The sequence below is a fragment of the Euleptes europaea genome, chromosome 15, assembly GCF_029931775.1.
Source record: "Euleptes europaea isolate rEulEur1 chromosome 15, rEulEur1.hap1, whole genome shotgun sequence".
Taxonomy (NCBI): domain Eukaryota; kingdom Metazoa; phylum Chordata; class Lepidosauria; order Squamata; family Sphaerodactylidae; genus Euleptes; species Euleptes europaea.
In genome coordinates, this window is record NC_079326.1 from 37,655,124 (window position 1) to 37,943,481 (window position 288,358).

Here is a 288,358-nt window from a genome sequence, read left to right on the forward strand (position 1 = left end):
CAGCTTAAGTCTGTTGCAGTGCCATCCGAAGCATTGTCACACCCTCCTAAGTCCACTGAAGTCAATCGGTTTACTCTACTTAGAAAGGCACTGCAAGTCACATGTCTCTACACTCATTCTTTAAAAAGTCGTATAACCATTTTTTTCTCACTGGAGAGCCACCACACACTGTAAAAGCAGCCTTAGATCATGAAGTTAAACAAGATATATAAGAAAATTGTAATCATTTTGAGAAACCTCTAAGTATGGGAGTCTGTATTGATTACCAGTTCCTTCCTGGATGAGGCCTCTTGAGTGTGACTTGGGCCATTATGCATGGTTGCTTTACCCTCCTTTATTCCGTTTCAGCCAGGATCAAATTTTTCAATATGCACATTACCTCATTCCTTGGAAGTTCAATGCTATTTCAATGCAAAACGAACCCAGCTTTTCCCATTCCTCTTCTGGCCCGAATTAAACCATTCATTCTGGCTCATTCTGGAGTCACAGAGCGTGCATGCTCTGTTCTCGGGTTGAGCTTCACCCCACCCTTTTCCAAACCCCTCTTCAAGGCAGCATGCAGATAGCCAAACAGGGGAAGCACGGAAGATTGGCTTCTCTCACAGCCAATCACGAAGCAGTGTGTAAGGAGGCAGGGATTCAAGTGCTTCCTACTACCTCGGAGCTCTTTCAGAGCAAAAGAAATGCTTTTTTAAAACGAGGCTTAGATTTCTCTCCCCCTCTTCTTTCAGATTGCTCCGTTTTTTGGGGTTTTTTGTTCTTAAAATGCTTTTTTATGCAGCAGTTGGGTCTAGGGGGAAGGAAATCTTCTCTCAGGGTGAGTACTGCAAGTCAGCCAATTACAGAGCAGCATTTAAAGGGGTGGGACTTGATTTGAACTTGGGAGACTGCTTTTCTGTATTCATACCTCCATTAGCACACAGTTTAGTCCCTGATCATTCCAGCCAATGCATACAGTTTTTCCCAACCCGGGTTACTTTGATCCTGGCTGAAACGGGGAATAAAGGAGGTTAAAGCAACCATACATAAATGACCTTGGTTACTTTTGGTAAGACATTCTATTGGGCTCAAGTAATCATTCTCCTTCAATTAACTATGTAGACTCAATGGATGGTATTATCATATTCTTTTACATTTGTCATCATTAGAGATGTAAACAGTTTTCATAAAAAGATAAAATGAAAGCAAGGATTCTCAAGGAATATTTTGACTTGTGCACCGTGCAAAAATGTTGCTGAGGTGTATGTCTTGCTAGGAGATTAAAATGATCTGATAGAGCAAAGCTAAGTGGACTCCTTTGGCTTCTTAAGTGCATGCCTGTCTCTGAATCAGTCCTCCAAAACAGCTGTTCAGAGTGAGGCTGAAATTCTGATTTGGCTTTATGACCTACTCCTGTAGCCAAATCTGACAGATTAATGATGTAATGCAATCATATTACCTACATGATCCTTCTTGGGTGTGATAGCCTCAGGAGGAAGCCTGGGTTCACAAAAAAGAAAAAGAAAAAAGTTGGCATTAAACTTGCAGCCTGAGGAAAGAAACAGGGAGCAAAGAAGTGGTGAACAATGTGCAAGAAAGATAAGGGCAGTTTATAATGAAGTTTCTGTATTCCCAAACCACCCACTTGGCCTCAGAATTCTTGGTGAAAATTCAATGATTCTCTTGAGGCAATTTTCTCAAGCCCATTGTAGAAAAGAGGTATGAATCTTTCATTAGGCGACACAGTATAAATTCAAAGGTACGCTAGCAATCATGTGACATCTTTAGTGGGTTGACTTAAAATTATATGCAGGTTTCTTCTTATAGCCACTAAATTATATGTTGTGGCACTTTGATGGCTAGGAGGATCTTCATTCTTACATTTTTAAATATTTTCTTACCGGTTTTTAAAAATAATTTCCCAGATACTTATAAGATTGTATGGCTTGGTTAATAATGCTGGAAGATTCATACCCATGGCCCCTATGAATTGGATGCAGATAGAAGATTTCCACAGAACCCTATACCCCGATATTTCTCACCAACCTGATCCTGAAAATGCTTCTTCCAGTTCCGGCAAGTGGTAATAATACAGCATCTAAGTTTCTATTGGAATCTTGACCCTCCCGGTCTTGAATACATGAACACACGAAGCTGCCTTATACTGAATCAGACCCTTGGTCCATCAAAATCAGTATTTTCTACTCTGACCGGCAGTGGCTCTCCAGGGTGTCAGGCAGGGGTCTTTCACATCACCTACTTGCCTAGTCCCTTTAACTGGAGATGCCAGGGATTGAACCTGGGACCTTTTGCATGCCAAGCAGATGCTCTACAACTCAGCTACAGCCCCTCCCCTGAGGTCTTAATGCCAATTACTGTTCAACTACCACTGCCCTGGCCTTTTCTGCCTCTGTATCTAGCAAATATGATTTAATGTAATGCCAGGAGTTAGGAGAACCTTTGATGTTAACTTCTGTAAAAATCAGCATGGTTTCAAAAGAGAATATGCCTGGTAGGTACATATTTCTCCTCCATGAATGATCTAATATGCACAGAGAAGCTGCTGCCAAAGAAGGCTTTTGCTAGAAACAGAGGGAGAGCCAGCATGATGTAGTAGTTAAGGTGTCAGACTAGGTTCAAATCCCCACTCTGCCATGGAAACTTGTTGGGTGACCTTGGGTCAGTCACACTCTCAGCCTCGATCCTGGCTAGTATTTGGATAGGAGACCTCCAAGGAATACCAGAGATGTGACGTGGAGACAGGCAATAGCAAACCGCCTCTGAATGTCTCTAGCCTTGAAAACCCTACAGGGTCGCCATAAGTCAGCTGTGACTTGCTGGCAAAAAAAGAGAGAAAGAAGCAGAGACATTGGCTGATTTACAATGCCATCCTATGCAGAGCGAGTTACATCATTCACAGCCCATTGACTTTAATGATGTCAGAAGGGTGCAACTCTACTTAGAATGGCTCTGTTTGTGAGCAAGAATTGAGTCCAAAAGCACCTTGAAAACCAACATGATTTCCAGGGCATAAGCTTTCAAGAGTCAAAACTCCCTTTGTCAGAGACAACAAAGGGAGCTTTGACTCTGGAAAGCTCATACCCTGGATATCTTGTTGGTCTTTAAGGCACTACTGGTCTTGAATCTTGCACTTCTACTGCAGACCAACATGGATATATCTACCTGAAATTGTTTATGAGGTATGCAACAGCCCAAGGATCTCAGACTGTTCCTTGACGTGACGCTTAAGGAAAGGGCAAAGCTGGGCTTGACCTAGCTATCACAAAATGTGCTCAGAATCAAGTGTCTGGAAGGTAAACCAAGAATAGTTAGCAATGGTCCTTAGAAACAACAGAAAATTTACAGAAGACTACGTGTAATTCATAGCATTGAGAAACTGGAACCTTGTGGCACTTTAAAGACTTCAAAAATTCTAGCATAAGCTTTTGTGGACTAGATCTCTCTTCCCAGTGGTCCAGCGAAGTGAATAGAATAGAATCTTCTTAGTCTTCCAGGAGCCAAAGACTGCAGCTTATTTTTGCTGTAACGATTAACACAGCGATTCCTTTAAAATCATATAATTATGTGGCAATTATTATTTCTTTTATTATAAACCATTTTGAGGACCTTGTTAGGAGGAAATGGGGCATACATCTTAATAAACACAGAGCTACGGTGGTTAGGGGGTAATGCACACGCTCAAGGGCCCTTCCATCCATTCCTACCTCAGATTCCAGAGTAAAACAGCCTGAAAACCTGGCGAACCTAAAACAAATTAAGCTCTGCCTAGAAGGAGATAATGCTTTCTCATGCATCTTTTCTGCCTATAGAATTCTTGCTCAGTAGCTGATTTGACATGCACGCTATTTCTGAAAGCAGAAAGGATAAAGGGTTTGTTTGCTTTAGGGTGGCAAGTTGATCATTAATAGCCAGTTCAGTTAAGTTTACACACACAAAAAAGATGCAACAGGTCAGTAAAGACCAAAGACTCTGGAATTCTCCTCACAAAACATGAGTTGAAATGCTATTCTGGATTCAAATTTGATTTCTGGAAAAGTGCCTGGAAGATACTTAAACTGACCTTGCTGTCAAGAAACAGTTGATCAATTGACTAAGCTCCCCCTTTTGTATCAGGCCTAGACAATTAACAATAAAAGCTCTAAAAACTGATGTAAAAGCTAGTTACACTGAGAAGATCCCCCCCTTAGTTTTCATCCAGAAAGGGCACGTTAGTTTATCAATCATCAAATGAAAATGCAGTTACTACAGCCAAACTTAATGGACATAATCATGAGAGATGTTCTTATATGCATCCAAGAACCGCTTTGCTTCCGAAAATAGTTTTTGTGGGGCAAGACAGCGCATAAATCTTTCTGTAGGAGATGAACCCAGGTTCTTGTTTCATGGAAACAGGACAAACAATTCATGCTTACTTTGCTTTACCGCTTAAATGTGCAGAAGAACCAGCTTATCCTCTCCCATTGTGATTTGCAGAATCTTTTTTTCATGCACACACCCCCAGTGATATACAAGATCTGGTTCCACATCTGGAGCTCAGGCCCTCCCCTGCATGAAACAGCTGAGTCTCCTGCTATAGCCCACCAGTCCACTGTGGCTGCCGGTGACCGCAACAGCCTTGGTCTCATCTGGGAGATGCCAGAATCTACCATTGTTTACAGTGTATGTACGTTTAGTACATTAACAGCCATTCCTGAGCTGATGGCGTACGGAGACGGCGGGGAAGAGGCACAGTTGCACCTCCTCCTAAGCCATTTTGCATACGCCATTAAACAAACAAAAAAAAGCAGTTTCGTGGCTTTTTTCTGTTTAACCGGGGCCTTTCTCCCCATAGGGAACAGCAAGGCTGCGCCTGCTAAAAAGCAGGCGCAGCACCACCATTCCTGGCGCCGGCGTACCGGGCTGAACCGGGATAGGAAGTTGCCTAACCGGCAGCTCCTCCCCCCGGCCCACCCCCGAGCAGAGGCGGCCACTCTACGCCGTGGCCTGCGCCACAGAGAGGCCACGCCGGCGGAGGGGTAAGGCACGGTCCTGCGGCGCTCAGCCGCTGGTGGGACTGGCCTCTCCGCCAGCATGTGCGGGTAAATTCGTGGTTACACGCACTTACGCTGGCAGCAAGGTCACTCCGCCTCCTAAGAGGCTTTGGCCGAAAGCCTCAGGAATGCGCTGTTATGCTAGGAAAAGTTGAAGGCAGCAGGAAAAAGAGGAAGATCCAATATGAGATGGACTGACTCAATCAAGGAAGCCACTGTCCTCCATTTGCAAGACCTGCACAAGCCTGTTAACAATAGGATGTTTTGAAGGTTCATAAGGTTGTCCCAAATGTGCCTTTGTTTTATCACTGTTATTGGCATGCAGTAAAGGTTCTATTTTCCCCACAGTACTTGTAGGTTAGGTGAGCTTGTAGGCTAGTGCACAAGATTCAGTCACTTATAAAACAGGCATTGATAAAAGCACACATTTATTAGATTTATTCAGAAGCAGCATTTTCCAGTTGTCTTGTCTAATCAAAGTACATATCAAGGCAATAAAACCAAGCTTATTAAAAGAGGGATAGCACTTAACATTGAGAAGTCAGGTTTAAATAACCCAAACAGCAGAAGTCTCATTTGTTATAAATTTAGAAGCCCTGGAGTTGGATGAGCAGCTAGGCCAGGAACACTAAATTACAGACTATACATTCCTAGGGTGACTTTCTTTGAAGGGTCCAAATTAAGCCTACTAAACCAGCGAATCAGTAGTAAAGCTAACAAGATTTACAGTACAAAGGCTGCATCAGTAAAAATGGTTTCCCTTTCTATTATTGCCCACCTCAGGAAATAAATAGTCAACAATATTAAACATTTTCACATGGGAAGAAAAAAGAATTGAGAGAGAAAGAGAGATGGCTCATATTAAAGCATACCTGCCTTGTCTGTATGCAACGGGCAAAGAAATAAAGCATTATTTTTTTGGATAGCCAGTGATTATCAGTTTAATCATGGTATAAATGACTTGTCGAGACTTCAGCTGAAAAAAGCATTGTGCCACTGATTATCATGAAAAAAAATCACATTAAATGAAATGTGAAAGTAGTGACATGTAAAACATGTCTTTGTTTTCCATGAACACCGTTGATGACATTTTAAAGTGGTGCCTCGGGAAAAAGCGATAATGTTTCAGGGAAAGTATCACTGTATTTCTGCTAGGCAAAATATTAATACAAGAAAATAAATTGTGCCACTTGCTTTATTATTTGATAAGACAGCGGCTTGGATCCAGACTAAGGTTTCTGAGGCCACATGGATTTTTGCCTAGGCCCCTGAAATCTTCTTCCTGGGGATCCCCTGGGCATTTGGGGCTGCTGCCGGGGGTGGGGGTGGGGGAGAGAAGCAAGAAAGTCCCTCTGAGCAAATGGAAATCCATGTGCTTGCAGAAGCACTAGCTGAGATCCGAGCCAGTGATTTGTGCATTAGAAAGAGGCACCTATTTCTATGTACTCTGGTAGGTAAGACACATAGCAGAAATACCCATAAGTACTGGTGGTACATGCTTAGCAAGGTGCTGCTTGTAAATATACGTCCCAAAGGTCCTTGTCATTCAGTAGATGGCACTATGTTCTCCTCTATATTATTTAATATAATCATTTATAGAGAGATCCCTAACGAGAATCGATTTGTACTAAAACATCAACAACCAGATAATCTTTCAGAAATTTACAAATGTACAGTATATTTATAACATTTCTTTCTGAGAGTGTCAGTGCAAAGATATACATATAGTACACCGTGATAATTTCTCATAAAAATAGGTGTTGGCATTGCATGTGTAAAAAAACAAACGAACAAACAAGGCATGGTTCCGACGGACATCTCCAGCTAAAAAGACTCAATATATTTCTTTTATAAAGAGAAGTGAACCATTTCTTCCTTCTGTTTTACAAAAATATATGTGCAAACGGGTGTTCCTAATTATTCCCTATGTGAGCCAGTTATACAACAGAGTCCTCTTTGACGAGATTGGCCGTGTCTTGGAACGAATCCTCAGTTGCCGAATAGGCTAACGGTTGGTCTCTCCTGAGAATGATCTTCTGAGGCAGCAACGGAGATGGAGGAGGAATGTTCTCGGCTTCTCCTCGGTGTTCCTTTTCCATCTGAAACAATTGGCAGGTCAAAATTATCACCCCTGTATTGCACACCGGGTGGGCAGGGGCCTGCCTAGCAAATTCTTAAAAGAGGCATCAGGGACTTCCTGACTGGCAACTCTTAGCCAGCATGCTACACTACCGCTTGTGTGCATGGAGTTGCATCTCATCACTCCAGTGGAGGGCCCTCGCAGCATGGCCTATGTGTGCCTAGGGAATGCCTGATCAACAGGCCACTGGATTGTCAGGGTGATTAAACAGTAGGACCTTCTCACTGGGCAAGCAGCCACCTCTTTATCTTTATTCAATATTTAGAACATTTATATGCCGCCTCTCCAGAGAACCTGCTCTTGAGGTGGCTTACGAAGTAAGACATATGATAAACTTGTAAAGCAGCATTAAAAAAAGGAGTCAAGGTAGAATTCTTAATGTGACTTTCCTGTAACGTTCGATGGCACTTCAGCCTCTCCGCCTTTGGCAGTGCATATAGATATATATAGATAACCTCCAGTTATGCTGTAAATGAATGAATGTACTTTGTCTTTAAAAGCGACAGCAGGCTGTTACCTGTATATACTGAAATGTTTTACTAAGCATTTATAAACTTTCCAGCCTGATCTCAAATTGGGCTGACTATCTTCATAAATAGTCTGTGAATGCTTTTCTTTATCACGGAGTGGGGGCCGGGGGAAGACCATGCATCTGTTGCAAATGAATAGGATGTTCCAAGATAGATTGTAAGTAAGCTGTTTTTGGACAAGAGCTCACTTCAGATGCAATGAGGGGATCCACTTATTGCATCTGAAGTGGACTCTAGTTCATGGTGGCATATGCTGCAATAAAATTTTGTTGGTTTTTAGAGATTAAAAAAAAAAATTAACAAACCAGCCAGAGCATAAAAGCAGCATAAAACATTAAGCAGGCCTTAAACGATTCTCAAAAAAACCCTCAACATTACCTCTGAATAGATTGGATTTTCAAAGTTAGTACTTTGCTTCAGTTTCCTTTTGAAGAAGTTCCACTTTGTCTCCTGAAAAAAAAAACATTTTAAAGGGGAAATATTTTACTGGTAACTATTTTGGGCTCAGGGATGACTCAGTGACAGGCAATTAACTTTAAGGAGAAAATTAGAAGGGTTCTGGCAAATACAAAAACCTGACGGCGGAACAGCACCCGATTAGCGATGCTGACATTTGTGGTGGTGAATTCTCCTGTCAGGGACCACAGCCTGATCTGTATTTGGTTTGAGCCTTCTGTGATGAAGCTTGCCCGCAGAGTCCATACCCAACGGGAGCAAAGAGCCACACCTTGACAAGCTACAAGCAGGGAAGGCATCCTGCATTTAATTGGCATGCAGAAGTTGTGAATTTAATAGATCAACCACTGGCATGTGCCACACGTGGTTTGTGCCGAAACAACAGAATTCGAGGGCTATGCAAAGGTACTGTAGCTGTCAGCAGTTAATGGCTAGGAGGGCAAGAATAGTAGGAGTTGAATGACCAGGGAAGACACGTGGTAGGCACACAAGGAGAACACCAGACGGCACTTATAAAGGGATGGTGCCATGACAGACTGCATCCCTATGGGATCATCATGCAACCATAGAGAACAGCATAATAATTACATTGCCAGACTAGGAACAAAGGGAGCCTGATTCAAAATCTCCATTCGTCCATGAAGCTCATTGGGTGACCTCGGGCTAGCCACACTATCTATCAGCCTAGCCTGTCTTGCAGGCTTGTTGTAAGGATAAAATGGAGTAAGGATAAAATGGAGTAGGACTGAACTATGTAGACTGCCCTCAGCTCCTTGAAGGAAGGAAAGGATAATAAATAAGCAGAGAGCCAATAATGCTGGAATTAACCATGCATAGGATGACTGAAGACTCCATGAAGTTACTACTGCCACAGTGTCACCCTGAATCCATCTTCGGTAGGTAAGAACATAAGAAAAGCCATGCTGGATTAGACCAAGGCCCCTCAAGTCCAGCATACATCTTACCTGAGGCGTTTCTGCACTTGCTGGCAGCTGGGGCACGCTGGCGGATACAGAAGTAGCATAGATTGGATTCTCAAAGTTTTCATTTCCTTCACTGCTAGAAGCCGTTACCTATTGCCATGATATAAAAACATACTGTGTGTTTTGTATTTTTGCATATGAGGTAACACTGACACAGATATCTGCCACTACTTGCTTTCGGGTTCAACTGAAGAGAATCCAAAGCAGAGGTTTCTTTCAAGGCTTCTGAGGGGCACGTATATTGGTCTACTGTGGGATAGTTGGCATGGTTTTGACAAATAACAGCACAAGTTATGTTAAACGGGGCACGTTATGTTTCTCCTGCATTTTCTAGCTACTCATGCAACAGACTACATATTTAGCAACAAAGGTTTTTTCCCCCAGAGGAAAAGGCTTCAGTTGTGCAGCTTTGGATGTATTGAAGTTGTTAATTTTTATAATCGACAATTTTGTTATGGGTTACCGCCAAGACCAATAAACTTGATTTAACTTGTTCCCACAGATGGTTTGAGATGACCGAGCAGCAAACATATTCGAACCAGCGGAGGTTAGAAGAAAAATATACTAAGGGAGGGAGTTTAGTGATAACTAAATCAAATAGAACAGTTCAGCAAGAGAACAAGCAAGGTTTTACTTTTCTCCCTTACTTGTGTGGGAGGGGCGATGTTCACGTCCACCTCACCGCTGTCTTTTGTGGTATACATTGGGTTTTCAAATGTGATTGGCTGCTTCCCGGTTTCCGTCGCAAAGTTTTCATTCTAAGAATAATAGTGAAATGTTAACGCCCATCCAATGTAAGGTTTATCCCTCCTTAAAGCAAAGCATAACATAAATGAGACATCAGAAATGCTACTGGGGATTAGGCTGTGGCTTGGTGGTAGTGAGGGGGGGATTGTCTTAGTAAAGCATCTGCTTGGCAAGCAGAAGGTCCCGGTTCAATCCTCAGCATCTCCAGTTAAAAGGATAAGGTAAGTGGGTAATGTGAAAGACTTCTACCCTCTACCTGGGATCCTGGAGAACAGAGACCAATTAGAATGGGCTAAACTGACCTTTATAGACCAGTGATCATACTCAGTAAAAAACAGTTTCATGTATGTTTAAGTATCTTTCACACAAGACATATTTACAGTGCTAATGCTCAAGTGAGGGAGATAAACACTTCCTCTTAAAAAGTGAGGGAGATAAACACTTCCTCTTAAAAACACTCTTAAATACACTCCCCCTGGCACATATTCAATCCAGGAACTTTGCCATCCATTACTGCATCCAAAGTTATATGAAGAGAGAAGTGTGCATGAGATCATCAAGTCAAGGAGGTGCTTTCAAGTGTCTACATGTAGAATTATGCTCTGTAAATCATTTTGAAATGGTGAAAACTTAACCTGTCTCCATTAGTCAGTGACAAACACCCCAAACAAGAAGAAAAGTTCCTATAAATCAAATAAATGTGTAATGAGGAGGTAACCAAAATACCAAAATGGATTGTTCACTGCAGTGTCTTCAAAATAACCCTTTAATTACATCGGATCAATTCATTTTTTATTGTGGAAATTTTGCTGTGTTTTTTTCAATCTTAAAAATTTTCTTTTGTGAAATCCTGTTCTTCTCAAGGTCAAGGGGGTAGCTGGCATGTGGCAGGTAGTAAGATTCTCAGGAAGGGCTCTTCCCGCTGTCACATTCCCACACTGGGTCTGTGTGTTCTCACATGCATGTTGAGTGTTTGATTGCACGTAAAAAGAGTGTTTCCTCTTCCTGCCACCACCCCAAGATATAAAACCCAGCCTCTCAGTAAACCAGTACCTTGGGAAACCCTGGTAAGGCTGCCTCTGAGCACATGCAAAGGGCAGAGCTTCCAACTACTATAGCTCTCACTGTGTCCTTTAGCGTGCAAGAGTGATCTGAAGCGTGTGGGTGAGATTTCCAGGCACCATCTGCTTTCTTAAACATAAAGAAACTTTATTACAAAATATTAAGCCAGAGCACAGATATGGGAAATAACCAACAGAGTAAAAGGTCCACAGCTAAGGAAAGTAAAACCATGTTAACTGTGGCCTTTTATGCAGGGGCATTACCCCGCAGTCACCCCCTCTGACTGCTTCGGGACTGCCTTTTCATTATGCATGCCTTTTCCGCCCATCAGAGGTCCATGTTTTCCAGATACTGTTTTAGCCAGAATCTGGAAAATGCGGGCAAAACGCATGGGGAGAGCGAGGCAACCTCTGACAGATGGAAAAGGCATGCATAATCAAAAGGAAGCAGTCGGTGGGGGAACCATGGGGAAACATCCCTGCATAAAAGGCCATAATTGAATCATGCTGGTTACCGTCAGATGGATCAAGCACATTCTCCCCCATCCCAGCATCAAGGATGGGTTTCGATGTCAGAGCAGAGCTGACCCTTCCTCTGCTCTCCTCTCAGCACCTCACATCTCTCAGCTTCTCACTTCATTCCTCACTTTTCTCCCAAACATAGGAAGGGCTCACCTTTTAAACTTTTCTGCCTGCTGAGGTAAAAACTCACCCCTCCTAATCAAGAGTCAGGTACCTCTCTCACCTGGCTCTCCTTTTGTTATGCCACAAGGATCCCCCTGGCATGTAGCATCTGAGTTTTATGAGGCTAACCATAACACCGCCACTCATCCTCCAGGTGAATGCTACAAAAATCCCAGCTAAGGAAAAATGAAATAAATCTGAAGCAGTGACATTGCTAACGTAAGAAAATTCTTCCTAATACTAATTCTATTTTGGTGTGCAGAACTTGGCATGAGAATGAAAAGATCAAGCAAATGTAACAATGTGGTAATGTATATTAAAATAGGAAAACCTTCATATAGATTCCAACTGAGTTAATGTTCTTGTATACTTCCTAATAACTGCATGTTTAGAGAAACTGTCGATTCATTTTTAAAGGTGCTTCCGCAACACTTCTGACCTGTCATTCATAGACAACACACTCCCCAACGATGATCATTTTAAAAATTGCACATTATTTTTTTTCTGTATAAAATGTTTCTCATTGCCTACACCTTTTAACAAAACAAAACAAAAAACAAGACTCTTCATTGGAGGAAAATCCTCACCATTTGCATTGCTCTGTCAATAGCTGATTCAGCTCCAAAGCCAGACACACTAATGTTCATGGTCCCGTCTGCTCCAGATCGGAACGTTACCCCATTGCCATTTTCCGTGGATTTCACAAGGCTGCTTAAACTTTGAAAACAACAATATTTTTTTTACCAACAATAGACAGATCAATAAAATATACCTTTTTAAACTTTAGCACAGCTTTTATTTGGGGTGGGAGGGGTGTTACTATGATAACAATTCTTTAAAGTATACGAAAACAAAATGCTGATTTGCTTCTTTGGAAAAAGTATTTTAAAATTCCCACCGACAGAATGTGAAGACATTTAAATATCCCTATCGTTACTCAAATACCTTTGGTGTACGGCTGAGAAAATCATGAGTAATTGATACGGTGAATTATATGGGATACATGAAAAACGCTTCAGGAACAATACTATTCCACTGAATGTACATGTGGTAGGGAGCTATGGAATAGATATGCGCAGCTGTGTGCCTCATCTACATGCAATACACAATTAATCTGTCAGCAACACGGCACAGTGTTCCATTGAATGTACATCATGGCAGACAGCTGACTACACACTGTGAAATAGACACATATAGCTTCTTCAGATGCATGCAATGGATCATGCCACATGAGCATGCATAGTATACAATTACACCAAAGCTATTTATGCAGAGTTGATTCTGCTTCTCGCTCAATGCTGATTTTTTAAACCCTATCTTTAAAATGACTATTCACAGTCCTGGATGCAAGAGGAGAAAGTCAAACAAATTCCACCCCCCCTCACTCGCCTGCTCCTTCATTTGCATAGCCATTGGCCGTTTGCATAGCTAAGCTGCAGCTGTGATTTTTCATGGTTCCTTCAGTAAATGCTTCAATGCGGGGGCAGAGCAAATACAAAAGGTTGCATTAAAGGGCTCTTAAGAAATGCGAAGCAGGTATGCGCCGGCTTCGAAGTGACAGCTGGAATGATGGTTCAGTGTGAAGAAATCAAAAAAATATGCAGGGCACTTCAGCCTGGAACGCACTGCTAATTACCAAGCATAAACAGCCCAAGTGTTCCTTAGAGCTTTCATCAGTGGAGAAGGCAGCTCTTGGTACATATTTCTTTATCCATTGAAGTGTATGTGAAAGTCTTCTCGTGTAGCAATTCTGGGCAAACGGATTGGGACTGGGGTGTGTGACACAGCATTTTATTTGTTTTGGGGGATGAGCAGTTCGAGTGACAGCTGACTGACACAGTCTGTTTTCATAAAGACCTCCTGGAGGACCATCACATGCTATGCCCAAAGCAGAACACAACAGTTGCCTTGGGCCCTTCTGCATCCATCAGTGCTTCAGGTACAATCTGAATCCCACTGAAATCGATTGGAAAAATTCATAGTGATCTGAAAGGTTGCGGAATTCTCCCAAAGAACTTAAAGCAGAGCACTATAACCAAGAGTGCTGGTCATACCTACTCTCACTCCTCCTCTGATTTGTAAAGGCAAACTGAAGGCACTTGGGCAAAACAAAGCAAAAATTAAAATCAGGAATGGTTTTGTTGCTGGTTATTAGCGGAGTTTACCACCAACCCCCTTCCTCTACAAACATTTTTTTGATTGCAATCAGGAAGGCATGCAAGACACCTTGACATAATCAGGCGCAGAAAGGGAACAGAGCAGGAACTATACAGAGGTCTTCTCAGGCCCGTCATCACCCATGCGAAACCTACCTTGGTAGTTTGGGAAGTGACGGTAAGAGGGAACCTGTCCGTCGGTAATTTAAAAAGCCGCCAACAGCCAGAGCGCCAATGATTATTATCAAAATGACAGTCAGCAACACAGCAGCTGCTGCAACCGGAGAAGAAAAAAAGAGTCAGCAAGCAAGATGGACTCTCTGCCTGGAACTTCCAGCATGGTCTCTCCACTGAATTCTAGACTGGCTCTCCTCTAAAGCTCTTAAGACCCATGCTTGATGGTTCAGTATAAAAGTATATTTGAAGCTTACTTGTTCCAGGAGGTACTCCTTTTGACAATCCTACTTCACAGTAACTTCCAGTGTATCCATATGAGCACCTGTGAATGGAAGGGAGACACCTGACTGGTATTGACCGCACAAATGTAGCTGTATTTATTACAGTCTGTAAAGAACACGTACAAGACATTATTTTTACAAAATCCGTTCCTTAGTGATTAAATGTTCCACTGGTAGAACAAGGGGTGGGGAGAGTCTGCTTGCTGTTTACTGGGAAATAAGCATGCAGGAATGCTGAGTCACAAACAAAGTAATCAGTTTTTAAAACATCAGAGGAGAATATGTTTGGTTTCAGTGGAGCATTACTGGCCCCTACAGGCTAAGCTGAATTAAAATGTTATGGGGGGGCTGAGTTTCTGTAGCTTTTCTTTTGAACAGGAATTTGAGTCACTTGCTCTCTGAACATCTTTTATTTTGTTCTAAACACCTGCTGCCTTTCCAGTTACTCATCGTGAGGTTTTTTTCTTTGAGGTTTAGGCAGCCTCCAGGCAATCTATGGCTTGCTGAATTCATCATTTAAGATAGGTAGCACATGTGTCACATTGCGCACTCAATAGGAGCGCCATCGTATGAGAAGGCGGCCAGTGTGGTTTGCATCACTTCAAAATGTGGGGGACTGAACGTCTGAATGCCCCCCCCCATCCCATGATGTGCTCCATGTGCATTCAAAATGAATGCCTGAGGCAAAATCCTACCCAAAAACATTCACATTAGTTTTGAACATTCAAGGAGTATTTCATGTGTGGGAGAGAATTCAAACATTTGGTTCATTCCTCCATCTGCCATCAGACATGGCAAAAGGCAGCTACGCATATGATATGATATGATAACCATCATTATAGAGGATGGTGCCAAGTTGTTTTCTGTTGTTCCAGAAGGTCGGACTAGAACCAATGGGTTGAAATTAAATCAAAAGAGTTTCCGTCTAGACATTAAGAATAATTTTCTAACCGTTAGAATGGTTCCTCAGTGGAACAGATTTCCTCGGGAGGTGGTAAGCTCTCCTTCCCTGGAGGGTTTTAAGAAGTTGGTCATCAGTCAGCAATGCTGATTCTATGACCTTAGGCAGATCATGAGGGAGGGCATCTTGGCCATCTTCTGGGCATGGAGTAGGGGTCACTGGGTGTGTGTGGGGGGGGGAGGTAGTTTGGAATTTCCTGCATTGTGCAGGGGGTTGGACTAGATGACCCTGGTGGTCCCTTCCAACTCTATGATTCTATGTCTCATCAGAGTGACTCCTGGTCAGCTATAACTGAAACTCGGTGACATCCTCAACGTTCTCTCCCTGATAATGGTTAACAATTTTCCTTGGACCAATTCTTCAAGCTACCAAGCCAAGTCTGTCTTGGAAACAGTGGGATCCCTAATCCTGTCACTTAACTGAGCAAAAATTGAAGTCTTCTTCTAGTCTAAGAAGCCCTCCTCCAACTTCTGTGGCTCTTCCTCTAACAGAGGAAGGCTGGAGGAAGGCTACTTGGAGTACAGTTGGATCTACCCCAGTTATTCTCATTTACTGGTCCTCATATGAGGTTTCTGGACATCAGGATGATACGCTATGTCATATAATCGTAACGTTGAAAGTACCCCTCAGGTCATAAGGTCTGACTTGATCAGATAAGTTGCAAAGATGCAATCCAGAAAAGAGATACAAGTCGGATTGCAGGAACCATACATGCAGTTGGAGCCTTTTCTGAAAAGTTTTCCATAGCCAAAGGGACAACTTCAGGTCCTTCTCAAAAGTAAGTTCCCAGCTTTGAAGCGGGAAAACAGTTCACCCAAAAAATTGAAGCCTTTATGAACTTTGTGTCTTCCTCGGATTGCAGCCTACTGTGATGTTGTGACGGACAAAAATTCTGTTATTTCCAGACATGACAACCCTGAGTTTTTTCACATAGACTTACTTGCATTTAGGAAGCCCGTCTTCATCAATATAGCATGTTCCTCCATACATACATCTGCATGCTGGCGGCATTGTAGGAGGGGGATCGATAGCTATAAAAAGTCATGTGTGTGTTAATAATGCTCCATATGTATCCTGCAAAGCACAAGCTACCATATCACACTGTCTATTTATTCTTAGATCAAATTTCAACCTGGAATTTTTGACAGTAATGGCCTTTGGCCATGAACCAGAAGGGAGATCTGAAACATGGTGGGTAACAGGGCAAGGCTTACTCAGTTCCAATATGGATAACTTTTACATCTAATTACAGCACAGTAAGGTTGTGAATTTTAATCTCTGTATGTTAATTTTATATTTGTATGCAAACTGTGCTGTTAAACTGATGTCGACTGATCTTTTGATCGTAGTAAATGTTAATCTGTAATCAGTATGGGTTGGTATAGAGTACTGGTAAGACAGTGGCAAAAATGGTAGCATCAAGTTTTCTACTTTGAGCCCTCCAACCCCGAGAGAGAGTATCAGTAAGAGATCTAAGTTTCTTTCACCCCATTGGTTCCCTGCCAAACCTGATGGATGCATCTGTTGTGTTTAGGTAAGCGCTTCCCTGTTTGGCTTACTGATCGCAACAGAACACATCAAGAATTGGGTCGGGGCCCAGGAGTTGATATTCTATCCATCTAAAGATAATATAGCAAAATTATTTTAATTGCCATGGAAGTCGATGACCTAGCAAAGTCCTTCTACCAAAATGTGCAAAGTGGTATATTGCCTACGGGTACAATGACAGGGAAGACGTGGAACTCCTGGTGACTGATTTGCTATTGGCAGCTCTTTGCAGGCTATGGGAATTAATTCATGTGCTCCCTTACGTGCTCTATTGTGTGCCAGGAGCCTTTGAATAGAAGTAAATTACTCCAGCTCCATTCATATAAATAGACACGTCTATTCAGAACTGGAGGCCTCCATCTAAACCTGTCACACTTAATTTCTGTGATTTGGGGGCGCGAGCTATAATTTAGCTTTTCTCATTTAAATATGAGTTTTAATCCAATTAAAACTTTGGTCATTGCATAAACAGGGAACAATCTGTAAATATTTCAGCTCTACATGGAAATTCTCAGCAACCGATCTTTTATAAGACATATAGGGAATACCCCAGATTAAATGCTGTACATTTGCTAGAGTGAAGCATGAGCATTAATGACAGGACTTTATGACATCTCACTATTTTTTTTTATTAGTGTGGGAAACTACATTTTCAACTAGGCTCAGGAACAATTTCATCTCAGTGTTAAGTTTGCTGTGCGCAACTGCAAGTACAATGGGAATATGTGTAGATTTTCTTTGAGGGACTTAAAAAAAAAAAAACCCTCTGCAGTTAGGAATAAGGGTAGTATGCTAAAAATATACCCAAAGAGAGCATAATACTAGTCTGGTCTCAGTTCAGAGTCCTGTCTGATAAATTAATTTCAGTAATCCTCACCCATATAGGCAAATATTAAGAATACCTGTCCTAGAACCCTGTCCAGAGCCGGCAGTCCTAGCCCCACACTTACTGGCTTCAGCAGCAACACCTGGGCCAGTGTTGGCAGCAAGATGGGCTGACTGGGAGCTACAGGAAGTGCCCCGGTGGCCTGTGGAGGAGGAGAATCCCCTGGGGACAAACCCAGCAGAGATGCGGCCTGGAGGGCACAGGATAGAGGCACAGCAGGCAAGGCCAGACATACCTGGAGGGACAGTTGAGAGCCTCAGGGCGCCCCAGAGAAGGGACGTGGCTCAGTTGTAGAGCCTCTGCTTGGCATGCAGAAGGTCCCAGGCTCAATCCCCGGCATCTCCAGGATCAGGCTGCAGGTGATGTGAAAGATTCTGGAGAGCCACTGCCAGTCTGAGCAGACAATACTGACTGTGATGGACCGGTGGCCTGAAGCAGTACACATGAAGCTGCCTTGTACTGAATGAGACCCTTGGTCCATCAAAAACAGCACTGTCTACTCAGACAGGCAGTGGCTCTCCAGATCTCAGGCAGGGGTCTTTCACAAGACTTACTTGCCTAGCCCCTTTAACTGGAGGTTAAGAAGGGAGGCTGGAGGTCTCTGACCCGCCGACAGAGGAACCTGGCACACCCACACAAGGTTGTAACTGGAGCCCATGCACTGCCACTTGTTGCTGGCTCTGGTGCTAAAGCAGCTGCAAGCACTGGAGCAGAATTTTGCTGGGGAAGATGGAAGGATGCCTCCTTTGGCTCCGCTATCAAAAACAGGTCCGTTGCCTGCCTACAGAAATCCAAGGCAACGTCAATTTGCCAATCAACTGATATGTGCATTCAAAAATGTGGCATTTCACTTCCAGCCGGAAAGTGGTACAGTCCAAACTGACCACTTCAGAGCAACTTGCAGGAGGTTTCTTACCTCGGGGAGGTATTTTCCACCTTCAGCCTGAAGCGGTACCATCCACTCCATTGACAGAGAACTTTAGCAATTTGTTCTGCTGTATGTGCAGAGTAGGGCTGGCTCCACACTGTGTGAAATTGTGGCTCCGTGGCAGAAAAAAGCAGCCAGGTCAGAGGTGGGCAGTGACAGCATTCACATACTGCTGCCTCCACACCGCTCCCTGCTGGCATTGCCCTTCCCTTCCCCTCTTGTTACGTTGGTGCCAAAGCGCCAACCCAGTGTTGAGCCCTCCTGCAGCCAGGGGGTTCCCCCCTTCCCTCCTAACATCTGAGAGCCAGAGCTGAGCTGCCCTCCCCAGAAGCCCATTAAAGCTGTGAGGAGGGAGGGGATGGAGCTTGGAAGGCATGCCCTCCACCCCCCAACTGCAGACAGAGTTTTCACCTAGAGGCTGCGCCTTTTGCCATAGTGCCACTTCTCCTTTAAATCAGAGCAAGGAAGATTTTGTTTTCTTCCGACTTGAAAGATAAGATCACAAGCCCTGCACAGAAAGAACATGATGCTGTGTGTAAGCTCCTCCCTAAAGTGTCAGCATGCTATATTCCACCTGGGGCGAAATCCCCCTAGGGCAACAGGCCAGGTCTTTCCATGGAATGTATTCAATGGCGTCCATAAAGAAATAAGGCTTAGTAGCCAACTTTACCTGCATCACACTCTGTTGAGCTTCCTTCTACAAAACGAGCCCCTTGAGGGCAAGCGCAGGAGTATCCCCCAGGTCTCAACAAGCAGAGGTGACTGCAGACATCTTTGCAAGGACTGGCCACTGTAAAAACAAGAAGAGGCAAAGGAAACTGGGAAATCAACTGGATATAGCTTATGATAGCAAATGCAATGTTTTCTATCAGAGCAATTATCAGAGCCCCGTGGCGCAGACCGATCAGCTGCATTACTGCAGTCAAAGCTCTGCTCATGACCTGAGTTCGATCCCGACAGAAGTCAGTTTCAGGTAGCCGGCTCAAGGCTGTCTCAGCCCTCCATCCTTCTGAGATCGGTAGAATGAGCACCTAGCTTGCTGGGGGTAAAGTGTATACGACTGAAGAAGGCGATGGCCAACCACCCCGTAAACATAATCTACCTAGTAAACATTGTGGTGTGACATCACCCCATGGGTCACCCCATGAATCAGTAATGACCTGGTGCTTGCACAGGGGACTATCTTTACTTGGAAGTATGGAAACAGCTGTATTACACCACAGGCTTCCTGCAGATCTGATGTCCTCATTATGGAGAGCAGGAACCCTTTGTAAACTGGCAGAGTCCTTCTCCTCCCCTCTCATGAAAGCGCCTATGTTTTAGTTTTGGGGCCATGGTTACATGTCCATCTGCGTCGGTATTTTCACTAACCACAGTCAGCACCAATACAACAAACTGTGCTTCAGGCTGAAGATGGCTGGCAAACACACCAGGCCAGAGATAGAAGTAAATGTAGCTCTATAATCAATATGGAAGGAAGATTGCCTAAGCAATGATGGAAAGGGCTTGCTGCTCTCACTATAACAGTGTCGTTGCACATTGTTCTCAGAGCAAAACGGCCTGTACTGCAAAGCACTACGCATCAAGGAAAGCTACACACTTCCCTGTGGCTGTAATGGGTGATTTGTCTCTTATACATGGGGAATCGTTTTTAGGTTTATGGTTTTGTTCTTAGGCTAATGTTTGTTTTTCTTAAATATCTGTATATTTTATTAACCATAAATATAAACACACATATAAAATGCCATCTAAGAAAAGATCAAGGAATATCTCAGCTAAAGAGCTTCCCTCCTCTAAACAATTGAGATTGGATGAATATTTTTCAGGTGTTAACTCATTATTGTATGATATTCCCCTTAAGAACAGATCCTCAAGCAATCCTTCTCAAGAGCATTATTAGGATCATCAGGGTGGAAGGGAACAGTATTTTAGCTCTGTTAGTTGCAGGAGGAGATCTTGGGGAAAATTCAAAGTAGAAATTTAGAGAAGGAGTTAAATACTTGCAAAAAACAGATGCAAAAATAACATAAAAATTACATTGATAAATGCATTAATTTTAATGGAAAAAACATTCTTCATAGGGAAACAGAAACTGGTATAAAACTACTCATGGGTTTGTTTCTCATGAGGGAGAAACCAAACTGAAATGTGGATATTCAAACTGAATCAGCATCTTCAAAATTCAGTCCCATCCCTAGTCTTAGATGATGCGGGATGATGTGAAAATTTGGTCTGCCCTTTTCGATCTCATACTGCTCATTTGCACATCTAGGCTTCCCTTGGATGTGGCAACTACTACAAAATAATGGATAATAGTTTACTTGTGTTGAAGAACATCCCATTCTGGAGATGCTCAGAGAAACTTCCACATGTGGGACAAACCCTCCCACTGCAGAACAAGAAAGCCATGCCCCCTTTCTAAAATTGTTATTGTAAAAGTTAACGTTGGACTGAACACAAACAATGTCCAAAAGCACAAAGAAACAAGAGGTGATAGAAATCATAATTTATAACTAATCTTCGAAGTAGTGTGGTGAGGGTGGGTCACCATTGGTTAAGACTGCTTAAATATCTAAATGGATGCAGCCAGCTCCCGTTCCAGCACCATGCATTCAGAAACACTGATATAATTCATGGAAAGATCTGCTTATTAGGGAGCTGTCACTAATTACTTTGAAGACATTAGTTTCAGATGGTATCCATGTTGGTCTGCAGTGGAACAGCTGCATTTTGAGTCCAGTATCACCTTAGAGGCCAACAAGATTTTTGGGGTATGAGTTTTTGAAAGTCAAAACTTCCTTCATCAGATACAGATGAAGGGACCTTTGATGCTCGAAAGCTCATATCCTGAAAAACCTGTTGGTCTTTAAGGACATCGTTACTTGTTTATGGGTACCAATGATTCAAAAGCAACACATCATCTAAGACTCCATCATCATTACCTGACTGATTGCATCTATACTGATGATAGATACGGACTTGAGTAAGCCAAGGGTTGATAGTCAGCACTTTGATTTTTTCTCCCTTCCCGAATTTATCTTCTTTCCAGACTTCTCCTCTTTCCTTAGACATCCAGTAGAGATGGCCTTCAAAGACGTCAAGACTATATGGGCTGTTTACTATTAAGTTAAACAAAATACACGGTAAGTTAATAAGCGAAATGGATAGCCACACCAAAGAGTGAACATTCGCTCTTCAAATGAACAGTTCTCCTCATGCTTTTCTATAGTGTTTGAATTAATGGTTATTAATGCCCACTTTGGAAGCTAAGTCCCAAGCAAAGTCAAAGAATTTCAAGCTTTTCCACAAAGGTGGAAAGAGAACATCACTTTGGTTCATGTGCAATGCAGATACTGGACTACTTTCCAAGCCATGCATGCATTTACTGAATCAGAGTGCTATATTACAAGACCTGTCCCTCACTGTGGTCATTAATGAAACATCTGCCACCACAGTATGAACACAGAATCTTGAGAAATACTTTGAATAAAATGGCACTAGTCTTTGTTTAGTTCATACCTCCTTGCACAACAATTTTCCTGTCAGTCCCATCAGGTCTCATAGATTCAATTAGGTTTTCCTTCACATCACTCCAATATATTCTGTCATTGTTCAAATAATCAATGGAAAGGCCAGTTGGCCAGCCAAGGTCCTCAGAGACCAAGGATTGCCTCTGCTGCCCATCCATCCAGGCACTCTCAATTTTTGGTTGTCTTCCCCAGTCTGTCCAGTACATTAACCTAAAGAGATAAGAACCAGCAGTTATACAGGATACCAAACCATGTGTGTGTGTGTATGCCAATTCTTTTAACAAATCTTCCTGTTGAGTACAAAGCTGAACAGATTTGTAAAAAATCCCGAAAGGAAAAGCAAACTCATTATATAATGATAGGACATTTTGGAGGCCATTTATTCATAGGGTCGCCATAAGCTGGGAGTGGCTTGATGGCACATAACACACACACACACAAGCTGTTTTAAGACTCCAGAGAAGAAAAGTGGGGCTTAAACATTTAAATATATAAATTCAAATAAATTGTTATCCTGCCCTCCTTTAGTGAGCTCAAGTTAGCACAGATGGTTCCTCCCTTTCTCCATCTTTCTTTGTACAACAACCCTGTGAGATAAGTTAGGCTGCAAGACAGCCATTAGCCAAAGGTCATCCAGTACAGGAGAATTACTCAACTTTATGCTTGACAATGAGGAAACTGAAATAGTTCAAGACTTTCTATTGCTTGGCTCCATCATCAACCAAAAGGGAGACTGCAGCCAAGAAATCAGAAGAAGATTGAGACTGGGAAGGGCAGCCATGAAGGAGCTAGAAAGGATTCTTAAGTGTAAGGATGTGTCACTGTCAACCAAGATCAAGTTAATTTATGCCATCGTATTCCCTATTAGTATGTATCGGTGTGAAAGCTGGACAATGAAAAAAGATGATAGGAAGAAAATAGATTCCTTTGAAATGTGTTGTTGGAGGAGAGTGTTACGGATACCGTGGACTGCTAAAAAAAACCAAATCAGTGGGTTCTAGATCAAATCAAGCCTGAACTGACCATAGAAGCTAAAATGACTAAACTGAGGCTATCGTACTTTGGCCACATTATGCGAAGACAACGGTCACTGGAAAAGACAATCATGCTAGGAAAACTTGAAGGCAGCAGGAAAAGCGGAAGACCCAACAAAAGATGGATTGACTCTATAAAGGAAGCCATAACCCTCAATTTCCAAGACCTGAGCAAGGCTGTTGAAGATAGGACATTTTGGAGGACATTGATTCATAGGGTAGCCATGAGTTGGAAGCGACTCAACGACACTTAACACACACACACATCCAGTAAGCTTCATGGACAGGTAGATTTGAATCTCAGTCTTCCCAATCCTAGTCATAAGTTCTAACCATTATAGAACACTGGTTCCCTAATATATGGGTATTTTATAATATAAAACTGAAATACAGTTATTTAAGAAATTAGCAACCCCTTTCTATGAGCTGTTGAGTAGTGGCGATAGCCATGCTAACGTAAGGGTCCCATCAACAAAGTAAGTGAGACAACCTATTTCATCTCACTGATGCCTGTTCCCAAGCTTGCACCAGTAGCTACTAGCACTCTTGTGCAACAGTCCATTCTGCTCTATTAACTGATAGTGACTATTTATTGTTGTTTAGTAGCCTTGAAATTCTGCTAACATGAGTATAGATGACCCATGAAAACAAATATTTAACTTGCAAGAACACGCACAGGAATATTTGACACTTGTTCATCTACACAAACTAAGGTTGCACTTGCCAACAGAGGATTATCGAGGCATTTTATTTTTGGTTCTCTCATTCAAATTAACTCCTCCAGTCTCCAAAGTGCTTACCCAAGTTTAGGGTTGATGGCAATAGCTGCTGGTTGGTCCAGAAGAGAGTAGACGAGCCACTTCCTATACCTCCCGTCAAGCTTTGCCACCTCTACTCGATTTGTCCCAGCATCAGTCCAGTAAAGATGTCTAGGTTAGATGCAATTAAAAAATTAGCCATCTATGTATGTCATCACCCATCAGAATACGAGAAAGCCTTTTTGTCTTTAAAAACCCAGTAGACAAATGAAAACAGCCACAGATAATACAAAATAACCTGAAGGTGCTACAAATGTTCTACCACTTCAGCTTTTGACCCTTACCCATCTTGGTGTACAGCTGGAGGCGAATGCCTGGCTGGGTCAATACAGTAGTAAAAGTTTCATTGAAGGAAGGAAGTACTGCCAGCCTTCTCAAAAGAGTGGTCGTGAGACCCTTTCCTTAAGAAGCCCACTTTATACGCTGACTTTCCCTACCACTTAAGGAAGAATCAAACCGGCTTACAATCACTTTCCCTTCCCCTCCCCCCAACAGACACCCTGTTAAGTAGGTAGGGCTGAATTAGGTAGCGCTCCAAACCACAGTTCTTAACCACTACACCATGGCAGAAAATGACTGGCCCCAGGTTACTCAGTGAATGTCATGGTTATTGCTTAGAAAGCTCTATACAGAGTGTGATCAGGGTAAGTGAAAAAGGAATTTTCCTATATGAATCTGCCTTATGTGAGCAACAGGACTTTTGTCAAGTTTTTACCATATTCAAAAATGAACTAAGATTTAATGAACAATTTTTATCTAGCCTTTGAGCTTACCTTCCAACCCAGTCCACTGCTAAACCAACTGGACTGACCAAGTATTTTAGATTCAGATCAACTTCTTTCACAGGATTATTCCCACCGCTTTCAAATGTGGGGATATAGGCACGTTTGATAGAACCAAACTCTGCACCACGTCCCATAATGCTGTAGTATACAATACCTGCAGAAAGTTCAGAGATTATTTTCACTATTATTATCTGTTTAAATAAATAAAATACTGTATTGATAGTCCGCCTTTCTCACTGAGACTCAAAGTGGATTACATAGTGAAAGTTAATAACAGCCCATAACAAGAGACATCTAATAAGCACAGTGTAGGTCGGTACGTCAATATGAGGAGACATCTAATGAGCAATATATTAGGACAAGGATTACCAAAATCTGAACAAGTGCAGCATATTAGACATGATACATAGCGTAGATATAATGAAGAAAAATGGTATTACATCAGTAGAAAACAATAAAACAACATTTACGCTGCCATCAGACTATCCATTATTTAGAGAAGAAGAAGAGTTGGTTTTTATATGCTCACTTTCTCTACCACTTAAGGGAGAATCAAACCTTCCCTTCCCCACAACAGACACCCTCTGAAGTAGGTAGGGCTGAGAGAACTCTTAAGAGAGCTGTGACTAGCCAAAGGTCACCCAGCTGGCTTCATGTGGAGGAGTGGGGAAACCAACCCAATTCACCAGATTAGCTTCCGCTAATCTGAAGTGGTGGAGTCTGATCTGGAGAACCAAGTTTGATTCCCCCCTCCTCCACACGAGTGGTGGACTCTAATCTGGTGAACCGGGTTGGTTTCCCCACTCTTACACATGAAGCCAGCTAGGTGACCTTGGGCTAGTCACAGTTCTCTTAGAGCTCTCTCAGCCTCACCTGCCTCACAAGATGTCTGTTGTAGGGAGAGAAAGGGAAGGAGATTGTAAACCCGTTTGATTCTCCTTAAAAGGTAGAGGAAATCGGCATATAAAAACCAGCTCTTCTTCTTCTACCACCACTACTGATATGGAAGGTGTCACTTGGATTTATCTGGATCTTGGATATTTCTGGTTTTAAACTGTTCCATTTTTAGACTATACTACAGATTTGTAATCATCCTTGTTGTACCATTATGATATTTATTCAATTGGATTCTTGTGGGTGTACTGTTGGATGTGAGCTGCCCTGAGCCTAAGCTCAGTCGGGAAAGGGCAGGATAAAAATCGAATAAACAAACAAACAAATAAATAAGGAAGCTGCTTCTATGTCTGTGTCAACCCTATGAAGACCCTACAACATCTTCTGTCTCGAAAGAAAATCTAACAACAAGGAAAGCTAAGAACATCATCATTTCTTTCTTGACCTGTAAAGTGCTTCACAATCTCACTCTCATAACCACCCTCTGAGGTAAGACAGTAATTATACTCATTTCATATATATGGAACTGAAGGTACGAGATTGTGATAAGCTCAACACCACAGACTTAATCTATAGCACCATTAGGCCTAGATAACTCCCCCCCCCCAAATTGAAATCCACTTTGGTGCCCAACTGCTAGCATAGTAACTTGAAAAAAAAAACGTACAAGATGAGGAACAGGAGGTTGAATACCTGTGAGGAACTCACCTATGCAATCAAAATGGTTAACGTAAGATACTAAAGATACTAACGTGCATGTAAAAGATTAGTTATTAAAGCCGTAAATATACTCACTGAGGCCTATCCCCTCAGGGTCCCAGTCATAGTCTATAGCTTGGATGTGCTCCTCATTTTCAATATAGTCAGAGTATTGCTCTGATGACATATTATACTTCCGAATACGGACATTATCAGGCAGAAGTAGTACTGGAGGGTTACCTGCAAAAAAACCAACAATACATTTTACACCGTTGTGCTCAAGAGTTGCAGAAGAAACTACTGACGTGTCAAACACAAAATACATTTTTATCCCGCCCTTCCACTAAGAAGCCCAGGGAGGCCTTTATCATCCTCATGTCTTCCATTTTATCTTCACAAATGTCAGTGAGTTGAGTTGCGACTGAGAGACAGCGACTACCTCAGGGTCAACCAGTAAGACTCATGACTGAGTAGACACTTGAACTTTCTCTACTCCTGGCCAAATACACTAGTTTTATAATTCCTGTCTAGAGTGAATTTCAACAAAACTGTTGTTTTGGAGTTCTGGAAACATTTGAAACAATATCTGTAACATGCGGAGGTTTTTTCTGTGTACCTTCGCTACCGAGGTTTAGTTTTTAAACTTGCCGGGGGTTATAAATTCTTGCAGTCCTGTTATGAGGGCAGCAGGAAAAGAGGAAGACCCAACAAGAGATGGATGGACTCAATAAAGGAAGCCACACCCCTCAATTTGCAAGATCTGAGCAAGGCTGTCAAAGATAGGACATTCTGGAGGATACTGATTTATAGGGTCGCCACGAGTCGGAAGTGACTTGACAGCACTTAACACACACAGTACTGTTACATTTGGCCAGGGCTGGCGTCAGGGGTTGGCATTCTCAGGCAAACTGCAGGGATCTGAGTGTCCCCAGAAGACCTCCTGTCAGCCCCTAGGCGGCAGCTGCATAACAGCAGCTATTGTTGCTGTTCCTTTGGTCAGCAGCAGTTATGACCAGGTTCCCCATGGAAGGACTGGGCCCCCTCCAAGACTATTCATAACTCTGTGCTGTGCAACCATTGCCACTCATTAGCCTAGCGAGGCAACAGCAAAAGCAAGCAGCAGTTGCTACCAACATTTTCTGGCCGTCTGAAAAAGGAGCAGAGGACAAGAAGCTACCAGTACTGCACACTGATTGAGGGCAAGAGGCCTCTGGATCATGACTTTGAAGTTCTCAGCTCAAGATTCCTTTACACATCTTGACTTCACAGGTTTTAAATACTCTTGACATAACAATCACTTTACAGACGGGATCTAGGTCATAATGATGTTATTCTGCAGACAATCTATATGATTAAACATATAGCACAACCTCAATTTAGACATCATGCAAAAACCAAGGCTTAATTAATTAACTAGGAGCCCCGTGGTGCAGAATGGTAAGCTGCAGGACTGTGGTAAAAAGCTCTGCTCACAACCTGAGTTCGATCCCAACAGAAGTTGGTTTCAGGTAGCTGGCTCAAGGTTGACTCAGCCTTCCATCCTTCCGAGGTCGGTAAAATGAGGACCCAGCTTGCTGGGGGTAAAGGGAAGATGACTGGGGAAGGCACTGGCAAACCACCCCGTAAACACAGTCTGCCTAGTAAACGTTGTGATGTGACGTCACCCCATGGGTCAGTAATGACCCGGTGCTTGCACAGGGGATTTCCTGTGCCTTTTAAAATTAATTAAATGGTGGTCTGAATGCAGACTACTCTACTAACTGTGGTTAGCTAGGATCCATCACACCAGGTTCTGAAACCACGGTCTGAAGTTGGTTTATGAACCACAGTTATTCTAAACTGTGGTTTTGAGTTAGGTATGAATGCAGACATCACAGGTTATTTCCCAGCACCTTCCTCGCCACAATGCAAGCCAGGATACCAGCTGCGCCTCTGTTGGGCAAGCAGGAGAGAGAGTGAAGGGGATGAAACCAGGATTTGTTAAGGAAACCCAGAATATGCATGTGGTATAGAGCCAGTGTAGTGTAGAGTAGTGGTGTCGAACTAGTATCTGGGAGACCCGGATTTGAATACCCACTCATGCTATGGAAGCTCGCTGAATGCCCCTGGGCGAGTCACAGTCTGTCAGCCTAACTTGCCTCACAGGGTTGTTGTGAAGATAAAATGGAGGAATGATGTAGGCTGCTTTGAGTTCCCATTGGGGAGAAAGGCAGGGTACAAATGCATTTAATACATAAAATAAATGTTTGTCTGCAAGACTAATCCTGGTTCCACAAAGTAACCATAGTTAAAATAAACAGTGGTTTCATGTTAGGTCTGATTTCAGCCACAGCGTGATCTTGAATTGTTCATTATATACAACAATATACCTCACAATTGCTGCTCCTTTTGCTTTAGTGTCTGAGACAAGGTCCCACCCACTCAAATTATACCACACATCAAAGTCACAGGCATGATCTACAAAGGCCCATGACTCTTTTATGTGACAGCATCTGAGTGACTGATCTTATAAATGGGCTGTACTCTGTCTGTTTATGTTCATTAGCCCATGAACCATTAGCGACAATCTGTCAGCAAAGTGTCATTGATTGATATCAATATAATCTGCCATTGGAGAAATCGCTGCAACATTAATTTTCTTCCTGCTGACAACCAATGACAGAATGAACAGGCCTCTTGTTTTCTAGAAATCTGCAAGGAAGAGGGGGGAGGGAGAGGACATCTTAACCAAATGTGAGAGCATACATTTTTTCTCCAGCTTCAGTAGCCCAAGACTGGACAGTGGTTTTACTGCATCTTTAATCACTGAACATCACTTCTACACAACTGGCACTGTAAAAAAACATACAGCAAGGAAAGACAGCATAATGCACAGGTGAAGATAAGAGGAAGGCTGATGGCAGAAGGAAGTCCACTGCATGTATTTTAATGCACCTCTCAGTTCCTATGGAAATGCTGGCAGAGCTTACCAGTGGCTGCACACTGCGTTCCCTGATGATCTCCAACAGATCTAAATCCCTCTGCACAGAAACATTCATAACTTCCTTTGGAATTCTTACAAATCTGTGGGCATGTTCCAAAAATCTCGCACTCATTGACGTCTGAAGGCAAACAGAAACAGATGTGAGTTTTATGGGTTTTTAAACATTAAGAATAAAAGAATTACCTTGCTGGACCAGAATCCTACACTCTGTCTCTCACTGCAGAGGCCTCTAGCTTCACTTTCTTTTCCTTCAGTTTTATGTTCTGTCTTTGTTCTATCTTCTCACTTTGACTGCTTCATTTCTTTATTCTGTCTTCTTACTATATCTCATATCTCTTCTTCCATTTAGAGGCTTGTACCCAGTAATGTTAGGGTTGCCAACCTCCGGGGGTGGCTGGAGATCTCCTGCTATTACAACTGATCTCCAGACGATAGAGATCAGTTCACCTGGAGAAAATGGCTGCTTTGGCAATTGGACTCTAAGTCCCTCCCCTCTCCAAACCCCTCCCTCCTCAAGCTTTGCCCCCAAAATCTCCAGGTATTTCCCAACCCGTAGCTGGCAGCCCTAAGTAAGGCACAAACACATCACTGAACATTTCTAAGACAGAAAACCATCTGAAGATAGAAATTACCATCACAGGTGTTTCTGTTCTGTTCACTGGGCCTATATCCTGGTCTGCAGGTGCAGATAAAGCTTCCTTCGCTTAGGTTGGTACAGTTGTGTTCGCAGATGTTTTCAGCACATGTTCTACCTGTTCCGGAGTCTAAGAGGAAGGAGAATCACAATTTTGATTTAAAGGCGACAGCAAATAGAGAAGAATTCCAATAGGATTATCAATGAGAGCACACCCGTAAGCAGCATAGTCGCCAACAAGATTATCAACAATGATTGGTCCCTTTTTATGCCCCCAGGTTATCGCTTGCGATTCCCTATGCTAACTGGAAAGACATAATGTGCAACAAACACTTTCAGAATCTACAGCACCCAACGTTTCTAATTTATCTGTTGTGCTGGGCTGAACAGAAAAAGAATGGCAATTTTCTTGATCACTGATGAACACCAAAAGATCCCTCCTCACTTTCAATGATCTTTTATGGATCGTTACACAAAAAATAAAAGTGTTTGCCAATTCAAAAAGCAGTGCCCTGAACAGGCTTCATTTGCCCTCATATTCCTGACTGGCTAAGATCCGTGGGGCCAATCTTAGGAAACTTTGCCCTCAGTAGAGACTAGATTTTTTTCTTTCAGTGATGTTAGCACAGTTAGTTGAGATCACTCAAGAAGAGTGACAGAAGCCCTAATACAGGGGAAATACTATTGCCCAAGCAGAGACACAGATTGGGGAAATAACAGCTGTGGATATGTAGGGGGCTTTTCAGGAATGTTTCAGGAAGCCTAAAACCACTAGTGATTGTTTACTAAGTCCCAAACCAAGGAGCATTCAGAAGAGTTTTTCAAACATCATTAACAGAAGCAAAAGTCACAGACAAATGATCAGCAACCAGCTACCTGCCAGCATGGTGTAGTGGTTAAGAGCGGTGGACTCTAATCTGGAGAACCAGGTTAGATTCCCCACTCCTCCACATGCAGCCTGCTGCGTGACCTTAAGCTAGTCACAGTTCTCTCAGAACATTCTCAGCCCCACCTAACTCACAAGGTGCCTGTTGTGGGGGGAGGGAAAGTGAATGTGACTGTAAGCCGCTTTGAGACTCCTTGTAGTAGAGAAAAGCGAGGTACAAAAACCAACTCTTCTTCTTCTTGTACTCGGGGCAGCAAGATGTCACCACAAAAAGTGCAAGTGTCAAACACGGGGGTTGGGGGAGAAGGGTAGTGAATAAGCCCTGGCTCATATTCCGACAAATACGTGAGTGAAGCACTTTCACATTGATGCTGGCACACTGATGTATGTTTATGTGATTTCTGCCACGGAGTATGAGAAAATCACAGTCAGGACTTCCAGGAGACAGGCTGTCATTTTCAGGGACGATGGCCTATAGGCAGGCAGGTTTTCCAGGTGAGTGCTTTTTTATTCTGTACAGTTCTGGCAGGGACTCAGTTGTCTGTAACCAGCTCCGTCTGCAGCTAAGCAACAAGGTGTTCATACTGAGGATCCAAGACACAGTGAAATCTGGTAGAAAGCCAAGATGGAACCTCACTGGCTCCTCCGCTTACATTATCCCCACTACAGCTGAACACTGCTGTACATTGACTGGTCCCCAAGATTAGTAAAGGATGTTGCAGCAAACTTCAGAACACCAATATCCTCCACTTGCAACCTGCCACTGAGTATGAGAGGAAAATCTGGTACCTGCTGCCGTGGACCCCACACTGAGATCTCTATCATCTTACAGTCATTATAGAACGGCATCAAGCTTATGGTATCTCAGGTGTGTGGTGGAGGGAAAGGGTGGGCACGCGCAATAATTAAATTAATTAATGTGTAAAAACTTATAACTCACGCCTTTTTCCCCAACAAGGAGTGGCTTAGAAAAAACCCAACAATGAAATAATACAAATTTACAACAGCCAAGCAAACGTTAACTTCCTAATACAGAGGCCCAACAAAATGTTAATGAACCAGCAAATAAATAGATTAAAAAGTTGACAGAGAAAAAGAGGCATCTGGGATGGGAGTGGGGGTGGCATTTGCCACTCAAAAACACAGCTGAATATCACAATATTCTGTGCCAATAAAGTTTTACAGCGTTTGCCAGCCCTGTTGTACACATACATATAAAAGCTCCCACCTCACGATTATTCCCCCCACCAAACAAAGAAATGGTAGAGTCTGAGTCACAACTTACTGCAGCCTAGTTCATCAAAGTGGTCTCCGCAGTCGTCATAATTGTCACAAACATAGTGCAGAAGAATGCAGTTTCCATTGCCACATTTGAATTCTTCAGTAGTGCAAGGCTTAGGAGTGGGTTCTCTGCCTGCAGGCAGAAGACACACTCACACTGTAGATTATATTAAGTAACGTAAATATTGCAGTCCTTAAAGTACATACATGTGCATACCTTTAGTACATAACTTGAGGCAACCTGGCTAGCACATATGGCCATTTTATCATAACTGGATGGGACATAACAAATCTGAATACTTTTTCCAAATTGTCCATTTTTCATCAAGATGATGAAAGTTGCAAATAACAATTGACGAATGTGTTGTGTTGCCTTGACCAGTAAGCCACCCTTTTGTTGGACTTTCTCTAATCACCCCCTCCATGTTGGGTTTGTGACCATCCTGTATTTGCCACTCAAACAGGGCTCTGCAAATGTAGTTTTGGCCCATTTACAGAATAAAGCATTGTTAAGGGGGAATGTATGATTTAGATCTGGAAATATCTGGAGTCACCGAATAATGCTGTATTCAAAATGATTACCAATATTTAAAATCCAAATGTTATAGTTCTGGATATTCAGAATAATTCCTAATATTTGGCCACTCACTGACTCCAACAGAAAGCTGGCTAGGCTGCTTGCAAGAGGAGGAAAACGAAGCCTTTTCCTGTCCTGGCTGCTTGAGAAAGGAAACTGAAACATTCCCCAGACAGCCTGGCACCAAGGGTAGTAGGTGCAGAGAGCTCAGTTTCCCCTGATTGGCATTGCCATGGTTTTGCCAGAGGAAGGACATGGCAGTGGCAGAGATGGAGACATACATGCAGGAGCCCTGCGAGCTGAGACTGACCCATTGGCTTACTGAGCCAAGAAGAAGTCTGTTTGGGGAGGTCTGGCCAAGGTAGCAGTGGGAGTAATGTCTTGCCCACCAACCAGCGTTCTCTCGGACAGGGGGACATTGTCAGTCTACACCACTCATGCCTGGAACCTGGATCTGCGGAAAAACTGGTTTTCCTTAAGGTCATCCTACCCATTGCTGGGCTTTCCTGGGGTGCCCTTTAAGAGAGAATGGCACACTCCAGTCCACAGCGTACAGTTTGCCATGCTTCAGCATGCTACCTCTTTGGGCTGCCCCTTCCCTTCTTCCAATTACTGTGCCAGGACTGTGCTCACTCACTATTCTAGAGTTTGGTTTTGTATTCTACTCTCATGTTATTCTGAGTGCTTCGGTGTATTTTATTCTGCTCAAATAAATGGTCTTGGTTTTCCTACTATATCCAGATCTCGGTTTTCTTTGCTAACTTGCTTAGGACTGCTATCACTTTGTCTTGGACCCCTGAGATAGAAAGTTATGGTCTGAGTTGAGATTTGGACACAGCTCACCAGCCAGGTATTAAAATCTAAGTCTGCAGACCTTGCTAGAAGTAAGGGACAGAGGAAGAGTGGATATTTTCCCTTAGGACTGGCTATATTTGTGAGACTTTTGATCCAGTCAGACGCATTTTCACAGATGGGAGATTTACTGGTTGAGAGACAAAGATGTCTGCACAAATAAAATATCCCAACACATAACCCCTACACAACTGTTCTGATAAAAGTATAACCTTATCTTATTCTCTCTTTTATTCTTGGCTACAAAGACCTACATTCCATCATGGCGGATAGTGGCGTATTTCATGACAAACACAAGCCCTTTAGTTTTCCTCTCCAAGAATCTATGATCTAATTCCTAAGAGGTTAGTACACTCTGATGGAAACCTTAACCTAGGAATCACGTTCGCTTATCAATCCTTGAACTTTATGTTCACTGATAGACCTACAATGTTGTTCTTCCTCGTCGCTACCATCTCCACAGTCGTCTTCTTGGTTGCACAACTCATGGCTGTAGATGCAGCGGTTATTTCCACAGCGGAAACGGAATGGTGACTCACAGACGATGTCCACTGAAATTAAATAGGTCAGTGATCTTTAAATCTTGCTTACAGAGCACCAATATAAAAGATACTCTCAATGCAACCATGAGCTATTGTTAGAAGTGATCCCCAGAATATTTTAGTCATGTATTTTTATAGCTATGGGACAGTACAGATGTAATGCAACATCCGCCTTAACTATGGTTGGAGGCATTGAAAACAGGATGCAGGATCATAGATTCTTTCCCTGGCTAAAATGTCAGACTAGGAAGATCTGGATTCAAATCACCTCTCAGCTCAATGGATAAGATGAAGATCACACATCTTGTTCTGCCCATAAAATGCCAATTGCTGTCACATGCAGCCTCAATTTGCCTCTGAGCCATGCAGGAAGGGAAAAGAGGTTGAACTCTTCCATTTTCATTTGGTTTTACTCAATGGAAATTGGGTTCCCTACTTTACTAGAATTTTAAAAGGGGGGAATATATCCTTTAAAAACATGCCTATTTCTCCTTTCAAATACTAACATCTGAGTTTGGGAAGCCACTTTCAAACGGTGAGACCAAGCTCCCTCCCGTGAATAGTGCTGAGACAAATTCAAGCTGCACAAACCTATGACTTTACATTTTATGGGCAGAACATGACTTGTGGTTTTCATGTCTTTTGTTTCAACTGTCAGCCATGAAATTCACTGTGTGTGATCTTCAACTTTTTTCACTCTCTCTCTCCCTAATCCATCTCACAGGACTGCTGTCATGATAAAGAAGAAAGGGAAGAACCACACATTCAGCCTTGAACTTCTTGAAGGATAAAAGTATAACAGTAACTAGAACACAGCTCCATGTTCTGTAACCTAATTTTTAAGCTCTAGTTAAGCCATCTATAACAGCTCTTCGTTGGGTTCAGACTGCCTAAGCATCTTAACAAATGATAGTACTTTTTTCAGTATAGTTTTTAAGCTGAATGTCGGATTTCTTATACTAATTGTAAAAAGCATTCACCTCTTGCTTACCCAAGATGCGTATCTTGAGATGAAACTGAGGCCACTAGAATCCAGTAATTATTCAGGTATCTGTTAATTTCAGCCTTAACTGATGCTTTGTTGTGCACCAAAATCAAAGAGTGCAGCAAGTCAATTTAAAAATCAGGACAACTGATCGTTCAGTCCTAATTGACTGAAGAAGACTGCTGTTTGTTAATTTATTTTATCAGTCACTTGAAGGGCAGAGTCTGTCAAAGTAGATGAATGATTTAAGGCCCTCTATAAAGAACTGAGGGACTTTTTAGATTTTTAATGTCTGTGGATAATTAATGTCTGTGGAGTACATCATTATGAACTTTAAATTGTTCAATATCTGTATCCCTTTCTATTTACCTTCATGAAAAGCTATACTGGCAGTGACATGGGATAATGTTGCACCAAAAGTTACACTACATGAACCACAGTATCTAAAACTGGTAAACCATTCAGCAGCGGCTATGCTGGCAGTGACATGGGATAATGTTGCACCAAAAGTTACACTATATGAACCACAGCATCTAAAACTGGTAAACCATTCAGCAGTTATTATATGCCCAGATCTGGATGGCCCTGGCTAGCCTGGTCTCATCAGATCTTGGAAGCTATGCAGGGTCAATCCACCAAGGATGTCCAGGGTTGCTACACAGAGACAGGCAAAGGCAATTCACCTATGTTCATCTCTTGCCTTGAAAACCCAACAGGGTTGCCATAAGTTGGTGCTTTCCACCACCAGTTATTTATATTATCCATATGCTTTTCTCCCTAGATAACATACACTCACTGCAGTATATCCACTATGAGGGGAGTATAGAGCACTATATTTGAAGAGGGCAAGTGTTTCTCAGAATGGTTGCTGCAGGATGTCGTTTAGTATCTGTGTCACACATGTACAGAAAATTCTGTAGGAAACATGTAGGTTAACATCCAGAACTCCATAAACAGTTCAAATGTGTCTGAACAGCCTTTTGTCTTTTAGTTCTTATAAAGCAGCCCTTTGTTCTACATAACTGGTGTTTTTTTTTTAAACTGAGGTGGATTTGAAAGCAGTTTGTTATATGGTATTGTCAGAAGGAGAGGGGCTACTGTCCAAACCCACAAAAAATTCCACCATGCATGCCCCAGTTCTTGAGCACCCCTAAGGAACCCTTGTGATTCTGTCCATGACATCAACACGTTCTCCAGCTTACAGCAGAGGTGAAGTTCCTCATCTGACCCATCTCCACAGTCATCATCACCATCACATTTCCAGTGGGGCTGAATACAGACGTGGTTTTTGCACTCGAACATTGTGCGTGAACAGTAAGTGCCGTTCGGATAGCGAGTGGCTGGTAAAAAAGAAACTCCTTGTGAATATTACCAAGTCGCTTTGTCTCCATAAGGTTATGAAGACATCTGCAAACACTTATTCTGTTTCTTCTGTGACAGCCTCATTTTAGCCTGTTATTTTCAGCAATTGAGCATATTGCTGACCTCGTCCCATTCACTGAGTATGTGACAGCCTGACTCCAAACTGGTCAGGGACGCTGTCCTTTTGAGACCAGGATCATGAAACCACATTCACTAGGTGCTCCAGAGTACGAAGGGGTTTTATTCCAGTGAGACTGTGCTGAATATTAACAGAACACTATACTACAATGAAGCATAAGCAGGAAAGGGAAACAAAACAAAAATTTAAATATTGTGTTCTTAAATTCAGTAAATTAACAAGGTAGCAAAGGAACTCATATGCAGTCCCTCCTGCAATATACCACTCTCCTTATTTATTTCCCCAGTCCAGTTTTTTACAGGATAGATCTGTGCCTGAGATCAGGGAGATCTGTGCTACTAATCAGGGTACATGGCGCTGGACCAATGGACTGGATCATTATAAGGCAACTCTTTAACCTCATCCATTATAGGAACAGATCTATGAGACATTAGCTTATACTTTTTCACAGGTATCACTGAAGCACAGAAGGTAATAATGCTGTTCACTCGCCAAGCACAATACTTTTATCCCAGATAAAAAAGAGTTCTGTTCCCTGCCCCCTTGCTAAAGTTCCAGGAACTCACGGCAAGTTGCTTCATCGGAGAAATCCAGACAGTCTGCGCTTCCGTCACACTGGAACCGCTGAGCAACGCAATGCCCACTGTTGCATTGGAAATAACCTGGATGGCATGTTCTGAGACCTAAAAAGGAGTAACAAATCATAACTGAAACAACTCTTTTGAAGACAGGAAGTAATGATTTATAATTGTATTCACATGTTTCAAGCCAATCTTTGGGATACTTGTCGCAATACACACCACAGTCGCGTTCATCTGAATTGTCCTCACAGTCATTGTCATGGTCACATATCCACCGAGAAGGAATACAACGCCGATTGTCACACCGATATTCACTCTCTGTGCATTCGCGGGGGCCTTGTGACAAAAAAGAACGCAACACGTGAATAAAGTGCACAAAAAAGGGGTTGGGAATCAATGGGACAGAATGGATTAATTGAACTTATCTCTTGCTCGGCTGCTTTGCCACTGAAACACCTTGTGCCCCTCCAAGGTGCCCCTAAGGATTCAGGGACCCTCAGAAACAGAGTTGGATACAGTACAGGGGGCTGCCGTTCAAGGGGGAATCAACTTAAATGTCTCCCTGTTATTCAAGCTCTTTTGCAAACGAAGTGACAGCTCACGCAAGAGGAGGGATGCTTTCTGCTAATTCTCCCTTCTTGCTGTAGTTGCCCTGTATCACACTCTTTTCCTACACTTACCAAACCCCAGTCCCCCACAGCAGCTTTTCAAGGGATACAAGAGTCTACAAGATGGTGTAAGGGAAGGGGGAGAGATCCATTCTTTGAACTGTTCATCCAACTCACAAAGTTGGGATGTTTCACAAATACCCATGCATAAACAAATCCCATTCCCAGATAAATCACAGCATAAGGGCTATCTTTATGGCTGAGTTTACAAAGCCAGACTATTCGATGAATCAATAAGCAAGCAACGTAGAAGAAAAATCTTTATAGGATGTTTACGATATGTGTCAAAAGAGAAGCCATTTTAGAGGAATATTCCAGCTAAATCTCTCTTCGTCTGGCACTCTGACTGTTTGCAGGTGTCAGCCAACCCCCAAGCCCAGACTGGCGATTACTCAACAAGTCATATCAAGAACCTTTGAATTAGATCACACATTTCAGCTATGAATCTGGTATGGAAGGAGGAACTCAATCTTACCTCAGAAAGTTCCACAGAGACAGTGCTGTGATCAGCTGGAAAGGTCAGGAGGTTGTGGCCAGTAATGTCTACTTAATGTAGACATTGATGGAGAGAACATTCCCCTTCATATCCCCTTTCCTGCACTCACCCGCCCACGCTACCTGAAGAGACTCTGTGTACTCATGCTTCAGCTGAAAGAACCAGTATTGCTACTGGAGCAAGTACATAGAAGAGCAAGTCAGTCTTTGTTATTTTACGTGAACTATAACTCCACTGAACTATATGCTTTGCTTTTAATAACTTTTCTTGAATTTCTTCCATAAAGCCTTTTTACTTCATTTCGTGTTTGCTACTGGGGAATTACTTGAACCTACCCGGGCCTAAGTTTGGTTACATTACTGCATCAAGGCAGGGTCAGCCTTGACAATATGTCCTATAGAAAATTAGGGGGGCGGGGAAATTAAAGAAAATAAAGTATAATAGGTCATATCCAGATTCCATCATTCAAGCTGAAGAATGACGCTTCATCTCTTTATACTGAGAAAAATGTAAATTAAAATTTTTTTGAACTTGTATCTCTTCTGATACTATACCCTAACATAACCCCCTTGCAGAAGAGTCGTTAGCTATGGAGCTGCTAGGGCCACCCAAGAAACTGTGTTAACCCTTTCCCACCCAGGCCGGTGAGAAACGTATTGGTCGGCTAATTTTTAAATTGATACTTTTGTATGGCCCACGAATGATGTTATAAATATCCAAATGGCCCTTGGCGGAAAAAAGGTTCCCTACCCCTGGTCTAAAGGGACAGATCAAAAGAGATGAACTATTTAGCAGTTAGCAGCAATGTAGAGAGAACTTTGTAGTGCTTTCCTGAAAAGGCTATTTGTACTGAAACAGTCTGAAAGGAAAGCAAAACTTACTGCAGTTTTGTTCATCAGACCCATCTCCGCAATCGTTATCTCCATCGCACTTCCACCGAAGCGGGATACACCGGTGATTATTGCAGCGGAAATCTCCCAAAGGACTGCAGGTCATCTCCTCTGCAATATAGGTAAGTTATAGACTAGCTAGCCCATCGGCACATAACAGCATGCTCGAGTATGACTTTGAAAGAGCAAGGGTATATTTTAGGGGGGGGTCACACATGAGAAGAGAGAGAAAAATCAAGCACTTTAATGTTTCCGAGTGACTTGTGTGTATGTGTGTTAAGTGCCATCAAGTCATTTCCGCCTTATGGCAACCCTTTGAATTAATGTCCTCCAAAACGTCCTATTGTTAACAGCCTTGCTCAGGTCTTCCAGACTGAAGGCCCCACCAGGGAGAAAAGCAGGGTAGATATAAATAAACACTGAACCTCTAATGAATGCAGATACCATTAACTGGTTGTTAAGTGCTGGCCAGGTGACTGAAGGGACTCCGCATAATTCAGACAGTCACATGAGCAAGAACTTAACTGCAGTAAATATATTTTAAGGTTAACCTATAAAGTAGGCAATGGGAAATCACCTCTGAACGTCTCTTGCCTTGAAATCCCCATGGCAAAAAAAAAAGAGAGAGAGAGGTAATTTACAATCACATGAGATTAAGAATTTACAGAAACTATAGAAATTTACAGAAAATGGTCTGACCTAGATGGCCCAGGCTAGCCCAAACTTGTCAGCTCTCAGAGCTAACAAGGGTCGGCTCTGGTTAGTACTTGCATGGGAGACCACCAAGGAAGTCCAGAGTTGCTACACAGAGGCATGCAATGGAAAACTACCTCTGTTTGTCTCTTGCCTTGAAAACCCTCCAGGGCTGCCATAAGTCAGCTGCAACTTGATGGCCATTTCCACTGCCAATTATAGAAACATAGCTCATCCTAGGAATCTCATCACACTTTAAATAATTTGTGACCTCATTTGTGAAATGGGTACGATTACAAATGCATGAATCACATCAATAGCTCTATGTCAGCATGATGTCACCATCCATAAGTTCAAATATTAACTATTCAGGCCCTAAACATACCACAGCCTTGTTCATCGCTGTTATCTCGGCAGTCATCGTGACCATTACATACAGCCCAGAATGGGATACAGCGATAATTTGTTCTGCAGCTGAATTCTGTGTGGTTATCACATCGATAGGCAGGACCCACTAAAATAAAAAGAATAGATAAAGCTTGTGATTATTTTGGCTTTGAATTGGTCCTTCCTACGACAGATAGAAAGCAATGCTGACAAATTGTTTTCAAAGTGTCATATAAGACACATTAAGATATCGACACCATCGCCAGTATCAGATTTATTTATTTCTTAAATTAATAGGCTGTATTTCCTCACGAAGGTTGGATCCAAACTAATGTTTCCAAGGATGCAAGGACTCTCTCACATGAAGCATGTCTTTCCAACCTTCCCCCTTCCACAGCAGCCCAAAACACCCCAATTGGGAGGCAGGAAAATCACAGACTATGGGTGAAAGTCCATGCGTCTTCGGAAATGTTAAATCTGGACCCAATCCAGAGTAATTTCTCACAGAAAATAAAAACATCATAATGTATGTTTCTTTCACCGCAGGCAGAATATTTAAATAGTACCTCTGGGAGTTCAAAGACAAATAATAAAATAAGTTACTGATAACTAGGGAGGGGCTGTGGCTCAGTGGTAGAGCATCTGCTTGGCATGCAGAAGGCCCCAGGTTCAGTCCCTGGCATCTCCAGTTAAAGGGACTAGGCAAGTAGGTGATGTGAAAGACCTCTGCCTGAGACCCTGGAGAGCCGCTGCCGGTCTGAGTAGACAATACTGACTTTGATGGACCAAGGGCCTGATTCAGTATAAGGCAGCTTCATGTGTGTTCAATTTGTTGATTTTTAATGGTAACCCAAATCGTCCACCTGACACGAAAAACTCATTCATGATAAGGCCAGACCTCACCTTACTCTAATATTTTCTAACTGTATCCGTGACTTCAGCCTGCCTTGGGTTAACATCTCCCTTATTAGCATTATAATCCACAATATGAACAGACATATGCCTTCTAATGGTATTAAAATTATTTGGGCTTACTTTCAGTTTACAGTATTTCAGCTATTTGTGATTGTCTCAATACATTCAAGGGCTCGCTTTCAGTCTACACTACTTCAGCTATTTGTATCTGACAAAGTGAGCTGTGTGGCTCACAAAAGCTCATATACACTGCCAGAAATTTTGTTAGTCTTTAAGGTGCTACTGGACTCTTGCTCATTTCTACTGTTCTTCAGCTATTTGTGATTGTCTCAATACATTCAAGTGCAGAGTTGTCCTACAGGTTCAGGCAACAACTCTTCATTATACAGGCAAAGATTCTAAGGAAAATTAGTGATAGCGACTATACAACCAGAGATAAATCTGGAGTCATAAATTTGTATTAAGGAAGTTGGTAATGATGCGCCTGCCTTTTTTCATTCTTTGCAGAAGGTACAAATCACCCAGTCCCCAAATCCTCCACTGAAGACTAGATTGTATTGCATTTACCAGTGGGCACCTCTGTATCTTGCCTATTTGAACGGTCAAGGCAATGACATTCAAGTTGAACAATGAATATAAAGTAACACAAGCCACGCGCCTATGAGGGGGGACATGATTGCTCTCTTTAAGTATTTGAAGGGCTGTCACTTAGAGGAGGGCAGGGAGCTGTTCCTGTTGGCGGCAGAGGGATAGGACTCACAATAATGGGTTTAAATTGCAGGCGAACAGGTAACAGCTGGATATCAAGAAAGTTTTTTACAGGAAGAGTTGTTCAACATTGGAAGCGGCTACCTAGGGAGGTGGTGAGCTCCCCCTCACTGGCAGTCTTTAAGCAGAGGTTGGACAAGCACTTGTCAGGAATGCTCTAGGCTGATCCTGCATTAATCAGGGAGTTGGATTAGATGACCTGTATAGCCCCTTCCAACTCTACGATTCTATAGGCTCTGCTTACTGCATTCATGAATCGGTTCATCCGAGTGATCTCCACAGTCATCATCCACGTCACATTTCCAGGACTGAGGGATACAGCGGCCATTGTTGCATTTAAACTGGCCTGGAGGGCAGGTCCGGCTGGCACAATGAGAACTGTCCTCGTCTGAGTTATCACCGCAGTCGTCTTCTCGGTCACACTGCCAAGCTTCTGGGATGCACCGTTTGTTGGCACACTGCCACTGATGAGTCTCACACTGGTGATTGGCTAAAAGAAACCGTTATTGTGATACTAGTACCATACTAAAACTTTAGAATACAACTTCATTTTTTCTGAACTGCCTAAGGAACAACTATAGTGTTCTAAACAATATGAGGATCAGTAAATGGAAGTATATCTATTGCAGGGATCGGCAAACCTTTTGATCCTGTGGGCTCCTTTGAAATTCTGACCAAGGGTGGTGGGCACAACCATAAAATGGTTGCCACAGGAGGCGGAGCCATCCATGAAATGTCAGGGAGTGGGATGATGCTTAACTCTAATGGCAACTCTAACATTTCAGGCAAAAGCTCCGCTTTTAAATTGAACATATTCAATGAAGGTCCTTGTGCTGTGTTGGCAGCTGCTGCTGAAACAAAATATATATATATATATATATTTAAATTGAACAGCCCATCAGGTCTCCAATAACCAATCAGAAGCCTTGCTGGGCAAAAGCCCCACATGGACCCGCCTACTTTCTAAAAACACTTGGCAGGTGCCAAAAAAGCATCAGTGGGTGTCATGGTGCCCATGGATGCAACGTTGGGAACCCTTGATCTAATGGATAGATTAAGATAACTAAAGTTCTAACATGGGAAGAGCTCTAGGTCTATCTAGTGGATAGGCTAAAATCATTAAAGTTCTAAAGTTCCACTGAATTAGAATACTGAACTTAAGGCTTTATCTAGTTGTCTGAGGGTGACAGTTCTCACATTTCAAGGTCTCTAATATTGGCCGTAATGAATAAGTGGTTGGTATTTATCTGTTTCACAGGAAATCTACGAGAACTGGCCACGCACCACAAAGCACATGATCTTCATCAGACCCATCGGGGCAATCCGGCCGGCCATTACACAAATAATGGGAGCTTGTGCAGTTGTCATCATTACACTGGAACTGCCCGACGTGGCAGTATCTGTGAGGGCAGGTAGGAGGTTCATCAGAGCCATCCCTACAATCTCTCTGCCCGTCACATTTCCACCAGATGGGGATACACCTAAAAACAGATAATCATACATAATTTAGTTAGGCAGGAGCATGTAAGTCTACTTGGAAGCAAGTTTCATTCAGTTCAGTGGGGTTTATTTCCTGGGACATATTCACAGGATGGCAACCCTAGCTCCTTGGCAGCTTCCCATCAAGAAAAACTCAATGGAATTAGTACAGTTTTTCCCCCAAAGGCCTTATTCATATGAACACGTGAAGCTGCTGATACTGCCTGATACCTTGGTCCATCAAAGTCAGTATTGTCTACTCAGACCAGCAGCGGCTCTCCAGGGTCTCAGGTAGAGGTCTTTTACATCACCTACCTGTCTATTCCCTTTAACTGGAGACACCGGGGATTGAACCTGGGACCTTCTGCGTGCCAAGCAGAGGCTTTACCACTGAGCCATGGTCCCTCCCCTATTCATTTACTAGCTCCTTCCTAATAAGCCAGACTTCTCTATCAAATACTAGAGTTCTACCTGCAGACTAGTTTGCGTATTTACATTAAGTCCGCTTGTAGGTCAGTTCTGATATGCCGATCCTACACAAGCCTGCACATCCCTCCAAAGTCACTTTCACTCTAAGTCCTGTCGCAGCGCTCAGTTAATAATTCAGATGTCTATCCTCCACATGAAGGCTTCAGCTCAGAAGAATGGTGACTACAGGGGGCAGTGACATTCCTTATGATAACTGCTGCTACATTGCTCCAAAGGAAACTGTAGAACCTCACCAGACACTACGCTAACTATGCAGTTTCAATTCCACTACTCTCTCCCCAGCCACACATATGACTGGGCAAAAATATGGAGAAAGGAAGCTGAAATTTTCATTGAGATTACAGGAAAGAACAAGGTTGTGAAATCAAATTGATACCCAGCTAAATACAATAATGTAACAATTACTCAAGGGAAGAAGTCGATAGCCGGATCAACAGTAGCAGAGCCATAGATAGTATCCCTCAGGAGTGACCGCAGAAGCACTTAATAAGAACCAAGGCGCAAGACAGCATGGAGGCTAGAAGTCGATGTCAAAAGGAAGCAGGGCAGGCATCAGCATCCCATGGGGTGGGGCAAGGCCTAGGGTTTCTGGTAGGGCCCACAAATCGAGACACTCTGGGCAGACACATTGGTGGTGCACATACCCCCCAGTACCATCATGGAGAGGACATACAGTCAGTAGTAAGGCTCACAAACAGGTGGAGAAAGGAAGGAAACACAGGCAGGTGGGGGTGGGCTAGAAGGAAGGCATGAGTGGGGGTCCTGGTGAGGGTCAGAGGAGGAGAGGGGAACCTGGGCACCAGCATAGTATAGTGGTTAAGACTGGTGGTTTGGAGCAGTGGACTCTAATCTGGAGAACTGGGTTTGATTCCCCACTCCTCCACATGAGAGGTGGAGGCTAATCTGGTGAACCGGGTTGGTTTCCCCACACCTACACATGAAGCCAGCTGGGTGACCTTGGGCTAGTCACGGTTCTCTTAGAGCTCTCTCAACCTCACCTACCTCACAGGGTATCTGTTGTTGGGAGGGGAAGGGATGGTGATTGTAAGCCGGTTTGATTCTTCCTTAAGTGGTAGAGAAAGTCAGCATATAAAAACCACCACCACCTCCTTCTCCTCCTCCTTCTTCAAAACCTGGAACTGGCCCTGGGAAGTAGCACTGCCTGTTACACTCACTTACTATCAATGTTATATCTTACCTTTCACTGTTTGCGCACAGGAATTGGGTGCTGGAGCACATGGGGAGGCAATAAGCTGTGTTGCCAAACTGTACCACCATAAAGTTATCTGGACATTCACAGGAATAACCGGAACCGCCACTTTTTATCAGACACAGATGAGAACAGCCACCATTGTTGGTCCCACACGGATTACTTACTGACAAAGAAAGAAGGGGAAAGTCTCGTTGTTCCTGAATAATTACTACCGCTTACTAAAACTGTAAAAAGTGCTTCAGTTTTTGGTCTGATCCAGCAATTCAGATCTGAGGCAGTTCTAGAACATCATCACGTTCCATTCACAGACAATACTGGAATCCCACAGAAAAGGCCAGTTACTCATGGGATTTCAGATATATAAGAACAAAGCATGACGCTGAGTATGCTGAGCCACAAACGCATAAAAACAGTCCAATGCTAGTGTAATGTAGCGACTGAGGGGCCGAGGTATGATCTGGGTGGTTGCTGGTTCAAATCTCACCTCAGCCACAAATTCATTGGGTGGCCTTAGGCTGAGAGAGCTATTCTCTCCCAGTACCTCATATTCAGTAAGAGCAAATTAAAACTGGTCTAAATCCCAGGGCTGTTGTCAGATAACATTGCCTAATGATATACAAGAAGATTTTATTCAGCGGAAACTGATAACCCAAATTCAGAATCAAGCAAGAAGTTAAATCCAGGACTACAGTACGAAATAAGTAGAGGGAAGGAACAGGCATGAGCCCAGCACTGCGACAATCAGTCTGCTTTCAAGGGTACATTTGGGCCTACCATATGGAATCAATCCATTGACCCATTCAGTTCAGTATCTGCTCTGACAAAATTGTGACTCTCTAAGTTCTCAATTGGACAAAGGTTTTCCCAAACACGCTACTTAGTATCTTTTTAAATGGAGATGCCAGGGGTTGAACCTTAGACTTCCAACATGGAAGAACCTGATCTACCTTTGAACCACAACCTCTACCCAACACAGGGTTCCTTCTGTCAGGCCGCCACTGCTCTATCTAGAACATTCCAGCAATATTTTTTTCCCTCACATAACCAAAACAATGGTTCTAAAAATCCATTGTATGGGAGTGAAATATTTAACAAGAACTGGACCTCCACTTGATCTCAGCTCCTCATTCCCTCACTGAGAGAGGGCCATGCAGCGTTCAGAGGATTTGATTTTAAATATTGATCAGACATGCAGAGCGGATAGCAGAATTACTTCCTTACCGATGGGCTGCCTGTATGGGTGGTAGACATGGATATCAAAGGGTCTGTGGGTGGTATTCACCAGAACAGTCCTGCCTGACCCGTCATACTTATTTCCCTTTTCAACTGTTCTTGTGTTCCAGTCTGTCCAGTAGATTGTGTCTTCAAAAACTGTAATTGCAAATGGATGAGGTAATGACCCATCGTACACAGTGTGACGGTGCCGACCATCCAGGTCTGAGTACCTGTAGGAAGAAAAATCCATGGGCAACACTGAGACAAAAATTGGAACAGCATTAAGATGCTTGTGCACTGCTTCTGATTGAGTGCTAAGTAACGGGGGGAGAATTTACTCTTTTGTTAGCTTTGTTCAAAGGCCTCAAATCAGAATCCAGACATTTTTGTTAATCAGCAGGTGCCTCTTACTCGCTCCAGTTCCTGTGTAGACAGAAGGAGATCCCTTAGACGGAATGGACTAACAGTTCTGAGGTATCAACCTTGATTGACAGTAGGCTCCCCCAAGGCACTGGCAAAGGTGTTTCTTGGGCATGGTCTACATATGCAGGAGAATGAGGTGGTAGAATGGACTGCACCACTTCAGACTGCAGATGGCGGATAACATTTTGAAATGCTCTCCTGTGTCAAAACTGCAAACAATGAACAGACTGGATAGTATCTTTCTCCCTTCTTTGCTAGTTTCCTCCTCATGGAGTTTTTTTTAATGCAAAGGAACACTCAGTGCTGGAATCCATTACCTGGAGCGGAAAGTGGGGCTGTACGTTCCAGCACCTCATTCCCCTGCAGGGCCTATATTATACTACCTGAACCCTTTCAACTGAAGATGTTATGGATTGTTCCTCAGACCCAGGGCATACAAAGCATTTGTTCTAAGTACTGAAATATGAGCTCCTCCACAATAACGTAACAATGGAGTTTCATGTAAACATGAAAATGCCCTGTCCTTCCGGTCTGGGAATTGTGGCTTTACTACTGGAGAAAAATATAATATGGGAACAAAATTTACATAAATACATAGGAATGGATCCTAACGTATTTATTTACTTCATTTATACTGTACCTCCATCATAGAGACTCAAGGAGCATTACATAAATTAAAAAAAACTTTCAATAAATAATTTCAACAATATCCACTTATGCATTTATTTATTATTTATTAATTATATTCTGCCTTTCCTCTTGGTTCACTTCACAGAAATGCCTTCCTGAAATGTTGTTTGGGACATTTTCTGGAACAATGCTAGACTTTTGTCAGGTAGGTTATTCCACCATGTGGGGTAGTCGAATAAGAACGTATATGCACAGGCACTGGCCTTACCCATTTGCAGGGCAGCCCCTTCAAAAGGACTTACTCAGATGAGCAAAGACATTGCAGCTTGTGGTTCCTAAGAAACACAGCCAGAGTTTTACTCATGGAATGAGGTTTTCCACCTCGACCTTCTTTGCCGTAGCTTCTTGCACCCTCTAAAAATGCTTTCCTTCAGGAAGATAAAACCTGTGTGCGAGTGGAAATGCCTTCCACTCACATTAGGGGAAATTTGTCTGTCCCCTTCTGCTGCCATCTTCTGCCAGTGGGTGAAGACTTTTTGTTTCATTTAACATTCCCTCGGTGATCCCTCCTGCCCAATCTTTTTGTTTTCATTTTGTATGTATTTAGGTTGTTGACATGTCCCTGGGTTCAGGGACGAAACCAGTGTTTCTTGTCTACCCATATATTAAATATATTAAAGCACAAGCACAGAGTCTTAACTTTCCCACAGAAATAACGGCTATAATCCTGAGAAACAGCAAGCATGTAGGTTTCCCACAATAACTTATGGAAAAGTTATTTAGGAATACTACATACTAAGAGCTAAACTACGTGACAGTCTCCACAGGTACAAAATGGCCACACCCTCGCCAAGGCGGTGGGGGAGGGAGAAACAAGAGCAACTCAGCCTACCATCCTGCAGGCCCCATCAGGATCAGGCCCTCACCGCACTTTTAAATTCTTTTTAAATGGTGGCATCGTACACAGGTTCTGACCCAAATACACCGTCATGTCCCGTCTGGCCCTAAATTGTTTTTTACTCTTTAAAAGAATTTCTAATGTAGGTTTTATCACAATTATAAAATGCTGTGATTGTTTTTATGCTTTTTTATTATCTGTGAGCCACTTGAGTACTGTTGGGTAGAAAGTCAATAAATAAATGTGAATGTTTCCACGTGTCCAATCCCAAGTCTCGGGATGTCACACAGACCTTTTCGTAGGCTTCTTCATCATGAATAACCTCAATACTTTATAAATCAGAATATAGATCATGTGACTCTGTGTACATTGGAGTCTTTATTCTAAATGTTAACTAGCTCCAATTTCTTTCTGCTGTTTTTGTGTTGTACTCTGTGCGGTTATGTTTTAATAACATGAATAAATAAATAATAAAACTAATTACAAAAGGAAATCAACTACGTGAGAAATCCATATCTCTCAACAGATTACTGCAGTGTGTGATTTCAGAATTTGAATTCTAGACAGAAATGCAGATAGGAAATTTGAAGGAATAAACGAAGAATCATTTCTACTTTCATACTTACTTAAAAGTTAAAGTATTTTATATGAAGCTGCGAGCAAAAAAAGAAAGCTGTCCCATTTGATTTTTGATATTTTTGCACATTAGTGAAAAAGGTAATTGCTACATCAACACCCTGGACCAAATAATATGTTCTAATTAGTAACCATGGACTGGTTAATTTTTAATCTAAAGAATTAAAACTGCAGCAGTCTAACGTGGTAACCCCCAAAATTTGGTATGAAGAGTTACCCAGTTGCTTTATTCTTCTCTATGTACGTACTCAATGTAGTTTAGATGGGCATCTGCCCAGTAGAGCTTGTCGTTGGTGTAATCTATGGTGAGTCCATTAGGCCATTCTAACTTGGTAGAGACAACCACTGTCTTGTTTTTGCCGTCCATTCCTGCACGTCCAATATATGGTCGTTCGGCCCAGTCCGTCCAGAAAACCTGTCTGTTTTAATAAACATGGTATACATTAATCTAAAACCATTGTAATTTAAAACGAAGTGCTACCAGGTGAGTTTTCAAAGAAAGATATTCAGCATGAAAGGTACTTTGATTTCATTAATTTCCAGATAAGAACACCAGATGTAACCATAAATATGTCCAGAATATGCAGATCTCATGAATGGATTTTGGTCTATCATTCTACATGTCATAAAATAAGGCAAATGAATCAACTCTCCAGGTATTTGTGGGGGGCTTGGGTGGAAGTTATTTTTGGTATTACATGCAAGGATTGACTGACACCCAAATAGTAATAATCCCCACATAATGCACCTACAGCATTTAATTCATTCTGATGGGGGGGTGGGGCTAATAATTTTTGGCTTCTTTATTTTGCAAATGGCATTTAAGTAGACATGCTGTGAATATAGGGTTGGATCAAACCAGCTTTTCTTCTGCTGAAAAAGAGAGGATGTCTCTGTTGACCACCAAAAAGGTTACGCCAGAGGTTATGAGATCTGCATAGACAAAGCTATGTGGGATGGAGGCTGTAGCAAGGAGGGTAATTGGGCAAATCGGCTGCTTATCAATCCATGGACTGCAAGAAATGGTAACTGATGAAAATAAAAGTGTAAAGAGTGCATTAAGATTAACTGATTTATTGCAGCTTAAGTTTTCATACGCAACAGAAAATATCTAAGCATAATAGGTAGAGGCCTTTAATGATCACCATAGTACAGCTTTCATTATGTGTACTGTCTACTTCCATTTAAACATCTCTTATCTCCATACTCTTTTCTTCCAAAGCTTCTTGTCTCCTTTCACCTTCAGCCTATTAGTCTTGGACTATGTCATTTCTCTTGGTTAATTGCTTGCAACAGCAATAAACAGAGCCACAAATAAATTATACATTCCACCTCCCACTGAAAGGGATAGGTAGGCTTAATCGCTGCACAAGAAAGCTGAAGATTTTCATGTTAAAAGACTGTTATTTATTTATTTATTATTGATTATTAAATTTATACCCTGCCCTCCCTGGCACTGCTTGGCTCAGGGCGGCTTCCAATAAACATAGAGAACACATAAATATAACAGTATTTAAAACATACAATAAAGGCTTAAAAACCAAGAATATGTTGGCTTACTATAGAGCCATGGGGATATCCACAGCAGTATCACGGATTGGAAAATACAGGATGTCCTACAAAATCTAAATTTTGTGCTGAAGACCAAGTCACAAACAGCTAGAAGTTCTGTAGAATCATCAGAGCCCATGGCTTAGTGGTAGAGCATTTGCTTAGCATGCAGAAAATGCCCAGTTCAATCCTCACTATCTCCAGTTAAGGATAAGGTAGTAGGTGATGGGAAAGACCTATACTTGAAACCCTGGCCAGTCTGAGTAGACAATACTGTCTTTGATGGACTAGTGGTCTAATTCAGCATAAGGCATCTTCATGTGTGTTCATCAGGGATAACTCTTCTGATGGCTTGTAATATATATGTCTGTTGACTAAACGTAGCATTTCATGCATTTGGTGGAAAGAGCAATGGCTTACAAAAGCTAATATGTTGGTGTTTAAAGCACTACAAAACTCTTTATTTTAGTTGCAACAGATTAAAAACTGCTACCTCTCTGAAAAACAATGGCATTATAAAGAAATAATGACTGGAATACCTACCCATATTTGGGATGAACAACAATGGCTCTAGGGTGCTGAAAACAGAAGGTGTTGTTGGGATCCAGACACCTATCAATGAGTTTCTTGCGAAACCGTCCATCAAGCTCAGCTACATAAAGGCAATTCTTGTAGGCATCTACCCAGTATAGTTTTCTGAAACAGTTTACAAGGTACAAGCTATAACCAAATCCTGTTCAAACCATCTATATTTCATCCTATATAACTTAGATATGCAGAAAGTAAACATAAAACTGGATGGGGACATCAAAGGGCCTGGGTATTATAATTTCCTGAAGTACATATTTGGGAGTAAATCAATTTTACTCCACTGTAGCAGCATTTACCCCCTTGTTACACTACAGTTATCTCTTGCATTTTCTCACTAGGAACGTTACTAAATTTTGAGACAAACTGCGGTCCAATTCAAACTTTTAAGTTTCCATTACGGTTTCTCCACACTTAGGAATCCAAGGTTGTTCTTTTTCCTAAACATTTTTGTTTAAAAAATTGATAGAAATATCATGAAAATTGACGCCTGTTCTTATGTTAATTGTACATAAATGGTGTAGAACAGGGGTCCCAAACATGGCGCCCATAGGCATCATGGCACCTATTGACCCCTTTCCTGCAGCCAGCCAAGTACTTTTAGAAAGTAGGCGGAGCTAGGTGAGTTGAAAGATCAACCCCTTATAAATCATCAGAATTTAAACTCCTCGGTAATGATCAGTTAAAATAAATAGTAATAATGAGACTTACCGGCCAACCCAATCAACAGCAATACCTTCTCCGCTGGGCACACCATCATTAATTACTATTTCCTTGTTTGTTCCATTGAGAAACATTCTTTCAATGATCCTTCTGCCCACATCAATCCAATAAAGTCTTTTTTCCACCCTATCAAAATCCAGCGCCACCACATTTCCAAGTCCTTGCAAAATGAGAGAGTAAGACAGGCCATCGGTAGTGAGATTCCTAAGATAGTAGCGATTGCTAAAGATAAGGTAGGGTGAGATGTTGCTATTTTGTCGGCAGCGTTTTCCATCGGGCTCACGGATGTAGCCCGGCGCGCACTTGCAGATGTAGGAGCCAACGGTGTTTTCGCAAATCTGGCTACACACTGAAGGCGTTTCACTGCACTCATCAATGTCATCACAAGTCTTTTTATTGGACATGAGCCTGTATCCAGGACGACAAGAACAGTAGAAACTAGTCTGGGTATCTGTGCAGTCGTGGTCGCAGCCGCTGATTGAAGGATTGTTGCATTCGTTAATGCCTGTAGCCAAAAAGAAAATATCATCAGGAAATAAAGTAATGGTTAGCCACTGAAAGAGACTATAAAAAAATGGAGGTCACTGATTTCTGATTGCCCACTAAACGTTCGCTACATTAAAACTTTATTACGGACTGTCCACAACCAGCACAAAAACAAGAACAGGGAGTAAACACAAGGAATAAGATCAGTATACAACCAAACTGATGTAGCAACTGCCAACATGGTCTATACCAAACAAACTGCAGGATAAACATAACCTATAAACCTATAAACAAATTTACAATTTGAAATTCTCCTTGACAAATACTAAAAATTTAAATCCTACCCAGAAACTTTAAAACTCTTATGTCAAAAGGCCCTTTTTACTTTTTCTAAAATTACAAACTTGGGTACAAAATCGAAAAAACAGCCGTGTTCACTTTACACAACCACAATTTTTTTTTAAAAAAAACCAAGTAACAGACCTGATGTGCTGTGTTTGATGAAGATGGCAAGAGTCTGAGATGCACAGAGTTCTTGGACCATTCTTATATTAGCAGTGACAGACTGACAATATGAGGCTCCTGATGAAGTTTTATTGGGAGGACACCAGCTTACCAATAATTTGTGTGTGCCAAATGGATATCAACTGAACAACAGAATAACCAGGCAGACAACCTTAATTAAACGGAAGTACTTAGTAATAAAAACTGCTCAGTCCTGCTAAAATCCATTGGCCCAAGGCCAAATTGGCTTAACTCCAAATGAATCAGGGTTATGGCATCAGACAGTTAATGAGATAATTCATTGTAATGCAATGTGACCATGCTCGCATTATTTTTATAATAAAGTATCTTTACAATAAAATAAATACTTTATAGTAAAATAAACAACACTGTTTGTTGAACAATTTCAGTTTTGTTATGAATGTATATTAGTATGTATATGTATTAGTATATTAGTATATGTATTAGTAGTATGTATTAGTATATTAGTATGTGTGCGTGTGTAGGTGGGTGATAGGGATGTGTACCTGAAAAAATTGTATTTTTTAGCTTTTAGGAAGGGCATAAATAATGGTTTTCTGGATTATACAGGTCCCTGATACTGGTTTGGTATTCGGGTTCAGTTCCCCCCCCCCCCAGAATTATGACATTATTTGGGTCCATTATTCCCTATGGGGAATATTCCCAGGGTGCTACAGTGGCTGGGTTTTCTGTTTTGTTTTTTTGCGCAAATGTCACCATAGTTGCAGCAGAGTTAGTGCCGCATGCCCACTAAAGACCCCAAGGAGTGCAACTCTATGGCTCCTGAAAAAAATGCCCCCAGCCATCCTCCACGGTTTCCTGTGGGGCAGTGGTTTCCAAAATGTGCTCCATGAAACATCTCCTAGTGCTCTGTGAAGAGACTGGAAAGAAAAATACTACTGTCATTCAGTTTAGTATATAGGTGCTAGGTGAAAATTAGGCTCCGTGACTAATTTCTCTCCTGAAAATTGCTCCATGACTTAAAAAGTTTGGAAACAGCTGCTCTAGGGCAAAGAATAGCCAAACACACAAGAGCACGCAACCAAAAGCCTCCCAATGCAAATAGAACCAACAAGCCCAACAGAACCAATGTCAAACCAAAGAATCCCAGCAGAACCACAGGCCACTGTGGCAGCACAAGCTCAACAGAATAAACCTGGCAAGCTCCCCCTAATGTATAAACCCATTTGTCTGTGACAGCCGCCTCCTCACCCCCTGCCCCACTATTGGCCAGGAAACCTGCAAAAAACACAAACAAAAAAGTTTGGAGCTTTTAAATACTGGCCCCACATATTTACAAATATATCTGGGAATATTCAGTATCAGGATATTAGCGTTGCCAAGATTCCCAAATATTGATCCAGATCCTGAATATGCAAAAAAAAATACAATGTGGTATTTTTGGTTATATATTTGGACTGGACATATTCGAGCTCACATCCCTATGGGGCAGTTTGTACAGAACATACACACAGAACATCATTGGTCCCACATAGTACATATAGCTGTCCTCTGATAGCAACACAGAATACAATAGATTATACACAGCAGGTTGTCTATCCAGCTTCCATATCGTTTGACACATCTATCCATCCATCCATCACATTTTATGCCCATAGGTTTTCCCCTCCCTTATTTAATTCTCACAACAACCCTGTGAGGTAGATTAGATTGAGATACAGTGATTGGCCCGAGGTCATCCGTTAAACTTCACAGGTGTGACTCTGAAGACAGGTTTCTCAAATCCTTGCCTGACACCTTAGCCAATACATTATGCTGGTACAGCAAAATAAACTTCTAAATTGAGTAATTAAAAGCTATGTAAATCCATATTCTGAAGCAGATATTTACAAATTCTGGTAGCAGCATACATGCTGATGGCCTCTTATTTGTAATTCCCATATTAATGCAACTCAGTTTAATTGTGCCTTCTTAGTAATGGTACTATACTGCTGACTCTTAGTTATTTTATCATCACCTGTGATCTCCAAGGGCATTTTGTGCAGAGCTCTTTATCAGGCAGACATTTCCAAAGTACTGCAGTAATTCTGAACTAAGATATATTCCTTCAAAAATGAGAGGCCCAGTGCCACCCCAGCAGCAACTCCTGAAATTCTCAAGGAGCAGACCCCAGTGACGCCTAGGGATTTCTGCTCTGCCCGGTGGGCCCACTACCCACCCCAGATGGCCTGATGTTGATTGGCTCCCACTTTGGAGTCAGGGCCCAATTGCCGCTGCTTATGAGTCACCGCCAGGTAAGAACCCTCACCCCCTCTCTCGATCCAAGCCCCCGAGCCGCAAAAGCAGCCCCAGGTGAATCCGGGGCTGTCACTACTTCTGAACTCAGAGACGTTCCTTCAAAAACGTTCTAGACATACCACATCCTTTCTCATCACTGTTGTCAAGACAGTTGTCTATCCGGTTGCAGATATCGGCCAATTCAATGCAGTTCCCGTTGTCACACTTGAAATTATGGGGGGGACAGGTCGCCTCTGGCGTGACGCACATGTGCTCCAACTCATCTGATTCGTCGCCGCAGTCGTTGTCCCCATCACAAATGTAGGCTTTTGAGATGCAGCGGCCATTTTGACAGGTAAACTGGTGTTGTGCGCAAGGCTGATAGGTACAACCCATCTCGTCACTGTTGTCACCACAGTCATTACGCCTGTCACACCTGGAAAAGAAAACCACTTTTGGAGCATTACAAGGAGGTGGTGACCACCTGTTAGGCAAATATTATCTACTGGTTTATTCCTATGCCGCCTCTTCAGAGTCCTGCTCCAGGTGGCTTACAATTAGAACATAGTCACAATATTAAAAACAAGCCATTGGGCATAAACAGCTTAAAAACTATCCATAAAACAGAAGCAGATCAAAAGCTGAGAAGATAAAACTTAATAAAAATCCTGGGTTTTGGCGTGGTGCCTAAAAGATAGTAAAGTAGGCACCAGGTGAGCCTCAGGGGGAGAGGGTGTTCCAGAGACAGGGTGCCACCACGGAAAATGCCCTGTCTCTAGTTGCTCTCCATCTCACCTCTGAAGGCAGGGGCACAAAGAGAAGGGCCTGAAAGGCAGATTTTAACTGAAGGGCTGGATAGTATGAGGGTTTCAACTGCCAAGTGCAACTGCCAAGAACAACTGAAACCCCCGAATTAAACAGAATAAAAAAGCAACAGTCACAATTAAACCACTCCTTGTCTTGTTTAGAATAAAATTAACACTTCAGAAAGAAAAATGAGGGGATTCTGAACAGTGCTAGTGCTTTTGGTTTTAAGATTTTAGCAACTATAGACAAATTCCAGATTAACTTGTAATGTTGCTTCCTTGCGCCTCTAGGCAGCAGACAAAATCATACATGAAAAGGGTCTAGATGCATTTCATAACCAGCTATCAACCGAACAGAGTACAAAACCACTTTTCAGTTTAAAAAAAATATGGGGACAATCCACCAAATGCAAATTAAACATGCCCTGGAATGAGATAATCTTCCACATCTAAATTCCACAGCTTGATAGATTTTACTCAGTTGGCGAGATGTTGACTTACTTTAATGATACTGCTCATACAGCCAATTCGGCTCTGAACGGTGTCACACTAAGACTAAAAGAAAAGATTATGTGTGTGTGTGTGTGTGTGTGTGTACATACACACACACATATATAAATATATATTCACACATACACTGACTTAAATGGACTTAGAAGAATGTAGATCTTGCAATGCTTTTCCTTCACATTAATACAGATTATGCCACTTCGTGTTACAAAACCAGTTTACCAATCGGAATTGTTTATATTCATTTTCAAAAATTTATCCCGTCTTAGTTTAAATTTATTTTTGTTTTAAAGAACCCCCCACTTCTTTAGCCACTGGGTGAACTGTAAACAGCATGCAATGGTCTGGTTTGGTAAATTTACATGTTGCTCCTCCAAAGACCTGCTTGAGGCAGCTTACACCGAAAAACAGCAAAAAACAAAACCATTAAAACGCAACCAGAAAAGAACAAAGTCTAACACAAGCCAGAGAAAACAGACCAGCGCCAATAAAGCAAGACAGGTCATAACAACAGCATAAAACCCACACTTGTCAGCCTCAAATGAAGTAAATAAAATCACCTTCAAGCTACAAGCAGACCATGAAACATTTAAAAGATACAACTCCTCAGTTAAAAGCCTGGGTAAACAGGAAGGAGAAGACTGACAGATAATATGATAACCATCTTCAAGTACTTGAAGGGCTGTCATATAGAGGATGGTAGGTACCGAGTTGTTTTCTGCTGCTCCAGAAGGTCGGACCAGAACCAACAGGTTGAAATTAAATCAAAAGAGCTTCCGTCCAGACATTAGGAAGAATTTTCTAACAGTTAGAGGGGTTCCTCAGTGGAACAGGCTTCCTCGGGTGGTGGTAAACTCTCCATCCCTGGAGGTTTTTAAGCAGAGGCTAGATGGCCATCTGTCAGCAATGCTGATTCTATGACCTTAGGCAGCTCATGAGAGGGAGGGCACCTTGGCCATCTTCTGGGCATGGAGTAGGGTTCACTGGGGGTGTGGGAGGGGGAGGTAGTTGTGAATTTCCTGCATTGTGTAGGGGGTTGGACTAGATGACCCTGGTGGTCCCTTCCAACTCTATGATTCTATGAAAATTTTGGCCTGGTTTGTAAAAGACAGGAAGGAAGGCTTCAGAAGAACCTCACGGGGGAGGGCATTCCAAAGGCCAGGCCGAGTATAACACAAACCTATAAGTATTGCGGATGCACAGTCCATTGCTACATGCAAATTCATTGTCCAGGCATGGCCTTCTGGTGCAGTTTTGATGCTCATCATATGCGTCGCTGCAGTCAGCATCCCCATCACAGACCCAGGCCTTGGGGATACACCTCCTTTCCGAAGGTCCGTTGTTCACACACGTGAACTCCGACGCTGAGCAGCTGCGATTCGCTGAAACAAAGCACAATATCTCAGCAATGTTACTAAACACCCCTGTTCAGTTGTTGTTGTTTTATTTATATGTTTAATCCCTCCTGCTCTTAAGAACTTGGCAGTGTCTTCATCGCCCAGGAGGTTGCAGCACTCTTACCAACGTGGTCCCGATGTCTTACCTTTCCCACTTAGATAGCCCAGACTACAGAAGGGCCTTCACCCTGATGCGTTGTAACGCACTCCCTTCAGCCGTTTTGGAAGGGAGATACAAAAAGATACCATATGCAGGACGATTATGCCCCTGCTCTGATGGGAGTACTGAGACCCTTGAGCACGTAGTGTTCGAATGCAAAATCTATAACAAGATACGAGAAGCCGTTCTTTCTGTATTATCGGGCCTCCCAGGGCGATCCAGAGCTTTTAGTCTTTCTAACATGCTCTCAGACAAGGATACGGAGATAACTTTTAAAGTGGCCAAATTTGGGTTGCAAGCTATGAGGATCAGGCGTGCATGGGCCAAATTTAATGGTTGAGCGATTTTAGATTTATATTTATGCTAATTCCAATTATGTAATATTTTAAAATTATGCGCTTAACGGCTTTTATGAGTGAGAGATTGTAAGTGATTGTAAGAAGTTATAGGGGCTCGCACTTGATACTCTTTTATATGTGTTATGTTATGTATGTACATCTGGTATGTTTTTATGCTGGTATTGGACCGTATTAAACTCTTTTCAGTTTCACCGCCCAGGAGGAGGAATTTCCAAGACCAGTGCCAGAATAAAGTCGAAACAGAATCAAATGATTCTGTACAACTTCGGGCCCAGCAGGCACTTACCACAACTGTGTCTTTGGTCTTCGTCGCTCATATCTCCACAGTCGTTATCACCGTCACAGATCCAACTCGCTGGGATACATCTGCCATCGTCACATCTGAACTGGTCGCTTGAACAGCTCCGCACAGAGGGAACTTGGAAGAAGAAAACAGAGTTGCACTTACCTGTAACTGCTGTTCATTGAGGTCTTCGGTGCAGACACACATGTGGGACTGCGCCTGCACGCAGGCCTGCCGTCGGAAACTTGTATTAGCCTTAACACTCTAAAGGGGGATGCCCCTCCCTTTGGCAGGCGGGCTCGGTCTTTGTGCCGAAACCCCCACGTGATCCTGGACGGGGCATCCCCTCCCTCCTCAGTTCCTCGCCTGCCGCCAACCAAAGCCAATAACAATGTAAGAGCCAGCCATGCCCAGTACAGGTAAGGCTGTAGGCCCTATACAAGTCAGGACAGTGTAGCGTAAGGTACCAGTAGGTCCTTTCTTTCTATCATAATCCACTGTTACGCTTATATCACCGTCTTCTTCTTCTTCTTCTTCTTCTTCTTCTTTTTTAGGTCGACAACGGGGTCGGAGGGAGGGATGTGTGTCTGCACCGAAGACCTCAATGAACAGCAGTTACAGGTAGTTCAACTCTGTTTTCATTTTCTGTCTTCGGTGCAGCCCCACATGTGGGATTTTAGCAAGCTTACCCTACAGGAGATGGGTGTCGATCTAGGAGAACAACGTCTGGAGGACCGCTCTGCCCACTTCTGCATCCCTTCTGGCCTGCAGATCCAGCGCGTAGTGTCTGACAAACGTGTTCTCACTTGCCCACGTCACCACCTTGCAGATGTCACCGATCGGGACTCTTCTGTGGAGGGCAGCGGAAGAGCCCTGTGCCCTGGTGGAATGGGCTCGGACTTCTAATGGACAAGTTACACCTGCTTGCTTATAAGCGAGCCTGATAGCAGAAACTACCCATCTTGCTATGGACTGGGATGAGGCTGGTTTACCCTTCTTGGGGCCTTGGTAACAAATAAAAAGTGAATTCGACTTTCTAAAGTGTTTTGTTCTATCAATGTAATACAGTATGGCTCTCTTTAGATCTAATGAGTGAAGGGTCTTTTCAGCCTGAGAGACCGGGTTTGGGGAAAAAACTGGTAAGACCAGGTCTTGGTTCAGATGAAAACTAGAAATTACCTTAGGTCTGAATTTAATGCTGGGATGCAACACCACTTTCTCATTATATATCCTGAGGAAAGGGTCATCTATTTGGAGAGCTGCTAACTCCCCTACCCTCCTGGTAGATGTGACTGCAACTAGGAATGCCACCTTCGCAGACAGCACTGACAAGTGGGCATGGGTCAAGGGTTCGAACGTGGAAAGCATAAGCTTCGCAAGAACCAGGGATAGGGACCACTGAGGGGCCAACCTGGGTACAGGGGGAAACAAATTATTGAGTCCCTTTAGGAAGAGTTTGGAGAGTGGGTGCGAGAACACAGTGTATCCCTCAACCTTGTCATGGAAGGCAGAGATCGCAGCGAGGTGTACTTGTACAGAAGACACTGTGAGACCCGACTTGGTCAAGTCTAGGAGGTAGTCTAACACTTTAGAGAGGGGACATAGAAACAGGGATAGACCTTGGAGCCTGGACCATCCCTCAAACCTCTCCCATTTCCTATCATACGAATACCGGGTAGAGGGTCTTCTGGCCTGCAATAACACCTCTCTTACTGGAGCGGAAAGGTCTACTGTTGATTGGGCAGGATTCTCCAGGCTGTGAGGTGTAACCTGCCTACATCGTGATGGGCTAGGTCCCCCCCCCCGGCAACGAAGTAGTCCCGGGTGACTGGGAAAAGGTTTGTGAATTCCTCCCGCCAGGTGAACCAGTTCTGTGAACCAGATTTGGCGTGGCCATCGGGGTGTTATCAGAATGCAGGAAGTGTTGTCTGATCGGATCTTCCCCCACACTCTGGACAGAAGAGGGAATGGGGGAAAGGCATAGAAAAGGGTGCCTGACCAGGTGATTTGAAACACATCTCCTAGGGATGTCTGGTTGTACCCTGCTAGGGAACAGAACTTGTCCGCTTTCCTGTTGCTCCTGGTGGCAAACAGGTCAACTTGAGGGACCCCCCATTCCTGAAATATTGGTGGTGGTCGGATCCGACAATCTCGGATCTGAGCCGGATCCGGGGGTCGGTGCCGAGCATACATACTGCGCTCCTCCGGGTGTCCTGGAACCGGCTAACAGGGAGGGGGCCGTCAGGGCCTTTATCCAGAGCTCTGCATTTAGACGGTCGGCACCGGCATTGCGAGCCCGGGTGGAGAAGCCTCGGCAGATTGAGCATTTCGAAACATTATGCCCCTCACCCAAGCAAATTAGGCACAGTTCATGTTGGTCCGAGTGTGGTATCTTTGTGGAGCACTTGGGACAGAGCTTGAATGGGGTCTTGGGGGCCATCTCGTCCCTCAGCATGTGGCCGAGGGGACCGCGGCGCGGGGAGAAACTTCCCTGGGTTTTTCTGCTCCGGTAAATGAAGTACTCTAATGGGCTGGCTAGGCGGACCTAAGCGGCAGCTCCGAGAAACTTACAGTCGAAAGCAGTATGAAGAGAAAATCGATTCTGAGGTAAGGCAAAAAGCTCCGTATTTGGCGGCGGCAAAGAAGGAACTGAGGAGGGAGGGGATGCCCTGCCCAGGAGCACGCGGGGGTTTCGGCGCAAAGACCAAGCCCGCCTGCCAAGGGGAGGGGCATCCCCCTTTAGAGTGTTAAGGCTAATAAAAGTTTCTGGCGGCAGGCCTGCGCGCAGGCGCAGTCCCACAAGGGGGGCTGCACCGAAGACAGAAAATGAACAGGGTTTCTCTGTCTGCCTGCTTTGTGGTATGCTGATCAGCATGCTAAAGAAACTTTGCACTTTGCAGAGGGTTTTTTTTAGTGTCAAGAAAGTGCTCCCAAAAGCCATCCTCTTTTATAAGAATGACTGCAAGGGATTAATGCACCTCACTGCCTCCAGCAAACACCTCAGTTCTCATTCCTAAATCAGTCCTTCATCTTGACTGCCTCGGAATAACATGCACCAAATACATATTTCAACTAGGAGATGCCTTGAAGAAGCATTTGTAAAATTAGAAACGTGATAAGGAGGACCTCAGAGACCAACAAGATTTTGGGGGTATGAGTTTTCGAGAGTCAGAGCTCCCTTCGAAAGCTCATATCTCAAAAATCTTGTTGGTCTCTGAGGTGCTAGAGGACTCAAATTTAGCTGTTCTCTTGCAGATCAACATGGCTACCCTCTGAAACTAGGCTAGACTAGAATATTAGACTCATTACCCTTGGTTATGGCATAGGCCATTTATGCAGGGTTGATTCTGCTCCTCGCTCCATGCTGTTTTTTTTTAAATGACTATTCACGGTCCGATGCAGGAGGAGAAAGTCAAACAAATCCCCCCCCCCCGCCTGCTTCTTTGTTCCTTCGTTTGCAAAGCTAAGCCGTGGCTGGGATGCATGCTTCCTTCCGTGAATGCTTCAATGTGGGGGCAGAGCAAATACAAAAGGTAGCGTTAAAGGGGCTCTTAAATGCAAAGCAGGTATGCGCCAGCTTCGCAGTGATGTCTGGAATGATGGTTCAGCAGGAAGAAATCAAAAAAATATGAGGGGCACTTCAGCCTGGAACATGCTGCTAATTACCAAGCATAAATGGCCACAGAGTCAGACTTGCACTTCTTTCCCATGGTAAACTCCTGTCTGCTCCCTCACTCAGAAAACTCCAGAGTAACCCACATCGGAGGGCTTATGTCTACGGTCTTGATGGAACTGTATCATACTTTGGACTTTAAAGCTAGGGTGCATTTTTCAAAAAGGCTGACCGCCACTGACCTATCGACTCATCGACCTTATTCATTTTCTTCAGTCCAGTTATGCCTTCCCAAATCACTTTGTGTTTAACTTCTCACTTACCACAAGAGGAAGGCTCATCTGAGCCATCGGCACAATCTATCGCTTGATCACAGTACCAATGAGCAGGAATGCAGCGGCCAGACGAGCAGCGAAACTCAGCATTGGTGCAAGTCAGTGAGACTGGAAGGGAGGGGAGAACAACAACAAATCCCCTGGATTTCATCTTTCCTTACAAACTGACAGAAGTTGCTTTTGAATCCATGATTAACACAGTAATATTTAATGTGTATATATTATGCTTCTGTGCGTTCAAAGTACTTCTCATACATATATTATCTTAGACAGCCGTATAACAACAGGCCAGTATTACCACCTCCATACTGCATATCTTAGGGGGCAGGGCTGAAGCCAATAGAGAACAGCTATGGGAGAGGCTGTGGCTCAGTTTGTGTAGCATCTGCTTGGCATGCAGAAGGTCCCAGGTTCAATCCCCGGCATCTCCAGCTAAAGGGACTAGGCAAGTAGGTGATGTGAAAGACCCCTGCCTGAGACCCTGGAGAGCTGCTCCCTGTCTAAGTAGACAGTACTGACTTTGATGGACCAAGGGTCTGATTCAATATAAGGCAGCTTCATGGGTTCAGCTTGCCTAAGGCAATTTAGAGAGTTCATGGCAGAAGAGAAACTCAAATTGGTTCACAGCTCAGTTTCTCAGCCACTACAGTATGGTAGCTGTCCAAGACAGCAGCCTTCTAGGCAGAAATGGAAGCCACTTCCATGTTGCCCAATTTCACACTTCAGGGGAACTCATATTAATAATGTGACAAGTGGGTGTGACCAATTGCATGGGGTTTTCCCATCTAAATGGCAACCTGGGGGGGCTGTTTGCCCCTTCCTCTGGCTTCATGTACCTTGGGATGGACATGTAGTGTCAGAGGAAGGGGCTGTTGCCAGTGGTAAGTTCAGTTCAGTGTGCAGTTTGTTTATTTAATGCTCACAGACCAATCAGACGTAAGCACAGGGAAAAGGTACACTATTAAACAACATGATTAAATATACAAGCTCAAATATAGGAATTACATTTACAGCTTTCATAAGACATTGTTAAAATTTTAGATATGCAAAACTGTATAATTTAAAATTGCTAAAATGCAGTGGGAGGGAAGCCTGAAACCCTTCCCTCCCCAATGTCCCATCTGCAGCTGAATGGAGAAATTGAGAGCCGTTTAAAGGCGAGTCCCTGCTTGAATGTATAACCATGAGTGTGGTGAGGAATCCGTGTCCTGACTCGGGGATTCCACATTGTGTCTTTCAGACCTAAGTCCGAATGAGCAAAAGGACAGGCACTTTTCATATGAGAAATTCTATAAAACAGCAGTAACACCTCTATAGCTGCTTTCCTCTTGGACTCAAAGTGAGAATTTGTGAGGGGTTTTCTTTGCATGACTTCAGTTAGCTTTATATTTTTCCATTCAGAACTGCAAAATCTTCATTTTACATTCTAACATTCCACATTGGCTACATGTGCCAGTCCACATATGTGAAGTATCTCTGTTCCTGAGCCAGACGTCATTGGAAACTAGTGTGCTGGTATCAATGCTCTCCACCCAGTCAGGCAGGTACATCTAATAAGAGTCCTACAGATGTCATACCTCACCCCCCTTGCAGCATATTAACACATCAAAAGCCAGGAGGGGCTGTGGCTCAGTGGTAGAGCATGTGCTTGGCATGCAGAAGGTCCCAGGGTCAATCCTCGGCATCTCCAGTAAAAGGGACTGGGCAAGTCGGTGACGTGAAAGACCTCTGCCTGAGACCCTGGAGAGCCACTACCGGTCTGAGTAGACAATACTGATTAAGGGTCTGATTCACTATAAGGCAGCTTCATGTGTTCATATATGTGTTCAGGGATGCAATATCTGAGTTATTCCCTCCCCGCTCAAGTCCTACAAGCGCAGAGTTCTTTCCAAAACTCTCTCTCCCAGCCCCAGTCCTCCCTATAAGATTTCTTTATCTAAAGATGGTTTGGCATCCCTTGCCTCCATGATTGTTTGGCTTAGAAGACTTCTCCTTTTCATTTTAAGTTCCAGAATCTGAAAAGTATGTTCATGTTGGGCAGATGCACGCAGGCACAAGTCAAGGCAAGCCTTTGCAATATAATCTCAAAAGGGGGAAACAAGTTATAGGAGGGCTGAGAATTTTTGGCTTTTTGCCCAAACCAGAGCCGAGGAAGGTAATTGGGGCGTCATTAGCTTACCACAGTGAGTTGGGCTCTCATCACTCATGTCGCCACAGTCATTATCCCCGTCACACAGATAAGTTCGAGGAATGCATATGTTTGTGCTGTGACATTTCGTATAGCCAGGCTGACAAGTGCGTTCAGCTTTAAGAGAAAAAGAAAATAAGAAGGGGGAATTTAGATCTCTTTTCTTCCCCTTTATAAAGTAACAAGCTGATTTTTTTTTAATCATGTTAACTGCAACAGCAACATCTTTCAGACTTTCTGGAGTGAAATTTCAAATTATCATCATAAAATCAGTCCAGCAGATATCGACCAGAGTTAAGATATATTAATTCTGCATAATACAATTTAGCAACTTAATCTGCCTTTAAATCATCTGTTCTCAGTGATTCACACACTACAAAAATAGTACAGGCAACCTTTTTTATCCATTGTTATTTTCCATGAATATATCTTCATTATTTATATCTGATACACAATCTATTTTTACATGAATAATTACAGCTTTTTCCTTCTACTTTGTCTTTTAGGGGAACAAAATATCCAAAATTTGGCAGCAAGCATATTTCAAAGGGACATATCCTTGGAAACCAAACTGGAAAAAGTCATCACAAAAGATGTTCTGTGCCTCACAAAAGTGGAACCCAAAGACCACCATGTAGCCTATTTTACTGTAACAAATTATTTTTTAAAAGAAGAATATCTATAAAAAGAATTTTTTAACAAATATATTTTGCCATCAGCATTTAATAATTTTGTGTTATTTTCCAATTCTGGCTACAGATTTGTAATGTAAGGATTTAAAAATGGTTAGATGATTAGAAAAGGTCCCATTTTATGGTTGGAAGACCCCATTCTTAAAATAAACATGTGTGAGTCAGGGTCAGAGCCTGGAAGAGAGACCAATCAGGAATCCTATGAACATCATGGATTCCATGATGCAAGACAGGATATAATACTGACGCAGAGTGGTAAGCTGCAGTACTGCAGCCAAAAGCTCTGCTCACGACCTGAGTTCGATCCCGACAGAAGTCGGTTTCAGGTAGCCGGCTCAAGGTTGACTCAGCCATCCATCCTTCCGAGGTCGGTAAAATGAGTGCCCAACTTGCTGGGGGTAAAGGGAAGATGACTGGGGAAGGCAGTGGCCAACCACTCGTAAACATAGTCTGCCTAGTAAACGTCATGATGTGACGTCACCCCATGGGTCAGTAATGGCCCGGTGCTTGCACAGGGGACTACCTTGACCTTTTACCTACAGCTTGAGACAGTTTTGTCCTGCAGATAGATGAGACTTCTCTTCTAAGGTCATTCTGTTTTCCCTAAGAGCCTCTCAGTTCAGTACAGCCTGTTCATCATAGCTATGCTACCACCACAACCAAGCGACACCTGCACACCCTCTTCAAATTCATCATTCCCACACCACCAATTCTCTGATAATTGCAGCATTATGCTAAAAACCCACAGAAGTGAAGTTGCAATCCTGGCCTCTGCCAGAACAGTAGTACTGATGGTCACTGCTCAAAACAACACAAAAATAGCCCTTCTGGCCTCTCTACTCCAGCATCCTATTTCACACAAAGGCCAATCAGTTGCCCTGGAGGGCCTATGAACAGGGCACAGAGACCAGGGCCTTTCCCTGAGGTGCCTCCTAGCACTGGGTTTCAAAAGTTTACTACCTCTGATCATTCTCCGTTGGCACACCAAGGCTAGACAACAAAAATTTAATCTTAGACACCTCACTGTCGGTTCAAAAGATTAATCACATCATGCATAATACACAATGGGTGTGTTAACGCATTTCACAGAAGAAATATCAGAGTTCTCATAGATATCAAATGATTTCACACACTGGAACAGTTATGAATGAAAGATGCCCTATTATTCAGTCCCCAATATCTGAAACACAGGACATAGTAACCAATCAATGTTTGGCAAATAAAAGTGACTCTTTCCAGCCTTTCCACCAGCACATGTGGCACATTAAAAAATACTGGTAGGGATTGGAGGGCCCTTGCATGCAAAAAAGTCACAAACATCAGGGGAAGGGCAATTGGGTGAGATCACCCTTCTTCCATTGATTGAATGTCCATAGGATCCAGCCCAACCTCCTTTGGGTTGGATCCAACTAGCTTTTCCACTGGTGAAAAAAAAGAAGAGGGTGTCCCCTTTCACCAACAAAACCACTATGCTGATGACCATGGGACCCGAATGACTACAACAGCAAAGCCACGCAGGATGGGAGCTGCAATAAGGACAGGAACTGGGCAACCAGGGGGGGGGAAAGTTAGCGGGATCTAATACATACTACCAAAGTCATTGGGACAGTTCACAGCATGTACATTTTATTAATGTTTCTCTATCACCGAGAAATTATCTTCACACCCAATCAATTTCTCAAGACGTTTGTAACTTTGACTGATTGTGTTTAAAAACAAAACAAAAAACACCAAATCGTTTGTTCCCTTTTACTGATTCTTTTCAAACAAAACAAAACAAAAAAACAAGTTTCCTCTTCGGTGGCCTAAAGAATCAGATTCCTAAAGGACAATACGTATTTGTGATCAACTTACGGCAATTTCTCTCATCTGAAGTGCCATTATCATAACAGTTGTTTACACCATTGCAGACGTATTCAAGAGATATACACCTTCCATTATTGCAAGTAAATTCTGTGTGGGAGTCACAAGTTCGGAACAAGCAGCCCACCTCATCACTGTTGTCTCCACAGTCATTGTAGTGATCACAGCGATAAGGGTAAGGCACACACCGCCCATTGCCGCAGGTGAAAGCTGTTGGCTGACAGGTATGGAAAGCTGAAGGAGAGAAATGCAATGAAATGTCACTGGCGGAAAAGACTCTCGCGGTCTTGACAAATGCATCAAAGAAGTACACGGGAGCTTAGTTTGTTTGTTTTTACCTGCCAGGGCAAACACGGCGGCAAAGCGGACTGCATGTAAAGTAAAACACACATTTTGAATAAGTCAGTCAGAAGGTAAAGTGGTTAGTTTTGTTTCTCTCTGAAAGATAATTTCTAGAGCCTACAAATCCTTCCATGAAAATTTAATGAACGACAGAGCAGTTCAAACTGAAGGAATAATCTGGGGATGCTGCTGCCAACGCATCGCCATAAAGCAACAACCACATAGTCAACAGAAAACATGACATCTCCTTTATGCGTGCTGGGGCTTCTTTTTGATAAAATGCAGCTTAAAAAAGCCAGAGAAGTCATAATCTACTTCTGCTACACATCCTCCTATAGGAGTCCCATACCACGTGCCCCTCCCCCATTGGCACTTTCAACGCACCAGGCTGGGAAGGCTGTATGTGTACAGAAAGAGGCACAGAGCCCTAAATTTGAAACACAATTACTGTAATAAACAGTTTTCGAAATAATCTTGTTAAGAGTGGGTGTGTTAAGAATATTTTCTTATATCTTAACTCATACATTATTATTCTTATCTTATAAACATTAAAACTGGGGAAGTACTTCCCAATCCTTCTAAAAATTATATCCCAGCCTATCTGAATTTAAGAGGGAAAATCAGTTTTAACATCTCTACCACATCCCCTACATTAATCTTTTTAACTTTTACATTTTGAAGTATCTCTGCTCTTGGATGCAATCTGGTCTCCTCTCTACCAGATATCCCAGCAATATATTCAGGGGGACTCTGGCCAAACAGATACTGGGTATCTCTTGATTTTTATCAAAACAGTTTCCCACAAGGCATTAGAGTTTCTGATTCAGCTGCACAAGTGCTTACCACACACACTTTCCAGTTCATCGCTGCCATCCCCACAGTCATTATCATTGTCACACTTCCAGCGCTCTGAGACGCAGCGTCCGTTCAGGCAGGTGAAGAGTCCTCCACCACACCTGGTGCCATTGTCCGCAATACAATGCTTGTTATTATTGGCTAAATACCAGCGTCCTTCAGAGGGGCATTGACACTCTGCACCCGTCGGGCCTACGTTTGATTACAACGAGCAACAATGAAATATTAAGAGCTGAACCTCTTCACATCTAACTTGCCACAAAACATTCAGTTCATGAAATTTTACTCAGAAAAAAACAATAGGCAGGTTCACAAAAATGTCAGCCCTTTAGCGACATGCTTAGAATAAGCTCTTTCATGCATTCTGAATGAGCTTCAATGGTTGTATTGCTGCAGGGTTATTGGTTCCAAGACTGCAAACTACTATATCAGTATACAAGATAAGCATGGCAATTCCAGGGAGAGGCTCATCCAATATCTGTCTTGCCAAATGAGCTTGCCACCTTAGAACTAACCCGGGGGTCTCTGGCTGCTGCAGAGTAGCTCATGCATCCCATTATCCCATTCATTTCTGCTCAGAAAAACCTGATGCGGACAAGCACTGAAGTGTTATAGTTGCCAGTAGGTTGACCCAAACAATGGGCTTTGCTGAAGGACATTTGCCTCACCATGGACAGATATGTGCTTGGGGCAGAAAATGACCTCACAAATACCAAGCCATTAGTTTTACTATGGATAGATGTTTGAAACAGGCTTTGGATATTTGAAACAATTCTCTGGGTGTTATGAAACACACTGACTTCTGCCGCCATAGGGGGGAGATGATATTTTGCAACCCCAAGATACATTTGAATTTGTCTTGAGGTGTTTAATATACCCCATATGTGGTATGTGTGACCTATAACCTGTTGCAGTAATAAACATGCAGCATGCTATAAGATTGGAAAACGGTCACCTGCCTATATCATGGGATTTTATGCCCAGAATGGCTGACTCCCTAGTAATGGGAGGATGAGCATGTCACAGTCTTGTGTCTCCTGGGTAAGAGCTGCTGCAACTTATTTTACCAGTTGCGGAAATCTCAGCTGCTCAATCATCACCAGACAATGCAGTGTCCTAGATGTCAGATATGGCCAGTGCTTAGCTATGTGTGGCTTAGTGACAGGGCATCAGTTTGGCATGCAGAAGGTCCCAAGTGCCATCCGTACATCTCCAGTTCAATGGACCAGGCAGTGAAAGACCTTTGCCTGAGACCCATGTGAGCTGCTGCCAGTCTGAGTAGACCTCACTTGACCTCTGGTCTGACTTCGTACAAGGTAGCTTCATGTGTTCATGTGTGTTTATGTCTTTGCACATGTAAGTGCTATACAGTTTGTGAACCATGCCCTATGATTCCGGTGCAACGGCAATCCAAATTAAAATGCTGTTTGTTTGCAAGAGTTTAAATAAAAATTTTCTCAGCTGATCTAATTCCTTATTGAAAGACATGGTACTAAACCACCCATACAGATGTTATTCAGTTCATTATTCATTGTCTTTTTGTTTTTACCTGTTACACAGATATGGCTGCAACCGCCATTGAACTGGTTGCAAGGATTGGTGCATTTCTGTTGCTTGCTTTTGGCCCAGACGTGAATATCCATCGGTCTGGATGGCAGATTTGAGATCATAACAATCTGGTCTGATCCATCATATTTGTTGGCTCGGTAAATACTTCGGGTGTTCCAGTCTGTCCAGTATATATGTTGATCAAAGAGGGTCATTGCAAACGGATAGAGGGCTGTGCTAACAATGACCTCACGATTGGTTCCTGTAAGGGAGCTGCGCTCTATCTTCTGTCTAAAACAATTAGGAGATGTTAGCATTTGAAAACAAAGCATGAGACGTCATAATTTCATACACTACACACCTATAAACCCCCTTAGGAGAAATGCTGAGAAGCTTATTGCCAACTTCAAAAATCCTTGTAACACAGCAATAAAATATTAACACTATTTAATTGCATTCAAAGCCATAAGCATTTGCACAGAAACGCATGTCCTGGTAGCCTGTACTATTGTTTATTTATTTGTTTATTTCTTGCATTTATATCCCACTCTCATTCCCAGCAAGCCGAGCTCAATCTAATGATAATGTACATAAGGAATCATGCCCACTTGGATTCGATAACGTTTAGTAGGCTTTATTACCACCATTTTGATCACTTGGCAAACAGGAAACAAACTAACATGGAATGCCACTGGCTACAAAAATTTCTTTTTACTGATCATGATCATAATGCAGCTTCTATATTACTAAACTATTGTATTTTATTTAGACTAATACCATATGCAAGCAATCCAAGAAACACTAAAATATACAGTTCCAACTGCAAGCAAATTAAACACAGATACATACAAATTTGCATCGGCCCAATAAAGCTGCTGTTCCTCATAGTCTAATGTAAGTCCATTTGGCCATACTAAGTCGCTGCTGACAATGGCTGTCCTGAAATTTCCTCCAAGGGTCGCTCGTTCTATTTTAGCATTGGAACTCCAGTCAGTCCAGTACATGTACCTATGAATAACACAATTCTTACTGTGTTTGTTTGCTCAAGAACATCTATGCCCCCACCTTCCTGCTGAATAAAATCAACTCTCTCAAGTGGACTGAAGATAAAGTAAAGTGAAACAGCAACAACAACAATAACAATAAAATCATCCCCCAAACAAAAACATCAAACACAACAGCAGCAGGAAATATAATCCAGAACAACTCCCCCAAAACAGTTCAAAACAGCAAAAGGCACCATAAAGCTGCTATTAAACCACAGATAAAACTCCTCCCAGCAGAGAAAGCAGTGTTTTGTATCCAACCACTTTTGCATAGCAGGCACATGGAGTTTTCCTGTATTCCTCCTAATTCCTGAAGCCCCTTCCAATCGCTGCAAAGATGATACCTCAGGATCGCAGGACCCACATCAAATGAAACAGACTTACCGCAAAGGTTTTTCTCTTCAATCAGGGCGAAGTCATCTTCTTCTGGGTTATACCTCCTAATCAAAGCAGGATTTATGCAAATTAAACTCAACCCTAAGAGGACCAGTAGGAGGTGGAACTTCCCCAGTCCTGCCAAAAGCCAAGATCCAGAAGGAAAACTAGAACTAGAAAACTTATTAGGTTAATTGGTTCTCGTAGGTTAGCCGGGCTGTGTAACCGTGGTCTTGGTATTTTCTTTCCTGACGTTTCGCCAGCAGCTGTGGCCGGCATCTTCAGAGGAGTAACACTGAAGGACAGTGTCTCTCAGTGTCAAGTGTGTAGGAAGAGTAATATATAGTCAGAAAGGGGTTGGGTTTGAGCTGAATCATTGTCCTGCAAAAAGTAACAAAGGTAATGTGCTAACCATTGTCCTGTAAGTATCAAGATAATGTGCTAATGAGGGTGTGGTATGTTAATATGGAACCATTGTATCCTGAAGTGATCTGTTAATCTTGATACTTACAGGACAATGGTTAGCACATTACCTTTGTTACTTTTAGAATGTCCTATTGGAATTATGGTTCTTAGTGGGGGATAAGAGTGAAAACGAGCCCCCTGAACCATGTCCATGGTGAAAATCATAAGGCTCAGAAGTTTGTCTAGGACTATGACATCTTCTGACCTCTTGGTTGTGAGGCTCTGAATAGCCTAGATTAGTTTTCCCAGCTTCTCTGTAAGAAAGACTTTCCCCCAAGATGTGACAATCCTTGTTCTCAGATGGATGATGTCCTGTGTTGGGATCAGGTGACTTTTAGAGGCATTCACCCAAAAAACATGCGAGACAGAGTCCACCTGGACTAGTAGAATAGACAAAAGATTTTCTCTCCCAATAGAGCGACTGAAAGCTGCAAGGAACCATATTTAGAAAGCAAGCTGTAAACAATTACAAAATAAGATCTTAAATGAGGATTGGTCCTTAGTGTTTAAGGATGCAAATTATAAATGTTCACCTCTCTTCTTCTAGATACCCTTTAATAGAACTTTTTCCTTGCCAGACTATTTTTGCTGATTAGAAATCCATAAATTTAGATGAGCTTTCTTATTGGCAAGGTGTAATACTTTAGACTTGGCCAAGACGCAAAGGAGATACAAACAAATTTATTGCAGAAGGAAAAAAAAACCCATTTTGTCCGGATCAAGTAGACTCCCTATCCCTCATTGTTTTAGCATGTTCACAAAATAATATTGCACGAAATACATATATCACTCCCTGGATAAAACAGTTAATGACACTTTCTGAGAAGTGGATACTGCATTATCTGCTATCAACTAGATCAGTGAATTGCGTGAGAGATATGGCAACTTTTCCCTTTATAGTGTCAAGAAAAAATTAATCTTCATTTCTCCCTTTTTTAAAGTGTGAAATGGCAGATGAATAGCCAATGGCTGTTAAATCTAGGGAAAGGAAAAAACCATGAAGATGAAGAACATGGAGGGTCTTTTGTTGTGCACATTCCCTGGATGAAGATCTTAACAGGTTGTCCAAGTAGAGGTATACACGGCAATCCTGAGCCTGGAGGGATGCCACCAACACCATCATGAACATTATAAATACCTAGTGGAATGACAATAGGCCAAATGGCAAAGCCTCTACTGGTAGTAAAAACCACTGTAGGCAAAGCAAAGAAATGCCCTGCAAGTAGGGTCGATAGAAAAAATGTAGTTATGCTTCCCAGAGGTCAAATGAGGTTAAAACTGTTGCCTGCACCAGGCACCAGCGTATTCTGCTCTCATAGCCCTCTCAAAATGCTCAGGGAAGGGGCAAAAACCGATGAAACAGGCACTAGTTACTTAAAACGAGTTATTTGCTTGTCTAGATTAGGAGAAGCCAAGGACTTAACTTGATCTGCGGAATCCTGTTTGTAGTTGAGAGCTTGAATGACTCTTGGCAAAAGCCTGGTAAAGTGTGCTGCCTGGAATAATGCAGTGGAAGTTTCAGTGGTAGGGGGTGTCCTCCCTTGACTATTCCCCTTCTTTGTCACAGGATACTCAGTTCAGCGCTCATGACCGAATATCATGCCTCATTAGGCCCAGTAGATGGCAGTGGTGCCTTCTTCTCATTGACCATGATGGTGGACCATTCAAAGCCTTAGGGAGATTGGGCCCTTCCCTTAGCCCCTGCCTTGGGCTCTGGGGTGGAATCTGAGGATTAAGCAGATGTTCTGACAGGCACCTTTTCTGCACCTGGAGGCCAGAGGTCGCTTGTGAAGCAAGAGGGTTGGGGAGCATGGCAGAAAGAGCATCTGAGGGAGTCGCCTGAAGCCCTCCTGTGACTAATCAAAGGTGCTCAGAAAAAAGTGGGAGACCCCCACAAAAAGAAAAGGGTGACATCCCCTTCACAGAATGGCTGCAGCTGTTCTGCTTTGAGCCACCTGCACAAGCACCTTCCTAGCTGAGGCCTCGGAGGGAGGGGTGGAGAGGCCCACCTGAACACTGCAAGCCCGAGGGACCAAAACTGAAGCCTTGGAGGCTTCTGGGCCTGGGAGATCATCCTCACATGATCCTAGCAGATCGCCACAACCCCATGCCTGGGGCGGTGATGGCTTGGTTTACTTTGAGCTTCCTGCACAAACACTGTGAGCTAAGGGGGGGCATACCATCCATACCATGGGAGGGGGCTTACTTCTACCAACAAAGAAGCAGGGACTGGTCCAGTAACCATCTGTGTGCCCATCCCAGTCAGTGCCTTAGAAGGAGGGTCGGGGAAAACTGCCTGGACGCTGGAAGCCCAAGAGAGCAGCTGCCGCTGGGCCTGGACAGAGCACTGGGGGATCATCCACAGGCAATCCTAGCTGATCGCTGCAACCCCATGCGTGGGGTAAAGATGGCTTGGGTCAGTGCAGCTCTGGAGAGGAGAAAGGGCAAAAAACCAGTCCTCAAAGGAGCCTTGGCCTTTTCCATCTTGGTTGCCGCTGCAAGAAGCTTTAAGGCTACTGAAGCCATAGATGATTTTTAACTGCCTTTGGCATAGTAAACAGCTGGAATAAACTAGCCCAAAAGACCTCAATAAACTAGGTCCTCTCTTTCACATTCTCTTTCAGCAAGAAGGTGCTGGCAAAGCAAGTCTTGCCTGGGGGGGAAGGGCTTTCTGACTGGGGAAGGTGCGCCTCCGACTGGCCCTCTGGCTCAGTTTAATTTGCATAAACCCTGCCTTGAAGCAAGTAGGAGGCATAACCCAGAGGAGGATGACTCTCCCCACCACACACACCAAAGTCGAATAGTGGGGTGGGTGGGCGGCTGGAGTAAGGAGGGACAAAGGAATGCAATGGCCCCATCCCTTCTGTGGAAATGTGCTTGCAGAGGAGAGGAACAACTTCATTCTTTTGCCCCTCTTCACTCTAAACCCTCCAATCCATGCCGTTATTCCTCTCCATGGGTCCCACAACCCAGGAACAAGCTTTCCGGGGATCAGAAAAAGAGACAGGAATGAAGAAGGATGCAGAAAAACTCCCATTTTCCATACACAAATGGTTGGATAAAGGGCAATAAAATTATTAGGCCAGGCAAACTCAAACAATAAAACCAACTATGGTTAATTAATTGAAAAACTGAAGTGTTGTGGAGCAGAACAGACTTCCAAAAGTCCTGAAGCAAAGGGATATGATAAACTTCCTCACCCATGGAAGAAACAGATACTTCAAGGTCTCCCTGATTAATGCTGATAAAACAGAGGTAAACAACAAGCTCTACAGGAGCAGGCATCCCTCATTTCACAACACAACATGCAGACAAGCACAGCTTACCCTTGGCAAGGGTCCAGTACGACGGCCCGTGGGCGTGGAACATGAGCAACCACAGAGCGATTAGATCCATCCACAGCCATCGAACTGATGGTCTGATTTAGATAGTCACTGTAATAAAGTCTGTTGTTGATCCAGTCAAAGGCTATACCGTCTGGAGTTCCCAGATCTTAAGACAGAACACAAAGCACAACAAATAACTCTGCATGAAAACACTATGGATCCATCACCATAACATGTCCAAAGGCCTTTCTTACTCCAGCGGTGATTGTCACAGTGAGATATTGCTGCTGTATCTAATGTCTACAAATCATTTTTAAATGCATGACAGAAGACAAACGTATGGTAATATGTACGTCTTTATGCTCTTGCACAAAAGCATGGCTACTCCCAACTTTGGCAATACCTACATTTACTCAAGTGCAGTGTCCTACCTTTCATTACTACTACTACTGCAACTATAAGGAAGAACCATGTCCTCCACAGTACTTGCATTAATATCCCAGTAAACAATCCTATGCACAGTTACGTAAAGAGAAGCATGATTTACAGTGCAATCCTAAGCAAAGTTACACCCTTCTAAATTCACTGAAGTCAATGGACTTAGAAGGGTGCAACTCTGTTCAGGATGACACTATCAGTGTAACTACAGGCAGAGCTAGAATAATATTCTGACTCTGGAGACACTTTATAGCTTAAAACACAACCCAAATTATTCAAATAATCATGCAGTCAAGCACTGTACCCCTAAAAATATTTAGTCCTGTTTACCTGATGCTACTATGGTAGGGCTACCAGTTCCAGAGTAGATGTTAAGATAACTTATCTTTCCTCTGCCTGCAGGGGAACTCTGAGTGAAATATAACACATTGTTCACACTGTCATAGTCAAGAGCTACTGCAGTTCTTAATACATTCACTGCTTGAAATGGAGGGCTGTGATTCGCGGGATCCAGATGCAAGCTTCTAAGGGCGTTCTCCAAAGCGAAGATTAGATAGTCATCTGCTGAAATAGAGCAGCTTTTGCCATTACTATCTAGCGATCCAAATGCACATCCACACTTTGGTGTTTCCAGATCAGGGAGTGCAAAGCACAGATGCGAACATCCTCCATTGTTCTCCAGACACGGGTTGTGGTTGACATCGGTAGGGGACTGTGACTGATAGCGACTGTTGTAAATGGTGACGTCTCTCAGCCAGTCGATGTTGTCTCTTATAACTGTCGGTGCTTCAGTATTTCCTGGCTCTTTACTAGCTTGGAAGATCTTTTTCAAATTCCTGTCTACCCAAATCATAGAGTTTTCAAAAATAGTAATGCCATATGGAGTTGGGTAACGGCTGCCATAGCGGACAATTTCTGGCTCTCCACCATCTTGTGAAATCCTTGCAATCATGTCTAAAGAATCATCCACCCAGTAAATGTAGCCATTGCTGTGATCTACTGCCAAGCCACGCGGTGTAACGATGCCTTCAGATACCAGCACAGTCCTATTGGTAGCGTCAAGAAATGCACGTTCTATCTTTGGATTCTGTCCATAATCCGCCCAGAAAAGGTATCTGTTTTTGGGGTCCACCACAATATGCCTTGGCATATCCACAGTGGTTTTAAGCAGTACACGGCGATAAGTAGTGTTTAAACGTAGAACTTCTATAAACGTCTCACTCAGGAATGCATTAGTAAAATAGAGATTTCCTGGGTAAAAAAACAAACAAACACCAAAACACCAAAGTAAATAAAACATGGATTCATTCATTCTCAAGCACTGTTAAGTATACGCGAATAAGTACAGAAGAACAATGTAGAATGATAAAGAAACATTCTATAACCTAAAATTAAGCAGATATAACACTGAACTTTCTCCTTAATCATGGTTACATGATTTCCTAAACCATAATTAAGTACTGACCACAAACCACATTTTAAAAAATTACAATTTTAAGTGGGCTTACAAAAACTTTGGCTTGCTTTAACTGTAGGTTAAATCCTGTCTTTACTGAGCAAAATATGACTAAGCTCTCTGTTTATAACATAACCATTGGATCCAACCCACTGCAACTTCACCAAAAGCTAGAGGATGCTCATCAATGTACTACTTTGGACAACTATCTTCTTCTTCTGACTTTATTTTAGAATTGCATTTTTCTGTGCCGCAGGTTGGCTCTGTCTTTGGACATATGAAGCTAAACCCCTGCAATGTTTCATGTAGTGCATATGTCTCTATACATCTGACTCCCAGCCTTCCTCTGTCCATGCTCCCTTGCTCTGCCCCACCTCTTAGGGCTTCCAGTGTGCACAGTCAGCTGATTCAACAGTTTCCACATGCACCAAAAGCCTTAAGATGTGTGGCTGGAGGCCTGCTCATGGGGGGTTAGGCTGGTAGCTCCACCCAAGCCTCTTAAGCAGCATCCTAGTCCTGCCTCTTTGGCAGGGCTTTTGACATGTGCTGAAAGCCCTGCAGAAGAACAGGGGCTTTCAGAGGCCAGCTGAAAAGCCTCTGCAGGCTGGCGGCAGTGGTCTGCAGGCTGCAGTGCAGACAGTGGACACTGATTGGCTATACAAATGGGAAAATTCCTAGCAAGGAATGCAGAGATCCTCTAGTGTAGACAACACAGTACAGTCTTAAAACTAGCCCACACATTTACATCCTTAAAGACCATCTCATCAATTGCTTGCATTCCAAGAAATGGCAACTGACTAAGTCCTATTAACATCACACATGAACACACATGAAGCTGCCTTATACTGAATCAGACCCTTGGTCCATCAAAGTCAGTACAGTCTACTCAGACCGGCAGCAGCTCTCCAGGGTCTCAGGCTGAGGTCTTTCGCATCACCTCCTTGCCTAGTCCCTTTAACTGGAGATGCTGGGGATTGAACCTGGGACCTCCTGCATGCCAAGCAGATGCTTTACCACTGAGCCATGGCCCCTCCCCTCCCTCAGTGGCAATTACTTCTGAATAAACATTCATGTACTACTGTTATGCATTGAGCTAAAATTTCCTCATTCTGATGTAGCCATGTTGACTGTTGACTACATAAAGCAAGGTTAGACAAAAGAACTGAAGCAACAAGAATTTCTACCACTGTAATGTTTATTATGACAGCCCAATGGGGCAGTGGAGCAAAATGAAAGTGCCCTAAAGGAATTCATACATCTGGCCCCTTTCAAGAATATATATGATTTTGGATAGTTATTTTAACAACGTTTTATATCTGGTGGTTCTTGGCATCAGGACTTCCAAAAACATTAATAGCATAAAACACAAATATGTTTACTGCGCTAGATTAGTACGGACCTGATACCCAATCAACTGCGATGCCACGGATTCCATTGCGTCCTATCCCGTCTGTGACGACATTTGTGAAATAGGAGCCATCTGGCTTGATCTTGCGTATTGCGTTTTGGGAACGAATGCTGCTGCTGAAGTCGCACCAGTAAATGAAACCAGAAGAGCTATGGACATCCACATGTAGTGCATTTCTCCCTGAAATGTTTTGAAAAATACAATTCTTTCATTTAATATTTCATTTGCAGTGTGCTGTTACACTTATGATTGGTTATTATGAGAAGAACCCAACCATTTCCTATTTGTCTAGAAGACGGCTATCAGTTCTAACCTCTGACTCGGAAGCAGAGCTTTCTTAGAGACAAACTAGATGTTACAATGGCCACGGATTGGACCATTTTAGAGGGAAATTTAGCCATTTAATAATTCCTGGTTGGGTCTGCACTGCAGCAGCATCAGGTGATCTCGTTCTACCCACCCCACCTTTTAAAGTGCCCAAACAACCTCCCACAGCTGTTTTTTTTTAAACAGCTAAATTTTCTTCTAAAACGGCAGCAGCGGCCACAGGTTGGGCCCATAGTCGCCATAATCTGGCTATTGATCCCTCACCCACCACAGGGCTATTGATCCCTCACCCACCACAGGAAGACTGGTAAGGGATTTGTTCTGGCTCACCATTTGCTTTCACCTTCACTAAAGAAGGATACATAATCGGTTTATCTACTGTTAATGATTTCAGTGGAAATTCGAACAGGATTTATTTTACGGGAATGGTTCACACATGCATCTTAATCTTCCTGCATGAATGTATCATCACATACACCTGAGACAGGTATCCGCCAACATCACTTCAAACACAGTATTTTGCAAGGAAGCAATTTTCACACATTTACTTAACCATCATTGAGTAATTAGAAATTAAGTGATGCACATGAATGTGTGAACCAGCATGTTCATTTGAGCCTTGGGGAGTGATGCATAAACCAAGAATCTGTTTGGATCCCTTCGCAGCCAATGCATTTATAGTGGATAGGTGTCATCCAGAAATCCACAACATGGAATATTTGAAATTAACAAGATATAGCAGCCATAATGGTGCCTGTATGTGGAACCGCTACACATTTTTCACTGAACTCCAAATATGGAGCGGGATAAGAATTGTATCACTTGATGCTGCTCTCAGTTCCCATGTTCCAGCATTACCTCTTTTTCTGGATTCCAGTCAAACTGTTATGCATATATTTTAAAAAATCCAAGTATTTCTCCTCAGCTGGCTTGTTTACTCATTTTTAACTTAATAGCATGAAATCCACGGCTATGTTTACAGAAGGCACATACAGCAAAACTCATCCACAGCAGAAAAAAGAACATCAGGCATAAAAGGATTCTGCTCAGGAGAGATAATCTTCACCTACCCCTTCCTGCCAAGGGGACCATGGCTTCAGAGTGGTCAGATGTTTCCAAGCTAAATCCTTTAATTGCAGACAGCATGGAGACAACAACAAAGGAATTGTACGGGGAACAGGTTCTGTTATCGGGATGTAACTGAAAGCCAGTCGCGCAAGCACACGAGAAAAGCCCCCCAGGTACAGGCAGGCAAAGTTGCTGACAAATTCCAACGTTGTTACTGCAGCCATTTGAGGAACCAGCAGAATCTAAAGGAGGGAGAGACCAATGTAAACAGGAACTGGAAATCACCTGCATGTGCCACCATTCAAAAGGACCAAAACAAGCAAGTAAATATATGCTGTTGGAAAGTAAATACAAGAGCCCTGTGGCGCAGAGTGTTAAGCTGCAGGACTGCAGTCAAAAGATCTGCTCACAACCAGAGTTCGATCCCGACGGAAGTCGATTTCAGGTAGCCGGCTCAAGTTTGACTCAGCCTTCCATCCTTCCAAGGTTGGTAAAATGAGGACCCAGCTTGCTGGGGGTAAAGGGAAGATGACTGGGGAAGGCACTGGCAAACCATCCTGTAAACAAAGTCTGCCTAGTAAACGTCGGGATGTGACGTCACCCCATGGGTCAGGAATGACCTGGTGCTTGCACAGGGGAGCTTTACCTTTACCTTAAAGTAAATACAGATAAAGTAAATATTCATGCACTCTGTGTGTGCATGTGTGTGTGTGTGAGTGAGTGAAAAATAGTACATTTTAAAGCAACAAAAATTCCAATTTGTAAATGTGTTATAATTTACAGATTAAAAAATAAAATGTTTGTTGTTGTTTTTTTAAACACTATCCTTACGCTACCAAGAACCTCACAAGGGGACCTTGGGCCAACCACACACTCTCACCTTCACCTACCTCACAAGGTTTTTGTGAGCATCCAATGAGGAAAAGACAATCACGTGTGCCAGTCTGAGTTCCTAAGAGGACATGTAGAATAAAAATGTACCCGCTCGCTAACAAGAACCAGCATGGTGTAGTAGTTTCAGACTAGACTGGGAAGACCTGGATTCAAATCCCTCCTCTGCTGTCAAAATTCACAGGGTGAACTTGGAGCAGTCACTCCCTCTAGCCTAACCTACCTCACAAGGGTGTTGTGAGGATAAAATGCAGGAGGGAAGGACAATGTTGAAAGCTGTTTTGGGTCCTCATTGTGGAGAAAAACACGGTATAGACATCTAACTATATAAACACCTCAGCTACTAGCAACCAGCAAGATGTAAGTGTTGGTAATTTTGGTAAACCATACTGTTAATTTTCCACAGTGATAAATAAATGTAGTATATGTCAAACATTGCTGGAATTACTAAATACCAAATAATTTGTTTGAATTTTCTTACCGGTAATGAACGATTTAGGACAGATACAGTTATATGAAGTGTATAAAATATACACAAATTTTAAAGGTGGCAACTTATTTATTTGTTTATATTTTCCTGAATAAACTAATAAGTAAGTTGCCAGCCTTAAGATCTGGGGCCTTCCTGTAGCAATTTTAAGAGACGGCCCTACGCAGGGGTGGTTAAAAGATATTTAATCCTTTCCCTGTGCCCCGAGCTTTCACAGGTCACATCAAATACTCACTGTCACGATAATAAACTCGGAGGCATTTCAGTCTTGAAACGTTGTCTCTCAGCACCACTTTATTTGCTCCGGTGGACTTATCAACCCGCTCAATGACCTCATAATCTCGGTCAGTGTAGTACAGAAAGGAACCGTAGACAGCCACACCCCAAGGGTGAGAAAGGTGAGAGACCAGAGTCATCCTGTTAGTGCCATCCACATTCCCTCGTTCAATCTGGGAGATAAAGGATTATTAAATATTACAGGTTCAGGTCAGCTATCCACATGCAGGAATATATCTGGTTTTTAAAACTATACCCCTTAGTTTCTCCTTTTAATTTGGGATAATCTTCATATCACCTCACATAATCTCAATAAAAGATGTTTGGGTGATGTAAATACTAGTCATAACTTAGCTAACATTAGGGCCCCAACTAGACTTGACATGAGATTCATAGAAGAATCTCTAAGCAAGTCAACTCAGAAGTAAGTCCAACTTTATTCAATGATATTTGCTCCGAGGAAAGTGGGAATTATTCTTAAGGACTGTAGCTGAACTTTTAAAAAAAAGATAAAGGGGGAGGGGATAAATAAAACATCTTCCCAAAGCCAATTGTTTTGCTTCCATATTATGTTTTCAAGATTGTCTAGTTTTTAGCTCATTGATGCTGTTGATTTTATTTTTTTTTGTATTATGGCTGCTTTTAAAGTTTTAATTTAGGTCTGTATTTTTATTTATTTATAGTTCACCTTTCTCGCTGAGACTCAGGGCAGATTATACAGTGTCAGTCAATGCAATCAATAGGATGAGACATCTAATAAGCAATGCAACAGGACTAAGATTACAGCAGTGCCAACGAAAGCATAAGTATTAGACACATGTTAAACGAAGCAGAATAGTATTGCGTAAGTCTAAAAACAAAGCAGTGAGGTGGTATAGGCCTTGGGATTTATTTTGATGGATGCTTACTGTGTTTGTTTGTTTATTCTGTTATTTTTCATTTATTATTTTGTTCATGTATGGGTTAATTGACTAGTGCCTGGGTAATCCTATGCTACTGGATTACATTTTTTTGTAGTCCACCCTAGGTGTTTTTAAAGAAGACAGTTGTAACATAACAATTATGAATAAACAATGGTGGGTGAGGATAACCAGATCAGGACCCTGGGGAGGGGAAGATGGGAGAAGGGTTCCTCCTTTCTCCCCATGCCATCCTCACAATCTCATGCACCTCCCTGAGCTGCAGTTTGTCTGGCTGGGGAACATACCCATGCACCATATAGGCAAGATATCATAAAGAATATCTTTTCCCCCTGTAAATTTTAACATTTCATTCATTAAAAACCCCAAGTCTGGTTGGAGCCATAAACTTCCCACCCACCGCCCACCCCCATCGCCCTTAACAAAAACACAATAAAGAAAATGCTGTATAAAGGGTACCTTTGTTTGTAAGTAAAGCTGGAAATCCCCTCTACAGGGGAGCAGAAACATACACCTGAGCATTCCTTATGACTTTGAATTTATTCTAGTTACAACATAACTGAGTACATATAACGTCTTTGACTCTCTCTGGAACATTAATCATGTTTGCGTTCTTATTTTTAAAAGCTCTTCTTGTTAGAATGACAAAAAAAAATCAGGAGTCACGAAGACACATCCATCCACATGTGCATACGTACCACTCCGGTGCTTGTGACGGGCCAGTAGAGCTTTTGCTCCTTGATATCAAGGGTGATAAACTCCACATGGTCAAGGCTGCCAGTGAAGAGGGTTCTGATATCTGAGCCATCCATGTTTGCACTGGCAATCTTTGCTGGGATACCACTGTGAGTTCCTTGGTCTGTCCAATACAGTTTCCTGCAGGAAACATTACCTCAACTATCACAAAAGTAGGCATGGGTAATGTCTATGAGGGATCTCAGTTCACCAAATTTGAGTCTACCTGTTAGTTTCATCCCACCAAAACATTCAGGGCGTCATGAAGAGGTCACTCTTTCCTCATAATAGCCTTGTAGCCACCTTTGAGAGCCAGTGTGGTGTAGAGGTTAAGAGAGGAGGTCTGAAGAACCAGGTTTGATTCCCGACTCCTCTAATCTGGAGAACCGGGTTTGATTCCCTACTCCTCTACATGAGCGGTGGATGCTAATACGGTGAAGCGGGTTGGTTTCCCCACTCCTACACATGAAACCAGCTGGGTGACCTTGGGCTAGTCACAGTTCTCCCCGAGCTCTCTCGGCCCTGCCTACCACACAGGGTGTCTGTTGTGGGGAGGGGAAGGGAAGGTGATTGTAAGCGGGTTTTTTTTTAATATATTTTTATTATTTTTTCAATAATAACCAACATTATATTTAGACATACACCCTCTATATCAATAAAAATAACCATTAAAAATTCATAGAATTATTAGATGTATGTCTTCAAAATACAATCAAAAATAATTGACTTCCCCGCCGTCTTCCTCCCTCTCTAAAATATCTAAAATCTCCTTTGCATCCATGCATTCTAATTCATTTATAAGTCACCCTATTTCATATTGTAGTTTCCCCTTATCCAATATATTCAATATTGTTTATACCAAGGAGAGAAAGAGAGAAGAAAAAAAAAGAAAAGGAGAAGAAAGAAAAATAAGAGAAATCTCACTTCCCTCCATACATTCATCTCAAAATGCATGTGTTAATCTAAAAGAAAAGCGAAAAAAGAGGATTTAAAAAAAAGATATACAATCTTGTACAAAGATAATGATTATAGTATTTTCCCTCTACCCCCCACCTTTCCCATATTGAAAATCAAATTAATGTTCTTCCTGCTTTCTCAGCCCTTCTTCTTATTCTTTTTCTTCTGTCGGGAGTTTCTATCGCCCATCACTTTTTTGCTCGAAGTAGTCTCCTTTCTGGAACAGTCAATGCCCTGTGTTTCATGAGCTATAGAATCTTCCTCCTGTTTTCCAAGAACATGAGTTGATAGCTCACTGTTTCTTGTCAAAAAAATTTCCACATCTGCCAATGAGTTGATAGCATGTTTAGTTTGTTTATAGGTAAAGGTAAGACCTTGTGGTAGCAACCAGGTATATTTTATTCCCTTGTTTCTGAGTAATTCAGTAAAATCTTTGTATACAGCTCTCTTTTCCAACAGGTGACGTGGAATATCTTTGAGAATTATCAGTGGTATATTATCAAATCTCAGTTAATTCTCCAGTTGAAATTTTATGATAATATTTTTCATCCTGATGTCAAAGAAAGATCAAAATTTCTCTGGCTTTTGCTTGTACCCGTGTTGATAAAGGAATTCTATATATCTTATTTATTGCTGCATTCAATTCTTGTGCATTTAGATGGAATATTTCAGCCAATGATTTAATGATGTCATCTCTGGTAACCCCCAGTCGTTCCGGATAATTGCGTATGCGTAGATTATATTCTCTTTGCTGTAAATCCCAAATAGCAAGTTGATCTTTTATTTGCTGTTCTTGAAGTTGTATAGCATCAATTAGTTGTGCCTGGGAATTCATGTCTTTCTTAAGCCTGTTGACATCATCCGTGTTGTTGTTAATTGAAAGTTGCATCTTATTCATACTGTCTTTCATTTGTGAAGCTTGGGTTTTTATTTCCTTAATCTCATTTATAACATCAGCAAACTGTTGAGTAATGATTAAAGTCATTTGTGCAACTGATTGCTCTTGTTGCTTGGAGACCTGTTCAAACTTTTTCTTAACTAGTCCATTTATCAATTCATTTTGCTCAGCCAGCATTTCCTGTATCTTCTGATAGTTTATTTCCATAATTGTCTGTGGCTTTCTCCTTTTCCCCGACCAGAGATAAATGTAAGCAGGCAGACCGATTCAGTAAAGTTGTAGAGAGAATCTGTTAGCTTTAGTGCTGTTTCTAGGCAGAACTGGAAGATGCAAGGATGTAAGCCTTCCGTGACACTGATACAGGGAATAGGATGTATTTTGATGTTGCACAGAGCGAGGCACACCGGCACGGCCCTCCTCTTTGATTTCCAAGTCCTAGAGAAGTCTCTTCCTGGAGGACTCTTCCAGACGGGGAAAACGAAAGCTAAAAATATTCCTCCTCCCCTTCACACTACAGCTGTCGACTGGAAGCTATCGATGCCACTCAAATCTTCCAGGTTGTTTTTGTTTGCCTGCCAATTCAATTTATATTGTTTTAAGCAGACTTTTTAGCAGGATGTTCATTTAAAAGTTTGGGTGGTGGGATGTAAAGTCTTAGTTAGATTTTAAACAATTCCAGTTGTTCAAATCCTTGGTAGTAAGCAAAAGGAATTCTAGTAACTTACATGGAGCTTGAAAGACGGGGTTTCTCTTTCATTTGCTTGTAAAATTTATTGGTGTAATGTGAAGGGGACCACAGCTTCTGTTCCTTGAGGCGTTTTATGGCGATGAAATCCTCCTCAGCCGGCGGGACTCAAACCATCTCTCCCCCTCTGCGGGAGGGGGGAGGTTGGGAGTCAGAACCGCTCTTCTCGGCAGCAGGAAGTTACCTGCATTCCAATCCCGTTTAGGATCGGAGACGGGGCTTTTGAAGAGAGCCCCGATTTAAAACACCTCTCGGTTCTTCCGAGCGAACTCAGAAGACATGGCGCTGGGTCGGCATCTTCACAGGAAGTCGTGATTGTAAGCTGGTTTGATGCTTCCTTAAGTGGTAGAGAAAGTCGGCATATAAAAACCAACTCTTCTTCTCCTCCTCCTCCTCCCAGACCGGGATTTGAACCTGGGTATTCTAGGCCTCTGGTCTGACATTCTAGCCATTGCCACACTGGCTCTCAAAGCAATGTGTGCATCGGTGGATTTGACTGTATAGCTTTGCAGTTGTTACTAAAACAAACTGACATGAAAACCACTCCCAGCTTTATGCGGAAATGCAATTAACCATAGGACTATTCGGGAGTCAGCTGCAATTTGTCTAATCCAAACTCCTACAGTGAGGCAAGAACTTCCATGAACCTCCCCAACTCCTTAAGAAAGGTTTGCAAGCAAATCCACAAAGGTTACTAGTTCACTGCCCAACAACTATGCATTGTGTTGTGAATATTCACTTCTGTTTATATCAACACTGCTACAAAGGATGTGACTTCCCACTCCATCTTTGGCACATTAAGTCATTGGTGGTAGTCATGTGAAATGTCCAATAAATTCTGGAAACAGTATTTCAGGAAAATGGAAAAGAAATTGCTAAACAATTAAACCTGAGCCAAAACCTGAGAATATTTCACAGCTACTCTAAATAATCTTCTGCACAAAATTTCACTCCTTGGTACTACCTGGATAATATCAGAAATGCACCAAAATCCATTAACCACTCCTCCCCATGAACTGGGTTTGATTCCCCACTCCTCCACATGAGCGGCGGAGGCTAATCTGGTGAACTGGGTTTGTCTCCCCACTCCTACACATGAAGCCAGCTGGGTGACCTTGGGACAGTCACCGCTCTCTCAGCCTCACCCACCTCACAGGTTGTCTGTTGTGGGAAGGGGAAGGGAAGGAGATTGTAAACCCGTTTGAATCTCCCTTAAGTGTTAGAGAAAGTTGGCATATAATAACCAACTTTTCTTCTTCTAACCTCCATGCACTGGTTTCCTGGTATCTCTGAATCTGGAGAGCAGGATAACAGAAAAGCTAAGATTGAATTCACTCATGCCACTTAAAGTACTTTTCAGTCTCTCTGCTGCTGTTGGTGTGCACATATGAAAAAGAGAGAGGCAGTTTAAAATGGGGTTGCACCAAGTTTCTGAACCTGGCTATTCAGGAATGCCAATTTATGATCTCATTGCTACCTTCCAGAGCTTAGCACATTCATATACCGTCTCTCGAGATAGATCAAATTAGACACTGGTAAAACCAGTGACCTGGAGAAAGGAAGTCTGATTCACACAATCTCCAATAAAAATCACATTCTTTTGATCTAGCTGAAAGGTTTGTTCAGTCTTCCTTCACCGACTGGATAATGAGCTTTCATAAAGATTTAGCTATCTGTATATTTTTGTTTTAACTTGCTTGTATTGTGAAAGCAAAATAGAAAGTTTTAAAAAAGCTGTTAGTAAACAGAAATCTCTACAAGTTCGCCTACCCATTATTTTAACAACCAGTAGTCTTAAAGGTGTGGGGGGGTGGGAATCCAGGTTTTGCAATCTTTCCCTGCTTGGGAAGTTTCTCTCATCCTGCCTGAAAACGAGAAGCTATTTAGTAGTCTGCTATAAGACTATCTCAGATTATCAAGAATACAGTGTGTCACCAGCCAGGAACTAAAAGGAGAAGCATGCCATGTGCCAGCAGCACCTTTAGAACAAGGAGTGCATTTAGTAAAGCATACTCAGATTTTCTAAGCAAATCTACTGTGCAACAGACATCGAGGCAAAAATACCCAGAATCAATCAATACAGAAAAAAGCCTCATTCACAGAAGAATTTTCCTTAAATGGAAGTGCTTCCTCCATAAACTCCTCCGTTGCCTCATTTTGATGACACCGGCCTTTTATGCACAGGTTGTTTCCATCGTCGTCAAGCCATGAGTACTTTGGGGCTTTGTTTTCATTATGCATGTATTTTCCTACCTATAAAGTGGTCTCGCTCTCCCCTCATGCTTTCCCCATGTTTTGTGGATGCTGTTTTACCCTGAGTTTAATGTCTGCCTCAATCTCAAATCGAAAGCTGGTCCTGTGCATACTTGTCAATTTGGGGGTTTCTCTCCACGTCCATTCTAGCTTCTCCCTCCCACTTGCCTTTCCCCTCATCCAACCCCTCCCCTCGAAGCTGCAATACTAAGTAAGTAAATATTTTATTTGTAAATAGCCAAAGGCCATCACAAAGTAAATTAGACTGTAAAACAAGAAAATGACATGATACAGTTAAAAGGTAAAATACAAAATGCCATATAAATTATAATAAAATTAAAAATAAAATATATCATAACTGGCCATCAGTTCTGGCTAGTTACATTCTTTGGCGCCAGTTTAGCTCTTATCTTTTTAGCTGCTAGAGCGAAAAGTGACAAGCCTATAAGTGATAAATGAGTCGGTATCTGACAATAAAAATACTAATTTATTGGAATCAGGAAAGAAGTTTAACCCAGTTAATATCGTATGAAGGAATTTTTCCCAAGGTATCGCATAAAGAAGACAAGTTAAAATATAATGGGATAAATCCTCTATAGCAGAACCACAAATGCAAATACGTTGTGCTAGCTGGAATAATATTATGAGGCTGCTTATTGGTCAGTTGGGTACCCAAACGTTGGGTGGAAAAAGAATCAATTATGTGTAGAAATATGTTTATTTTAAGGCGCTGATATCTATATTAAAATATTTAAAATTATATTAAAAGTCACTTTCATTGGAAGAGAGGTGAGTTTCAGACCTCAGCCTGATTGAACAGGGTGTTTTTGTTTGCACAGAGAGGGTTCCCCGCACTGAAGAAGAGTTGGTTTTTATATGCCAACTTTCTCTACCACTTAAGGGAGAATCAAACCGGCTTACAATCCCCTTCCCTTCCCCTCCCCACAACAGACACCCTGTGAGGTAGGTGGGGCTAAGAGAGTGTGACCCCGTTCTCCAGATTACAGTCCGCCGCTCTTAACCACGTTAGCTCTCATTTAAACGATTACAATTCAAGAATAATGTAAAGCCAACTTCCTTTATGCAAGAAATAAATATATTCAGTGGCATCTTTGGAGCCAGCCCCATGGTTTGGAACCAGCCCAATTTTAATAACACATTACATGGAGTAATGTAGCCAACACTGAAGCCACCATAATGAAAAACAGAAGGGAATCAAAGAAGCTAGTACTCTATGGAAGCAACTCAAGTTCCTCTCACTTAGAAAGAAGTTCTATTCAGACCAACCAAACTGAATTCCATAGAATGAGTTTAGGATCATGGAGCCATACAAATAAAGCCTGACTAAAGCCAGAAGCAGCTCCTTGAACTCACCCTCTGACTGGATCGACAGTCAAACCAGTTGGCGTCCCGGAGCCTGTTGCGGTACCATCGTTGGTAATGAGCGTTTTCCGGTAGACTACTTCACTGTGAAGCTTCAGTACCTGCAAAACAGATCCAAGCCAGCTGATTTTGTTCAATCAAGCAACAACTGCAGCATTAGACAACAAAAACCAATGTAGAGTCTAACCAATGCAAGCAAAACACAAACCTGCATAAGCTTCATACTAGTGCATGCAATCTAGACTTACTGTACACTATAGGTATGAATGAATTCTATCATCTGAATTGTGTTAATATAGCTTAATAGTTGTTAAGATGCGGTGCTTACCTCGATGGATTGCGTGGCAGGGTTACTATAGTACAGGTTTCCGGATATCCAATCTAAAGCTATGCCAAACGGTGATCCAATAATAGCTGCTGGGGCAAATACGGTCCTGTTCGTTCCATCCGATTTCACTCTATGAATTTCACCCTTAGTGGGGGGGAAATATTTATTTATTTGCTTCATTTATAGCCTGCCATTCTCACTCAAGACAGTGTAAGATGATGCAATCAAATCGCATTGCCATAGGGCTATGCAATGAATAGGACAATGCAGAAGGACCAGGATCACAACAATTCTAAACGATGCAAAAATTGATGTCATAAACAATGCAAACAATGGAATTATAAAAGCAGAAACAATGCAGTAAGAGCAAGCTAATACATGCAATAAACAGTGGAATAGACTACAATCCTATTTCCTTTATACCAGCGGCCTCTGCTCTATTATGTTACAGTTTTATTCCCTTTAAAGAAATGCCATTACACTGAGCTCAAGCAAGGAAACCTTGCATGGCTTTCTTGCAGCAAATGGTTACTAAGGAATGCTACGATCAAGCTCGGTATTTAGGCCTTTGCAAATGCAACAGAATTATCACTTATTCAAGGCAAAAGCATGAAGTACAACTGCCCAAAACAGAGCAATAAATGGAACTAACAGACCCAGTTCCAAATGGAGGCACAAGCACAAAAAAGTTAAAATTATCAGGCAACATTACTCTCAACCCTCTTTCACAGGCATGCAATCTGGGAATCAACTCTGATTTTCCTCTCTACTGATGTTGCTTGCAGTGATTGTGACACTCTTCCCACTGCTGCCTCCTTTTCCTTGTCACAGCCCATAAGTCACCAAAGCATTACAGCCAGCAGCACTCTGCCGACACCGCCAGCCTATGCCATCACCAACACTGCATGTATCAATAACGCACAGGGTAGCCAATTCCAGGTTGAACCAGCATGGTGTAGTGGTTAAGAGTGGTGGTTTGGGGTGGTGGACTCTAATCTGGAGAAACAGGTTTGATTCCCCACTCCTCCACATGAGCGGTGGATGCTAATCTGGCGAACCAGACTAGTTTCCCCACTCCTCCACATGAAGCCAGCTGGGTGACCTTGGGCTAGTCACAGCTCTCTCAGCCCCACCTACCTCACAGGGTGTCTCTTGTGGGGAGGGGAAGGGAAGGTGACTGTAAGCCGGTTTGATTCTTCCTTAAGTGGTAGAGAAAGTCGGCATATAAAAACCAACTCTTCTTCCGGTTGAGAAACGTCTGGAGATTTGGGGGTAGAGCATGGGAAGGACAGGGTTTGGTGGGGGGGGGGGAGGAGCTTAGCAGGTTATAACTCTATAGAGCCCACCCTCCAAAATAGCTGTTTTGCTCCAGGTGGACTCGTCCTTGCCATGTGAAGATCAGTTGTAATTCCAGGAGATCTCCAGGCCCCACCTAGAGGCTAGCAACCCTACGGCAGGAAACTGTTGTACGCGCGTTGTGGACATGCTCCGACCTAGTTGGGCTGAGAGGACAACAAAGCAATCCTAAGCAAAGCTACTAAGCTTAGGACTGCTCTGAAATTCACCCAACCAGAATTCTAAATGTATTGCGCTGCCACATATGACCAGCAGATCACTAAAACCAGCTCAGGCTCAGGCTTTTTCATTCCATCAGGCATACAGCAAGTGAAGCAGGTGTGGTGACTTATGTTTTTTAAGCAACATTAGCAGTTTTAATTCAACATTCATTGAGGGCTGTGACTCAGTGGTGCAGCATCTGCTTGGCATGCAGACGGTCCCAGGTTCAATCCCCAGCATCTCCAGTTAAAGGGACTAGGCAGGTCGGTGATGTGAAAGACCTCTGCCTGAGACCCTGGAGAGCTGCTGCCAGTCTGAGTAGACAATACTGACTTTGATGGACCAAGCTTCATGTGTTCATTTAAACTGATTTATACTGTTCACCACCCAAAGGACTCTGAGCTGAAAGGTGGTTTTGTAAATGAAGTCAATAAATACAATTATTATTTTTTTGAAAAATGTAAGCCTAACATTTGGCAGCGCCTGCGAGCGAGCAATTATGAAACTAAGCAAGAAATTAGCATTTCATAATAGGCTTACATTTCCCCCCATTTGCCAAGCATACAAGCGTTGCTGACATGAGCCGTATCATGCTGAACCAATGCCAAGATTAGCATGCCCAGGTAACCGCTTATAGTTCCCATTTCTTACATCAGTTTTAGAAAGAAGAATCTTTACTACAGGAACAAACTGCATTACTCACTGGACTTTCAATCCAGTAGATCATCTGCTCCGTGTCATCGAAGTCAACATCAACGCCATTCTGCACTCCTGCTATAGGAACCATGGCGTCGTTGGTCTTCTCACCGGGATTCAGAGAAATGCCGTAAATTATGTTATCTCTTACGGCTATCAGGAACGGCTCTTCAACTGTAAAACAGCACCATAAGCACCAGAATTTTACACTTGCACATATGATTAACAAAAGGTAAAGGTAGTCCCCTGTGCAAGCACCGGGTCATTCCTGACCCATGGGGTGACGTCACATCCCAACGTTTACTAGGCAGACTTTGTTTTACGGGGTGGTTTGCCAGTGCCTTCCCCAGTCATCTTCCCTTTACCCCCAGCAAGCTGGGTACTCATTTTACCGACCTCGGAAGGATGGAAGTCTGAGTCAACCTTGTGCCTGCTACCTGAAACCGACTTCCGTCGGGATCGAACTCAGGTCGTGAGCAGCTTGTTTACTTTAGAACAGTCCAATTCAAATGTTCAATGTTCAAGACTGTACTGGGATACTGGGGATCTGTGACTGGATCCCCAGGACTATTTCAGAGACAAAAAGTAGATTTCTCAAGTATTGCAAACTATCAAGCCACCACCATGCTGTTTGCAGCTAATATACAGATCCAGGGCATCTGATCACAAATTCCTAACATGCAGCTTGACCCCAAGAAATCTCAAATACATTAAGTGCTTTTTGCAATGTCTAACTTACTAGCATGTCTCTCTTACAATATTGTCTTTTAAGATTTCAGCTATACATGCCACCTACACCAGTGCCCAAATTTTCAAAAGCTACCTGTATATAAGGGGCCCTGGCATACATATAGCCCAACAGAACCAATGCTTTAAAACGTTTCCATGATGTTCGTAATGAATGCGATGAAGGATAAAAATATCGCAGGATTGTATCATGTATCAAAAGTCCAATGGCAAAGATAAAATGAGAAAATGTTGCAATTTGGGGATTATAACTTCTCTGTCAACAGAGCAGTTTGTAATATTAGCTCCACCAATTAGCTGTAAAGAATTATCAATATCCCTGGAAAGGAAATCATGCAAGCAAAATGTGGGTAACACAGTTGTTGAAAGTTTCTCCTGGCAAGCAAAACAAAGCATCATCAGCAAAGATTAGAGGCTGAAATTCTCAAGGGGATTCTTTCAAAATCATACATGATAATTACAGTACTTTACAACGAAAAATGTCAGCACCAGAATGTAATACTTGTGTTTGCCACCAACTTGCATTATAAAAAAATACTTCACTGGATGTCCAAATTGCAATGAAGTCAATTAGATTAAGGCTGTAATCTTGAAGCCCCTTCATGGGAGTAATCCCCATTGAATAAAATGGGACTTTACTCCAAGAAGGCCTGTTTAGGTTTGCTCCATTAAGCAGTCAAACTTGGCAAAGGGTGGCAACCCTAATCACTATCAGGACTCACAAGCCATTGCAGGTGAATCTGAACCCCTTCAAGTACATTTCAATCATGCTTAAGGTACCTTCCTTTCTCCACACTGAACGCTTTAACTTTTTGATATGTTGTTAATGTCTATGGAATGTAGACCAAAAATGGTAATGTAAGAATTAAAAAGCAATGGCTACTGATTCTTCTTGATGGTGCTACTACAGTAATTTCATTGCTGTAGAAGTGTTACGGCTAGCCACAATGAATTTGACATACGTTAGATCTAAAAGTTGGTTTCCATTGAAAGGAGGCACATCCATCAGAGGAAAGGGATCCCCCCCTCCCAGCTGCAGCCCAGAGAGATCTCTGAAATATTGCTTCTGTGAGATGGAGGGAAATCCTCAGGAGCAGAATGAGGAAAAAACTAGAGTCCTCAACAAAATGGAGGAATAGGTGAAAGCCCTCTCATGTTTGGATCCAACAATTATAATGATATGAACAAAATTCAGGAGACACGTCCGTGGCAAGAGCTTCCTTTGCATTTTTTTTTCTTTCCCACCTCTCATGCAGTTCACATTATCAGGTGAGAGAGTCCATCCCGACGGGCAGGCACAGGAATAAAACCGTGGTCCCCGTGAAGAAAGCAGGCATAGGTGACTACAGGAGGATAAGGCACAAGAATTGGTACCTGAGATAAAAACAGAAGCACTGATAAATTGAAAACGCAGCAAAGCACCTTTACACAAACTGATCATGCACAATCCACTAAGACTTTGCTTGAGGTGAAGGGACAAGGTACAAGAGCCCTAATTTGTCATGCCTAGCTTTCTACACACCCACTAAGACCAGAATTCAAGGCTGTCTACACTATTTCCCAAAGACAGTGATAGCAATGAATGGATGACACTTGGGGACCACAGAGACAGCAAATCACTCAGTTCCTTAGTGAGAAAGGTGAAGTAGAGCAGAATTAGAGAGATTTGGGGAGGGGGCATGGTTCGGTGGTAGAGTCTTTGCTTGGCATGCAGAAGGTCCCAGGTTCAATCCCCGGCATCTCCAGTTAAAGGGACTAGGCAAGTAGGGGATGTGAAAGACCCCTGCCTGAGACCCTGGAGAGCCACTGCCGGTCTGAGTAGACAATACTGACTTTGATGGACCAAGGGTCTGAGTCAGTATAAGGCAGCTTCATGTATTTAAAAAAAAAGAATAATAACTTAGAAAAGGCTGGAGAGTTGAGGAATGGCCAAATATGATCAAACACATTGCACAATGAAAGCCTTCTTTGGAAATTTGGGCTGAGTGAAGGGGGGTTCCAGTGGGTAGTAAAAAAATGAGCTGGAATGGGTAACATAGGATGGCGAATACTGGCCTGGACTAGACAAGCGTCACCTGGAACAGATCAATAAAGCTAGGATGAATTTTACCCAGAACACTTTCTGGCCACAGTCACACATGGGTTCGGTCATCCAGTTAACGGCTGGAAGCCACAGTAAAAAGCTTATTGAAAAAAATTTAAAGGAAGGCAAAACCAACTGAAGTTTTCATGGGCAAAAACTGGTATGGCAAAGATGGGGGTGGGGTTGTTGGGGATCACAGGAACAGGCAAATGACACTTTTCATTGTCTAGTTCCCGCTTTCATGAAGATATTTTTGGTTTGAGGTCAGTGGTGCCCCTGATCATGTCTACAGAAGACCGTTCTGATCTTCTCATTCACTACTCAGACAAGGCTGTCTCATTCACTATTGTCCTGTCCAGTGTACTTACACTTCACCTAATGACACAGTACATTCATGGAATGTCTCTCTGCCCTATGTCAGTTTGATCCTCACTGCAGATAGCTGCATAAAAGCACTTTCAGTATTTGTTAATATTCACACGCTTTTACTTTTCTCTTGCAAAATATAGCCTTCCAGACTTACCAGATGGCTGGTTCACAGGGTGGACTGCCACAATACTCATCGGCTGGTGAATATTATAAATAACAACACTTTGATTTCCTCCATGCCATTTGTTGGCTCGAATAACACGGTTGGTGTATTTCTCACTCCAGTATACAAAATCTTCAAAGATTGTGAGCGCGTGAGGATGCTGCAATACCTAAAAGAAGGGCAAAGGGCTGGTTTCCCTAGGTATCATTATTGTCATCCTCCAACTTTCCTAAACAAAATCTGAAGCCATCATCCAGCCTGAAGGCCTTTCCTCCAATTTAAGTGGATCTTCCTCCAATAGAAAAACCACTTGAGCTAGAAGGATAATCCTTGGGCTGAAGCAAGGTTCTTTAGGCTGAAGGCGGTTCTTTTCCTGCAGCCTAAGGCAGGATGAGTACCCAGCTTGCTGAGGGTAAAGTGTAGATGACTGGGGAAGGCAATGGCAAACCACTCCATAAACATAGTCTGCCTAGTAAACGTTGGGATGTGACGTCACCCCATGGGTCAGGAATGATCCGGTGCTTGCCCAGGGGACTACCTTTACCTTTTAAGACAGGATACCTCCCAATATCCACAAGTGAGCTTGAAATAATAGGATAATATTTGTTGGTTTATTTTGTCTTATACCCTGCCCTCCCCCGGCTAAGGCATAATGGAAAAATATAATCACATGCTCACTAGGCCCCTTTCTTTTCTGATTTGATAAAACATGACAGAGAATTCTTTCTTAAAATAAGAGTGTTTCAGCCTCCCAATGCAGCCCCAAATGCCACCAAAATGCTGTCCCGTCCCACAAGGAGCAGAATTGTAGGGGCAATTCTGGACTACAACCTGGGGAGTTGTATTCCAGAACACGGACATCCTTTTCCCCATGGGGCCTGGCCCGACCAAGTGACATTTATGGCATATCCAGCCCTCGTAGCAAATGAGTATGACACCCCTGCAACAGGGTTTGTGACGCTGCGGCTAAAGTGGTACTCTGTGTTACGCAAAGCAGGTTGAACGGCTCTTCCTTGCTGGTCTTTGTACCACACAGACTATCTTTGCCAAAGTTCATGCCATAATATGGTTGTGTGACTGTCAGGTGCTACAAGACTTTGGGATGGTTCCAAAGTCTGGTTTCTGTGAATGGAAGGCTCTGTCTACAAAATGGAACTTTCCTGCCTTCCCTCCCCGCCCCTTCACATACACACACTGCAGCCAACTGAACTCTCCAAAATGATCCCCTGTCTCCTAGGACAAACATGCTAGGGGGACCAGTGGAATGCAATGGTATCAGGGAAACAAAGAAATTCCATTCAGTTGATAGAAGTGACTTCCAATGAAAGAAAATTTAGCCTGGGTCCAACTCTTTTTTACTAACATGACCACTATAATTTACATCATCAATTTGTGCGACTGTGCTGCTAAGGAAACAATGTTGCTCCAATGACTCTTTGCTCCTATACAAACGCGTCATCAGCAGCCATGTCTCCTTCATCTATCCCTTCCCATCCTGAAAGAATCCTTCATGTGGATGAGCAGCATTGCAAAAGGCTTTAGAAGGAGCGATGAAGAAGAAGAGTTGGTTTTTATATGCCGACTTTCTCTACCACTTAAGGGAGACTCAAACTGGCTTACAATCACCTTCCCCTCCCCTCCCCACAACAGACACCCTGTGAAGTAGGTGGGGCTGAGAGAGTTCAGAGAGAACTGAGACTAGCCCAAGGTCACCCAGCTGGCTTCCTGTGTAGGAGTGGGGAAACAAATCCAGTTCACCCTATTAGCCTCCGCCGCTCATGTGGAGGAGTGGGGAATCAAACCCGGTTCTCCAGATCAGACTCCACTGCTCCAAACCACCTCTCTTAACCACTACACCACGCTGGCTCTCAGAGGAGGTCAAGCTGGGTGCCCATGCTGGAGTAAAGAAATAAGTTGCCTTTTTGCAACAAAACTGTGGGCCTTATGCTGGACCACACATGTTACCGCCTCAGCACTGTGAAGCACATACACAACATTATACCACAAGCATTTGCATCATACTCCGGATAATCCGTTTGTCTTTTTTCCATACCAAGTCGCTTGCCACCACCTGCCGCCTGTTGTTTCCATTGTAATCACAGAAATCGATGTAATCGAGATAGGCATCAGCAAAATACAGCAACCTGTTTGGATAGTCGATGGCAAGGCCGTTGGGCCAATAGATCTTGCTGGTGACGATGGCGGTTCGCAACGTGCCATCCATGCTCGCTCTTTCGATTCGGGGATTCCGGCCCCAGTCTGTCCAGAACATCAAGTGAGTACTGGGGGGGAGGGAATGCATAAGGATCATATCAGGAAAAAAACGCATTCACACACATGCAAATCTCAGAATATCCTAAACTGCCAAAAACTGAACATTTTTCTCAAACTGTGGGGCTAAAGGCATGGAAGTTGTTGTGGTAAGCTTTACAAGGCTGTAAGGGTGGGCTTAAAAGCAGGCCTGCACACTACTTGAGAAGGTTTTTATACCACACTTTTCATTACCTTAAGGAGTCGCAAAGAGGCTTACAATCACATTCCCTTCCCCTCCCCACAACAGGCATCTTGTGAGGTAGGTGGGGCTGAGAGCGTTCTGAAATAACTGTGACTGGCCCAAGGTCACCCAAGCTCACTTGAGATGCCACAACCAACTACAAAGACCAATAATACCACTGGGGGTCTTCTTGCTGCCAGCTAACAGTAACATGGGAGGAGCTTGTATCCATCACAACCTCTCAGTTCTATATCCCTACCAAACAGGTCCAAGGTAAAAAAAAAACCCAATGGATGTTGCTTTGGATCTGGCTGGCAAGAACATGGGAGGAAGCAGCAAAATAAATCACGGCATATTCTGGGGAAGGGATAAAAATCTAATTAATTAATTAATTAAAAACTATGATCTATCATATGGAGAATGAATTAGAACGTATTATTCATGTCTTACGGATGTGTTACGGATTCCGTGGACTGCCAAAAAAAACAAATCAGTGGGTTATAGATCAAATCAAGCCTCAACTGACCCTAGAAGCTAAAATGACTAAACTGAGGCTATCGTATTTTGGTCACGTCATGAGACGACAAGAGTCACTGGAAAAGACAGTCATGCTAGGAAAAGTTGAGGGCAGCAGGAAAAGAGGAAGACCCAACAAGAGATGGATTGACTCAATAAAGGAAGCCACAGCCCTCAATCTGCAAGACCTGAGCAAAGCTGTCAAAGATAGGATATTTTGGAGGACTTTGATTCATAGGGTCGCCATGAGTCGGAAGCGACTTGACGGCACTTAACACACAAACATTCATGTCTTATGTAAATCAACTACTTACAAAATTCCTGATGGTTTTTCAAACCATATCAAGTGTATGTTGGATGTACACTAATCAGGGTCTAATATTGGTTCCAAATAAATAAACAGTGGAGAGTTTGCTCCCCTGCGCTTCTTCCATTATTTTCACCCAATTCCTACTCCTCACTATAACCCTCTATGCCACATGACATTTTATTTTTTTGTTTGTTACATTTGTATCCCACCCCTCCTTGACTAAGGTCAGGCTCGGGGTGGCTCACATCCTGCATTGCAACATTAACAGATTCACATTCAGTCCATTTAAAACAATAGCACAATAATACATAATAGATTCTGTTAGAAACTTTAGTAAAATCTAAAAGTTATACATTGCACGTGTCCATACGGTGCAATTCAGAGTGTAGAGATTTCCACTCAGTCAAGAGGGAGAAACAAGGTGGGCAAAAATAAGCCAAGGATGGAACAAAAGATGATACGGATGATACAAGGAAGCAAGTTATGATGGAACCGTTGCTGCCCTCAACCGTAGGCCTGGCAGAACATCTCTATCTTACAGGCCCTGAGGAACTGAGCTCATTTGACAGAGCACTCCACAAGGATCCCCCCAGTTCTCAGGATAAGCTATTTCGGAGGCCACAGGGGGCCAGTTCATAGGATCAATCCCATGGTCTACCATTGTAACCACACTGGCACACTAAGATTTGCGCTTTCCATGCAAATCAGTAGATTTAATCCCAGTCTGAAGTCTTGGTTAGCAGATGAAGTGCTAAACCACGGTTGGCAAGCCAGCTGGGATGTAATTTGGTACTCTATGCTTATCTCCCAGTTCTTAAAGAGGCAAGCAATGATTTGCCATGGCATCTGGACTATTCCAAGAGTACCACCACGCACTAACTTCTTGCTACGTTGGCAATTATAAACAAAAAAAAAGCATCCTATCTGCCTACATGACACCAGTTAACATTTCAGTGTTTATAAGACTATGGGTTTTCAAAACAAGAAAACAAGCAAGATAGGCAAGCTTACTTTGTCCTGGGATCTAGCACCAGCCCTCTTGGGTTTGTTATATTTTCACTGATCAGGACAGTCCTGTGGCTTCCATCAAGTCTGGAGACTTCAATTGTTTCCAGGACGAAGTCTGTCCAGTACAGATTACGGCCTATCCAATCCACTGCTATGCTTTCTGTTACAGTGACCCCACTGTCAAACACCTGCCAAAAAAAATGAAAGAGCAAGTTGGTACTTTTGCAATTCTTTAGAGTTACAAGTGAGCATCAAGAAGAAGCTGTACTATCATTTACTGAACAGGGAATATAATGCACTATGCCCTTTGAGCTGGTGCTCTTAATCCAGGGCAGAAATCTATAAAGTTAATATGCTATTAGTATGATTGCTGTATTAGATCTAATGTCCTTTATATATTGGTTCATATGCACACAAGAAATTGTACATGACTAAATGGAGAAATGGAACCTGCCTTATACCTATTAAGACTGATGGTCCATCAAGGTCATTACTATCTACCCAGACGGGCAGCAGCTCTCTAGGGTCTCAGGCAGAGAGGTCTTTCACATCACCTACTACTTTTATACTTTAACTAAAGATGCTGGGCTTTGAACCTAGGACTTCTGCATGTCAAGCAGATGTTCTACCACTGAGCCATGTATCCTTCCCTAAATTATTTATAAAGACAACAAAACAAGACCAGTAGTGAAGACAATACTAATGTACTAATACCAGTCCACTGTACCATGGAAATATGGAAGAGGAAGACAGAGAGGGATCCCTTTGGGGCATAATGGACCCCTCTTTCTCAACCTCCACAGTATGCATTTATGGCACTGCAATGTGACGAAGCTAAGTTTGGGCCTGTTTACACCTCCCATACCCGTCCAGGCCTTATCACTCCAATGGAATACGTGCTACTCAGTTCTGCAGTGAGAACTGGCCTGACTTCAATAAGAGACTTACTACTTTTCTGTCTGTCCCGTTCTGGTACGCAGTCCAAATTTTGTCCTGTGTAACATCAGACCAAAAGATTCGATCAGTCACTGAATCAAAATCAATAGCAACAATGTTCCTCCCGTCTCGAACCAAAGAATAAATGTGTTGCGCATGAGAAGTGATGTTGTCTGCCACGATCTGGTTACGGCTTGCTACTAACAAGAGAAGATTCCCAGACTCTGCAAAAGAGGCAAGGGAAATAATAAATTGTCGCTTGCAATTGCATTTCAGAATCCGTAACTCTTAAAACACATTCATAACATCCCTAGCATGGATTAGCAAGAGCCTCCATTTCTGAAAACAGGAATCACATTGTCCATTCCTGTAATCTCCCTGCGACAGGCTCTGTGAGGAAACAGGAGAGCGATGTTATACCAGCTGATCATTTGCTTTAGGCAGCACGTGTTCTTTGCCATCTAGACGCAGAGTCTGAGGACCCACGGCATATTTATAGTGCTGCAATCCACAAAGGGAAAGGGGATGCCAGTCACTGGAGAAATTTCATTTCTGACCAAATACATTGTACAGTATTTTTAGCAAACTGATTTAAATTGCAAATCTCAAGTGATCGGGCAAAACGTGCAGTCCTGGTAGTTCCATCAGCCTAAATGTACGTATTTTATATCGCTCATTACTTTAAATATATATATATATATATATATATATATATATATATATATATACACACACACACACACACACACACACACACACACACATATATATATATATATACACACATACATATTTAAACATGATTGGATGAAATCTGCAAAGATAACTGCAATTACTAACCTGCTCCATAATTAATATATTACTAGCAAACTCTATTAACTTACAATCAACCAAGTAAAATGCAGCAGGGATAGTTACCTAACTAACAATGACCATGTTTATACATTTATACCTTTCTGATCATAAGATGCCACCACTGGTCTCTCGAGCTCAACACTGTCTACTTTGGCTGCAAAGACTTTCTAGGACCTCAGGAAAAGAACCATCGTCCCCGTCCCTCACACTTCATACCTGAAATTTTTTTAACTTGAAATGCCAGCAATTGAACCTCGGGTCTTCTGTATGCAAAACCCATGCGTTCCACTCTCCTTCTCTATGTCTTTACCTTAGTGTTCCTTACCTGCAACTTTGCAAGTCCTCTGATTGGATTCTAGCACATAGCCTTCATCACAGTAACACCTGAAAGATCCTCTTTCGTTGTGGCAGTATTGGCTGCAGAATCCTGGAGGATCACACTCGTTGATATCTTCGCACGTCTTGGAGTCATTGGCAAGCTGGTATCCAAACGGGCAGGAACACTGGGCTCCGAAGGGCCCTTGAATGCATTCGTGCGTGCAGCCGGCATTATTATCCGAGCAGCTCTCTTGGTCTATGAATAAATGCAGGGGGGGGGGGCATGAGTTAGCTATTATCAAAACTTTCACCTCCCCTAAAGTATTAAAAATAAACCACAACAAATGCTAAGTAACAGGCGCTGCTCTACTTTAAGTTTAGGCTAGCTGGAAAATATGGCGGTGGAAAGTGCTGTCAAGTCGTAGCCGACTTATGGTGACCCTGTAGGGAAACGAACAGAGGTGGTTTTGCCACTGCCTGCCTCTGCGTAGCAACCCTAGACTTCCTTGGTGGTCTCCCATCCAAATACTAACCAGGGCCGACCCTGCTTAGCTTCTGTGATCTGATGAGATCGGACTAGCCTGGGAAACAGAATATGAATAAAAAGGACTGCATACTGATCTGTATATTATATAACTAATATGTTTTAGGTAACTTTTGAGCAGCTGATAGCTTATGGCTGGTACGGAATGTTGTACATTTTGTGAGTTTTCACTGCTTGGATGTTGTCTTCTGTTTAGTATCAGGTGCAGAAATTCTTAAGATTTTGAGGCTTAGTTTGCTGAAAGGCATCTCGGAGGAACAGCTGCGGTTCAGCATCCACAATTGGAACAGCAAGAAAACTAGTAAATAGCAAGCTCTGTTGTTTTCCTTGGTTTAAAAAACTCCCCAAAACACTGGGATCCGGGATCCTACCAGTCTGTTCAGCAAAGTATGAAGCTTTCCTCTGGCCTAAGAAGCCTTCCTCCAGTGTAAGGGATTCTTCCACTTAAATTGGAGGAAGGTTTCAACCTCTGCTGAACAGACTGGTGGGATCCAGGCCAATGGGTCAGATCCAAAACTTCCACAAAGGAAGTGAGTTCACAGGAGCACGTTTTATAATTTTTTTCCTAGTGGCCAGTCCCCCCTCCTAAAATGCTGCTACTGCATACATCCAGAACAACAGGTTGTTTCTTCACACAAAGCACAGTTAAATTGGGGAACTTCCTGCCCCAGCATGTGGTGATGGCTGCCAACTCGGAAGGCTTTAAAAGTGGAGTGGGTATGTTCATGGAGGAGAAGGCTATTCATGGCTACTAGTCAAAATGGATACTAGTCATGATGCATACATATTCTCTCCAGGATACACATGAACACATGAAGCTGCCTTATACTGAATCAGACCCTTGGTCCATCAAAGTCAGTATTGTCTACTCAGACTGGCAGTGGCTCTCCAGGGTTTCAGGCAGAGAGGTCTTTCACATCACCTACCTGCCTAGTCCCTTTAACTAGAGATGCCAGGGATCAGAGGAGCATGCCTATTATATGAGGTACTTTGGAACACAGGCAGGATAATACTGCTGCAGTTGTCTTATTTGTGGGCTTCCTAGAGGCACCTGCTTGGCCACTGTGTGAACAGACTGCTGGACTTGATGGGCCTTGGTCTGATCCAGCATGGCCTTTCTTATGTTTTTAGGTAGCGTGGGGGGGGGGGGGTGGAAAGGCTGCAGCACGAATAAGGAATCACATGGAACTGATATCTTCTCAGACTTTTTGCAACATCCCACCCCATGTCATAGAGTTCTTGAGGGTTCCTGGACCCTCAGCAGTGGCTTTGAGGGGGAAAATAGGTTCTGATAACTTGTTCCATTCAATGGAAGCCTTGGATCCAGCCCATTCCTTCCATGCATGCACCACAAAGAACCAACCTGAGGAAAATTAGAAATTGTGCCTATGAATTCTTCAACTGACCGGAGTGAATAAATGACTGGATACCATAACAAGATGTAAATTACAGTCCTTCAATCTTTTCAAACAGACACAAATCCTTATATATCATAAGTAAGTAACAGTGCATTCCTAAAAAGAGTTACTCCAGTCTAAGCCCATTGAAATGAAAGGGCTTAGACTGGAGTAACTCTCCTTAGGAATGCACTGTAAGTGGCTAAAATACTCTAGACTCCCTTCCCTTCGCAACAACCTCAATCAAGGTTGTTGGTTCCAAAAAACAAACCTGAGTATATCAATCTGACACCAGGTCAGGGATCCCTGTTTCTGCAAGCAAGCCCTAGGTTTTTAACAAATGCGATTTGAAATTTTGCAATCACAACATGCGTCCGATAGGGTTTATGATCATACCTGGCTGAGGCTCATCTGAGAATGTGCATTGATTAGAAAAAAGGAGGAAAGAAAGAAAGAAGTTAGAATTAAGTGTAAATCAACACTGATAGTAATCAGCACAAACACCATTTCGGGCCTCTCATAAATTTCAAGATTAAAATCAGATAAAAGTTAGAAATATTGAAGAAAATATTAAAGGCTGAATGAAAATTAATTTTAAATTGAAAGCGGCTGTTGATTAAGTTCCAGTCCCAAATCGTAACTTTAAAATGGCATTTAAAGGCAAAAGTGGGTAGATTCAAAATTTAACATCATTAAGTTATCTGAAGCGTAGCATTCAAATCATACATGTATTAAATGAATTCCTTAAAACGGCTTTTCGTGAGTTGCAAAAGATCTGTAATGTATCAGTAGGCTCGTTATCATTGTTTGGCTATGAAGATTACAGTTAGCAGAGCACAGGATGGAACTGATTCCATTTTGTACAACATTTCACTGTATCAGTTTATTTCATTTTTAGGAGCTTCCTTCAGGTAACATAAAGCGGCATACATGGGTCTTCCCATTTTATCCTCACAACAATCCTGTGAGGTAGGTTGAATCTGAAACACTCTGATGGGCACAAACAGGGGTTTTGAACCTAGCTTTCTCTGGCTGAAGCTTTTATTTATTTAATACCCTGCTTTTCTTCCCAATGGAGACCCAACATGACACACACTATCATTCTCCCCTCCTCCATTTTCTCCTCACAACAACGCTATGGTGCAGGTTAGGCTCAGAGAGAGTGACTGGCTCAAAGTCACTCTGCGAACTTCCACGGCATCGTGGGGATTCAAACCTGGGTCTCCCAGATCCTAGACTGACACCCTAGCCATCATACCAGGCTGGCTTTCGTAGGCCTTTATACGTGCAAAATGGCAACTTACTGCAGAGAGGTGACTCATCAGCTCCATTAGGACAATCTGCAAGATTGTCACACACTTTGCTCAGGTTGACACAAATGCTGTGGCCGGGGCATTGCCACTGCCAGCTGGGACACCGGAAAGGCGGAGTGGGACAGTCCCTCTCGTCACTCATATCCCTGCAGTCGTTGTCGCCGTCACAGATCCAGGCTCGATAGATGCAATTTCCGTTATCGCAGCGGAAAAGAGAAGGAGGGCAAGTCCGGGGCGGACATCGGTGATGTTCATCTGAGCTGTCCACGCAGTCGGGGTGTCCGTCACATTCCCAGGTAGCAGGGATACAGTTACCATCAGACTGGCACTGAAATTCATTCTGGTGACACATCCCTGAAGGCCTCGTGGCTGAAAAAGGGGGTCATCGATGATGCAAGACAGAATTAGCATGTCGATAAACATAGTAGGTCAGATTCATTTTGAATATGACTAGCTGCAAAGCTTTAGAAGTTAACCAAGCAGGGGAAACCTGCAATTAATTATAAAGGAAAATCCGATTTCCTCCTCCCTGTCCTCCCCAACAGTGGCTCTGACTCCACACCACCTTCTTTCTGTTGCCACCCCCCATCCCTATCCCTGCCATTTCCATGCCATCAACATATTTTTTTTGTCCCACATCAACCCCAAATAGTATCAAGATGACCTTGCTTAGCCATTCCTTGGCCTTTCAAAAGTTTGGTTCAGGCTTTTGGGGCCCAGTTAAATTACTGAAGGTCTTCTCTGAGAAGTAAATGTCATGATGACTTGCAGTTTCAGAGAGAGAGAGAGAGAGAGATAAGGGATAAGATAGAGTCAGACCCAGATGCAAGTGAGATCATGGGTCTGGGAGATTCAAGGAGTTTTGCACTTACAATCTCATTAGTGCAAGGAACCCCTGGGCGTGGGAAAGCTGCTTGATTGTGAATTCGTGTCAGCTGCAGAGGTACGTGGTCCCATGACTTAGCAAAACACCTGACTAGACAAACAGGATCAGGCCAGTTGCCATTTTATTCAAATATCATTCTCTCTCTCTCACTGCTATTACTTTCCATCAATATTTCAAGAAATATTTCATCTTAATCTTGGAATCTAATGCAGATCTCATTTATGTCAAAGGAATTCCCCCCCCCATCAATTTTAATGTGTCTCGTAGCATTAAAGTGACACAATCAGTTTGGCAAAACAAGATCCTAATTCATATTTGGATTCATAAGAGATGCAAAGTTGAACCCAGTCTTTCCCAGCATGGTGCCCGTGGGCTACATGAAGCCACCCCCCGCCCCCAATGTGTTTCCTGGCGCCCGCTTTGCCAAAGCAAAGAGCCAGTTCTGGCTTTCCTCCACTCCATTGGAGCAGAAGGGGCTTCAGATCAGCCCAGGAGTCATAACTTTGGGTTCAGAGACAGCTGCCTCCATCACAGGATGACGTTTGGTTTGGAACCTCTCGCTGTTTTTTGAGACTGGTCCCAGTTCACACAGCAGTCACTTTGTGGAGGCTCAACAAAGGTTGTGGACCCCAGGTTTAACCAATATACTGTCATTAGAGAAGAAAGGCTCTCTAAGGCCATTTTTGCATGGTAGTTAGCAGCGCGCGTTCCAGGCTGAATTGCCCCTCATATTTTTTTGAATTTTGCAAGCTGCCCCATCATTCCGAAAGTGACGCCGGAGCAGACCTGATTCGCATTACAAAAGAGCCCCTTTAAAGCGACCTTTGATGTCTGCCATGAAGAATCACCCTCAAGGAGCAATGCAAAACAACAGAGGCACGTTAGCTATGCATATGCTAATGGCTATGCAAACAGGAACAAAGGAGCAGGCGAGTGGGGGGAGTGGAACCTCCTTTTGCGTCGGTGAAAGGAATTTTAAAGTCGCATTTTAAAAAAGAGTTTTGAGCCAGCATCAAAATTAACCATGCAAAAATGGCCTTACTCTTCTGGTCACATCAAGCTGAGACTACTTTGTAGGCATCAGTCTGAGTTTTTGCAGACAAACATCATCTTGCTTGCAGATGGCGTTTTTCAACCCTTGGAGTTCATTACTAAGAGGGCAACTTTTCTGTTATTACAATGTACTTACGACAATTAGCCTCATCTGAGTGATCATTGCAGTCAAAGACACCATCACACTGGTAGTAGTTACTGATGCACTGGTCTCCGCTCGCACATTTAAACTCGGAGGAAGTACAGTTGTATACTGCAAGGGAAAAAGGTATCTCATATAGAGACAAAGTTCTAATCAACTTCTTAGCATGTCTGCTACAGAGTAAGAACACGGTATCTAGTTATTAGAATAAAATTTAATTTTTTTAATGTCAAGGAAAACTTCCTAAAGTGGCTGCAAACATTACTTAGAAAGATAGGGTATAAATTGAAAAGATATATAAATCTTGGACTTTCCCCACTGACTCAGGGTTTTGGAATGAGAAAATTACTACCCATTATATATGGGTTCAATCAATCTTTATTAAAAACAGTCATAGACCAGCACAGCACAATTTACCATTATAACCCATTATATATGGGTGATGATACATCTCCATGGCAATATAATCTTTAGAGAATTTTAAACCAAAGTGCAGTATTATCTTATGAGGAAATAACTCATCCAATGAACGGCTTAAAACCTCCTTTTTCCAGTTTCTATAAATCAAACCAACTTACAGTCACCTTCCCTTCCCCTCCCCACAACAGACACCCTGTGAGGTAGATGGGGCTGAGAGAGCTGTGACTAGCCCAAGGTCACCCAGCTGGCTTCATGTGGAGGAGTGGGAAACCAACCTGGTTCACCAGACTAGAGTCCACCACTCATGTGGAGGAGTGGGGAATCAAACCCGGTTCTCCAGATCAGAGTCTACCGCTCCAAACCACTGCTCTGAACCACTACACCACACTGGCTCTCCTCCATGATAAGGTTAATAATAGTTTCTCTCCTTTCGTGTTTTTTGAAACTTTGTAATGAGTATTATTTTTTCTGTTTGTCTCCTTTTCCTTTTTTCTTGTTAACAATAAAAACAAAATAAAATAAACGTGTATTTCTCTGCAGAATAAGAGCTTCTGTACAGTGAAAAGATCCAGCCATAATTCCTTTCCCCTTATGACTGTATAGCAACCACCACACACAAAGAGGAATTCTGAGAATAATTCTGGCACAATTTACTTATCTAAACGATCAGGAGGTAAAATGTAATATTATTTCTTATTGTATATCCAGTCCTATCTTATAGGTTCAGCACATATAGCACTATTCAAATTTCTCACCATTCTGTGTAACTCTCAGGTCATTTATGCATGGGAGGCATTGAAGACAAACTAAATAACCTGGGTTTTACCCCCCCTCCAGCACTACTTCAGATAGCTTGATCCCACCCTAAGTCAACTATAAACCAAAGGGTTAAAGATATCGAGCGATAAGCAGATTTAGCAAGAGTGCCTCTATTTATGGCTCCCCCCCACTCCAAAGTTATCCTTGCACCAGCAGCCTATCTCCCTTACTTAGAGATAAACAAATATAGGAGGGCTTTGACCTTGGCTAGGTACGCAGCCTTACCCTCTGCTGTTAGAAGGGAAATTTAAGAAGATACCCAGGGCGGAGAGACTCTGCCCCTGTAAATCCGGGGATTTAGAAGCCACTGAACATGTTCTCCTGAATTGTAACTTTTACCTCATTCTAAGTTTATTGAGCCCCTCATACTGAAAATGGGACCCAACAGGGAAAGAGAAAAGATCAAAAAGCTCCTACAAGGAGATAATCCTTCAGTCACCTCTCAGGTAGCAAAATTTTGTACGGCAGCAATGAAAATTTGTTGCCATAGAGTAGACTCTTAGTCCAAATGGCAGGTGTAACTTGGATGTTATTTATTTTATTATTTTTTAAAAAAAATTAAGTGATTTAAGACACGGACTATAAACCCTTGTCTGTAAGACTATTTTAGTCCATGCATTTTGTTTTATCTGGCCAAGGGCCGTAAATAAACAATCTAATCTATGTATGGGAGGTTTTGCCTTGGATTTGCCATTCTCTAAATGCACATTTTCCCCAACTGAATTCTCAAAACTCTGCATGGGGGGCTTACTGTTGAGTTCTGAGAATTGGGATGGGGAAAATGTGCATCTAGAGAGGGGCAAATTCAAGGCAAAACCTCCCATGCATAAATGGGCCCTGAGAATTATTTTACTTTTATTTCCTTTTATTCCCACAGCAGTGGCTGAGCAAAAAGAGTGCAAAGGCCTCTCCCAAGAACTGATTTATTAGAAGTGGGTGAGCAGAGATGAGGGTGAGGGATGATACTTAACTGCAATCCTGTTCATCTGTTCCATCTACACAATCCCTGTCCCCATCACAGACATAAAACGGATCAATGCAACGGTGGTCCGGACACTGAAACTGACCAGGCTCACAAGTTTCAGTGACAGCTATAAAGACAAAATAATACTCCACATTAAAATAACGCCTGCTTTGTTTTGGTTAACACTGGATTAAGATGTCGTGCAGAATAAGGGCCTTAGGTGATTCTCAGTGCAATCCTAAAGAGAGTTACTCCAGTCTAAGCCCCTTCATTGCAGTGGGGTTAGATTGGAGTAACTCTGCTTAGGTTTGCACTGTTAAGAGCCATACAACAAAAACATTCACGTTAACAGTGCATTCCTGACCTTTAAGGGTGAATGCCCTTAGGAGGCCAGGAAGGCGCTGCACCAGTATTGGGGCCCTCCACGCCAGTGTCCGGGCTACTTACAATGCTGTAAGTGGCCCCAACGCTGGCGGGGAGGGTCAGATGCCAGGAACCAGGCACCGCCACGGCAACAAAAACCCCGGGGCGCTGGCAAAAGGCCCCGGGACAAAAACCCTGGGATGCTGGTGGAAGGCGGAAGGCCGTTAGGCAGCCTCCTGTCCCCATTCGCCCGGGGTACGCCAGCGGCGCGAGGAGCAAGGCTGCTCCAAGCTTTTTGCTGGTGCAGCCTCCCTTTTCTCAATGGGGCGAACAACCTATGAGGCGGCACAGTGGTGCCTCCTCCCCGCCGTCCCTGGCCGCCACTGTAAGAATGGGCTGTAAGAATCTTTGTGGTCCAAAACACGTGAAGTAACTGGAAAAAAAAGAAATAATCAATAAACGTCTAAGATTAATAATTTGAGGGTCAAGGATGAAAAAGCAGATTCCAAAAAATGGCACAACAGAATTCGGTTCCAATACTCACTGCAGTTCTTTTCATCTGATCCATCGCCACAGTCATTGTCAGTATCACACAACCAGATTCTGGGAATACATTTGCTGTTATCGCAAGTGAACAAGGCCGCAGAGCACGAAGCGGGCCCCTGCGTGGGGCAGTGCAGCTCATCGCTACCGTCAAGGCAGTCACTATGCTTATCACATCGCCACCGCCCAGGAATGCACTGGCCATTTCTGCAGGTAAAGGCTGACGCGGAACATGTATTGTCTGAGCGGGAAATAGAACGAAGAGATGTTTGTCTGCTCAGGAGTTCAGAGAACTACCTTCCTTGCAGATTATACTAAGAATTTTTAGCTACTGCAACTCCCTCATCAGGTCTAACTGATTTAAATGGGATTCAGGCATGCCCTACTTTCTCTAGGTTAAGGGGCCCTAATTCAGAATTTTCTTGAAGGTGGGGGGATAAGGGACTGACGCTGCTATGCCACGAGAATGGGCCACTACAGTTCCATACTAACTGAAAACCATTTTGCGAGCATGATCACGACAAGAATCTAGAGACTGGTGCTGATGGCACCCAGCAGATATTAAATAATTCCAGTGGATGCCTATCCATACAGTAGAATGTATCTCAACCCTTATCTTCAAGTTTTCACAGTTATGCCCTAATCACTCCAAAAGCCATCCTATGGATGCAATACCTTTACTAGGGTTGCCTGCTTCCAGGTAGTAGCTGGAGATCTCCTGCTATTACAACTGATCTCTAGCCGATAGAGATCAGTTCACCTGGGAAAAATGGCCGCTTTGGCAATTGGACTCTATGGCATTGAAGTCCCTCCCCTCCCCAAACCCCACCCTCCTCAGGCTCCACCCCAAAAATCTCCCGCCAGTGGCAAAGAGGGACCTGGCAACCCTAATTTTCACAGCTCTGTCAGCTCCGGAAGACTCCATTTCAAGTAATGGCATTATAGATAATAAACTTAAGCACTCAAAACCTCAAGGAAAACCAACAGTTATCACAATTAAGCATTTTCTTGAAAAAGAAAACGGACTGAGGTCCTGGAGCGCAAGCATTACTTACTTTGGGATCCACAGTCCTGTTCATCGCTGTTGTCATGGCAATCGTTAACACCATCACACTGATAGTACCTGGGCACACACCTCCCATTGCCACAGGAAAAGGAATAAGAACCACACTGTAAGGTGGGAGGCTCATTGGATGGATCTTCCACGCAGGTCAGCTGGTTAGAACTCAACTTCATCCCATAAGGACAACCACAAACCCTCTGAAAATTAGGAACTGGGAAGCAGAAGTGGCTGCAGTCTCCATTTGGGTTTGTGGCTCTGTTACAGTAGTTTGTGCCTTTAAAAACACAGTTGGGTATTCATTAATACATTAAATTTTTATAGCAAAGAAACTTTTACAGTATTTTACAAACTGTGAAAAAAGATCTGTGACACCATAAAATTACCACGTATGTTGTGCCATCAGATCCATTCGATGAAATGGGCTCTTGCCCACAAAAATGTATACTACAACATGCTTTTTAGTCATGTAAGTGATGTCCCCAGGCTTAATACATTGGAATTTTCCCACCTCCTCCTTCCCCCACGTGCCAGCCTCAAAAAGGCAAGAGTATTCTACACTAGGAGCCCCATGGCGCAGAGTGGTAAGCTGCAGTACTGAAGTCCAAGCTCTGCTCACGACCTGAGTTCGATCCCGACGGAAGTTGGTTTCAGGTAGCCGGCTCCAGGTTGACTCAGCCTTCCATCCTTCTGAGGTTGGTGAAATGAGTACCCAGCTTGCTGGGGGTAAAGGGGAGGCGACTGGGGAAGGCATTGGCAAACCACCCAGCAAACAAAGTCTGCCTAGTAAACGTCGGGATGTGACGTCACCCCATGGCTCAGGAATGACCTGGTGCTTGCACAGGGGAGCTTTACCTTTATGCTACAATGCCTCTCCTAGCTGTTTCCCCAATGGCACTTTCATTGGCACAAGAGATTTCACTGAGGGAAGAAGCAGAGAAGGGCAATTTTATTCACTTTCCCCCCTCTCCAAGCTGCCCTATGTGTCTTTTCATCCACACGGGTCCTCAAGCCTCAGCATTAACTTTCTGACGTTTATAGGTGACGGTTGGAGGTGGAGAGGAGGCAGGAAAGATTAACCCCTGCCAGCACCTTACACTGGCAGCCCATAAGAGATAACCTTTTGCTGTTTTGGCCTAGCATGGCCATTTGGAAACTGTAAAAGGCATTAGATGAAAATTAAGGGCAAGGTACAGCCAGGCTAGCCTGATCTTGTCAGATCTCAGAAGCTAAGCAGGGTCAGCCCTGGTTAATATTTGGATGGGAGACCACCAAGGAAGTCCAGGGTTGCTGTGCAGAGGAAGGCACTGGCAAACCACCTCTGTTAGTCTCTTGCCATGAAAACCCCAAAAAGGGGTCGCCATAAGTTGACTGCGACTTGACGGCACTTTACACACACACAGAGCCACAATTAATGGTATGACTACACGCTTACCTAAATCTCCCGCTTAACTTTGGCTGGATCCTTTTCCAAAAGCGTAATAACATCTTTTAACATTTAAACAAGATCCTCTGCCTTTCAGCAGAATTTGCTGTTTACGTTAACGAACTTGAATTTAAGGGATTTATCTGGCCTAACCTGTTTGATTTGTCTCTGATCTAAGACAAAATTACTCTGCAAATGAACTCTTATATTAGCATACAACAAAGACACAAAAAGAGAACAAAGTGGCCCATACAAGATGTACTCTCTCCTTAATGGTACAAAAAACGCTGATCAGAATACCACGTTTGGTTCTCCATTCCAAGGCTTTAAGCTTTTGCCTGTTTTTTTTAAAATAAAAACTGATTTCTGCCGAATCTCCTCAATCTTTGAAATAAACCAACAAGAACGGAGTCCAATTCTGTGTAATAACCTTTGTTTTATTGCTTGGGTCTATAGCAGCGGTCTTCAAACTGTCCAAAACTGTCAGGATGTGACATAGTCATGTGTCAAGAGGAGGGACAGACAGAGTTATAACCTCACCATTGCCAAGGCTGGGGCTGTAGGCAGCAGACTACGAGAGATAGATGCTAAGTACCAGGAGATATACCATAATGAGGAAGAACATAAGGGTCAGAGCCTTGGAGGAATCCTATCCACCACTGTGTGACCTCCTGTTGCTGTCCTCAGCATGTATGTAAAGAGAGGCAGGAGTATGGTTGCCAATCTCCAGGTACAAGCTGGAGATCTCCTGCTATTACAACTGATCTCCAGCTGACAGAGATCAGTTCCCCTGGAGAAAATTGCCGCTTTGGCAATTGGACTCTATGGCATTGGAGTCCCTCCCCTCCCCAAACTCCGCCCTCCTCAGGCTCCACCCCAAAACCCTCCCGACGGTGTTGAAGAGGGATCCGGCAACCCTAGGCAGGAGGCACAGCCCCCTTGCTTTCTACCGAGGCACACTAACAGCAGGTACTTGCCAAAAAAAACATTTAAAAACCAGCAAAAAAATATATATAGGGGGGCTTTATGGGGACTCACACCTCAGTGGATAGGGCTCCAAGACACACCTCAGAGTCCCAACCCACGGGCTGAAGACTACTACTGGTCTCTGGATTTACTGGTTATTTATTCATTGTCAATAACACATCTTAATGCACACAGTTATATTCTTCTACAAAAGACTGAATTATTAATCATTAAAAGACTGAATTATTAATCATGTAAGAAACAGCAGCTCATACTCCCTGACTCTGCCAAGACGTTTCACTCCAAATTTGAAAGTTAGCCTGAAAGGAGTCTAAAGAATGTAAAACGCGATCTTGGGACCAATCAGAATGTTTCAACCCAAATATTTGAATGCTAGACACACTTACCTATTTGAGCATGAGCATTATACGCCTTCACATGCATAATGTTATTGATTCCCCTCCTAATGACAGTCATTTCTCCTCCGTCAGTCTTTCGCACTCGAACTATTCCGCCGAGTCTCCAGTCAGTGAAGTATGCATAACCTGAAACCCCCACACACAAAAATTGTAACGTTCTATATTAATGCATCAAAGTTCTCAAGTACCAAACTTAATTGTGAAAACCAAATGTATTATCGCTCTAAACTCCTTGTACATGTCAGGGTTCTTATTATGTAAGAAACCTGAGTTTGGAGGTAATTTTGTAATATAAACCACACAGACCAATTCCAAATATTAAGAGTTAAGCATGATTTGCCATGACATCTTCTCATTTGAAATGTGCCTCCAGATTTCTCATGAGCTATCTGCAAACAGTGTACTTATTTCACAGAACAGAAGGAAACAGCTGAAGGTTTGTTTGTACTTCCAGGAAGGCCAGATGCAAGCATGAAACTTGCCTGTTTGCTCCTCTGTGCAGAAATGCAACCCTGTAAATAGTCTTTAGAGGAAAAGATGGATTTCAAAACACCATGATCCATCTTCCGACAAGGTGCCAGAAAGTGTCACATCGAGAGAAATGAAAGTCAATGAGTAAACATGTTTTACTCCACACTCACCTCCAAAAATAGTGAGGCCGAATGGATGCGTCATCTGATTAATGCGTTCGAGTGACCTCCTGTCTAACCCATCAAAGGTACTGTGCTCAATTTTATCAAAAAAGGCATCCACCCAATAAAGCCTTAAGGAACTGAAAGAGATGACAATGTTTTATTTAAATGTTTACAGAGAGCCCCAAATGTTGTCAGCAAACAAAATGAGGACATAATCCTCCAAAAGCATTCCAGTTCAGGATTTATACATCTCAGTGGAGCCTTTTCAAGGGCAGAGTTTGGGAGACTGTAAGTAGAAGTGCAATAAACATCTTCCTCCTCCCCGCTGCCATAAAAAAAAATAACATGGGATAAGAATGTTCTCTTAATTCATCCACTGATCACTAACATTACTAAGCAATACAGCCAATCAAATTTGGCCATGTGACATCATGACAAAGCCAATTCACAGTAAGAGTAATGCTTTCCGGATCAGCATTATCCTTATTCTGGATAGGCAATCACTCTTCACCCCAAACCCCTCAACACCCCTGAAAAAAATTGCATGCAGGGCAACGATTTACACGACTGAGGAAAGCTTTCATTAAAAATGCCTCTCCAGTTTTGGCTCAGCCATAGTAAAATCTGTAAGATTCTGTTCTTTTAGGGGCAGACTGGGGAGGGGGGGTGTTAAAGCGGCCCTGGAATAAGTCCAGATGAGGGACCCTCCATGGTGCTACAAGAATGCCACTCAGCTGCACCAACAAAGGGCACTGCTTCCATCCACAATATGGTGGAAGTACAAGTGGGGGCAACTAATAAGTATCATTGCTGCCAAAAGGCATGAGCCAAGCAGCCCTTGAGGTGCTGGGCTGGCAGAACTGCTGGAGCTTGGTTCTGCTTGTACCTGGCTGCCAACAGTCTTGTAAGGCAGGGGCCCACCTGGAAGTTTCCCTGTCACTTAAATGGCCGGCCCGCCCCTGCGTCCTTCAGAACATTCTGAAAGAATTTTCCCTAAGATCTTGAGTGTCTGGAAAAGTTGAAGGCAGCAACAAAAGAGGGAGATCCAACGTAAGATGGATGGACTCTATAAAGGAAGCCATGGCCCTCAGTTTGCAAGACTTGAGCAAGGCTGTTAATGATAGGATGTTTTGGAGTAAATGAATTCATTGGGTCACCATGTCGGAAGCAACTTAATAGCATTTCCACAGAAGATCTTGAGTGCTGAGTTAGATCTACCTTTGATAAAGTACTAAAAAAAATTAGTTTCACAAGAAAAGTCAAAGTTCTTGATGTATTTGCTGTTGTGGGAAAAAATTAGTTCCATAATGTTCACTGGCTGCTGAACAACTGCACAAAAACTCCCAGCCTTGATATTTTTGTCTTACCTCCAGTCAATAGCCAAGCCATTCGGCCAACCAAGTGTTGTGTTCACGATTGATAAAGCATGGGATCCATCACTCCAAGCTCTCATGATCTTAGCAGGGCGGAACCAGTCTGTCCAGAATATATACCTGAAAATGAAAGCAAAATGTGAAGAAAGTATAAATTAATATCATTTTTTTTTTAGTTTTGCCCTTGGAACTGACTCTCTGTGTAAACCAACCAACCCTGCCAATCCAAATAACCAAGATTTAAGACTTATGCCTGTGGGCAACATTATTCTCCTTGTCAGATACCTGACAAAGGGAGCTTTGACTCTCAAAAGCTCATAACCCCAAAATCTTGTTGGTCTCTATGGTGCTACTGGACTCAAACCTAGGTCTTCATTACTAAGACTCAAGCCAAATTACACAGCATAAGTCAATGCAGTCAATAGGATGGGATCATGAGATGGGTAATGAGATCTGCACAGACTTTGAATGCCAAGGCAATGAAATTGTTATCTATTTCACAACAATCCTCTATCTTCTGCTGTCTTGCTTCTCCGGAACTCCCAACCTCCCAACATCTGTCCCTCCCTTTACAATGTCTAAACAGCATTTGAAAATGTACCTCCTCTCCCAAATATCTGCCTCTCCTTTTCTTTCTTTCTCTCCTCCTGTTGTCTTCTTTCCATTCACCTTACCATCTTATCTCTTTTTAAAAGCGCAAGCCTCCAGCTGGTTTTGTCCTTTTCAATGTAACCATTGTACAGTTTTTGAGTCACAGTTCACTTTATTATTGGGGGGGTTATTTCTCCACAAGAAAACATCAAGTCTAGCCTGGTTCTCAGAACTGAAAATTATATGCAAGCTAACGGCACGCTCTAACACTCCTCAAATAGAGCTATTTAGACAGATAACACTGCACAGATAACAGTATCGCCTACGCTGTAAGTGTTTTCAGTCATCGTCGTTCCTCTCCACCAGAAAAGAAGGGAACAAATACTTCTTTTTTTAAACAATTCCTTTCATGTTGCTTCTGTACCACCTTGTGTTTTGCTCTAGTGCTGGAACTGGAGCCAGGACAATAGGAAAAACCTGATGGTTTCATAAAAGGCAACACTTTAGACTGCAAAAGAGGCTATTGTGTGTGTGTAAAGTGCCGTCAAGTCACAGCCGACTTATGGCGACCCCTTTTTGGGGGTTTTCATGGCAAGAGACTAACAGAGGTGGTTTGCCAGTGCCTTCCACTGCACAGCAACCCTGGTATTCCTTGGTGGTCTCCCATCCAAATACTGACCAGGGCTGACCCTGCTTAGCTTCTGAGATCTGATGAGATCAGGCTAGCCTGGGCATTAGGAAGTATATATAAAATATAAAATCAGTACAGAGTTGGGGGAGGAAGTATAAGATTGTATCCAATCTGCACATTTAAAAATAGAAGGTGGTGCATCCCTCTTGGGAGTGTACCAGCAGATGAATTCAGCATTCGAAAACCCTCCTCGAACAACGGGTAACTGCATTTAAGGCAAGCTATGCTAGAAATCTTCTCGCTAACAGACTAGCTTTCCATGCAGTTTGAGATGGGGGAGCAGTAAAAACAAACAATGCCCTACCTGCACTATATTATGATGGTGCTACACAATGGTTCTAGCTTGTGATATTTTTGAATGTGTCATTCAGACTTACCCAATAACAGGATGGACAACTATTGAACGAGGGTTATTCAAATTCTGGACAATGGCTCGTCTTGATTTATCAGCCACCCTCATCACACTAATGCTCCTATATCGAGGGTCTGTCCAGTAGAGATTCTTTGAGACCCAATCGAAAGCTAAGTCTTCAACTCCTTCCACGCGATTAGCTGCAAGGATTTCTCTGCCTAGGATTTAGGAAAAATATAAAAAATAATGGAAAATGAACTAGGGTGCTCATAAGGCACCTTTTAAAAATTACTTTTCCTTTTGTGTAGTTCTTAACGTGTCCACTGAACTTTTTCCCCTCTGTATTTCCAACGTGAGGGACCTGAGTGATTGAAGGGCTGTCATATAGAGGAGGGTGCCAAGTTGTTTTCTGTTGCCCCAGAAGGTCGGACCAGAACCAATGGGTTGAAATTAAATCAAAAGAGTTTCCATCTAGACATTAGGAAGAATTTTTTAACAGTTAGAGCGGTTCCTCGGTGGAACAGACTTCCTCGGAAGGTGGTAAGTGCTTCTTCCCTGGAGGTTTTCAAGACGAGGTTAGATGGCCATCTGTCAGCAATGCTGATTCTATGACCTTAGGCAGTTCATGAGAGAGAGGGCATCTTGGCCATCTTCTGGGCATGGAGTAGGGGTCACTGGGGGTTTGGGGGGGGAGGTAGTTGTGAATTTCCTGCATTGTGCAGGGCTGGACTAGAGGACCCTGGTGGACCCTTCCAACTCTATGATTCTATGATTTCCATTCAATATAGAAAGAGACAGAACTGGATCCTTTGCACAACTGTGAAATGTTATATAGACACAATTACCTATTTTTTCCCTTATTTCAAGATATTGAGACTGACAGACCAAGAACTCAAAACTGGGAGATGTGCATCTCACCTGTCCCATCTGTCTTCTGTTTATAAATGATGTCTTTAGTAGTGTCCGAAAAAAAGATGGTGTCCTCCTGTGCACAGAAGTCAATTCCAATAAAGTAAGAAGGGCTCCCTGTGATAGGAATGATGACATCTTCCTGGGAGGAGAGATTGAACGGGATCCCGCGTATGGCTAGCTGGGATGAAAAGAGCAGAAACTGTTGCACAGCTGGAAGAGAAAAGAACAAAGGTAGAATTTATCTGTTCAGCGGACGTTTATCCTGCTCGTCTTCTAAGGCAGGACTTCTTAAACTTTTTCCACTCACGATCCCTTTTTGCCCGAGAAATGTTTACGCGACCCAGGGTGTACGTGTGTGTGTGTAAAGTGACGTCAAGTCGCAGCTGACTTACGGCGACCCCTTTTGAGGTTTTCATGGCAAGAGACTGACAGAGGCCAGTGCCTTCCACTGCACAGCAACCTGGTATTCCTTGGTGGTCACCCATCCAAATACTAACCAGGGCCGACACTGCTTAGCTTCTGAGATCTGACGAGATCAGGCTAGCCTAGGCCATCCAGGTCAGGGCCAGGGTATATAGGTATATAAAATATGTATACAAATCAAACATTTACTAATAAATCATAAAGAAATTTATCTTAAAATTTAAAAAAATTCACAACCCCCACATTCAGTTACTCGACCCACACATTCAGTTACGCGACCCCAAAGAAGCTTTGTTCTAAGGTACTCAGGGTGGCTCACATGGTTCTCTGCTGCCTATTTTACCTTCACAACAGACCCATAAGGTAAGTTAGGCTCAGAAAGAATAACTGGCCCTTGTTCAGCCACCAAGTGAGCTTCACGGCCCCAATCCTAGTTCACAACTCTAGCTGCTGTAACTACAGGGGATCTCAGTGAGCTTTCTGTTACTGATAAATCTGAAACAATTGCCTTTTTTCATTTTTAATTTAATCTAGAGAAAACAACTGTGCATGCCACAAAAATTTATATGGGAAAGAAGACAGACTGCATTAACAATCAAAGGGGGAATCAGATGTGAAGAATTACATTAAGGCGTATAATGTATAGGAGCGTAACAAAGGCCAAGAAAATTAGGAGTGTAACCCAGCCAAGAAAATTTACTTCCTATAGCAGACAATAGAACCAAATGCATATTGATATCCTCCTGAAACTAATGAGACTCAATGTTCAGTTGTGTGTTTAAAGCTAACCAGTGTGGTGTAGTGGTTAAGAGCGGTGGTTTGGAGCGGTGGACTCTAATCTGGAGAACCGGGTTTGATTCCCCACTCCTCCACTTGAACAGCAGATGCTAATCTGGTGAACCAGATTGGTTTCCCCACTCCCCCACATGAAGCCAGCTGGGTGATCTTGGGCTAGTCACATCTCTCTTAGAACTCTCTAAGCCCCACCCACCTCACAGGGTGTCTGCTGTGGGGAGGGGAAAGGAAGGTGATTGTAAGCCGGTTTGATTCTTCCTTTAGTGGTAGAGAAAATAGGCATGTAAAAAAACAAACTCGTCTTCTTCTAACAAATTTCCTTGGGACTGAGGCACAGCTGACTTTCTCTGGATTGGGCGCACTGTCTATAATGTCTCCCACTCGAGATGGTGTATGAGATCTGACAACTATTGCTTAAACAACTCCCTCCTTTCCTCCAAGCACAGGATAGTGGACATGTTTCACTCCTCCATTTTATCCCCACAGCAGCTCTGTGAATTAGGCTGATATGACTTATCCACAGTTACCAGGTGAGCTACGCAAGAATTTCAAATCTGGTCTCTCGAGTCTCAATCAGACACTCTAATGGCTATACCTCACTGACTCTCATTAACCAATGAGAGAGTTGGTGGGGGGGAATTGTTCACCTAGTCATCTCTAGAGAGCCAGGGTGGTATAGTGGTTAAGGCGTTGGACTAGGATCTGGGAAACCCCGGTTCAAATCCCCACTCTGCCATGGAAACTTGCTGGGTGACCTTCGGCCAGTCACACACTCTCAGCCTTGACCCTGGAAAGCACTTGCATGGGAGACCTCCAAGGAATACCAGGGGCATGATGTGGGGGCAGACAACCCTTCTCTGAACGTCTCTTGCCTTGAAACTAGAAGTCAGCCAGAAGTCAGCTGTGACTTGATGGTTAAGAAAAAAAGACTCATCTCTACTGAAATCTCCTAAAATATCATCTATGAAAACTAGCATTAGCAGTGCAATCCTAAACCAAATTACACCCTTCAATGGACTTTGAAGAGTGTAACTCTGTTTAGGACCTGTAAAAATGCATCCGCTTCTGGTAATTCTGAACATTTTTATAACATATGACCAAGGTAACTTCTCAATTAAAGTTTTAAAAAGCCACAAATGCTACTTTTTAAAAAAGTACTACTTTTATGGGAACTTGAGCTAAAGAGTTTGACACATGTAAACTAATAAACCCAATCTAGATGCGAATTCTGTGATCCCTGTTATTTCCATTGGACCAATGCATAAATTATATGGCACTGAGGACCATTTCAAACTGTATGTATCAGATATATTTCCAGAGTTTTAACTGTTAGCCTCACAGTGAATATTATAGGATCTGAAAGGAGGAGACACATCTGCAAATACAGGAGACACACATGCTCTAACAGGCTACACATCTGTGTCTTCCTTCCAAACGTCAGTTTTCTGAGAATGTCATGTGATATACATATTGCCCCCACCCGGTGGTAAGATACAGTAGTTTCATTCACACTTTGCGACTTCTCATAATGATGTGAAGCCATTCTGAGGCTTCCATTTACTGAAGCTGGGTAGAAAAGGTAGCTACGCAATCAACCATGGAAGACCTATTAAAAGTCAATACACGTCCTTACCAATGCAACGCCGGCCATCTGGGTGCAAGTCAAAGCCAAGCATGCATTTGCAACGGTAGCCAAGACCATCGTTATCTGTTTTGTGGCTGAGGACGCAGATCTGTTCGCATCCCCCATTTTCATTACTGCAGGGGTTCCTTACTGAAAAGCAATACCAGTTGTAAAATTATCATGCATTATCACTTTGCTGTTGTTTTATTTCACCAGTATTTTTTCCTAAATGCATACAGATCCAAGGGCCATTTGACTCCACTCATGCCAGATTCGGAATGCCTTCTAGAAAACACTATTTTTCAACTTTCAGTAAAATCATTTGATACAGATTGTAGGTAGCAATCCAAATAAATGCCCCCAAACAAAAAGATTTGTAATGCCTTGTATTAGAACCAACCAAAATACCACAGAATAGCATGCTTACTTTCAAGTTCTGCAGAACTCTTCAAGTTGGATGTCAGAATAAACAGTGCAGGGGGAAAGAGAGCAATGTCTTAGACTGCATAGTTAAAGCTTCTTGTCCCCACCTTGTGTAGAATGTGGCACAGCCATGATGATATTAGGTTGTGCTAGACTGGGGCTTGGGTCAAGTGGCACATGAGCTTTCTAGGATGCTCTCAGCCTCCTTTTAGGAGGCCTATGTCTTCCATGCGGTCCTAGAAAAATGTTTGATCAACTACTGGATTTTATATTTTCATCAATGGAGGCTGCTATTATCTCCTTCATCCGAGAAGGCTATGGTACAACTGATAGCACGCAGCACCACCTTTTCTAACCAAGCCTGCAGCACAACCCACAAGACACAGACAAGTAGCCTTGACATCATGGCCTGAAACATCTGTGTCAGCCAGCTTGGTGTCGTGGTTAAGAGTGGTGGACTCTACTCCGGAGAACCAGGTTTGATCCCCCGCTCCTCCACATGAGTGGCGGATTCTAATCTGGTGAACCAGGTTGGTTTCTCCACTCCCACACAAGAAGTCAGCTGGGAGACCTTGGGCTAGTCACAGTTCTCTTCAAGCTCTCTCAGCCTCACCTACCTCACAAGGTGTCTGTTGTGGGGAGAAGAAAGGAAGGAGATTGTAAGCCGGTTTGATTCTCCTTAAAAGGTAGAGAAAATCCGCACATAAAAACCAACTGTTCTTCTATCTCTCATCCCCTAATTTTTATTTTTTAACATCCAGTTTGATTAAGAATTCTAGAGAACCCTTACATGGCTTTTGTTTCTGGATTAAAACCACTCTCAAAATAATCTGAGTACAGCAAAAGATATTTGGTAAATTACACACGTAGGCTTTTGGTTTAAAATGAACTTTTTGTTTTCAAACTACGTTCTGTATTTGCATCACATTCTCAGTTCTGCTCTCCACCAAAAACAACAGGATTTAAAACTGCTTCATTTGGGCTTGGATCCTGGCTATGTTTCATTACACAGATATTACAGATAAGTCTTACATTCATGTAGAACACATTCATCCATTCTGATCCAACTAAAACTAATAGGGTTTCTGAACTTTTAAGAGTAGCTACCGCATTTCACAAAGGTAGAAGCACTTCATTAATATAAACCAGCAATACTCATTCAGTAGCTTGGGAGCCACATATGGCTCTTTAATATGCCACCTGTGGCTCTTCTGAGCACCATCTCCCCAGTGTGGCATGTGACTCATGTTTCAGGAAAGTGGGTGAGGCCCGTGCTCATCGGGGCTTGCGGTCATCAGGTGGTTCCCACCTTGATGGTAAGCTACAAGCCTTCCTGAGGTACAGGCCTCATGAAGTATATGTGGCTCTTTTGGGTGATGGTAATTATGAACAGAGAGCCCCGTGGCGCAGAGTGGTAAGCTGCAGTTCTGCAGTCCAAGCTCTGCTCACGACCTGAGTTTGATCCCAACGGAAGTGGGTTTCAGATAGCCGGCTCAAGGATGACTCAGCCTTCCATCCTTCCAAGGTCGGTAAAATGAGTACCCAGCTTGCTAGGGGTAAAATGTAGACGAAGGGGGAAGGCAATGGCAAGCCACCCCATAAACATAGTCTCCCTAGTAAATGTCGGGATGTGACGTCACCCCATGGGTCAGGAATGACCTGGTGCTTTCACAGGTGACTACCTTTACCTTAATTATGAACATGGGTCTTCATGAGCTGCAGAGTGAATACCACTGACATAAATGTCCTTTTAATCCTAATTTTCAATATATTTTTCAAAGACCAGCCAAAATCTCATGTGAAAGGGTGGATCTCATGCCTGTAGCCATGTACAAGGATCGCCCAAAAAGCTCATGGGTATCACAGCTTTAACAGTACAGATTACCCAGGAGGGACAGAAGGAATGTCTGGCCCAGTCCATGCTTGTTCATTCACAGTGTAGTGCTCACAACTTAGGAAAACTATCAATAGGATATGTGATCTCACCTACCGCAAGTTTAAAGAGGATTATATCCACTGGCTCTCTCGGTTGACTTACCATGAGGCTGCCTCAGAGCGTGATAAACTGTCACTCCATATGGACGTAGCGACGACTGATAAATAACTTGTGGATTAGATTCAGCAAATTTATTAGCCTTCAACACCGCCATCTTTGTCCAGTCAGTAAAATATACACTGTGTTCAAAAAGGCTTATTCCATAGGGATGTGGGATCAGCGATCCTCCGTGAGCGATCGTTCTCCTGTTCAAAAGATTTAAAAAATTGTTGTTTTATGGTTCTATAGGCCTACAAAATCTCTGTTCCTTGTTGCCTTTGAAACGGAGGACTTTTCTCCACCAGGTTTTTGCTGCAGCTAAGAAGCATCATCCCCCCTTCCTTACACATTATAGCATCATTTGCCAGCAATTGCTCTCTCATTTGTTTTCAGAGTTTTTCCTGTGTTTTTTCAGATTAGTACAAAGGTGGTCTGGAATAAAAAGGAAAAACTTCAAGAAAAACTAAGAAACCAATGACTGGCAGATGATACTGTGTATAAGGGAGGGGAAAACCTGGTGCAGTTAAGAAACCTAGCGGAGGAAAGTCCAGAGACCACATAAAATTTTATTTATTTATTTAAATTTCTATCCTGCCCTTCCCCAACCATGGTCGGGCTTGGGGCAGCTTACAACCAATACAAACAACAACATGCACAGTCAATGAAACAATCATCTTAATACACATAAATTACTATTTAAAATTTCTCATAAAATCCACAAGTCCCACACAATCAGATCCAGAGGCAAGAAGGAAACATATTTAAACCATCAGTCAGGAGAGAAAGGCGGGTGGGGCAGATGAGCCAGGCTTAACTACATAGTAAGCAGGAACAGGGAGGTCAGTTTTGATTCAAACCATTGCGGCCCTCTGCGGCTGCCCTATAGGATTCTATACCAATGTGTACACTGACCATCTCAGAAAGAAAATCAAGTAAGGAGCAAAAAGAGAGAGAAAAAAAATTGGCAATGCAAAGAGAGGTGCCAAGAAGAAAACAGTGTCGGGATTGCACAGGTCTCTGCAATCCTAAATACGCTTACTTAGGAGTTAAAAGGTAAAAAAAGTAAAGGTCCCCTGTGCAAGCACCGGGTCATTCCTGACCCATGGGGTGACGTCACATCCCGACGTTTACTAGGCAGACTTTGTTTGCGGGGTAGCTTGCCAGTGCCTTCCCCAGTCATCTTCCCTTTACCCCCAGCAAGCTGGGTCCTCATTTTACCGACCTCGGAAGGATGGAAGGCTGAGTCAACCTTGAGCCGGCTACCTGAAACCGACTTCCGTCGGGATCGAACTCAGGTCGTGAGCAGAGCTTGGACTGCAGTACTGCAGCTTACCACTCTGCGCCACGGGGCTCTACTTAGGAGTTTAGATCCATTAAATGGGGGTCCTTGGTAATTGTGCACAGGGCCGATTTGGGGTGGGGAATTAATTTTGTAACCCTCATCTTAACTGCGGTATTCTTAATGAAACAACAGTACCTCACAGAAGAAGTGTAACTGTAATATATCAGCTTCCAGACATAAAGGGATATTTGTTTGTGCTATTCTAACAAGCTGCCTATGCTGTGTTTTCTTGTTTTTACAGGAGAAAATGAGAACCCTTTCAAAAAAAAAAAATGCTCGCTGAAAATAACGCTACATAATAAGTCATAGGGCTTTTATCTTAAGAGAAAAAGAGAAAAAAAGATTATTCCAACTGTTTGCATTCCTGGTTTACTAAAAGGCCTTGAAAAGTACAGATTACAAGGCAGAGCAAAGATATCAGAATCACATTAAAAAGATGTTTTCTGCTGCAAAGGAAAACAGAAAAGTGAGCAGGAAGCAGACAGAAGGTGCCAAGTCCCAGCAACTATGTAGAGGTGGTCCCATTGCAGGGTACAATATTTGCAGCACAGATACCCTTTTCCTACCAAACATACATGCAACAGAAATATTCCCTTCTCCTGTAAGTAATATATGGAATGACACATGCAGCAGGTATGTCCTTCTACTCTTCCGCTAATAATGTGACCTGCTATTGTACCCAGACATTAAGCAGTTCATGAGACTGTTCATTGCATATTCACACAATTTGGAGTGTGTTGTTCTTAACCCTGCAGTCTAGTTCCATTGCATTGTATAATATTATTTTTGTTCCCATTACTTTAAATTGTAAGATAGTGTCCTTATTGAGTGGTCTTTAATTGTGTAATCTGCCTTTTAATTGTACTATACTGTCCTTATTGCAGTTTTTTATAAACTGTAATCCACCTTGGGTCCTGGTGAAAAAGGCAGACTATAAATCAAGTAAATAAAGTAATAATTGCACAGTCTGCCTTTTAATTGTAATATGCTGTCCTCATGACATTGTTCTTAAGCATGTAATTTGCATTGGGTCTCAGTAAGAAAGGCAGACCATAAATGAAGTAAATCAAATAATGGTAAGAAATAATCTAGACATAGTACCGGTAGGTAAAATGTGAAAAATCATAACAAAATTTCAAAAATTTACCACTGAAGAACAGTTTTCTGCAGACTAAATGAAAATCCACACTGCAGCACAACAATACACAAACTCATTTTTAAAAGTTTTTTTTTAAATCTGAGCAAACTACAGACTGTCAAAGAAACAAATCAATGGGTTATAGATCAAATCAAGCCTGACCCTAGAAGCTAAAATGAGTAAACTGAGGTTGTCGTACTTTGGTCACTAAGAGAAGACAAGAGTCACTGGAAAATATAGTCATGCTAGGAAAAGTTGAGGGCAGCAGGAAAAGAGGAAGACCCAACAAGAGATGGATTGACTCAATAAAGGAAGCCACAGCCCTCAATTTGCAAGATCTGAGCAAGGCTGTCAAAGATAGGACATTTTGGAGGACTATAGGGTCGCCACGAGTCGGAAGCGACTTGACGGCACTTAACACACACACAAACTACAGAACAATTAAACAGATTGTAAAATGTACGAATGAATACTTCTTAGCACCTTTGCAACCCATCGTAAGTCACAGTTTCGATGTAATCAAATCGGCTATCCACCCAGTAAACTCTCTTTGATATAATATCTAAGGTTATCCCAGCCGGCCAGCCTAATTTTGTTTTAACCAAGTCTAGACGGTTTGTTCCATCCATGAAGGCTCTTTCCACTTTAGGATCGCCAGAAAGACTATCCCAATCTGAGAAAAATAAATAACTATAAAAGAGAAAACAAACACAAAAATTATTCTATTAAATATCTTTACAGACATAATATTTTTTTCAAATTGTTCATCATTTAAAGTCAACATCTCTACACATTTTAAAATCAGTTATCTACACAATTCTAACCTCATAAATGTGATTTAGTCCAACTGGACTTACAGATACATGACAGTATATAAATTGCTTACTTAGAATTTCACCCAGCAGGGAATATCTATAAGGCTTATATAAACACTGTGTCCACCTTGGAAATTATCACCATTTTTTACACGATCTGCTGCCCATCCTTGATGTCATGTTCAAGGAACGATTCTGCCCTTGGCAAGTAAGAAATTTCCAAGACACAGAGAATATGAAAGAACAATTCATGTCCTGCACCCTCAATCAGATAATGCTTCAAATGGTGGTTGCTGCAGAGCAGCTGGCTGGGTAAGATAACATATACACAGTTTCATCGCATGGATTCCCTAAAGCAATCAGAAGATCTCTACGGTGTTTTCATGCGGACCCGATGCCTCTGCCATACATGTGGGCTTAATATACAATGAAACCCCAGCAACGACAAATAGACCCCAAATCTATTCCAAGAGCAGGTGATTAATATAAGGCAAGCTGTTGCATCAAAGGCAATCAGCTGAGTTGCAGGCTATATCTACTAAGGCAGAAAAGCAAGTATCAAATGAAATGTCCGGTTCATTTGACAACTCTGTATCCATGCCAATGGGTAAGAACTAGGCTCTGAACCTTTGTAAAAATAAAAATACCCCTTGAATCAAGATATAACTGCAAGACACTATCTCCATTTTCATATTCAGGGCCATTTGTCCCTGGATCCGGACCTGCAGAAAGTTTAAAGCAGCTGCCAACCCTCACTACAGCTTTATTTTACACCTATATTAAGGAGTTGCAAATGCGTCTCTCCTCTAAATTTGACAAAGAAAAAAGTCTAGACCCAAACTCAGTCCTGTTGCTCCTGAGATCAATGTCAGCAGAAATGAACACAGAAAGATAAAGATAACAGACCCCAGTGCCTCAAAGGGAAAGACCCAGTTATATGTTTATGACCTGGCTTGTGAGTAAAAGGGATTCTGTTTTAACCAGTGGTATTACTCACCCAACAGTAGGATCTACAGCAACTCCTCTAGGGTTTCCCAAACTTTCTGCAATAAGTGTTACACGATTGGTTCCATCTAAATTGACCATGTCGATTCTGTTGACACTCGTCTCCACTATGTACAGCTTATTGTTAATCCAGTCCACAGCAAGATTTTCAGGTGTGTCAACTGAAACATTTAAAACTTCACGCATATCAGAGCCATCAATGGCAACTGAAAAAACCTGGAAATAAAATTTGAATTAGAAGGATGGGATCTTTGGATATTCATATGGTATCTCAATGTTAAGAAATTTATGCACAAAATTTCTGTTATCTTTAGGAAAAACATTTGCTTGAATGTAATGTTCCCAATCTCTTAACCTTAGTTAAGTGATATGGAACATGCCATGGGCTTCACATTCTTCCCTCTCCTTTTTTCCATACTCCTGCGCTAATTCTCAGTTTCCTTTCAAGCTTTGCTTTAACCATAACCCAGCATTGCAGTTCAGCATTACTCATGACTTCCCCCTTTACCCAGAGTACGGTTTTTGTAAACTCTGGTTGAGACGGAATCTGTCTACCATTAACCATGGTTGGAAGCTGTGATTAAAGCAAAACATGGAAGAAGCTGAGGAATTGGTTCAGTAAATAAGAAGAAGAGAGAATGTACAAAGCCCACTGCATGCTCCCAAACACCTAGATCCTGAAGGGTCTTGGGGGTGGGGGGGGGAGATGAAATAATCAAACCTTAGCTTCAAGGTCCCCCAAATGTGTGGGGAGGGGAAGCATTTGTTTTAATCTAAAAGCAGATGTAATTAAATTAAGAAGACCTTGAAAACTAAACTGGTTGATAGTATCACTAGTTGGCTACCTTGGTTTAATTGAACTTCCTTAACCACAGGAAAGCTTTCACCCTCGCCAGATGCCAGGTCCTACCATCGGCGGAATAGGAAGGAAGATATAAGAAGGTCCCTATAGCAGAAAGGTTCCTATAGCAGCCCTTGTGGGTCAGGCGATACTGAAACCTCAGAACACATTCTGATTTGTTGTTTGTTCTACCAGGAAGTCTGCACAAGGTTTATTTCTCCTCTGTTTAACAATTTCTTGCTGGTCATTGACCATATTAAGAAAGTTCAATTAAATTTATCAAATTTAATTTATTTACAGTTCTATCCATTGTGAACCATTATTTAGTTGCATTGATTATGGTAGGTAAGAACTGCCCCAGCCATTACTTTAAAGACTGTGTACATGCCCCCGCCCCGGTCTTAGTGATAACAGAGGCCACTGAGCGGGTGTTCCCCAAAGAAATAAGTTTTTTTTCCTCTCTCATGCAATCTTAACAGACCTTATTATTGCACTTCCCATAAGTTCCCGTAAACAGCGCTTAATTCACCAACATACCCCAAAGACTCAAATTTAGCCTTGATATTTCGGTGCTGAGACTTGTTTAATGAAACGTTTGTAACTTTCCCCAAAGAGAGGTTTTAAGTCTAGATTTCTACCCATGGCTTCTGTGTAAATTTCTGGCACACCACTCTGGCAGGCCACACAAGCACCAACAGTGCAGTCTTCACCACGACTCACAAGGCAGAAACAAGATCTGTTATGGTAGGATACCTTGCCCCCGTAATCCTGAAGAGAACTCAGAGTGCCATACAAGTTAATAAGCAGAGAGGAAACTCACCCCTCACCCCACAGAGCAACAGCAAAGAGATTCAAAGATTAAAACCAAGAAATGAACAAAATATTGGCACATCGTACATAACGCTGTCAATATTGCTTACCCAGTGCTCAATTATCTGTAATATACTTTATCTGATTTTTATCTTCTTGGAGAACACAGAACTTTCACATTTGAAACGATCAAATGTCAAGAAATTACAAAGAGAAATACATCCAGGTTTGAAAGAATGTCTACAATTTCTCTTAATTAGGTTTTTGGACTCCATTTCCAATAATATCCAGAGTTGCTCAAGAGAGTGCCATATAATGACATGCTTTGTTTGATGTATTACATGTAAGAGCATAGCTTGCAAAATGTGGTAATTATCGCAAGACCATCTCAAAGTTCGCTTTTGTTGGAAAACAAAGAAAGGCCATGCATCTGTTCACAGAAACGAAAGGTTATCAACACATCCTTGCTCTTGGATCCTTCTACTTCCAAAAATGCCATTTTGCTTGACTTACTTTATCTTGCACTGTATCGGTCCAAAATACCCTACGCAGCCGAAAGTGGAAGTCCACGCCAACAGCCACTCCACGATTCCGAGACTGTACCAGGGTTCGAAAGCTCCTTCCATGAACGTCTCCAACCAGCAAATCTCGGCCGTTGGAAAAAATAACTGAAGCAAATCCCGCTGAAAGTACAGAAGACACAGATATAATGTCTGCTAGACCCTAAAGAGAGTTAACAAGTGATTTGGTGTGTTTCTGTTGACCCCAGCTGCCGAGGTTTTGGAGGGCCTGCAATCAAATGATGGTTAGCCAGATGGAATTCACAGCTTATAAACAGGATGTCCAGTAGGGAACAGATAGTTAACTGTGCATGACAAAACTATGAAATATAAAAATATACCTTCTGCATAAACCGTTTAAAATCTAGTTTTAGGTTTTGGGTGGGGCCTGGACCGAGAACACGCGGAGGCCCCCTCTATTCTTACCACCAGGCCCCCTGCTCACGCCTCCCTTCTAACCCACCAATCCATGCAGCTTCCCACCCGCCTGCACGGCCTTCTGCCATGTGATGGCGATTGGATGTGAGGGCGATCTGGCTGCGACATCTGTCACCTCATTGATCGCCAGGGTTGATTCGGCTGATCTGGCTGGCTAGGCGGGTGTCCCCTACCTCCCTCGCCGCTCCATGTGCGTCCCTCCCAAAGCTGTGAGATCGGTGGAAGAGGACGACCATCCCAGATAGACGGAGTGCCATCTACTCATGAGCCCTCACACTCCCTTTTCCCAACTCCCTTTTCCTGTTCACTTCAATGGCGGTGTTACAATCATACTTCAGTCTCGCACGTCAAAGTCAACGATGCTTAGAAGTGCTTAACTCAGGGCAGATTTTGCTTAGTATCACAATCAACTAGTGTAAAGTTATACCATCCCCTTTAAGCAAACCAAAAGAAGTTAGTTTGACAGGAAAACCAGGGGACATGTACTGGCTTGGATCCTAGGGCGCCAATCAATTCGTACTGCAGCAGTTCCTCCTCCGACAGATCGGCTTTTCCATTTGGGGTGGACGAGAAGGCAATTTTTGCCGATACTGCCCCTCACCCCACTCCCACCCCACCCCACTTTAAAGTCCCAACTTGCCCCTTACACTGTACCTTCAGGAGGTGAAAAAGTCCACATGGGGAGGGGGCAGGGCAATGGCCTTTCCTAGTGTGACTCTGCTTGTGTTTTTTTAGGATCTGAGCAACAATTGGCTGAAACCAAAAAGATGAGGGGAAAAGGCATTGACAACAGAACTCTGGGAGGCACTGCAGAGTTTTAAGCACGCCTGCATTATACTCAAGGGCATTCTATTCATCGCAAGCATATAATTGGCTTTCTTTTTAAGCGGCTGCAGTTTGACAAGATAATGTGAGCTTTTAAAGTATCGCTGGAGGAAAATTCAGCTTCTGGAGCGTCTGACTTACATGAGGTATTGGCTCGGCAGTGGCGGTGATGCTCGAGGACATATCCTTCTGTGCAGTGACACTGATGGTGACCGACACGATCTTCGCATCCTTGGTCACAGACACCCCACATCTTGCAATCGTCAAAGTCTGGGGAAGAATGGAAAGGGTTGCAAACATTACTGGACACACGTATCCCATGGGAATGAATCATTTTCCATCGTGCAGAGTCCTGGCTGATACTGGTTTTCTTTTTGAAAAGCCAAACAAAAACTTTACTTTTCTTCTCTATAAGACACCATTTGCAAAATCCTTCCTTCTTTCTTGCTCCAAAAAGTTCTTCATATGTATTCACAGATGGGGGGGTGGGGCTACACTGGCTGATTGTACAGTAAGGAAAAAAACTTAAGACTAATTAGAATCTTCCCAGAGCCCTTGTGACACACTGGGAAAGAAATCTAAATAAATTTTATCTCCATGCTATTCAAGAGCTTACCCAATCCAATCCTGGGCATGAAGACTGCTTATTTCACGAAATAAAAACATGGCAAGTCTATGCTAAACAGAGTTGCTTGGTCTGACTTGTGTGATTTATGAAAAGTGCCTTTCTTCCAGTGTCAGAGGCCATAACGCAAATAGCTGCAAGATAATCCTGAGCATCTTGTCTAACTGGAATGGATGTGTCTAATCAACTCTCTAAATTATTATGAGTATTTTTATCACAAGGACAAAAAACAAATTTGTGGGTAGTTGCAACCATCTGAAAGCAAAGCAAATAGCCTAACAGCTTGTCTTCAGACATCAGACTGTCTCTAACGCTCTCATCCAAAGGCTCGGAGCAGCCAGAAGATTACCGACGCTAATTTGGACTCGGCTTTTGGCATTAGCAGATTAAACGCCTTCACCTCAGTAAACATAAGGCCAACGGAAACTGGATCACTTTGCAGGCAAGTTACTTTTCCGTTGCTCTCTAGCTATGGCAAACAAAAAGAGCAAACCAGCACAGAGATGATAAACCTGTCTGGGTTATACCACATCAGACTGCAAATGGGGGCTCATGTAGCTGAGCGCTCCTCTAAAACAAAACACTCTGAACATAGAATGCTCATGTCAGGGAGAAGATCCTTTTCCCCTGGCACCATGGTTGCACTCGGGACATCATGAACAAACTGCAGTTTGATTCGAGTCCAGTAGCACCTTAAAGATCAAGAAGATTTCCCAGGTATAATCTTTCAAGAGTCAAAGCTCCCTTCTGAAATTGGAGCTTGTTCACAGTGGACACGCTGGGCTTCTGCACACCATCCTCCCCCCTCCTTGCACGGCGTGCCAAGATTGAAGATGCCATGTATTTAATCAAAATCCATTTTTCTATTATGTCCAAATGCGGTGCCTTAACAAACTGAAGTGTCTGTTTCTTGGTGGGAGGGGTTCTTACAGTACCATCTTAAGAACCCTATTCCTAGGAATATGCCCCACTGAACAGACCTGAGTAGGATTCTGAGGAGACCTACTTAGGATTGCTCTCCTACATACGTTTACTGGGAAGCAACTATCTTCAATTTGTTAAGACACCTCCATTCAGCATTAGTGGAAGACTTTTGTCTTCAATCTCAGTGTGCCACGTTGGGGGTGGGAGGGTTTTGCAAATCATAAACAAACTCCTGATTGTTTGTGGTGTCTGAATCCAGCTTAAGAGTGCTTGAATTTTTTTGCGGATGAAAAATTCAACTCCCTGGAAAAAATAACTTCTAACGCTGTCATTCAAAAAACAAAAACTTCATTGTTGTACATTATCAGCCTAACTACAAATGAAGAGCAGTTCAAGGAATGAAAGATGTCTCCTTTGTTGTTTCAGTGAGCGACTCTGGATCTCAAGTCTCCTCCACCAAAACAAAAGTTCTACTGCATCCCAAAGTTCAGCTTCACAGCATTCACACTGAACAGAAATTTGCCCCACCAGGATTGGCCCTTCTGTCAAAGTTTCAAAGTACAATTACAGGAATTCTTGACCTGATAATGGTACACATGAAAACAATGTGAAAACTCTAAAATAAAACTATAAAACATATAGAATTTTAAACCTAAACATAAGCATGCATTCTCTGACAACTGGAACATTTTTCCTTAATACCCATGGATGAAAACCTTTTGTATACTTTAGAACTGTGGTTCCCAAACTTTTCGGGCCACCACCCCCTTGGTTCCACAAACTCAACCCCAGCGCCCCCTACCCTATCCTAGAAAAAGCATTATTCAAAATAGGGGTTTGCATGACGCACTAAAGAAGATAAGGACAATAAAATTTCAAAACACTAACAATTAATTGCACATCTATCCAAAATCAAATTAAAACTTTTTAGTTGAAATTTATTTAACAAAATTGATGATCCAGTGATACCAGCTCTCCAAAGTCTGGAAAAAAATTCTGATAGTTTCCACCAAATTTGCCAGCATGATGCCAGAGCTTGATCTATTGTAAATAAGTGAACAACACAGTTGAAGGAGCCCACCTCTAGCGCCCCTCTGCTGCCCCCTTACCTCTTAGTGCCCCCCCTAGGTAATCCCATCGCCCCTAGGGGGTGGTTCTGCCCACTTTGGGAACCTCTGCTTTAGAAGATGCAAAGTTCCTAAGTTTAATATCCTTGACAATTGCAGGGAAAGAAGTTTAGAGCCCAGCAAACGTATATCCCAATGTTCTCCACTTACCAATGCAGGTACGACTGTCATTGATGCTGATTACATATCCTGCAGGGCAATAGCATGCCCCTCCAGAAGGGGAAGAGTGACAACGGTACTGGCAACTCAAGACCGCACAGCGAGATATGTCTACAAAAAGAATACACAGCTTGAATCCTACCAGGGTGGAACGGCTACGGTTTTGATCAAAGGACTGGGATACACAATTATGGTTTCAGCCAACATTACTGTACTAATGTGAAGTCCAAACACACAATCACCGTGACAGTACGAAGCTTACAATCGGGCAACCTCAATGTACAGGCAATGTCAAGACATCACTGGAAAATCAGGCAACTTTGCATCATGAGTCTTACAGCAGCTCAGCCAACAGATATGACCATCAGTGTTGGTTCAAGCTACTTTTTCATCCCAAACAAAGTATACTCATTGCTTCTTCCTGTGACACCCCCAGCCAGGTCCAAGCTGAGCCTCTCTGGCATTGCCTTGGGGGACAACTGGGACCCATCTAGTGACAATCCCTATTGCCTCCTGAACCACTAATCTCTGGGAATGAGTGAGTCACCCTCCTCACTGTGCCACCCTACCCTCGAGACAACAGCCAGTTTCAAGAACTGCAGCGTAATGCTAACCATTCTACTGAAGTCAACGGGTTTAAGGGTGTGTGTGTTTAGAACTGCACTGTTAAGCACAGAAACTGGGAGTATGATGGTCCAGATAAACATATTGGCCAATGCACTTTACTACTCATTAACACATCTTGAAATACCTAGAACTATTTTTAAAAGAAGATTCTCCATTTCTAAACACGTATGGGAAAACAATTACAAAATCAGCCACCGTTCATGCAAGTTCAACAACACTTGGCCGCTACTGTTGTGACAATCATCTGGTTTATTCTTGCCATGATTAAAAAGTGCTTTTTCCTGTTTTCAACGCTGTGATCTCAAAGGCACTTAAGAGTGGCCCACATGGCCATTCCAGTGTTCCATACTCACTGCAGTGTCTGCCCGCTGTTATGTTTGTTTCATCTTCTCCACCAGGACAGTCTGGAGTCCCATCACAGAATTTACCCACTGGGATACATTGCCCTGATACAGGGCAGGCCCATTCACCTGGGTAGCAATCACGATGATCACTTTCTACAAGAACAGAACAAAATTCACTGAGCGCCATTCTCAAACAGTATTTAATTAACTCCAATTATAGAATACAGCTATGACAGATTATAGCGGGCAGCTTAAATTTCTCTGCCTCTCCTTGCTCCTTCAAAAGACATTTGGGAAAAAATCTCATCTTCTATCTCATATAGTATGCAAAGGCGATGCTGGCTTTGCCAAGAGGTGCATGAACACATGAAGCTGCCTCATACTGAATCAGACCCTTGGTCCATCAAAGTCAATATTGTCTACTCTGACTGGCAGTGGATCTCCATGGTCTCAGGATGAAGTCTTTCACATCACCTACTTGCCTAGTCCCTTTAACTGGAGATGCCGGGGATTGAACCTGGGACCTTCTGCATGCCAAGCAATGCTCTACTACTGAGCCACAGTCCCTCCCAATGCATATTCAGTCCAATCAAAGTTCCTTAATGAGTGTAGCTTTATGCTTGGATATGTTTCCAAGCACAAATCAATCACATTCATACCCTATATTTTAAGCTATAAACTTAAGTATCTTTGAGAGCAATCCTAAGCACATCTGCTCAGAATCCTACTTGGGTCTATTCAATGGGGCTTAAAACCAGGAAAGTGTTAGTAAGATTGCAAAGTTGACATTTTAAAAATGTAATGTTGTAAGTGTCCCTGTTTCCTCTGGAAAGAAACAAAAGAGTATTGCTAGCCTGATCTCATCAGATCTCAGAAGCCAACCAGTGAGGATGACATGAAGGATGAAAGTACAATATTGAAAGCAGTTCTGGGTGCTCACTTGGGAGAAAAGAAGAAGAGGAGTTGGTTTTTATATGCTGACTTTCTCTACCACTTAAGGAAGAAACAAACCAGCTTACAATCACCTTCCCTTCCCCACAACAGACACCTTGTGAGGTAGGTGGGGCTGAGAGAGTTCTGAGAGAACTTGTGACTCAGCAGACTTCATGTGGAGGAATGGGGAAACAAACCCGGTTCACCAGATTAGAGTCCGCTGCTCTTAACCACTATACCACACTGGCTAAAAGCTTCACTAGAAGGATTAATAAGATCTTATTTGCAGCTTATGACATTTTATTCTTTACCACATCCAATCTCATCAGTATTATCTTCGCAGTCATCGTCTCCATCACAGATCCAGCTCTGATGAATGCAGCGACCACTTGGGCATGTGAAGAAATTCCCTTTGCAGGATGCATATGCTGAGGAAGAGGAAAAACACATGCGCCTATTACCAAAGTCACGATGCCAACTTTTTAGCTCTCTTTCAGCCCTCAACACCTGAACATGGGAACAGAACTACTTGACACTGATGGGACCTGCATTCCCTTATTAAGGCTTATTAACATGGAGATGCTCATGTTTCCTCATCTAGGAACATTCAGGTTCACAGCAACAATGTTCAGTGTGCCTACCAGTTCGAAATGTTCCATGTGCAAATTAACTCTGCCTCAATATGGGTAAAAGACACATGTCCCCTAATATTTTAACATAGTAGGGAAAGGTCAGCTGAGACCCCTACCCAAGAAAGTGACTAGCTTGGAATGGTCCCCAACCGCTCGAACCAAGAAATAGTTCACTGGTTTTGGGGGCTAGTGGGATATTATAGTAAGTTCATACCCCACTTCATGTCTAGAGCAAGCCCCCTCACCAACCGCCTACGAAAGGAGGAACCAAACGTAATTCGGTGGACCGCAACCTGGGTCGCCTTGGTCCAGAACCTCTGGAGCACCCTAAGAGCCCAATCCTGCGGAATCGCAACTTTAGCCTGTTTTCCCTGTTTAACAGCTACTGAAGCTTGGCCGTCATGTTCATTGGCAGTATTTCCAAGATGGTTGACCATTGTGTGTAAGCGGCTAATAGAAACTCATACACAACAGATCTTAAAAGTGCTTTCCAGTGCCTATGACAGGTAACTAACATTCAAAGTTTTAAATGCTTGGCCAAAAGGGGGGGGGAGCAAGAAAGCAAGTAGAGCTACTGAAGGTAAGCTGTCCTGGTATTCTAGGACAGTTGAGGAGTGGACCGAAAAGCAGAGAAAGAAACCCAAGTGGAAGCCACCATACTGCAAGAGTGTTCATCGGTCCTGTCGCCACAGTCGTCGTCGTGGTCACAGACAAAGGCTCGAGGGATACATTCTCCATTCCCACACTGAAACTGGGTGTTGGAGCAGCCATGCGCTGAAAAGAAGGAATAAGAACCTGAGCATGTTCTGGAAACAAAATTCCACCCATCAGCTGATGAACGGGTAGCATCCGTTCTGGGGAGTGGAAAAGCAGTACTTACTGCAGTTGGTCTCATCAGAACCATCTCTGCAGTCCACTCTGCCGTCGCAATGTTGGCTTGCATTAAAGCATGCTCCATTGGAACAAGACAGCTGATCACACGTGGGATACTCTACAAGGAGAAAAGGTATTTCTTCTAAAGTGCCAGGAAGACAAACAATACATGGCATCATCTTACTTGATTTGGCATCATTACAGTTACGTTTGAACGAAAAAAACACCACCAGGCTAAAGAATGGAACAATACATAATGAAATAAACAAGAAACATACACGAAGTACTACAATGTATAGCAATCTATATAGTGTCTAGGCACACATGTAAACAAACATTACAGTCCAAACTCACATGGGGGTAAATAAGAAACCCAACAAAATATGAAGAGTACTGGTAGTCAGGTAAGTGTGGATGCTGAACAATGATCTAAAGTGGATCAAAAAGGTCCAAAAGAGAACAAAGAAGGAGACCGTCGTTCCGGATACAGATCAGGAGTCCCTTTCCGCCATAGGCTTCATCAGTCATTTGATCTCAGAAGAGTCTGTGCATAGTATTCAGTTCTTTCATAGGACATTTAAGTCTCTTGCCATATTAGACTCAAAGCATCGCACTTAGAGTAATATTACGGACTCCCAATCTGTATCTGGAACGACCGTCTCCTTCTTTACTGCTTTATGAAAACAATGAAATTCCTATTCTCAAATCAGTCTTTCATCAGTTTCTTCACTACACTTTTGGACTGTCAAGCCATCAATTGATCTTTCTGCAGTAAATGCTTATAAGTATCTGTGACACAGGTAACAGATCATTTGAAGAATAATCCTGTCAAAGCACTGTTATATTTAAGTCACTGTTGTTGTTGCCTACATAATCCTGCTCTACTCGCTACTGAAGCTTCCTTCCCTTCAAACCTTCAATCCTAGCTCATCTCATAACTGATATGGGCTGTGATCAAAGACATACCCTTTGGGCTTAAATGCTGCTGAAATCAAGGGGGCTTGAGTAAGCAATTTGTCCCACTGAATTCATCAAGATCCAGGCATAACTAACTTTCTCTGGGTCAGAGTCATAGATTTCTTACTCTATGCCAGTTTATTACCTGCAATCCAGCAGCTCCAGTCCAGTACACATGCAGTACTATGTGACAACATGGTGTGCCCCTTCTCCACTGTACACATACCGTATATACTCGCGTATAAGCCGAGTTTTTCAGACCAAAAGAAGGGCTGAAAAAGCCGGCCTCGGCTTATACACGGGTCAATACGGGAGGGGAGGGGGGAGCAGGGAGGAGGGAGGAGGGAGGGGGCAACTTACCGCCGCCGCCATCGCCGCCGCCACCGTTGCCTGGCCCATGCGGCTTCCCCCGGCCAGGAGCGCCCTGTGAGGGCCTTCTGCGGCCGCTGCAAGGCCGTGCGGCCACCGCCACCAGGCGCGCCCGGCTGCCCCCACCCTGGAAGGGCCGGGGGAAGCCTGCAACCGGGCGCGCCTGGCTCCCCCCGCCCTGGAAGGGCTGGGGGAAGCCTGCTGCGGCCTCTAGAAGGCCGCGCGGCCACCGCCGCCGGGCGCACCTGGCTCCCCCTGCCCTGGAAGGGCCGGGGGAAGCCTGCTGCGGCCTCTAGAAGGCCGCGCGGCCGCTGCCGCCGGGCGCGCCTGGCTCCCCCCGCCCTGGAAGCCCGCCGCCGCCACCACCGCCTTTGCCGGGAGCCCTGTCAGGTAAGCCTGCGGGGGGGGGGGTTATAAGCCGACCCTCGGCTTATACGCGGGTGCCTAATTTTTCCCCATTTTTGGGGAGAAATTAGGCACCTCGGCTTATACGCAGGTCGGCTTATACATGGGTATATATGGTATTCACTAATGTGAATGGGGCAAACTCTACTCGCATAGAGGCTAATGGCCACAATGCAGAGAAAATTAGCCATGTCTCATTGTATTAAGTTAGCTGCATAGCTGATTTAATGAGAATAAAATGCTGCTAACTTTCTGTGGTACGTGTGTACCAAAGAGCCTTGTAGAAGGTTAAACTGGGCCATAATTCGCCTCCAGCTTAGATATTTGATAGGATTTGTATTTGTCTTCCAGGTTTCCATTCATTACTTTCCTGAGCCTTTTATTCCAGTGTAATGCAGGATTTAGGGCCCAGCTCCAACCTCACACACACACAATGAGACAGGTAGTAGGTTCTAAATTTGCTACCACCATATTTTAACTGCATATCATCCATGAGCACAGTACAGTGTAAATCTTTCATTAGGAAAGAGAGAGATATTCCAATATTTTTCAGACAGGTAACAGATTATTATTCTAGATGTTGCTTTAGCTAAGACAGATGTCACAACAAGGTAGACAGCATAAAAGCTCTCTAAATATAGTTAAGGTAAATAGAAGTCCCCTGTGCAAGCACTGGGTCATTACTGACCCATGGGGTCATGTCACATCACAACTTTACTAGGCAGACTATGTTTACGGGGTGGTTTGCCATTGCCTTCCCTAGTCGTCTACACTTTACCCCCAGCAAGCTGGGTACTCACTTAACCGATCTCAGAAGGATGGATGGAAGGATAGAAGGCTGAGTGAACCTTGAGCCGGCTACCTGAAACTGACTTCCGATGGGATCGAACTCAGGTCGCGAGCAGAGCTTTGACTGCAGTACTGAACCTTACTACTCTGAGCCATGGGGCTCACTCCTAAATACTGCTCTGAGACTTCATGTGAATTTCAGTGCCATCTTAAACAGAATTACATCCTTCTGAACTCGTTGACTTCAATGTACTTAGAAGGATGTAACTCTGCTTAGGAAACCACTGTTAATCCCTCCAATTAAAACATACATGTTCGTCTTTGGGGAAGAGGGAGAGGCAGGGAACATATGAGACCAATATATAGAGCATATAAGACCAAGTCCATTTGAGAGTACCTTCTAAGGACAATCTCAAAGGAGGACAACATCTGAACAGAAGAATTTCCTGCTTATGCACCATACCCTATAGCATTAAGCCCTATTACAAATAATATTATGAAGGAATCGAACATGATGAGTACATCTATATTCTTTTTGTGCTATCACCAATGCGTGTGTACCCAAGAAAACGTTGCACAAATGAATCATGGTGCATTACAACCAAATCAAAATAACGTTTTTGTTTTATCAGTGCACAGATCTGCATCACCAATGTAAAGAGGGAAAGGATGCAACAGAAGCTGCATCAAACTGCATCTGCTTGGATTCTAGGATAAAGTTTAGAAATTCTAGGTAAACCAGAATATAGGAAAATGGAATGTAGGCCATAGAAAACGTTCAAGGAACAGAATGCAGCAGACCTACTTATCCCTAATTCAAAGAAGAGTTAACCTAGTTTTAGTACTTCACAGATCAGTGCCTGGTGTAATGTCCCCAGTCAGATCTTGCAGGAAATCTAAGGAGGACCTCTCTAAATTCTGCAGTAAAATGTATCTGGTCACAGAACTGCTGAATCTGTCAGCCTATACATTTGCTTTGTTATGAGAAACTTTCTTGGAGTTAATTCAGTTGGGAGGGAGGGGGTCATTTTAGAATTTTTCAGTTCAGGTTTTTTTAAAAGGCTCAATTTTGCTGTTTCCTTTCATTTTGGAAAAAGCCAACCTTTGTGGCTGTGTTTTTAATTACCCATCAGTAAGCAATAACAATAGGACCTTAGGAGCCAATACCAAGATAATTATCAGGGACAGCAAGTCATCAGGGCTAAATGAGATTGCTCCTGTCAATACAGCCAGAGCTGCCGCAGACAGCCACATGCACACTTCAGGATGCCATAGAAATGTACATTCTTCAGCATGTTTTCAACTTGGTGCAGTTGGCGGTTATAGGAACTATATTTTCTATGCATGGAGAGCCCGTTGCAAGTCAATACATGACCAACAACCCAAAACCATCAACTGTGCTTTTCCTTTTTTGTTGAAGATACGTGGCTTCAAGCATGATCCCACAGACAATCAATGACTATAAATTTATGGACTGTGCTGATTTAATAACTGTTTGATGCCAATGTTGACATAACATAAAAAAGTGCATGTCTAGAATTAGGGTGTTGGGGGCACTTCCCTCTACATATTTTGTTGACGTGTACAAATTTCTGTAGAATTAAGCTTAGGGGAAATCAAGCCAGCTATGCACAGAACTGATGGGCTGGCCCTGGTGTCCTATGTCCCAGATCACCCTTAAAAAAAAAAATTAAATATGTTTTAAAATTGGATCTTTTATTTTTAAAATGATGCATATTCATTTAATTTTGTAATACAACATGTGTTTATTTGCCATACATAAAAAGATTTTGGGGCAAAAAATAAAGCAGATAGCCTACCTGAAGTACAGGGGGAATTGCCAACCAGAGCAATAAATTAGCATTTAATTTGTGGGCCAGTCCATTTGCCAAATTCATTGTAAGGTCAGAGGGAAACTGAGGCTCACCACATAAGAGGAAACAAACAGTGTGTCCCAAGTATGTTAATCTGTATTCTTCCTAAATGTATGTGAAAAGCATTCTCAAATTTCCAGGGCAAAACAATGTTCTTTTTTTATTTATTAATTTCATATGCACCAGGGAATGACCTGCCACATGTTAAAATAAAACATGACGTATGCTAGAAAGGCATTCTGTACACGATATTGGGGCAAGACATATTTTTTAAAAAAGAATGACTACTTTTGCTGTATAGTCTCTTTGAATCATAAATCTTATAAAATCTCATAAATCAGCTAACACTTCTGAAGACAGAGCAGCCTACACCCTGCGTCCGCCCAGAATTACTACTGATTAAGGTCTATATCAAATAAAGCCTGAACTCTCCGTAGAAGCTAAAATGACTAAACTGAGGCTATTGTGTTTTGGTTACATTATGAGAAGCAAAACTCACTGGAAAAGTCAATAATGCTAGGAAAAGTTAGAGGCAGCAGGAAAAGAGGAAGACCCAATATATGATGGATTGACTCTATAAAGGAAGTCAGGGCCCTCAGTTTGCAAGGCCTGAGGAATGCTATTAACAATAGGGCATTTTGGAGATTATTGATTCATAGTCGCCATGAGTCGGAAGCAACTTGACAGCACGTAACACACACACACAACTGATTGAGTCATAGCAGGCAACAAATGCAATAAAATACAAAATTAATCTAGTTGTTCACTTAGTCTTGGAGGCAAGAAAATACAGCAGCAGAAGACAAGGAGCACAGAGAGAGATAAGAGATACACCATTTGGACTTCTGTTTCAGTAAAGTGTCTTGACACTGCTTTTTCTAGAGATCAGCACTCCATGGAAGCAAAAGAAATATTAAGTCACAATTGCTGTATTACAGTGCAATCCTAACATCTTCCTGGGAGTAAGTCCCACTGACCAGACACATGTATGATTATGGGTAGACTTCCTTAAGATGGTTCTCACTCTTGAGGTGGACGGCATCTTCAGAATGGGTGATTCCCATTGCTTGATCAGAGAGGCAGGAACAAGATCTTCGCTTCCTGTCTCCTCTGAGGGAACTGCCCCCTCCTTTTGTACATTTCTTGCCTTGCTAAGGGGAGAGCAGCTTCTTTGCAGCTCTCCGCTGCTTCTTTAGGCTTTACTAGAGGAAAATTGCCTTTCTGCCTAATAGACCTGAGGCCTACCTCCACATTCCCATTTGTGCTGACCATCACAAATATATACAATTTGCATATCAGAATCTGCACTTCCTTCGGGCCCTTCCATTTGGCCTTGCATCAGAGCCAAGAGTGTTCACAAAGATCCTGGTGGTGCAAGTGTCCCTGGCTCACCAGAGGATCATCCAGATACACCCTATCTGGACAATATCCTCAAATGCACCCCTTCCAGGGAACAGAGTTTAGCTCACATGGAACTAATCCTCCAGAAGCTAGAGGATCATGGGTTCCTGATAAATCATTCAAACAGCAACCTTGTCCCCAATCGGAAATTGCAGAATCTAGGCGCGCTCAATGATACGACTTCAAACTCCCTTTTTCTTCCAGAGGGCAAGATCCTCAAGCTGTCCAAGCTCTCTTCAGAGACATCCAGGTCGCAGACAACCAGACCCATGTCCTTAGTGAGACTACAAGGCCTCATGATTTCCTGCATCCCAGCCATCCCTTGGGCTCACCTGCACGCCAGGCCCTTGCAATGGTTCCAGAGGCCTTATCAGCAGGACATCCTTTCAAAAAGGGACAAGAAGATAGTACTCTCCAAGTCTATCAAATGGGTCAGTCACTCCCACCTGGCCAAGGGTCTCCAATACCTTCATGACCCACTGCTCCAGCTGTTCACAGATGCCAGCCTTTCCATTGGGGTGCAACCCTGCAGGATCTTCCAGCCCAGGGTCGCTGGTCTCCACTGGAGAGTTCCCTCAACATTAACACCCTGGAAATCAGGGCCATCCTGTTGGCGCTGTAGGAGTTCTGTCCCTTCCTTCAGGGAAGACATCTGCTGGTGAGGACCGACAATGTTGCAGCCAAGGCTCACTTGAACAAGCAGGGCAGCTCGCTTTCCTCCCTGCTACACAAGAAAGCCAAGAAAGTTCTGCACTGAGCCAAGACCAACCAACTTTCCATCTCCACAGAGCACATCCTGGGCATTCGAAATGTGCAAGCAAACTGGTTGAGTTGCCAAACTCTGGACAAAGCAGAATTGTTGCTGAACTGGGAAGTGTTCCAACAGGTGATTTCTAGGCTTGGCACAACAGCAGTGGACCTCTTTGTGTCTGTGTTGTACCATCAACTCCCAAGGTTCTTCACCCATGGGCAGAACATATGGACACTCTTCTTGCCCCCTAGCCCTCTGGCTTTCTATACGTCTTCCCTCCCCTTCCCATACTATCAAGAGTCTTGAGGCAAATCAGACAAGAGTGGGCCTCCGTCATCCTAATCACCCTGGATTGGCCAAGGAGACCATGGTTCTCATCCCTCATGGAACTGTCCTTCCAAGATCCGTGGAAACTCCCACTTTGCCAAGACAAATGCTTGATAAAGCACCTCCCATCAAAAAGAGTTGGGTTTTAAACCCCACTTTTTCTCTACCTTTAAGGAGTCTCAAAGTAGCTTACAATCACCTTCCCTTCTCCTCCTCACAACAGACACCTTGTGAGGTAGGTGAGGCTAAGAGTTTGGAGAGAACTGTGACTAGCTCAAGGTCACCCAGCAGGCTTCAAAACGGCAAAAAAAAAAATCTAACAAAAGTACAGCCATGATTTCTAGAGGGATGGCTTTTCTTTCTCATAGGCTTTCTGCCTTGCCAATTTTTCTTAATGTTTTAATTATAATTTTCTGGAGGGTAAAAAAATAGGCTTCTAAATCATGGCCATATATCAATGTAACTGGAAAGAAAACAGGTATTTTTATGAAGCGAAAATAGCTCCAGTGCCCTAAATTAAAAGGCCTGGAGCTGAAACATTGATGTGTATCTTAGCCTTTGCATGGGCAGATTTTCTTGCTGTTAATCCCATTAGTAATAAAACAGACTGTAGCTTTCAATCTACATTGTGCCATTTGACTACAAGTATAACTGCTGAGTTACTACCAGAAGCACCGTGCAATTTGACTGGCCTCTGAAATATCACAGCTCATTCAGAAATAAGAGTGTTTATCTTAACGTAATTTAAACCCGCCTCCAGCGACGCCAGCTAAAATAAGGCTCTTTAAAGTCTGCTGGAGCAAACCAAATGGTTTCAGCTGCTTTGCAGGGCAGTGGAAAGGGAGGGCTTTACATTTGATAAATTGTAGGAGGAAGGGAAATGGACATTACTTTTGCTGGCTTTGAAAGGGAATTCGACACATTCATGGAGAATAAGTCCATCCATGGCTATTAGCCATGATGACTAAATGGACTCTTCTCATTCAGAGGCAGTGTACCTCTGAATACCCATGTTAAAAGGGTTACAACAGGGAGAGGCTTTGGCTTCCGTGCTCTGCTTGGAGACCTTCCAAGGGTATTTGGTTGGCCACTGCGTGAAACAGGGTGCTGGACTAGATGGACCCCTCAGACCAGAGGGCCTGAGAAAGAGAAGTTGATGACAGTGTGTATGTGTGTGTACATGCGCTTGGGGAGGGGGGAGGAATGGAGAAGAGAGGGAAATTAAGGATAGTGTTTGTATATGTATGTGCGAGACCAGAGGGACATTGAAAGAAAGGGACATTGAAAGAAACAGAAATTAACAATGAAGTGTGTAAGAGAGAGAGATACGGGCACTGGGGGAGGAGAGAGCATGTGTATGCTTCAGGAGGCATTGGAGATGCAGAAAGAAATAGTGACAGCAGGAGAACGGATAACAAGAGAAACACAGGCATTGGGGGAGGGAGAACCAGAGAGAGACAAAAAGAGAAAAGTGGTGGTGGGGAGATGGAAGGAAATAAAAGTGAAGGGAATAGGATGATCACTCCCACAATTTGCTTGTGAGTTCTTCCCTCGCCAACAGCCCCACTCGTTTTTTAAATGATGGTGGTCATCAGTGCCACAGAAAGCCAGGCCCACTGTGAGGGAAAGATGGCATTCCCCCCCTCCACGTGCGAGTTTTGCGGAGGCCCACTTGTTTTTAACCTAAGGTCAATAGAAAATATTGGATGCTAGGGACTGAACCCGAATCTTTTTACATCTCTCTGGCCATTTTTGCATGGTCAATTTCGATGCTCGCTCAAAGCCCTTTTTTAAAATGCGACTTTAAAAATGCTTTTTCATGGTCCCGATGCAAAAGGAGGAGTTCCACTCCCCCACTCGCCTGCTTCTTTGTTCCTGTTTGCATAGCCATTAGCATGTGCATAGCTAACGCACCTCTGTTGTTTTGCAGTGTTCCTTGAGGAAGATTCTTTGTGGCAAACATCAAAGGTCACTTCCGGAACAACGGTTCAGCATGCAAAATTCAAAAAAATATGCGGGGCACTTCAGCCTGGAACACGCTGCTAATTACCATGCAAAAATGGCCTCTGATTTTTATTCTGCCCACCCCCTGAGCACAGGACAGCATGCATGGGCCCCTCATCCATTTTATCTTTACAGCCACAATGTTTAAGCCAAGAAAGACTGACTGGCCCAAGGGTACCCAGTGAGATTTATGGCTGAGTGGGGATTTGAACATGGGCCTCCCAGGTCTGGTCCAACACTTTAACCACTTAAAGACACTTACAATCACATTCCCTTCCTTTCCCCACAACAGGCACCTTGTGAGGTAGGAGGGGCTGAGAGAATTCTGAAAGAACTGTGATTGCCCCAAGGCCACCCAGCAGGCTTCATGTGGAGGAGAGGGGAATTGAACCCGGTTCTCCAGATTAGAGTCCGCGGCTCTTAACCACTACACAAAGCTGGCTATCTACTGACAGTCATGTTTCTGGTGACTTTACAGAAGAGCTCCCTACTACCTCCATAAAGAGTTGAAATGGAAGCATTGCATCTACCTTAGTTTTAACCTGGGGGGGAGGGGGGCAAGATGCTGGATTGGTGAACTCGACTAAATTGCCCTTATCTATTACTTCACTGATACTGTGGACTTCCCAAAAACCAAATCAGTGGGTTATAGATCAAATCAAGCCTGACCCTAGAAGCTAAAATGACTAAACTGAGGCTATCGTATTTTGGTCATGTCACGAGACGACAAGAGTCACTGGAAAAGACAGTCATGCTAGGAAAAGTTGAGGGCAGCAGGAAAAGAGGAAGACCCAACAAGAGATGGATTGACTCAATGAAGGAAGCCACAGCCTTCAATTTGCAAGATCTGAGCAAGGCTGTCAAAGATAGGACGTTTGGGAGGACATTGATTCACGGGGTCGCCATGAGTCGAAGACTTGACGGCACTTAACACACACACACCTTAACCCTAAGAGGATGACTAAATAGATTTGGGACGTGGTCATCCTATTCCCTTCACTTTTATTGCCTTCCATCTCCCCCCACCGCTTCTCTCTTTTTTTTTCTCTCTCTCTGGTTCTCCCTCCCCCAATGCTTGTGTTTCTCTTGTTATCTGTTCCCCGGCTGTCACTATTTCTTTCTGCATCCCCAAAGGCCTCCTGAAGCCTACACACACTCTTTAAGAGAGAGGTCAGCACAACCACTTCAAGAAGGTGGTAATTTGGCTAGTTCAAAAGCATCCCCACCCCATCGGGCTCTGAGCACTGTTCCGGCCACTGGCTAATCACAAATCTTCCCTTTTAGGATAAGGAAAAGTGATCAGTGGTTACTCAATTCCAGACATTCTTGGATGACATTAATTATCTAGACCTATTTCAATCTGGCTTCTGGCCCAGGCCTGGTTCTAAAATTGCATTGGTCAGCCTGCTGGATTACTTACTGTGATAGTACGGCTCCTAAGCACAATTACACCTTTCTAAGCCTGTTGACTGCAATGGACTTAAAAGGGTGCTGAGTCTGGTGGGATTGCATTATGAGAAAAAGACAGGAGAGTGCAACCCTGTTCATTCTTCTGGACCTCTCCCTGGTTCCTGATACCATCAAACCATAGATTCAGAGGTAGAAACTGGGAGAACTGCCCTTTAGTGTTTCTGTCATACCCTACCAGAAAATATTTTTGTTAGTCTTTAAGGTGCTACTGGACTCTTGCCCTTTTTGACTACTGCAAACAGACTAACACAGCTACCCACTGTGAATTATCTGTTATTTATATGAAAGATTGGTTTTGGGAGAGACTTTTGCTATGCTCTTTGGCATTTGTGCTGTAGAATCCGGTAGCTCTGTGTAAGACCTCATGCCTTTTAATGTGCACATAAAGCCACGGAGTGAAGTTACCCAGGATTTGGAGATGAAGTGTCATCAGTATCCTGATGACACCTACCTCTATTTCTCATTCTCATTTGATTCAGGTGAGGTGGTGGAAGCACTGAACATCTTTGGCTAGAGATGGTAATGGGGTAGATGAGGGTTAATAAACCGAAGTTAAACCCAGTCTGGGGGGGGGGAGATATGTCTGTAAACTATTAATCTGTTCTGGTTGGGACTATACATCCTCCAAAGATCAAGTCCACAGTTTGGGGTACTGTTAGATCTAGTCCTTACTCTGCATGCCCAGGTGGTATCTGTGGCACAAAGTGCCTTGCACCAGTTTGGGTTGGTGCACCAGCCAAAGTGTCTTTTTGGATAAAGGGTGGCTGACCACAATTATCCATGCCCAGGTAGCATCCAGACTAGATTACTGCAATGTGTTGTACAATGTGTTGCCTTTGAAGACTACTCAGAAACTGCAATTAGTTTGGGATACAATAACAAGACTATTGACTGGGACCTGACATTCAAGTACCATCTTGAAAAAAGGTAAAGGTAATCCCCTGTGCAAGCACCAGGTCATTACTGACCCATGGAGTGACGTCACTTCCCGAGGCAGACTGTGTTTATGGGGTGGTTTGCCATTGCCTTCCCCAGTTGTCTACACTTTACCCCCAGCAAGCTGGATGGAAGGCTGAGTCAACCTTGAGCCGGCTACCTGAAACTGACTTCCGTCGAGATCGAACTCAGGTCGTGAGCAGAGCTTTTGACTGCAGTACTGCAGCTTACCACTCTGTGCCACGGGGCTCCTAAAGTACCATTTTACCAGTTTTAAAATATCTTCACTAGCTTCTTGTATAATTCCGGACACATTTAAACTGCTTAATTTTTTTTACTCATAAAGCCTATATAACTTAGGATAATGTATCCAAAGGGTCACCTGTTCCTATCTGAACTTGTCTGTTAGTTAAGATAATCTTCAAAGACTTTTCACTGGGTGTGCCCACCTTCAGATATTAGAGGTGACCACAGGTACGGGTCCTTTTTCATAGTAGTGCCCCAGCTGAGGAATCCCATCCTCAACTCAGGAAGTCTGGGACAGAAGAATATTAGTTAGACAAATATGCCCCATGCATTGCCTCTCAGATCAGGCCATTATTGTGTTACTGCAGTGATCACTGAAATGATGATGAGGAGCCATGAAAATTATCAGGGAGTCAATGAAACAATATCCCACAGTTCGTTTTTATTAAGAGTAGCAGCAAACTGCAAAGATAGGATAAAAGAAAGTTCTATTTTACTAAGATGAGATGTTTCTTGCCAATTTTAAAGAAAGATCGAGGTCCATAGATAATGATTTTACGTAAGTACAACACCTGAAGCAGTGAAACTGCCAAAAACAGATATGACCAGTCGGGCAACTTACACTGTTCCCTCAAGCCCAAACAGCCCAGTTCAAGGTCACTAGCATATTTTTTAAGTCATTTGTGCTGCTTTCTGACTTTAAGATTCTTGGCAGTTGCGTTATTTAAAAAAACAAAAAATACTTCCAGGTTGGCTGTCCCTGCTGTTGTTTATTCCAGAATATCTGTTACCTCTGGATCATGTTTCATCTTGCAGTGAACCCAATTTTTAATCCATGTGTAAGCAAGGAATGAAAGGCACAGGCTATTAGCTCATCTGAAATACAGTCTTTCCTATTCAGGACATGAAAGTGCCTTTGCCTCATAAATAAAATTATTCAGTCCTGCTGTATTAAGAGAGACTTCTTGGGAATTTGCTAAAGAAGTGGGTTACTTTCCTTGCCCTCTCCCTATCCACGTATTGGTACTGGATTAGACCTCCATTTGTAGCTATGTAATTTCTGCATCATTCTAAGGTGTCGTGTTTAAATGTTTGCGCTTGGTTTCAGGTTGTTTCAGCTCTGTTTCAGATTTCTGCTCTCCAAATTCTATTGCACTGTTTTATTGAATGTCCCATGCTGTTGACTGTATTTGATTTATGGTATGGAATCCACCTTGAGTCCCAGTTAGACAGGCAGATTACAAATAGCATCAATTAATTAACTCCAGCAGCTAGTACTTTTGAGTCTGCTACTTCCACCCATTGTAGCTCAGAGAATGACTCTACATATCAGATGGAGAGGGCTTTCGGCAAGCCCCACCCACTCTTTATTTATGAATGCCAATATAATAAAAAAGGGATTCTAAAAAAGAAGAAGATACTAGCATGTTGAAGTGTCTCACAAGTCTTTGTCTGGACTAGATCCTGGTTCTTTTATCCTAGACTTGGGCTTGGATCCTATGACACTGTTCCCTTCGCACTTCTCTCTGGCCTCTGAAGAGGGCTTCCTCACCCCTAGCGTTTCTGCTCACACAACAGCTCCTTGAAAAATATCCACTGGTATTGTGGATGCAGAAGTGCTAGCAGCACAGGAAACCACCTCTGAAGTGGAGGACAGCCCCCATAGTGGCTGGAGAGAAGAGCCAGGGGAACGATTTCTCAGGAAATACATAAACTATCCGGATCCTGTGACAACACCAGCCTTCTTCCAAACAACCTGTTTCAGCAAAATTTCAAATTGCTATCAACATGACAATTTGTTTGGAATGTCAGGAGAACAAACTTTAAAGTACAATAAAGGTCCTTTGAAAAATGCAGCCTCTGTTCTATGCTGTAATCAGCCTTCTCTTACAGGGCGGTATCGTTCACCTAGCACTTTGAGGAGGCCTGTATGCAGTTGACAACAGATACCACGTGATGGTTTTACTGATAAAGCTCAATGTTTCTACTCTCTGGATTCCACGTCAGCATTCTCTGTAAGGTCCAAACCTCTCACATCAGTTTGTGTATCAAACAGCGAGAAAAACCTCCACAACCAAATCAAGTACTAAATATGTTCGATTACCATGATTTTTCTAGCTGAAGAACATGAATTTTCTGGAATTTCTTATAGACAATTCTGTGTTCACAACTTATACTACAGAGACAGTTAACCATTAACATACCCAAGCTCCTTCATCCCGAATATAGTGTGTTTGTCTCTCCAAAATGCTTAACTTAAACTGCAATCATTTTATTTAACATTTGAAAGACAGGGATTCTCACAAACCGTACCCTACCACGTAAAGAGAAGCGCAGTTAATAAAGTCTCAAAACAATGTAACTGTTATGAGAGCATTGGTACTAATCCATGAAAGAATCTGCAATGAAATTTTGATAACAAAAAGCATATTGTGGCCTTTTCTGTCCATCAACAAAACTCTTAATCTTACAAATTGATTAACATGCCGACAGGAGAAGGGATGAAACCAAATCTAGTGCTAGAGATTGAAAACTACTCACGGCAGCCTCTCTCGTCTGTCCCGTCTATGCAGTCTTTCACCCGATCACATCTGTATGCGCTTGGGACACACTGTCCATTAGAACACGTAAACTGCCGAGTGGAACATGTTCGCCCAGCTGCAGGGGAAAAAAGTGTATAGAACTGCATCATTTATACATGGGGGGAAGGCCTTCTTCTCTTTCTAACCTACCAAAAACAAACTATTTTATTCTATACAAGCTGAGATTCAACTGTTACCCTAAGTAGGCTGTCTCCACTTTAGTTGGGGGAATTAGCTACGGAGACAGAGCAAGAGGTGGGTAACTGGGACCGATAACCTATGTATACCAGGATAAATCCTGGGGGAAACTCTCAAATAATCAGACAGCTGTACAATCAAAATGCATTTTATTACAGAGTAAAATAATAAGGAATATACCTTTCAAGCAGTAAACATACACACATAAATCATACAAGAGCTAAAAGAGAGAAGGGTGAAAAGTTGGATAGAGTTCAGGGATAGGTGATATTTACCAGTCCAGGGGAGATGTCCAGAGAAAGCAGGGTTGAGGAGGGAAACGGCCAGCGTTTCCAGGACTGAAGAAAAGAGCCCACACGTAAGTGGGGTGTGTGTGTGCACAGATCCAAGACACACACACTACAAATGGACAAAGGACTAATATTTATACCCAAAGATAGGTCCTGAATTGGTTTGAGGTAAGATGGCAGGAAAGCCAGAGACAAAGAACTGATTGCTTTTCCGGGGTCTGATCAAAAAGTTAGCAGAGGCTTGATGAGTCACCAGGATGCAATGCCTGGACCATTCTCCTGAATACTAATTAATTGCCCGGATGGGTGCAGAAAGGGTAATTAATGGTCTGATCAGAGCACTGATTAAATCACCTTCGAGTGACACAATGGAGACTAGCCATCCCCATTGTCTAGCCAGGCACACCTTTGGGACTTGGGGAAAGTACAGCTGTCAACAACCTTCCTGCCCAAGTTATACACACAAGATGGATCCCAAAATTCCCTGAGAGGCATCTACTTTGTGGAGAGCAGTATCTTGTTTTGCTGTTAGTCTTTGGTCCCCGTTCCACACATGGCACCCCTTAGTGGGAAGAGGTGTCTGGCAGCTTACACAACTGCTGTTCCCCAGCCCCACTGTGCACAATATATATAAAAATGCCTAAGTGAAGATCTCCATTTGAATAATACAAAGTTTTAGGATAAATTCCAATGCTTGTATCTCTTGGGTGAATGCTCCAAATAATATGTGATTGGCTATGTCTATCACTATCACCCATAAGCAATGAAGCCTTTCCACTGTGGGACGTCAGTCCCCATCAATATGACGGAAAACTGGCATGGGTTAAGTTCAGCCAGCCATAACCATCCTTAGAGAACAATTCTAAACAGATCTACTCAGAATCCTACCACATCTATTCAATGGAACTTACTCCTAGTAAAGTGTTCTTACAATTGAACTGTTAGTGTCCCCAGGAATGGAAAGTGGAAATGTCATCTTAAGCTGCTCAGTTTACTTGTAGCTTTCAGCCATATCTGAAGTTTCAACATTTATTTAGGCTGTAAACTCTTCTGACATGCAGACTTTTTATTACAGTCATACAGAACGTGATCTCTGATCCAAGAGCTCGGATTTAATTATGGACATTACATAAGTCCAAAAATAAGTACATCTAGGTATGAGGTATCATTTAAGCAACACCACCCATAAAGCACTACACCCAGAAGCACCTATGAACATGAATATTACAATTCAGCCTTTCATCCGCCTTAACCTACATGCAGCCTTGGTCTCCAACCCCTAAGAGCACACTGTGCCCTTCTACCTTTTGCTACATATTGAGTAGTGTATTAAGATGCAACTTGCGGTATCTTTTGTCAGATGATGTACACAGATATGCATTTTGCCTTACAACTGCCTCTGGACTGCTTTTGACAACAGGACAACAAAAATTCAGCCATCAATAAAGGAGACAATGAGACAGACAGACACCTGGCATTTCTCTATGCCAACAGATTTCATAAACAGGAACATTTTAAAAAAGGACTCTTTGCCACCTCAACCCTTGTAATCTTCTCCTTTACATATTTCTAAATGGCTATCACAGCCCTGTCAGTTGTGAGATCAATGCATGAGAAGACGAATGCTGGAGTACTTTTATGGCTGCCAAAGGCATACATTCGCTCTAGTGACTACTACTGAAGTGACTGCACTGTAAACAATGAAGCGTATATTCATGCCAATGACTGCAAAATTACAGCTGGACTTTGGTGTGGAGCCACTTTCTGAACTCCTTGAGTTAATGTGCACAAATGTAGAACTGAAGCATGTTCTTCAGCATGACTCTGTCCAGGCTTGGCTTAGAAATGTCATGGAATTTTGCCCTTTACTTTTTCCTTAGTCGATATATAACTATTGGCTGTACCACTAAAGGGCGAAGAGGACAAAGGCCAGGGTGATTTTGTTCCTTTCTTCTGGATAGAAGACACAAAACTTAAAAGTCTTATCCCCGGTAAACAGTTCAAGGATTGATTCGCATCATAACTAAAAAGCTGGTTTCTCAGAAGATGCGTAACTGACCAGAACTTGGCTTAACAAGTTCTGTTAATAGTATAAAGTCAGGAAATTGTTAAGCTTTGCCTACCCATAAAACCATTAGCAAAGCAGAAAATTTGTCACCTGAACAAACCCTAAGGTTCAGGGTAACAGCTTTTCTTTATCACCCTCACCACTGTGACACTACACCTGTGAGATAAGCTGCTATTATTTCCATTTCCCTGAAGGGAAATGGAAGATAAAAGATGGGATTTTCCTGGAGCCAGTAAACCTAAATCCACAGCTGGGCTAGGATATAAGCATTTATTTACCTCAAGAAGCCCATGACTTAGATTACAAAAGGAAAGAGTCCTTTATGGCTCACTCACTCCACATAGTAGGAAGACTTCATCTAATCACCACAAGTGAGTAGGTAGCAACTTTTACTCCCCACAAATGACCAGTTAAATGACTAATTACAAGCCAAATTGAGAAAATTAATAGTTTCAAATGGTAACAATAATAATTTTGTTCTTTATTTCACAATTTCAAAGATTTCTTCACAAAATTTATGTCTATGTTTATAGTTACAGTACAGGACAAGCAAAACGTTTCCCCAATTAAACGCTAAGTGGGAGCACAGTTTACACAGCATAACCAAATGTCATAGTGTTATGTAAATGAAATTCATATTACATAGACATGTAGGTCGTCAAGGTTTCAACAAACATCTATAGCCATGCAAAACTATTTGAGCAACTGCTGACATGGGAAACCTCATTTAGCTAACGACTAAACTATATTTCAATTAATCTTTATTTGTTATGACCATAGACCAGCCAAGATTGAGACACAGAGAACTGATCTATATTTATGAGAATATGTTTGGCACAAAATCCATCAATATAGAGCTAGTTGGGAAAGAACAATGGGGGTTAATTCAGACATCACAGAAACCCTTGGTTAAGACACTTAAACAAATGTTAAAGTGTTATGCCTGAACTGACAAACTGGCCCATAAACCAGAATCAGAAACTATGCTCCCATCCAAGAAATCTATAGTTTGTAATTAGTCAGGAACTCATCAGGCTTGCATGCTCCCTCCTTTGTCTTCTCCTGCAGTGTACTGAGATCGAAGACATCCTAGTTAGAACTAACCACAGTTTGTTGCAACATCCAAATCAGCTATTTAAACAATTTGTGGTTAGCTTCTTGTTTACAAACTAGGATTTTAAACCATGATTAAACCACAATTTAGAATCATTGTTTACAGAAACAATCTGCAATTTGTTGAAGCATTTTGATTCAGACATCACAACAAATTACGGCTAGTTCTAAACCAGGAAGTCTTTAACCTTGATGAAGTGCACAAAGGGAGGAAGCAGGGAATGTTCAAGTCTGAGGACTTCCAAGCTCATTCTCCTCACAAACAAACCACTGTTTGTTCATGACATTTGAAAGCACCCGACATGAGTTAACAGATCAGTTTGAAGTGATAGTTCAATTGAAAAACCAGAGTTATGGCCATCACTTTGCTTCTAGATGCTGCTGTACTAGAGAAACAGAACATATGAATTTAAATTTGGGGATAGAAATGAAGAACATACAAGCAGTATTAATCCTTGGTTTTCCTGTTATAATTTACAGTGCAATCCTAAACGGAGTTACACCTTTCTAAGTCTACTGAAGTGAATTGACGTAAAGGTAAAGGTCCCCTGTGCAAGCACTGGGTCATTCCTGACCAATGGGGTGGCGTCACATCCCGACGTTTCCTAGGCAGACTTTGTTTTACAGGGTGGTGTGCCAGTGCCTTCCCCAGTCATCCTCCCTTTACCCCCAGCAAGTTGGGTACTCATTCTACTGACCTTGGAAGGATGGAAGGCTGAGTCAACCTTGAGCCAGCTACCTGAAACCAACTTCCGTCGGGATCGAACTCAGGTTGTGAGCAGAGTTTGGACTGCAGTGCTGCAGATTAACACTCTGCGCCATGGGGCTCCTGAATTGACTTAGAAAAGTACAATTCTGCTTAGGACTGCACTGTTAGAAACTCAAACAGTGGTCTGGGTTCTGTATTATGGTTTGCACAAACCGTGATATGGTGTGCTACCTGATTGAACCAATGAATCTCAATGACAAGGATATGCAAGTAAGAAAGGTTCAGCTCATGTGATGGAGGGGTCAGTAGCAGTTCATAACTTACGGCATTGTTGATGTTCGTCGGAGCCATCCTCACAGTCTTCTTCATCATCACATACCCATGTCTGAGGGATGCACTCTCCATCGCTGTGGCACTGAAAATGATTTCCCTCACAGGTGGGATGCGCTAGTGAAGGAAATTGAATTTACTTTATTTGGATGTTCGGGGAAAAAAGACAGCCAGGTATTAAAAATTCTTCTAGTGCTATAAAATGCTTCTGAAATATAAGAAGCACTTCCAAATAGAGGTCAGATATAGATAACAGTTTCAGAGAGCCATGAGCCTTCCTGGCATGACTAAAAGGCATTTTTCAATGGGAGTTATGGATGTTTCGTAATCCATCTTTCATGTGCTGTTCTAGGCCTGTTGGCAACCCTGTAACCTAACTTCCCAACACCAAGAATAAAACTAAATGAGGAGAGAAACGTGACCACCCGCATTAATGAGGAGAGAAATGTGACCACCCGCCTCCCTATAAAGGGCCTCTTGGCCTATCAGCTAGAATCTACCAATACAAATTTCTAGCCCTTTGAATGGGTAACCTTTCTCCCTGGGCTCTCCTTCTTCAAGTCAGCCATATTATACACACAGCAAGCCAGAAATCTTTGCCTGTGAAATTAGTTATGCAGCTAAATAAATATCTTAAAAGCAATTCTATGAACTAGGGAACACGTCCATTGCTAACCTATACAAATGGCTGGGATTTCACAGCCAACTGCCTAAGCAAGATTTTACATCATTTTCTCTTTTGTCAGTCAGGGTTGCCAACTCAGAGCTGGAAAATTCATGGAAATCTTGGTGTGAAGGCTAGAGATGGGAGGGTTTGAGGAGGGGAGCGACCTCAGTAGCATATAGTCTATCCTCCAAAGCAGCCATTCTCTACAGGGGAACTGATCTCTGTAGGCTGAAGAGCAGCTATAGCTCTAGGAGATCTTCAGGCCCCACCTGGAGACTGGCAACCCTAGCCATTGTTTAGATGCACTGATGAGGCCCTCTATAGACCCCCCAGCCATCCAGTAGGCCTTCTGTATCTCTGGATTTCCAAAGGTATTTGTAGAAGCGTAGCAATATTCATCTCACCACAGCACATAGTCATAAGGCAATGGGCAACATCTTCTCCAGGTAGTCAGAGATGCCAATAGTGAGATTAAAATATCTCCCACTTTTAAAATCCTACTATAACAGCAAAGGTCCATCTACAGCACTCTTCTTTTTACAGCGGTGACCAGAAAATGCCTGCCTGTGAACCTACCTATTTACTACAGGGTATGAAAGCAAGAATCCTCCCGATATGTTTCTCCCCAGCCTCCAGTACTCAGAGGCACCCAGCTTCCAAACACTAACGTTCCACTTAGCTATCACGGCTGACAGCCCCAGATAAAACCTGCCCTCCAGAAATGTAGATAATCTTTTTAAAGTCAGATTAGGCCTGATTTATATATGCAAGCAAAGGAAGGTTGGAAATAAGAGGCAAAAGGAAGAGGTGGCAGGATGGACTGCATCAAGTTAGACGCAGAGGATAAAAGCTTTCTCCCAGCTGTGCAGTCCATAGGAAAACGTTAAGCAGCCTGACACTGAGCCAGTCTACTCTGACTGCCAGCAGCTCTCCAGGGTTTCAGGCAGAGGTTTTTCACATCACATCACCTACTACCCAATCCTTTTAGCTGGAGAGGCCAGGGGTTGAACCTGGGACCTTCTGCATACTCTGCCACAGCCCCACCCCAGTCCATTCTGCCATCTCATTCTCCTGCATGTTTAAACCTACGCATGCAGAAGAAGGAGGTGGTAATGAAGTGGCAAAGTGTTAAGGTGTAGAATGAACAGTCCCACTGATTATGAGGAACGATATTTTTCAAAGTTCCCCTACATTAATAATTTCTTATAACTGCAGGCAAAGGGCAAAGCTAGAACCTTTCTCCTTGATGACCTAATTTTTATTTTCAAGGAACTGATATACGGGAGAGCACTAAAAATGTGACATAAATGAACACACAGTTTGATGTCATACAGTCCATTCTACCACCTCAGAATTTTACCACATCAATCTTCTTCTAGGGTTGCCAAGTGCCAGGTGGTGGCGGGCAACCCCCCGCCAATCCACCTGGCTGCCCGCCGACCAGCTGAGGATCGGCGAGCAATGCCTGCAAGCGCACCTGCCCACGGCACCACGGCACTTCTGGTTTACACCCGGAAGCGCCGCATCACAAGGGGACGTTTACCACTCAAATTCCCAGTTTGAGTGGTAAAAGGCCCGTTACGATGTGGCACTTCCGGGTGTAAACCAAAAGGGACGCGATCGAGTCGGTGCGGCCACGCGCACACAATCTTGCTTCACCTCCGCCCCAAAAACCTCCCACCGGAGGAGAGGGGGGGACCTGGCAAGCCTATCCTCTTCATACGTAGACTAGGCCTGAATTAGTGGCTATCACCAGATAGCTCATTTGATTAAACTTCTAGCCTGAGCTGAACAAGACTCATTTCAATTAGTTAGAACAAGATTTAACAGACAGCTGCTTTATGTTGGGAAAACACCAGACTTTGTCAGTTACCTCATTTTTTAAAATTTAATTATTTTTTTCCCACTTTATTATTTCTACCCCACCCAATAACGACCCAGTGCTGCTTACAACATCGCTTTCCCCTCCTCCATTTTATCCCCACAACAATCCTGCGAGGTAGCTTTGGCTAATAGAATGTAACTGTCCCAAGGTCGCCCAGCACGCTTCCATAGCACAGTGGGAATTCAACCTGGCTTCTCTCAGCACTCTAACCACTACACAACACTGTTTACTAGATATATGTATATGCTGCTTTTCCTGAAAAGCTCTAAGCTTTTCCACTTACGACAGCCGGCTTCATCGCTGTCATCTGAACAGTCTCGTGCTCCATCGCATCTCCAGTCTGCAGGAATACAACGGCCGTTCCCACAACGAAACTGGCCACTTTCACACCCTGCAAAACAAACAAAAAAGCTTTCATATTGAACAAGAACGTGTATGTTGCCATCAATAATCACAGCCCCAACAATAAGATCATATGTCCAGATAAAAAGGCACATGCTTCTTTCAGTGGACAACTCAAAAAGGAGTATCCACAAGTTAAATATGAATTAATGCATAGTGTAAATCAGACTGATTATCCTTTTGCATATTATTTATTACATTAACAAGAAGCCGAAAACACCAAGATAAAGGAAAAGCTCCAACAAGAGTCCGTGTATGAAAGATCTGGTGTACCATTCACAAAAAATTCCTGCAAGGAATTCTCATGCAATCACAATGTGCAGGTGGAAGAGATGCTATCAGCCCGCCATTGTTTAAGTTTCTCTTCCAGTGATAGTTGGTGAGTCCTTCCTGTGCCTTCATTCTCCCCATAAGAAGGTTGCGAAGCATTTTAGGAAGTTTCATAATTGTCTTCAGTAGCATAAAGATCGGAGAGATGTGTTCCCAGCCCCTCCCCACTTCATACAATCATAAGGATATACTTAAATGTCATTGTGTAACACATATCTCAGAAGCAACATACATTTTTAAAGTCCAATTATGCACAAAAACTTGTTCACTTTTGTTTTGTTTTTTAGCTAGTGAACTAATATAGCAGATTTTTGTCTTAATGCACACTGTATTTCCTTTGAAGTTGTTGTTCTTCTCTGTGAACGGTTAAATTTTTTAAATCTCTCCTTTGCCGGACAGAATTCAATCAAAGGCTCAGAGATTCCAGCATGCATTTGTACATTCCTTCTGGGCATTTTTGCAAGGGAGGTTGTTGTGCTTTTAAAGGTACTTGATAAGAGACCTGCACCACCAACCCCAGACCTGCACCACTAACCACCATCATACATTAGTCTAGAAGGTATTTGGGTGTACATATTGCTGTACCACTCTGTACCACCATTTATCCAGGAGAAATATCTGACCATTTGCAGGATACATTATAAATCAGAATGTCACTACCAGACAATCAGATTTCAACATTCCTCACATAAAGCAGTTTTCCTACGGTACATCCCAAAAGAGCATATCACTTAACTGTGTTTATGAGTGGCTATAATGCCTGGTTTTCTGTCAGAGCTCAGATAAACCGGTTGATTGTTTATTTCATTGTGAGAACTTAACGGCCCTTGTCTCTTTGTGATGGGCCATTCAGTATAATGGAAACTAATATGTTTTTAGCACTTGTTTATTAAGAGAAGAGGCTGTTTTGCTGTGATAGACTACAAGACTAGAAAGAGTTTTCTTCTTTGGTTTGCTTCCTGTGTGCTTTCAATCTTTATAGTTTCTAAGGCTATGTCAAACACTGCCTGATTAAATGTGTTTATAGGAAACATATACGGTACCCAACGGCCCAGATTTCTTTTAGTCCTTGTGTTAGATCATGCAGTTCCTGACAGCCACAAGAACATAATTTCCCCGTCTTGTGACACTAGGAGGAATCAAGGTATTGTTTTCTTGTGTTACTAATAATGTAATATATGAATATGGTTTTGTGGAATTAGAACCCTTTGCTATTTTGCTCATGTGTCTCAGAATTTATAAACCAGTGGTTTTTAAAAGTATAATATTAAAAGGTAGATGGAAGGCATTCTGGATTTTCTCCAGTATAATTCTCAGTCTAACATGCAAAATATCTCAACTAAAAACCCTTGCCTATCTAAAGTAATTGATCTGTGATGGGTTATCACTTACTGCTTGTGCTGGATTATACTTTAGATGTTAGTATTTTTATTTTAAGTCAGGTATGTCTGTGTAGCAGACAAAATGAAATGTTCACAACAGGGAAATGGAACAGTGTTGTGCTGCAATATGCTATAGAAAGATTTGTTCTGTATAAGTGACATGAAGAGGAAATCATTATCTACACTGAAATACCCATTCCTAAAATGCTCTGTAACCTTCTTATGGGAAGAGTGAAGGCACAAGAACGATATTTTACCAAGTGAACATTAAGAAATTCAGTGATGGAATATCCTTCCTTCTGCCTAAGCCCAGGTACAATGAACTTCTGGAAGCAAAACAAAACTTTGGGTGAAAACGCATGGTCACTTTATCCTCCTTTGATCCCTGTTTCAGCCAGGATTCAACGCATGCGTTTCGCCTAATGTGCGTTCGATCCTGGCTAAAAATGGGATTAAAGGAGGATAAAGCGACCATGCATCTTCGCCCTTTTAAAAACATTTTTATCTGGCTTTTTATGGCAAGGATTTCAATATTTGCAAGGCGCTTTGTCAACTGTAGTTAAACTGTTTTATTTCCGGTCTGCATTCTCACCCCTGCTAGACTTTGGGATGGAGCAAACTACAAAATGAATAAATATGTAAAACAATCACGTGAATTTGGCCAAGTATTCATTCTGTCAAGGCTGGCTGACTAGCGTGCCCACTTAGCCCAATACATTCAGTATGCAAAATTTGGCAAGCTGTGAATTTCTTCCCCATCGTGTTGAGCAGAGGGGGGGAGGGGAGCAAGGGAGAAATTTTTCACAATATTGTTGCTTGCTTAGGTCATTCCAGTGGGGATTTTAATTAAGGTAGTGGGGGTCCCTTGTAGGCCTACCCCCCTTCCCTTTCCCTTTGATCTGCTAGCCCTCATGCTGAGGATGGAATTAAACACCATCATTTTGCTTCAGCTACAGTCATGTTGCAATCCAATGTCCAAGCTTTAACCATCCACCGACGTCTAACGGCACTTGTAACTAGAAGCTGGATTGCAGCCTTAACTAGAAGCTGGATTGTAGCCGTAAATTGCAAAGTCTAAAGTTTGACAGATCTAGTGAATAACAGCCTCGGCATTTGGGGAAAAGGTGAACTCCAATAGAAAGTTAATAACAATTAATGACTTCATTATACAAGAAATGTTTACTTTTAGAAGCCCTTTTCTTAAAAAGGTAATACTAATGAGCTAATTTTCACTGGAATTCTGATTTGCTTTGGCAGGTGCTGATAAAGCCAGGCATTTATTTCAGGCAAGCAGTCCTGTGGATAGCATTCCTACAGAAAATTATCAGTATGTTTCAAACAAACAATAAAAGAGTACTCCCTTGTTTGTTAAAGCATCCTCACCCCACCGTTCTCATCCCAATTGGAGACTCAAGGCGGCTTACAAGAAGAGTTGGTTTTTATACCCCGCTTTTCTCTTCTTTAAGGATTCTTAAAGTGGCTTACAATTACAATCCCTTCCTCTCCCCACAAAAGGCACCTTGTGAGGTAGGTGGGGCTGAGAGGGTTCGGAGAGCACCGTGACTGGCTCATGGTCACCCAGCAGGCTTCATGTAAAAGGAGCAGGGAATCAAATCCGGTTCTCCATATTAGAGTCCGCCGCTCTTAACCGCCAGGCCACGCTGGCTCTCTACAAGGCTAGCAGCAAGACAGTAAATCAAAAGTTTCACAAATTTTAAAACATCAGCAACCAACAGAACCCCCCACTCAGCCTAATACCCATCAAAGGCCCACCTGAAAAGGGCAGCATTTCACTGCCGGTTGAATTAGGCCAAAGTAGAGGCCCTCCATACTTCTTCTGGCAAACCATTTTGGAGCCGCGGCTACAAAGAAGCAACCCTGGGTGGCCGCCACACAAATGGCTCTAATAGAAGCCCTGTTCACATGCTTTAGTAAATGCACACATATTCCTCATGTATATCCATACATCTGTTTGCAAGAAACAGCCAATGTGCTTTCACTCTACAAATGAAACCAGGGACCAGTACCTGGATAAATGTGCAATTTCAATCGCATGTTCAGCTGTATGTGAGTAACCTGAGAATTACTCTTTATATGTGCATATAAAGAAAAATGAAGTGTACACCATACTTGGATTGTACACGCATTCAGTGTAGCTTGTGAACAGGGCTAGTGTGCTCCAACGGACTGAGATTCTGAGGGGACCTGAGGCAATGCACAGGTTCCCGTAATACTGTGCTTAATTTCCGATGATCCAAAAAGATAAGAGTTTTAGAAGGCTGTTGAAAAACAAAGGGGTGGAGTTCCCCTAATCCTGTGCTTAAATGTTAGTAGATGTTTACCATTTCTGTTCTTATACTAAGCTGAAGAGCAGGAATGGTTGCGTGCTCTTTTGGGGAAAGGGAGCAGGAATCAAGGTGGGTGGGAGGCGAAGGACGAAGAAGTCAAGAAGGCAGTGATGCGTAAGAGCCGGGTTGGTGTAACAGTTAGCGTTGGATCAGGATCTTGGAGACTCAAGTTCATAACCCCACTCTCCCATGGAAGCTTTCTGGGTTAACTAAGGCCTGTCGCTCTTTCTCAGCCTAACCAACAACACAGGGCTGTTGTAAAGATAAAATAAAGGAAGGGCGAATGATATTTGCTGCCCAGAACTCCTTGGAGGAAGGGATGGGATAAAAATGTTTTAAGTAAACCAAGAGATGGGATAATTTAATTGATATTTGTATTGGCTTTTAATTTCTGTATTGGAGCCAAATTTGGGCTCAAAACTGGGGTGGGTGGGAAAGAGATAGAGCAAAGAAAGGCAGGGCGGTAGAAAACAGGCCTAGAAATAAAGAAATACAAAGGGGGAGGGGAGATTTCGATGTGCAAAGTACAGATTATTCAGCCATGCCTCCTTCAAATGATGCTGCTGACCCATGAGGCTGTTTCTTCACAGAAGGAATTCTTTAAGGCACCATACCGTCCCCATCAAACAGTCTTTGAAACCCAGCACTACTACTGACTATATCAATCATTTACCGGTGCCATATACATTCTCCAAAAAGATAACTAAGTGACAAGATCTTTCGTTATCTTTCAAGTAGTTATTTGGAGGATTCTTCCTCCCATTTGAACACTGAAGGTTTCAAGAGGAAGCAGACCAACATTCCAAAAAGAAATAGAAACTCTGCAGACCAAATCTCTTGCACTCAATAGAAGTGGAAGCAAGGGGGGAGGGAGATGAGATATTATGAAATAAGGTCCCTATGCCAATATCCTTGAATGAAGATATCCTTCAAAATAAAATCTTCTAGAACACCTGCAATGCTGATAAAGAGTACAAAGTGTGGGTTTGTTATGATATTTATCTACGTGCTGCCAAGTCACAGCTGATTTATGGCGACCTCGTAGAGTTTCCAAGGCAAGAGACATCCAGAGGTGGTTTGCCATTGCCTGCCTCTCTGTGTAGTGACCCTGGTATTCCTTGGTGGTCTCCCATCCAAATACTAACCAGGACCAACATTGCTTAGTTTCCAAGATCTGAAAAGGTTGAGCTAGCCTGGGCCATCCAGGTCAGGGTCATTATATTCAAAATTACTTGAGTGTTATATATGTTAGATGGATTAATTCTCCTTCCAGTTGCTTGAGCTTTTAAATTTGAGCAGCACATGAACCATCTTGTGTGTGTGTGTAAAGTGCCGTCAAGTTGCAGCTGACTTATGGTGACCCCTTATGGGGTTTTCAAGGCAAGAGACTAACAGAGGTGGTTTGCCAGTGCCTTCCTCTGCACAGTAACCCTGGACTTCCTTGGTGGTTTCCCATCCAAATACTAACCAGGGCTGACCCTGCTTAGCTTCTGAGATCTGACGAGATCAGGCTAGCCTGGGCCATCCAGGTCATGGCTGAACCATCTTAAGGGAATGCAAAACTAGAAAATGGTTGCACTATACTTTTTTAAAAAATACAAGTCTCTTTTCTTTCCTCAACAGTAAAGCCAATTCACTGATCTTAGAGGTGATCTCGATTTTGATGCAGGTGAGAGAGCACGAACAAAATTTCTAAACTAGTTCATTTTCATATGTTTTTGGCTTATGATAAAATCATATTTGTTTAACAATGTTCAGGATTTATGTGGAATGCATATATACATAGAATTATAGAGTTGGAAGGGACCACCAGGGTCATCTAGTCCAACCCCCTGCACAATGCAGGAAATTCTGAACTACCTCCCCACCACCACCACCCAGTGACCTATACTTCATGCCCAGAAGTTGGCCAAGGTGCCCTCTCTCTCATGATCTGCCTAAGGTTATAGAATCTGTATAGAATTATACAGCACAGAGCCAATTTTCTTAAGGTTATAGAATCAGCTGTCAAACATAGGACATTTTGGAGGACTTTCATTCATAGGATCGCCATGAGTCGGAAGCGACTTGACGGCATTTAACACACACACACACACACACACACAGAATCAGCATTGCTGACAGATGGCCATCTAGCCTCTTCTTAAAAACCTCCAGGAAAGGAGAGCTTACCACCTCCCAAGGAAGCCTGTTCCACTGAAGAACCACTCTAACAGTTGCAAAATTCTTCCTAATGTCTAGACAGAAACACGTTGGTTCTGGTCCAACCTTCTGGAGCAACAGAAAAAAACTCAGCACCATCTTCTATATGACAGCCCTTCAAGTACTTGAAGACAGTTATCATAACCCCACTCAGTCTTCTCCTCTTCAGGCTAAACATACCCAGCTCCTTCAACCTTTCCTTATGCTCAACTCTCCTCTAAGGATGTCATAAAGTCAATATTAGCTGCAGAAATTTATAAGATTCCCTTCGTTGAGCATCCCTACTACCACATTCCAAACTCTGTATGAACTTTCAGGGATAATTTTATTTAATTGGGGCTTGTATTTTCCTCCTGTAAGCCACCTGGAGTGTTTCTAAGATAGAAAGGCAGGATAAAACCTTCTAAATAACTAAATATGGAAAATATTTTAAAATGTTTATTAAAATGTTTATACTCTACCTCTCCTCTCGGCTCAAGGCAGCTGCATTACACTGCTGCATTGCACTGGTTTATGTTCATTAAGACCTGACCTGGCTAGCCTGATCTCATCAGATCTCAGAAGCTAAGCAGAGTCAGCCCTGGTTAGTACTTGGATGTGAGACCTCCAAGGAATGCCAGGGTAGCTATGCAGAGGAAGGCAACGGCAAACCACCTCTGGTCATCTCTTGCCTTGAAAACCCTACAGGGTCGCCATAAATCAGCTGCAACTTGATGGCAATTTACACACACACAGTGTCTCTGGAAACAGGCCCATTTACAATGGTAATATAAACATCATTGTTTGACATCAATAGGTCCAATTCACATGTGATAGCTAAAACTGTTTTGGACATCATGTCCCAGCCAAGGATTGTTGCGCTTCCTCCACCCCCTCCTTTCCTTGCTCAAGGAGACTTCCTCTTTCCCTGCCTATCATAAGCAAACTCTTAGATCTGAATCAGCAACCTTGCTCTTCCCTTTGGAAACAGAATTGCAAAAGACAACCAAACCATGGTTTGAAGTCACATGTGAATTGACCCACAGTGGTTTCTCTGTTTTTAGATCATACAGAATGAGTGAGGGCTCGTCACCAAGACCACCGTATCAACAGATGACTTATTTTTGAGGATGGAAGGCACTAAATGTGTGGCAAAGAATGAAGAATCACCAAATTATGCACATTTTAGAGAAACTGGCCATGTCACATTTGTGAAAAATGTTTCAGAAGTATATTATCACTGTACAAGGGCATGGAAGCCAAATGATGATTGTAAGAATAGTCACTAAGGCTTGCAACCCTATGAACCGTTACTTGGGATCAAGCTTCATCAAACTGTGGGGGCTGGATCCTTTGAACTGTAAGTGGAGAGCATTCATGGACATTCTTTCCTACCTTCCTCTTCCTTCAGTAGCCACTTGTGACCACCACCACCCAAAAAAAACCTGATACTAGGAGTCAAAATCCTCATGGACAAAATGCTATGAGACACAAAGGGTTGCAATGAGGAGGGGGGAATCAAGCAAAATCACCCCACCTCTCTCTTCTACCAGTGTTTTTACAGCTGCAAGAGATCCACTAGAAAAAGAAACATGGGGGCAGGTCCACCTGATTTTCCTCTTCTTTGCAGCCTTCCTGTACCTCATGGCATAACTTTTGAGGGAAGGGAAAGGTTTAGTGAAGGGCTGTGGTTCAGTAGTAGAGCATCTGCTGAACATGCAGAAAGAAGAAGAGTTGGTTTTTATATGCCGACTTTCTCTACCACTTAAGGAAGAATCAAACCGGCTTACAATTTCCTTCCCCTACCTCACACCCTGTGAGGTAGGTGAGGCCGAGAGAGCTCTAAGAGAGCTGTGACTAGCCCAAGGTCATCCAGCTGGCTTCATGTGGAGGAGTGGGGAAACCAACCCGGTTCTCCAGATTAGAGTCCATTGCTCCAAACCACACTGGCTCTTCTAAATTCAATCCCTAGCATCTGCAGTTACAAGGGTCACATTGTAGGTGATGGGTAAAACCCTGAAGAGCCATTGCCAGTCAGAATAGGCAACACTATCCTGGAGAGACCGATGATCTGAATCCATATGGCAGCAACATATGTGCTTAAAAGATTTGTTTCAGTGAGAAGGCTGGCATTTACAGGATCCAACCTTGTGCGGCTTACTTCTGCATAGACATGCAATGGAACTGGTCTAAACTTATTTGAAAGAGCATGTGTGTTTCATTGATCACCAAACGACTACCGTTCACAAGTACTATGTTTGTATACTGTGTCACGTTCCCCAGTTTAATACAGTCATAAAAGGCCTATAGAATTATTGCCATTAATTCCTTTGCATAAACCCCATACTTTAAGAAATTTGGAGCTCTAATCTGCTAAAACTAAGCAGGGAACCTTTTTGTCTTCAAAGTACAAAAAGAAAATATAAAGTCTCCCTGTAGGGATCAAGTTCAAAAAAAAAAAAAAAGACATGGTTAAATGCCTCCCAACAACTTTGAAGAAATTCATAAGCCCCACAAGCTATTTTCAATCAGCAATTTTAATACTGCTACAAATGAAAAAGCCTGTTAAAAAATTTTTTCTCATTTATTTCCCTCCCCAAAAAATCTACTTAGCATTCCTCTTCAAATCTAATATTGGTATACTTTGGAAATGGATCAGCTATTATGTTTCAAGAGAGAGAATTACTTTTTCCAATGAAACTAAGAGAAATCATATCCAGCCATATTGTATAGCATCTATTTCACTGCCAGTTAAGTCTGCATATTTTCTCTAAACATTAGTACTACAGACGGCTCATCATTAAACAAGTGCTGCATACTATTACATCTTCATATAGAATTGAGAAAATAGCATCAAGCAAGCCTTCAGAAGGGCTGTGGCAAAATTGGGGCACAGGAATGATGAGTGCATAATAGGGATTCTGCTGAAGATAACAGAAAGACCTTACAGGTTTGCAAAAAGGCCCATAGGAGGAATTTCCTCTGGAGCCCCTATCTGCAACAGCCATTCAAAACCATTCCTATGTTTGTTTCCCATTAAAAAGGGATAACACGTGCTTAAATTGCTACATTTGCACTGCAGTCTTAAACAGAGTTACCTTTCTAAGGCTACCAACTCTGTTTAGAATTGCACTACAAACCTGTTATTAGCCCTGAAGCCATACTACAGCAATTTAGCATTTCAAGGGTCCGGAAATCAGTTCTTATCATGCAAGTTACATCAGCAACAGAAACTGGACATAAATTATATATTCTCCACCAAACAGGATAAAATCTCTCAACTGTCTCAGCATCGGGCTAAAGAGCACAACACATTTAAGTCAGCTGTGAGAACTAAGTCCTATAAAGCTGGTAGTAACAAAGGTATGCTGCTACTGTTGTGATAACTAGATGAGACTCAGAGGCATACACTAAAAGAGTCTAGTAGTAAGCACACGCCATCAAGCAACTGGTTTTCTCAAGGGTCAAGCAATGTATAAAGCATTTCCTGTATTCGAGAAGATCCATGATCTATCTAGCACAGTGGTTCTCCCACTATGGAATGGCTCCTCCTGGGGGAGGGCACCGGACACCTGAAAGGGGCAATGCAATTTCCTGAGAGGGATCGGCAGCTGGACCCTCCTCTCCCAGACTCCCAATACCTGGGCGAGTTGAAGGCCTACCAACAAAGGACCCTTAATAACCCATATTAGATTTGTAGGGACAATTGAATTCCCATTGCCCCATCATCCCAATCAGATTTGGGAAGAAGAAAAGAAACCCTGCTGCTTTGTTTTAATGAAAATCCTTGTATTTGTCGGGGGATGCATAAGAGATGTCCTCTTCTGTCCCTAGTGCCAGCGCATTACAGCCCCAGATCCTTGCGTGCAACAGTAAGGGGCTGCACACAACTATGCACCAGAATCTACACACACACTGTCCTCTGGAATAGCTGACTGATATTAGGTCGGAGGAGTCCACAAGGTACAGTGAGTTCAAAAGGTTATGATCTGAAATTCCACAAGTTTGAGAAATACTGATCCAGCACAGGTCTGTTATCTGGCTATCACATTCTGCCTCTGGTCAGCTATTCTAGATCCCTTAATTGAAGTGCCTACTAGAAAAGAATCTGGGGTATTTTGTACAACTTATTATGATGAGGACAAGCAGGCTGCTGCAGTAAGACAGCCTTCTCAGTGGTGGTACCCTGGTTTTTGGATTCCCTCTCCAGGACGTGAAGATCGACCAAGGTGCCATCATTACTATCACTGAGGCACCAGGTCGTGCCTGTCCTGTTTCTCTGAACTTTTAATTCACAGTTAGTTTTATGTATTTTTAACTTCATACTAATTTTCATACATACTCAAGAAGATTATTTCCATCCCCCCCCCTATTTTCTTGGGCAAATTTCCCTTTTTTTTTTTCTTTTATGGCATTTTGATGCCATTGTTATGTTATACCCCATTTTAATGCTATACACCAATGTAAACAATTGATGCAAAAATCGCTGTCCATTATAATGACAGTGCTTCTATCAAATTGTGGTCAGGGAAAACGGAAAACGGCAGCTTTAATCCTGAATGAAGAGAAGCCTCAAAAGAAACATCAACTTTCAAATCAAAGCAGACTTGTCATGAAATTTATAAACATCCCCAGTGTTATAATTTTTTGCAGTTAAAATTAGATTTGTTGGTTGGTCTTTGTCCTTTTTCTTGGTTTTCTTTTATGTTTAGAGATATTGTGTTGGTATTTCATAACTGCCATGTTTTGATTCCTGCTTAATTTTTGTAAGCCACCTTGAGGACTTTTTAAGAGTGGAAAGGCAGACATAGATGCCCTTAATTAATTAATCATGAAGCAAGTGCAGGCTTGTGATGATCAAGCAAATGTGCTGACAAAAAAGATTGGCTCGCGGGAAAGTCAGAAAGAGATATTCCAAGCATTTATGAATGGTTCTGCACTGCAGAAGAATAACAAATAAACCAGGGGAAGTAATAGTAAAGATCTTCAACAGATTGATGAATTTACAGCTTTGGTATGTGTTCAAAACCATGACAAAGTAGTGCTCAGACAAGTCATACCTCAGGAGAGCTGTATACAGCTGACATTTCTAACAAGACACCCAAACCTTGGGGCAACTGATTTCCATCTGAATTGAGTCAATGTATATTAAAGAAGCTTAATGCACAATGGAGCTGTATGCACTCAGACATAAAACCCATGCTGAGACAGTGTGCTGGATTCAATTAAGTTAAATACTCCCTGGACCACTAAAATCCTGTGGATCAGCCCCCCCTTCCACCAAGTGCCTGATAAATCTACAAAACAGTACTAAATCCGAAGCATCACTCACAACATATTTAGATATTAAGACTCAAAGAACTGTCATGTTCAGTAATTCCTAGCCAAATGTACATCTTGCCACAGTGCTTTGGAAAGATTTTGTTTCACATTTTATCTGATTCAGGTAGCAAAACCTTCTAGTGCTCATTTCAATCAAAATCACAAGCACCCACAAAAAATGATGTTTCCAGAAAAGGCCTATGAATTCATTCATATTAAAGAGTAGGGATTTTTTACAGTTTTGGAAAGGATGATATCCAGAATTTGGTTGCCAAGATGCTGTCACTGTGTCTGCTGGTCTTTTATAACAGCTGCAATATAATTTGAGGACATCTGTAATTTTGTCTGTTATATTTGTAGCTGATTTTTTAAAAATGTTAAAACAAGGTATTTCAGTTACCGTATGCAACGCAGCTTTAAAAAAAATCAGAAATCTGTAACGATATTCTACAACACATTTAACAACATCATCAATAAAAGAGAAAAAAACTACTGTAAATTAACACTGATTGCTGTATATAATACCAACAATGATCTACGGAATGCACTCCATTACTTTTTGAACAGTATGTCGATCAATCAATTTGTCTTATTCCAGCAATCGATAGAATGTTGCCAGTTGTTGAACAAACAGCTCTTGCCTATGTGATTGTTTATCCAATAACCAAACTTCTGCTTTTTCATGCAATAATCTTGCCACTGTTGACATATATAGTATCAGAACTGTTTGTCTGCTTCGCTCCACGCTTGGAATAACATCAACTAATGCCAACCTTGGGTCTTTTCTTGCATTGCAACCTAACATGACAGTTAGAGAGCCGGGGTGGTGCGGTGACAGACTAGAATCTGGGAGACTCAAGTCTGAATCACCATTCTGCCATGGAACTTTGCTGAGTAATCTTGGGCCTGTCGTACCCTCTCAGACTAACCTAATTCACATTGTTGTTGTGAGGATAAAAGGAAGGAGGGGATAACAATGCAAGCTGCTTTGAGTCCCCATTGAGGAGAAAGGCTGGACATAAGTGAAGCAAGTAAAATAAAATAATGGCCTAGATCCTCCAGAGGTTTTCCATGGGTGGAGGGATTTACACTCACGGAGTACAACTTTATCGCTTCCTCCCACGGCAGCACAAAACGCTCCCCCAAATACTAACTCAGAGAGTCCCATGTCTCAGTAACAAGATTTCAGAGGGTTTTTCAGACAGCTGCGTTCAGCAAGCATGAATCTTTCCACCCACCAAAAACCTCCAGAGATCTAAGTCATTATCTTGGATATAAAAAATTACCAATATTCCTGTGCTGTCGGACAGTGCCACCAAAAATGAAGGGAAGTACTTGTATACTAATCTCTCTGGGGTACAACAGTAATTTTAGTCTGTTTTCTCAAATACCAACATTTAGTGGCAAGTTAATTATGTTTACAACTCAGCCTTGGCAATTTTGAAAGAGTGACATTGCAATTAATTCCACAAAAGCTAGTAACCCATAAAGTAATGGTTACATGCTCAACAGGCACACATATTTGTTTCATTCATTTGAGGCACACCAACCCCTTACAAAGAATGAATTCTCTTCCAGTTTGCAAACCAAGGTGAAGAATTCTTGCTTAACAAGGATGGATAGTAAAGTGGCTATATGCTCTAGGCTCAAGAATTCAACTGACATTAGACTGTAAGGAACATTACGCAGAAGTTTGCGTACAGAAACTCTGCAGCCATTTGTTATCCTTTTAAAAGAATTTTGCAGAGCAGATTTTGAGTGGAGAAACAGGAAAGGGAGGAGGTACTTATCTCTTTCTACAGCTGCCACTTCACTCAAAATCCACTTCTGCCAACACTATTTTTGTTTTAAAAGAAATTTCAAGTGTATGTTACCGTATATCTATATGACCCGCCTTGCCCCCTTCAGTCTTCATCGTGGGGCCTGCTGCAGGTATCTGATCCACAAATAAGCCATCTGTTATCCACTGGGGCAAGGGCCTTCTCGGTGATTGCCCCTGCCCTCTGGAACTAGCTCCCCGAGGAGGTTAGTGCCCTGCTGGATTTATTAAGATTCTATATGGCATGCAAGGCTACCTTTTTTTGTGCAACATTTAATTAACTAAGAGAATGGGTGAGCTGACTGGCTGTCCAGATTTGTTCCAGAGCTGATGACTGGTTGAATTTTAATTAGAATCTGTTTTATTGCATTTATTGGTTTTATGACCTATTTTAAGTTTTGATGCCCCAAGTCCTCTGTTGAGGTGAGGGTGCACCCATAAATCAAACAAACAAACGTGTAGTTAGTCCCTGGTGTATATGGGAGGATTTCACAAGGAAATCAGCTTGTTTTTCATTGATTACAGCAAACCTTTTGACTGTGTGGATCATAAAAGGCTATAATTGGTTTTAAAAGAAATGGGTGTGTCATAGCATCTGATTGTCTTAATGTGCAACCTGTACTCTTGACAAGAGACTACTGTTAGGACAAAATATGGAGAAACAGAATGGTTTCCAATTGACAAAGATGTCAGACAAGGATGTATTTTATCTCCCTGTCCATTCAATCTATATGCAGAACATATCATAAGGAAAGCTAGATTCGATTTAGATGGTGGAGTAAAAATTGGTGGAAGGAACATAAACAATTTGAGATATGCAAATGACAACACATTGCTGGCAGACAATAATGAAGACTTGAAACAACTACTGATGAAGAAAATGTCAAAGCAGGATTACAGCTGACCATCACGAAGACAAAAGTAATGACTACTTGGGAATTACATAATTTTGTGGACAATGAAGAAACTGAAATTGTTCAAGATGTTTTATTCCTTGGCTCCATCATCAACCAAAAGAGAGATTGCAAACAAGAAATCAGAAAGAGATTGAGACTGGAAAAGGTAGCCATGAAGGAGGTAGAAAAGATGCTCAAGTGCAAGGATGTGTCACTGGCGACCAAGATCACATAATTCATGCCATAGTATTCCCATTACTATGCATGGGTGGGAAAGTTGGACAATGAAGAAAGCTGACAGGAAGAAAGTTGATTCATTTGAAATATGGTGTTGGAGGAGAGATTTACATATACCATAGACTGCCTCCCCACCAACATTAGGGCCACTTACAGCGGCGTTCATTTATTCTGGATTACTTCTTCCAAGAGGAAGAGTATGATCTGGATTATGCAGGTCCACTATAACACTCTAAGGGTGTCTACCTTCTCTTCTGCAAAAAACCTATGGAAGGCAGTTAAGTCTGCATTCAGAAGCCAAGATGATGCCTTTGATATTAAAAAAAATAATCTTGGACTGAAGCCAACTCATATTTGTCAAAACCCAGATTAATTACTATAGCATATAAACACAGAGGCAATGAAAAGAATCTTAGCATTTGCACACTGTCAGAAGCATAAGTTCTAACTGTTGAATGAGCTATGTATTTAGGGGGCACCCTGTAGCTAAACTTGAAAGGAAAGGGGAAAATCTGAAAAGCTAACAAAGAAAGCTCCTACAATTCACATTCATAATGCCAGAAGCAGTGTCGCTAATTTTTAGACACGTATGCAATTCCATTCACTTCCGAGTGTGATAGTTAAACTATAGTAAAAACTATTATATTCCACAATGGTAAAAATTGGTGCTTAAATAGTCCCTTATACAGGCCAATATAGAATACCAATTTTTAAAATACAGCAGTATTTGTAAGACGACTGTTTTAAATCTCCCAATCAGACTATTTTAATATCACATAAAATACAGCTCTAGCGCACCTGCTTGAAAATAAGTATGCAAGTCATTCCACTGAAATAAAATTCTAGATTACAACACTAGGGGATTTTTACAAAAAGACTATGAATTACAACTAACAGTGCTTCAGAGTTCTAGCATTGTTATCACTGAACTGTTAGATTTCTATGAAGCGATTCATGCTGATAACGGCAGGTTATCCTTTCCATCTCACTAGCTACCCCTCCAACTGCAGGAATGGCTGCCTATGTGTAGATGTTAATTTGTTTATGGACGTATTCATTTCTCCTATTGCCTAGCACTATGGTTCAGCTGAACAAAACACTGGCTCTGAGCCCCAAAACGGAAGGTCAGGTTTAGACTTTAGACAGCCACTTGATAGTTTAGGCAGTTTTTAGATGGTGCATTTAATTCACAGTCCTGAACTGGCACCTACCAACTGGCTGCCCTTCTAAACATTCTGGTACGCATCTTAGAAACTATCAATACCTTCCTACAACGTTTTCTGCTAGCCATGAAGGTAGCAGTACTGAAAAGATTTTAGCACGCCAAAATCACACTTTACCTAGACAGTACCAATGATTAAGATGTACATCAAAGTACTGTCATTCATGTATTTATAACAATCTGGTAACAGCAACTGGGCGGAGATATTCATATTACTGTTCCCACAAGAACTGGAATGTATTTTAACTGTCAAAATGCGTTCAGCATGTTTTAAAATCCTATACTATATAGGACAGGCCTATGCAACGTGATATACCAACCTTAGTGAGGCCTCCCCACCCCCACCCCAGCCATACAGAATGTCCTGCAAGGTGTGTAAGAAATCCCCATTTTTGAAATCCCAGGCAGGTCCAGAAAGCATGAGATTTACAGTCCCCCTGACTGGCCACCAATCAATATACAAAGACAATGGTCGTGTTGTTGTTTGAGTCACATTTTATTGATCGAATATCAATCAATAATACACAATTAAAAATGGCTAACTCTACAAAGTTACTCTCGCCCTTGCATCAACCCATTTTATCCTTGCAACAACCTTCATAGATAGGTTAGACTGAGAGAGACCGACTTGTCCAAGGTCACCTAATGGACTTCATGGCACTGTAGTTATCTCCAGCTAAATTGGGGAAGAGGTTCATGGGCACCCCCACCATGCCAAGGAATCCAGATGCTGCGTTCATGACAGTGTGGTGGGCAGGGAGCAGAGGGCTAAGCAGAGACAGATGTCACAGGAAGCAGCAAGCCTGCAATGGAGGTTGTAGACCAGCCCCCCTGGCCTCGGCCGATCAATGAGGGAAGAACCAAGACCCTCCCATTACAGAGCCTGAAACAATTTCCTTGACCTAGACTATGGCCTCATCATAACATCCTGCTCATGGCTGGCTTTCAAGCGAGACAAAGGAGCAAAGAATGGGGATGACTGGGAAACAACATTTAAAAAGGGTAATCTAAGAAGGAAGTCTGTGATGACTCTGTTCTCAGAAAGGGAGTCTAGAAACAAAAGGAGACAGAAGAAATGAGTACTAACGAAGACCAAAGGGACCCCATCATGCTCGCCTCATAGATAATATTTTGGCACACATGCCAACATTATTTGCTATATTGTACTGAAAAGCTTTCCACCACATCGATGTAGCTTGCAATATGTGTGTGTGTGTGTGTGTGTGTGTGTGTGTGTGTATGTAAAGTGCCGTCAAGTCGCAGCCAACTTATGGCTTGCTATATACTTACACTTAAATTGTTGTACTTTTTAAAAAAGGTAAAAGTCCCCTGTGCAAGCGCCGGGTCATTCTTGACCCATGGGGTGACGTCACATCCCGACATTTTCTAGGCAGACTTTGTTTACAGGGTGGTTTGCCAGTGCCTTCCCCAGTCATCTACTAAAAATGTTCATCTTAACACCAAGTGCAATAAATACAATTACTTTTTTCATGGAAATCAAGAAATAATCATTTTGAATATCTTAAGCACGGAATGCATTCTTAAAATTATGGGCCTTGGTTTTAGTCCTTATTTCTTCTTGAGCACAAAGCTGACAATCCTAAGGAGAAGCCAGTGAGATTTCATATACCGTAGTGATTTACCTTCGTTCAAACCAAAGGGGTAAATCCATTTAATCAAAACCAACTAGGTTACCAAGAAAATGCTAAGAAGGCAGGCATATCCCAACTCTAACATACATATAACTAATCCTACAACCTGGTTAATCTGCTTTTAAGAATTGCAAAATACAGAAAAAATTAAAATGGTTATTCTGAGTGCCTCAAAAGGCAATCCGCTCAGCTTCAGCATTTACAGGTTTACTCATTAAAGTGAGGTTCTTGAAACCATTTCGAAGAAATATGCTGAGATAAAGGTGCAAAAGGTATTTGACTGAAAATGATTATTGAAAATGGTAAACTATTAAAAGGCGTATATATTACTATGCTTAGAAATATTTATGCCTGACTTTGCTCTTGGTAAGCCAGGAATAACTTTACATAAGGAAACCCATTTAAACAAACAGAATGAAAAGGTACCATCAAATATAATAACTTCCACTTTCAATGCGAATTTACACCTTTTTTAATTCCATTAGCTTATACGGGTTTCTTATGCACCATTACTCACAAGTAAAGGTGAAAGGCACCATAAAGTTCTATCAAGGATATATATTTTAAACCTGGGGTATTATTATCTGTTATAGAGCCAGTGTGGTATAGTGGTTAAGAGCCACCGACTCTGATCTGGAGAACTGGGTTCGATTCCGCACACCTCCACAAGAATTCTGCTGGGTGACCTTGGGCCAGTCACAGTTCTTTCTGAACTCTCTCAGCCCACACAGAGACAGGCAATGGCAAGCCACCTTCAAATGTTTTCTTGCCTTGAAAACCCTAGGTTGTCAGCTGTAATTTGACAGCACTTTTCACCACATTATCTGTTCTTTTGATTAGCTCAGATCAGCCCAGATCAGCACATCCTAACACAGGTTGTAGTGCATTATAATGAACATCACTACCACCACCATTAGGGCCAGATGAATGAATACAAATCCCCATCTATTAATACAATCCTAAGAAATTTTTCTTAGGAGTAAACCCTATTGAATTGACCTGAGTAGGATTACGAGAGGATCTCCTTAGGATTGCTCTTTCAGACTCTACTGCTCTGGCCTAAAAGTAATGTTTTTCTTAGGTGTCAAAGATGACCACAGACAAATGCCACGAGCTATGCAGTCTCTGAAGATCTATGCAGTAGAAAGCAGCATATGAGAGAGGGAAAGAGAGGGAGAGAACGTGCTTTTCTCCACAGTGGCCCAGGCTAGACTGAAATACTCTTGTGCCACTAGAAAGGAGCATGGTCAATGAACATCTTTTTAAAAGTAATTGCTAGACTGTGATTGTAGGTAACAAATAAAAAATGCAGCACAGGAAGTGAGATGGGCACACACAGGAACCCATAAAACTTGCAAGAGTAATGAAATCTTAGCAATCACCCCATTTCGGCTGCAGAATAACTAGCAAAACGATTGTGGTATGTAGGGCTGCCAACAACATGGAGGGGAAAAAAATGGTCTGTTATCTTTAACAGAGGCTTAATGTACAAATGGAAGATTTTCATGGAATGGAGGTAGATAACCTGAAGGGACAGGACGTTTTCCCCCCCCTCCAGGCTATTCGTAACCCAACAGTATGTCAGTGTGCCTCTTATCACACTGATTGCTGGCTGCCCCCAAAGGAGCCCATGAGCATATTCTAAATGATAGTTGTACAAATACTTGTATGTAATTTAGTATGTGTGAGGATGGGCAAATCTACTGGACTCCTAAACTTTTAGATGAAGTCACAGGGACCAATCCTAAACAAGTTTACCCATTGTATACCATAAGGTTTTTTCCCAGGAGAGTGTGCTTAGAATTGCAACCACAGGTACAGAAAGGCATGGGCAAGTATGCCTGATGCCACCTTTTAGTTTGGGCAATCCAGGACATGTTATGTTAGAGCCAAACTGGGCTATCCAGGTCAGGGCACTTGTCATTAGAAGGTAGTTAAAATGATGGCACCATCAACTGGTTAACATTCCGTTGTGGACAAAACATGGTTATACTGGATCACTCATTACTCAAGTTCTTATAAACACAAGGCTAGATGCAGGGCCAGGAGCAGTCACACAGTTACAATAGATAAGGTGGACACAAGAATTATGTAATGTGTAATATGGTCCCTGTACATCCCATTCAGGAACACTAATGGCTACCCATGACTCCATAGTTACAAAGATTTTGATAGATGTTTGATACAGGATACATTACACTGACCTTTCCTCGTCCTACTCAGACTGTATTTGGAATCCCTTCACTGCAATGCATGCATTCTGCCAGTGATAGGGCTATTGGATACAGCTCCTGGAGTTTATGTATAACTGGTATCTGTGAGTCCTTTTGACCTTCAAAGGGACATACAAGGACAGAGCTTCTTTGAATAATTCCATCCTACACCCTTTTTTTTAACTTTTGCAAAAGACCAATACAAACTCAGTTACAAATAAGGCTTATTGTTTGATTGTCTGCAACAGAGTGAATGAAGATTGATTTGGCATAGATCCTAAAGTGCTAAGTTGACTTTCACACCCCTGGTTCTCAGTTTGAGTGTACCTGAATTGATGACAGTAACATGCATTGCCATGCATTGTTGTAAGCTGCTCTGAGCCCAACCTGGTTGGGAAAGGGCGGCCTAAAAATTGAAATAATAATAACAGTAGTAGTAATAGTCATTGTTTCTGTTATTATTGTTATTATTACCGTAGGACTTTTTTTTTGTTTCGGTGGTCATAAACCAAGACCGCTACCCTTCTGGAAGATTCCTTTTGGTTAATGTTACATTAACGTTACATGATCCTTTTGGTTAATGTTACATTAAGAATGTGTCCGCTAATAAGTACTGCAAATTACTTAGTGTCAAGTTCTGAATATTATTACTCAGGCCACTACATTGGGTAAAATTTTACAGAAATTATTTTTAAAAAACTTAAGTTAAAGGCCAACAGCTTTAACTCCACATTATCCAAAAGACCAAAAAAAATTGGATTTGATCTTCCAAAAATTTAGCATTGCAAGAAGGCTCAGAACAATGCTTTTCAACCCACAAAGCCCAGAGAAATAATATCAAAGGCTTTACTGGTACAGCTTTCTAACATCTCCCCTCAAGTGACCGTTTTGCTCATTTCCTGTGGAACACATGGAAGGTAAATCTGGATTAAAGTGGAATTTTGTTGCTCAAATTTCTAGTTAGCCAAACATATGAAAGAAGGGCTGCCTTTCATGAAACTGGAAGTGTTGAATAGATTGCACAACTATCTTAGCTTAAATCTCCTTGGATGCTCAACACTTGTTTGTCTTCAGTTCTACAGTTTAATAATTGACTGTAACTCTAACCATTTGGTAAAGAAGGATTTAAGTCTAACCAGCTGTCATCTAGTTACCACTTTCAACTTTTAACTGAAATTGTGTCTTCTTGCCCTATTTTCCACTTTAGGTGATTACTTAGCAAATTCCTGATACACTTCACTGCCTGGAACATAAAAAAGGAGTAAATTATTAAAGAAAGATGAAGGAAGGTACAAAAACCAGAGTACTAATAATAACTTCCTAGTTAACAAATTTAGTTACTTGTCAAACTAGAAAGAAACTTGTAAATTGCTTCACTGATCTTTTTATCTCCTCCTTTCCTGTAACTATAAACAATCAGAGAATGAACTTAAAGACCTTTGCTTGGAGTTCTATGTTTATTTTATCCCTAAGGGAACTTAAACTGATATTCCTGTTATTCATATTCAAGACAGCCAGCGTGGTGTAGTGGTTAAAGCATTGGACTAGGATCTGGGAAATCCAGGTTCAGATCCCCACACGTGCCATGGAAGCTTGCTGGGTGACTTTCGGCCAGCCATACACTCTTAACCTAACCTACCTCACAGGGTTGGTGTGAGGATAAAACGGAGGAGAGGAGAATGATGTAAGCCACTTTGGTTCTGTATTGGGGTAAAGAGCAGGATATAAATAAAGTTAGTTAGGTCATCCAACAAGTTTCCATGGCGCGAGTGGGGGGTTTCAACCTGGGTTTCCCAGGTCCCAGTCTGATAACTTAGCTGGCTCTCTCTTAGACTTCTCTAAAGATACACATTTACTTTTCATCATAAAAGTGGACAGTAGATTAATATCCTTTATATCTTCTCTGCGCTGTGACTCAAATCCTTTTTCCCTGATCAAAATCAGATCTTCATACTTCCCCAGGGGTTGGGGGTAAAGCCCTAGACCAAACATTCCTTAGGCTCAAGGTTTACTGCATGTTCTGTATAGATTATTCCCACAGCAGAACAGAATAGCACAGCTCCAGAGAACATTAAATGGATCTCATTCATTCTAGAACATTCCACACATTTGTGAACATCCCAGTTCCACAGAACTCTATACAATGGACATGTGGATTGTGCAATATATTTAATACTTTAAACTGAAATTTACTTAACATTGGTCCATGTGTTACACTGACCCTGACCTGGATGGCCCAGGCTAGCTCTCATCAGAAGCTAAGCAGGGTTGGCCATGGTTAATACTTGGATGGGAGACCCTCAATGAAGTCTGGGATTGCTACTCAGAGGTAGGCAATGGCAAACTAACTCAGATTATTTCTTGCCTTGAAAATCCTACGGGGTTGCCAAAGTTTTTGTATCCTGCCAAACATCCCAGGTAAGGATAGATGTAAAAACCTAATATACCTTCATATACCTCCTGGTAACTGAGATGAAGTACCTACCACGAGAAGAAAGCTATTGATTCAGGACTTCCAGCTTCACCAGGGTCTTCTATCAGCTATCAAAAAATCCCTGTTTTGGAAAATGGCACAATCACACTAAGTGTTTCTAGCTAAGTTTCCAACACTGCTGCTTATTTGCCAGACCCTGCCATGTATAGTGAGAGGACTCCACAGTATGTTAACATGGCAGATTTTTCATCATGCTTGCTTAGTTCCTGACACTCAGGACCCTCCTCTACTTAAGACAATCAACGACATCTTCCTGGAAACCCATGGTAAGGAGATGTTAGAATTCTACTAGTTCTTTCACTCCTTCCATCCTATCAGTGTCCTGACTCTGGATTGGTTCATGCAGCAGGTTTACTTTCTACTTACCACCATGAAACTCTGTGATGCATATATAAACATTCCCTTTGTTTTCAGTTACTAACCAAAGCCTTCCATACAATCCATCATGAATCTTCAAGATCTACAATATAATCATATTTATTCTCATCACTCACATGTGGACACTGCCATCTTAAGCAGAGTTGTACCCTTCTAAGGCCACTTACTTCAACAGACAGATGGGTCTAACTCTGCTGCTCTGTATCTCACCTATTTCTACAATTATTCACCTACCCAATACCTAAAATTACAGCATCTACTCAGCAAAGCCAAACTGTTATCCCAGAGCAACCAAGCCCAGAAGAGACAGAACCAGAAGAGTCTGAACATGACTTGCCACCTATATCTCCCAGTTATAACTTCAACACATCATTAAAGCCCTACAGCCCATCAGGGATAATAATATTTTTCTTTTTCTCTCTTGCCCCTCCCCCCAACCTTGTGTTGTAGGCCTATCCTCACATATAGGCAGTTCTATCATCTAAAAGAGCTACAACAAAGAGTCTAGTAGGCAGAAACACACAAACCCAAGAGTTAAGCCCTGTAGCAAGCCAAAATGGCAACTCTGTCCAAATACCTATTCAGGCAATATTATTACAGGACCTAATAACATCGAGAAGCCCTGTGGTGCAGAGTGGTAAACTGCAGTACTGCAGCCAAAGCTCTGCTCACAACCTGAGTTTGATCCCGACAGAAGTCGGTTTCAGGTAGCTGGCTCAAGACTGACTCAGCCTTCCATCCTTCTGAGGTCGGTGAAATGAGTACCTAGCTTGCTGGGCATAAAGTGCAGATGACTGGGGAAGGCAATGGCAAACCACCCTGTAAGTATAGTCTGCCCAGTAAACATCATGATGTGACATTGCCCCATGGGTCAGTAATGACCCGATGCCTGCACAGGGGACTACCTTTACCTTTTTTAACAACATCAGCCATAAATTAAGGACTCGTTCACCTTTTCATCCTCCAAAATTACATCACCAACCCACAAGACCCTTCTGCTGTCTATATAGGATAAACAGGTCATTCTCACCAGGAGAGGCTTTCTCCAGGAAGTCCCATCTTCTCTGGTGGAGGAAGTAGAAGCCAGGGCTAGGACCTTCTCAACAGTATGCCACATTCATGGATGGTTTACTCACTTAAGATTTATAGGGTGCCTTCTCTTTGTTCATTCTTCAGATGAAAACTCTGCTGTTTTGTTCAATTTTGGACTGAGACAGTGTTGTTTTTCTGTATTGAGATATTTCCCTCTAGTTTATTTTATTTCTTCCTACAGGCTTTTAGATTAGAAATGCTACTGTGTGTGCATGTATTAAAACTGAAACTGCCACAACATATTCATTTTTTATAGTTAATCATTTTAACTGTTTTGTAAATATAAGTTTCAATGTGTTGGTACATCACAAATGATGTTAGGAAAATCAGTGTATAAATATCAACAAATTTCTTAAAATGTATTAAGCAAATAATCAAACCTCAACAAAAAGACCTCGTTTTTATTTTATTATCTTTATCCCGCTATACCTCTAAGGAGCTCAGAACAGAGACAATGTTTCTCTTTACTCAATTTCATACTTACAACCACCCTGTGAGGTAGGTTAGGATGAGTAAAGGTGACTAGGCCCATGGTCATCCACTGGGCTTAGTGACAGAGTGGGGAGGGGGTTGCTGGTCCTAGGCCAGCAATCTAACCACTACACCACACCACACTGACTTCATTTTATTCAATTTCTATTCCGCTCTTTCCCAACCGAATTCGGGCTCAGGGCGGCTAACAATCCTAAAGCTATACAATTTGTTTTATGATATTTATTTAACAAACATGACTTAAAACACAGCACAATTAAAACCTAATCTTAACAGATGGTGTGATAATAAATCCCCCTTATCATATGGGTGGGCAGCAGGGGACATGGCAAAGCACCAGGGGGCATAAACCTTAGAGCTGTCCAGCATAGATGGCCAATTGAGGGGCCGTGGCTCAGTGGAAGAGCATCTGCTTGGCATGCAGAACGTCCCAGGTTCAATCCCCGGAATCTCCAGTTAAAGGGACTAGGCAGGTAGACGATGTGAAAGACTTCTGCCTGAGACCCTGGAGAGCCGCTGCTGGTCTGAGTAGACAATACTGACTTTGATGGACCGAGGGTCTGATTCAGTAGAAGGCAGCTTCATGTGTTCATCCATCACTGTCCTCAACCATAGGCCTGGAGGAACATCTCTGTATTACAGGCCCTGTGGAATTGAACCAAGTCCCACAGGGCCCGGGTCTCGACAGAGAATTCCACCAGGCTGGGGCCAGAGCCAAGAAAGCCCTGGCTCTGGTTGAGGACAGCCAGACATATCTTGGGCCAGCTAAGAGCAGCACCCTTTGTGGGGGAATATTGGAAGAGGCAGTCCCACAGATACAATGGTCTCAGACCGTTTAGGGCTTGAAAGGTCAGTTCCAAAACCTTGGTGTTCACTCGGGAGCCAGTGAAGCTGGCAGAGCATTGGTTGTATGTGTGCTCTCCAAGGGAATTCAGAGGGAGGATGCAGAGCGACAATACTAGTTTATCAGCAAACTTGGTTCAATTCAGTTCAAACTTAATCAGGATTCTGGGTTTTTATCTCACCACTGCTGTTAGCACAGCACAGTCAGAAAAACAGCATTACATATTTATTATAGTGCATGCTGTCATTAATAGTGTGTTTCAAGACTCTTTTAGACACCTGTAATATGCATTTGTAGAGGTACAAGAACGTAGAGTTTCTAGAGGTACAGAACGCTATGTTCCAACAACCCTGTCATGGTAGTTAAGAGTAGTATAGTCCAAAGAGGTGGCAATTAAGAGCAGCTGACGGCTGGGGGGGGGAAACAGTTGACCACTGACATGACTACAGTTACATTGTTTTATGTGAGCTCTGATGTGTATCAATTAAAAAAAACCCTGTCTGGCTCAAAGAAGCGATCAAGTATGGTAAACATAGGAATGCCATAAATCTACTGCTACTTACTGCAGTTCACGTCCTTTTGGCCCTACTGTTGTTGGGTTTGTTTCTGAAAAGCCGTTATGTTCCCATCTACACTATGTATGTTAACAGCCAGTCTGGTGTAACAGTTAAAGTCTCAAAGGTCCAAACCAACATGATAATAGGAAACCGTCAACCCCAGAACAGCCTTGCTAATCAAAACCAGACTTCCCACATTCTAATGAGAAATTTTACAGGAGGAAAAAGACAGGTTTGTAAAGGACATGTCTTTTTTTTTTTCCTTTGAGACTGCCAAAATAGCATGAGGGACCTTGTTTCCACTAGGAAAACTGGTAGGGGTTGAAATCCCCTCTTCCCTTAGCTCACATCCCTGATCCAAATTGCAGCTTCATCTAAAACCTCCATTTAACAGGCTGATGGGAAACTGTCTGCTGGATGCTTTGACTCTCAGGACCAGGGAGGCTCAGTCTCAGGTTCACATTCTTGCTCAACCCTGAGTCAATCATTGTTTCTTTTATTTTGGATATTTTTATCCTGCCCTTCCTCCAAGGAGTTCAGGACAAGTCTACCTAGTTCTCCTCCACTCCATCTTTACCCTCACAACCACCCTTTGATAGGCTAGGCTGAGAGATTCACTCAAAGTCACCCAATGACTCATGGCTGAATGGGGATTTGAACTCGCTTCCCAGATCCCAGTCCAACTCTAACCGCTACTCTACAAGGGATCATTCTACGCTACCTCACAGTGCTGTTACAATAAAGAGGGGGGACATGTATGCCACCTGGCCCTCTTAGAGGAAGGTGATTATATGCATATCACTGGGTAAGGTAAAGGTCCCCTGTGCAAGCACCGGGTCACTCCTGACCAATGGGGTGATGTCACATCCCGACGTTTCCTAGGCAGACTTTGTTTAGAGGGTGGTTTGCCAGTGCCTTCCCCAGTCATCTTCCCTTTACCCCCAGCAAGCTGGGTACTCATTTTACCGACCTCAGAAGGATGGAAGGATGGATCAACCTTGAGCCGGCTACCTGAAACCAACTCCCGTTGGGATCAAACTCAGGTCATGAGCAGAACTTGGACTGCAGTATTGCAGCTTACCACTCTGCGCCACGGGGCATATCACTGGAGGATAACATTTTTCACGGTGCCCCAAGGCTGTTTGTTCCTGTAAGATCATTAATACGGCTGCCACTCTGGAATCTGTTGCCAGGGCTTAATAGGGAACTGGAAACCCAGAGATTTCCACAGAACACATTCGAGAAGAAATTACCCACTCGGCCGGGAAGGACCTCAGGCTTGCCAGCACTTGGCTTCAGACACTAATGAAAATAGTAACTGCCAAGGAATTAGCTTCCTGCCCATTCTGACCTTCTCAGCTGGAGATTTAGCAAGGCTCCTGGTGTACATCAGGTATCTGCCTAACTACTTCCCTGCTCAGGAAAGAGGGTGCTGTTAGCAGCAGTTGCTGCATAATTACTTACTTGATTCCTTCTAAGGAGCTTACGCTAAGAGTTGAGCAAAGAAAGCAGATTAACTATTTGAATGCATCCACACAACACACACATCCTAGCTGGACGGGGCCACCCCGGGGGCCGATATCGGTGCCCCAGGAAATTTACTTCTAATCCTCTTGCAACAATAGGGTTTTCATTCATTGTAGGGTAATTGCACTCGCCTTGGTGTGTGACAGAGAGAGGGGGGGGCAGGGAGGAAGGGGCCGCAGGTGGAAACGGGGCTCTGGCTCAGGGGAAGAGCCTCTGCTTTGCATGTAGAAGGTCCCAGGTTCAATCCCCAGGCATCTCCAATTAAAAGGACCAGGCAGTAGTTGGTGGGAAAGACCCCTGCCTGAGACCCTGGAGAGCTGCTGCCAGTCTGAGTAGACAATACTGACTTTGATGGACCAAGGGTGTCTGATTCAGTAGAAGGCAGATTCATGGGGAGGGGGGCGATGGGGGGAGCTAGAGCCTCCTCCATCCCTAGATTAGTACCAGGGGATGAGGGAGGAGAAGCAGGAGGTATAATGAGGCCTGTGAAGCTCTCAGGCAGCCCTGCTCCGCCAGTCACATGTTTCCCCCCATCTCCTAGCAACAGCAAAGCCGAGAGAGAAAAAGTTCTCTCCCAACTTCAAATCTGTCTGCGAGCAGCGGAGGGGAAGCTTATTGTGCTCCAGACAAAAACATCTGGTTGTCTTTTTTTTCTTTTCTTTTTAAGAAAACCAACAACGCCACATGCACTCTGCACGTATAGACACGGTTTTCTCTTGCTCGCGGCTTGTATCAATGCGTGCGCAGAGATCTCTTTTGGGAAACCCCTCGTTTCCAAACCGTAAGAAAAAAGATGCGCCTCGGTGCAGAAGCCACGCCGCAGAGGACTCTGCAAAGATTTACTCCTCAGTAGATCTTTGCAAAAAAAAAAAAAAAACAACAACCAGCAAAACCAACGATTTCACCCCAAACACGCGCCTGGCTCGAGCGTCCCCCTCGACCAGCTGTATGCAAAGCCTGGGGGAGGGGGGGACGCTACATTTTAGCACTGCTGGACGATATACGAATTAACTCCGGGCCGCAAACGAGTACAGAACCCTCCGGGGCGAAAAGTAATGTCTTTTTCCCCCCTTAATGAACAGTACTGATCCGTTTCTTTCCTAACCCGCCAGGGTTTTCGCAACGCCGCCCTAAACGGAGAGCGCGACCTTTCCGATCCCACCAGTTGCACGCTGAAGCATGCGCTTCCCGTCCACTTGCACGATCGCGCGCAAGTGGAGTTTGCCCATTCCCACAGTCCGACCCATCTGCAAAGTGCACTGGAAGCGGCTTGAAAGCGCCTCGCTCGGCATGGGGGCAAGCGCCCTAAAAGGAGACCGCCGCCAGCTCCCGACGCGTATACAAGAAACACACCCAGTTCATTCATTGCGGGGGAAAGGAATAGGTGGGAAAGGTGGGACTGGGGGGTTTTTTTGGGGGGGGGGCTGTCTGTTTTGTAAAGTTAGCATTTCCCCCTTCCACCACCAGCGCCCGCCCCTTGGGGAAAAAAACACACACACAAAAAGTCTGGTTGCAAGCAGGGAAAGCATCCCCCTCCCCAAAGCTCCCCCCCCCCGCGGCGGGCTCACCTTGGCAGGCGGCTCGCACGACGCACGCGGCCAGCAGCACGAGCAGCTTGCAAGCAGCTGTCGCGGCCGGCTCCGCGCGCCGGCCGGGTCCCATCGGGGCTGGGATGCTCCAAGCTCGCGGCGCTGCAGCAGGAGAGGCGGACGCGGCTCAGCACAGCCCGGCCGGGGGCTTTTCTCCCCCCCTCCTCCCTTTTATGCCGCTAGTTGCCGGAGCAAGGCGCGCTCGTCAGCTGAGCCATGGCCAGGCATTGCATAAAGCTCTTTATGCCCCGGAACTAGCATGAGGCCAATTGCTCCGGGCCCTCGCAGGCAGGGGTTTGCCCCGCCTTCTGCACTTGGCCAGGCGGGGGCGGGGGGTGCGGGCAGGCGAAACTCCGCTGGGTCGGTGCTTTTTTGCAGGACTGGGAAGGCGGCTCGCCTCCCTAAGCGAGATGCCTCACTCCACCCCTTCCATGCGACACGCACTATTTATTCATGGAAAGTTTTGCCTTGGAGTGGCCACTCTTTAGATGCACTTTTTCCCCATTCACATTCTCAAAACTCAACAATAAGCCCCCATGCAGAGTTTTGAGAATTCAGGTGGGGGAAATGTGCATCTATAGAGTGGCCACTCCAAGGCAAAACCTTCCATGAATAAATGGCCTGGCAGAAACCTCAGGAAAAGTTCACAATCCATTGCAATCTTTCTCAAAGTGGGCTGTATTTTACTCCTCTGAAGATGCCGGCCACAGCTGCTGGCGAAACGTCAGGAAAGAAAACACCAAGACCACGGTCACACAGCCCGGATAACCCACAAGAACCAATGGGCTGTATTTTCTTTTTTATATATATAATTTTTTTTATTATTTTTCTATACTGATTAAACAATGTGTTCAACTGTCAATATAAGTCAACATCAAAGTATACATTCTAATTAATAATTGTTGAAAATACATCCATGTATAGATAAAAAATAAAATATAGTGACTTCCCCTACACCTCCCTCAATCTTACCGTTTAATTGTAATCGCCTTTGTGTAAGATTCTAATCCTAATGTTGTTACAGACGTTTATAATGTTTGCTGTTTCATTTACTTATATTGAAAGAAAAAGAAAGAAAACAATAAAAAAGAAAGAACAGATATAAACAAAATAAAAATGGATTAGGTGATAAGTATCATTTTCAACTTCCTTTAAGAATGAATATTCTGATTCCTCCATTTCTCCCACCTATCTAATAAGTATCAATTAGGACTGATTAAATGGCTTGGCTTTGACAAAAATAGAACAATTAATGGCATTAACTTAAAGTGGGCTTTTTTAATTAATTCTGTATTTTTGAAAAAAAATCTTGTCAAGAGCGGGCCTGAGGAAAGCCAAGTTGAAGATATTCGCCGCTGGAAAGATTTGCTATTGGTCAAATTTCAAATACCTTTATTGGCATAGTACAATTTACAGTACATAAAAGGTTAAAGTAAAATAAAATTAATATAAATCATTCCTTAATGTTGTGGTTCTACTTTCAACTAGATTCCCATTGGTTGACTGCTATCGTCAGAAATTGTGCCACGTTTTTGGTTATCTCAGGATCCTTATCAGCTAATAGTTTATAAAGTATTTTCGTGTTATTTGAGGAAAAGTTCAAAACTATAGGTTTTATGAGGTTTCCTCTTGGGGAATCATAAAGATGACAGTCCAAAAGTATTTGCGACAGGGAGTCAGGACATCCTACGCCACATCTGCAGACTCTTTCCGCGTAAGGTGTTTTCAGGAATCTGCCACGGAGGATCGCCGAAGGCAGTGTTAGTCCTAGCTTGCATAAAGACTTTCCTGAATTTAGGATTGTCAAGACAATATTGGTCAAAATACGGTAACGTGTGACAAACTTGGTGGAAGAGGATGGTTTGTTTTGTCGTAAACCTTTACAGTGCTCCATACTTTCATTGATCACACTTGACTTTTACACAAATACATTGCACTTCCTGTGAATTGTAGCCCTTTTGACCCTGCTGTTTGTCATTTTATTCACAAACTCATATCTGCCTAGTGAGGACCCCACTACACACATTTGACAAACCGGACTTTAGCGAACACAAATTTATACTGGAATAAAATCTTGTTAGATTTTAAAGTGTCATAGAGCTCTTATTTATTTTTGTGCAACCAGGGGTTAAAGCAAGAGGATATGGGCAGGTACAGAGTATCACTAATAAAGGGGTTGAAGTGGTCTCTAGACATCCCTTCTTGTGCTTCGAGTCCCTTCCAGACAGAACTGGTAAGAAATTTAAATTACTTTCAACCCTGGCTGCCACAGGCTAGCAGGGCTACTCTGGAATACTTTCCCCTTGGTTCCCAAGTAGCAAGTCACAATCTGCTTCAGCCCTAAAATCCCAGTTGGGAAGTACCTGGAGAGTTTGTGGGCGGAGCCAGAGGAGGGTAGGGTTTTAGGATATGCCATTTTCTCCAAGGGAACTGATCTGTTGCATGGAAGCTGGCAAACTGCTGCTATTACAACTGACCTCCATGCGACAGATCAGTTCTCCTGGAGAGAATGGTTGCTCTGGCAATTTGACTATATGGCATTGAAGTCCCTCCCCAAACCCTGCCCTCCTCTGGCTCCGCCCACAAAATCTCCAGGTATTTCCCAACCGGGAGCTGGCAGCCTTACCTGTTTGAAACATGGGAATAATGCTGGCCAATACTGATGGTAAGACTTACTCTAGTTGATTAACTTCATGTAGAGAATGCCTTTCTGGGGACCCAAAGAGGCTTACATTATTCTCCTGCCTTCCATTTTATTCTCACAACAACCCTGTGAAGTAGGTCAGGCTGAGAGTGTGTGACTGGCCCAAAGTCACCCAACAACTTCCCATGGCCGAGTAGGGAATCAAACCTGGGTCTCCCAGATCCTAGTCTAACACTAACCACTACAGAGCACTAGCTTTCCAATGCATATGAAGTTTTATTAAAGCACCATGTAAATGCTAAGTCAGGGTTCCCTAACCGTTTTGAGCCTGTGGGAATCTTGGGAATCTTCACACAAGGTGGTGTGAGCGCAACCATAAAATGACTGCCACAGAAGGCAGAGCCAACCATAAAATGTCAGGGAGTAAGGTTATACATAACTCTAATAGCAACCTTTCCACATTTAGGGCATCAACAGGATGTCCTTTAAAATAAACACACTGTCTCCAAATCTTTTCTTGCATACACACAGCTTATCTCCAGTCACACAGAAAAGATCCTTTTGCCAAAGCAGCTTTTAAAAGATCCGCTCAGCCAATCAGATCCCCAATGGCCAATCAGAAATCCATGCTGGGCAAAAGCCCTGTCAGACCCCAGATCCCCAATGGCCAATCAGAAATCCATGCTGGGCAAAAGCCCACCCACTTTCTAACTACATTTAGTGGGCACCAGGAAAGTTATCAGCTGGGGAATTCTGTGCTAAGTATTACCTGTATTAATGGCATGTTTTTCCGATCTTTGTTAGCCTTACATATAATACCACTGTAATTATTCTACTTCAGTTTTGCCCTCATGCGTAGTTTCAACTAGATCTAATTTTTTCCAGTATTGCATGCTTTATTTTTCAGTTCAGATAACACGGTCTGGGACCTCTTTCTACTTCCCTCCTCTTTCTCAGCCTCCTAAATATTAAACAACCCCTGCATAAAGTGTGTGAAAGACCAGGTTAAATTATAAATAATTTAATCAGCTGGAACTGTGCAAAAGAACATAACAGAAGGAAAGTGGTCTTGATGAAGATCGATAATGTGAAAATCCTACAGAATCAAGGGTGTGGAACAGAAGGGTACAATTTCACACAGTGTTTACAATGCCTTGATTCTTGTGTGTTTATGTTACTTGAATTCAAAGTGCATGTTTACATCAGTAGATTGGATTAGACAAAGTGTGATTAATACAGCCTGTGTTGCAACATCCATTGCTTTTTCCAAAACCACTGCTTTATTCCAACATACTTCCGTATTTGTGTAGCTTTCATATAAAGCTGACATAATGAAATAAACAACAAGGGGGAACTTCAGGTGATTAGATGAAGGATTCAGAGGGAGGGGAAAGAAGGAGGAAAAAAGAAAGAGTAGGAAATAGACCAAAAAGGGGGGATGGTGGGAGGGTTGGGGGTCAAGTCTTATCTAAGTTTTGCATGCTTTATTTTTCAGTTCAGATAACACGATCTGGGACCTTCGTATCTGCAGGGCCGCCTCTCCTGGTATGCCCCCCAGAGAACAATATGCTCTGCGAATAAGAGTGTCCTCCTCAACCAGGGCTAGGGCTTTTTCGGCCCCGGCCTGGTGGAACTCCCTTTCTAATGAGATCAGAGCTCTATGGGATCTTAAAGAATTTCACAGGGCCTGCAAGATGGAGTTATTCCACCAGGCCTGAGGTTGAAGACAGCAATGGTTTTCCATCAGTGCTGGTCTACTTTCCCCCACCTTTTTCTTGTCCTGCACTATTTATCAGCTAATATGTGGGGGTCCCGACTGCCCGCAGGCCCTGCAGTGGTATGAGCGCCATTCTGCTTTACTGTCTAATATTTATGGGGATGTAAAAAATTGTTGATTATGGGGATGTAAAAAATTGTTGATTTTGTAAATTGTTTTATTTTGACAATTTTATTGACATTTTATTGTATTTATTACATTGATTATCATGTTGTGAGCCGCCCTGACCCCAGCCTTTACCAGGGAGTGAGGGCAGGATACAAACCTAACTACCCTAACTAACTAACTAAATACCCTATAGCATTATTTTTTTGGTTATTTAGATCCCACTTTTCTCCTCAATAGGACCCAAAATCAGCTTACAACATCATTCCGTTTATCTTCACAAGAATGTCATGGGGAGGTGGGTTAGACTGAGGGAGTGACTGTCTCAAGGTTACCCAATGGAGCTTCCAAGGCCCAGAATGGATTCAAACCTGGATCTTCCAGACCCTACTCCAGCATTCTAACCAGTACAGTGGCTGATAGGCTCCTCGAGCCTGTCCAAATGGTGGAATAGTTATCCACTCTTCGCATTCGCTGACAAAAGGTACTTTTGTTTTAAGGAAAGGGCTCTCTAGTGTAGATTCTCTCCTGCGAAAATGCAATTGGCAGTGTTGCATTTCACAAAGTGGTCTCTGGTCGATGAAAGCTTTAAAATTTGCTAGCCTTTCAAGTGCCACAAGACTCCTGTAAATGGTTTCTTAATAAGAAGCATTAAGAAAATTTGCCAGGGGGTAGCCGTGTTGGTCAGCAGTAGACTGGGTTATAAGGGCGCAGGGATCTCCATTCCTACATGTATGTGAGAAAGGGAGGTTTGACACTTGAACGCTCATATCTCCGAAAATCTTGTTAGTCTCTAAGGTGCTACTGGACTCAAATAAGTCTAGCTGTGAGAAAGGGAGGTTTGACTCTTGAAAGCTCATACCCCCGAAAATCTATGTTGGTCTCTAAGGTGCTACTGGACTCGAATCTAGCTGGAAGCAGATGTTTGTGTTGAATGTTCAGAACCACAACAAGATTTTTTTTTCCTTTCAGAATTCTTTCTTGAGAATTGGAAAGATTGAGTAGCAGAGCATGGGGAGAGGAGCAGCATAGAGCAAGGATGAAGAACTTGCCTACTCTTACAGTAGTTCCCACGTGAAATACGCAAGAGTGGTAACATATAAAATCAGAGTAGATTATGGTAGAAATAAAGACAGGCGCTCCGGCTGTGGTGGTGAAAAGCCTTTAGACTAAAATCTCTAGACAAGGGTGTAATAAACAGAATAGGAAACATTCCTTCTAGATCAAAAATGTTTCCGGTTACTATAAAATGCAGGATAGCAATGGTGAAAAGTAGAAAACTTAGAATCCACAGCTTCTGCTGTGAGGTTTGTTGGTGATTGACAGTACAATGTTCTGCAGAGTTAGTCCATTCTAAACTCATTAACTTCAAAGGGCTTAAACTGGAGACACTCTGCACTGTGCATTTACTCCAAGATTTAGGCATACATTGGATTACATTTAAACTAGAGTGTCATTAGATTGAGGAAGAAAATTGAATCTCAGTTTTGTTTTCTTGGTGTTAATATGATACAAATGTAGGCCTAGTTTCTCTATTTCTGTGCATTGCATTTCTATTAACTTAAAGACAGGCAGCAGAATGTGTGAACAGACTCCACAAAACAAGCATTTTGTCATGAGGAGATACGTTAGTTCTATACATGGTGCTAAATCTGTGGTGGCTCATTCACATGCATCAATCATCAATTGATATGATCAGTTGAGATTGAATCAGCCCTTTACTGTGTGAGAGAGACACTGGATAACAGTGTCTCTCTCTTTTACCACATGCTCATGCACACAAGGCTGATATGATAATAGAAATCATTCTGATTGATAGAACAAAAATGTATATAAGAGGTTATATGAAACATCTTGCTTTTGTGGGATTTTTGGTAATATGGGATAATTTAAACGTTTAAACAGAATGAAAATGGAAAAAAATTTGACTACTGCAGCCATGCATTGAAATGCACAGTAAAATAGAGCATTCTACAAACCTTTGCAGTTATCCTAATGTTCACACTTTCCTGGCTAAACACATACAAAAACTTCATTGGATTCCATGGGGGGAGGGGGTTAAAGGCAGGAACTGCAAGTTACTATAAATAACTGGGGGGGGGGGTATTTTTTTAAAGTATTCTCCATAACAGAACCACTCTGTACATGCGTCCAATAGAGCGCTCCGTTTGTAGGAAAGCGGTCCATGCTGGACTCGCATCCGGCCCCTCCTCTTTGGTCCAAAATGACCTTAATCATCTGGATGAGACCTTGCAAAAACCACATCCATTTCAAAGCCAGCCGGGGGCGGTTCGTCGTTTCCTAAGAGCAGGGTCCTTCCCTCCGCCCCCCCGCCCCCCCAGACCTCCGACCACTCGAGGACTCTAATCTCCCAAACGTTCCCATTGGGGGCAAGCGGGGAGCGCAAAGCGCCCGCGAGGGTTGTGATTTATGCAGGTTCAGGGCGCCCGGGGCGGTGGTACGACACGGCACCGGGGTCAAGCCGCCAGAAACCACTGGCGGGGGGTGGGGTGGGGGCCCCAGATCCGAATAGGCAATGAGCTTCCTGGCCCCCTCTTCATCACAAAGAAGGGATCGGATCTCTCCATCACAAGATCCAGAGCCGCGGGGAGGGGAGGGAGGCGGGGAGGGGCTCCGGCTCTCCTCCCCGCCTCGCTTCCCTGGAGGAGGAAGGAGGGAGGGGGCCTGAAAGCATTCCTTTCTGCGCCGAAGGGCTTCTCTCGCCTTATTGTTGCCGCCTTTGTGTTGCGGGGCTCTTGGCATTCTTGGCGTGGTTGCACAGCAAGGGCGCAAGCGGAGCCAGCTGCTCTTGGGGAGGGGAGGGGAGGGGAGGGGAGGGGAGGGGAGGGGAGGGGAGAGGCGCTGCTTTGCAATCCCAAAATCACCGGGGGAGGGCTCTGTGGAAGGCAGCCGGCCTCTCCCCCCCCCTTCCCGCCCCTTCCCCCCAATCCCCGTGGAAAGGCAGCCGGTGGGCGAGCGGCGTCCTGGGGATGCCCCCTGCCTTTGCGCACGGGAGCTGGGAAGGGCTGGCCAGTGGCTTACGCCAAGAGCTCCGCCAGGCTAGGCGTCGGCGAGAGGGTGGGTTCCTATTACCCTTCCCGGAGGGGGCATGCCGGGTGGTCAGGAGCGCTGGCGAGCGACCTTTTCCCAAACTTTACAGACCGGTGCAAAAGGAAGTTGGGGAGCAAGCAAGGGAGACTCAGGAGCTTGAGTTCTGCGCGGAGGAGCCTGAACCCTGCTCGCCCTATTGGTCAAGCAAACGGACCCCCGTTGGCTCTAAGCCCAGGTGTACCGTTGGTCACCAGGTTATGTTCCCCCATCACGGATCAAGGGGGGAGTGGCCGCAGGCGGCCAAGGGGGCATAGAAACGGGGGTTGCTCGTTGTGTTCACCGGTTCTGTTCCTGGAATCGATGGGTGAAAGCTGGACAATAAAGAAAGCTGATTGGAAGAAAATAGATTCCTTTGAAATGTGGCGTTGGAGGAGAGGGTTACGGATTCCGTGGACGGCCCAAAAAACAAATCAGTGGGTTATAGATCAAATCAACTGACCCTAGAAGCTAAAATGACTAAACTGAGGCTGTCGTATTTTGGTCACGTCATGAGACGATAGGAGTCACTGGAAAAGACAGTCATGCTAGGAAAAGTGGAGGGCAGCAGGAAAAGAGGAAGACCCAACAAGAGATGGATGGGACTCAATGAAGGAAGCCACAGCCTTCAATTTGCAAGATCTGAGCAAGGCTGTCAAAGATAGGACATTTTGGAGGACTTTCATTCATAGGGTCGCCGTGAGTCGGAAGCGACTTGATGGCACTTAACACACACACACACACAATTGATGGGTGAAGACGCATGGTCCTTTTATCCTCCTTTAATCCCTGTTTTAGCCAGGATCGAACGCGCGCGTTAGGCGAAACGCATGAATCCTGGCTGGAACAGGGATTAAAGGAAGATAAAGGGCGAAAACGCGCGGTCGCTTTAGCCTCCTTTCTTCCCTGTTCCAGCCAGGATTCAGCCAGGATCGAACGCACGGCTGGAACAGGGAAGAAAGGAGGCTAAAGCGACCGCGCGTTTTCGCCCAATAAACGCGGTTGTTGTTTGAACTCCGTCTCCAACCTCGTGAATCCTTCCCACGCGGACTTAACAGGAAGGAAGGAAAAGGGCACCTGTGGCCCTTTACTTACGGGAGGTTTTGCCTTGCGTTCGCCGCTCGCTAGATGCACGTTTCCCCCATCCGAAAAACTCTGCACGGGGGTTGATTTTTGAGTTTCGAGAATGAGGATGGGGAAAAGGGGCATCTAGAGAGCAGCAAACCCTAGGCAAAACCTCCCCTGCGTAAATGGTGTTCGTTTTCCCAGGGGAGGAAATGAAAAGATGTTTGCCGCCGCATCTCTCCCCCCACCCCACGCACCCACCTACCCACCCAGTAGCAGAGTGGGTCTAAAAATATTGGTTGCCAGCATACAAAGGGGCCCTCAACCCACAACTATAAGGCTATCATTTATGTTTTTAAAGAAATAAATTAAATTTTCAAAAAACACACAAGTGGGGAAAAGTACAATTAATTTTTTTGCAAAAAATGTATATTTTTTAGTAATTACAGTGTACATATACTGTACTTATTACTGGCAGTATACAGTAGATACTAAATGTAAATACAGATTGTTCTAACAGTGTTACTCCTCTGAAGATGCCTGCCACAGCTGCGGGTGAAACGTCAGGAAAGAAAATACCAAGACCACGGTCACACAGCCCGGATAACCTACAAGAACCAATGAACTCTGACCATGAAAGCCTTCGACAATATTTTGTTCTAATTGAATTTTTAATTTTTAAAAATTTAAAATAAATAATTTTAAATACATCTATTATATGTTCAATCTACTAAAAGGTCATTAACATTTTTAACATATTTCCTAATTTTTAAGGGCCCCCACTTCATCAGGAGCCCACAGGGTGCACTTGCCATCGGGCAAGCTGACCCAATGGCCAGTCTGCCACTGTACCCACCCAAACTAACAAACTGGATTGCGGCTCCCATTACAAACGGCAGTTGGATTTGTGCGGTTGTGGTGGAAACTGCCGTCAAGTCGCAGCAGATTTATGACACCACCCCGTTTGTGTAGCGGAGAGCAAATGTAATATTCCGCAACGGGCCGATATTGTATCTGTTGTGTACAGGAGATCTAATCATCCGGAGGGTGCACATTTAATACAGTTCAGTTTTGTTCATTTCAGAAGGATAGCAAGTACTTTGTTGTTCTTGATAACCAATCAAGGATCAGAGGATGATATATTGGAAATTATTGTATAGACAAGGAGCAGGGACTCCCTGGCAGAGGACAGGGACTGCTAGCCTACTGCTTTGGGTCACTAGGTTTTATTGCCTCTTCAGATTAAAGCAATCCAGTTAACACAGTTACTCTTTAAAGCCTTCCAAGCCCTTTGTTTTAAAGGGACTCTTTTATTCAAGGTTAACAGCAACCTTTACCTGAAATCTATTGTGCATTTTTGTGTTAAGTTTTGCTTGAAATTCAATTAAGCTCCTGAATAGTCCTGTGTTCAATTCTAATCCTGCTTTGAATTTGTCTAGTAAATTAAATGCATTGCTTCAAGTGAGGCAATGCTTTTACCAGATCAATTAATGTAGGGCAGCAGCTCTCCTAAGACTCTGACCTCAGAGAGTGTTACCATCTATGTTAGGAAAAGAAACACCCGTTACTACCCTGGGTACTTAAGAGGAAATGCAACAATTCCAGTTTTTCACCTTTCCTTCACAGGGAAATGTTTGTTTATATGCTTCACAGGTAATCAGAAAAGCTAATAGTGCTCCCTGTTTAGAGCAATGAATTGTATAGGTTGCTTGCAAATCCCATAAGTGACCTGTCCATCAAGATTTAAAATCTGAATTTGGACCACAGTTCCCTTTTGGGGGAGGGGAAGTGTCAAATTACTACAAACAAGGTACACTTTTAACAAAATTCAGAGTGTGTCTGTTATGAAAGAAGGACAGGAAATTTTTGGTTACAAAAAGATTAGTTCCCGTAAAGGTGAGATACACACTTTTTATTTCTCACTGAGACTCAAGGAAGATTACATGGTGTAGGTCAATGTAGTAAAATAGCATCAGACTAGGACCAGATCTGGGGTGGGAGCAGGGAGAGCAACTGCCCTGGGCAGCGGGCACAGAGGGGGCGGCAGCAGCCAGGGCAGCTGCTGCACACGCCACACCTGCACCCTCCTGAACACAGCTTGCCCACCCCAGCCAACCATAATCCCTTGCTGCACAGCAGGGTGTGCAGCAAGGCGCGCTCGCCAGGCCAAGGTATGCAGTGCAACCCTCAGAAACAGCCGGGAACGTAGATGTTGCATGGCCCACCTGCTGCCTTGGCTCCGCAGCCCTTTTGGCCGCAGGGCACCTTGTGACTCCCGGCCTTGGAGCTGGCCAGAGAAAGGCAGCCGGGGTCTCCTCGGGGTCCCAGTGCGCCTCCGTTGCTCAACCTTGCCAGCCAAGTGAGGAGCACCATCGCCAGACAGAGCTGTGAGAGCATGGCGGGCTCTATGATAACACGGCTGACTGAGCGCTTGGGGTGCCGTGCACTTTCTCTCCTCCTCCCCCCACAATAGTTACCAAGCATGTAATACTGTGCAGGCTCATGCACATTTTTATTGGGGAGAATAATTTCCCGTTGAGCCCGTTGGCGAACCAAGTGCGAGGAGGGTCGGACTGCAAAGCCATGGTGCTATCTGAGAAGTAAGTCCCACTCTTTCAAAGGGCTCACAAGGAAGGAGCCCGAGGAATGACAAAACATGAAAGTTGCAAAACGTGCTAAGTTGGTAGTAACCCAAACAATCACTACTCTGACAGCAAAAAACCCGCCTCCTACCCCCACCACCCCATGATGTTTCTCCAGTTCATCTTGTTTCAATGGAAAGCAAACCAGAGAGGCTGAGGGGCAGAAGTAGAGCAGCTGCTTTGCATACGGAAGGCCCCAGGTTCAATCCCCTGCATCTCCAGTTACAAAAAGGATCAGGTAGTAGGTGATGGGAAGGGTCTCCCCCAGAGCCCCTGGAGAGCCCCTTCTAGTCAGCCCAGACAACATTGACTTTGATAGAATAATAGAATCATAGAGTTGGAAGGGACTACCAGGGCCATCAAGTCCAACCCCCTGCACAATGCAGGAAATACACAACTACTTCCCCCTCTAATTGTCTGATTCAGTAGGAGGCAGCTTCATGTGTTCAGAAGCCCAAACCTAGACTGCTGAACTCAGCGCTGAAATATAAATTAGTGTAATGACTGTTCCCAATTCCAGAGAAATGGCTGTGTTAGCCCCCATTGCAGCCAAAGCCTTAGAGCCTCACAGCACCTTCAAGAGCATCCATAGACCAAAGCCCATGAAGTCAGATTCTCTACTTCTCACTCACCTTTCATGACAGTCTGGTGATACAGACTTGCTACTTACTATTCTCACACTTTACAGGTGGGAAAAGTGGAGGCTGCAAAATCCTGAATGTAGCTGAGATTTCACATCTCTGTGGTTCAAATATAGCAATCAGCCACTGGATGACACTGGTTTTTACCAACTTGGAGGGGTTGCCAAATTTTCCCCCTAGGAAAGGCTCCTCTGCTCCTAATAAATGCATAACAGAAGCCAGCAGTAGACACTTTTCCGAGCATGGAGAGTGTAAGATATTGCCATCCTCAAATCACACGGTGTGCAGAGTACAGCCGATGGGGCTACTCCAGTGTTAATGTGTACATCATTCACACATTATGAGATGGAGATGATTAGAGTTTAGCCTCCAATTGTTTGTTTTTGCCCCTGTTTCAACGAGCCATTCAAGTTAAGAGCTGCCCACTTTTTTGGACAGGACTCCTGAACCTATGACTGTAGAAATTAAACCGATGCAGCTATTTCTGAGAGTGGAGGGAGCAATTGGGAACTCTACGCCCATTGCATTTCTGCTTGTTAAGTTGCTCAATGCAGAGAGGGGGCATAACCTTGAACTCCACTGTGCTAGAGAGCCAGCGTGGTGTAGTGGTTAAGAGCGGTGGTTTGGAGCAGTGGACTCAGATCTGGAGAACCAGGTTTGATTCCCCACTCCTCCACATGAGCGGCGGAGGCTAATCTGGTGAACTGGATTAGTTTCCCCACTCCTCCACATGAAGCCAGCTGGGTGACCTTGGGCTAGTCACACTCTCTCAGCCCCACCTACCTCACAGGGGGTTTGTTGTGGGGAGGGGAAGGGAAGGCAATTGTAAGCCGGTTTGATTCTTCCTTAAGTGGTAGAGAAAGTCGGCATATAAAAACCAACTCCTCTTCTTCTAGTTTGTGTGTGTGTGGGTGGGGGGATTGCTGTCACCAGTAACATGTGAATGCTTCAAGAGGATAATTAGAGAACTGAGAGTATCTAACCCACAAAAGTTGAATGTTCCGGCCATTCAAAAAAATCCTGCTACAAAAAGCTTTATCAGTTACGTTTCTGTACACTGGTTGCTATGAAAGGCACAGGAGGAGGGACAGTTTAAAAAACAATACTTTATTAAAACAAACCAAATAAAAACAAGGGTCTAAAACAAATTACTAAATACATCAACATCAAAATATACACGCTCGAACTAACTGCACATGGGACAGGTTTGTTTTTTTAAAGAGAACAATCCTACTTTGCAATTTCCCCTCTTCCCACAATGCTCTCCTCCTCCTCCCGTCTTTTTATGTTTACTTGAGAGAGGCAGTAGAAATGGGGGAAAGAGGCGAGATACCTTGTTATTAAGGCCAATTGGGGAATTTCCTTTCTGCCTTGAGACTATGAGCTGGCTGGATAGCCCTCAGCCCAGGGGAGGAATACTGCCCTAGGAGCAGAAGCCCTGGCCAGAAGCACCTGCCTGGTGTAGAGTCTCTTCTCGACAAGAGGAGAGGGAATTCCCCTCCTTTTGCTGGGAGAAAATCTCCTTTCAGATATGCAAAGGACTAACTTGCCCAGGATCTTTGAGCAGATTATTTTTTGCACTATGAGGTAAAAGATAACTCTGGGGGGGGGGGGAGATGCAAATCATTATTTCTTGATAACCAATCAAGGAAGGAAACATTATTATTAATAAGAATAATCTAGTTTCTCTGTCACTGGAAACTGACTGATTTAAACTCTGATTTATTTTCAAAAGGATGCCTGGCTTTTCAGGGATGAGATGCTTCGAGGGATGGGAGTTAGGCTATTTTATATGTTGAGTATAAACATAGAGAGGGGAAAATGAGTATAATATATAAGGGCATCATTTTGTACTTTTGCCCCCCTTAACAAAATGTAGATCAGACATCTAGTAAGCAAGTTAGAAACAATGCCCTCCCACCAGGCTCAAATATGGTATGTCAAACGGTGCAGAATCTGGAATTACAAAAGTAGAAAACAATGCAGTAAGGGCAAGAATACATACATCAAACAGATAATACATATGATATGCAGTAGTATAGTGTACAGTCCCATTCCTCTTATTAAATCGCCCTCCTAAAACATTCCATTATGCTATAGCCCAATTTCCTTTATAAAAATGCCATCCTGAACAATTGTTTTACATAGTTTGCAGAATGACAGGAGTGTGAGAGCCTTCCTGACCACCTTGGGCAGGCCATTGTAGCTTGTTTCTAGCAATCCTTGCTGCAGTCCATCTACAAGACAACTTTACACTTTTTGATAAGGAAACATCTCTTGTGTTCTTCCAGACCATTCATTTTACATTTTCTGGTTTTAAAAAAATCAAATACAGAATGCTATTTTGCCAGGTTCAAAATAACAGTACAGACAGTACAGAACGTCTCTGACACCGTTGCCTTTAGGTAACTGAGCAGCGCAGTTAGTACAAGGGTTATCCTCCCAAATCTTATACAATAAAGAGTCAACATTATTAGTCCACACAAAACTCTGCATTTCCCCCCAACATATTATACTGTGGGAACTCTCAAGCAAAATATTATATTTGGTTTGTTGACTCTTAGAAGCTCTCCGGGTTGAAAATCATTAACACAAGAATTAGGAGGAATAAGCACTTCTTGTTCTGAAGCAAGAAGTTAACCGATTAGACCAAACAACCGGTGGATCAGATGGAGTCGTTCTACGCTAGCCATGTAATCTTCAATAGTGGTGATTCATTCAGTTTTAACAGAGAATCCATACAAGACTGCATTCCAGTGTTTGTTCCTTTGTTTGCCCTTGAGAGACAGACATAGGTGGATTCTTGTGGGGAATGTAGAGGTATGTTAAGTGCCGTGTGGAAGCCCACTTCGGAGATGTGCTGATGGCTAAGAAGTAATCCTTGAGCATAGTTTCTGAGGCACCACCAGACCTAATGCAACCTGCCAGCCACATATGGCACTCCACTAAAGGCTTGATAAACCTGTTTTTTGTTTGTTTGTTTGTTTTGCTGCCTTCCTGAAACTGCAAAAAAAAAAGGGAGAGTTGTCAAGCACTTGTCAGATGGGCTGCATTCAGCGTGGTGGATCAGAAGTTGTACAGAGTTCGTGATTCCAATTATAATGTCCCACAGGACATTATTCTTCCTTCGTTTACCTGCAATTTAGCTTATAAATTCATCTGGGAAGGGTTGGGGGGATTTTTTGGTTGTTGTTCTTGTTTCTGTTACGTTGCCTTCGTTATTCTGTAAAGTGCCATTAGCATCAACTGTGCTCTATAAGTAATAATATTATAAAAAGGAACGATCACTGAAGTTTCCGAAGAGTTTTCTCATTAACAGCATTTATGTGAATTGCAAGACTAGTACAATTTTTCATTTTAATTGTTTTTCTAAAGCTATTTATGTGTAGAATAGTATTAACTCTTAAAATAACTTTGAATCCTTTGCTACAGTAATAACTACTTTTTAAAAGAAATCTCGGCATGTCAGGATTTCATACGTTTTTAAAATCATTTGCAAACCACTGAATGTGAAACATACACAAAGTATCGTTATGATAGCAGAATTGCCATGCAGCATAATTAGAGAGAAACAGGAAGCCCATTCCTGAAGGGGGGTGGATGCGCGGCGGCCGGGAGCGGTGCAGCCGCGGTGCCTCCATAGAGGCTTCCCGGGCACTGCAGAGAAAATAAAACAATTTAAAATATAAAATGGGGGGAATGCCCCCATAGAAAACAGTGAGGCTACCCCACCAAAAAAGGTGGCGTACCAATGCTGCAACTCAAGGGGGTGTTCCCAAGGCGAAAGAGGTTAGGATGCTGCCTAAAGGCAGCTCCGCCCCCTGGATGACCCCACACACACACCAGCGCAGGCTCCCACTTCCAGGATTTCATTCCCAGCATGGCTGCACTGGCGGTGGTGCCCTGCACAGCGGCGTGGCTTACAGGCACCAGGGTTAATGCCCCCCCGCACCAGCATAAGTGCCCCTTATCTCGGGATAAATGGGCACTTACGTCGGCGCAGATCATGCCGGCTCCTATGCTGATCCGCCCCCCTCTTTCAGGATTGCGCTCAACGTCATCTGTCATGCATCTAGTACAGTGGACAGAAATCAGATTGCATAACAACTGTTATCCCACACACGTTTGTCTTTGCAAGCATTTAACAAATAAAAAGAGAAATCTCTATATTTCATTTACAGCTCTATCCTGAGGGCCACTGTGGCCAGGCAACAGTGTACCAGTAGCAGTGCTGGTGCATTCCCTATGAATGTTCCATGGGGGAGGGACAACATGCCCTTCTGAGTGCACCAGAGTTCCTAGCAACCCAGTAATCAGGCAGCGGCACCCAATGAACTCCTTCTGAGTGGCCAACCAGTACCTGGCAATGTGGCTACGCCCCCTCAACATCACAAACAAGCCCCCCAGCAGAGCACCAGAGGACCAGGAGGAAAGATCCAGGAAGAAAAAGCTCATTTGCACAACAAATCATGCCTCCCCATGTCTGTAGAACAGAGATGCTTGAGTCAGGATCATTTTTAAATGATGGATGTAATCCTGAGATTCTCATCCTAATTTGGGGGATGGGGAGGATGTTACAAATGGAAACATGTATTCCACTGAAATCAGTCGAAATTATTATCAGATTGATTTCTTAATCAAATTTGCTTTATGAATCTATTTACAGAATACAGAACCTTTATTGGCATTTATATGAATCTATTTACCAGATTCAGACTCGAGTGGTTAAAATCTGTATTATGTAAAACAATCAATTGTGATTTTGCAGTTTTTGAAGTATGGATTTTTAAAACCGTTTGTTAGCAATCTCATCAATATAAATTGTGTTTACATGATGTATAACTTTACATTAAAAATAACTCTATTGAGATATTTTACTTTTCCACAACCTATCTTTCTATAGGGAAGTGTTCTGGGATCACTTGATAACATTAGTTCCTTTTGGGATATTCTCCTAGTCCACAAGTTACATAGCTGACACTTACAATATTGAGGGAGGTAAATTTATTTATCACTGGTACCCCAGATGGAACCTCCATATCAAAGGAAGATATACCTCTGATTCCCAGATGCCAGAGATACTTGTTCACTTGCTAAAGTTAATTATTAGATCCTCCCCCCCAGATATAATCTTCCAGGTATTATTTGTAAGACCTGAGCAAGATTGTTAATGATAGGATGTTTTGGAAGTAATTAATTCATAGGGTCACCATAAATCAGAAGCGACTTGATGGCACATAACAGGCACAATTTTCAAAGTGGCTTACAATAAAACAACTATCAGTATAATAGAGGGCGAGGATGACATTTGAACCATAAAGACATCAGCCTCCATCACGGCCTGCTTCTGAACTTCCCAGGGCCATCTGTCTGGGCAGTGCTGGAAATAGAGTATTGGACTAGATGGACTTTTGACCTAATCTGCAAGGCAACATGCTCTTAAATCCTGACCCTGAATTAAGGCCAAAGCTCACATGAGTCCCATGCTCCTGAGCAGTGAGCAGTAGGGCTGTCGATTCGGTTCATCCTGAACCGAAAAACAGTCGAATTTCCCTCGATTCGGCTGTTTTTTGGTTCGGGACGAACCGAACTAAAAAAAGGCGAGAAATGGGGGAGCCGAATTCGCCGACTTCGGGGGTTTGGCGAATAAATTCGGCAGATTTGGGGTTCCCCCCGTGCCTTCACGGGGCTTCCATGAAGGCGCGTGGGGGGCTTGGAATAGATCTGTGCCTCCCGGCCAGGAGGCACAGATCTATTTAAAGGACCCCCCGGGCGCCTTCAGGGGAGCCCCCTGAAGGCGCGCGTGGGGGCTTGGAATAGATTTGTGCCTCCCGGCTGGGAGGCACAAATATGTTCCAGCTGGGAGGTGCAGATCTGTTTAAAGCCCCCCACCCCCGCGCGCGCCTTCAGGGAAGCCCCCTGAAGGTGCGCAGGGGGGCCGAATTTTTCCCCGAACTCCGGATCTCGCCTGAATTTCGGGGATCTGAAGAGGGGGAGTTCGGACTTCGGCACGGCCCGAATCAAAACGGGCTGAATTTTGCCGAATCTGAATTTTACCGAACTTTTTTTTCAACAGCCCTAGTGAGCAGTAGATTTGTACAGACAAAGAACGAAGCTATGCAGCTCTTTAGGATACAGTTGACTTCAGCAAATTTGTGTTGCCATCCCATTTTTTGCCTGGCAGACATGAATACAGGGAGGGGCATTTATATAGGACAAGTGGTAGGTGGGCAGAAAGGATGCTTAACTCTTCCCACACCTTGATTCCCCCCCCCCCCGCAAATGTTCCTTTGGAGCACTTTCCATCTAGCTGAGGCTATTTCTCCTCTGACAAGGGTGCAGGGGAAGAGAATAGCTGTAAAGAGCCTCTGGACATTGCCAAGTTGTGTCTCAGTGGTAAAGCATCTGTGTGGCATGCAGAAGGTCCCAGATTCAGTCCGCAGCATCTCCACCTAAAAGGTTCAGGTGATAGGTGATGTGAAAGACCTCCGCCTGAGATGCTGGAGAGCAGCTGCTGGTCAGAGTAGACAATATTGACCTTGATTCAGTATAAGGCAGCTTCATGTGTTTGTCAGGTGAGCAGGGAAACATTCTTCCCTTTTATTCTCCAGCAAATGTCCCTGGCATTAGCACTACGTGCCTCACATAAGTATGGGAACATTTGGCTTGAATCGTAGCCCCACCCTTCTGCTGAGTCAGACCATCAGTACATCTGGCTCAAAATTGCCTACTTTGATGGACAGCAGCTCTCCAAGCTCAGGGTATTTTCCAGTGCTCCTACTGAGAACCTTTAACTAGAGTTAAAGCATGTGCTACACTGGCATTCTCTACTTTGGTACAGTTTATGGGGCAGTAGACCATTTCCACTCAAAACGCTGTTTTTAGGATCTTAAATGCTCAAGAGCTAAGAAACACAAATATATGGACTGTAAAGTACACAGAAACAGAAAAGGCTAACATCATGCTCCAAGGAAAAAAATATGAGCCAAAGTAAAGAGCATGTGGCGTGTGCCACACTCTGCTACATTCCAGAAACATCTCTTTAATCCTGTGTGTTTAATTCCCTTTCCAACAAAATTGTAACCGTGCCTCAAAGTATCAGGAAGTTTATAAGGGACATGACTGAAAATGGCCCCGTTCCCCCATAATCCTTTGTTAATGACTAGGTACGCTAGACGGGCTCTTTTATTAGTCCAAAGTTCGCAAAGTTCGCAAAATATGACCCTATTATTTATAGTTTATTGTATTTGGAAAATAACTTAGAGTCCTAAAATTAGAACTCATACGGCTGGGGTGAGAAAGCGCTCTTTTCCCCATTTCTTCATTTTGATACTATTTTAACTGCAGAACTTTATTGAAGGAGGAGGGAACATTGTAGATGCTGTCCACATTCTATCAGACACACATTATAGAATCCTTACATATCTAATCGAAATGACAGACTGAAAAGGAGTTTCTCCTCCGTGTCTCTGCCTCCTGGCAGATTTTAAGGTTCTTAGAAAATCAGAATATAACAGCATCACTAGCTAGTGACAAAAAAAAGCCCAGTCCCATATTCTGTCAAACATTAACCGACACTAAAATAACACAGAGATCTTGTACAATAGAACAGCGCTAAAACAATGGTCTCCTTGTGTTAATTTACTCTTGAGCTTCTACCACATAAAGTTTAGGGGCACCCCAAACTTGAACAACCTGGCTTGGACTCAGCCATAAATGTTCCATTATCACCCATGAAATTATTTAACTGTTTTTGAGGGGCAAATTAACACCCATGTCACCTGCTGTTTTCTAGTAAAGGTGTTCAGAGGGCTCTTCCTGAGGCTCAAAATGTTCCTTTGCTGTTTTACATTGTCCTCAAGTACTTGATTCAAGGCTTACTTTTCATGGGATCTGACTGATCAAGCAAGTGATCTCAGAGGAATGCAGACTGGTCACTTCACTTTAGTGTTCTTTTCGGACACTGGCTGAATCGTAATCCATTTACCAAGCAATCAGGAGACAGCTTTAATGCAGGTGCACTAAATGGAAAATAGCCAGCTCACCTGGTGAGCCAGCACGGTGTAGTGGTTAGGAGCGGTGAACTCTAATCTGGAGAACCAGGTTTGATTCCCCACTCCTCCACATGAGCAGTGGACTCTAATCTGGAGAACCAGATTGCACTCCCCACTCCTACACATGAAGACATCTGGGTGACTAACAGCGCATTCCTGAGGTATGCCGGCGGCCAGGACCAAAGGCCTTTGGAGGCCTCTGGGTGGCATCTGGGTGGCGCACGCTGGCGTTTGTGGCCCCAGCGCCAGTGTGCAGGGCCAGACACTGGTTGCCGGCCACTGCCGCAGCAGCAACAGGCCTGAACGCCAATGGAGCCTGCCGCCGGCGTTTGGATGCCAGCAAAGGCTGTGGCGGCATCCCGGGTGGCGTTCCCAGGGTGTCCCGTAATCCTGGGAGGCGTTCCCTGGGCGTCACAGCGCCAGCTGGGGGGTGGGGCCGCTGTTAGGCTGCCTCCTGAACTGTTACGGATTGGGAACACCCCCACTATGAGGGGTTGCACCCCCCCATGAGGGTTGCACAGATTTTTTGCGCCAAGTGGAGGAGGCAGCGCCGCTGCGTTGCCTCCTAAGCCCAGCGCAGGCATTCCGGTCAGGAATACACGGTAAAGCTAATCACAGTTCTCTTACAGTGCATTCCTAAGGAGAGTTACTCCAGTCTAAGCCCATTTGTTTCAATGGGTTTAGACAGGAGTAACTCTCTTCAGGAATGCACAGTCAGAGGTCTTGCAGCCTCACCTACCTCAGAAGGTGTTTGTTGTGGGGAGAGGAAAGGAAGGAGATTGTAAACCGGTTCGATTCTCCTTAAAAGGTAGAAGAAGTTGGCATATAAAAACCAACTCTTCTTCTTCTACACCTCAATCACAGGGCATATAAATCTTCCTTCAGTTCCCCTAATTTAAAGCTGATTATCTAGTCTATCGCCAACCCACCACCTCTGTCATAGTCTGGATGTGTGGCAGAGTGTTGAGGTGGTAGAATGGACTGCACCATTTCAGAGTCTGGTGAGGGCTACTTATATAATTTAATGTAAGGAGAAAATTAGTACAGCTTGTGAAGGGATGGGTTATTTCTTCCTAATGTGCTATTTTTTAAAAAAAATTAGAAGTGAGAGAGCATTGAAAAGATTATTCTCCACTTGCGCTTCAGCTTGTGGGGGAAGGTCACATTTTTAATGTTCCCCCATTTACTCCCATGTACTTCTGAGACATGTCAAGGAGACAGGGCTAGCCTTCGACATGCTATGCTAATTTTCTACCTAAAGGGAATTATTATTATAGGGAGTTTAAAAATGTAACCCCGTCCTTACAATCTGAATTGATGCAGGCCATTCTGTGCCAACTCATTAACACCTCATTGATCTGCATGTGTAGAACCAGCCTCAGCTTCTGGTATTGTCACAAACGTAGCCAGAAATATAGGGGTAGAGTTGCTGGTCTTGATCAAAAAGATCATGGAAGATGCTTCTGCAAGCCAGATTCAGATTCTCTTGACTGAACAATAAAACATACCAAACTGGGATTGGTGAGACCCAGAACAGAACAGTTTTGGAGGGGGAAAAGGAACAAAAGAGTAACACGCTAATATGGCCTTTGGTAGATTAGAAGTGTGTGTGTGTGTGTAAAGTGCCATCAAGTCACAGCATCTCCTGATAAGTTGGATGGTATATACCTATTATCCCAGACTTTGTAGCCAAAAAGTCATCCAAGAAAAGTGCCAAGTAGGGGCAAAGATGGTGACCCCAAAGGGTTTTCAAGCCAAGAGACTTACAGAGGTGATTTGCCATTGCTTTCCTCTGTATAGCGACCCTAAAAGGCCTTGGTGGTCTCCCATCCAAATATTTACCAGGGTTGACCATGGATAGCTTCTGAGATCTGAAGCTAAGGTGGAAAAAGCATTTGAGAATGTCAAGAATGTCTAAATACAGAAATTGAGATATAGTTCAAAGATGGGGGTATATGAGTTGGGGTCTAACAGATAGTCATATGGATGATAAATTTGTAGTCCTAGCATGGGACTACACGTAGTGTAGTGGTTAAGAGTGGTGGTTTGGAGCAGTAGAGTCTGATCTGGAGAACCAGGTTTGATTCCCCACTCCTCCACATGAGAGGCTAATCTGGTGAAGCAGGTTGGTTTCCCCACTTCTACACATGAAGCCAGCTGAATGACCTTGGGCAAGTTACAGCTCTGTTAGAGCTCTTTCAGCCTCACCTACCTCATAGGGTGTCTGTTGTGGGAAGGGGGAGGGAAGGTGATTATAAGCCGGTTTGAGTCTTCCTTAAGTGGTAGAGAAAGTCGGTGTATAAAAGCCAACTCTTCTTCTTCTTCTTCTTCTTCTTCTTCTTCTTCTTCTTCTTCTTCTTCTTCTTCTTCTTCTATTTTTTATGTTCTTTGTTATAATAAAATGTACTAAGAGTGAACAAACATAGTTTTTATATATTTGAATAAGATATGTTTATTCTAAACTTTGTATGGTGTTTGAAGTTGAAAGACAATCAGTTAGCCAAGAACGTGAGCCCTATCAGGTGAGACAGGAAGCCATTGTTGGAAGATGGTTTTAGAGACCTATCAGTACAGGAAACTGAACTAATCTGCAAGTGTTGTTTAAATATGCTCCAGGCTATAACCTGCTTGAATTTGGTAAGAAATCATTAATGGTGTCAAATAATTACTCTCTTTTAATTATCAATGTAAACTCAATGGGTGGTGTTATCACATTCTTTTAAGTGAGTCTATGTCAAAAGGGTAAATAATTGTTTTAATAAAAATATAAAATAGAAGCAAGATTCTGTAGTAATATTTTAACTTGTGTGCTGGACTCCAAACGAAACAAGAACCCTGGGGGGGTTTACAGAAATGCCTATGTCTGAATGAGATATGTTGCCAGATCCTCCCTGGCCACCGGCGGGGGGGGGGGGGGTAGGGTTGCCAGATCCAGATTTGGCAACTTCTGGAGATTTGGGGATGGAGCCTGGGGAGGACAGGAACCTCAGTAGGGTACAGTGCCATACAGTTCACCTTCCAAGCATCCATTTTTTTCAGGGGACTTGATCTTTGTAGTCTGGAGATGTGCTTTAATTCTGGGGGATCGCCAAGTCCCACCTTGAGACTGGCATCCCTAGAATCTGGCCTGAGCAGAGTCATCTGGAAGGGTACGAGGAGGCAAAAGCATTTTTGCCTGAAAAGCACAAGAATGTCTTAGGGCGGGCTCTCTTTGTTGTGTTTCGTCCTCAGTCCACGTCATTTCCCATTAGCATACTTCCCCAGTGAGTTAAGGGTTCTTTTGGTCATCAGTAAAATAAAACTAGAGTCCAGTGGTTCCTTAAAGATAACATTTATTCCGGCCTACGGTCAGGAGCAGTATTGGTGTGCAGGGCTGTGGTGAAGGAAAGTTTGAAAAGGATGGATGGGAAGAAGTGGAGTTCGTCCCGGTTCTGGAATCCATTCAGGCAAATTATTCAAATAAGACCCAGCCCAGACACAGAAGCTAAGGGTGTGCCTATCAAACAGTTGACTAATTATTGCTACACGCGTTATTTTTGTGCCAAGAATTTGGAGGAAGGCACTAAATTAGATAGCAGGCATTTAAAGGATTTGTGTGGCTCTTGCACAGACCCTGTTCTCTCTGCTTTTTGGAAGACGTTAAGTAAAAATATCTGTTGATATTTGTACATCTGCTTGTTTTAGATTTATGCAGAAGCTATTCTGCTATCACAGCACTTACTGTAACGTAGTAATTTCAATCCACTACTGTCAAAATGTCAAAAAATGATGCTCCTTTTAAAAGAATTACTAGGAATATTTGAGCCGCAAAAAACATTTGTCAGATAGGAAAAGCTATTCAACACAATTTATTACATCAACATCTAATTCATGTTTCTGTACTAGAGGAAAGCAAGCTCTAGTATTAGAAAATTGTCTGAGCCTGCAAAGGGTGATTGATGGTAGCATTTTTATTTTCATACATGTGATTGCACTGAAAATATATGAGAGAATTAATGGGGAGAAAACTAGGGCCCTAGTTAACTGCAAAAGAAGGGCTTTATTTATGCTATAGACATTCAACTCTATGGCCAAGAAGTTAACATTTGACTGGGAAGTTAGTTCCAGATGTTTGAGAAGATACTTCTAATGTTGAAGGGAAGTCCCCCTCCCCTTTAAATTACACATTGTGCTCAAAGGAAAAAGGACTATAAAGTTTGTGGATGGCATGATAAATGCAAGCTTTTAAAGCTTTGGACCGCTTTAAATTTGAAACAACATTTGAAACAGTAGTTTGTCTGTTTGGAATCTATAAGCAACTTCAAGCAACAGTTGTGGGGAATCTGTGCTTTCTCTCACCCAGCAATATCTTCATCTCACAGGGGGAACCTGGCTAGTGCCAAACATTGGCTTGGAGGGGAACAGGGTGAAGGTTACTAGAAGCTTGCTGCACCTCCCTCTTGATAGAACTTGATCACATCTGATGTCTGGAGCTACTCAAGGGCTGAGATAGAAGAAGAAGAAGAAGAAGAAGAAGGAGAAGGAGAAGGAGAGATGGTTTTTATATGCCAGTTTTCTCGACCTTTTAAGGAGAATTGAACCAGCTTACAATCGCCTTCCCTTCCTCTCCCCACAACAGATACCCTGAGAGGTAGGTGGGGCTGAGAGAGTTCTGAGAGAACTGTGACTAGGCCAAGGTCACCTAGCTGGCTTCATGTGGAGGAGTGGGGAAACCAACCCAGTTCCCCAGATTAGCATCTGCTGCTCATGTGGAGGAGTGGGGGACCAAACCCGGTTCTCCAGATTAGAAGCCACCGCTCTTAACTCTACACCACGCTGGCTCAGTGTGGTATGAGCAGGGCAGAAAGCTGGGAACATCTTTGCCAGCTGAATGCGGTCTGGGCTCAGCTTCTGTTCCTCTTTGATCACACTTATTTCACCTGTGCAGTGCCAGAGGCATGAGACAAAAGCAAAGACAAAGTGGCATATAAACTACATTGATTAGACTGAGAACTTAAGCTGGCAGGAATGCAAAAAAAATTCTGATAGTGAGCGCGCTGAACATGAATAAGGTATACATAAAGGTAAAAGGTAAAGGTCCCCTGTGCAAGTACCGGGTCATTCCTGACCCATGGGGTGATGTCACATCCCGACGTTTACTAGGCAGATTTTTGTTTTACGGTGCCTTTACCAGTGCCTTTACCAGTCATCTTCCCTTTACCCCCAGCAAGCTGGGTACTCATTTTACCGACCTCAGGGTGGAAGGCTGAGTCAGCCTTGAGCCGGCTACATACAACCTATATATTTGATGAAACAATGTAGTGCGAAACAGGAACTTGTTTTAGCTGCAGATGTAAGGCGTTTATTGTAGACAGAGAATAAGCCACAACTCTTATTAAATGCCTAGCAAAGCATGACAAATTTGATGCCTTTTCATATTTCTGCCAATCTGTGATTTGTGTGTGTTTTAATGTACAATCAATTAATCATAAGCAAATAAAGAACACAAGCAGTACATTGATTGAGAGGAGAGAAGTTGTTCACTTCTCCAGATCTCTAGACCTCCATAGAATTTTGTTTCTAACATCACCCTATATCTGAACACAGATCATGAAAGTAGATACCAAAACTCAAACAAATCAAAAGTGATGGGGGAAGGAAGGCTCTAGTTAGGGGGTTATTTCTTCTTTTGTGGTTTCTGTTTCAGCCACCATGCTCTGCTGGTTGAATAGAAAACTGTGTTGTTTGAGTTTCGGTACCTACTGTCATGATCTGGAGATATTAGGTGCTTTGAAGCTTACCAGCGGTTCCTGGATCCCTGATGGCCGCTTACTTTCCCAGGAAAGAGAGCCATAAAATACACCAAGAGGTTAGCGAGAGCGCTGCTGTTTTCTACAAAGAGATAACTATTTGCTCTACCTGGCATGAAGGGCAAGATGAGTGGCTGTTGTAAAACATGATCTGGGAATTGAGATATATGGAATGTGTGACTTTGGATAATTGGGAGATGGGGGTTCTCCATCCATGGAGGCAAGCTCCCTAATTCTGGATTGGGTAAGAGGCTTCCTGCCGGCTAAGGCAGGAAGGGTTAAAAAAAGGGTGTCAAACTCATTTATTACGCAAGCCAGATATGACATAAATGTCCCTTGGTCGGGCGAGGCCATGCCTCACTAGCCCGGGGAATACGATGGCATGAATTAAGTGTAGCTTAGTGGCATGATTTTCCTGTTTTTTCCCTTAGATCTGTACAACCAGAAGATATTACAGTCATTTCCCCTTTTCTTGTGCTCTAGCTTAACAACCTGTAGCAATAAATTTTTCCTGTTTAAGAGAGTGGACTGTTTTTCAAGATCCTCCCAATGCGGCTTTGGCCTCTCACTCACACTCACACATATGCACAGGAGAGGGCTGAAGAAATTGGGAAACTATGTTCTTTGTACCTGCTCAAAAGCAGCCTTTACTAGTGTTCCCCAATTCACTCATAATGTGGGAGGCTGGATTCAGCTTAGGGTGGTGACACTGAAGAAGAAACATGCTTAGGTGCACACAAACACACAACACACATGTAAACACACACAGACCCAAGACAGATTTATGACATCTACACCCATCACACACACATCTATAGATTGTCTTTATGCATGTACCCTCCTCCGCTGACCCCGATAATGACCGGGATGGCTCGGAAAGCCCACAAGAGGAGGAATGACAAGTAGACCCTTCTGATTTTTGTAGTCAAGGTGGTAGTTTTGTAGTCAGCAGGGTGTCGTGGTTAAGAGAGGCGGTTTGACTCTGATCTGGAGATCAGGGTTTGATTCCCCACTCCTACACATGAGCGGCACAGGCTAATCTGGTGAACTGGATTTGTTTTCCCACTCCTACACATGAAGCCAGCTGGGTGACTAGGGTTGCCAGGTCCCTCTTTGCCACTGGTGGGAGGTTTTTGGGGCAGAGCCTGAGGAGGGCAGGGTTTGGGGAGGGGAGGGACTTCAATGACATAGAGTCCAATTGACAAAGAGGCCTTTTTCTCCAGGTGAACTGATCTCTATCAGTTGGAGATCAGTTGTAATAGCAGGAGATCTCCAGCTAGTACCTGGAGGCTGGCAACCCTATGGGTGACCTTGGGCTAGTCCCCACCTACCTCATAGGGTGTCTGTTGTGGGGAGGGGAAGGGAAGGGAAGGTGATTGTAAGCCAGTTTGAGTCTTCCTTAAGTGGTAGCTACAGTCGGCATATAAAAACCAGCTCTTCTTCTTCTAGTTTTCCAGATGCATAGTTTGCCATGTCAAAAGCAGAAGTGCCAGCTTGGTTAAACCGCAATGCCTAGGAAAAGGAGGTCTGTTTACATTTAATGTGATAGAACATATGTTCCCAGAAGACCAGATAAACCCTTGATGCTTATGTAATTAAAGCAAACTTTGATGCCTACAGAAATGTGGAAAGACTTGTAATAACAGGCCAAAACTAACCACAAGACAATGGGCAGCTGCCAAACTAGAGTCGATCCAGAGAGCACGGGGTCATGATTAGAGCCTTGCTATAACCAATAACCTGCTAGTGTTTTTTATTTGCTTATGGTGAATTGATTGTACATGCCAAGGCATATTGGAACACATGATGGTATGTAAGGAAACAGGACTGGCAGAAAAGGGGATACTAAGTCCATGTTCTGGAAAGCCCCGAATATTTGAAATGAGGAATCAGGAGAGAGAAAGAGTAAGGTAGGAAGAGGACCAGTATGGATTAATGGTTAAAGTGTCGGACTAGGATCTGGGAAGCTCAGGTTCGAATCACCACTCTGCCACGGAAACTTGCTGGGCGACCTTGGGCCAGTCACACACTCCCAGCCTTGACCCTGGCAAGTATTTGGACAGGAGACCTCCAATGAATACCATAGGCTTGATGCGGAGGTAGGCAATGTCAAACGACCTCTGAACGTCTGTTGCCTTGAAAATCCTATGAGGTTGCCATAAGTCAGCTGTGACTTGATGGCAAAAAAAGGAAGAGAACAGATGTGTGTCTGCCAGGTGTCCAGAATGCTATGGGCTTGTGATTTACCTTATAAAATAAAATAATCCCAGAAGGAGGCACTAGAGGAGAGCATAAAATCTGGGCCACCCCAGGCAAAATCAGAAATCTCCCTTGAGATATATCTTCTGATTGATCAATATCAGTGACATTAACCTAATTACATGTAACCAATAAAAACTGCAGCCTTAATTGACATACAGTGGATTCCTGTCTCGGTTCTTCATGGTTTACCTGTGGCTCAAATAATGAACCCCAGTAAATTGTCTGAGTGGAGGACAGAACTTGGTCACTTTTCCACATCTCCAGACCTCCGTACAATTTTATTTCGAAGAGTAGCTTGATTGTTTTGCCATTCTTCCAAAGTTTTACCATGCATCACCTATGAAGAAGAGTGGCAAAACGTTTAGCACATGTGTCTTCATGATAACGCAAAGATCAGACAGACATGTATTACACTCCAATTGGGAGAAAGGCAAAAAGTGTAGTAAATGTTGACTTTATTTCTTTAAGAAACACCAACTACAGTACTGTAGAACTAAATGCACTTCAGCACTGAAGTCTGCAAACTGCCACCTCCTTTCCCAGAATGCCACTTGGTTATGTCTTAAAGGGACAGTGGCATATAAACAAACATAAAACTTACGTCAAGTATTACACCATGTCACACATGAGCTAAAGGGCACCTAGCCCATGGCTTGTCACCTGTGGCTCTAAGTGAGCCAAACTAGTGTTTATCTGAAATTGTGCCTTGTAGGTTTTATGTACATTCCAATATCTATTCTGTAGTTTGCCTAATTGTAATTTGTTTAATATCTAGTTCTCCTGTATAAACTGTCGGGACAGTATAAACTGTCGGGCCAGTTCAAGCCACTACTGGCAGTGACGTCAGCAGGTAATGGCATTACCACCTCTGGGTTGGGAATTACCTGGAGATTTTTAGGGCAGAGCCCGAGGAGGGCGGGGTTTGGGGAAGGGAGGGACCTCATTGCCATAGAGTCCAATTGCCAAAGTGGCCATTTTCTCCAGGTGAACTGATCTCTGTCAGCTGGAGATCAGTTGTGATAGCAGGAGATCTCCAGCTAGTCCCTGGAGGTTGGCAACTCTACATAGAGTAGAATGAATCCATGATATTATGGCTGGTATTAAATTCTGTAGTGTCATATTGGTTAAAGACCTTTTTTGTAGAGGTTGGTTTTTTAACCTGTGTTTCTACTGAGTGGTCCACTTCTGTTGATGAATAATTTAATGTTGAGAGACAGATCCATGACCAGCTATCTACCTAAGGTTTGCTTGAGATATTAATTTTTTTCTCACTAAGACATGTATAAGGGTTAACCCTTTTGAAGGGTTAAAGAGATGTTCATCATAGTATAATCTTTCCTGCAAGATTGGAATTATAGTCACTAAGTACCTGCATACAACCTCACCACAAAAGATAAGTACTTCAATCTCAATAAGTCCTTCAGATGTGTGTCCCATTCTAACATATTTCTTTTCTCTCTATTTATATGTCTCAATCTCACAGATATATGCACACACAGGCTGCCTCTACTGGATCCCTGCATCAGCAAATTGATCGAAAATATCTTTGTGCTTTCAAACACCATCCTTTTTATCACAATTGGCATTGGCATTTATTTTTCTGAAACCTTTGTTGGAAAAACAACCATTATTTTTCTTTTTCCCGCATTTGCTGGCAAGAATCTCTATCACATTCTATTACGCTAAGAAATTACTCTGTTCACTAAATGAAGGTAAAGGGTTATTATTTCCTTAATAGATTACTCAGTATAGTATGCAGGAGAAAAGAGTCTGGTTCTTTTATCACTTCTGTGTGGGTGGGAACCTGCAGATAAATCGGAAATCTTATCATAAAAGCTGCACCGTCAGGAAGGAGATAGGTCCCATTTCTAGCCTTGCATCATATTTACTCTGCTGTAATCCCATTAACTTTTCTGGGGAGGTTTTCAGTTTGTAAAAATTTGCCTTCAGTAATGAGTAGCATTTCTTACAAATCAGTAACAGTGAGCATTGTTTTGAGAAAATAAGGGTGAATCCACACATCATTGGATATTGTGGTGCTATAGAAATCATTGACATGGATTTTTCTGTGTGGACAAGACAATCCAGTAAGTGATGATAGTGCAGTATCTAGTGATACATGGATACTACCTGATTCTAAATATCATGATTGGTGTCTTAAATGCATCTGAGGAGATGAAGTGAATGTTGCTTACTGCTCATGCCAATTTATTTCCAGATCTTTATTTTGTTCAGAGCCTGTATTCTGAGGACAGTGATAGATGGAATAAATCCCAAAATGAGGGTGGGGGTGGACATTAGATTTCTGGACTTTCTTCCCCAGTCCATTTTGCAGTTGTACGATGAATAAACTGGGAAGACTAAAATTTCCTTGATTCCCATGTTGCCAACCCCATTTTGGGAAATTCCTGGCACTGTCTTAGGGTTGCCAGGTCCCTCTTCGCCACCGGTGGGAGGTTTTTGGGGAGGAGCCTGAGGAGGACGGGGTTTGGGGAGGGGAGGGACTTCAATGCCATAGAGCTCAATTGCCAAAGTGGCCATTTTCTCCAGGTGAACGATCTCTGTCAGCTGGAGATCAGTTGTAAAAGCAGATCTCCAGCCACCATCTGGAGGCTGGCAACCCTACAGTGCCTGGGGAGGGCAGAGTTTAGAGGGTGGAGGGAGCTCAGCAGCAATGTGGTGGGTATCACTCCTGGGAGGTCTCATCCTATGATGTTACATCCAGGTCAAATGGCAACTCCTCCAACTCTTCTCTTCCTGTGAGGCCACTTCCTCCTATTGAAAGTCACAATTTAAATTTAAATTTCCTGCCTAATATCACTCAGCCTAAAAAGACTATCAAATAGTCGTCAGATTTTTCTCAGTGTTAAGGAGAAAAATCCAGTCTAAAGGCCAGTGGGATATGGCCAACCAATAGCTCATGAAGAGGCAGGAAATTTAACAAAGGAGTTGTGCCAGCACTGGAACAACAATGATATGTGGTCAGCTGAAAATTATAAATAAATGTTAGGAACTGCTCAGTTCACATGTAATTTGAGGGTCTCAGAATAATTCTCGCATGTGGCTACTTATATATGATGGATATTTAAGAAATACCAGGCAAAAGAACTGAGGATTTTAAAAAGCATTTTAAAGAGTGCTCTGATTCCTTGTGACATGGGTGGCAAAAGAAACATTTGGATAAATAAAGGAAAAATCCCCCTCTCACCGTATCTATAAAATAGGAAAGGACGGCAATTTGGTCCAAGCAAAAAGCACAGGAATAGATTTATCTCCGTTCTTCTGCAGCCTATAATCTCCGCACTTCACTTCCCAGTCTATAAAAGTCGCGCAGCTCATGAGCTTCTTGCAATACTTAATTCCAACAGAAAAATCTCCTTGTCAACAAAAGGCATTTGTTGTTACCTAATGATACAGTGGGATAATGGAGAAGAATGGCTCAATAAGAATAGATTGAAAGTTTAATTAAAGGATTACAAGTCCAAAGAAATCATAGGCCCACAGGCTATCCATTATGCAGAAGAGACTGGAGAACTTTGTTGAGGCAATTTTGAAATGAATCAGGAGGACACATCTAATGCAGCCTGGCTAATCTGAATTCCTACCATCTTTGAATCACTTCTGCTCAGATATATTAGCAAGTGAAAACGTCTTTGGCCATAGCAAATACGGTGATGGCAATATATTGTGAGTCACATCAGCCTTGTTCCCATAAACTATGCCTGACAACTGGTGGGAGCTTGGGGGTGGGGTAGGGACTGGAGGTATGGCATTGTGTATGCCATGACATCACTTCTGGGGACCCTGTAAGTGATGTCACATTGCTCTAGGAATTGCTGGAAACTCTATGGTAAATGCATAGAGATCCTAGCAATCTCTAGAGCTACTTGATGTCACTGCTGGTTTCCCCCCAGAAGTAACATTATGCTGCACACAACGCTAGCACTAAAAAAAAAAATTCTCCAGTCACTGCTCCAAGCAGCAAGGAGGCCACGGCAGGAGGCCTGGCAACACTACTTATAATTGACCAGGGAATTAGGCAGGAGTCACATTCCCCACCCTTTTCTTCTTTTAAAAAATATAGAGACCCTTGACCATTTCCCCTCAGCACAGAGACATCCGCCGACCCGGTGGATGGATGGATGGATGGATGGATGGGTGGATGGGTGGATGGGTGGATGGGTGGATGGGTGGATGGGTGGATGGGTGGATGGATAGATAGATAGATAGATAGATAGATAGATAGATAGATAGATAGATAGATAGATAGATAGATAGATAGATAACACAAATACACTGAGATATTAAATCTCAGGTTAAACAAAACAAGAAGTTAACTTTTAATTTATGGAATAAACATAACGCTGAAGAAAGTAAGGTAGAAGTTATAATGTTTCACTTCCATTGTACTTTTGAACTGTGGTCCTATTTCTGCAACTGGGATCCTTTGGTTACAAACTATTTTCAGCCCACTCTAAACAGCTGTTCTCCACAGTTTCCATCAGTAAGACTTCCTCTTTTCCCTCTCAACTCCCCAGCTGCCAACTCCCAATTGCTGTTCTTTACTGCTGTTTTCTGACTGTCTCCCTAACATCCTGTCAGCTCCCACTGGTCGTTCTTAGGGAGAAGGCAGAACCTAAACTGTCCATCACAGTGGGTTAGACTGAGAGTGACTGGCCCAAAGTCACCTAGCAAGCTTCCATACCAGAGTGGAGATTAGGATTGCCAACCTCCAGGTACTATCTGGAGATCTCCTGCTTTTACAACTGATCTCCAGCTGATAGAGATCAGTTTCCCTGGAGAAAATTGCCGCTTTGGCAATTGGACTCAATGTCATTGAAGTCCCTCCCCTCCCCAAACCCCTCCCTCCTCAGGCTCTGCCCCAAAAACCTCCCACCAGTGGCGAAGAGGGACCTGGCAACCCTAGTGGAGATTTGAACCTGGGTCTTGTAGATCCTAGTATGACACTCTCATCACTATTCCATGTTCACTTATTAAAATATTTTAGCCAAGTTGGGACTTCCAGCCTTTGCCTGAGACCCAAGCAACCTACTCTATGATAAAAATAAAAGCTTCCTCTTTATTCTATTTCCGTAGGCAAGCACTCTTCAAATATTTCTCAATCAGTTATAACACAAACCAAAAAAATGCTATGTCATAACTTGTTTATGTGAGAAAGTGCCCTCTTACACCATGTTCTGACCTCGTGTGTAGGAGTGGGGAAACAAATCTAGTTCACCAGATTAGCCTCTGCCCACTCATGGGTAGGAGTGGGGAATCAAACCCGGTTCTCCAGATCAGACTCCACCGCTCCAAACCACCGCTCTTAACCACTACACCACGCTGGCTCTTACAAAGCTCTCCATGATCAAATTATGGTGGGCCAGCTGGATCCATTGTGCTCCAGCTAGAGTTGCCAGCTCCAGGTTGGAAAACATCTAGATATTTTGTGGGTGGAGCCAGAGGAGGGCAGGCTTTGGGGAGGGCAGGGACTTCAGTGGGGTATAATGGCTTAGAAACCACTTTCCAAAGTGGCTGTTTTCTCCAGGTGAACTGATCTCTATCACCTGGAGATCAGTTGCAATCTCAGGAGATCTCTAGCTACCACCTGGATGTTGGCAACCCTAGCTCCAGCACTGTTATGCTGGAGGGGTCTTCTGGTCTGGAAAAGGCTCCCACGTTCCTGGCATTTTGCAAAGTATGCAAAACTGAATTTTTGAGGAGGGCATTTTGACAAAGGTAATAGGGTTTTATTATAACACATTTGATTCAAAGAGAACGGTGGGGAAAAGATTATGGACTATACTACTGTGTATAGTGCATGTTGTCTATTGCTGTATGTTTGATGCATGTAATTTCTGCATTGTTTAATATGCCATATTTATGCTTATGCTTTGTTTCAGCTTTGTTCCAGCCTTTTAACCATGATTTTAATTTCCACACCCTAATCCTATTGCAATGCTTATTGGATGACCCAGCCTATTGACTGCATTGATTTACACTCTGTAATCCACCTTGAGTCTCAGTGAGAAAGGTAGACCACAAATAACATAAATAAACAAATAAATAAATAAATAACCAATAAATAAGTATACAAGCTTTGACCCATTGGTTTCTCAGCCAAACATATACACCCAGAATCTGATCTTCAGAGTCTGTCTCCTACAATTTACCAGGGCAGAGCTCCACAGACCTTGCTAATATAATTTTTAGGAACTTCCACAGAAAATGGAAACAAATTTATCTAAATTAGATTGCTCTTAAAATAACACAGACAAATGCAGGCAATGGTATGAAGTTTCTCAGAGCTGTCTTAAAATGTATCCAAATCTGAATCAAGGCTGACCCCCAGTGGCCAAATACAGTAACACACTTATCAGTCTAGAGAAGTTACTGCTGGGTACAATAATTTTTTAAAAAAACCTTTTGTGTTATAACATGGGGGGTATCATCTTCCATTCAGGATTGTTTTTAAGTTTATTTATTTTATTGACTTACAGAATTTATATTCTGCCTCTCTGTCCAAATAAGGCCACGAAGGCAGCAGACAATTAAAAGCAGATTATACGACTATGAAAGTAAAACCATATTTCCTATGGGGAAAATAGGGTTGCCGGGTCCCTCTTCACCACCAGCGGGAGGTTTTAGGGGTGGAGCCTGAGGAGGGCGGGGTTTGGGGAGGGGAGGGACTTCGACGCCATAGAGTCCAATTGCCAAAGTGGCCATTTTCTCCAGGTGAACTGATCTCTGTCACCTGGAGATCAGTTGTAATAGTGGGAGATCTCCAGCCACCACCGGTATCGGTATTGTTCCTTCATTTCTTATTAACTATTTCGTTTATATTTAGAGCCACGCGCTACCACCTGGAGGTTGGCAACCCTAGGGGTAAATATGGTAAGTGACATACATAGTTCTGTGTGTTTTCAGAAACTCCTGAATCACATAGAAAGAGGGATTGTATGTGTGTGTGAAGTGTCGTCAAGTCGCAGCCGACTTATGGTGACCCCTTTTTGGGGTTTTCATGGCAAGAGGCTAGCAGAGGTGGTTTGCCAGTGCCTTCCTCTGCATAGCAACCCTGGACTTCCTTAGTGGTCTCCCATCCAAATACTAACCAGGGCTGACCCTGCTTAGCTTCTGAGATCTGACGAGATCGGGCTAGCCTGGGCCATCCAGGTCAGGGCGAAAGAGGGATTGGGGTCCAATTTAAAAAGCAAGAGGTGTGTGTGGAGGATAAGGTTGCCACCTCTAGGTCTGGAAATTCCTGGAGATTTGGGAGTGAATCGTGGGGACCACAGGAGAGAGGGTGGGGGGAGAGAGGAGGGATTGCTATTAGGTATAATGCCATAAAGTCCACCCTCCAGAGCAACCATTTTCTCCAGCTGAACTGCTCTGTGAAGTCTGGAGCTCAGTTGTAATTCTGGGAGATCTCCAGGCAACCCTAGGTGAAGATGGCAACCCTAAGAGTCGTGAAAAGAGCTCTCTTCCCCCAGAGCTTAATTCTCAATTGTATATTTCACCTTTGGTGCCCCACGTTACCTCAGCAGTGCAAAACAGAATGCAGGAAAAGGATCTGTGGGGAGATAAGTCACTGTTGCCCTCACATCTGCACCCCCTTAGTAGTTAAAGTTGGATCATCCCCAACTTCTTCTCTTTTACACAAATGAGGATTAGATGTAAAAATTTAGGCCATTTTATTCCATTTATTGTATGTATTATACTGTTTTAATTACATTTTTAAAAAGTGCAATCTACCTTAAATCTCAACAGAAAAAATGGAATATAAATGAAGTAAATAAATACAGTAAAGTGTCACTGATGTGTCTAGTTTAACCTTAAAAGTGCTGGATAAATATCGGTATAAGAAGAAAAAAGAGGGGAATAAAACCCAACCTAGAAAACAGAAACTGGGTACCCAAGGTTGGGTAGAATGAATATATATATATATGTATATATAAATAATGAAAATATAATTTATTAGAAGCGCTATGTCAAGATTAAAATTATTTTAAAACATTAAAATAGCACAATGGCATTTCCTAAGATTGATACCTAGGGTTGCCAGGTCCCTCTTTGCAACCGGCTGGCGATTTTAGGGGCGGAGCCTGAAGAGGGCGGGGTTTGGGGAGGGGAGGGACTTCAATGCCATAGAGTCCAATTGCCAAAGCGGCCATTTTCTCCTGGTGATCTGATCTCTATCCACTGGTGATCTGTTGAATTAGCAGGAGATCTCCAGCTACTAGTTGGCAACCCTATTGATATCTATAACCACATGCCAGACGCATTTCGGCCTATTTGGCCTTCATCGGTGTAAATGTGTGCAGGTTTTACATGGGTTTCAATTGACCACTGATGAAGGCCAAACAGGGTTGGGAATTACCTGGAGGGTTGGGAATTACCTGGAGATTTTTGGGGCAGAACCTGAGGAGGGCAGGGTTTGGGGAAGGAAGGGACCTCATTGCCATAGAGTCCAATTGCCAAAGCGGCCATTTGCTCCTGGTGAACTGATCTCTATCGGCTGGAGATCAGTTGCAATTGCAGGAGATCTCCAGCTAGTACCTGGAAGTTTGGAAATCAAGAAAGTAGCACAAGACAATTCTTTCTATAATAAGAAGACCAAACTATAGCAATTAGTGCTATTAAGAATATGTATTGGAAACATACAAAGAACAAAATTCTGGAGCAAAAAAGTATCACATAGGTAATTAAGACCCCAACTTTCAATAAGGGCTTTACAATACAAATATGAGCCCAAATTCTCAATCCTTATTCAGTCTACATAAATAATTTCATAAAGTGCATGAGTGAACCACGGGAACAATACTCAGTCCTTATAGAGTCCGCATGAAATTTCATAAAGTGCATCAGTAGGTCGCAAAAGCAAGATGAAGGGCAATGGAAATCCGGTATAATTCCATTTCGTGCAGTCTTTTTCAAGCCTTCAATCTTTTTGTGCACTATTCAGTTAATGCACATAGGAGTGTATCCTTTCCTTGTATCTGGACGGCAAAGTAAGACGTCCACACTTCCTACTTAGCACTTGCAAGCCGTTTTTTGATTAGTACCTGGAAGTTGGCAACCTTACTCACAAACCCCAGTCAAATTAATGGGGGCTGCACTGCAAGGGTGCTTCGGGAATGTTATGCTGAGACTTCTGTGGTGCAGCAACTGAATGTTACAAAAAATTGGATATAAAAATCCTCAGTTCAGAATCTTCTCAACGTAGGTAAGTATCTGTTTCTCTGCCTAATGTACCAATTCGTGTTCAGGGAGGGTGGAAGTGGTAAAATGTTTTTGCATGCTGAAAAGTGCTGCAGAAATAATCAATAATTAGCTTGCTTGTTGGAAAACTGGTGCCTCTTTATTTTTGTCTAGAGGTTAAAATGAAGCATTTTGCCCCTATTTTATGCAACAATATCCAAAGTACAACATGTAATATATATGGTCTATTAAAAGACAGCAGAGATAGGATTTGTGCTTCTTAAGCCTGGATAATCACCAGGCTTCAAGTATAATTTTATTTATTTAATGAAGAACCTAGTTGTGGAATAATGCCTTAGGCTTTTTATTGCTTAAGTATACCTTGCAGGTAGCAACATATTAATGAGTCAGATTTCAGGAATGCTATTTTTTTTAATGCTTTTGACTTTTTAAACAGTATTTAAGATGGATGAGTAGTTTGAAAACCTCAATGATTTCGTAGGTCTAGCCTTATTCTTGCTGAACAAATATATCTGTGCAATCAAGAAAATACCTACAGACCAGTACACCAGGTGAGAAACCTCGATAGTGGCAACAGTAAGCCAAGAGCTATGTTTGGACAATAAGCTCTACTCTATTCTGAGAGCAGGCAATAATTTACAAGTCTATAAACTACACAAATGGTACAAGATTCTCAATCACAAGAGGAAACACCATTTTATTGGTCACAAGACACAAGGGAATAAAATAAACTATGACCAACAAAATTTATTCTCCACCCATGACTTCAGAAAGACCATCAAGGAATTGGATGGCCCACCTTCTTCTTCAGGACAGAAGTAAGACCTTAGCTATTTCTGGTTAGACCAGGGCAAGGCCTTACAGGTGAAACAGGCAACCTATACTGCAAGTCTCTTCACAATTTATTTATTTAAGGTATTTCTACCCTGATTTTCTCCCTGAACCAGCTTACAATGTTGTTCTGCTCTCTTCCATTTTATCCTGACAACAACAACCCTGTGCAGCAGGTTAGACTGAGACAGAGTAACTAGCCCAATGTCACTCATGAACACATGAAGCTGCCTTATACTGAATCAGACCCTTGGTCCATCAAAGTCAGTATTGTCTACTCAGACTGGCAGCGGCTCTCCAGGGTCTCAGGCTGAGGTCTTTCACATCACCTACTTGCCTAGTCTCTTTAACTGGAGATGCTCGGGATTGAACCTGGGACCTTCTGCATGCCAAGCGGATGCTCTACCACTGAGCCATGGCCCCTCCCCTCAATGAGCTATCAGCAGAACTGACTTATCCCACTCACTGAGTTCCCCTAAGTGCTGGACCTGGGGGACTGGAGACCTTCCGGAACAGCATGATGGACAAATCAGGGGTCTGCAGGAAAACCCAGGACCAAGCTAAGGGGCTAGAATCAATATGTAAGCACTTATCCAAATGTAGGTCCCACAAAGGGAACGTTGACAAACATTCATAAAAAAGTAACTCTCCGCTACTGTGAAACTATCTAGGATAGTACCAAAGCAACCATACCAAGTGTCAATACCCTCTACTTCTACAGTAAGAGGTCTGCCATGTAAAAATCACTCACACCCTTGCATGTGCGCAAACGATCAGCAGGATCCAACCTATTGTAAAGCTGAAAGATTCATGTCTAGGACTTAGGGTTGCCAACTGCCAGGTAGTAGCTGGAGATCTCCTGCTATTTCAACTGATCTCCAGCCGACAGAGATCAGTTCACCTGGAGAAAATGGCCGCTTTGGCAACTGGACTCTATGGCGTTGAAGTCCCTCCCCTCCCCAAACCCTGCCCTCCTCAAGCTCCGCCCCAAAAACCTCCTGCTGGTGGTGAAGAGGGACCTGGCAACCCTACCCATCCCCAACCAGTGGCCGGGGGACCTAGCAACCTTAGTCCCCAGTGGGGAGAAACATGAGACATAAAGTAAGAAAACGGTAAATGAAATTGTCAGACTACATTCAGTTTTGGAAAGCAGTTGGGGTCAAGTTAATGCAGCTTCTTTTGGTAGACTAACACAGTAACTTGGGTTCATTTATATATTCTGAGAAGTGGAATGAGTATGAATATAAAAAGACCAAATCTTGCTGTTATTTAGAGAGAATCATCCACATTCCTGATATTCAAACCCAGTCTGCCCCCCCCCCCCGCCAGTTCCCCACCACTACTCAAAAGGCTGGTGGGAGACAGGGGGGGATTCTTTGGCATCATGCTGACAATCAACGTCACTTCCAGCACAAAACTGAAAGTGACATCATAATGTGGGGGTGATGACATCACTTCTAATGTCACAGCAGGACTGATGTTACTGGTCTGCACAACATCTAAGAGTTTGTCCCAGCCCTAAAATATTTCCCACTGGGGGGCCAGCCGGCAACCCTAGGTATTAGGGTGTTGTTAGGTCAATGCGGGGCTGAAAGTAGAATAATTCAACATTGACCTCTTTCAGGGATTAGGTTCACTCACCCAGCACTTCCGGTGCCCTCAAGTGTGTGTGTTTTAATTATTCCTTTTCTTTAAATCAGGCAGATACGTGGGCAAATTATTTGAATTATTAAACAGAGTTGGAAAAAGAAAGCCACACAATATTTCTAGTGTTCCCCAGTCCAGAACATGGTTCACAGTTTGCTTACTAAGCAAAGTTCATGTGTTGTATTCATATTGACAAACTGGATGTGGCACAAAAAATCCATGATCTCTTGTGGGACAGGACTTTTTTCTCCAGGTCTGTTGGCAATCCTAGCTCCCGGTTAGTTAGTTTTTTTTTTTTGAGGAGGGGGACAGATTCTAATCACAGATCTTTTGCTTCACTTTAGGTTTTGACCCACAAACTGCCTAACCATGGGGAATACCTAGGGTTGCCAGTAGGGTTGCCAGGTCCCTCTTCACAACCGGCAGGAGATTTTGGGGTGGAGCCTGAAGATGGCAGGGTTTGGGGAGGAGAGGGACTTCAATGCCATAGAGTCCAATTGCCTAAGCGGCCATTTTTCTCCAGGTGATCTGATCTCTATCGGCTGGAGATCAGTTGAATTAGCAGGAGATCTCCTGCTACTACCTGGCAGTTGGCAACCCTAGTTGCCAGGTCCCTCTTCGCCACTAGTGGGAGGTTTTGGGGGGCGGAGCCTGAAAAGAGCGGGGTTTGGGGATGGAAGGGACTTCAATGCCATAGAGTCCAATTGCCAAAGTGGCCATTTTCTCCAGGCGAATTGATCTCTATTGGCTGGAGATCGGTTGCAATAGCAGGAGATCTCCAGCTAGTACCTGGAGGCTGGCAACCCTAGGAATACCTGCTGCCAGAGGGAGTTTGATGTAGCCTATTATTGAAGGGTTTGTCCTTGAGAAGAAAATTCTGTTTAAACCAAGTAAATAGGCTTCGGTTTGGGCCACTAGTCTGTATTTACACCTGCTTAGGCCCGCTGAAATAAAGAAGACAACTTTAGCACAACTGTGGGCAATATTTCATCCTAAGGGTTTTTCTTTCTATGCCAAAAATGGTACTAAATGTCACAGTTGTTTTACGACTGTCTCCATATAAAGGAAAGATCAGATAGCATGGAGAGAATACAACTCTTTACCCATTTTTCTGAAATATGGCTGACATTTCCAGGTGCAATACAGGAGCATGGAGCTCTTGAAGGCATCTGCTTCTGTTTTCCTCTCCCCCAGCAACCATAAATCTGGATCCATTTGTACAAGTGTGGGGCACTCCAGGGGGGAAACAGAGGGCCTGGGGGGGGGGGACTCTTTCTTAATAATAATAAATTTTATTTATACCCAGCCCTCCCCCAGCGAATACAGGGCAGCTAACAACAGATAAATATACATAATATAAATACAAATTAAACAATCGAAAACAATTTAAAACATCACTCATAATAAATCCCATACAGATGGCACCTAAAATATTCCACCTTGGAAAGGATGTCACAGAGCTGGCTGTGTATTGATACCTGCCGTTGATGTCACCCCCAATCTGTGGGGGGAAAGAGAGGATGGAGACGGACAAACATGGGGACAGGAAAACACAACTGGGGAGGGGCTGTGGCTCAGTGGTAGAGCATCTGCTTGGCATGCAGAAGGTCCCAGGTTCAGTCCCCAGCATAGGGTTGGCAAGTCCCTCTTCGCTACCGGTGGGAGGTTTTGTGGCAGTGTTGGATGTAAATATACACTCTCCTCTGTGACCAGATTTATTATCACAAAGTAGAGACGACGCCAGGTTTAAGAAGCAAAGGGAGAAAAAAGCTTTTTTTATTTTGCCAGGCAAAAGAGGAAAACATTTCAGCCCTTTTCGGGTTCAAAAGTGAAAGTTTCCTAACAGACTCCGCCTAGTCCTCATATTTATACTTTTCCAGAGTTCTTTGTTCTAAGAGGATTTGAATATCTCCTCCTCTCAAATCCACCCTAACTCTGATCTCATTTTGTGGTCACATGTATATGATCTCATCTGTTATTTGGTGATATCCTGTACCAGATACGAAAGATCACCTGCTTTGTTCAGTTTAAGTTAGACAGGACTATTTTCTACTGACTTATATAAATAACCACAGCTTACAAATATAATAGAAAAATAACATTTTTCTAATATGCTAGAATTAAATTAATTAAAATCTTACACATCCCACAGTCCCCCCTCATGATCAAAATCAAAATTATTTTGAATCTTGATCATTCTATTATATTAACTTGCAATTTTAAAACAATAATGTAGACACAATGTTTCCCTAGCCACTTTTTCTTAACCCAAAGGACCAAATAATACATCAAAATGGCTTTCTAAAAGAGTCTCAAACATCTACTCTTGTTCTTTAGCTAACAATTGTGCTCTGGTTTCCAAGTTTTCAATCATAAGTCTTGTTGATTTTTGAATAAAAATTAAGTTCGCCTGCAGGTTCGACCAACCACTTCGAGCCTCTTGCACTTGAGCTCTCTCTCCAGTTGCAGTGGCTTTGGCTGCCACGACGTCATCTACTGCCCTTCTGATCTCGGCCTCACACGGTGGTAGCACTTTCTTGCATCTGGATTAATGGACCCAGCCTTCCTTTCCATTTACCTTCACTGCGACATCTGTGGTGAAAAGAATTTGGAACGGACCCGTCTACCTGAGCTGGAGAGTAGTATGCTTTTAAGATTTTACAAACACCCAGTCTCCTATTAAAAAAGAATGGACAACAGAGTTTAGGGGGAGAGGTTGTACAACACAAGCCAGTTTTTGGGTTTCCTTCAAAGCTGCACTTAAAGTTTTTATATAGTTTTTCATATATCTGTTTCCAACCTTTTTATTGGGTGTTCCCTGATTCTAAAAATGCTAAAAGAGACATTCATACAGAGCCTCAAAGGGCAACAACTTGTGTGGCCCCCGGGCTAATATACGGATGCGTGTCAGTGTGATAGGCAATACATCTGACCATTTTAAATTAGTTTTTTTACACAAATTTTAATTAACATTTCTTTTTAGGGTCTGATTCATTTTTTACTGTCCCTGGTAACTGGGATCGCCAAGCCATGTAAAAACTATATTTTATTTTCTTTTCTTTTTTTTTAAACTGTTCTATAACTTCCCTAACAAATAACCCCCTCTGTCTACATATACCCTTTGATATGTTACATGCTTTTGTTATGTGTTTTGTTTTCTGATAGATGCCCTTTCCATTGTATGACTGCAAGAATATTTCTGTTAACCCTGTTTCCCAGATGACTATTCTAGTGTAATTGTGTGAGGATGTGTGTGATGTGTACCCTTAGGCTTTTTTTTTTCAACCACCCCCCTCTTGTTTCTGTAGTCCCTACTTTTGCCATCCAGTTCCTTTTCTTCTTCAGTGCAGGGCCCTGTAGGTGGTAGTGTAAAAACTGGGGTTAAAGTCATTACCATATCACAGGATGTTGATTTTGCTGTAATCACTTTTGCCATTTCATCAGCTCTGCAATTTCCTTTGGCCTCCTTGGTATGCCCAGTTTGATGTTATTGTCACCTGTAACTAAATATTGTCCAAAACCTGTAAAATCAAATTTCCATGCTTTACAGCTTCCCACTAGCTGTCAGGACTCTTTGTTCTTTTCAGATGTATTTATATGCTTGTACAACTCCAAAAGCATCTTTGCTGTCAGTATAAATGTTCACAGTCTTACCTGCTGCTTTAAGTAAGGCCTGGTTCAATGCATATAATTCGGCTGCTTGTGCTGAAAATGACGCTGGTAATGGCTTTGCTTCAAGCACTTCGCACTCAGTCACCAGGCTGTATCCACTCTGCCTTTTTCCACTCACCACTCGAGAAGATCCATCAATCCAAATTTCGAGATCTGCGTTGTGGATAGGCTCATCTACCCGTGCCATGGTGCACATATCTACAGTCTGTAGACAGTCAGTTGTTACAGGCAGCAGACTAGCAGGATTTTTGTAAGTCATTTGGCTCCTTTCCGTTGTAACAAAATAGTCACTGCATGAGGGCAAAACACTCTGATTGGATGTTCAATAGTCAATTCCTTTGCTTCCTTCACAGCCAGGGCAGTTGCAGCTACTGCCCTCAAGCATGGAGGCCACTTTTGTGCCACTGGATCCAGCTGTTTTGATAAATAAGCTACAGGTCTTTCAGTTAGCCCACAAGTTTGTGTAAGGACCCCCGCCATGCAACCCTCTTTTTGCAGGTCAGGGATACCCAGAGCTGGTGCTGTCATCAAAGCTTGCTTCAGCTCTTTTTACTTATGTGCATTTTCAGGTTCCCACTACAATACTTCTGGTTCCTCATCATGGCATATTTTTATAAAGTCTCTGGTTAGTTTACTATACTCTTTTATCTACTCATGACAAAATTTTAATATTTCCAAGAAGGACCTTAGCTTTTTTTTTAGTTTGAGGGAGTGGCATGCGATAAATAGTCTTCCCTGTGTTATTTTGTGTCCCAAATAAATTACTTCCCTTTGGGCTACTTGGAGTTTTTCTTTTGAGACCCTATATTCTTTCTGTCTTAAGAAATTCAGCAATGAGATCGCTCCCTCTAACACCAGCTTTTCTGTTTTTGCAGAGATTATCTGGATTCTTTTACCTCAGGAGAAACAGGTCCTTAGAGTTGGCATCCAGTGGAATGCTAAAAAGGCATTTTTCAAATTTGTCACACTAAACCATACATGGTGTCCTGATGGGGTGTACAGGAAAGTGTGAGGATCTGACACCATTGGATGCCCATGTTGAACAATCTCATTAATTTCCTTTAAATCCTCAACTAATCTCCATCCTCTTCTCTTTCCTTTTCTACCTGGCTTTGGCAATGCCAGAATAGGGATGTTGTCTCCCATTTGTCAGCAACTGCTGTACTACTGGTAATTTTAACTGGCATTTACGCTCCCAGTCAAAGGTTACCTGTATGGGTGAAATGTTTAACTGGCCTGCATTGTCATCTTGCACTTACAGCATTCGTTTACAAATAATATATATACCTTTTTTTTTAATTAATGATGCCACTTTTATGTTATAACAACATAAAAACAGAAAAACATAAAATAAAAAGACACTGTCCTTCAGTGTTACTCCTCTGAAGATGCCGGCCACAGCCGCTGGCGAAACGTCAGGAAAGAAAATTCCAAGACCACGGTTACACAGCCCAGATAACCTATGAGAACCAATGAACTTTGACCGTGAAAGCCTTCAATAATACCCTGGCTTTAATTTGACTGTGTTTTAAAACACTTAATATATTAACATGATTTCTCCGTCCCTGGAGAAAACAGGCACCCAGCATCACCAATATCCATCTCATTGAATAACCATAACTATCCTCTTTCTTTATAAACCCTTCTGCTTTCCTCTTTTAAAGTCTTTCCCAACCATACATAACACCTTTCCTCAGCCCTCTTAAGCCACAACACTTGCCCCTTCACAACACACTCAAAACATGCTCTAACTTTTTCATAACTTACTTATTCCCTCATATTAATACACATTGCCTTTCCACCTTGTAAGCATTTTCAGTCTGTTTCTTTTCTTATAAAGTTTGATACAGTTCACAAGACTCTGCTTTTTAAATTCCAAACACTTTTGACTTGACCCCTCCTCCTGCGTTCAGCAAGAGGGCTGGTTCAGTCAGAGTTAACTTAAAATTCTATTTTTTTTTAAATTTTGTTTCACATTTTAAACTTCAGAGAAAGAAAGGATCTTCTGTTAACAAAACAGTAATTGCTGCCTTGATTTACGACCAGTCTGAGAGAGAAAGAACAGAAACACTTTGAAGCGGAGAAAGGAGGGGCATGGGGGATTTTTTCTCTTCCAGTCTCTTCCTCAGAAAGAAGACAACCAGATTACTTTTCTCCCAGCAAAGAACAGATTTTCAACAGAAAACAACAACAACACACACAACAAAACCAGACTACTCAAACAATTTGATTTCCTTTCGGCAACACAGTTTGAAGGGAGGAGGGAAATTCCTTTTGGCTGACGCCGTCCAGTATCCCAGGCTGGCCCCATAAAAAATAAACACGTTAACATTTGTCAAATAATCACATAACCCTTTATAAAATACTTCACAGAAACAGGGAACATAAATCACGCTGGACAAGACAAAAGACAAAGCTACGTTCCCTTTTCTAGGCATTTACCTCTTCCAGTGCCCTGGAGGCAACTGGAAAAATTCCGGATCAGCACAGGATTCCACAATCCCTGGCTATTGCTTTTCACACTGACAATAAAATACCATTGGCTGAACCCTCTGTTACAGCCCCCGTTACCATTCCAACTCAGTGGCGTCCCACTGAGCCCCTTATCCATGGTGGCGTTGCTTCTGCCTTCTCCTCTTAGAAGGGCTTACCTCTAAGATCTGCCCCACCATTAAGGTCCCGTAATTCCTTTCCGCGGTTCCTTACCTCCAGCCCGTTGCTTCTCCTGGGTCGGTTTAAAAGTGGGACTCTGCAATTGCACTCACCCCCAGATGCTGTGTCTGCCAAGCTTGAGGACCAGCGAAATCGCCGGGTGCACCTGTCCTACAAAACTTCGACACCCGTCATCTGTGAGCAATTGACAACCAGATGTCCCATCTGGGGTGCCATAAATCTGTTGGATGTAAATATACACTCTCCTCTGTGACCAGATTTATTATCACAAAGTAGAGACGACGCCAGGTTTAAGAAGCAAAGGGAGAAAAAAGCTTTTTTTATTTTGCCAGGCAAAAGAGGAAAACATTTCAGCCCTTTTCGGGTTCAAAAGTGAAAGTTTCCTAACAGACTCCGCCTAGTCCTCATATTTATACTTTTCCAGAGTTCTTTGTTCTAAGAGGATTTGAATATCTCCTCCTCTCAAATCCACCCTAACTCTGATCTCATTTTGTGGTCACATGTATATGATCTCATCTGTTATTTGGTGATATCCTGTACCAGATACGAAAGATCACCTGCTTTGTTCAGTTTAAGTTAGACAGGACTATTTTCTACTGACTTATATAAATAACCACAGCTTACAAATATAATAGAAAAATAACATTTTTCTAATATGCTAGAATTAAATTAATTAAAATCTTACACATCCCACAGCAGAGCCTGAGGAGGGTGGGGTTTGGGGAGGGGAGGGACTTCAATGCCATAGAGTCCAATTGCCAAAGCGGCCATTTTCCCCAGGGGAACTGACCTCTATCGGCTGGAGATCAGTTGTAATAGCAGATCTCCAACTAGTACCTGGAGGTTGGCCACCCTACCCCGGCATCTCCAGTTAAAGGGACTAGGCAAGTAGGTGATGGGAAAGACCTCTGCCTGAGACCCTGGAGAGCCGCTGTTGGTCTGAGTAGACAATACTGACTTTGATGGACCGAGGGTCTGACTGAGTATAAGGCAGCTTCATGTGAAGGGAGGAAAGAAGGACCAAGGGGGAAGGAATAAGGGAGGTAAGGAGGCCAGACTCAAGATGTAACGCTGCCCTAACCATAGGCCTGGCAGAACATCTCTGTTTTACAAGCCCTGCGGGTTAGATCCCACAGGGCCCAGGTCTCTTCCGACTATCGACTATCACTGTATTAGCTACAGGAACTATAGCCAGTATGTTGGGAATGTAGCTGCCGAAGGTAGCATTTTGATGATGAGGCAGATACCCTGCCTCGTTAATAGAGGCTTAATATGTGGAAACAGACAGTTGTAGTTTTTCATGGCATGGAGATAAGTAACATCACCTGGTAATTACCATCTCCCTGAACCTCTATTAATGGGGCAGGACAATTTTTATCCGGGTCGTTGGCAATCCTATCTGGCGCCGACCATAGTCTCTTTTAGATGTCGGGTCCAAATATTTCTTTTTACCCTGTCTTTTAATTAAGGGGTCGACCTTTTAACATAGTTATTATAGCCTGCTCCTAGCCTGAAAACTGTTTTATTATTATTTACTCTGTTTATATCCCGCCTTTCTCCCCAATGGGCATCAAAGAGCTTTCCATCATTCTCCTCTCCTCTGTTTTATCCTCACAACAATCCTGTGAGGTAGGTTAAGCTAAGGGTGTGTGACTGACCCAAGATTCCCCAGCAAGCTTCCATGGCAAAGGGGGGATTCGAACCTGAAGTCTACCAGGTCCTAGTCAGACACTTTAACCGCTACGCTAAAAGATTCATTTCAAGCTGCTTAATACTTTATGCTGTGAGTGGGTTTTTAATGCTGGGTATTCTTAATCTTGAATTATATTATGCTGCTTGTTTTATCATGTTTTACCTTGAACAGTTGTTCTGTGGCAGCACAGCTGGAAACAGCTGTCCTCTTGCCTACCTTTTGCCTATTACATTTAATCATTATCATAATCTTTTGTTATTAACTTTTAATTTGGGGGGGGGGAACCTCCACCATGGTGGAGTGGTTAAGAGTGGTGGACTCTAATCTGAAGAACCGGGTTTGATTCCCCACTCCTCCACCTAAGCGGAGCATGCTAATCTGGTGAACCTGGTTGTTTCCCCACTCCTACATATGAAGCCACACATCGCAGTTCTTATCACATTTTTCATTGAACTTATCACAGTTCTTTTCAAACTCTCTCAGCCCACCGACCTCACAAGATATCTGTTGTGGGGAGGGGAAGAGAAGGAGATTGTAAACCGGTTTGATTCTCCTTAAAAGGTAGAGAATGTCGGCATATAAAAACAACTCTTCTTCCTCTTCCTCCTCCTCCTCCTTTTCAGAGTAACTTCAAAAAACCCTCAAAATTATGTATGGTTTTCCCTTTCTTCAACACTTACCTTAAAGCATACTTCAGGTGTATTATAGTTTCAGACAGCTACAAGTCTCGAAATGCCCAGTATAGAATGCAGCGTGTCACATACCAGGAATTCTAGCTAGAATGCTGTCATGTATCGTATGCATTCAGCTATAAAGCTTACAAGAACCCACTAAGCTGTCCAGGCAGGAACACAGTTGGGCAAAATGAAATCTTGTCCACAGGGAAAATATCACTAGTTAATAACAGAAATGCCTAGCAGGTAAGAATTCGTGCGCACACAAAAATAAATTATCTGTGAACTTCATTTGAAGGCATGAATTGGAGAGAATAATCATATCCCCCTCCCTCCAGGCTCATGCAGCCTCCAAAGCTCTCTGGAATAGCTCTGTATGGCAGCCTCACCAGAAAGCCAGGAGCTTAAGAGCTCTCCTGACCTCTTCTGTTCCAGACTTTGTATTCCCAGCAATGTATTAAGAGTTTGAAAATGTTATAAAAAACATCACTTTAAAAGGGTTTTTTGGATACCACGGCTTATAAATGGTTGGAAGACGTCTTCACAGCTAAAGGGGCCAAACAAAGTGCGAACAGTATTTTTTATAACGTTTTCAAACTCTTAATACATCGGTGGGAATACATAGAAAGTGCGAACAGTATTTTTTATAACATTTTCAAACTCTTAATACATCGCTGGGAATACAAGTGCAGTAACCCCCATTGGCATGTGGCAGCCACTGAAAGGGTTCTAGTCCAGATTGGTGCCGAATGTGCCATACACTAGGGGTATTCCAACAGTAGACCCTGTTGGGAAGAATGAAATTGCCAATTGGGAACATGTGATGTGATGCTCAGTTGTTTGCCTGTCTTCTATGGTGTAGATTCTGCATTGTAGAATAATGGTTAAGGGATTATTATCACAAATCACTAGTTGCCTCTGCCAGGAATTTACTTGTTAACCATATGCAATCCACTTTCTCTCAGCCATCGTTCCCTCTCTGCCATGCAAGGACAATAGTACTGACCTACAAAATGTGTGAGGTGCTTAACTCAAAAGCGCTACACAAATATTAAGTGATATCATTAAGCTGAACTTTCCACAACGGTTCCTTCTCAGAGGTAATTTAAAGCCCTGGGAGTCCCATCTCACGTATTATATGACAACTGTAGCATTTCTGCTGAGAACTGACCAATGTCAGTTTTCAGAAAATGCCTTTGGAAAAACACACACCCAGTTCAACTGGTTCAACATTCCCGCTCGTTCATCAGACTTCAGCCCTTCTTTCCCCAAGATTTTTGTGTCTTACAGCCAGTGTGGTGTAGTAGGTAGAGAGTTGGACTAAAATCTGGGAGAAGAGTTGGTTTTCACATGCTGACTTTTTTTACCACTTAAGGAAGAATCAAACTGGCCCACAATCACCTTCCCTTCCCCTCCCCACAACAGACACCCTGTCAGGTAGGTGGGGCTGAGAGAGTGTGACTAGCCCAAGGTCACCCAGCTGGCTTCATGTGTAGGAGTGGGGAAACAAATCCAGTTCACCAGATTAGCCTCCGCCGCTCGTGTGCAGAAGTGGGGAATCAAACCTGGTTCGCCAGATCAGAACCCACCACTCTTAACCACTACACCACACTGGCCCAGGCCTGAATCTCCACTCTCCCGTGGAAGGGTCACTAAATGACCTCTTAAGCTATCCTACATCACAGGGTAATGTAAAAAACAGAATGATATACGCATCTTTGGGACTCCACTGGGGGAAAAGGTGTGGGTATAAATGAAGTAAATAAAATAAAAGAAATAAAAGCTCCAGGCTGAAAGCACACAATGCAATCCACCACCACCACCCCGCCAAGTTAAACAAAAGTAACCCTGGGGAAATATATAGCCTATGAAACATCGCACGTTTACTTAGCTCCAGCCCAAAAATGTGTCAGGCAGTGAATTTGTGTTGGGGGTGGGATGTAGCTTTGGGTGGGTCTACAGGGTTGGGGGAGTGGCCCGTTTTCTTTGTTCACACTTTCATCTCTCGTACTGTTCCCCCTCAAAGTCCCCCTCCTCTCTTCACTTCTAGAGCGAGGGGATATTTCTAGCTGGGAACAGCCAAGGCAGGAACATCAGGCAGACGTTCCTTCTCCCAGGGACAGCGTTCACTGTTCATTCCAGAGGTAAGGATGCTTTTCTCCCCCTGCTCTAATGCTACGTGTGAGAGTAAGCCACATGGGAACGAAGATAGGGCTTTTAGAGGCATAGCTGTGTTTATTTGGGAGCTGGATTTCTGTAGTGAATCATTTTTCCCCCACCCAGATCAGATACACAAAAGACCTGACACTGATTTATGTGTCCAGTGGTTTTTATCACTGTTAACGGTCCTCATATGACTGGTTTGGCTGAGGCTGGAGATTTAGCACAGCAACTCCCAGAGAAACTCTCAACACGTGGATCCCACCGTGAAGTGGAAAAGAAAATACAAAGTACACATGCAGCCAGCAATGGAAAGCTGTAATACTGCAGCTGAAGGGCAGAGGCAAAGATATTTGTTGATATACCTTATATGAATGTAATTTGTGCTGGATCACACAGCATCCATTTTTAGGAACAATGTCCTTAGGTTAAACCTATCATTACGATGGCTGGCATACAACTACTGAGCATGTATTCAGTAAAAGGCTAGTAATGCTGTTACCAAACATTGCTGGGAGCTGTCCATAGACAAGGTATTATAAATTAATTTGCTGTTCTAATTAGGCAACCAGATTATATACCTGGTTGTAGTAGTGATGCAAGTTTCAACTAGTCTGCGACCTCACTTTATGGGAAACAAGCAAGGACAGCTGTACAGATGAAGAAGAAGAAGAAGAGTTGGTTTTTATATGCTGACTTTCTCTACCTTTTAAGGAGTCTCAAATTGGCTCACAATCACCTTCCCTTCCCCTCCCCACAACAGACATTCTGTGAGGTAGTTGGGGCTGAGAGAGCTCTAAGAGAGCTGTGACTAGTCCAAGGTCACCCAGCTGGCTTCATGTGGAGGAGTGAAGAAACCAACCCGGTTCTGCAGATCCTAGTCCACCGCTCCAAACCACCGCTCTTAACCACTGCACCACGCTGGCAGATTTGCCCATCTGCCTTTCAAACCACCATAGACCCTTCTATGAGGTTTTTTTTTACTGCTTAGAGTATTCTGGAAGTAGCATGGGGTACAATATAGTGACAAGAATATTGAACTATCTAGACTAGGAATTCAAATATATGTTCGGTTACTATTCAAGCAAATTACTATTTATTAGCCTAATCTACTTTGCAGGATTGGTGTAATTATTATTTTTTATAAAGTCCTTCAAAGATGCTGTATAGCAATGGATTTAAAAAGAACAAACCCAGCCTACAGGCTTGCAATCTGTAGCCTTGTATGAGTAGAAAATTAAATAACCCCCATCTAAGTTGTTTTTGCTCCCCTTGGAAAACAAAATGTGGTTCAGAAAATTTGTTATAAAATTTTAACCATATGGAATTCTGCCGAAACCATCATTGCATGCTGTGGTCTCAATGCAAGTGAAAACAGGAAACTTTGGATAACTGGGTTATGTTTTACTGTAAGATTGTTGAATTACTGCTTTATATGCACTCATATTTTGGGCTGAGATGGTAACTAAGGAGATTTGTCTTTTCTTGTTCACTTTGCAATCTTTTTATAATCCCCTTTTCTTGTGTCTTTTGGCCAAAGTGTACCATGTTCTCCAGATTATGGTGGCTTTTGTTCCTGGCTGATCATCATCTTTTTTTGGCGCAAAACACCAACGAAGAAAAAAGAAATGCAGCGAAAAAACAGAAGCCCAAATCTTTCCTATCAAATGCAGTAGAAAAATACCCCAGCTCAAGCGACCAAGGTGACTGTATTTTAACAGATGCTTTTGAACTATAATCTCTGCTTTTTTCTTTTTTTTTCACTTTGGGGAAGTGAATTGCTTAGAAATAGGAAGGCTATTCTAGAACATGTGCACATGCTTACCTTAAGGATTACTACTGGGTTTTGTCCCATTTTATTATGTAGTCGGTATGCCAAACTAGAGGAAGTCCAAGTGAATTGATACAGTGCTCTTGGGTTTTTTTCCATACAACACAATTTTTTAAATAGTTATCTCACTGAAGATGGTTTATCTCTGACTATGTGCATCTTTAACACCCACTGGGTTTTTAAAATCTTGGCCAGCATATCATATAGAAACATCAGTATCGGTCCAATTTAATATTGTTAAATATTTGGAGATACCTGTAACAAGAAGAAATAAGGAATAATTGCAGGAAAATACTTACAGCAACTTTGCATCTCCATCAGGACTTTGTGTTTCATCTTACCTGTTTTGTTGAATGTACATATTGTATTTGTGTTTTGCACTATTCACTGTTTGTGTTGGTTGTTGTTACGCTAGTAAATCGTGTGTCTAACACTCTCACATATTCATATTTGATTCGTGTTTTATACTAGAGCAAAGTACTGTTACTTTGCCCAACCTCCAGATGGTGGCTGGAGATCTCCTGGGATTACAACTGATCTCCAGGTGACAGAGATCAGTTCGCCTGGAGAAAATGGCTGCTTTGGATGGTGGACTCTGTGGGACATCATACCCCATTGAAGTCCCTCCTCTCCCCAAACCCTGCCCTCCTCAGGCTCCACCCCCAAAATCTCCAGGTATTTCCCAACCTGGAGCTGGATACCTTACTTAAAAACCCTAACATACTTTTAGGTCTCTCTCCTCCTGTTCCTGGTAAACATAGACCAAATGGGGCCTCGATGTGGTTCAAAGAGATTGGAATGACCGCATTTAAAATGAAAAGAAGTTTAATAAGTAAATTAAAAGCAGACACTGCATAGGTAAACACAACAGACAGATCAAGAGTAAAAGAAATGGTGATTAAATGCATATCCTCTGTCCCTGGCATGTCCTGATCTTCTAAGATTGTAATAAAAAATAGGCTAATTCTTTAAATTGCAATTTTTAAGTCCATTCATTACCTTAGTTCTGGTATTCAGGGATCATCCTTTGTTTTCTCAGGACCATGAGCTCATGGGTGCTTTCTGGAGCTAAGATGAACTCCTTCCTCCTCCTGGATGTGTGTAAAATGTCTCTTTCTTCATCAACCTACAATATTTTATACTGTACTTTGCCCCCTCCCTGGGCAGACTCCTCCTCTTTCTGTCTGCCTAAAGGTCCACTCTTACCTTGGCCTCCTGGAACCCTATATCTCAGGCTGCCCATTGTCTTCTCCTGGCCAGATTCATCAGCATTTCTATGGCATTGAATAGTTCTGTACCAGAAAAGTGACTCTTTCCCCCACCTTGTCTCTTAACTTTCCCCTGTAACCTCTGTGCCTTCATAGAGTGCAAACGCACAGGCAGGTGGGCAGGGAGGTGCAAGTGGGGAGTACTGTGGGGGCAAGGGAGGAGAGGGGGCCCCTGGGCACTCTCTGCCCAGGCCCTTTTAAAACCCAGAACCAGCTCTGAACCCTAACCCCAGTTGCCCACCTAGCCGTCTTAACATCATGGCACTAATTTGATGTAACTAATGACGTCTTTGCCCTGACCTGGATGGTCCAGGCTAGCCTGATCTCATCAGATCTCAGAAGCTAAGCAGGGTCGGCCAAGATTACTTCTTGGATGGGAGACCACCAAGGAATAATAGGGTTACTATGCAGAGGACAGCAGCCCCATGGCGCAGAATGGTAAGCTGCAGTACTGCAGTCCAAGCTCTGCTCACGACCTGAGTTCGATCCCAACGGAAGGGTTTCAGGTAGCCGGCTCAAGGTTGACTCAGCCTTCCATCCTTCTGAGGTTGGTAAAATGAGTACCCAGCTTGCTGGGGGTAAAGGGAAGATGACTGGGGAAGGCACTGGCAAACCACCCCGTAAAACAAAAGTCTGCCTAGTAACGTCGGGATGTGACGTCACTCCATGGGTCAGGAATGACCCGGTGCTTGCATAGGGGACCTTTACCCTTATGCAGAGGACAGCAATGGCAAACCACTTCTGTTAGTCTCTTGCCTTGAAAACCCTACTGGGTCATCATAAATTGGCTGCGACTTGACGGCACTTTACACACAGTGATTGACAATATGTTATTTCTAGATGAGGACTGCATTCTGGAAATGGCTTTCCTCCTGGACAGTTCAGAGAGTGCTAAGAACTTCAATCACGAACAGCAGAAAACCTTTGTCTTGGAGATTGTGGACAGAATGAAAGGACTACAGCTCACCTCTGGACGTACCCTCAGTTGGAGGATAGCCTTACTCCAGTACAGCAGCACTGTTCTCATAGAGCAAACTTTCAGAGACTGGAAGGGCCCGGATGCTTTTAAAACCCGCATCGCTCCTATAACTTACATAGGGCATGGGACCTACACGACCTACGCAATCACCAACCTCACACAACTGTACATGACGGAAGGGACCCATGGTAGTGTGAAAGTCGCTGTGCTGTTGACAGATGGAGTGGACCATCCAAGAAACCCAGATATTTTTTCAGCTACTGCTGATGCTAAACATCAAGGTATCGTGTTCTTCACGGTGGGGATGACCAGAGTGGCTGAGGAGGTGGCCAATGCTGCCAAGCTCCGGCTTCTGGCCAGTGTTCCTGCATCCAGGTTTGTCTTCAATCTGCAAGAGAAAGGAATTGTGGAAAGAATTCTCAATGAAATGGTAGGGAGAGACAAAATTTTCAGTAGCGGCTATATAAAGTATATACAACACTTACGGTACATAAGCATACTGTGTACACCTTGCATTAAAATAACTACTGTATAATTATTATCACATTGTATCTTGTTGTTGTATGTTGTTTTGTTGTTGTTACTGATGCACCTAAAAGCACAGGGCCCAGACAGCAAACTCATAATCAGTGGTGCTAGGGTTGCCAACCTCCAGGTACTAGCCGGAGATCTCCTGCTATTACAACTGATCTGCAGCTGACAGAGATCAGTTCACCTGGAGAAAATGGCCGCTTTTGCAATTGGACTCTATGGCATTGAAGTCCCTCCCCTGCCCAAACCTCACCCTCCTCAGGCTCCGCCCCTAAAACCTGACGTTCCTTTTTTTAAATGTTTTTTAAAGTTTTTCAATACCTTATTTAAAAACTTGTGTGTAATAATAATGTTCTTCATTTAGTGTTCCTAATTTATTCTCTTTTTTGGAGATTGTACTTCTGCCCTTCTACTTCCAAAGCTCAGTGTTTGGTATACATGATAGTTCTCCTTAGCAATTAATTCATTGCCATTCTGCTTTCTATGAAGAATGTGATTAGGGGGCTGCCATATGTCTTTTCCAAGCAGGATGAAGAGAAGTCTGAGCTAATTACTGAACTTCTTTTTAAAATCTTTATTAGTTTTTTTATTGTCTTTGGTAATTATCTACCCAACCACCCCTTCAGTGCAGTGCTAGAGAAGTGCTGACTTTCACATGCCCTTTTATTTCAATTCATGCTTAGTCAAGTGATTTGAGTACCCAGGCTAGCCTGATCACGTCAGATTTCAGAAACTAAGCAGGGTCGACCCTGGCAAGTACTTGGATGGGAGACCTCCAAGGAATACCAGGGGCGTGACATGGAGTCAGGCAATGACAAACTACCTCTGAACTTCTCTTGCCTTGAAAACCCCACCAGGGGTTGCCATAACTCAGATGTGACTTGACGGCAAAAAAAGAGAGCTATTTTCAGAGCAATCCTAACAGAATTACAATGGGCTTAGAAGCTAACTCTGTAACTCTGTCCAGGATTGCACTGTTGGATAGAAAGGCCTAGGGTAGAGGCTTGATTTTATGGTCTTGTCTCCTCTTAGAGGCTTGGTACATAACAGCTAGTGGTACACATTTGAAGCTTTGAAGGTCTTCTTATTGATTTCCATCTCTTATACAGCTCTAAAGACATACCGTTTTTGACCATTAAAACAGATGGCAGTGCTCTTATTGTTTCAACCCTGTGACCTTACACAATGCTGTTTTGCCTACAACAGTACTAATTTTGTTTGAAATATCTGTCCCCACAGAAACATCTGGCAGAAGAAGGGGTAAGTATTATTTGTGTACAATATTCCTCTTTTTGTTTTAGAAGATTGGAACTACAGTTTGGGAGAGGGGGTTCAGCCTCCCCCCCCCCCATATTCCTCCCCCAAAACAGTCCCAGAAGGACACTACTTGCCCCCATTCAGTGGCTGCACAGGTACTGAGTCAGGTCAGGAAAATGGCACTGCGGGAATGCTAAAGACCCTTCTCCCCTTTTGCCATGGTCCTGGTCTGAACTGCGACCCAGCACACATGGGCAGTGAGTTCCCTCACACCTGACATGTCTGCTTCAGTCAGTCAGTTGAAACCATACATAATTAGCATTACTAATTATGATGTGTAGTTTGACCCTGCCCTGGATATCCCAGGCTAGCCTGATCACATCAGATCTCAGAAGCTAAGCAGGTTCGACCCTGCCTAGTCAGGACCGGATTTAGGTTTGATGAGGCCCTAAGCTATTGAAGGTAATGGGGCCCTTTATATGTCCAGCTGTCCTTTGTCAGCAACAATTTGTCATTGTTTTTTTGTGTTGAATATATGCTATATGGTAATATTTTAGGGAGCAGGCTAGCAGGCAGGGCCCATTACTTACATCATAGGAGCCTACACAACACGAAACCCTGTTGCTGTATGTAGGTTGTATTTTATTTGTTTTTTATCTTATATTTTGGAAATGTACATCCAGGGGTTTTTTTCCATTAAATTTTTTTTGGGGCCCCCAAGAGAGTGGGGCCCTAAGCTATAGCTTGTTTAGCTTATGCGTAAATCCGGTTTGCCATTGCCTGCCTCTGCGTCACACCCCTGGTATTCCTTGCAGGTCTCCCATCCAAATACTAGGCAGCCTAGTATTTGGATGGGAGACCTGCAAGGAATACCAGGGGTGTGATGCAGAGGAAGGCAATGGCAAACCACCTCTGAACTTCTCTTGCCTTGAAAACCCCACCAGGGGTCACCATAAGTCAGATGTGTGACTTGATGACAAAACAAAGCAAAAGGTCTGAGCCCAAGTCCATTGAAGTCAGTGATATAACTCTTCTTAGGGTTGTACTGTAATCATGAAACAATTTCTGGAAATGAATTATGTTGGTAACTTTGTGTTAATGATAGCAAACTCTTCCCAGAGTATTATATTGCATAGTTGTATATAAACAATAAAATATAAGAAACTCTTGGTGATCAGAGTGCTCGACTTGATGGGCCTTTGGTCTGATCCAGCATGGCTCTTCTTACGTTCTAATGTAAAAATAAAAGAGAAGTCAGTCTTCCTGGCTATATAAACCTGATTAATTTGTCTGGGTTGTTTTTTCTTTCTTTCAAGTGTCCCCAGCCTCCCATATGTAACTGTGAAAAAGGAGAAAGGGGTCTACCTGGCCCTGCTGTAAGTTGCAGTTTTACTAATTTTTCTATTGGTACAGAGTTGTTAATTAGCCACTGCTATTTAATAAAACTCATATTTGTAGATGATGGCCAGGATCCATTGCTGCAAGTGGAAAAGAGCTTCCGTTTGCACAAGAGGGAGGGGACATTTTTGCTAGTTTTTCCTTTCCTACTGTGGGGTCTACAGTTTTTCCTAGTGTAGACCCATCACATTGTACTCCTACTAGGGTTGCCAGGTCCCTCTTTGCCATTGAAGTCTGTGGCATCCCTTCCCTCCCCAAACCCCGCCCTCCTCAGGCTCTGCCCCAAAAACCTCCCCTCAGTGAACAATGTGGGATTTAGTGCAAAGTAAACCGGCATAGCCTTGGGCAATATGGCTGCATACTTGCTTGGGAGACAGTCCTGTAGAATTCAGTGGCAGATTGCCAGGTTAGTGTGCGAAGATCAGGCTCGGCTTGCAGTTGACATACTGCAGCCAGAAGGAACTGGAGCAAGCTTGTTTTACAATAAAATATTGTACCTTAAAACACAGCCTCTAAGTATTTTTAAAGTATAACCTTTCCAAACAAAGACACATTTATTCTCTGCCAAACATGTTCCTTCTTGCTTTTCTTGCTTTAGAAGAAGTCCATGCTAGCTTTAAAAGGAAGATTATAAAAGGGGGGGGGGAATGTTCTTGAAAGCGATCTTCTCGTCTAGCAGAAATCTGAAAATGGCACCCACTAATGGCCAGGAAGGATAGAGAAGGGTATTCTAGCCAAATAAAGTTTTACATTTTTATGACAAATCCACCTGAAGCAAGACTTAAGTTTCAGATGTGCCATAAGCATCTTTTGAACTTTGGCATTTATATTTCTTCCTGGTCACGTCATCTACTTTTCCCTAAATAATAAAAATATAAAAGCATTAAAGTCCCATTGCAGTGAAGTTCGAAAGTAGGATAATTCCTTGACGTAACTGACAATAAGAAGGTTCCTCTAAAGGCACCACTGATCTGAGAAAAAGAACATAAAAATGGCCATCAGTCCTATTGCATGACATTGCTTCTGGTGAAACCCGGACGTGACATTGCATCATTCTATGAATCACTGGAGATTCTATGGTAAAACCATGGAGTCTCCAGATATTCCTAGAGAGGATTGATATCACTTCTGGGTTTTCCTGAAGGTAATGTCATAATTGCTGATGGCTGCCCCCCCACATCCTTGCTCCCTCAGTTTCTCGCTGGTTTTGGAAAGCCCATATATGTAATGCACAGATACAATGAAGATTGTAGGGTAATTCCCTAACTTTCCCTCATTGTTTTGCTGTTTTCAGGGTAAAAAGGGTCGCCCTGGTGATGATGGAGCTACCGGGCCAAAAGGAGTGAAGGTAATATGACATATGAAATTGGATTAAAGTGTTCAAATTAATAATTTGGAAGGAAGAGTGTTGAAATAAAAGTATGTTCAATCACTTGAAGACCAAACTACCTGTGAACACCTCACTGGAGACCCCAAACCACTTACTACAAAAAGTAGTTGAGAGGGACAGGAGGTTGATATAGATTGGGCTGGTGTACTGAAGAAGAGGGTGATTAAATCCTTTCCTTGTGCCATTTCCCTGACTGAAAATGTTTCCTCAGGCTGCTTTTAGTCTCAATTTGGGGGGTGGGGGGAAGTGGGGAAAAGAGAATCATGGGTGCCTGTTTTACCAGGATGTATAGTAATTTTTGATCAGTTAAACAAGCCATGGGGAGAAGGGAATTAAAACTTCATTCCCTAGCACCGCAGTCCTTATCCATATTGGGGGATCTGTGGCTGCCTTTTGCCACTAAATTACATGTGGAAGAATCCAGTTATGGAACCCCAACATCATGTAGTTTGGCCCTGAGAGCATAGAAGCGACACTGCATGAAAATCATATTACAAGTTTATAAAGTTTATAAATGGAACCTAGTATCATCTTCAAAATTAATTTTGACCGCGATACTAAGTTGGTCCAAATGTTCTGTCTCCCTCTGCCCTTTTTTTCTAGTAATATAGAGTTCAACCCCGCTAACTCAAATTATGTACAAGGCAAAATTTTCACTCAACTTCAGAAGGTTTGAAGGTTTAACATTGCAATGTTTCTAGGGAGAGCCGGGCTTAAATGGAATTCCAGGAAGAGATGGGACAGAGGTAATACTTGTTTTTCTTTCCTATTCTGCATTCTTCTATTTGGGAGGGGAAGTACCTAGGGTATGTAAACACACATAGTTTGTGCCAATTACACCCAACCAAAAAGTATATGGCTCAATTTAAGCAATACCTTAGTGGCCAAGGTACTATGCCAATGATTGTTCCCACCTCACTAAACGGGGGGTGGGGAACTGGCCTTGCAATTGAATGGGAAAACTCCCAGAGGACTGCTGCCCTGATGGGCCACTGGCAAACAGGACCAAGCTATGTGGCACTGCTAACACCTCTGGGTCTGTTTAGCTTAGCTTGCTCCTGAGCCGTTTTAACATCCTAATCCAGTCCTGCCACTAAAGTCATTTACAAAACGGTTGTCCATGTGGCGGGAATGGCTTACGTGTTCCAAATCATGTCTGGGACTGCAGTGAAATCACACATGTGCTTCTGTGCGAATGACTAGTGCTGCGAAGTTCTACAGAGCCTGGGCTTGGCATGAAACCACAAAGGAAATAGGTGGAGAATGACAAATGCAATGGACTTTTGTAGCACCAATCTTAGATATGTTCATATCTGAAGCAGAAAGTAAAAAAAAAATGCTTTCTTCCTCTGCACAGGTGTTATTGAGCAGGAAAACAAAACTCTCTTTGAAACAGATTTGCATGGAAAAGCTATCCCTGGGATTTTGATGCTAATGCTGCCTTTTCCACACACACATCCCCCCATTTAGCAAAGCTTTCATCATCAAATTCAATCCACCCAAATAATGTCTGTCTGTCTGTCTATCTATCTAGCTAGCTAGCTAGCTAGCTAGCTAGCTAGCTAGCTATCTTATCCTATGATACCCTGTCGTACCCAATCTATCTCACCCTATCCTACCCAATCTATTTAATCTAGCCTATCTATCTAATTGTATTGTACCTTCCCTCTGAGGTGCCTAAGACAACACAGATGGTTCTCCCTTTCCATTTCATCCTCACAACAACCCTGAGAGTTATGTTAGGTTGTGAAAAAGTGCCTCACCTGAGGTGGGAGAGAGTCCCTCAACCACTACACCACATTGGTTTGTTACCCATATTGAGTCTTCAGACGAGGTGTGTTAAACATTTCAAATTAATTAACCTGTTCTCTCATACTAGTCCAAAATTCCCCACACTGAAAATAAGGTCAGTACTAATTTAATAAAGACATTTTATTTTTAAATGTTTTTCCCTTCAGGGGAAGTCAGGATACAAAGGAGAAAAGGTATGTTTTCTTTTTCACTTTATTAAATCAACATCTACTGCAGTGACCAGTACAGCCATGTTAATTTATTGGTTGTAAGGGAAAAACTTTGCAGCATCTCAAATATGCATCAGCAACACAGTAAAGTGGAAATGGGAGGGGTGTAAAAGAAAAAATACCGAAGAGAAACTTGCAAATAAAAATGCAGAGGTCCTATTACTGATTCGATATTTTTAATCCAAGGGTGAAAGAGGTGAATGTGGAACACCAGGAATAAAAGGTGATCGAGTGAGTAACTATCTTCTGATTTCTTATTGAGGAAGGGGATTCTACTGTAAGGATTTATATAGATGCACTAATTTTATAGAAGCAGCCCCTGAGCAGGGCAAATAGGACCCCCACTGGAGCTATTTCAGCTCATAAAGATGAGGGTGAAGCCCCTCTTCCCTCTGCACCATGGTCCCAAGCCAAATTGGGCCCCGGATCTCAAATCTGGATCTCAAATGTAGCCTCCCACAGGGAGCTACAGGGTTGCTAGCCCTAATCCTGCACTAGAGGTGTGATGAGTGTACAAACACAGTGAGGTAGAAGAATCTTGTGGGAGTGGGGACGACTTTGTTGTAATGTCTATGTAAAACATAATTATGTAGGTTGGATTTTTAAATACCTGGTTTTACATGAACTTTCCCACCCATGTTTCAATGATCCTTACCACATTTTTGTACCCTCTTTTCTTGCTAGTTGTTGACTTGCTATATTTTTATCGTATCTTAAAATGGTTCGAGCAACATCAAGAATTATTTGACTTTTATTTTTCACTTCCCCTTCAGGGCCCAGAAGGTCCAGGTGGCCCAAGAGGACTCCGGGGCCTCCAGGTAACAAACAGACAACATTCACTCTAGGTTTCATCTTTTTCATGCTGAATGCAGTCTTACTCAGACAGATGCTGAGAGTTTATGGCTGGTGCCCAGGGGGTGTGCAGAGAGAGGTGACAAAGAGAGCAAACTGATCTGGAACCTCACAATGGTTCCAGATCCCATTTTTGGGATCCCAATTTGTTGTGGAATTCACTGCTAATGGATCTTGTGATGGCCATGAGCGTGTGTGTGTAAAGTGCTGTCAAGTTGCAGCCGATTTATGGTGACCCTAGCAAGGGGTTTTCAAGGTAAGTGAGAAGCAGAGGTGATTTATCATTGCCTTCCTCTATAGAGTCTTCCTTGGTGGTCTCCCTTGGCCATGAGCACAGATCACTTTAAGAGGGGAATAGACAGATTCATGGAGGAGAAGTATATCAATAGAAGAAGACGAGTTGTTTTTTATATGCCGACTTTCTCTACCTCTTAAGGCAGAATCAAACCAGCTTACAATCACCTTCCCTTCCCCTCCCCACAACAGACACCCTATGAGGTAGGTGGGGCTGAGAGAGCATAACTAGCCCAAGGTCACCCAGCTGGCTTCGTGAGTAGGAGTGGGGAATCAAACCCGGTTCTCCAGATCAGACTCCACCGCGCCAAACCACCACTCTTAACCACAACACCATGCTGTCTCTCCAGCTACTAGTAGCTACTAGTTACAATAGTCTTAATGCAACTCAACTGCAGCTGTCTAAGCAACCAAGAAAAATGAAGCTCATCTTCAAGTTCATGGCTCCAAAACTGTGAGCATCCATCTATAACCCAAATTGTTGATAGGCCCACGTAACAAAAGATGTGAAAGGATAGATGGTGTCATCATAGTTGGATATGGGGCAGAAGTCCAGAACTCTGGCTCACAGGCTCAGCAGAGGGGCTTTAAAAGCAGGCTATATTATCACACCTGAAGTGTCTTAGGAAAGTGAATATGCAGTGTCATACAAATACCATACTGGGGCAGGGAGAGAGAACATGCTAACTACACGGCTGGAGGGAGGTGAGTGTAGTTGTAGGCAGATGTAGCCTAAGAATAGCATTCTGGGGACACATGAGGAAGAGACACTTTATCAGATTAAAGAAGGTAAAGACCCACATTCCTATCTGACTAGCTTTCCACAAACAGCCCCCAACAGGAGCTTCTTCTCTTCTTTCTTGTACACAAGACATTGCATATTCCAACAAAATGTGTATTACCATCCAAAAGGGGGGCTGCCATAAAAAAACATTAAGTCCAGCATCTAAGAGTTATCTGACTGCACCACTGGATGGTAGGTACTGAGAACATGACTAATTTTCAGTGATATAAACAAATACTGACAATTATTTGACCACTGAGTATAATGAAGAAGCGAAAAGGGTGTGTAAATCAATCACACGATTTTTTTAAAATCTAATCTTCGGCTTAGAACTGCAAAAGTTTCTAATCAAAGATTCATGTTTTAACAGGGTCCCCAAGGCTTGCCTGGAGATCAAGGGCCTGAAGGAGTGCAGGGATCAAAGGTAAGAATCCATAGCACTGATTTGATCCTTAAATGTTAACAGACATTAATTGTAACCTTCCTGGCCATTTGGGGGTGGAGCTTGGGGTGGGTGGTGTTTGGGGATGGGAGGGAACTCAGCATGGATGTATTGCCATAGAGTCTACCCTCTGATGCTACCATTTTGGCCAAGGGAAGTGAACTCTGGAGATCAGATGTAATTCCAGCAAAAATGCAGGCCCCACCTACAGTTTGGCAACCCTCATTTCTACAGTAACACAAATAGATATCATCTAGTGTCGAACTCATTTGTTACGAGGGCCGGATATGACATAAATGTCATTTGGTCTGGCCATGTGTACCAGCCCAGATCAGCCATGTGTACCAGCCCGCAGCAGGCTCACCAGCCCAGATCAGGAGCAGGGTGGGGGGGTGGCTTCCTCAGCTAGCGAGGGTGTACATTGCCCTCCCTTGCCACCCCCAACTTCGAGGGTGACAGGAGAGGGTGATCCAAGCACTGGGCTGGAGCCCAGCATGTCCATCGCCTTCCCCAGCAACCCCCGACTTCAGGGGTGGTGGAGAAGGATGATCTACACACTGGCCTGGAGCCCCTGTCTTCTGATCCCTGCTGCCTGCAGGCTCAGACCTCCACGTGGAGGTCCCAGCCCGCAAGTGGTGTGGATCAGAAGGCCCCAGCAGCCCAGAATCATTAAAGAGTAGCGCATTAATACCATCTTGTTAAGAACTTTATATGACACAAATTTTTCCTTCAATATGGGAGAAAGCAATTTTACTCCAGGTGCATTTCTCTCAACGATAGTACGTCAGTATTGATTAATGAGCATTGGATTCATGCTAATGCTTTCAATCATTTCATGGTGAATGCTAAGATCCATATAGAACATAATCCTTTAAAGAAATTGGATCCAATGTGTGTTTGGCTTCCTCCTGACCACTGCTCAGACAGACATACCTACCACACACATGCATGTGCACAAACACACACACACACACACAGGTTTGCCATTCAAATAGATGATAGAGGGTCTGGGGCTCAGTGGAAGAGCCTCTGCTTAGCATGCAGGAGATCCAAGGTTCAATCCCTGACATCTCCAGTTCAAAGGACCAGGCAGTAGATGATGTGAAAGACCTCTCTCTGCCTGAGATACTGGAGAATCACTTCCAGTCTGAGTAGACAATACTGACCTTGATGGACCAATGGTCTGATTCAGTATAAGGCAGCTTCATGCCTGTTACATTCAGGCAACACAGTGTTTTTGCAAACAGAATGAGTTCCAATCATGAATCATGACTTTCTCACCTCCCCTATCCTGCTACAGCCCCCAAATCCCCCCAAATCCGGCTCCTACGAACAGCATTTCAGGCATCATTTTGGGCTGCAGTGGGAAGGTAGAGGCAAGGAAGTCATGCTATGTGTGCAGAATTGGTTTGCCAGTCACCCACTTCTGGAGGGAGGACTCCTGCTGGTGGGCCTGCCCTCCCACCTCTGCTCCCTGGACCCATGGGAAAGATCCATGGGCAGAAATGATGTCACATGATGCATGACATCATGTCTGCACAATACCCCAGATGTGATGTAAGTGCATCAAGGGACACTGGCCATCCCTGAAAACTCCATGGTAAAACCCACAAAATGTCATTTCCACCCCCTGCCCTGTTCCTAAAGCTCCCAGGGATGTCAGCTACCAGCCTGGCATCCCTAGGGCGCAAGTCCTTCAACCCATGAAAACACTCCATTGGATCCAACCTCTGGATCTCAGCATTGGAGATGTGCTTTTTTAGTTTTCAATTTTGTATTTGTTTTGGTTGTATTCATTATCGCACATACTCAGTTTCCCTGTTGTATTCATTTTATATGTGAATGGGACAGACACATGAATACATACATGTGTGGCTGCCTCTAGCTCTTTCAGTTTGAGGAGTTCTTTCTCCTCCAGCCTTCCATTTGAATCCATGTCACCTCCCCATTCTTGTTACATTTCATTTTTCTTTACCTTCCTCCATGCAATCCGTCAGAATTATAAGTAATTAAATAAGTAGAGCACTACAGTTTAGGGTTTTGTTCTGTTCTCAACTTGTTTTTCTCATCAGTTCTTTACAAGTTAGTGGTCATTTTTAATGCAAATGTGTAAACATATACATCCAAGTCAATAGAAGCAAGCCTGTTTTCCATAAGAGCCTAAAAAATTAAAAGCAAGTATTCTTTTTCCCTCCCAAGGGTGAACGAGGCCTCCCTGGCCCCACTGGGTTGACTGGAGAAACTGGAGTAGGATTGCCAGGCCCAAAGGTAAAAAACGCCAATCATGTAGCATTCCTCACAAAGCAACCAAAAAAAAAAGGGTGGAGGACAGCTGCTGAAATAATATATGACTGGATAAAAACTTAAAAGAATAAATGATGTCTTTGTAATACCTGAAAGGTATTCTGGATACAGTTCAAATACATTCATGCCATTCTTTTAAAACAAAGACACCCAACACTTGTACAGTTAGCTCTCAGTACAATTATCAGCACCGAAACTGAACATTTGCTTCAACTGATGTGTTTCAAAATAGTTATTAATCCTAGGGAAAGACTTGATTTATTTCTTTAACATTGAGGACATCATATATATTTTTTAAAAACCTACATTCTGTCCAGATAAAAAAATGACTTATCTTTTTTTCCTGAAGGGTGATATCGGTTTAACAGGAAGACCAGGTCCTGTTGGCCCACCAGGGGTTGGAGAACCAGGTTTACCGGTATGTGTTTCTATTGGGAGAATCCCATTGAAGGAGTCTATCAGAAAGGAATACTCCTAACAGTTCTCTTTTGCAGTAAACCTCAAAAGGTGTAATGGAGTTGGGATTTGATGTTGGGGTACCCTTAGGTTCAGTTTTGCATACTTTTCTTTTTCCACAAGTTCTACTCATAAATTCTTTTCAAGTTAGTTATAATTTTTATGTAGATGAGCAGCAGCTTTATCTTTCTGTCTGAAATATTCCACTCCCTTCTTTTTTCTTGCCAGCCATAATGTCTGTTACTGCACTAGGTATTCCCAGCGATGTATTAAGAGTTTGAAAATGTTATAAAAAATACTGTTCGCACTTTGTTTGGCCCCTTTAGCTGTGAAGACGTCTTCCAACCATTTTTTAGCCGTGCATCCAAAAACCCTTTTAAAACGATGGGGGTTACCACACTTTGTATTCCCAGCAATGTATTAAGAGTTTGAAAATGTTGTAACAAACATCACTTTAAAAGGGTACCTCGCCTCTTCTTATGTGGAGGGGCGGCAGCCTGTGTGGCTCTTACACCAGAATGGGATTTGTGTGCCATCTTTGATTAGGGTTTTTAAAGTTTATTTTATTGTTTGGTTTTATTGTTACTGTCATGTAATCGTAGGGTTTTAAATTATGTTACCAACCCTGAGCCGGCTTGCTGGCGAGGCGGGCTACAAATGTGAAAATAAATAAATAAATAAATAAATAAATAAATACACACACACACACACACACACACACGGGAAGCTCCTGAGTATGCAGAAATCCTTACCTGTCTGTAAGAAGCCCCATTTTGCCCTACTGGTAGCTACACAAACATAAGCTTCATCATTAGAGAAGACTAGCTGGGGTTCTGTGAGGAAACGAGGGAAGGCGAAAGATGATTTGGGTGTTTCCCAAACACATGCTCTAATTCTCCCTCCAGGATTCAAGAAACTCTCAGGAGCTTGAGCTGTGTTATTGTTCCTCTTCCTCTAGTTTTCCTCCCTTTAACTGTCCTCAACAGTTTGTATTCCTTGGAACATGTCCTGTCCTTGTTGGGCCATTCTGGATATGTTTTGAGTCTTTTTGGTTAGCCTACAAAGTCATATTTCTCAGCATACATGTCTAGAAAGACCTCCCTGGCAACCCTACAATGAACTCTTCAGGCTGTATACACAGCCCACCCTGCGCATTGACTGAACACCCAGAAAGGGAAAGAATGAACACGCAGGCCCTGCCTCCTGCTTCCTCATGACCCCCTGATCATGAGCTTGGGGCCTATACACGCAGGCAGCGTCCACATGTACACTCCCTCCCCGTGATCAGCAACATTTGGAAAGCATCACTGGAAGAGGGAACAAACGCCCGGACGCTGCCTTCTTGCTTAGGAGCTGTGTTCAAAAGCCAGCAATGGTGTGGAGCCTCGCTCCCTCTCTGCATGTTCTGTCAGTGCATGGAAGAGTCATGTGTAAGAGGCCTTTTGTCTGACCACAGTGGTCTTCAAGCTGTGTTCTGATCAGTGACATGATCAGTAATGGCGCACACACTATCCCCTCTGTCACTGATTTCCCCCTCCGGTACAGCACAGAGGTGTGCAGGGTATGTCCTGTTTTCTGTATCCATGGGATGACTTCAGTCAGCTCCCCTTGTCAGTATCTGTCCTAGAACATGCCTCCATCACCACAATACTCCCCAGCATATGGGAGATTCCTCAACAGATAAGATGGTGTAAAAAAATCAGCATATTTGGAAAAACACTGACTTACTGTATCAATTTGGAAACTTCTTCAGGAGGGATCTTAAGACCTTTAACTTTAAGCATGCAAGTGATCCTATCATTATCTTTTCTCAAAGTTGAGCTCATGTTTGATTGCTTGGTTGAATTATTCCCGGGGCAAACCCCACACTGCAAAGCCTTTTCAAACCTTTTTTGTCTGTGATACCGGGGGGATAAAAGACTGCTAGTGTGATCCTGCATAACTTGTTACGGCTGCCAGTGCATTTTATCTCCTTGATGTCTTATGAATATACTATTACTACGGCAGTTTGGGACAGGTTGCAACGAGGCTCCAAGCCACAAAGATGTGTCAAGATCAAACCAACACTGATATCTTACTGACTTGTTCTCTACAAATATTATTATAGGGGTCTCAAGGACCACAAGGTATTCAGGGAGAAAGAGGATCACCCGGAGAAGGTCTTCCGGGTCCAAAGGTATGAAGAGTGATTATTTTTAAGAAATGTATTCTTTCAGTGGGCCTCAAAGAGCTGTTGTTTTTTTAATTACCAAACCACTGTCGTTTCCAAATTGGAAGAGCTGAAACATAAAAAGAAATAATTTCCCTTTAATCCCCATTCTATGGCAATCCCAGATGTGCATTCATCATTCCTATTCTCCCAAAAACCCATGGAAGATTGGATGAATGATATACCTCCCTTCTCCTAGCAGACCTTGACCCTGGAACAAGTTGCTAGATTCTGTGCAGCCGCCAGGGTCGACCTTAGTTCAGTGCTAATTTAGTGTAATATATTCGTTATTTTTTATATTTTGTATGTAATGGTTTCCTGCAAATATTTTTGCAAATATTTTTGCATCTCCTACCGGCCAAGGTAGGTATGTTTTATACTTCTGGTCCATGACAGTAATGAACAATTGTTTCCCTTTATTATTAAGCCAGTCTCCAGAATCTGTCCATAAAATTGCCTGGCTGTCTGTTAAGCACCAAAGGCAATTATGGTCCGGCCTCCACACGATGGATAACCTTATTTCTCCAGCTGGGTGTTTTTCTCACCAGGGGCCAGTCCAGAGAACCATTATTGTTTAGGCTCAGACGTTCAAAATTATGCTGATGATTCAGAAACAGAACTACAACCATGAGGACTAGAAGCTTTTTAAAAACTATGTAACTGTTTGCCTATTCTAACTGGAATCTGCATGCCACATAAAAACTTCTTCAAGTGTTTTATCATCATTGTTTTGCGCCTCTCAGGGGTATAGCCAGCATCTAGGGCCCAGGGTGTACTGTCTTATTGGAACTACTGATTCACCCCATCTAAGATTTCTTGCTATTTTTAAAAAAGCTGCTGTCCTTCCTGTCCACGAAAGCCTTGTCGTGAAATGACAGCTTCTATTTAAAGAATAAGAGCAGGCTTTTGGAATGGGAGACCTTTTAAAAAGATAAGTGGTGGTGGGTGCTCCTCTGAAATAAGTGTTTAATTCTTCCTTCACATCACCCACCAGGGCCGGGTCCAGATTTGGGGGGGCTTGTGCTATGGCAGAATTATTCAAGGAACTTATTTATTTAGGGAAAGTGTCCTAAGTAGGCAAGTAAAAACTTCTAAACTTTAAAATCATGTTTTCATTAACATACTGTGTATATATAAAGCAGCCCTTCTTTGCATGAAAGTAAGCAATCACTTCCCAGTGAATAGTCAGCAATGCTTCAGCAGTAAGGTTAAGACTGAATGAACAAACTAGAGATTTAAACAGGCAGAATGAATGTAATTAACTAATCTGGAATTTAGCCAGGACACTACTGTGAGCAGAAAAATAGAAGCTGAAACAAGTGGGTCAGAATTTTTCCCCCTTACCTATATAAATTATAATTTTTAATTAAGAATACTGTACAACAGGGTTTAGGGTGTTGCACTAGGATTGCAGAGATCTGGATTCAAATCTATGGCGACCTCTGAAATTCAGAGTGGCTTGGAATCAGTCTAACCTACCTCATATGAGTGTGAGGATAAAAAGAGGTTGGAAGAATCTTGTACACTTCATAATGTATATATTGTATATATTAAAATGTATATATTGAAAATTAGAAAGGAAGAACATAATTATTAGTTCATAGGGAAAGAAGTCACGTCCTAATCCATCATCAGTGTTGAAATTGAGGAAGCAGACTTCTTCTTACACATCTCCTGTTGCATCAATAACACCATGTGCAAAAGCATGCTGTACATGCAGACCTCTGCAGCTAGTACTTGAAGCTGCATGCACACTTCCTCACATTTGGCTGGGAACAGATCTCATGACTGAACATAAAGTTGGTGCTTTTAGCTTTGACCTCACTGATCATCTCTTTGGGAGTGGCCTAAATCCAACCCTTTCTTTTCTATGCATTTGAACAATAGAGCCAAATCCTATGTGCTTATGTTCAGATTATGTGACCGATTCCTAGGTTCTATCTGGGAGACTGATGACAAAGACCTTATACTCAGGAAGATGTCTTCAGCTTTCTAGCTATCAACATTTCTGGCCATGTACATCAAGGAATCAATGTTTATCCGTGATGTGCATTGAGTTTTCCCCCACTGATGTGCAAAGTTCAGAACTGGATCAAACATATTTGAAATGGCAAGAAGATAAAACGTTGATTCATCTCTCGCATACGAAACGGTGAAATAACTGGGGGGGGGGAACTTCTTTGATATACAACTCCAAGCATTTCCTTTCCATTCTTAGTACTTTGAATTACATATTACACTGAGTTGGATACAAACTAAGTTGGGAGCTTCCACCAATTCCCCTTTCCTGTTGCAGACCGCCGCCCCCGGCCTCATGGCATTCCTCGGGGTCCCATATTTCCCCGGGGAGCAACATTTTGTGGAAATCAGTGGGCTGCAGTGGTAGGGGGGAGGCAAAAAAGTTCAATTCTGCCATTGGACAATTTAGTCTGGTTCCAAGCCACTCTCCACAACCACTCCATTTGAACTAAACAGGATCTGAGATGAAGGTGTGGATCATATCTGTTAAATGAGACATAACTTCCTTTTTCTGTATAGGGAGATCGTGGTTTTGATGGCCCGAAGGGTCCTCGGGGGCAACCAGGCATTGGCGTAAAGGGTGAGAAGGTGAGCAGTAAACATGTCAGGGAATTTATAGTCTAAATAAAACAGAATGCTCTGTGACTGATACTACTCACAAAGGATCTAATGAAGCAAAATAAAGAATTTGCTTTTTTCAATAGCCTTTGAACAATACTGTAGTTTGCAGATAGATGGATGCCCAATAAACTATCCCAAGCCCATTTTAACGTCTCCTCGGTGTAAAACGTGAGGTGAAATTAAAAAAGTGTTTGAGTCTGTGGGAAAGTTAAGTTCTGGAATGGGAAAGTTAAGTTCTGGAAAGTTAAGTTCTGAGACTGTACATGTTGTTTACTGCCATTCAGTCAGTATGCATAAAACTACCTAAATGCGTTCCTAGAATATATAGAATATGCTTGCCAGGTCTCCTGTACTGAGGCTATGCAATTCACTTCAGAGGGACCGTGTCGAATTGTACCTAATGAAGATTTAACCGTTTATAAGGGTTGTCATGTATCAGAATGCAGCAAAAAGTAACCAAGCTTGGTTTATTAGGGTGAAATTGGCCCTCCTGGTTTGCCTGGGCCCATCGGATTGCCCGGTGTTGGAATTCAAGGCGAGAAGGTGAGTTTTAGTGTATGAGGCATTTTTTAAAAGATGTCATGCTGAGTAAAATATTTCTGTAGGATTAATGTTCTGACATGGTTTCTAGGGAGTAGAAGGCCCAAAAGGACCACCAGGGCCAAGAGGCCCCCCAGGACAGGGGTTACCTGGACCAAAGGTGAGAAAATTCAACTGTAACAGAACCATCTCCTTGATTTTAATACTAAATATGACTTGTAAAAGTTGACTTGTCCTTATTGTGAGATTTAGGGTTGATTCCCTTAAGGCAGAGTTCACAAGGGCATGGACCCAATGTGTGAACTCCGTCACAGTCATACATGATTTGCATGTTCTCTTTTATTCCTCCATATGCTGTTCCCACCCTGGATCGGACCATAGTGAGAAGGACAGTCCATGACCCCACCTTGCATTGTTACTCTGAACAGAAACAGTTGGGGGATGGGCTATTTGGCCAACAGTAGAATAAACAGGCCAAATAGTTCCTTCCCTGGACAGTTTCTGTTTGTGGTGACAATGTTGAGGGAGAGGCAGGCTGCATTTCCTTCTGCACCTTGCCATGGATAGAGCCCTGTGGCGCAGAGTGGTAAGCTGCAGCACTGCAGTCAAAAGCTCTGCTCATGACCTGAGTTCGATCCCAGCGGAAGTCGGTTTCAGGTAGCCGGCTCAAGGTTGACTCAGCCTTCCATCCTTCCAAAGTTGGTAAAATGAATACCCAGCTAGCTGGGGGTAAAGTGTAGACGACTGGGGAAGGCAATGGCAAACCACCCTGTAAACATAGTCTGCCTAGTAAACATCGGGATGTGATGTCATCCCATGAGTCAGTAATGACCTGGTGCTTGCACAGGGGACCCTTACCTTGCCATGGAGTGCTGCAAGGTGTTGCTGGAGGAAAGAAAAGTGGGAAAGATCCTTTTTTGTGCTCTCCTTCTGTTAATTGGAGCTTAGATCCAACTCTTGGTTGGTAGCTGATTTACAGTAGATCCTTCATGCCTGAACATCACAACTTGATGTGGCAGTCACTGAATTATCCACATCCTATGTGAACTCATCCTCAGTCCTACAAATGCCAACAATAAATCTGAATATGCTTCTACTCTGGTTATATAACAGATAAGAATTTGAATTTTGCCATTCATTCAGTAGCTTAAATTGAGATTGTTGCTATTGTCTCTGTGGGAATGAAAAGACGCTGAGCAAAATGTTTACATAGATCTTTATGATGTTAAAGCTTTTCAAGGACAAGCTTTTTTGTTTAAGGGTGATCAAGGTTTGCCAGGAGAAACTGGTGCTCCTGGAGAAAGGGGTCTTGGAGAACCTGGTGCAAAGGTAAGATTGAATTCTAATGCTTTTATAAGCCTTCCCACTCAGATTATTGTAAAATCACGTTGTAACTAGGATTTCTAAATAAAAAGGGAATACAGTTTAAGAATCCAGTTTGTTCTCCCATTCAGCAATAGAGAATAGCCCCAATCCAGAGATAGGTACATTCATCAATAGACTGCCCTCACTACTGAGAATGGATCTTGGAGGATCTTTGCTTTGAGCTTAGAAGGGTGTCTCCTTAGTAGGGATGGGAAACCTGGATCCAAGCACCCTCTTTACCCTTCTCCAACAAAAATGGAAAGAGCAACGGGCTTGGATTCAGCCTCCCCTCCTTCTCAATGTTTATTTTAGTCAAAAGAGATGGCACACATCATTCACATCTTTAATACAGCATGTGAAAAAAAATTTAATTCAATGTCAGCGATTCTATGCTGAACTTTTAAAGGTGTAATTCTGTTACAAATTCATGGGAGCTTCATTAGAAGTTGTTCTGGGGAAATGGAAACTGCAGAAGAGGAATGAAATGGAGTATTTTTACGGTAATGCAGAGAAAGATAGAAAGTGAAACTTGTGGCAGGGAATCTTTTTTAAGCCCCCTTAATATGACATTTCAATTACAACAGTTAATGTAAGCAAATCAAATAAGCTTGTTTTTAAAGAGCCATTCATTCCCGTGTTATCATTGGTGAAGCCACATTTCTTTGACCTTAGGCTAGGGTTGCCAGGTCCCTCTTCGCCACTGGTGGGAGGTTTTTGGGGTGGAACCTGAGGAGGGCGGGGTTTGGGAGGGGAGGGACTTCAACGCCGTAGAGTCCAATTGCCAAAGCAGCCGTTTTCTCCAGGTGAACTGATCTCTATCGGCTGGAGATCAGTTGTAACAGCAGGTGATCTCCAGCTATTACCTGGAGGTTGGCAACCCTACCTTAGGCTGATATGACCTCAGGGGCTGTATTTAGAGATCTAGTATTGGGCACTGTGTGCCTGATTCAGGTTTGCTACCAAATATGCTCATCGGGGATTCTGGATCTGGACTAAAATCCAGTTTCTCCAATTCTTATTTACTTTAGGGGGAACCAGGTTCTTCGGGGCTGGCTGGCCTACCTGGCCTTCCAGGAGAAGATGGAGCACCAGGACAAAAGGTTTGTTTGTTTTCCTTTAATTCGATCTAGTTCTAAGGTCTAACGTTTCTACAAAGGGCTAGCCAGCAGACTTTTCCAGGACATAAATGGCCTTATAAATATCTGAGCTACTTTAATGTATGGTCAGGGATTAGTGAACTGGTCCTGACCTGGATAGCCCAGGCTAGCCTGATCTCGTCAGATCTCAGCAGTTAAGCAGGGTCGGCCCTTGTTAGTATTTGGATGGGAGACCACCAAGGAATACCAGGGCCATGACACGGAGGCAGGCAATGGAAAACCTCCTCAGAATGTCTCCTGCCTTGAAAACCCTACGGGGTCACCATAAGTCAGCTGTGACTTGATGAGGAGGGGGAAATAGTGAACTGTGATAAATAGTCACCTATCCCATATACAGAATTGTGCATATATCGTATAACCAAGAGTAGAGATTTGAATGGGGAAAGGCCGCTGCTTTATGGTAGAACATCTGCTTTGCATGCTGGAGGTCCCAGGTTCAATTCCCAACATCTCTTGTTGTTGACCTCCACCTGAGACCCTGGAAAGCTACTGCCCAACAGAGTAGACAGTACTGATCTTGATAGATCAATGGTCTGATTCAGCTTCATGTGTTCATGTGACTGTAGGTTCAAAACTGGGATGAGGAAAGGCTGTTTTTTAAATAACAACTAAGCACTGACGTAGGAGCCCCGTGGCTCAGAGTGTTAAGCTGCAGTACTGCAGCTACCCAGCTTGCTGGGGGTAAAGGGAAGATGACTGGGGAAGGCACTGGCAAACCACCCCGCAAACAAAGTCTGCCTTGGAAACGTCGGGATGTGACGTCACCCCATGGGTCAGGAATGACCCAGTGCTTGCACAGGGGACCTTTACCTTTTTAAGCACTGATGTAATACATGTTCTGCATGGATGGGTGTAAATACCTACATGATGAGTTAATTCTGTTTAGGATATTTATTGGATGTCACTATCCGGTTGGCAAAGTTATTTTAATTTATTTATTTTAAAAACATATTCTTCCTGAGTCACATGATAGGGAAAATGCAAACTCAACCAAATAAGTAAGTTGTACAATATAAATAATTCCAGAGGAGTAGCCATGTTAGTCTGTTGCAGCAGAAACATACAGGAGTCTTGTGTCTAACAAGCTTTTGTCGTAGTGTAAGCTTCTGTGCACTTTGTCAGACACGTGATTATGTATAAATAATGTATATCTATAAATACCCAGGCCCTGACCTGGATGGCCCAGGCTAGCCTGATCTCGTCAGATCTCAGAAGCTAAACAAGGTCGGCCCGGGTTAGTACTTGGATGGGAGACTACCAAGGAATACCAGGGTAATTATGCAGAGGCAAACCACCTGTTAGTCTCTTGGCCTTGAAAACCCTACTGGGTCACCATAAGTCGGCTGACGGCACTTTACACATACATATAAATATCCATAATTATGCAAGCCTGAACTGACCCTAGAAGCTAAAATGACTTAACTGAGGCTGTCATACTTTGGACATATTATAAGAAGACAAGAGTCACTGGAAAAGACAATCATGCTAGGAAAAGTTGAAGGCAGCAGGAAAAGAGGCAGACCCAACAAGAGATGGATTGACTCTATAAAGGAAGCCACGGCCCTCAATTTGCAAGATCTAAGCAAGGCTGTTAAGGATAGGACACTTTGGAGGACATTGATTCATAGGGTCGCCATGAGTCGGAAACAACTTGACGGCACTTCATACACACGCACACAATTATGCAAGGGGAACTATGTATTGTGCTTACTGTTTCTATAATGCTGCCTCTATATTATCTTGTAATCTGCACACCAATTCTGTCAAGTGAGCTGGCATTACGATACCCATACTATAAATGTTGGCTGCAGCTAGCAGAAACGGCAGCTTGCTGCCACCTATTGAGCTGAGCTCATGGTGGACATTCAGCCCAGCAAGATCAGCTATACTTCATGATTTGGAGTTCAATATAAACCATGCATATAATATAGTATAAACAATGAACACAACTATGTGCTGTTGCTGTCTGTTGCAGGGAGAACCAGGATTACCTGGCCTTCGTGGTCCAGAAGGGGCTCCTGGGATCGGAATACAGGGTGAAAAGGCAAGAAATTATTTGTTAAGTGGTTGTGGATTTGTTGTGCTGCTATAGTGTCTAGCAATGCATTACAGCTGCAGCTTGTGTCTCAGGACAGTGGCTTGGAGCCTAAACCTTGCTTCTACCTGTCCTGTGCCACTTTCTTTTAATTTAGCATGGTGTAGTGGTTAAGAGCGGTGGTTTGGAGCAGTGGACTTTAATCTGCAGAACCAGGTTTGATTCCCCACTCCTCCACATGAAGCTAGTTGGGTGGCCTTGGGCTACTTACAACAGAGCTCTCTCAGCCCCACTTACCTCCCAGAGAGCCAGCGAGGTGTAGTGGTTAAGAACAGTGGTTTGGAGCAGTGGAGTCTGATCTGGAGAACCGGGTTTGATTCCCTACTCCTCCACATAAGCAGCAGAGGCTGATCTGGTGAACTGGATTTGTTTCCCCCTCCTACACGTGAAGCCAGATGGGTGACCTTGGCCTAGTCACACTCTCTAATCCCCACCTACCTCACAGGATGTATGTTGTGGGGAGGGGAATGGAAGGTGATTGTAAGCTGGTTTGATTCTTCCTTAAGTGGTAGAGAAAGTCGGCATATAAAAACCAACTCTTCTTCTTCTCACAGGGTGTCTGTCTTTCTGTCTGTCTTCTTCCTCTTCCTCCTCCTCCTAATAGTTCTGTTTCATTGTACAAAAACTGCAGACCTTACATAACTTTTTTTTCCTGTAAGACCCTGTTAATGTCAATTGGATTTCAATTAGTTGCAACCAACACATTTCATTGATTGTAGTGAGTCTCAGTCATGACTCACTGTCAGGACCAGTATTCTGAACCAGGAAGTTGCCCAAAAGTGTAGTTGCTCTTCAGGAATAATCACATGTGGTTTGAAACACAGCATGTTTATATGCTGTGTGTACCTCCTGTGCAAACAAGCTTCACGCTTTCCTTTGTTCATGTAGAGCAGCTAATGAGAAAATTTTACTGGTTAGTTTTCACAAGAAAGTTAAAATTAACTTTTGAGAAGCTATCTAGGAAAAAAACTTTAAAATATTTTTTTCTAGGGGGATCAAGGTCAAAGAGGTATACGTGGACTACCAGGACCAACTGGAATCTCTGGACCTGCAGGAGCTAAAGTATGATTATTTTTATTGCTGTTGTATATTAACATAGCTGGTATCAGCTTGGCAAACTGAGAAGTTACCAGAGCCCACGGATGAAGAGACAGTGCTACCATCTTGGTTCTCAATGTCTATGGCTGCTTCCAGTTATCATAACAAACCTTAATTTGTTTCTTTTCTTTTTAAAAAAAATAATTTTATTTATTTTTAAAGGGGGTACAGAAAAAGAAAAAAGGGAAGAGACGGATAGGGGGGGAAATTACAATTTGTTTTGTGTCCATGCCTGTCAAAACCCGTCTACATATCTGTTGTTGTTGTTGTTGTTGATCTTTTGGAGATACAGGAGAGTGAAGGGGAGGGGTAGAGCAGGGGGAATAGGGGAATGGTACTTGTGCTATGGTCCTTCAACCCCCATCTAGTTTTGTGCCTGATAGTACTTCATGTAAACCTACACAACTGATGGCAAGAACATGGCTTTGATCCAATGGAGCACTTCCACGGATGGAAAGAATTCCGTCTGCAATGAGCTGTTCTCACTTACTACCACCACCACCACCACCACCACAATGCAAAGGGTTGTTCGTTGGGGGACACCCCCCCCCAAGAGTAGCATTTTGGTGGGATTTTTGGGCTGTCCCAAGAGGGGGGAGGCAAGAAAGTCACACTGTGCAGATGGAAATCCTTCAGTCCATGGAAACACTCCATTAGATCAAAGCCAGGGTTTGTCTACTGTGCACTTTATCCCTTGTCCCTGCTCCCTTTGCACATGGAAACCAGTTGAAAGCTTCCTAGTTGGGAGTGGGGTGGCGGAGAAGGACTTGATACAAAATATGGGATTCACCACTCCGGCCACTTCTTTACCGGTACTCACACAGTGGCCCACTTTTCACGGAAAATTTTTATGCTCTCTTGCTGCGGAGCAAAAAAAAAAAAAGCGATTAAAATTTATTTTTTATGGGCGCAATTTAAATTCATGTTTTTATATCCCCGTCAATCCAGAAACAGTTTTGGTTTTTCATGGGAACAAAGCAAGCAGTATTCTACAACGGTTTGGTCTGTCCCGTTCTGAAAAGCTCATGGTTTATGCCCGCCCCCAACTCCGCCCAGCGGATTACCCAGTGCAGTTCACCTCTGTGGACACAGCCCCAGCCAAAAAAAGCACCAGTCCCTCCAGTTTCCTTATATAACTTTTCTATTTACCATGTTCCCCGTCCCCCCCCCGTACTTGGCCACCACCACCCTTTCCCAGACTTTGACAGACGGTCATCATTGTGCCCCCCCCACATAGAGCTCCAGCCATCCATTGCTAGGAACTTCCATCCAGATAGAGAAGGGAGACCCAGAGCAGACTGGCTGCCCCTCTTCAGAAGGGTGACGGGAGTTTTGGCTTTGATTTGCTGCTCTCAGGATACCCCCCCAACACACACACACAGGATCACACCAGCAGGAGGGAGACCCAGAGCAGACTGGCTGCCTCTCTTCAGAAGGGTGACTGGAGTTTTGGCTTGGATTTGCAGGAGAGAGATCTGTCCTGCCTTGGAGGGAGGCTGTCCCCCGGGCTTGAAACTCTCCCAGCCAATCACCTTTCACAGGGGAGGAGAAATTAGCCGACATGGGCGGGGACAATTGGTCTGAACCCAGGAACGTTTTTCATGGAGCGGAAAAAAAAACGCGTAGCAACCACGAAGAACGGACCAACTCAGGTTTGAGAAGACGTGGAGTTGACGCGGTTTTTCTGCTAAAACTCGAAGCGTTCATGAAAAATGAAAAATTTGAAGCGGGGCAAAACAAAGGCAAAACCGTGCCAAACCTCCGTGAAAAAATGACCACTGGTCCGAGTGAGTCACACAGTGAAGATCCTTGTGCTGTGGTGGCAGCAGCTGCCAAAGCAACATTTTTTAAAAATATGCACAGCCAATCAAATCTCCAATGGCCATTCAAATCATGGCTGGGCTAAAGCCCTTCAAGGCCCCACCCACTTCCTAAAAACACTTGGCCGTCGCCAGAAGAGGTGTCGGCGGGCACCACATTGGAGCCCCTGCTTCATTTTTACTAATGTTATTATTGTCCCTTGAGAACTGAGGGTTTTTTCCCCCCTTATGGCAGGGTGAACCTGGTGCCCCAGGACGTCTTGGGATGCCTGGTGTTCCTGGGAGAGCTATTATGGGACCAAAGGTAACAAACATATTTCTCTTGTTTTATCATGTTCATCACAGCAGCGTAGGCCCCAACTGGTTACTGTGGTGACTTTAATAAATGACTAAACTGAGGCTGTCGTATTTTGGTCCCATTATGAGAAGACAAGAGTCACTAGAAAAGAAAGGCATGCTAGGAAAAGTTGAGGGCAGCTGGAAAAGAGGAAGACCCAACAAGAGATGGATGGACTCTATAAAGGAAGCCACAGCCCTCAATTTTAGGGTTGCTAGGTCCCTCTTCGCCACCGGCGGGAGATTGTTTGGGGGGAGCCTGAGGAGGGCGGGGTTTGAGGAGGGGAGGGATTTCAATGCCATAGTTCAATTGCCAAAGCAGCCATTTTTCTCCAGGTGATCTGATCTCTATCGGCTGGAGATCAGTTGAATTAGCAGGAGATCTCCTCTACTACCTGGTAGTTGGCAACCCTAACGGGCCTCAATTTGCAAGATCTGAGCAAGGCTGTCAAAGATAGGACACTTTGAAGGACTTTGATTCATAGGGTCGCCATGAGTCGGACGTGACTTGACGGCACTTAACACACACATTTACGAGCTACATAGTTTAAGGAATTACGTAATATTAAAAGGCCTTGAACCTGAGCCATAGTAGAGCTCTACCCTTCGCAAAATTCCGACACCGTTGGAGGAAATCTTTGTCAAAGAAAGGAATCCTTGGAGTCAACTTCAGGGACAGACTTTGGGGCATAAGTCCAGGGGCCCTAGCTGATAGATGCAGTGAGAAGGGCAAAACAAGCTGTATCTTCTTCGTGTTTGAAACATAGATTGCCATCTGAAGAGAATAGAGCATAAGGCCACTAAGTCCACAGTCTATAATCACCAAACTGCACCATTGATTTCATGAACAGGAGACACTGGATCCAGCCCACAGAATTTTCAGAATCATACGCAAGTTAATTGTGCAAGTTTTAGCTATAGATACTTAGGAAATAACTAGTTTTCAATGAAATAATTGTTACATGACGAAAGTGGAAAACATGTTACAGCAAATAAGGATGCAATCCTAAACACACTTACAAGAGAATGTGTACTCTGAAGCAAGTCCCACTGAGTTAAGTGGGACTTACTTCTGAGTATACATGTTTAAGATTGCACTGTATGTCTACGTATAATATTTCTCATTATTTTAACGTTCTGTTATATGTCTATATTTTTTGTTGAAGGGTGATATTGGATTACCTGGTCCTCCTGGCCCAATTGGAGAACAGGGAATAGGGATTCCTGGTGCTAAGGTAACCACCAGACTGGTAAATTAACTTAAAAGTTAACAAGTACAACAGAAAGTATTTTAGATATATACTTTAACAAATTGTAGAAGAAAGCAAATATTTCCTTTTTGCCAACAGGGCGACCGTGGACATCCAGGGCCACCTGGACCATTTGGGCCAAAGGGAGATGGATATCCAGGCCCGACAGTAAGTATAAAAATATTATGTCTGTGTTATGTATGTATATATGCATGGATGTTAGGACAGTAGGCAGGAGAAACCCTGCCGAGCTTGGGGGTTCCTCCGAGGCTCCTAAAAGCGGCATGCGCCATTGGTCACTAGGGGTCATTGCCCCCCCCCCAATCATGGACCGGGGGAGAGTGGCCGCAGGCGGCCAGAGGGGCATATAAGCGGGGGGGGGTCAGTCCACTCTTCTCCAGTTCTGTTCACATTCTCAATAAAGCGGTTGTTGTTGGAACTCCGTCTCCGACCTCGTGTGTCCTCCCCACGCGGACTTAACAGTCTGAAGCACTGTTTATGGACTAGTTCCTTGAAGTGCCCCCCTTAAGCTGAATTATACCCTTCTAAATCGGAGCAAGTAAATGGGGTTAGAAGGATGTAATTCTGCTATGGATGGCTCAGTAAGTGCTAGAAATTATATTCCTTTGGGCTATAGATCCCTCATATTCCGAAGGACTAGATTGAGTTCAGAGAGAGAAGGAGGAGTGAGATCAGAGAATAAGAAAGAATCACCCTGTTAGGCATGATATTTCAGCTACCTTCAATGAGTTAATTGTCCTGTTTGAACATTACTCTCCATCTTTCTCCTCTATGTGTGATGAATGTGTGGTTTCTCCTTGTCCCTTTTTCACACGCCACTCCCAGTCAGAGAGATCCTGCATTTATTTGAATGCAGGATCTCCCTTTCACCGGAACGGAGAGGAAGCGCTAGGGTATATCTCGCATGTTCTTACCATATTGGAGGGGGAATCTATCCATATAAGCACAAAATCTGTGTCGGGTCCTTTTAAACAGAATGAATGCTTATGGGTTTTTAGGCAAGACAGTAAAATAATTTGGGATAGCTGTAGTAATATGTTGCGTGTTATGTAGCGTGGGCGACACACGAGGCAGGAGGCAGAGATAATACAACATTGCTTTATTGTGATTACAGCTAGCTAACTCAGTGCGCATCGTGCTTATATGCTCGCTCAGCCCCGCAGGCCATACACACCCCAGTACTCTACTGGGTGGCTACAGCCATTGCAGCCAATGAGAACACACAAGCACTCGAGTCTGTGATTGAACAGACTCAGTCTTACAGCCAATACGAACACGCAGCTCAGGAGCCTGGAGAAACCCCAAGCTCAGTATAGATGCTGCTTTCCGCTGCATACATAACACTGTGGCCAAAGGAAAAAAGTATTGCAGATAAATTCAGACATAATACAAAACCATGAGTTATTTTAGGATTCAGTCCACAATCACTCAATCCTGGTTTCTCTCAGCAAATGCTGGCTTCAATGCTTTTGTACTTTCTCCTGCCTCCCCTCAAGAGATCTGGCTGCAATCCCAGCCGGCACTGTGGTGGCCAACTAAGTGGAAAGCTTCCCAGCATTAACAACTTGTTTACAGATAGCCAGAAGCTCTGTAAGGCTCTGTAGCATCGTCCTGGGGATATCTGGCACTCTCGTCATGGTTTTTGCCTGGGAGGCTAGGAGCCGAGGGGGCAGTCAGGGAGCCTGCTGGTAGGAGGGATAAAAGGCAAAATCAGTTGTTTTCAGACCACTTTTGCCAGGCTTCTCTGTAGCTATGGAGAGCGTGACGTAGTAGCAGGAAACAAACCAGGGCTGTTTCCACATGGGAATCCCCCCCAAAGTGGAACACAGCATGCTTCTGCTTTATTTGGGAGCTTTCACATGGCACCATGTTTTTTTTATGAGCACAGCTCAGGGACTCCTAGGGCCCTCCTTTGTTCTGACTTAAAGGGGAAATGGGGTTACAGCTGTATGTGCGGCTGCAATGTGAAAGCACAGCCCACAGCCAATCCAGAGGGAGTGGAGATTAATGTCACCTTCAGAATGGCGGAACTGAGATCCATCTCCCCCTCCCCTTTTTGCCACTGGTGGGTTTTTAGGGCGAAGCCTGAGGGGGGCGGGGTTTGGGGAGGGGAGGGACTTCAATGCCATAGAGTCCGATTGCCAAAGCGACCATTTTCTCCCAGTGAACTGATCACTATCAACTGGAGATCAGTTGTAATAGCAGGAGATCTCCAGCTCGTACCTGGAGGTTGGCAACCCTTACCCCCCCTTCAGCTCTTTAACCAGGCTTTTTTTTTAACAGCTGGGGAGTGGCTCTCAGCTCTTTGGGGGATTGCTGGGTTGAAGGAGAGCCTGGCAAGATTTTCATTGGTTTGGGGCTTTTGTGCCGTTGTGATGAAGGGAGAAGGTGGTCAGGGGTGGTGGATCCAGCAGGGAGTGGTGTGGGGACAGCAGCATGTGAATGCTGTCCCTGCCGACTTCTAACCCACTTGCTACTGCTTCCACTGTGGGGGCGCAATTTCATGCCCTCATATATAACCAGTAGGGTTGCCAACCTCCAGGTGACTTTTAGAAGACATATTGCAAGACAACACTGTGCAGCAAGACATCTGTAATTTCTCTTTGAGGACTTGGATTGCAGGACATTGTGGACAATTTATCTATCTTGTCTATGGTGATTTAGTATTGTAAATCGTGTTATGAAAACTTTGTGAACTGGTATTTAAAGAGATACTAAGCATAGGAAAAATATAAAAATAACAAAAGAATTGGAAGTGGCTGCGTGTTGGGATATTTTTCCTTAACAGGAGATTAGCCAGCCTCTATATACAACAACCTCCAGGTGGTGGCTGGAGATCTCCTGCTATTATGACTGATCCCCAGCTGATAGAAATCAGTTCACCTGGAGAAAACGGCCGCTTAGGCAATTGGACTCTATGGCATTGAAGTCCCTCCCCTCCCCAAACCCCGGCTTCCTTAGGCCCCACCACAAAAACCTCCTGCCGGTGGCGAAGAGGGACCTGGCAACCCTAGTAACCATTGCTGGATTAAGCCAAGATTCCACATTTATACATAACTCAAAAACATAATTAAGACTAACGTGGTTAATAAGCTGAATTCATACCAATTTCAAATCCTAATTTGATAGATTCTAACCAACTGCAGTTAGCATAGTTAGCGTTCAGACCACAGACTAACGCTACTTAGTTTAATTAAATCATGGTTTCCTGCTACCTCTGAACCAAGTTAATAACTGATCAAAATTTATCACAAACCCAAGTGTTCTTCTAATTGCCCTAGCGTGATAGGACGTTCTAAATTATTTTGCAAAAAGTTTAAAAAGATGTATTCCCATAACAGGGAACATTGGATGTACGTCATGTCAGAAAGATGAAGAGTTAATCTTTCCACCTTCCATTTTCAGGGACTTCCCGGGCTTCCAGGAGCACCTGGGGAGCAAGGCCCTGAAGGGATTGGATTACCTGGACTGAAGGTAAAAGCCGCTAATATAAATTATAAATATAACATTAATATTTCTATATTGATTATCATATGCATTTCAGAGGACCCCAACGCTAGTTAATCCGGATTTGTTTTATCCTGTAGCGGCATTTCCCCATAAATACACTAATGTTGTTAACAGAAGTGCATTACTAATAGTCCATAGCTATATTTTTTTAAGTGGGGTGTTTTGCTTTTTATGTTAAAATATCACAGTGGTTTAGAAATGGTCAGAGTCAGCATTCACATGCCAACCAGAAGCATATCCATTCTGCAGTGCACGTTCCAGTATGAAATTTATGCAATTTATGGCAGAGCTTTGTAGTTGGTTATGGTTATCTAACGAATAGAAAAGGCTCAGTGCATGCACCAATGGCCTCTATTGGTCTTTCGAGGAACCTTGCCAGCCAAAAAAGTGTGAGGTATGGAGATGCAATCAGCACCACAAGGTTCCTATAGCTATGATTTTCCTATGTGTGCTTTCCCTTTCTTGTTGATGAAGATAGCAGTGACTAACAGTGCAATCCTAAACAGTGTCACACCCTTCTAGTTCATTTAAGTCCAGAGGGTGTAACTCTGCATAGGAAAGAGGTCAACGGGCTTACAAAGGCTCTATTTAGGATTGCACTGTAAACCTATTGCAATAATTGCATTTAGTCTGGAGTACCTGTGCATTGGGATTGCACTGCTAAGGAAGGGGCTTTGGATTGTGATTGTGCTCCACTTTTTCTCCTGAATCTTCCTTTGTTCATTGAGTCTGGCATAAAGTAAAATGGGACATTGTGACTGTTTTGAAAATGTAAATTTTCAGGGTGATCCTGGTATCAGAGGGCCAGTTGGTCTCCCAGGTCCCCCAGGAGAAGGCCTTCCAGGACCAAAAGTAAGTTACAGTTAAATTCTGAAACAGTACTTTTAAAAATAATGATTATGACTCCTTCTTTATGTGGAATTGCTTTAAACTTTGGGCGTTCTAGGGATAACTATTTTCATGAATTCCAGAGAGATGTCTAGTCTGTTGCAGCAAAAACAAAAGGGAGTCTTGTGCTACCTTACTTAAGCAGAGTTACACCCTTCTAAGCCCACTGACTTCAATGGATTTAGAAGGGTATAATACTCCTTAGGCTGATTCTGTAAAACTCAGATCCTGTTCTCCCTTTCCACTTTCTATGGAAGGCCCTTCTGCCCACAGAAAGGTGATATTTTTGATGACCCCTGTCATCATGTTGTTCCTTGGAATCCCGCTGATCCCCAGGGGCACAATTTCAGGGTACAAGCAAGTTGCAGTGGAAGAAGAAGGCAGGAAAGTTCCTTTCACTTAGTGAAGCTTCATTCATTATAGATAGAATCCACCCCTAATAGATTTATTGTGGCATAATTTTTCATGGACTAGGGCCCATGTCATACAATAAATTAGCTGATCTTATAAGTAACAGACATTTTGTTAATGGAAAAATGGAGAGAAAAAGTATCACCCACATGAAGTGTTAATCAACTAATGGCACAGATATAATGGATGAAAATTATAAAAATGTTCCGATTTATACCGCAGTAGTTCATATTACAGAATTGGTCACATAAAGAGGAAAGTGAAATTTGACAATGCTAAATCCAAAAAATTCTACAAACCAGAGGCTTCTCAAAGAGAAAAAGGAAGAGGTGGTGGTGGCAATGTCCTTCAGGGTGCTGCAAGTATTGAAAATGGAGACTGAGAAAGAATCAGTTCCCAGAATGTTTCTTATGCCCCAAACTCATCAGATGTTGGTATCTGCAAACCATTCCTTTTCCTGGGTTCTGGCTGGAATGCTTATAAACCTCCCTTAGGATTCTTATACAGGAATAGAAGCATTAAAGATCACAACAGGTTATATGCCTGGAGACAAGTTCATTTTAAAAAATTACAAGATTTGGACAATGGTCCACAATCCACTTTCTGCACTGGAGTAAGTGTAGTGTGGATTATAGCATACTTCTAATGATGGTTTTATTTCAGAGCATTTGGTAAAGAGTCAACTGATTAGTCAGATCTGGCTGCGTTTTTATCTTGTGGGCTGTTTTCAATTTGTTGATTGTTGTATTATGTGGTTTAGTTGCAACGTTGCCTTGTTAGCTATCTTGAGTCTAAGGAGATAGGGCAGGATGTAAATATTTTAAATAAAACAGCTAAGCATATTTATGTGGAAGTAAAAATGAAATCACATTTTTGCAGGTCTTTATTTCTAAGGAAACTATGTTCATTCTCCATTCAGGGTAATGTTGGGCGACAAGGGCCACCTGGACCATTGGGACCTCCAGGGGAAGGTATCCAAGGACCAAAGGTATCACATGTAACTGAAGGAAACACTTAGGCCTGGTCTAAACATGACAGTTGCCCTGACCAGGATGTCCCAGGCTAGCCTGATCTCATCAGATCTTAGAATCTAAGCAGGGTTTGCCCTGGTTAGGCATGGGAGACCATCAAGGAAGTCCAAGGTTGTTATGCAGAGGTAGGCAATGACAAACCAATTCTGAGTATCTCTTGCCTCGAAAAGCCCATGGTGTTGCCATAGGTTGGCTGCAATTTAACTGCACTTTCTACCACTACCTATCTGTTCAGATTTTAGCTAAATCCCATTTTAGGTAAGGCAGTATTCATTTGAGTATTTGCATTCCACCAGTGACCTCTGGTAGAATAAGGGTTGCCAAATATTATTTCCAAGAACAAATGCAGAATTCAGTTGGGATGATGAATAGTTACATCAGCCTATTGACAAAAAATAGCTTGAGTAAAATTGTTTCTTTTTAAAATGTATACCTAGAACCAAACTTCTGTAATAATTAGGATTAATTTATGATAGAAAATATTAAATGGCAACATTTCTGACCTAATTACGATTAGGGTGAGCAAGGAATTCAAGGAATGCCGGGGCCTCGTGGGACTCCTGGAGAAGGACTCCTTGGACCAAAGGTATGATATCGATTAGATCTACGGCTTAATTAAATTTTTCAGGGTTTCTTTCAAAGGTAGCCATGTTGGTCTGAAGTACAACACCTAGATTCCAGTAGCACCTTAAAGACCAACAATATTTTCAGGATATGAGCTTTTGAGAGACAAATCTGTCTTTGTCATATCTGAGAAAGGAGCTTTGACTCTCAAAATCTCATACCCCTAAAATCTTGTTGGTCTTTAAGGTGCTGCTGGGCTCGAATCCATCTGTTCAGGGTTCCTTGTAATCTATAAAAAATAAAAATAGAAAAACCCCTACTGAGATACCATAAGGCTAAGGGCATTTTCAAATATGTCTGGGGAAATAATATATGTCTTAAACAATCTTGTTCAAATTGTAGGCTGATGAACTAATGTGATTAATAGAATTTACTGTTTTGTTAGAGAAGCAGCTAATTGTTCCATCTGCCTGTTTGTTATTAGAACTGAAATCCCCAAAAGCACCAATTTATACTTTTACAAAAAGGAAGTTCCATATTACAATCAGATTGTCTTCTTTTAGGAAATTTAAGGGGTGGAAAAGATACAAAGGCGTTAATTCTGACATTATAATGGCTATTAGGCTAGCAGAATGGCATTTCCATGGGCAGAGGAAGGTGATTTTTGCCAGTTTCCCCCTCCCCTGCAGACTCCCAGTTAAGCCATGACTTTTTGTATTATTTACATTGGAGAATTTTCAGAAAGAGCGATATTTGATAGTTCGAGCAATATTTGATAGTTATATATTACAGTCATTTTGACAGCAAACACACAGTGATCTCTGAAATATTGCCTAGCCATTCCCCTCAGTGCATAAGATTTGGAATAGAGGTAATTAGATACAATTAAGTTGTCTTATGGATGTTATGTAATCAATTTCAAGGGTGATCGCGGAGCTGCAGGCGAGAGAGGAAGAAAAGGAGAGAAAGGTAACATGGGTGATCCCGGTGCAGCAGGGGAACCTGTAAGTACCTAGACCATATTGCTGAGTTAATCTTTAAGCTCATTTCTATGACCCTGCAAATAAATTCACCTTAAGTATTAGCACTAGCACGGAATTTTCTGGGTGTAGAGAAAAATATTAAACAAGCTTTCTCTCATTTAGAATGACTCTCCCCATGTTAAGGAAATGCTTACACATTTAAAGTGTGTGAGTTTTTCTGATGTAGGACAACCTCTGCTTTCCCCTGCCTCCAACCCTCACTTAATAGTTGAACTGCTTGTGGAAAGAACCCTGATTACTGCTTCCCCTCCACCTAGTGCTTTAGTTTAGACTGAATGTCCACTTTTTCAAACACTTTGTTAGGGTTTTTCTTCTGGTCAGCTATTTGTTCAGCACCTTATTTTTAATTCACCTTTTGTAAAATGGTCAGAGAAGGGTAAGAGGATGTGGCGGGTTCATGACAGCATATGGACTGGCCAATCAGAGCTGAACATATACATACATTTTGCATTGCACCGTGGGACAGATACTCAGGAGCAATTCAGAGAAAGAATAGCAGGCAGTGAAATCATCCCAAAATGCTTCTCCCCTTCAACCCCCCCACCCAATAAGCTTTTCTATGTTTGTGAAGGAAGGTGTTTAGACCCTTTTAAGCATTTTAGAGTGTAACATTTAATTAGCCCCTCAGCTTTTCTTTCTGAGAAAAGTAAATGATGGTAGGTTGTATCCTAATATCTATCAATCCAGTAGAAATCCTCGCTAGGAATTACATCAGAAGTTACTAACAAATTTGGAAATAACTAAATAAATCTTCATTTCAGGGCAAAACTGGAACGAAAGGAGAGCAAGGTCTCACAGTAAGCAGACATATTTTTTGTAAATAAATGTCCATAAGGCACAACTATATCAATCTCTGCATGTGTCAGTCATGAAAGGGAAAACAGTCAGTGTATTTATTAGAATAAGAAATACATCAAAAGAGAGTGCTAATATTTAACGAATATTATTTATTTTCTGACAAATGGAAACAAAGAGCATAGAAAACATCTCTCTAACATTAGAGAGATCCCAAGGCATTTTAGCAAAGAGAACCACACAAACAGGGAGCGGGGGAGTTAGTTGTTTGGTTGTGGGATCAAGACAACCTTCATACCACGAAGCATACTGATTCAAGATCAGAGTGTTAGTTGAGTGGACTGTTTTGTCCTCAACACCCATCCAGATGTTCCAACCTAGAAAGTTTCCCTGGGCCGTGTCCGCACTCACCATTTGCGCCGCCTTCTCACGCGCGTTTTCCCTGCATGTCCGCACCTCATGTCACGCGAAGGATGTTGGAAGCGGCCTCAGCGCACGATTTCTCCGCATTAACAGAAATCGCATATACGGCGATGTAAATAAAAAAAGCCGTTTTTCCCACCCGAAGCCTGGAGTGCGATCTGAAAATCCACTTTATTTCTCCCCTTGCTGCCATCCCACAATCCCTCAAGCCGAAAACCGGCCAATCACATTTTTTTCCTAATATCCGCGTGGAGTGTGCCGCGCATGCGCATTTCTCGGGACGAGGGCTCCGCTGTGATGGCGGGGGCGCTTTTTGAGAAAAAATCCGGGAAAGGGCGATAGGTGGGTACAGAATTTTTAAATCGTTTTGGAATCTGCTGTGGAGAGCGCGTTTCTGTTGCGGTGTTATTTGCTAGTGCGTCAACGGGCCTGGTCAGTCAACTTACTTATCTGCCTTGGCACATCTACATAAGTGGGTGGCAAAGTCATTCTTCTCTCTTAAGGAACTTAAAGGGAGAGAGTTTGATGTATGCTATCACTTGCATTGTGTGCAGTAGGGTTAACCTATGTGGAATGTAGAGTACTCACAAGTAGTACCCATGAGAGGAAGGGATTACTACATTTTTAGATCTTTGGGACTGTATTCCTCTTTACATTATGGAGATGTTAGATACACTTCTACACGTGGTTCTGTTACTCCAGTTTCTTCATCCACGATGAACTTTTAGCATTCAAGCACTGATTCAATGGGACAGCATTCCAAATTTAATTCAATTCATAGGAGGAATATCAGCCACTTCCCTAAGGATAACAAATCCCTGAAATTTTACATATGTGTGGGAGAAGCCAGGTTATAAATTATTGCTGGAAAGGAAGTAGTTGTTAGATGATGTCCATGTGTACTTTAATCGTCTTTTCTAACCTAGAGAGAAGATATCATTAAACTGATTAAAGAGATCTGTGGTAAGTTTTCAACAAGCTTTATCTTATCTTGTATCAGGTCACTTTTCACCTTTTTATCTTCTGTTCCAACCAGAACATTTGTTAGGACATTAAAAACTTCCAGGGAAAATTGAAAGCTCACTGAATATTTCCTGTTGCTTAGCATCCAAGAAGAGGGGCTAGAATGTGGACCCTAACAGTAGCCTGTCTATGGCAGGAGCTCTGAAATGTAATATAGAAAAGCTCCCTAGAACAAAGAGGCAGGCAGGGAATGTTTAATTTAGCCAAACAGAACAATTTTCAGGATTGGATCTCACTAGCTTTTCTGTTGGTGAAAAAGGGTTCATGGGATCCACATAAAGCACACATGGAACAGGGGCAACAGTAAGGACGAGAATTAGATGAGACAGAGTGAAAAATCTGCCTGGATCCAACCCTCAGTCAAGAATGAGACTACGGCTGGGTCAGGTTAGACTGAGGAAAAGCTCCTATGGACCTTCCTCAGGAAATGAGGGGCAAAATTGCATCCTTCCTCCTTCTGCAAGTGCCGATGATGGAAAAAAGAGGGGCTGATTTTCCCATCCTTCCCTCCTCCTCACTGCAGCCCCACCGACCTATGTAGCTGTTTAGCCACATGTCCCTCAACCCCAGGAATCATCAGTTTGGAGGCTGAAAGAGACTGCTGGGAGGGCAATGTGGGGAAAATCTACATTTACCAGCACTTTCTACTGATTGATCTCTGGATCTAAGATATTGTAATAATTTCTTGCTTATATACATTACATATAGGGAAGGTTGACTGTATGGGCCGACTGTGTAGCTTTAATAGAATATGGAATATTCAAGCTTTGTTTGTTTTTCCTATGCAGGCTGTGGCATAAAATGCAAGGAGATACCGATGGAGCTTGTATTTGTGATAGACAGCTCTGAAAGTGTTGGTCCAGAAAACTTTGAAATAATCAAAGATTTTGTCACTGCTTTAGTAGACAGAGTGACTGTAGGCAGAAATGCTACCAGAATTGGTCTTGTCCTCTACAGTTTGGAAGTTCGGCTTGAATTTGGACTTAATAGATATACTACCCAACAAGATGTGAAACAAGCCATCAGGAAAATGCTGTATATGGGTGAAGGCACTTACACAGGGACCGCCATCCGCAAAGCAACCCAGGAAGGATTTTTTGGGGCTCGAACCGGTGTCAGGAAAGTTGCTATAGTCTTAACCGATGGCCAAGCAGACAAGAGAGAAGCTGTTAAACTGGATTTTGCTGTCCGAGAAGCTCATGCAGCCAACATTGAAATGTATGCAATTGGAATTGTAAACACTTCCGATCCAACACAAGTTGAATTTTTGCGTGAACTGAATTTGATTGCATCAGACCCTGACAGAGAACATATGTATCTCATAGATGACTTTAATACACTTCCAGGTGAGTATATAATCCTTGCTCAGAAAAGACCTCACAGGTCATGTTCAAGTTAGCAAGTCTTGGGTTCCTTTCTTTTGGTGCCTCCACCCAGTCACAAATGGGCCATTGGTCTAATCTGTTAGGACTCTTCCACTGTTTTTACGTTATATTCTTATGTAAAGGATATCCTTTTTTGTGCTTGTCTAACATCTCGAAATAGGCACAGTGGAGGTCATGTGCAAAACCTAGTTCACTTATACATTGTTCATTAATAAATGAACTACCACCTCAAAGTTATAAAGAAAACCACTGGGGACACAGAGTCAATAAACTATGATATGCAAGAATATTACAGCTTTTTTATCTTGCCCAATTCCCTTATTACAGCTCCGCACCCACGTGGCTTTTGTCCATGCAGGTTCCATGATCTCTAGCCTTTTTGCTGGTCCCTTTTTCCTCCAGTGGAAAAGTTAGTTAGTTCCAACCCATTATGCTTGCGTTAAAGGTAAAGGTCCCCTGTGCAAGCACTGGGTCATTCCTGACCCATGGGGTGACATCACATCCCGACGTTTACTAGGCAGACTTTGTTTACAGGATGGTTTGCCAGTGCCTTCCCCAATGCTTGCGTTACAGGTATCTATATATTTAATTCCCAAGTGTGCCTCTATCTGTGAATGCCTAAATCGGCTGATGGGGGCACACTTATCCCAAAAGATTTTTCTTCAAACTTGGGGGACCCCCCCCCCATGTTTGCAAAAAAATCTGAAATCAATAATAAAATACATGGGGGTTAAATCCCCCCCCCAAATACATTTGTGCTGTCTGTAAATGTGCAGACAATGCACCTACCCAAGTGAAATGGAGCCGCTGAGGGACCGGACATGGCGGTGGAGGACGTCAGTGGCTACTCCTCCAGGCTGGCTAAGCACCAGCAGATACTGGCGGCTGCCCCGGGCTCAGCGGCGGTGGTGGATTCCAGCAGCCACTCTGGGCTGGCTGCGGTGGCAGCGTATTCTGGAGGGGGATGTCAGGGGCCACTCTGGGCTGGCGTCGGTGGATGTTAGCTGCTGCCCTGTGCTCAGCAGCAGTGGAGAGGCCTGGAACCACGCCAGGCTTGGCAATGGGATTCCCTCTGCAAGTCTCCTGCCACCCCCGGCCGTAAGTAGGAAATCAGGTGTGGGAATCAGCTGTGATGGGGGGTGAGATTTCCTCCTGCGAGTATCGCAGGTCCCCACTTGTAGATAGAGAAATACTAACAGTTACTTTGGCGCACCAGATGTGGAAAAAACAACAACACAACCCTAGGCTATCCAAACACCAAAGAAACTGTTACTCTTTTATGTTTGTTGAAACATGATCACCATTACATGAATAATCTTATTTCTTGACCAAAATGTGTACGTTTCACCATATAAGATTTTAATATATTTTTTTTCTTTTAAGCTCTGGAATCCAAACTTGTAAACCAGTTTTGTGAAGATGAACACGGTGCCTTAATATATAACCGCATTGGAAATGGAGGAAGCATAAATGGACCATCCATTCACTCAGTAGCATCTCATTCTTCCCAATACTTATTTCACACTAACAGTAATACTGGGCAGTCTGTTTCATCTAAGGCATATGAAACACCCATGAAAGAGAATTCCATAAAGCTTGAACAGATTTCTCAGCCATTAATCCCGGTAATTGTTGGACACTGGATATTTTCTGAATTCCTTTTACTTGCAGTAAATGAGTTGTCTTTAATATCTCTTTTTAGGGAACTTGCTGTAGAACATAGTGTTTTAAATATAAATGGTTAGCTGTAGACTATTGTCCATTTGTTTATTTTATTCAGGCCATTTTTATGTTGGCTCTCGGGAACAAAACTGTCTGAGCATCAAAGTTAGTCAAGGTGGAGACTATTACTAACAGTTTTAATTTAATAGTACTGTGATCTAAGGCCTCAGCCCTGGTTAGTATTTGGATGGGAGACCACCAAGGAATGCCAGGGTTGCTGTGCAGAGGAAGGCACTGGCAAAACCACCTCTGTTAGTCTCTTGCCATGAAAACCCCAAAAAGGGGTCGCCATAAGTCAGCTGCGTCTTGACGGCACTTTACACACACACACACACAATCTAAGGCCTGAAATTATCTTTGTTAGTGCTTTATGATACTGTGCCTTAAAATTGATTTTAATACTCTGAGCCTTGCAAATTTTTGTTAAACTCAAAACATATAGCAGTGAGTGGTTCTTTGAGGATGGATGTAAATTGGACAAAGACATATGAGGTTTCTCAGGAACTATCTACATATTACAAAGTCCTTGGGTCTGCCAGAAAGACATTCAATAAGGCAGGCACTGTCCCACTGGGCACTCAGTTCCCAGGTATACAGCATCCCAGTTCAGAAAGGAACCATAGCCCACGGGAAGAGGGTGTTTAAGCCTTAAGAATATAAGAAAGGCCCATCAAGTCCAGCAGTCTGCTCACACAGTGGCCAACCAGGTGCCTACACCCTCTTTAACACCTTCTCCTTGTGTGCCATGGTCCCAATCTGAAATGGCCCCTACATTCCTAGGAACTGAGTCCCCAGTGGGAAATTCACATATCTTGATTGAAATTCCTTGTGACAGACCCAGATATGACTGAAGGACTGTGTAACGTGTACTTAGGCCCAAAATAAGATTAAATAAAAATCGTTCTTTCTTGAGATAAATATATTCTCTTAGATTCTCTGAATGTTAGAATTAATAAACTGAATGTTTGTTTCAGGCAAAGAAATCACCCAAGAGACTTCATGAGAGCTATGATATTGAACTTAATAATCCATCCTTGTCTCCAGCGAATACTGAAGGTAATAGATTTTCATCATCTGGTTCCTAACATGCCATGTTTCCCGATCCAAACCAAAACTGTTCCTTTTAAAATTATATCCTGCAGTAGTGACATCAACACTGCCACCACCATCTTCATCTTCACCACCACCACCGCTGTTGCCATCAATACCACCATCAAAACCACAGTCATCTTCTCATTCACCAGCTTCTTCCATGGCACCTACGCCAAAGCCAGGTCATTACATAAATCAAAGTTTTACATTTATTTCTTTTGATATGCATATAAATTTAAGAATAAGTCAACAAATTCCGATGATCTATAGCTGTGTATGATTAGATGGTCCACGTCGCTTATCCATTCCGAATTATATTTGGTAACTTAATGTGAGTTCATCCATGTATTTATGAGTTATACCTGTCATCAGGACATCTCATTTATTTATTTGTGTATTTGTTTAATATCTTTATTTATCACTGGTTAATCATCAATGGCTTACAAACAAATATGAATCAATAGAAAAATATAAAACAGCAATAACTAATATGATAAAACAATGAAGAAATAAAACAGTAGATAAAACTGTAATACTTTTATATCACATCCCACCAAAGGCTTGAGAGACCAGAATACTCTTTCATGGTTGTTAATATGCTTGCAGAGGCATTTCACACTTAAGAGTGCCACCACATAAAAGGACCTGTCTATAGTAACAACCCATTTCTTTTTTGTTTCCACCCTCCTCCAGGGAGTGCAAGGTGCTTACATAGCTTTCATCTTTTAGTTGGCAGTGGCCACAGTCTACTGTTTTATCTATTTATTTATATTATTTACCCTAGTCCGTCTTTCTCACTGGAATTCAAAATGGATTGATTAGCTGTGTACACATAGTATGGTTCCCCCTCCCCCCAAAAAAAAGCCAAATTCAGTGCCACATCAAAAACTGCTCTTGAAATTCCGGGGAGTTTCAGTTTGTGATCTGGTATTGGGAAAAGGCTTGGGCTACTGTTGAAAGGAAAAAGTTGGTGCTTCCTGTGGGTACATGCATACCCTTGGACAAGTCTAATAGAACTCTCTCTGGATTGTAGCCATTGATTTTGCGATTGATCAAACATCTCTTTGTAGAATATTTTCTTAGATTACATTCATATGTCTGTTATTATCTGCTAGCAGTTCATTTAACTTTTTAAACATTAAAATTATTCTTTCAAAGGCAGCTTTACTGTCACAATTATTTCAAAAGTACTATGCTGAAAATAGTTCTTTTTGTTATTTTTTTTAAAGAAAAGATTCCGACTCCACAATGTAAATTACAATTAGATCAAGGACCGTGCCGGACATATATAATAAAATGGTATTATGATAAGCAAGCCAATTCTTGTGCTCAGTTTTGGTATGGTGGCTGTGATGGAAATGAAAATCGCTTCGACAGTGAAGAAGACTGCAAAAAGACCTGTGTATTTTTCTCTGGAGGTAAGAATCAATAAGTTTTTCTATAGTTGAAAACTACCCTGATGTGTTGTATTTTCTGAATGAAAACTGTATTGAAAGAAAGTAAATACTTGTCTCAATTGTTTGAACACCTCCAGGTTTCATTATCACAGATAGGACCATTATACTTATGCATATCCTTCCCCTCCCCGCAAAAAATCACAGCCTGTAATCCTATGCACACAATTACTAGGGAGTATGTCCCACCAAACTCTAGAGGCGAGGATTTGTGTTAAAGGAAACCATAACAACCCTTTGTCCCATTCCACACATTCTCATTCTCCCCTCAAATAACTTTCACTGACCCCTGATACCCCCCCCACCGCTAGTATAAAGTAAAAAGAAGCAGCAGCTTGGAGATTCAGTACAGGAAGAGAGTGAAGGAAAAACAATGTGAGGAACCTCAATGGATGGACTAATCCAGCACTCATGGGTTGCTAGATTGTTGCCATGATCTTTAATTATAACGTCACACTTTAAGGCCAGAAGTCAGTAAAATATTCCTACAATTTTTTCCATATTTTTCCTAAAATCTTCATAAGTGCCCCTCTGATGGTTCAATGGGATGCCATTATTTTTCCAAAGTATTTATAATGCTTAGTTGGTTTTGCCCACACTGTTTGGTTTAAAGTAACAAGTTCATATTTGACAAATTCATATTTATTGGTACAACTATATAACTTGCCCTATTTTACAGATGTCTGAAGAAGAATGCTAACGGAGATGTCCACCAAGGAGACTTCAAGGAAAGGCCTTTATTCCAGCCAACGGATAAAATATTTCATGCATATGTATTAAGAACTTTTTTATGTTTTGAACTTAAGGCCACTATCCTCAAGCCACTTATTCTAGTAAGGTTCCACTAGAGTCAGTGGGGCAGTGGGTACCCTATTTCTCAAGATACAATTTTAACACAGTGGGATCAAACAAACTAGCAATGCAATTGTATGCAGAATTACTCCAGTCTAAGCCCCTTGAAGTAAACGGGTTTACACCAGAGAAAATCTGCATAGGGTTACACTGTTGGTTTGGGGCTAAAATGAAACTGCATGCTTTGTAGATTGAAGAAAAAAGCATTTGTAAACTAAAAACGTAAAAATGCCCCCATACAGCAAGGCCACCAAAAAAAGGTGGCGTAGCAACATCACAGCTCGAGAGGGTGTTCCTGGGGCAAAAAGGGTTTGGAAGCTGACTAACATCAGCTCTACCCCTTGGGATGCCCCAGGAACATCCTCCCCCATGCTGGCGTGTGCTTCCCCTTCTGGGAATTCCCTGCTGGCATGGCTGCACTGGCAGTGGGGGCCAGCACAGCTCTGTGGCTCCCTGACGCCAGCGTGTTTGCCCAGGACAGTGTAAGTACCCCTTATTCTGAGTTAAAAGGGCACTTATGCCAGCACCTAAGTAGCTTTGCCTTCCCCCACTTCAGGACTGCAGCCTTTATTACAATTTTAAGAGGGAAAATGAGTTAATATGGCAGGGGAGGGGGACTTGCAAAGGGAAATCTCTGGATGGAAGGTGAAGCATCTCCTCTCACCTACCCATTCTTCTGTACAAATGCACCCTACCTCTTTATTTTACTTTGCTAAGAAACCTGTGTTTTCCTTGTAATGTTTATTGGCACCACTCTTAGGAATCTAGAGGTGCTAGATTTGCCCAGAAATTTGGTGAGTTCCTGTGGTATTTGCAAAACTGTCCGAGGACCTGTGCAGATCCAATAACCTAATTAATAGGAACCCCTGAAGTCCATAACTGCTGTTTCTGCCTTTATTCATGCACACGCTAAAACCTCCCTGCATTTCATTCAGATTCTATTAGGACTGTTCTGGAGTAAATGACTGAGGATTGCTATATTTGAATTCGAGTGCAAATGCTACTCAGGTTTAGAAATTAGATATTTATGCTGTCTAGCTAGGAATAAACACCACTGAACAAAGTAGGATTTACTTCTGAGTAAATGTGCATCAAATTAACAGGACTGCATGAGTTGTTTCTTCTCCTGTATCTCAGGCAGAAAAAGGGAAAAAAACAGTAACAAAGAATTCTGGATCATCAGAGTGGAACTTAATTAATTCAAGTTACACAGTTTCTTTTTCTTCAAAATATTTCTGTCTGCTTTCAGACATACTTACATCATGACAAATTAATCATTTCTTTAAGTAGCTGGAAGCCTTTTTCGCCTGATTTATATTGCATAGATTTATTATCAGGGTCTTTTTTTATCTTGAATTAGCAACAGGGAATGGTGATTGGTGAAAGATTGCAACAACAAAAAAGCCACACAGATGCACACTCTGTCAAATAGCATTATGAAGTGGAAACTTTATTAAAACTACAGTGAAACCCTGATTATCTCAGAGCTGTTTGTCATTAAATGTCTGTGCTGTGCTAACATGGTAGTGATGCAGTTATGCTTCCTAGTGCCATTAGATAAATGTAACTCTGACAATACACAGTAGTTAAAATGGTATGTCAGACTCATTCTTGATACACAACATCAGTCATATGTAATTAGGTATGATTTAAATTCCCATCCTGGACAGATTTACTTATGATCAAGTTGCAATTTGATGCTTCCTCTCTCATAAAATGAGTGGAGCTGGTCATTAATGTGTTTCAGGCAATCACTTTGGGTTAGCATTGCCAGGCCCCTCTTCACCACTGGCAGGAGGTTTTTGGGGCAGAGCCTGAGAAGGGCGGGATTTGGAGAGGGGAGGGACTTCAGTGCCATAGAGCCCAATAGCCTAAGTGGCCATTTTCTCCAGGTAAACTGATCTCTATAGGCTGGAGATCAGTTGTAACAGCAGAAGATCTACAGCTAGTACTTGGAGGTTGGCAGCCCTACCTTGGGTTCTGTTGAACAGTACAGTACACAATATTTCTACGGGCAACGCAGACCTTCTGACTCCTTCATCGTACTATTTTAGAGGGAGCCAGCAACATTTCCGGGGTCACTTTGGCTTTCAGTGGTGGGGAGGAAGCTACCCTCCTTCCATCAGTGGTAGTTTTCGGCAAGGTCCAAGCCAGAATGAAGCCAATTTGAATGTCATGTTAGTACAGTAAGGATCTGTAGATTCCCAAAAGCCATTCAAAAACAAATCTTGTATTTTCACAACTGTGGCTACCAGGTGCGTTGTCGTTGCTGTAAGTTTTTAAAAAAACAAACCTCATTCTTTGCCTGTAGACACTGGTAATTCAAAGTATAAGGAACATGAAACGTGAAAGGCTATACAATGAGGAGGCTTTATCATTGCAGACTGAGAAAAAAGTTAATACTGGCATGCAGTCAGCAGGTCCCCAGTCAGTTATAAAATTCATGAGACTGACCTAAATACTATGTAGACTGACAGTGCAATCCTAAATAGAGTTGAAGTATGTAGGCTTGTGTGTGTGTTTTGCCTTCAAGTCACAATTGACTTATGGCGACCCCAGTGGGGTTTTCAAGACAAGAGATGATCAGAGGTGGTTTGCCATTGCCTGCCTCTGCATCAAAGCCCATTCCTTGGAGGTCTCCCATCCAAATACTTGCCAGGGTCACCCAAGGTCACCCAGCAAGTTTGCATGGCAGAGTAAGGATTCAAACCTGGGTTTCCCAGATCCTAGTCCGACGCCTTAACCACTAGACCACGCTGGTTTAGAATGGCATAACTCTGATTAGGATTGCATTGTCACACTACTATG

At 42.9% G+C, this 288,358-nt stretch overlaps 2 protein-coding genes across 2 annotated transcripts; one reads left to right on the forward strand and one right to left on the reverse strand.

Moving 5' to 3' along the window:
- Nucleotides 1-6,494: 6,494 nt before the first annotated feature.
- LRP2 (LDL receptor related protein 2) lies at nt 6,495-188,087 on the reverse strand. Its single transcript, XM_056861187.1, has 80 exons — nt 187,958-188,087; nt 159,691-159,798; nt 156,850-156,972; nt 152,107-152,223; nt 138,044-138,154; nt 137,824-137,937; nt 136,843-136,959; nt 135,608-135,751; nt 134,619-134,738; nt 131,934-132,062; nt 130,483-130,652; nt 128,311-128,534; nt 126,982-127,188; nt 124,022-124,224; nt 121,570-121,710; nt 118,725-118,928; nt 117,832-118,024; nt 116,167-116,292; nt 114,806-114,936; nt 114,153-114,290; nt 111,349-111,630; nt 110,295-110,534; nt 109,395-109,514; nt 107,179-107,295; nt 105,095-105,472; nt 104,187-104,201; nt 101,857-102,105; nt 100,689-100,900; nt 99,744-99,928; nt 97,466-97,694; nt 95,404-95,581; nt 94,043-94,171; nt 92,058-92,224; nt 89,798-89,941; nt 89,461-89,570; nt 83,197-83,374; nt 81,538-81,751; nt 79,924-80,163; nt 78,518-78,706; nt 75,993-76,913; nt 75,225-75,390; nt 70,862-71,020; nt 70,014-70,303; nt 68,453-68,656; nt 67,259-67,501; nt 64,704-64,829; nt 62,513-62,632; nt 58,580-58,711; nt 57,558-57,759; nt 55,202-55,497; nt 51,801-52,317; nt 51,045-51,197; nt 49,199-49,369; nt 46,370-46,593; nt 45,134-45,311; nt 43,252-43,448; nt 42,212-42,457; nt 40,283-40,411; nt 39,196-39,315; nt 37,370-37,486; nt 37,136-37,252; nt 36,271-36,408; nt 33,970-34,092; nt 32,117-32,245; nt 29,944-30,075; nt 29,298-29,429; nt 26,425-26,568; nt 24,724-24,889; nt 23,933-24,061; nt 22,088-22,308; nt 21,511-21,687; nt 19,239-19,358; nt 16,147-16,237; nt 14,219-14,286; nt 13,944-14,061; nt 12,219-12,348; nt 9,787-9,897; nt 9,122-9,229; nt 8,079-8,150; nt 6,495-7,129 (listed from the first exon to the last, which is right to left on the reverse strand). The coding sequence occupies exons 1-80, from the start codon at nt 188,085-188,087 to the stop codon at nt 6,968-6,970; spliced, it is 14,025 nt and encodes a 4,674-aa protein (XP_056717165.1). The 3' UTR covers nt 6,495-6,967.
- A 52,478-nt stretch (nt 188,088-240,565) lies between these two features.
- LOC130487835 (collagen alpha-1(XXVIII) chain-like) lies at nt 240,566-285,479 on the forward strand. Its single transcript, XM_056861378.1, has 36 exons — nt 240,566-240,722; nt 242,959-243,527; nt 244,868-244,888; nt 246,202-246,261; nt 247,578-247,631; nt 248,375-248,419; nt 249,632-249,658; nt 249,881-249,925; nt 250,468-250,512; nt 251,995-252,048; nt 254,266-254,334; nt 254,720-254,788; nt 256,934-257,002; nt 259,574-259,642; nt 260,150-260,218; nt 260,307-260,375; nt 261,476-261,544; nt 262,609-262,680; nt 264,713-264,781; nt 265,823-265,894; nt 267,986-268,054; nt 269,253-269,321; nt 269,436-269,504; nt 272,763-272,831; nt 273,651-273,719; nt 275,086-275,154; nt 275,715-275,783; nt 276,685-276,765; nt 277,566-277,601; nt 278,949-278,985; nt 279,834-280,391; nt 281,814-282,055; nt 283,127-283,208; nt 283,295-283,426; nt 284,474-284,662; nt 285,378-285,479. The coding sequence occupies exons 1-36, from the start codon at nt 240,566-240,568 to the stop codon at nt 285,383-285,385; spliced, it is 3,621 nt and encodes a 1,206-aa protein (XP_056717356.1). The 3' UTR covers nt 285,386-285,479.
- Nucleotides 285,480-288,358: the final 2,879 nt, after the last annotated feature.

Coding starts and splice junctions, on each gene's coding strand:
- LRP2 (XM_056861187.1), bottom strand. CDS start 188,087: ATGCCGAGCGAGGCGCTTTCAAGCCGCTTCCAGTGCACTTTGCAGATG. Junction 94,172..95,403: donor CCCTGTGAACCAGCCATCTG/GTAAGTCTGGAA, acceptor TTTTTATCTCAG/GTACCAATTCTTGTGCCTTA. Junction 34,093..36,270: donor TGAGGAACTTCACCTCTGCT/GTAAGCTGGAGA, acceptor ATTTAATTTCAG/TGGACATCGTCTGTGAGTCA.
- LOC130487835 (XM_056861378.1), top strand. CDS start 240,566: ATGTTCTCCAGATTATGGTGGCTTTTGTTCCTGGCTGATCATCATCTT. Junction 254,335..254,719: donor TAGGATTGCCAGGCCCAAAG/GTAAAAAACGCC, acceptor TTTTTCCTGAAG/GGTGATATCGGTTTAACAGG. Junction 275,155..275,714: donor AAGGTATCCAAGGACCAAAG/GTATCACATGTA, acceptor AATTACGATTAG/GGTGAGCAAGGAATTCAAGG.